The sequence below is a fragment of the Schistocerca serialis genome, chromosome 7 (assembly GCF_023864345.2).
Source record: "Schistocerca serialis cubense isolate TAMUIC-IGC-003099 chromosome 7, iqSchSeri2.2, whole genome shotgun sequence".
Taxonomy (NCBI): Eukaryota; Metazoa; Arthropoda; class Insecta; order Orthoptera; family Acrididae; genus Schistocerca; species Schistocerca serialis.
This window is the reverse complement of record NC_064644.1, coordinates 551,871,642-552,118,548: the sequence shown is the minus strand read 5'-3', so window position 1 is coordinate 552,118,548 and position 246,907 is coordinate 551,871,642. Positions and strand designations below refer to the sequence as shown.

At 41.0% G+C, this 246,907-nt stretch overlaps 1 protein-coding gene across 1 annotated transcript; it reads left to right on the top strand.

Moving 5' to 3' along the window:
• The first annotated feature begins 21,220 nt into the window (after positions 1–21,220).
• LOC126413241 (gastrula zinc finger protein XlCGF8.2DB-like) lies at positions 21,221–209,430 on the top strand. The gene is made up of 5 exons (XM_050083141.1): positions 21,221–21,301; positions 179,091–179,477; positions 184,765–185,014; positions 188,344–188,435; positions 209,101–209,430. The coding sequence occupies exons 1-5, from the start codon at positions 21,221–21,223 to the stop codon at positions 209,428–209,430; spliced, it is 1,140 nt and encodes a 379-aa protein (XP_049939098.1).
• The last annotated feature ends 37,477 nt before the right edge of the window (positions 209,431–246,907 follow it).

The window sequence follows — 246,907 nt, the reverse complement described above, 5'->3', positions numbered from 1 at the left end:
GACATCGATTTCTTTAAACTTCACGTAGGTTCCTGTCACGTAAACACAACTATGTCTATTTTCCTGTTAATGTTTTTTGATGTGCAAAGGCATTTGTAAATAAGTCTCTCCTACCTCGTGGCATATGAAGACCGCGAATGATGCTGCAATCTCCATCACATTTAGTTTTGCTAAAATCACGTGGATCCTTTCTTGATTTAACCCGAATATACACTAACATAGTTGTAGACGTTCTTGTGAAAGAGACTAACTTGAATCTAACGGCTATTCAGAAAAGCACTATTAAATTGGGACCAGTATAGGAAGGAATAGCCATGTGGGATTTGCTGTGCCCGGGAATGAGTAAAGTGGCACACACTCCAATATTTATTAGGTGGTTAAAGAATGAGCATACTTATTTACACTATTTACAGTACTGATAGCTTTACAAATAACTTCGTTATCCTTGTATGTAACTGTTCCACATTTTTATTATATTGTGGATCACTGGCTGGAGCCCAAAAATCAATAACTGGTTACTATTAGGAGATTAGTAGTGTCACGGTAAGTGCATCTAGTCTCATGGCAGTTTTTCCAAGATGTGGGACGGAGCTCAGTGTCATGTGACTTAAAAGGTCTGGTATTTTAAATTTACTCACAGTCGCTGATTCTTAGTCGTAACCGATCACATCGTCCGATATATTGTTGTTTGGGCGTTACTTCATTAAAGAGCATATGTACGTAAGAAAACTAAATGTGGTATGCTAGCACAAAAGTGTTCTTTAGTAATTTCACATTCCTAGCCGTAATTCAGTAAAATGCCCCGTTATTCCGTCATTTGTAGCTCACACGTCAGCTCCACTACGCTCTTGCTGAATCTGTACGTAATTAATCACCTTTATACGCCATCTCTATCCTCATTTTCATACAGTCCACGTCCAGAAAATCTCACTTCGACACTCCCTTTCTCTCTTCCTTCAACCGTTCATTTATCGGATTCTATGCAGTTTTTTAATCTCTTTGGGCGCATCACCTACGCAAAAGAAAATTTATGAGAACAACAGAAGGGATCAAATAACAAAATCACAGCTTCCAGAAGACTCAAGTCATAGTTGACAGTGCTGGTAATAGGGAAAATGAGAATTTCATCATTTCTACAACATCAAATGAACACTAAGGTCCTTCGCTTTTTATTACCAGAGATAAAAGTAGGGAGTACATCCATTTTGTGTTCGATACGTGTAAAAGGAACCTTTACCTCTTACTTAAAATAAACAATGTGATTAAGCTCATAGTATTAACGAAAACAACAGACTTTCATTGTTATAAAAAGGTACAGTACTGCATCAGAATTTTACTTATTTATTTACAAAACAAGAGATTTTCAACATGTATTAAACCATCATATGCGTCACAGATGTTGTTACCAAGTCAGTACCGACATCATCATCTGCATGTGTACCATGTTATAAGAGTTCACCGGTCTTCGTTTCGTGGGATAGGCTTCGATAGAATTGATGGTGCATCGGTGGCACGAATTGCAGAAACTCCATCAGGTCTCCCTGTTTTTTATATTTTGGCATTGCTTTCAAACAATGGGTTGAAGTGTGGGAAGTTGTCCAGGCACTTTACCTGTTTCTTGTATTGTCATTGGGAGTTCCTGTTGAGGCAAAATACCTTTAGCTGATGTTTTATGTAAAAGAGTATTTGAGTAGGTCTTTTCATAATGAAGTACCTGCGTTCCTCGTACCCCCGGCACAGTTTTCTTGTAGTACTGGTTTAGTGGTTGAAAATCGATGAAATTTTCATCTGACATTCTAATAACAAAAAATTTACGACTCCCTGCGGCAGCTAGATTAATTAGGTCTTCTGTTACACACAAGTCACATTTATTCTTCTTTTTTTTAAGTCAATGATCGCAAAGTACTGATCTCATTCATTGTGTGAGTGTGCAGAAACTAGGAAAGGGAGACCAACAGTTTTAATTTAAATGTTCTGAACAATATATCACCAAAATTTTATTGTTACATGGCTTTTGTTCTGCCTCCCATAGTTTTCACTGTAGGCTGAGATGTGCCTTACAGTGTGAGGAAGACAGGATATAGTTCAACAGACAAAATGCTATCTCCTGGCCACCCCTGCTAGCTTGTCCTTCCTGTCACATAAACATATAGGCAGTATCGCTGCTTATACAGCTGTTGCTAGTGGTAGTCTTTAAGAGTTCGTTACAAGTGGTTTCATCATCATCTTTTGAACACCAAAGCATATCGCAACATGGTTTTCCTCCTTTAATTTCTTGCATTTCTTTTGGCTTCTGCTGCCTCTGCCTTCTGAAAAGAATTTCTTTTTCCAACTTCAGCTGCATTTTTTTTCATCAGGCGTGCAATGTTTAATTTATAATTTGCAACCTTTCACAAGTTACACAGGTATGAGGCCTATGAAACATTAGGTTAAACTCTGTCTTTGAATATACGTCTATGAAAAATTTCTCTTTCAGGTTTCACTTTTTTTCTTCTTGATAAACTATTTTACACACTTAATACATTGTTGGCACACTTAAGTTTGAGTTTAAGTACCTTCGGTTGTTTTCTGGAATTTTGTTTGCAGGCTTCTTCTTTCTTCGTATGTCACTTGGTGAAATGCTACATGGATTTTATTTTTTAAATGATAACGTTTCTTATCCTTTTGTTGAATACGTCGAAAGTTTTTTCTCGTAAGTTTTGTACGCTCTGAAACCATTCAGTTTACAAATCCCTGATACGTCCTTGGGAGTGTTAGCTGTGGTTTTCTTCCTCAACACAGGCTGTACGTCGAAGGCACCATTTAAGAACGACGTCTGATGTTCCCAGTTACCTAGTTCCTAATACACTTTAAATATTACTTCCGCTTGTGGGGAATATTTTCATTACATTTGTCCCCACGCTGGTGACTGTATTCACGTAACCTTTTAACTTCATGCAACTTCATATTACGATCACTATAAACGTGCCCTGTGCCCTTCAGTTTCCTTTTCTTGCGACAGTTCCAAGTTTACTCTCTTCCTGCCCTTTTCCCAGGGGTTGAGGTTAGGGGGAACAGCGTTGGCTGAGAAGTCTTTAATTTGACTAGATCCTTCTTCTTTTGTGTTATCTACTAAATCAAGTTTTTTGTAAATTGAACATAAAATTTGTTTTTTTTTAATGCTAAGTGTTAAAAATGTAAGCGTAAAGAAACCTACGTCACCCATCTCCAAATTTATAAAAGATTTTAAATAGAATTTGCTTGAAGAATGCTCCTGGATTTGATCACTGTCATCAGAATTATTGTAATCTCTCCTTGATTAGAATCATGCCCAACTCCAAATAGTGGTGCATCACTGCAACTACTAATAAAATTGCCACTGTCATTATCGGTATCTTCAGGATTGTCTCTATTAACTTCCTCAGCCATAGGATCCCGAAACAATTACTTTAAAAAAGAAATATTTGCACAAAATTTGATTGTTTCTTGCTGCACTACTGGTAGCTCTATATCAGATACATACTAGTACTATTACTAAATAAATTGGCAATTTACATCTACGTGATTACTCTGCTATTCACAGTAAAGTACCGGGCTGGGGGTTCAATGAACCACCTTCGCCGGCCGAAGTGGCCGTGCGGTTCTAGGCGCTGCAGTCTGGAACCGCGTGACCGCTACGGTCGCAGGTTCGAATCCTGCCTCGGGCATGGACGTGTGTGATGTCCTTAGGTTGGTTAGGTTTAACTAGTTCTAAGTTCTAGGGGACTAATGACCACAGAAGTTGAGTCCCATAGTGCTCAGAGCCATTTGAACCATTTGAACCACCTTCAAGGTATCTCTCTACCGATCCACTCTCGAACGGCACGCGCGAAAATCGAGCACTTAAATTTTTGTCTGTGAGCCCTGATTTCTCTTATTTTACGTTGATGATCATTTCTTCCTATGTAGGTGAGCACCAGCAAAATGTTTCTGCAATCGGAGGAGAAAACTGGTGATTGAAATTTCATGAGAAGATCCCGTCGCAACGGAAATCGCTTTTGTTTTAATGATTGCCAATCCAATTCACGTATCATGTCTGTAGCACTCTCCCCCCCCATTTCTCGATTACAAAGCACGAGCTGCCCTTCTTTGTACTTTTTCGATGTCATCCGTCAGTCCCCCCCTGATGAGGATCCCACACCGCACAGCAATACTCCAGAATAGGGCGGGCAACCGTGGTGTAAGCAGTCCCTTTAGTAGACCTGATACACCTTCTAAATGTTCTACCAATGAATCGCAGTCTTTGGTTTGCTCTACCCACCACATTATCTATGTGATCCTTGCAATTTAAGTTATTTGTAATTGTAATCCCTAAGTATTTAGTTGAATTTACAGCCTTCAGATTTGTGTGACTTATCGCGTAATCGAAATCAAATATATATAAGAAATCAAGTATAAAAAACAAGTATTGTACTTGTAAATTTACCAGTAATTTGGATGTTACGTTGAACTTCTTTCTCACTCACGTTCATTTCACACTAATGACGTTTTTACTTTCAACAACTGACATTTATGAAACACTAAATGTGACTGAAGCCAGCATTAACGGATTTCTTGTCTTCTAGTCTCATAACGATGACAGTATGGTGAAAAGCTTTTTAAGCAGCACTCATGTCTACACCCAGTAACGGAACCATTTGCACTGTTTTGTGGTAATGGGTGGCTTAGTGATATTGTGCTCCAAAGTTGAATTACAACCAACTAAATAATTAAGAGGTATCATGCTAGGTAACAGAGGCTGTCAAGAAAATCACTTGCGCCTCTTTACCACCTAAAAGATAAATATTATCACATCCCATTCTGCTATATAGCTAATTTGTTTAGATGTCGCTTAGACCTTTTGACTTTTGGGGTTCACATATAGGAGCAACACTTCCGTACATACAAATTTACGTGTGTCAGGTAACATAACAAATATTATATATATATATATATATATATATATATATATATATATATATATATATATATATATAACATGACAGGAAAATTTTGTTTTCGGCTTGTTTTCATTATCATGAGAATTAAATAACTAGGCCTGTTCGGAGAAAACCATACAGGATTATTGTTAAGTAAGACTAACTTCACTACTGATAGGAAGAAGAACAAAAATGTTCATATCGATGTACGTCCAGAAACTGACGGTGAATCTGAAGCCAAGCAATTAGTACCAATACAGTACATTACACATTACATCGTATTAATTTCTTACGTGCTACAAAAGATGTTCGAAGTCGCCGCCATTGGATTCAGTGGAAGCGTACAAACGTCTCACACTTTCCACGTCTTATACTTTTCAGTCTTTCAGGTGTCAGTGTAACGGCATCACAGGCTGTTCAAGAGTCTGCACATCAGCCACTGGTTCAGCATACGCAATATGTTCCAGAGACCACACACATAAAAGACGTTGGCAGTTTAAGCCGAATCATCGAGGTGGCCAGGCACAGTGGCCTTCTCGTCACATCCAACTCCTGGGAAAGACGATATTGAGGTGCTGATGAAAAATGATACGGAAGTGGGTTGGTGCTCGATTTTGCAAAACCCACATTACTTGCCGTATTGGTAAATGCACAGAAAACAGGAAAAAGTCTTTCGTAGGAACGCCACATACGTCGTAGCAAAACTAACAGGTCCAAGTAGGTGGCCACTACTTATCCCTGCTTATACACAGATGCTAAACTGTTGTCAATACGACTGAATCATTCCCGAGGATCTTCTGTGGCTCACCAATGTCGACTGTGTTAGCTTATGTTGGCAACTCGCTTCATCAGTGAAAAGTGCTGATGAAGCGATTTCCGCAAGATGGTCTGTTGCAACGACCAGCTACCAACCTTCTCTCGTGGAGGAATACCCACAGCGATAACCTCTACACGTGTTGCCAAACATGCTGTAATTAAGTAAAAAGACTATACCACTTAATGTGTACAATAATGTACCAGTGTTGTTTATACTACAACATCGTCCATTTCCGGATGTTGATGTGCACTATTTTGTACTTTTTCCTGTTAGGAATCACCTTCTGAAGTTTATCTGCTAACACTGTATTCACTCTGTGTGGACTGGGCTCGATGTAGTAAAGTGGGAAGTAGACGATGGGTTAATATCACTACCTCACCTCCGTATCCAGTGGTACGCCACTCGTCTGGTGTGGACTCTTACGGAAAGACAGTATAATCCGTTGTAGTAACAACACGAGAGCTGAATTTTTTACCAATTGAAAAATGGCCATGTCAGAAATATGGACCAGCACAGCTACAATCGAGGAGTTGGAAAAAGGGGTGATAATACTATGCTTTTAGATAAGAATGTAACAGAAAGACTAAAGTATCAAATTATAATTTTGTATAACAAAATTATATCAGTATTATCTACTCCTATTTTTTGTCTGTATCCTAGATATTTATAGGCATCTGTTTTTTCCATTGCTTCTACGCAGTCGCTGTGGTTATCCATTATGAAATCATCTTGTTTAGTGTGTTTTACCTTGACTATGCTATTTTTCTTACATTTGTGTGTTCCAAAAGCCATATTTATATCATTGCTGAATACTTCTGTTATCTTTAGCAATTGGTTGAGTTGTTGATTTGTTGCTGCCAGTAGTTTTAGATCATCCATGTGTAAGAAATGTGTGATTTTGTGTGGGTATGTTCCAGTAATATTGTATCCCTAATTCGTATTATTTAGCATGTTGGATAGTGGGTTCAGAGCAAGGCAGAACCAGAAAGGACTTAATGAGTCTCCTTGGTATATTCCATGCTTAATCTGTATTGGCTGTGATGTGATATTATTTGAATTTATTTGGATATTGAGTGTGGTTATCCAATATTTCATTACTATGATTAGGAACTGTATCAATTTAGGATCTCCTTTGTATATTTCCAATATTTGTAGTAACCATGAGTGGGGTACACCATAAAAGCTTTTTGGTAATCAATGTATGCGTAGTGTAGCGACCTTTGTTTAGTTTTAGCTTGATAAGTCACCTCTGCATCAATTATCAGTTGCTCTTTACATCCTCGTGCTCCTTTGCAACAGCCTTTTTGTCCTTCATTTATAAATTTGTTCTGTGTTGTATGTGTCAATAATTTCTGTGTAATGACTGAAGTTAATATTTTGCATATTGTTGGTAGGCATGTTATGGGACGATAGGTGGGTTTGCTGTGTCTGCTTGATCGTTAACTCTTCCATAGTTGAGTTTTCATTTATTTTGTTGTGTATGATTGTGTTGATAGTGTTTATTGTTGTTTCGACTTGTGGGTTATTTGGCGGTCTATGCAAGAATGGTCTAATGTCTGTATTTGTGTCTTTGTATTCTATATATGTCAGCTGAAATTTTTCTTCTATAGTGCCGTTTGTTGCATTGTAAAATGTTAATTACATCCGGAGATATTGTAACCTAAAGTTGACGCTTGAGTACCACTCCTCCGCTGTTCGATCGTGTGTATCGGAGAGCACCGAATTACGCAGGGATCCAAAGGGAACGGTGATGGACGTTAGGTACAGAAGAGACTGGAACAGCACATTACGTCCACATGCTAACACTTTTTTTTTGGTTGTCTTTTTCACTGACGCACATGTACATTACCATGAGGGGTGAGGTAAACGTACACACGTGGTTTCCGTTTTCAATTACGAAGTGGAATAGAGTGTGTCCCACTGGAAACGCGTCGACATATGTGATATCAGCATGATGGTGCACCTGCACGTTCCACAATTAAGACTAGGCTGACCCTTGACAGGATGTTCGACGGGCGTTTCATAGGACGTGGAGGACGCATAAATTGGCCAGCCCGTTGTCCTGATCTTACATCTCTGGACTTCTTTCCGTGGGGTACGTTAAAGGAGAATGTGTACTGTGATGTGCCTACAAACCCAGAGGATATGAAACAACGTATTGTGGCAGCCTGCGGCGACATTACACCAGATGTACTGCGGCGTGTACGACATTCATTACGCCAGAGATTGCAATTGTGTGCAGCAAATGCTAGCCACCACATTGAAGATCTATTGGCCTGACATGTTGGGACACACTCTATTCCACTCCGCAATTGAAAACGGAAACCACGTGTGTACGTGTACCACGCCCCTCATGGTAATGTACATGCGCGTCAGTGAAAAAGACCAATAAAAAGGTATTAGCATGTGGACGTAATGAGCTGTTCCAGTCTCTTCTGTACCTAAGGTCCATCACCGTTCCCTTTGGATCCTTACGTAATTCGGTGCACTCCGATACACACGATCGAACAGCGGAGGAGTGGTACTCAAGCGTCAACTTTAGGTTACAATATCTCCGGATGTAATTAACATTTTACAATGCAACAAACGGCACTCATTACGTATTTGTTTATATGTTCAGATGTGCTAACAAAACTAACGGGGTTCTATTTAAAAAGAACGTAGGATTGTGCTAAAAAACCTACTTCCGTGAATTTTTTTATGGTTTGTATTAACCAACTACACTAGCCCCTCTCCTCACGTTCGGTCTGTGGAATCGATTCGTCAGTATTTGATGTGGTTTACGAAATATATCCAGCGGTAATGTTAGGTGACTCACCCTGTATACTCCAATGTTCAAACACTACGTATGAGTCTTTGTGGACTTCAAGAAGGCATACGACTACATAGACCAGGCTGTCCTGCTGAACATTCTAAACGGGCTCGTAGTTGACCTTAAACCGCAGGCATTAATTAGAGCTACACTAAAGGATACAAAATCCAAAGTAAAATTTCTCAGGTGTGTCTCGGATTCCTTTGATGTCAAAACAGGAGTCAGGCAAGGTGATGTCCTGTCTACAATACTTTTCAACTGCGTCCTTGGAAAGACATCCAAACTAGTTGCCAAAGATTCATGGAAGCCAACTATAGCCCGAAGCAAATTGGAACCAAATCGAAGGGGATGTAAGTAGGCTGAATGGCTTTTGCCAATAACATTGCCATTCTGTCAAACGACGTAGATACCGTTAGAGTTCAAATCGAACTGTTAAAATAAATCGCTGAAGAAACTGGTCTGCAAATATCATTTGAGAAAACATAAGTAAAGACTAACATTAAAGACGCCCCGCCAAAATGGAATCGCCTGGCAGTACCTTGATGAGATCATTATGAAAAATGAACTGCACAAGAAGGCGTTTGGGGAACGGATGCGCAAACTAGAAACAGCTTAGCAAACATCCCCGACGATCTACAACACGAAATACCTTTCCCATAACACTAACGTTCGATACTAAGAAACCGTTTCGAAGTTTGTAGTTTCTATGCAACCGAAACCTTACCTCTAAACGCTGATAAAACACTCCTCGAAGAAGAGGAGTAAAAAGGGTGCAAAATCATTAGAAGAATCCTAGGATGCAAGTACAAGAATGGTATCCATTAAAAGAGATCCAACAAGGAAGTCTACAGTAAAACAGAAGAAATTACAGACATAGCCCGTAAAACACGATCACGATTTTATAGTCACCTCAAACGAATGGACAGAATTAGGTTAATCAATAATATATTTCCTCTGTTTTGATTCAAAACCTAAAACTATAATTCCATCGTTTAAAAACACCAAAGAAGACCTCCAGATGCTACATATCAAACCCGAAGATCTTTTCTGAAAGACTATGGTGAGGAACGGAATAATCCAACACGAGCAACCGAAAAGAAGGCACAGTGTCCTTTGGACAGAAGAGAGCAAGTAGGGAAATCTGGGCTTAGAAAAAAGCCAAGGTCGATGCTAGGTGCAAAAAGACTTAACGTGATCCTAGATGTCCCCAACGAATAAATAATAATAATATTTTCTGTTTGTTTGTGTTGTTCCTGTCCAGATGTAAGAAAGGGCCTCAAGGCACAAACCTGGCCATACTAAATAAGGAATAAATACACAAATAAAATAAAATATCCACTCCTTGTCTAGCCAACAAATCTCTCTTCATGGACACCCTACCCTGACATCATATTGACGTTCATTGTCAGTGAATCCTTCCCCAAACCCCACCATGTTATCTGCACTTCGCCATACATCCTCCACCGAACAGGTAACCTGCTACCCATGAGCAGTGGTGGACTTGCTATTGGGTGCCGCAAGAACATCGACCTCAGTCACTACACAATACTCTTACTGAACATCTTATTCACGCTCTCTTCCTCATAACCAGGACTGTTATCTATGCCTTTACCTATATCCGACAACATCATCCCATACCATACCACTTTCTCACCCATACCTTTTCGACCTACACTACTCCTGCTCACGTTAACGTCCAAAGGCAGTCCCATGCTGTACTCCAGTGGTTGTGTCGGTTTACTGACTCATTCCATGCTGATACAGACTCCCTCCCACTGTATACCTGTCCTGAAAGCAATTCCACTCTTAATTTTATCCTCACCTTTCCTAACCTTCTTGTGCACATTACTTCAGCAGTTCTTGATCCCACTGGAAGACCACTCCTCTGTCCTCCTTATCACCTCTACACCATGCACCTGGGCACCCACTCCTCAGGCCTCTCACAAACGCATCCAGGAATATTCCAGTATCAACTGTGACGCCTACCGAGAAGTCAATGCTACCCAGCTCGAAAACCATTCTGTATACCTTCCAACAGTCCAGCAATATCCACCATTCTCTCCCCTTCCTACAACGGATATTCTCAAACGCCACAATTCACCACATTTCGACAAAGCCAATCTACTCATACTGTCCCATTCTCTTTACACATGTTCTCTTACTGATCTGTGAATCTCATCACCTTTGCGATTTTCCTGCAGACCTTAACTAAGACACACTGAGACACACCTGCAGTAGGATATTAATTAAAAATTGTGTATATGTATCAGTAATATGCGTACTTAAACGTTAGTATGTTTGTGTTTGCTTATCGTTGATTTCTTTGTACAGCTTATCACACAGTTTCTGTCTGATGATGGAATTTTGCAACCCGTAATGCTTAATAAAGAACTGCACGATTAAGAGGTTTCCTTATTTTAAGATTGTGCCATATCGTAATAATTTCGCCGACAGTCGCATTTGATTTAAAGTAACAATTACTGTACAGTGGTCCGTCAAGCTGGCGGGGATGACATGAACAGCCAAAATCCTAGCATGCTTCCAGTCAGATCAGTGGTATCTATCAAGATTACTAGAAATAGCAGTGAAATGGGTAAATTTTACAAGAGTAAGCTATTTACAATCCCAAAAATATTGCAGTTTCAAGTGACGAATAAAGTAACGCAATTCGCAACAGAAATTAAAATTCGGAGACTAATTGCAAGGCGTAACAGACGGTTAAAGCCACCACCCATCAAAACACTCTGTAAACTTCTGCGAAACATGTAAACCACCTGTTCCTTATAAAATCGGGAACATTTCAAAGCGGGTCGAGTACCGGACGACGCATAAAGTCAGGTGACGCAAAGTACATCCTATTCCTCTGCCATCATCAAGAATTTCAATCCTGTCAATGGGAATGCCCTCTCTAAAATACAAGGCAGCCTCGTTGGAACATTCGGGAGTCACCGTGAGCACAGTGGCAAAGCCAGGGGGAGACAGATGAGTAAATAGAACTTCTTGTAGGAATACGCGTCCGCACAGGAATCATAGATAAGTTAACGCAACAAAGTGAGGTCAGGATCAGATTCCACCTTACTGACATTCCAAGAAACAAACGTATAAGCCAGAATATTTTAATTCAAAGAAATAATATTCGATTTGCTGACCAAATTAATTACGTCATCAGTGTATGCCAAAGTCCATTTCCGAGTCCACTGACGACTCAGAGGGTGGGGGGCTTGAACCCCCGCCTCTAGAATTTATCTATGTCTTCTTTCTACGAACCGACGCGTGCTGAGTTTGGGAGCGTTGTTTACAGCGAATATGAAAAAAAAAAAAACATCTACAGTCGTGGTTCTTGAGCATTAACCGAAGCAGGTGACAGAAAGCATTCTCAGGGACCCAAACCCAAGATGAGATACTTTCAATTCAAATCGACGCCCAAAAAAGGGGTCACGCATCACAACAACAGGGTCGATAGGTAGGTCTTCCTGGCGACCAATCACCTCAAATGGATTGATAGCAGTAGGTCGTTCTTAAGTCACTTCAATGGGTTTCCTAAAGGGAAAAGATAAATCTAAGAGAACCTCGGTTTGCTGCTGCTTAATCACTGGAACACCTGAAGGCTCAGAGACGTCCTCACCTTTGGTTAGTCCAAAAAATCGTGCGGAAGGAATACTGGGAGAAATGCTAGAGACATCAGTAGCTGTTTTCGTACCATCGACCACATCACGAACGCAGAACTCAGCACTACAAGATATGGAAACCGACCTAGTTAATTCAGGGTGTGGTGGTTGAGGAATAGACGTATCCGACTACTCACCATCCTGCGTACGACGTCTGTTTTGTTGCATTGTGGACAATGCCGGCTTGGTAACAATGACTTCAGGACGAAGGTGTGAGGATAAAGGCGTAAAAAATGTCTCAAATGGCTCTGAGCACTATGGGGCTCAACTGCTGTGGTCATCAGTCCCCTAGAACTTAGAACTACTTAAGCCTAACTAACCTAAGGACATCACACACATCCATGCCCGAGGCAGGATTCGAACCTGCGACCGTAGCAGTCTCACGGTTCCGGACTGCGCGCCTAGAACCGCGAGACCACCACGGCCGGCAGTAAAAGCGGGAAGTCCGGCGCAGTAACCGGTGCATCCATCTTTTGTTCCATTGTATTAGGGGAAGACGTGGCACCTACCACGTGAGCAGCAGAACGAAATCAGTTGACGTCGATTTTCGGCGATTTTCAAGTGAGTACTTCAATACAAATACCCGCCGTTGGCAGTTAAATCTAAGGTGGCCACTTTCTCTGCATAGAAAACACATCCACACAGTACTGTATGTTTCATGAATGCAGGAACTGCAGACTTGTAGATGGAAAGGAATGTGTCGTGTAAGTACCGCATCACTGAATGAACTGCGCTATAACATTGCAACAGGACCAACCATTCACAATACTATAACAGAGCAAACCCTCCTTAGGTGAACAGTCTCCAACTACTGGTGTGAGAGTGAACGCTTGGTCATTTGTATAATCCAGTTCCGCAGTAGTAAGGATCACAATACTTAGGAATCCATCGTAATGCTTAAAGGGAATGTGAGAACGTTGATGCCGCAGTAGTGTGTCTACTGGTAGTGGGTCCATTCAGAATACTATAACGGAGGAAACCCTCCTTAGGTAAACTGTCGCCAGCTACTAGCGTTCGATTGAACACTGGGTCATTTGTATAATTCAGTTCCGCAGCAGTAAGGATTACAATACATAGGAAACCATCGCAATGCTTAAAGGGAACTTAAGAACCATGATGCCGCAGTAGTGTATCTACTGTTAGTGGATCCACAAACTTAACCCAAAAGACATGGTTATCAGAAACAAGATAGGCAGCATGCAGCTGATCAGGTGTTACGCGAACAGTAACAACGAGCCGATCGTGAATCTCTCAAAATCCTGGCGGCACGAAACGTATGAATTTGTCAAAACTAAAGCTGGTTGCACGTTTTCTAGGAAAGCACTTGAAACCTGTGACATTCTATGCCTCTGTCAACGAACACACACATCAATTAACGCTACGGACGACACGACGATATGACACACACACACACACACACACACACACACACACACACACACACACACACACACACACACAAAGACACAAACAACACTATGGAAAAGCTGTCCAGACATGTGCGACACTGCAGTGAGACGGTAAACCATCAACCTTTCCGCTCCGCGCACGAGACGGAACTGCTCGTAGACCACCACAGATGCGAATTCGATGTCTTGCTGCGTTCTCGAGGCACTGCTGCTCTCTCGAGGTATGGCAGCTGTTTGCTAGGTGAAAATGGCATTTTTCTCAAAACTTAATTTCAATCCATCATAATTCGGATAATTTGTATGAAATATTTATAAATTACATACAGAAACCTTCCTCATGCAACAGTGTATCTATCAGTCAAAACCAGATCAAAACCCTACAGAAGTTGCTGAAGTTAGTCTGCATATACAGACGGACTAGAGCAAGTGATTTCAATTTACTCAGTAATGCTATAGCTGTGGGGAATCTTTCTTTGAAGAGAGTGGTGTCAGATTTGTCATTTATGAACAACACAAGGGGATATATTTGTTTTCCATATTAAGCATGTGGAAAGCCTAGGGTCCCTATCTGAAAGAGCATGCACATCATATTCATTTTTGTGCTGTTTCCTATTCTTATTTTACACAATGTCAGTCAGAGCGGGAATAGCTATGTTTGTGCTTGGTGTGAAAACGGTGTGAAGTTACTCACATGTGAATAAAACCTTCAAGGAGCATATAATTAGAATATCCTACGTACCTGGCTAACATGAGGGACTTCACCGGAAAATATATACACTTTATTTTTAATTTCTGTGTTGTTCTCTGTTTCTTGTGAGTTCGAATTTTTTACCATCGGTATGCTTGATGTGAAATTAGTGTCAAGTTATTCATTCTGTAAGTAAGTATGTGTCCATGAGAGTGTTCACAATGCCCCAAAAGTTTGGGTTTTCTGATTAATGTATTTAAGTTTGTGAGAAATCTGTAGGATAAACTAGTTCGAATTTCGGGTTGTGTGATTTTATAATGTGATGTCAGAGGGGAATTGGATAATAACATCTGAAGATGCAGCCTTCTCAATGAACTTTTTCTTAGATGCTGTGTGTGCTTCTGTGCAAAGCATGAGATACTGAATAATTATTCATGAGATGGTACTGAGGTTTGAATGTTTTGGTTTTGCTAATTTTCTCTCGTTGACCATGACATTGTGATTTTTGGTAGCAATTTTGGTATTATAGTGATTGAGTTAAGTGAGTTTATTGGTTCTTCTTCATGCAGATGTTGCTGTCAGACGGCTGTCGTATAGTGCACAATGGGTATGATTGAGCAGTAGTCAAGAAGGGCTACACAGGCTATTGTGAGTAGTACTGAGAATCCCCAGTGCATAAAATGAGAGGAATGTGTGTATGAAAGTGGAGGTGTTTGAAAAATTTACCCGTCGGAATTAAGAGTACTGTGCCTATTATCTACTCCTTCCCTGACAACCTTAGTAGGGCTAACCATTTTGCTTACCACCTCTCCCAGCTGATGATGTACTCTTTGATTACACTATCTTCCCCACTGTTCTTGACCACATTCATACCACTGTGCCGCCTCTTGCTCCTAGCTCCCAGTATATGGACCAGTTACTGCCCTAAGAGTTAAACACTGCAATTACTGGACATGACATTTAACTCATCCTTTGCTCGAAATGCAACACTGCCCCTGGTCACAATTGCATCACCTACTGCCACTTCAAGAAACGTCCTCTCCCCTTCCTCATCACCCTTGCCACCTTTCACAACACCATCCTCTCCACTGGCTTTTACCCTGAACTGTGGAAGACTTTCTGCATCCTGTTGTTCCTTAAACCCAACAAACCCCTTTCTAATACCTCTGCCTGTCGTCCCATATGCCTCACCTCTATGTTCAGTAAGGTCTTCAAGTCCATCCCCTTCCGCCATATTCATCATCACCTAACTCAACACCACTTCGTCCCTCTTACACAGTGTGGTTTCTGGCCCTCCTTCTCCACCAATAACCAGCTCTTTAACCTTACCCATCTCCTCTTCCTCAGATTAACTCCTGTCGCTCTGCTATTTTTGTTTCTCTCAGCCTCCAGAACGCATATGACCATGTATGGCATTCCAGGCTGCTTTTAAAGCTCCAGACCTACACCCTTCCCATCAAATTCATCGGTGTAATGGCATCCTTTCCTTTCCCGTGTCCTTCCTGTGTCACCATCCATAATGCCTTCTACCCTACTGCAGGTGTGCCTAGAGGATCCATCCTTTCTCCTCTCCTTTATCTCCTAGGACACACTGCTGATTTGCCCATCCCACCCATCCTTGTCCTTCAATGTGCTGATGACACCGCCTTCCTTGCCGTCTGTCCTACCCTACAACAGTCTGAGCACTCCCTTCAAACGCGGCTAGACTATTTCACCACTTAGTGCAACCAGTGGCTCCTTTCGATCCACCCAGACAATCATCATAGTGCATACCACCCCCTCCATGACTTCTACCTCTTGATCTATAAACATCCTATCCAACTTATTTACACCTCAAAATACCTTGCCCTCACTCTTGCCCCTCACCTCATCAGACTCACCATCTCCTTACCATACAATACAAAGCCTGCAACAGACTATGCCCCATGAAACTCCTATCTGGCTAGACATGGGGATTGATCCTTACACGATCCTTCATACCAACAAATCCCTGATCTGTCCCATCCTTTGCTACGCCAAACGCTGGATCTCCGCCGCCCCCCTCCAGAGAGGAAAATTTTATAACGTATTTTCCTACAGAATAACGTCTGCACAATCCAAAAATGATGAAATAAAATCTGTAGCAGGGTACTTACGTAATTCGAGCATGTAATTACTGGACAGGTAATACTGGCACCTTCCTGAACTTCTCCCATCTATTTCGAGCAGTACTGGAAAATTATTCCAACACAGTAACACTCAAACTAAAGAAAATAAACCACCCCATGTCTTATTGAGCTATATTAGGCACAAATTTACAGAAGAGGCAGGGCAGAGGAGGAGAGTGGGGAGTGTACGAGAGGAGAGGAGAAGAGATTGGAGGCAAGGGGAGGTGAAAGGAAGAAGGGGAGGGGATTGGATGGGTTGGGAGGGGAGTGGTGGGATGGGTTGGGGTTGGGTTGGCTGGGGTGTGGTAGGATAGGTTAGGGAAGGGTACAGTAGGTTATACTGGGTAGGGTAGGGTAGGGTAGTGTGGGGAGGTGTGGGCTGGGTTGAGGGGTAGGGTAATGTAGGTGTGGTAGGTGATAGTAGTAGGGAATCATAACATCACCCCCTGATATCATCAATACAGCATTGGCACATCTATTCCAGGGGCAGGCATCAAGCAAGGGTTTACATCCTTGAATAAGTTTGACAACAATACAGGCCACACTCGTAGCCCCTTAACCTTACTACTTACACTGTCCCAGCTTCAGGCTCTGATGAGATCACCTAGCGGACCTGGGGCAGGTGGCTGGTAGCTGTGCAAAGCTACCTGAGAGGATGCTCACTGCCCACATAGTCAGAGAGAAAGGAATTCTGGACACGTCCATATTGATCCCTCTGTGTGTTGAAGTTTTGTCTTGTAATACTTGAAACATAAAAACTTACACAAAAAAACTTACACGAAAAAACAGATACACAGTATCACTTATCAGATGTCCCCAGGTTACTTTACGAAAGAAAAGTTTGGTTCCTATTTCAATTTACAATCATCCTACATTAGCTCGGAAAAAAGCTTTCACAAACTTTCTGGGACATACATATCATAACTAATAACATATTTAGCAATGTAAACAGTATCATTTTCAGCTCACATTTTACCACGATCTCTCTCTCTCTTTCACTACCGCCCCATAACCTGCTAACACTCTACAGTAAACAAGTAATCAGTAATATTCTGACAGAGTATCAGACAATTTCCCCAACTACATACCAAGTCTAGAAATCATGCAATCACTGGCCACCATGCATAGAGTCTGATACATTAGTTCCTACAAGTATCTCCCCTCTGGTGTGCACAAGCAGTATCTTCACTACACAGATATCTATAGGCCAACCAACAAAACATGAACAGTACATATTTACCAAAATAAGATCGTAAAGGGAACAGAATCAAACATTATGTTAACTGTTATTTTACTCCTCTTCACTCATAGTAACAATTTTGTCAGTCATCAATAACTTTTAGGTTTGAGGATATTCATATCTTTCATTCTTGTCTCCTACTCATTATTATTAATTATATTTCAGTTTATCATTCCAATTTCCTTCTGTTTCATGTAAGATGAGGAATCTCATTTGTACACAGGCTTAAGTTTCTGTAAAATCTGTATTCATTAATCAAAGAATTTGTCCAACCCATCCCTGATTAAGATGCCAACATTTCTGCCTAAGTATTTATGGTCAATGTCCAAGGATAATCCTTCCTTAGGCTCACTTGTTCTTGATAATTTTGCTCCAGCCATAGAGATATACCACTGTAGCTCAGTACATGCACAAACTGAAATGCATAGTCTGACATATTTGATGCTCAAAATTAGATTTTAATTCTGTTACTGAAACATACTGAATATATTAGTTAAGATTATCAGCCTGTCTTTCAACACATAATCACAATTCTATTATAGAGTATAACCAACAATGCTCCTTCATCAGTCGAAATTTGTAATGTAGAAAAGATTTCAACCATGGTCCACTCGCATCACCTTCCAATCCTTATGCTGTTTACTTGCACAAGAAGTTTTAAGTGCAAGGATGGTAACATTATGCCCATACCTATAGTCCAGCAATCTTCATATTTCTATTTTCATATCGGCCAACGTATTATGCTGCTGATGGCAACCTTCACATCTTACACTGTATCCTTCAAAAAACCCATTACATCATAGTTTTAGTGTAAAAATCATGTCATTAATCTACCTTTGTTTACAGGTGCATAAAAACAAAATCTAACATAGATCTACATGATCTACATTATTGTTTGTCTTTTCGATGCAAAATTTCCTTTCTAATTCCTTCAATCACCTGTTATGCTTCCAGCACCAGCAAAATATCCACGGGTCGTGGTCTCCGGGAGCGTTCTCGCTTCCCTCGCACGGGGTCCCGGGATTTTCTCTGCCTCGAGATGACTGGGTGTTGTGTGTCTTTCATGATCATTTCATCCTCATTCACTCGCAAGTCGCCGTAGTGGCGTTAAAGAACTTGTGGAGCGGCGGCCGAACCACCCCGCGAGGGTTCACCCGGGCACCAATGCCATATGCTCATTAACCAGCGAAATAACCTATAATGTTCATAAAATTATCAATAAATTATAATGCCCCTGCATTAGCAAATCGTATCTTTGTTGTCAGAAGATTTAGAATGTGTCTCTGTAGTTGCCAATGCTGGAGGACTGTGTCCTGGTCATGAGTGCAGAGGAAGAAATGGTAGAGCCTGTGGGATTCACGGAGAAGGAGTACTGCCTGTGGAGGAAGGGTAGGACGATGAGGGTGAATTGTTGATGGATTCCCAGTACGCATCCAAGGGGACACAGCAGTAGTCATGAACGACCTTGGGAGGGCCACAGGGCGGGTATCTGGAGGAGAACAAGGAGCAAAGTAGTTGGGAGGAGGTCATTGCCAATTGGATCTATGACTGTACAATGATATGCCCAAGGAGGATGGGGGAAGCAAGGATGACATTGGGGGTGTTAGGGGGGACAGTATCACCTGGAAGGGTGTAAAGCAACTGATGCCACCACCGGATGGTGGCAGGGTTGCAGCTGTGGATGTTGAGGTCTATGGCAAAGACATAGGTGGAGAAGGTATGGTCAGTATGGGAGAGGAAGCCATAAGGGATGGGAGCAGTAGGTTAGATGTAGATGGTGGAACAGGTGACAGTGAAGATGGGGAAAAATATGCTGTGTGTAAAGTGTTTTGTAGGTTTGTGGCCAGACAGGGCTATGCTGAAGGTGGCCTATAGTGATCCCATGTCACACTAAGTGGCAGGGATTATTAGTACAGTGGTGGACACAGGGAAAGGTCTGGACAATGTGATGAGGTTGGAGTAACATTTCATTGAAGATGAAGATGCTAACCTGGTGCTGCAACAGAGTATGCATGAATAGGGCTTATTAGCAGGGAAGGAGCAGATTTGTTGATAAAGAAGGTGACACTGTCATTGCATCAGAACAAAGAGGGAAGAAGGATAAGAAGATGGCAGAAGTGATGCTAAGAAGGGGATAAAGACAAAGTGTGTCTGGTTGTGGGGGTATATGGCATTGATGTTCAGGTGAAAAACAGGGCAGGCAGCTATGTAGATCTGATGGAGTCTGTGTGGGTGTTGGAAGGAATGGATGTTCTGAAGGACTATTGTAAGGAACAGGATGATGTTAGGCAGTAGGGGGTGGATGGAGAAAGTTGTTGTGGTGGAGGGGTTGATCAATGGGAACAACAGGTTTGGTGAACTTGGGTTTGGTGAGAGGCAGTTTTACTGTACATTTATAGGAACAGGTTGGGTGGGCTTCATTACAGGTATTACATGAAGAAGGGGAGACGAGATTGGGACATTGTTACAGGAAGTGAGAGGCTTTGCAGTAGGGGTAGGTGAGAGGATTTATACAGGTGGAGATGAGGTGATCATTGTAAACCAGGCCCTTTTAGGACTGGTAGGACTAGAGAGGGGATTGGGAAGTGTCAACAGAGTGGTAGTAGTTATAGATAAGGTCTCTCTGGCTGAGTAGATGGTCAGTAGAGGAGGTGGATTCAATGAAGCCATGCATGAGGGAGGTGAGTCTGGGTTCCTTATAAATGCGGCACGTGGGATAGATTTCGAAGAGAGGCTGGGCATCCATTTCTGGCAACACCTCTGCCTCTGTGACTACTGGGCTGAGCTTTGTGATCACAATGGTGAGGTTGGAGGACAGTGAGGGGCTGGGGCTGGGAGGGGGAGAAGAGGGGTTAAGGGAGGATGCAAGGCTAGCATGGGGGCCAAAAGTGACATGGGAGATCTTTTTGAGGATGTCAGTATGGAGGGAGGGATTGGGGGACTTTATGAAAATGGACCCCTTGCAGTGGATGAGTTTGAAGGTAGAGGCATTGGGGAGGTATTTATGTATTTCTGAGACTGTAAGCATCAAGGAGCATGTGGTCTGAGTGGGAAAGGAGAAAGGTGTCCATGGAGGGGCTGTGGAATGCAGGAATAGGGATGGTATGTATGGAAAGATCAGAAGGACATAAGGAAAGGGGCAGAAAGTGGTTTTTTGGTGGAAGGTGCAGGAGCAGTGCTGGAATGGAATGTGATGGGGAGGTGGAGGTGCCAAAATGAGTTGGTTAGAGTGATTTTTCGCAGGTGGATACTGTGGCTTGGCAGGCTACGATCTGGGTAGGTGAACCAGGTGTGGGTGTTGCAGGATGACTCAAGAGAGGAGAAAAACTTTAGGAGAGGTTGCACAGGTGGGAGCAGGAGTGGGAGTGGGAGTGGACTGGTAGATGTGGGGATTTAATATGGAGGAGGTGATGGAAGGGGGGGAGACTGTAATGAGGGGAGGCTGGTTATAGGGAGGGGGGATGGAGGAGAAACTCCATGAAGTTATGGTGGAGACAGGGGAATGGGAAGTGTATATGATGGTGGCAGTTGGGGCATTCGTGAGGAAAGGCAGATGAGCCTACTGGTGACAGGTGTCACCAAGGTAGGGTGTGAAACAATGAATGAGGAGACAAAACAGCAGAGAAATATAGAGAAACAGTGTGAGTAGGGTGATGGCGATAACTATCATAATAAAATCGTCTATACAACCGAATTTGTGAAGTGATACGTATTATTAACCTTATATCTACAACTCCTCTGCGCTGGTATTTGGCTAACTTACGATACTTTGTCGTTTAAGATGCATTTGACCACCCTCAGAGAGTTAGAAAGTGAGGAGGCATCCTGTGAAAGAGGTAGAACATGCCCTTATCACTCCATCATGAGCCAAAAGTGAGTTTAATATTCTAGTCCTCAGATGCAGCTGACAAGAACAGAGTTGTTTACCGGAAGAGTGAATACATAGAGGGAATATAGCTTATGAAATACTGCTGTAGACGATTTTCTCACTAAAATGGCACTTTACCGATGTTAAAACGAGTGTATTTTCCGATTCCTTCTGTTTTCGAAAATAACGCTCACAAGTGAGAGGAAACTACATTTTGTGTGGCTAATTCGAGTTTCGTGGACACTAATTTCCCTATCTCGGATTTCGTTTTGGAATTACAGCTATAATTCTGCGCCCAAGCTGCGTCTGCTTATCTTGCAGTGTGCTAAGAGATGGCGACGCCCGTCAGCAGCAGACGCGGTAATGATGGCTCGACTGACTGGAAGCAGCGACTTAGCCTGTTGTGACTGACAGGTGCAAAGGAAGGTGCCGGATGGTTGCCTTTTCAGGCACACAGTTCACTCAGTAGAGGGATTAGCCTAGACTGGAGGTGACTGACCAGTATTTTCGTCTTGAGATGCCATTTTCAACTAATACAATGAGGACTACGCTCATAAAAAATATCGTATTACGTATTTCTCACGTATTTTCTGACTAAGATGCGACTTGTGACTCGCTAATAGGTGTAAGCATGTTTAATTTCCTAATGCTCTTGCTACAGGACTCCTAGACATAGGGAGAATAGGTTTAGAGCAGCATTTGGCAGTGGGTCACTGTCCTAAAATTATTACCCATCCGTACGTCCCTGCCAGGAGCTATTCACTTGCAGATTGGCTGGAGGCTACTCCCCTGCACTTCATTGATAGTTTGGAGTCTTTTTATTATTTTTACCCATCCTTCCCGCATAGTTCAAATGGCTCTGAGCACTATGCGACTTAACTTCTGAGGTCATCAGTCGCCTAGAACTTAGAATTAATTAAACCTAACTTAACCAAATGACATCACACACATCCATGCCCGAGGCAGTATTCGAACCTGCGACTGTAGCGGTCACTCGATTCCAGACTGCAGCGCCTAGAATCGCACGGCCACTCCGGCTGGCTTCCCACATAGTATTATTAACTAGACTGGATGGAGGAACTCTCTAGTGCTAGACTAATACCGAAAATATCATCTCTATATCCAGTAGTTATTGGCGAGACTGGCTAGATCTACTTTCTTGTGCTCGATCAATGGCAACTACTCTTCCCCAACTCCCTTGCTTCACAGTCAAAGGAAAAAAATTGAATTTTTTTACTGAATTTTGAATTTCTCATCAAGATGGAGGCAGAAGGTGGTGAAGGCACAGGATTATCCCTAAAATAAATGAAAATAGAGACTATGTTATGTCTTTCCAGTCCAGCAGCTCAGCACAGACTGAGCACTCCTCCCCCCAATTTCTAAGTGGTATGGGGAGGGGAAATCTTTTGCCACAAACTTTCTGTTTGGTGGGCGGGGATGGGGTGGAGGTGCTTTTTCCAGTGCAGTTTTATCATGAACTAGAATACACACAGAGGAAACTTTTATGTACACCTGCACATACCAATAATAATCGAATATGATAAGTAACTGCTGGACAGCGTAATACCGGCACTTTCCTGAACTTCCCACCTTCCCCTCCCCCATCCCTCCCCCCAACCAATTTTGAATGGTACTGGAATGTCTTCCAACAGGATAAGACGCAAAATAAAGAAAATAAATTATCCTTTTTCCTTTCACATGAACAGCTCAGGATACCCTGCGCGACTTTTTCTGTCAATTTGCAACAGGGGATTTTAGGGAAGTTATAGGAAGTCAAGGTGTGGGAAAAACTGATGATGTCATCTGCTCAAGTCAGTGTGATGTTGCCACTTCTACGCCAGGGCAGAGGTGGTGGGAGGGTCTGTCATCTTAAATATATTAGGCAACAATGCTGACAGCACCAGTAGTCCCTTTACCCAACTACTAGTGTCTGAATGGCCATAGGTGAACCCCATCATCGCTGAATTAACACCTTCGTTGCAGGTACCTTTGGCTCACTGTTGCTTTCAATTGTATTCCTCTAACGTTGGAGACCCACTACTATATCGACGGACGTGTGTCACATGACAACTGTAAGAGCGTGTCCACGAAACAGACGTTCAGACGAAAATTAGTGCCTCATGGGGATGCTTATCATGAAACTTTGGCATCCATATCAAAGTGATGGTAAATTGTGGGCCTATGAACTCTGTACAAGATTGTAGTAATACACGACAAATCATAGGAATAGGCCATGACTGAATTATGACAAAAACAATGAAGATTAAGAATCGACCAGTTTCTCAGTAGTGGTAAAAATTAAGCTGATGACATGGACAAGACATTTTCCTAAAGTCTGTCATGACATTATTATCCAGAAAACATGGCGGCTTATATGTCACATGTGCCTGTTGACATAAACTCCATCTCGACACACTGCTGTCACTTGCTCGATGGCAGAAGCGGCGAGTCAGATCGTGGAGATGGCATAAACGCGAGAGACCGAACTGGCTGATGTCTTTGCAGATCTACGGCCCATCTACACCCTACCGGTGTGACAAAATCGTCTCAATTTCTTCTCCAAGTCGCCTAATTAAGCAGTTGCCCTAATCTTGCCGCAGCAGCACACCCCATTACCTAGTGTAATAGCGATTGTGAAGGATGAATATAGTACGATTTACGCTTCCCATGAAGATGGGCGTATCTTACTGGGAATTCATGACAGTCTGTGCATCTGGTTTCTTATGTTAGGACGCGTGTGGCCGTAATTGTATAATTGTTGTTGAACTGTGTGACAAGTGTGTTTTTCTTGTCAGTTTTATTTTGTGTCGTGCATGGTATTTTGATGTAGGTTGGCAACAGCTGGAATAGGTTGCCGGGACTTTCTTATCCCGGTGTAGTGGAACCTCTCCGCTTCAAATGGATTTATCTGGGCGAACGAGTGGGCTTTGGGGAAAGAAGGAAGCTGGCGGCAAATACGTAACAGTTTTGTCGACAGACATTGAAGAGCGGTACGATGGTTGTCGTAAGCGGGGAGGAGGTTTATCAGCGCTGATGTTCGTTTTCCTTAAGGCTACGCCGGGCAGCGTAGTTTGCGGATCGTCCGATGTGTATGGGAGACACAGTGGCTTCCAGCAGGCGGCCTGCACATAAAGCGTCTCCGAAGGAAAGATACGTAAAGTGAAATGCAACTATCGCGTTGATGTAGTATTTTCCTCAAGTACTGCCGCTCAGCTGCATCCATTTCTTGCACTGATGTTTCAGTGTTTATATGGTTCAAATGGTTCAAATGGCTCTGAGCACTATGGGACTCAACTGCTGAGGTCATTAGTCCCCTAGAACTTAGAACTAGTTAAACCTAACTAACCTAAGGACATCACAAACATCCATGCCCGAGGCAGGATTCGAACCTGCGACCGTAGCGGTCTTGCGGTTCCAGACTGCAGCGCCTTTAACCGCACGGCCACTTCGGCCGGCTCAGTGTTTATACTGTTACAGTATTGTGGACCAATCTAAAGAGAATTTTTTGTGCGATCATCAGCGACCGAGGATTTATACAAATATAGTCTTTAATAAATATTTAAAAAAATGGAAATGTAGTCCAGACTCAATCAATCGCTCCAACCTTTCCCACTATGGCCCAGCTACGTCTACAGCTTCATGTTAAATAACCCCGACTCCGTGAATTTTTAAGCAGGCCTCTGGACAGTCTTCACTTTCGATGAGATGACCGTTTATTTGTATATCTGTAACGAATTACGATGCATATCATCAAATATCACTGGCTGCCCCCGGTAGCTGGGTGTCAGTGTCGCCTTGCGCGTCGAGCGAGCAATTTGTCGTTAACTTCCGCCTGTGCCGCAGAGCCGCTTGTGTCGAAGCTACTAAGTCTTCGTGTATCTGCCGGAGTCACATCGTAGTAGCGTAGCGGTGTTTGTTGTCGTTTTCCTCTTGACGGTGCTGTTTTCTGCCCGCGCCATGGTGTCTGTCGAGTCTCCTAAATCTGTTCCTCGTCGAGCTACTGTTCGTTTCAGTTTTGACAAGAGTACGCGTCGTGTTCAACCTGGTTGCTTAGAAATTCACGATTGGTTGGCTGATGTTATCCGTGTTACACCTGATCATGTTTATACTGCTTACTGTGATTCTGATTTGTACACATTCTTTGTGAAGTTTTATGGTCTCGTTCAAGTAGAAAGACTTCTCTCTTGGGTTGGTTCTAAAGAGTTGTTTACACATCGCGATGGTTCCGTTAGTCAAGTCCCCCTTGAAAATGCGGCGCTCGAGTATACTCCGGTTAGAATTTATAACCTTCCTCCAGAAGTGGACGATTAATTTCTTAAAACAGCGTTGCTTCCGTTTGGAGGCCTACGGCATATCCGATGGGAACGTTGGTCAGCACAACATCGCTTCCAGTGTTATAATGGTATCCGGACTGTGGACATGAGCGTTAAAAAGAATGTTCCTTCTCACTTAACTGTTTGTCGTTACCGAATCCATGTTACGTGTACAGGGCAAGAAGGAACTTGTTTTCTTTGTAACGAAAGCGGTCATCTCAGATCTGATTGCCCGCGCCGTATAACTGTTCTGACGTCGTCTTATCAAAAACGTCGTCCTTTAACGTTAGCAGTCAGCTGTCAGTCAGTCTCCAGCTTTAAGCGATGTAGGGGCTACATTACCCCCTACTGGTCGCGAATTTCCACCGTTACCGACGCGTGCCAGTGCGGCCTTTGTCCATGAGGGGACGACGGCTCCTGCAGCGCACGTCAAACGCCGGCGGACTGAGGACGGTACAGATTTCGAGGACGCCCCACTTAAGTCTCGTTCTTCTGACACGGTGTTGACAGAGGGTGCACCTTCTGGCGGTAATGCGTTGTCTACTGATGTTAATTGTGATTCCAGTATTACCAGAGAGGATGTAGCTGCTACTGTTGATGTTGAAATGTGCGTTCAATCTGCGTCCCCCACTTCACCTGTCGACGTGACGGTTCCCGTGGGTTCCGTTGTTCCCGCAGAGACGTCGCCTGCTGGCCAGCCTTTACAGTGTTCCAGTGCAGTACCACCCCTCCTCCACGCTGAGACGGTCGAGCAACATGATTCTACGGGTCCTCTTCCTGATGTTCAGGAGATGCCACCCGACACCGGTACTGCATTACCTGTATCTTCTGTACCTGATGTTGCTGTTGGTCGTTGTGAGTTGTGTTCCCAGATTTCCGATAAGTGCGGTGACGATAACTCCTCTGTCAAATCGGAGCTTGACGTGCCCCCAACCCCTCCACATCAAGAGTTTATATTTTCACGGAGTGGTGTGAAACATCGTTTTCAACCTGCCCGTGCCGCGACGCGTCGTAAAAAGAAAAGCGAGGATTCCTCTGCGTGAGGTGGGGAGGACTAGCATTATACCTTCTTTTCCCCGCCTCCGGACGTTGGGGAGAGACGGACGTGATAGTGCTTTTTCCTTAATGTTGTTTTACTGACTCTACATGTGTTAACGGATGCAGGCGTATACGTTTCTAACCCTCAGTGATAATAGGATACGTTCCTAATTACGGCTTGCTGCGTTACGCCAGTTTATTTACGATTCCCAAGCTGATATCGTGTGTTTACAAGAGGTATTATTTGATTTGTTTTGTGTTCCTGGATATTCTGTTTTTCAATGTCGCGCCTGAAAATTCTACCGGTATGGCTTTACTTTATCGAGATGGAATCCCGCTGACGGACTTCGAAACGCTAGATGATGGTCGCAGTATAGGCTGTAGTTTTTATGATCTCACCCTAATTTTTCTTTATGCTTCGTCTGGATCCGGTCGTTCATCCGATCGCGCACAGTTTTATAAGGAAGAAGTTGTTTATTTACTCCGACGGAATCCGGGCAAGTTTTTGTTAGGGGGTGATTTTAACTGCGTCTTACGCCGTGTTGATCAGATCCACAGTTATACATTTTGTCGTGAACTTAATGATATGGTGACGTCCTTGCATCTCGAGGATGCTTGGGTTTGCAGATGTCCTACATTGGTGCTGTTTACGTTTTTTACAGCTACTTCAAGTAGCCGATTGGACCGCTTTTATTTATCTGCTCCCATATGTAGTCAGCTTCTATAGATTGATGTAATTCCTGCCAGTTTCACTGATCACTGTGCTGTTTCCATGACTTTTAACCAAGTCCTGCAGCGGGTCCGTCTCTCGCGCCCTTTATGGAAGCTAAACACTCTACATCTCACGGACCCCTCTCTGCAAGGCGTCATCGCCGATGAATGGCGGCGGACAACCCAGTCCCAGACGCGTTATTCCTCACTTCTCGAATGGTGGGTTACCTTTGCTAAACCCCGGATTCGAAATACACTCAAGCATTTTAGCGCTGAAAAAGCTACTGAAATATGGCGCACTAGGGAATTTTATAAAGCAGTTCTTCGCGATCTTTACGATAATGATCGTGATGCCCCCTTGAGGGTCGTCGACGTCCACCGTGTGAAGGCAAAACTTCTCCAACTCAAACGTAGGCAAATGGAAGGCGTCCGACTGTTTTCCCAGCCTCGTTCACTCGTACAGGATGAGTTGACCTTTCTCTATCATCTTGTCCGGCTTCACATGCGATCTCAAAGGACGTGTCTTTCTACCATTCGTTCCTTAGATGGGAATGAGTGGTCCTCCCAATCTGATATCATGCGTGAACTTTACCAGTAATATTCCGAGCTTTATGCTAAAGTGGATTCAGACGGTCCACCGTCTGTTGATTTCATCTCCTTCCTTGATAGTGTTGTTACACCAGCTCTCCAGGACGAGATTTTCTCTGTATTCAATCCCGATGGTGATATTGTGGCTCGTTCTCCCTCCCACAAATCACCTGGCCCCGATGGCCTTCCCAAAGAAGGATAAGATTTAGGGTGGATAAGATTTAGGGTGGATAAGAATCAGGGTGCAACCACTGAACACGGGCGTTGCTCCCTCTCACTTCTTAATAAGGTTCGGGCCATGGAAACGTATTTGTTAAGCAAGGCTTATTTTATTGCACAAATCTTTCCACTTCCTGCGATTATGTCCCGCAAGTTGCAAAGTTTAACTGGCCGGTTTATCTGGCGCCACTCTGTATTCCGCGTGCGTTATGGGGTCATGGCGCGGCCCCGTTTGCAGGGAGGTTTGGGCCTCCCTGACATTCGGGTTAAGGCTTCTGCCTTATTCATCCGTCGCACCGTGTTAACGTGTCAACGCGCCCCCCCTGTCACTTAACAGATCGCCTTTATGACTGTATCCGACCGGCGAGTTTAACACCTCCAGTAGATATTGGTAGGCTTAGTTATAAATTACGGCATGACAAGGAATTTTTTATTGAGGTCAGTTATTTAGGAGTAAATATCCTTTCCCATGTGAATCTTTGCCTAAAAATTCTCTTAAGCCGCTGGCCAGTTCCTTATAGTCTTCCCTCTGTGGAAGCCCAGTCGCCGGAAACGAACTGGAAGGTTGTTTGCTCTAACATCAGCCTCCCGATTTTCCAGATGGAAGTGGCGTCCTCTTGGTACCAAGTTATTCATGAAATTGCACCTACCAAAGTGCGACTTTTTCATATTGGCCTCAAGGTAACGTATCCCTGCAATCGTTGCCATGAAACTGATACATTATCTCATCGGTTGATTTCCTGTGGTCATGACCACAACTGGCCTTTCTCCTCAGGACGTCGGAGGCGGCTATCTCTGGGGCGATTTCGTGCATTCCGATTCACCCTTCTTTCCTCGATCGAAGAACAATACCATCATGTGGCTTGTTGGTCATTATGTCCACTACGTGATGGTGAGTGGATATGACGCAGATCCGTGTACCTTTTCCCAACATATGGCCACCGCAAATTGGACGTAGCTCAGGATGCCCCGTTACCATGAATTTTTTTCGAATATGTTGTTTCACATCGACAAAGCGTTGGATGAGTTGCCATGGCCACCCTTTTTTTAATTTTTATTTTTGTGGACACTTCTGTGAATTTAGATGATCCACCATGTACAAGTGAAGGAAGAAAGAATGTGTGGGCACGTTAAAATTGACGCCCCATTCCTTCCTATACGTTTTTCTGATTTCACCCCATTGTTTTTGTCGAAGTGACTTCTTTTGTTTTATTTTAATTGATTGCCTTCAGTAAGTACTTTGTAAAAAGAAGAGTGAATATTTCGTTTTTTGAAGGAATACACTGCCATTTGAGTGTATATTTCCTGTGTCGGAGAAAAAGAAAAAAGAGAAAAAATTAAAAATTAAAATTGGTCGCGGTATTGTACTGTGGGGCGAGCGAGCACTGGAAAAAAAAGAAACATCGAAATGCCAATGGTTCGCGTCTCGCCACATCTTTTTTCCTAACAGTCGCGTTATAGGTTCTGACGCATTATTATTAGTTTAATATAAGTAAAATAATGAAAAAAGTGGTCAGCGTGACAGAATGTCAATCATAAGGGCCCGGGTTCGATTTCCAGCTGGATCGGAGATTTTTCTCCGCTCATGGACTAGGTGTCGTGTTGTGTTCATCATTATCATTTCATCCCCATCAACGCGCAAGTCGGCGATGTGGCATCAAGTCTAATGACTTGCACCTGGCAAACGGCCTACCCGACGGGAGGCCCTACTCACACGACACTTACATTTTACATTAAATATCACTGTCATTTTATATGTTTCTTACTAGTGCTTGAGTATGAATTGCTTTTCTGATTGACTTCTTTCATAAGGAACAATGAATTGACATCATTTGTGTTTACAATAAGTACGTGATAATCATTGCCTTTATACTTTTGTTTCATACTTGGGACTAAGTACATGCCCACAGATTAGCCAGAATATTATACCACCTACCTAATAGCCGGTATGTCTACCTTTTCCACGGATAACGCGTCATGACATGGAAACAATGAGGCCTTTGTAGGTCGCTGGTTAGAGATGACACTATATATGCACACACCAGTCGTCTAATTCCCGCAAATTCCAGGAGAGTAGCGATGCTCTCTGACGCCATGTTCAGTCACACACCATATGTGTTTGATTGGGTTCAGATCTGACGAGTTGTTGGGGGAGGGAAGGGGGGGGGGAGGCAGCCGATCTATTCAAAATCGTCACTGGATTCCTCGAACTCCAACACATTCCTGGTTTTGTGACATAGCGAATTGTCTTGTTGAATAATCCCACTGCCGTCAGGAAATACGATCGTCATGATGGGGTGTACGTGATCTACAACCAATATACAGTACTCCTTAGCCACCTTGGTGCCTTGCACTAGCTCCTCTGGACTCATGGATGCCCACGTTAATGTTTCCCAAAGCTTGCTGAAGCTGCCACCAAACTGTCTCTGGGCAGTAGTACAGGTGTCAAGGGGCTTTTCCCCTGGAAGACAATGGATTCGCGCCCTCCAGTTGTCATGATGAAGAAGGGAACGGGATTCATCAGACCATGCAACGCTCAGCCACTGCGCCGAAGTTTAGTGCCGATGTTCAAGTGCCCATTTAAGTTACAGCCGCCGATGTCGTGGTGTTAACATTGGCACATTCATAGGTCATCGGTCGCAGAGGGCCATTGTCAGGAATTTTTCGTGCTAGGTTTGTTCAGACATACTCGTACTCTGTCCAGCATTAAATTCGGATATTAGTTCCGCGACAGTTCACCACCTGTCCTGTGTTACCAGTCTGCCCAGGGTACATCTGACACGAGGGGTAGCCGCCAAACCCACAGACGTATGGACGTCGTTTCACCACGTGTTGAAGACAATCACCACAGCACTCGTAAACACCCAACAAGTCGTGCAGTTTCCGAAACACTCGTGCCAATCTGTCCTCGGTCAAACAGGTAGATCGCGCATCTTCCCCATTCTACACATGGGCAGCATGCACACTGATACACCACCGCCGTGCGTGTGTCTGACTACCAGTCATTCCTCGCCAGGTGACGTTTGCTGTTGACTGGATCGGCTTATGCCGATAGCAGATCGGTGGTCATAATGTTCTAACTGATCATTGTACATGTTTGACATTTATTGTCCTCTCACATTACGAACTGTAATTAGTTTTATTTCGATTTTCTGGTGTAGGCTTGTGACCGGCATTGTTGTATAAGTTCAGCTCTATTTTGTGCATTTCGGTAGGTACTTGATTGATTGGAATTTTTATTCCGCAATAGAGTTTTTATATTATTCTGTGACTTTGTATGTGATACTGGAGACATTTATGCTGTTACACTACGGTCTGTGTTTTTTAAATGACTTTTTGATGCATTTGTGGCTATGGTTATAGCGTTTTTGAATATTTAATATATTTTGCTTTCGTCATTTAGATTGTTAAATACGATTATTTTACTGTAGTTTCCTTGTAGTAATCTAATGACTCACGTATTGTCTGTTGACTCCATTGCAGCTTTTCTGGGCTAGTTCTATAACCTTCTTGATCTGTTTTGATAACAGGAGCAATTTTACTCAAGTATTTGATCTATGATTTTTGAAAACAAACTGAAGGCTGGCCCCTAATTCACTGCTCTTATCCTACAATAATAGGTGTTATAAACTAGAGGTCACTGTGAAGGAAATAAATATAATTTTCTTTAGAAAAATATGTGGAACTAATCTTTTACCACCAAGATACATTTCCTTTTTTGTAAGCTTTATCTGATGAACGTAATCCTACAGATCCCTCTGATCTATCTTTCTGCATTTTCTGACCGTTTACTTGTTCCTCCATTCGCTACCTGTTTGCTGAGGTAGTGTACCCCTGTCACAAGGAAAGGTGTCACTGTATTCTTTAGGTTTTAATGATCAATAAATAGTATGAGGTCGCATCCCTTACTCCTTTCCCAAGGCAGATAGTTTGCAGTTCACTTTCACAATGGATAACTTAGAGAAAAATTAATGAAGTTCATACAGGAAGACACAGGGGTTGGTTCCACTATTGCACAATGAGTGAGGGATCCCCTTGCTTTGATCATACATCATTTGAGAGTCATTTCTTCCATTTATTTCAATGTAATAAGCAGATATCAGAGCAGAAGTAATAGCAATCAGATTAATAGCCAGCCCTGCTATTACCATTCATACACAATTAGATGCTCCTCTTAACGTTGCAAGGAATAAGTAAATCATATTTTACTAAATTAATATTACTTTTCGTCTGGTGTAATGTTCACAAGATAGGAATCACACTCTAGTCTCGTGTCTTTTGAGACAGAGTTCCTCAGCCATTAAAGACTCCTTCCACGTAATATACATAGGTGTCGTTGTGACAAGGATTGTCCCTCTTCGCTAGGCTTCAAGTGAAACAGGGGGTCTACACTAAATTTTGGGCCGGAATACGTTGTTGAATCCAGTCTTCTGACTGACAATGGAAGCGCCTGCAGACGAGAAGGAGGTGCCAGCGGCGGCAGTTGCCTGTGTACCGTGCAAAAGCGCGCCATTCTTTTATCGTCTGTCATCCTGATAGGATAATACAAATACACTCAGAATGGAAGGGGAGGGCACAAGCGTTTCTTTTTGTATCATAGTTTAACGATGAGCCTAAAGATGCGATTGGCTGCTAATGTCAATGTGTGGATTTTCTCAGGGACACAACAGAAAACAAGGGGATCGAGTGGAATATTCCCTCAACTCTGTTAGGCCAAGAAATAATCACACACCGTCACTGGCTGCTTCTGATTTTGGCACAGTCGTTTCTTTCATAAGTGTCCAGAATCTTGGCAAGGAGAAGTTCTTTTCCACTCAGAAGCCGACTTTGGCGATGAGCAGAGGGACAGACGCACAATTCTTAGAGCAATTCTTGGTATGATTTTGGTGCTGTGAAGAACGGCAAGTGTTCGTGCATAAATTTGGTTGAATTTAACTGAGACTGGTACCGCGTTAATTTTAGGAATGTCATGATAATGTTAGGCGTTTCTTAAAGCCATGTTCATAATTCTTAGTTTCTGTTTTCAATTTTTCGCGTTGTGGAAGTAGATTCTTATTAAAACTTCGTGCTACCATATCTTTTCCTTTTCTTTCCATGTGCACGTATTAGTTCTTGTGCATGTTTGAATAGTACCTCTTCTTCTATCATATCACTATTTCTGCCATGTAGCGATCACTGTAGCTGATTGTGTCGCGATCACTGAAGATAACATGTTTTTATACTAAATTTCGCAGTAACTTTCGGGACAATCACGTGTGTATTACGTGTAACTGAGACAGTTGATGCTTCATCCATATTTTGCTATTGTTTAATGTAAATGTTCGCTACGTTTAGTTTTTCCCCTTGTATGCGGATTCTTGAGAAATAAATGTGCGTGCTGATATATAAGGGATATTTTATTTTGCCAATTTCGTTGTGCATACCTTTCTCCTAGTGACAGCGTTCTACCAAAAGAGTGGAGGAATAGACAGGGGTCCAGGGGTGATTTTGGGGTTGGAAACTGCACCTAAACCCGAAATAATCAGCAGCAATAAATGGTATGAAGGTGCAGAAGGCAACGGAAACCCCTGCATTGAAGACACCAGGTCATGAGAAGAAGACTGACTAGCTATCGAGAGGTGGGATGACAAAAGTTTGATCGTTGTAGGGAAACTAGAAAATCCGAAAAGCGAAATTCTGAGGCCCTGTCTAGACGTTGTGGAGCTCAGTGAAGTGAAACGGAAAGAAGACAAAGTTTTGTGTCCAGATGAGTATAGGATATCAACAGCAGCAAAAATCGGCGTAACAGGAACAGGATTCATTATAAATAGGAAAGTACGGCAGAGAATGAATTACTGTGAACAGTTAACCGATAATGTTATTCACATCAGAATCGATAGCAAACCAACACCGACAACAGTAGTTCAGATATACATACCGACGTAGCAAGTCGGAGACAAAGAGACAGAGACAGCATATGTGGATATTGAAAGGGAATTCAGTACTTAAAGGGATGTCAAACTATAATAGTCGTGGGGTATTGGAAAGGGTTACGGGAGAATATGAGTTTGGTAATAGGAATAAGACTAATTCAGCTACGCAATAAATTTCAGCTAAAAATAGCGAATACTTTGGTCAAGAAACTCGAGAAGAAATGCTTGGAAAGGGTCGGCGCGTAATGGAGAATTTCAATTAGATTGCGTCTTGGCCAGGCAGAGACCCCGAAATGGAATACTGGATTGTAAGGCATACCAGGAGCAGATAAGGATTCCGTCCACAATTTGATAGTGATGAATAGTATGCTGAAGTTTAATCATGAAGAATCAGTGCGCAAATAAGTGGGATACAGAAGTACCAAGAAATGAAAAGGTATGCTTGAAGTTCTCTGAACTCTGAGGCTATAGGTACTGCGATAGGGAGTAGCTCAGTAGGCATTTCAGCTGAAAAGGAATAGATGTCTCTTAAAAGGGCAGACACAGAAATTGGAAAGAAAAATATAAATACAAAGAAGGGAACTTTGAAGAAAGCATTGGGGAACAAAAGAAAAGTTTCAGTTGATCGATGAAAAAAAGAAGTGCAAAAACATTGAGGGAAATTCAGGAATACAGGAATACAAGTCACGTAGGAATGAAACAAAAAGAAGTTGCGGGGAGCTAAGGAGAATTGACTCCGTGAAAAACGTGAAGAAATCGAAAAAGATATCATTGTCGGATGGACTGATTGGGCGTGTAGATAAGACAAAACAAACTTCGGTGAAGTTAAAAGCAAGGTTGGTAACGTTAAAAGTGCAATGCGAATTCCACTGTTAAAGGCTGAGTATAGGGCCGATAGGCCGAAAGCGTACATCATAGGCTTCTGTCAGGGGGAAAACTTTATGATGACGTGTTAGAAGTGTCAGGAGTCGGTATAGAGAAGACACGGGATCCATTATTAGAATCAGAATTTAGAAAAGCTTTGGAAGACTTAAGATCGACAACATTCTATCAGAATTTCTGAAAACGTTGGGTAAAGTGGCTAAAAACCGGCTATTCACGATGGTGACTAAGACGTATGAGTTTGGCCATATACCATCTGACTTCGGAAAAAAACATCATCCACACAATTCCGAAGATTTCAAGAGCCGACAAGTGCGAGAATTGGCGCACAAACATCTTAACGGCTCATGTATCTAAGTTACTGGCAAGAATAATATACAGAGGAATAGAAAAGAAAATTGAGGATGTGTTAGATGACTAATAATTTAGCTAAAAAGGCACCTGATAGGCAGTTCTGACGTTGCGGTTGATAATGGAAGGGAGACTAAAGAAAAATGAAGACACGTTCATATGATCTGTCGACCTGGAAAGAACGTTGAGAAATGTTGTATGGTGCAAGATGTTCGAAATTCTCAGGAAAATAGGAGTAAGCTGTAAGGAAAGGTAGGTAATACAGTATTTTACGGACTATAAGACGGACTTTTTTCTTCGAAAAATTGCCTCCAATATTCAGGTGTGTCTTATACCCGAATTCAAAATAAAAACGTCCAATTGTTTGATTTAAAATTCCCGCCAGTCATAAAAACGGCCATATATTCGATGCCGCGGAAAACCTATCTCTATCTGGCAACATTCGATTCAATTGACAGCAGCAGTGCACTGATGCGATGAACATCAGTTTCGGGGAATCAAAAGCTTGCGAACGCTATCTCCTTCCCGCCCCGTCACCACAAACCCAGAACACTGTCTAGCCACAAGACATTGCAGAAGTGATTTGTCTTACGGGTAGCAGTATAATACTTCATTAGTAACAGTTTCGTAAAGGAAAAAGAAGGTCCCAGCGGAGGTTCGAATCCTCCCTCGGGCATGAGTGTGTGTGTTTGTCCTTAGGATAATTTAGGTTAAGTAGTGTGTAAGCTTAGGGACTAATGACCTTAGCAATTAAGTCCCATAAGATTTCACACACATTTGAACATATGGAAAAAGAAGGTATTCATACGATGCGGGTTATAAATTGAAAGTAACAACATATTTGCAGAATGACATGGAAACAAAGCAACTGAGCGGCATTTCGGCCCTCCACCGACAGAAAAACCATTTGCGACCGGCGGGCTAGTATAGAAGAACTGAAAAAAATGAGGAAGACTAAATGTGCAAACAGAGCACTGAATGCAAAATGGCTAAAACTAGAAGATCAAGTATTGAAATAGCTTCTAGAAGACCGTGAAAATGCATTGGAAATAATGCAAGAATGATCGAAATACACGTTATTCAGCTAGCGCTACAGTGGAACTCAACAGATTTTAAAGTTGGAGTTAGATGATGCTACAGGTTTATGAAGCGTCATGGACTTACCATGCGAACCAAAACTAAAATATCTCAGAAAATGCCAAAAGAGTATGGAAAGAAAATTTTATCTTTTCATCGCTTTATTACTCAATATCGACAGAAAACCAGTGTGGAACTAAACCAGACAGTGAATATGGACTCGAAATTCTTCTGATACTTGATGTGCCGAGTAATAGAACTGCCCGCATTAAAAATTCTAAAAACGTAACTATGAAAACAAGTGGACATGAAAAAATACAGTGCACTGTTGTCTTTTTATGTTGTGCTGACGGTACTAAACTTAATCCAATGATCATTTTCAAGCCCAAAACAATGTCAAAACCTTCTGAAATACCGCCAGGTGTCAGATGGACGGGCAAGGTGTGAAATTATCTATTAACAGAGTTTGGGAGAGAAGGGAATCTGTTTCGTTGAAAAAGAGATCCCCTCATGTCCTACATCAGTTTAGTAGTCATTTGGAAAATTCTCTGAAAGAGAAATTGAGACAGGGATATACCGGTACAGAACTTGCTGTTATTCCGGCAGGACTTAATTCACTATTTCGGCCTATTGATGACTCGATAATATAACCACTCAAAGTGCATATGAGAGAGAAATGGAACAAATGGAATATGGATGAAACCCAACATTAATTCAAGCCGAAGGTAGCTTTAAAGCGCCCCACAGTCAAACAAGTATGTCAGTGGATAAAAGAGTCGTGCTTTAAGGTGGAAGGCGGCATTATTGTTAATTTTTTCTGGAATTGCGGCATAAGTAACGCTCTCGATAGGAGTGAAGACCTTATTTATGAAGAGGATAGTGATGACGACTTAAAGGAAGAAGAACAAGAACAAGAAAATATAGACGACGATTTCTTGGGATTTTAAAGGTCATTTAGGTTTTATAAATTAAGAATTCCTTTTCTAGTCTGACTTTTCAGTGTAACAATAAAAATGTAATTTTTAGAAAAATTTCTCGAAAATCAACGTTCCCCTTACAGTCAGTAGCGTCTCGAGTCCCTGAAATATTGTATACAATATGTACAAGGGCGAAGAGGGAACAATAAGAGTGAAAGACTGAGAACAAACTTCTTGGATTAAAAAGGGTGTAAGACAGGGATGTAGTCTTCTATCCCTGCTGTTCTATCTGTACATCGAAGAAGAATTACGGAAATAACGCCAAAATGCAAGAGTGGAATTAAAATTCAAGGCGAAATTATGTCTGTGACAAGATGACATTGCTGCCCTTAGTGAAAGTGAAGAAGAATTGCAGGATGTGTTGAATGGAATGAACCGTTTAATGAGTACCGAATGTGAATAGGGAGTAAATCGAAGAAAGAGGAAAGTAATGAGATGTAGCAGAAATGTGAACAGCGAGAAGCTTAACATCATATTTGGTGAACACGAAGTAGATGACATAAAAGCAGACTAGCACTGGCACAAGACCATTCCGCGCCAAAAAGAGAAATCTGTCAGTATCAAACTTGGATTTTCATGTGAGGGATAAATGAGGGATAAATTTCTGAGAACCTAAGTTTGGAGCACAGCATTGTATTATAGTGGAACATGGTTGTGGGAATACCGAAAAAGAAGAGAAACATTTGAGATGTGGTGCTACAAAATACTGTTGAAAATGGGACTGATAAGGTAAGAAATCAGGAAGTTTTCATCGGGATCGGAGAGGAAAGGAATATACGGAAAACATTGCCAAGAAAAAGGAACAGATGGTACGACATGTATTAAGACATTACGGAATAACTTCCATGGCACTGGAGGGAGATGTACACTGTCGAGGGTAAAAACTGTAGGGGAAGACAAAACGCCCATTACAGAACCGTTTTGCTATAACTTTATGGTTGTTAACATCTGTGATCAAGGAATCATTGGAAATCATTTCTAGAAAATACAAGCATCCGGTGGCTCTACCATATGAACTGGAATTCTCTGATGTTAAAAACCATGTTCTAATGGACGAGCGGCCTGGAATATTGCAGCAGATTTATGCAGACTACTATTATCTTTTGGTCTTCGTCATAACACAAGATTTTTCTGGGATAAGGAGTAATTACAGAAGGGGTGGTGTGTAATGTCAAAGATGGAGATGTGTGGATAACCGAGCGGTTAACTACGAAGTAAATTCTCCAAATTCATCACTGGTAGGCATGGTGTTAACTCGAAGCGCCCTTTCCGTCTACACGCGAACGACAGTGCGACAGCAAGAGGAATATTCGAGAAAATCAGCAAGGAATCATAGGATATCATTTCTGGAAAATACAAGTATCCTGTAGCTCTACCATATGAATTGGAATTCTCTAGTGTTAAAATCCATATTCTAATGGACGAGAGACCTGGAATATTGCAGCAGCTTTATGCAGACTACTATTATCTTTTGGTCTTGGTCAAAACACAAGATTTTTCTAGGATTAGGAGTAATCAGAGAAGGGGCGGTGTGTAATGTCAAACAAGAAGATGTGTGGATAACCGAGCTGTTAGCTATAAAGTAAATTCTCCAAATTCATCAGTGGTAGGCATGGTCTTAACTTGAAGCGCCCTTTTCGTCTACACGCAAACGACAGTGCGACAGCAAGAGGAATACTTTAGAAAATCGGCAAGGAATCATAGGAAATCATTTCTAGAAAATACAAGCATCCTGTAGCTCTACCATATGATTAAGATTTCTCTGGTGTTAAAATCCATGTTCTAATGGACGAGAGGCCTGGAATATTGCAGCAGATTTATGCAGACTACTATTATCTTTTGGATTTGGTCATAACACAATATTTTACTGGGATTAAGTGTAATTAGAGAAGGGGCGGTGTGTAATGTTAAAGAAGGAGCTGAGTGGATAACCGAGCTGTTAACTACGACGTAAATTCTCCAAATTCATCACTGGTAGGCATGGTGTTAACTCGATGCGCCCATTCCGTCTACACGCGGACGACAGTGCGACAGCAAGAGGAATACTGGAGAAAATCGGCAAGGAATCATAGGAAATCATTTCTAGAAAATACAAGTATCCTGTAGCTCTACCATATGAATTGGAATTCTCTGGTGTTAAAATCCATATTCTAATGGACGAGAGGCCTGGAATATTGCAGCAGCTTAATGCAGACTACTATTATCTTTTGGATTTGGTCATAGCACAAGATTTTACTGGGATTAGGAGTAATTAGAGAAGGAGCGGTGTGTAATGTTAAAGAAGGAGCTGAGTGGATAACCGAGCTGTTAACTACGAAATAAATTCTCCAAATTCATCACTGGTGGGCATGGTGTTAACTCGAAGCGCCTTTTCCGTCTACACGCGAACGACAGTTCGACAGCACGAGGAATACTGGAGAAAATCGGCAAGGAATCACAGGAAATCATTTCTAGAAAATACAAGCATCCTGTAGCTCTACCATATGAATAAGAATTCTCTGGTGTTAAAATCCATGTTCTAATGGACGAGAGGCCTGGAATATTGCAGCAGCTTTATGCAGACTACTATTATCTTTTGGATTTGGTCATAACACCAGATTTTACTGGGATTAGGAGTAATTAGAGAAGGGGCGGTGTGTAATATTAAAGAAGAAGATGTGTGGATAACCGAGCTGTTAACTACGAAGTAAATCCTTCAAATTGATCACTGGGACGAATAGTGTCAAGTCGCAGCCCCCTTCCGTCTACACGCGAACGACAGTTCGACAGCACGAGGAATACTGGAGAAAATCGGCAAGGAATCATAGGAAATCATTTCTAGAAAATAAAAGCATCCGGTAGCTCTACCATATGAATTGGAATTCTCTGGTGTTAAAATCCATGTTCTACTGGACGAGTTGCCTGGAATATTGCAGCAGCTTTCTGCAGACTACTATTATCTTTTGGTCTTAGCCATAACACAAGATTTTTCTGGGATTAGGAGTAATTACAGAAGGGGTGGTGTGTAATGTCGAAGAATAAGATGTGTGGATTACCGAGCTGTTAGCTACGAAGTAAATTCTCAAAATTCATCACTGCTAGGCATGGTGTTAACTCGAATGGCCCTATCTGTCTTCACGCGAACGACAGTGCGACAGCAAGAGGAATACTTGAGAAAATCGGCAAGGAATCATAGGAAATAATTTGTAGAAAATACAACCATCCTGTAGCTCAACCATATGAATCGGAATTCTCTGGTGTTAAAATCCATATTATAATGGACGAGAGGCGTGGAATATTGCAGCAGATTTATGGATTCTACTCTTATCTATTAGATTTTGTCATAGGACAAGATTTTACTGGGATTAGGAGTAATTAGAGAAGGGGCGGTGTGTAATGTTAAACAAGGAGACGTGTGGATAACCGAGCTGTTAGTTACGAAGTAAATTCTCCAAATTCATTACTGGTAGGCATGGTGTTAACACGAAGCGCCCTTTCTCTCTACAAGCGAACGACAGTTCGACAGCAAGAGGAATACTGGAGAAAATCGGCAAGGAATCATAGGAAATCATTTCTAGAAAATACAAGTATCCTGTAGCTCTACCATATGAATTGGAATTCTCTGGTGTTAAAATCCATGTTCTAATGGACGAGAGGCCTGGAATATTGCAGCAGCTTTATGCAGACTACTATTATCTTTTGGATTTGGTCATAGCACAATATTTTAATGGGATTAGGAGTAATTAGAGAAGGAGCGGTGTGTAATGTTAAGGAAGGAGCTGAGTGGATAACCGAGCTGTTAACTACGAAGTAAATTCTCCAAATTCATCACTGGTGGGCATGGTGTTAACTCTAAGTGCCCTTTCCGTCTACACGCAAACGACAGTGCGACAGCAAAAGGAATACTGGAGACAATCGGCAAGGAATCATAAGAAATCATTTTTAGAAAGTACAACCACAATGTAGCTCTACCATTTGAATAAGAATTCTCTGGTGTTAAAATCCATGTTCTAATTGACGAGAGGCCTGGAATATTGCAGCAGCTTTATGCAGACTACTTATACCTTTTGCATTAGGTCATAGCACAAGATTTTACCGGGATTAGGAGTAATTAGAGAAGGAGCGGTGTGTAGTGTTAAAGAAGGAGCTGAGTGGATAACCGAGCTGTTAACTACGAATAAAATTCTCCAAATTCATCATTGGAACGCATGGTGTTAATTCGCAGCCCCCTTTCCGTCTACAAGCGAACGACAGTTCGGCAGTAAGAGGAATACTGGAGAAAATCGGAAAGGAATCATAGGAAATCATTTCTAGAAAATAAAAGCATCCTGTAGCTCGACAGCAAGAGGAATACTGGAGAAAATCGGCAACGAATAATAGGAAATCATTTCTAGAAAACAAAAGCATCCTGTAGCTCAACATCAAGAGGAATACTAGAGAAAATCGGCAAGGAATCATAGGAAATCATTTCTAGAAAGAAAAAGCATCGTGTAGCTCTACCATTTGAATTGGAATTCGCTGGAGTTAAAATCCATCTGGTGTTAAAAACCATGTTCTAATGGACGAGAGGCCTGGAATATTGATGCAGCTTTACGCAGACTACTATTATATACTGGATTTGGCCACAACACCAGATTTTACTGGGATTAGGAGTAATTAGAGATGGTGCGGTGTGTAATGTTAAAGAAGGAGATGTGTGGATAACCGAGCCGTTAACTACGAAGTAAATCCTCCATATTCATCACTGGGACGCATGGTGTCAATTCGCAGCACCCTTTCGTCTACAAGCGAACGACAGTTCGACAGCAAGAGGAATACTGGAGAAAAGCGGCAGGGAATCACAGGAAATCATTTCTAGAAAATAAAAGCATCCTGTAGCTCTACCATATGAATTGGAATTCTCTGGTGTTAAAATCCATGTTCTAATAGACGACAGGCCTGGAATATTGCAGCAGTTTTAGGCAGACTACTATTATCTTTTGGATTTGGTGATAGCACAAGATTTTCCTGGGTTTAGGAGTAATTAGAGAAGGAGCGGTGTGTAATGTCAAAGAAGAAGATGTGTGGATATCCGAGCTGTTAGTTACGAAGTTAAGACTCCAAATTCATCCCTGGTAGGCATGTTGTTAACTCGAAGCTACCTTTCCGTCTACATGCGACGACAGTGCGACAGCACTGGAGACAATCGGCATAGAATCATAGGAAATCATTTCTAGAAAATACAAGCATCCTGTAGCTCTACTATTGGAATTGGAATTCTCTGGTGTTAAAATCCATGTTCTAATGGAAGAGAGTCCTGGATTATTGCAGCAGCTTTATGCAGACTACTATTATCTTTTGGATTTGGACATAACACAAGATTTTACTAGGATTAGGAGTAATTAGAGAAGAAGCGGCATGTAATGTTAAAGAAGGAGATCTGTGGATAACCGAGCTCGTTAACTATGAAGTAAATTCTCCAAATTCATCACTTGTAGGCATGGTGTTAATTCAAAGCTACCTTTCCGTCTACATGCGAACGACAGTGCGACAGCATGAGGAATACTGGAGACAATCGGCATGGAATCATAGGAAATCATTTCTAGAAAATAGAAGCATCCTGTAGCTCTACCATACGAATTGGAATTCTCTGGTGTTAAAATCCATGATCTAATGGAGGAGAGGCGGGGAATATTGCAGCAGCTTTATGCAGACTACTATTATCTTTTGGATTTGGGCATAACACAAGGTTTTACTGGGATTAGGAGTAATTAGAGAAGGGGCGGTGTGTAATGTTAAAGAAGGAGAGATGTGGATAAACGAGCTGTTAACTACGATGTAAATTCTTCAAATTCATCACTGGTAGGCATGGTGTAAACTCGAAGCTACCTTTCCATCTACACACGAATAACAGTGCGGCAGAAAGAGGAATACTGGAGAAAATCGGCAAGGTATCATAGGAAATCATTTCTAGAAAAGACAAGTATCCTGTAGCTTTACCATATGAATTGGAATTCTCTGGAGTTAAAATCCATGTTCTAATGGACGAGAGGCCTAGAATATTGCAGCAGCTTTATCCAGACTACTATTACCTTTTGATCTTGGTCATAACACAAGATTATACTGAGATTAGGAGTAATTAGAGAAGGGGCGGTGTGTAATGTTAAAGAAGGAGATGTGTGGTGAAACGAGCTGTTAACTTCGAAGTAAATTCTTCAAATTCATCACTGGTAGGCATGTTGTTAAATCGAAATGACCTTTCCGTCTACATGCGAACGACAGTGCGACAGCAAGACGAATACTAGAGACAATTGGCATAAAATCATAGGAAATCATTTCTAGAAAATACAATCATCCTGTTGGTCTACCATATGAATTGGATTTCTCTGGTGTTAAAATCCATGTTCTAATGGACGAGAGTCCTGAAATATTGCAGCAGCTTTATGCAGAATACTATTATCTTTTGGATTTGGACATACCACTAGATTTTACTGGGATTACGAGTAATTAGGGAAGAAGCGACATGTAATGTTAAATAAGGAGATGTGTGGATAACCGAGCTGTTAACTAGGAATTAAATTCTCCAAATTCATCACTGGTAGGCATGGTGTAAACTCAAAGTGCCCTTTCCGTCTACACGCGAACAACAGTGCGACAGCAAGAGAAATACTGGAGAAAATCGGCAAGGAATGATAGGAAATCATTTCTAAAAATACAAGCATTCTGTACCTCTACCATATGAATTGGAATTTTCTGGTGTTAAAATCCATGTTCTAAAGGACGAGAGGCCTGGAATATTGCAGCAGCTTTAAGCAGACTACTATTATCTTTTGGATTTGGTCGTAACACAAGATTTTACTGGGATTAGGAGTAATTAGAGAAGAAGCGGCATGCAATGTTAAAGAAGGAGATGTGTGGATAACCGAGCTGTTAACTAGGAAGTAAATTATCCAAATTCATCACTGGTAGGCATGTTGTTAACTCGAAATTACCTTTCCGTCTACATGCGAACGACAGTGCGACAGCAAGAGGAATACTAGAGACAATCGGCATGGAATCATAGGAAATCATTTCTAGAAAATACAAGCATCCTGTAGCTCTACCATACGAACTGGAATTCTCTGGTGTTAGAATCCATGTTCTAATGGACGGGAGTCCTGGAATATTGCAGCAGCTTTATGCAGACTACTATTATCTTTTGGATTTGGACATTACACGAGATTTTACTGCGATTATGAGTAATTAGAGAAGAAGCGGCATGTAATGTTAAAGAAGGAGATGTGTGGATAACCGAGCTGTTAACTAGGAAGTAAATTCACCAAATTCATCACTTGTAGGCTTGGTGTAAACTCAAAGCTACCTTTCCGTCTACATGCGAACGACAGTGCGACAGTACGAGGAATACTGGAGACAATCGACATTGAATCATAGGAAATCATTTCTAGAAAATACAATCATCCTGTAGGTCTACCATATGAATTGGATTTCTCTGGTGTTAAAATCCATGTTCTAAAGGACGAGAGGCCTGGAATATTGCAGCAGCTTTATGCAGACTATTATTATCTTTTGGATTTGGTCATAACACAAGATTTTACTGGGATTAGGATTAATTAGAGAAGGGGAGGTGTGTAATGTTAAAGAAGGAGATGTGTGGATAACCGAGCTGTTAACTACGAAGTAAATTCTCCAAATTCATCACTGGTAGGCATGGTGTTAACACGAAGCTTCCATTCCGTCTACACGCGAAAGACAGTGCGACAGTAAGAGGAATACTGGAGACAATCGCATGGAATCGTAGGAAATCTATCCTAGAAAATACAAGCATCTGGTAGCTCTACCATATGAATTGGAATTCTCTGGTGTTAAAATCCATGATCTAATGGAGGAGAGGCCTGGAATATTGCAGCAGCTTTATGCAGACTACTACTATCTTTTGGATTTGGGCATAACACAAGGTTTTACTGGGATTAGGAGTAATTAGAGAAGGGGCGGTGTGTAATGTTGAAGAAGGAGATGTGTGGATAACTGAGGTTTTAACTACGAAGTGAATTCTGAAAATTCATCACTGGTAGCCATGGTGTTAACTCGAAGCTACCTTTCCTTCTACACACGAATGACATTGCGGCAGAAAGAGGAATACTGGAGAAAATCGGCAAGGAATCATAGGAAATCATTTCTAGAAAAGACAAGTATCCAGTAGCTTTACCATATGAATTGGAATTCTCTGGAGTTAAAATCCATGCTCTAATGGACGAGAGGTCTAGAATATTGCAGCAGCTTTATCCAGACTACTATAATCTTTTGATCTTGGTCATAACACAAGATTATACTGTTATTAGGAGTAATTAGAGAAGGGGCGGTGTGTAATGTTAAAGAAGGAGATGTGTGGATAAACGAGCTGTTAACTAGGAAGTAAATTATACAAATTCATCACTGGTAGGCATGGTGTTAACTCGAAATTACCTTTCCGTCTACATGCGAACAACAGTGCGACAGCAAGAGGAATACTAGAGACAATCGGCATGGAATCATAGGAAATCATTTCTAGAAAATACAAGCATCCTGTAGCTCTACCATACGAATTGGAATTCTCTGGTGTTAGAATCCATGTTCTAATGGCCGGGAGTCCTGGAATATTGCAGCAGCTTTATGCAGACTACTATTATCTTTTGGATTTGGACATAACACGAGATTTTACTGGGATTATGAGTAATTAGAGAAGAAGCGGCATGTAATGTTAAAGAAGGAGATGTGTGGATAACCGAGCTGTTAACTAGGAAGTAAATTCACCAAATTCATCACTTGTAGGCATGGTGTAAACTCAAAGCTACCTTTCCGTCTACATGCGAACGACAGTGCGACAGTACGAGGAATACTGGAGACAATCGACATTGAATCATAGGAAAGCATTTCTAGAAAATACAATCATCCTGTAGGTCTACCATATGAATTGGATTTCTCTGGTTTTAAAATCCATGTTCTAAAGGACGAGAGGCCTGGAATATTGCAGCAGCTTTATGCAGACTATTATTATCTTTTGGATTTGGTCATAACACAAGATTTTACTGGGATTAGGATTAATTAGAGAAGGGGAGGTGTGTAATGTTAAAGAAGGAGATGTGTGGATAACCGAGCTGTTAACTACGAAGTAAATTCTCCAAATTCATCACTGGTAGGCATGGTGTTAACACGAAGCTTCCATTCCGTCTACACGCGAACGACAGTGCGACAGTAAGAGGAATACTGGAGACAATCGCATGGAATCGTAGGAAATCTATCCTAGAAAATACAAGCATCCTGTAGCTCTACCATATGAATTGGAATTCTCTGGTGTTAAAATCCATGTTCTAATGGACGAGAGGTCTAGAATATTGCAGCAGCTTTATCCAGACTACTATAATCTTTTGATCTTGGTCATAACACAAGATTATACTGTTATTAGGATTAATTAGAGAAGGGGCGGTGTGTAATGTTAAAGAAGGAGATGTGTGGATAAACGAGCTGTTAACTACGAAGTAAATTCTCCAAATTCATCACTGGTAGGCATGGTGTTAACACGAAGCTTCCATTCCGTCTACACGCGAACGACAGTGCGACAGTAAGAGGAATACTGGAGACAATCGCATGGAATCGTAGGAAATCTATCCTAGAAAATACAAGCATCCTGTAGCTCTACCATATGAATTGGAATTCTCTGGTGTTAAAATCCATGATCTAATGGAGGAGAGGCCTGGAATATTGCAGCAGCTTTATGCAGACTACTACTATCTTTTGGATTTGGGCATAACACAAGGTTTTACTGGGATTAGGAGTAATTAGAGAAGGGGCGGTGTGTAATGTTGAAGAAGGAGATGTGTGGATAACTGAGGTTTTAACTACGAAGTGAATTCTGAAAATTCATCACTGGTAGCCATGGTGTTAACTCGAAGCTACCTTTCCTTCTACACACGAATGACATTGCGGCAGAAAGAGGAATACTGGAGAAAATCGGCAAGGAATCATAGGAAATCATTTCTAGAAAAGACAAGTATCCAGTAGCTTTACCATATGAATTGGAATTCTCTAGAGTTAAAATCCACGTTCTAATGGACGAGAGGTCTAGAATATTGCAGCAGCTTTATCCTGACTACTATTATCTTTTGATCTTGGTCATAACACAAGATTATACTGTTATTAGGAGTAATTAGAGAAGGGGCGGTGTGTAATGTTAAAGAAGGAGATGTGTGGATAAACGAGCTGTTAACTACGAAGTAAATTCTCCAAATTCATCACTGGTAGGCATGGTGTTAACACGAAGCTTCCATTCCGTCTACATGCGAACGACAGTGCGACAGTAAGAGGAATACTGGAGACAATCGCATGGAATCGTAGGAAATCTATCCTAGAAAATACAAGCATCCTGTAGCTCTACCATATGAATTGGAATTCTCTGGTGTTAAAATCCATGATCTAATGGAGGAGAGGCCTGGAATATTGCAGCAGCTTTATGCAGACTACTACTATCTTTTGGATTCGGGCATAACACAAGGTTTTACTGGGATTAGGAGTAATTAGAGAAGGGGCGGTGTGTAATGTTGAAGAAGGAGATGTGTGGATAACTGAGGTTTTAACTACGAAGTGAATTCTGAAAATTCATCACTGGTAGCCATGGTGTTAACTCGAAGCTACCTTTCCTTCTACACACGAATGACATTGCGGCAGAAAGAGGAATACTGGAGAAAATCGGCAAGGAATCATAGGAAATCATTTCTAGAAAAGACAAGTATCCAGTAGCTTTACCATATGAATTGGAATTCTCTGGAGTTAAAATCCATGTTCTAATGGGCGAGAGGTCTAGAATATTGCAGCAGCTTTATCCTGACTACTATTATCTTTTGATCTTGGTCATAACACAAGAATATACTGTTATTAGGAGTAATTAGAGAAGGGGCGGTGTGTAATGTTAAAGAAGGAGATGTGTGGATAAACGAGCTGTTAAGTACGAAGTAAATTCTCCAAATTCATCACTGGTAGGCATGGTGTTAACACGAAGCTTCCATTCCGTCTACATATGAACGACAGTGCGACAGTAAGAGGAATACTGGAGACAATCGCATGGAATCGTAGGAAATCTAACCTAGAAAATACAAGCATCCTGTAGCTCTACCATATGAATTGGAATTCTCTGGTGTTAAAATCCATGATCTAATGGAGGAGAGGCCTTGAATATTGAAGCAGCTTTATGCAGACTACTACTATCTTTTGGATTTGGGCATAACACAAGGTTTTACTGGGATTAGGAGTAATTAGAGAAGGGGCGGTGTGTAATGTTGAAGAAGGAGATGTGTGGATAACTGAGGTTTTAACTACGAAGTGAATTCTGAAAATTCATCACTGGTAGCCATGGTGTTAACTCGAAGCTACCTTTCCTTCTACACACGAATGACATTGCGGCAGAAAGAGGAATACTGGAGAAAATCGGCAAGGAATCATAGGAAATCATTTCTAGAAAAGACAAGTATCCAGTAGCTTTACCATATGAATTGGAATTCTCTGGAGTTAAAATCCATGTTCTAATGGACGAGAGGTCTAGAATATTGCAGCAGCTTTATCCAGACTACTATAATCTTTTGATCTTGGTCATAACACAAGATTATACTGTTATTAGGAGTAATTAGAGAAGGGGCGGTGTGTAATGTTAAAGAAGGAGATGTGTGGATAAACGAGCTGTTAACTACGAAGTAAATTCTCCAAATTCATCACTGGTAGGCATGGTGTTAACACGAAGCTTCCATTCCGTCTACACGCGAACGACAGTGCGACAGTAAGAGGAATAATGGAGACAATCGCATGGAATCGTAGGAAATCTATCCTAGAAAATACAAGCATCCTGTAGCTCTACCATATGAATTGGAATTCTCTGGTGTTAAAATCCATGATCTAATGGAGGAGAGGCCTGGAATATTGCAGCAGCTTTATGCAGACTACTACTATCTTTTGGATTTGGGCATAACACAAGGTTTTACTGGGATTAGGAGTAATTAGAGAAGGGGCGGTGTGTAATGTTGAAGAAGGAGATGTGTGGATAACTGAGGTTTTAACTACGAAGTGAATTCTGAAAATTCATCACAGGTAGCCATGGTGTTAACTCGAAGCTACCTTTCCTTCTACACACGAATGACATTGCGGCAGAAAGAGGAATACTGGAGAAAATCGGCAAGGAATCATAGGAAATCATTTCTAGAAAAGACAAGTATCCAGTAGCTTTACCATATGAATTGGAATTCTCTGGAGTTAAAATCCATGTTCTAATGGACGAGAGGTCAAGAATATTGCAGCAGCTTTATCCTGACTACTATTATCTTTTGATCTTGGTCATAACACAAGATTATACTGTTATTAGGAGTAATTAGAGAAGGGGCGGTGTGTAATGTTAAAGAAGGAGATGTGTGGATAAACGAGCTGTTAAGTACGAAGTAAATTCTCCAAATTCATCACTGGTAGGCATGGTGTTAACACGAAGCTTCCATTCCGTCTACATGCGAACGACAGTGCGACAGTAAGAGGAATACTGGAGACAATCGCATGGAATCGTAGGAAATCTATCCTAGAAAATACAAGCATCCTGTAGCTCTACCATATGAATTGGAATTCTCTGGTGTTAAAATCCATGATCTAATGGAGGAGAGGCCTGGAATATTGCAGCAGCTTTATGCAGACTACTACTATCTTTTGGATTTGGGCATAACACAAGGTTTTACTGGGATTAGGAGTAATTAGAGAAGGGGCGGTGTGTAATGTTGAAGAAGGAGATGTGTGGATAAATGAGGTTTTAACTACGAAGTGAATTCTGAAAATTCATCACTGGTAGCCATGGTGTTAACTCGAAGCTACCTTTCCTTCTACACACGAATGACATTGCGGCAGAAAGAGGAATACTGGAGAAAATCGGCAAGGAATCATAGGAAATCATTTCTAGAAAAGACAAGTATCCAGTAGCTTTACCATATGAATTGGAATTCTCTGGAGTTAAAATCCATGTTCTAATGGACGAGAGGTCTAGAATATTGCAGCAGCTTTATCCAGACTACTATAATCTTTTGATCTTGGTAATAACACAAGATTATACTGTTATTAGGAGTAATTAGAGAAGGGGCGGTGTGTAATGTTAAAGAAGGAGATGTGTGGATAAACGAGCTGTTAACTACGAAGTAAATTCTCCAAATTCATCACTGGTAGGCATGGTGTTAACACGAAGGTTCCATTCCGTCTACACGCGAACGACAGTGCGACAGTAAGAGGAATAATGGAGACAATCGCATGGAATCGTAGGAAATCTATCCTAGAAAATACAAGCATCCTGTAGCTCTACCATATGAATTGGAATTCTCTGGTGTTAAAATCCATGATCTAATGGAGGAGAGGCCTGGAATATTGCAGCAGCTTTATGCAGACTACTACTATCTTTTGGATTTGGGCATAACACAAGGTTTTACTGGGATTAGGAGTAATTAGAGAAGGGGCGGTGTGTAATGTTGAAGAAGGAGATGTGTGGATAACTGAGGTTTTAACTACGAAGTGAATTCTGAAAATTCATCACTGGTAGCCATGGTGTTAACTCGAAGCTACCTTTCCTTCTACACACGAATGACATTGCGGCAGAAAGAGGAATACTGGAGAAAATCGGCAAGGAATCATAGGAAATCATTTCTAGAAAAGACAAGTATCCAGTAGCTTTACCATATGAATTGGAATTCTCTGGAGTTAAAATCCATGTTCTAATGGACGAGAGGTCAAGAATATTGCAGCAGCTTTATCCTGACTACTATTATCTTTTGATCTTGGTCATAACACAAGATTATACTGTTATTAGGAGTAATTAGAGAAGGGGCGGTGTGTAATGTTAAAGAAGGAGATGTGTGGATAAACGAGCTGTTAAGTACGAAGTAAATTCTCCAAATTCATCACTGGTAGGCATGGTGTTAACACGAAGCTTCCATTCCGTCTACATGCGAACGACAGTGCGACAGTAAGAGGAATACTGGAGACAATCGCATGGAATCGTAGGAAATCTATCCTAGAAAATACAAGCATCCTGTAGCTCTACCATATGAATTGGAATTCTCTGGTGTTAAAATCCATGATCTAATGGAGGAGAGGCCTGGAATATTGCAGCAGCTTTATGCAGACTACTACTATCTTTTGGATTTGGGCATAACACAAGGTTTTACTGGGATTAGGAGTAATTAGAGAAGGGGCGGTGTGTAATGTTGAAGAAGGAGATGTGTGGATAAATGAGGTTTTAACTACGAAGTGAATTCTGAAAATTCATCACTGGTAGCCATGGTGTTAACTCGAAGCTACCTTTCCTTCTACACACGAATGACATTGCGGCAGAAAGAGGAATACTGGAGAAAATCGGCAAGGAATCATAGGAAATCATTTCTAGAAAAGACAAGTATCCAGTAGCTTTACCATATGAATTGGAATTCTCTGGAGTTAAAATCCATGTTCTAATGGACGAGAGGTCTAGAATATTGCAGCAGCTTTATCCTGACTACTATTATCTTTTGATCTTGGTCATAACACAAGATTATACTGTTATTACGAGTAATTAGAGAAGGGGCGGTGTGTAATGTTAAAGAAGGAGATGTGTGGATAAACGAGCTGTTAACTACGAAGTAAATTCTCCAAATTCATCACTGGTAGGCATGGTGTTAACACGAAGCATCCATTCCGTCTACACGCGAACGACAGTGCGACAGTAAGAGGAATACTGGAGACAATCGCATGGAATCGTAGGAAATCTATCCTAGAAAATACAAGCATCCTGTAGCTCTACCATATGAATTGGAATTCTCTGGTGTTAAAATCCATGATCTAATGGAGGAGAGGCCTGGAATATTGCAGCAGCTTTATGCAGACTACTACTATCTTTTGGATTTGGGCATAACACAAGGTTTTACTGGGATTAGGAGTAATTAGAGAAGGGGCGGTGTGTAATGTTGAAGAAGGAGATGTGTGGATAACTGAGGTTTTAACTACGAAGTGAATTCTGAAAATTCATCACTGGTAGCCATGGTGTTAACTCGAAGCTACCTTTCCTTCTACACACGAATGACATTGCGGCAGAAAGAGGAATACTGGAGAAAATCGGCAAGGAATCATAGGAAATCATTTCTAGAAAAGACAAGTATCCAGTAGCTTTACCATATGAATTGGAATTCTCTGGAGTTAAAATCCATGTTCTAATGGACGAGAGGTCTAGAATATTGCAGCAGCTTTATCCTGACTACTATTATCTTTTGATCTTGGTCATAACACAAGATTATACTGTTATTAGGAGTAATTAGAGAAGGGGCGGTGTGTAATGTTAAAGAAGGAGATGTGTGGATAAACGAGCTGTTAAGTACGAAGTAAATTCTCCAAATTCATCACTGGTAGGCATGGTGTTAACACGAAGCTTCCATTCCGTCTACATGCGAACGACAGTGCGACAGTAAGAGGAATACTGGAGACAATCGCATGGAATCGTAGGAAATCTATCCTAGAAAATACAAGCATCCTGTAGCTCTACCATATGAATTGGAATTCTCTGGTGTTAAAATCCATGATCTAATGGAGGAGAGGCCTGGAATATTGCAGTAGCTTTATGCAGACTACTACTATCTTTTGAATTTGGGCATAACACAAGGTTTTACTGGGATTAGGAGTAATTAGAGAAGGGGCGGTGTGTAATGTTGAAGAAGGAGATGTGTGGATAACTGAGGTTTTAACTACGAAGTGAATTCTGAAAATTCATCACTGGTAGCCATGGTGTTAACTCGAAGCTACCTTTCCTTCTACACACGAATGACATTGCGGCAGAAAGAGGAATACTGGAGAAAATCGGCAAGGAATCATAGGAAATCATTTCTAGAAAAGACAAGTATCCAGTAGCTTTACCATATGAATTGGAATTCTCTGGAGTTAAAATCCATGTTCTAATGGACGAGAGGTCTAGAATATTGCAGCAGCTTTATCCTGACTACTATTATCTTTTGATCTTGGTCATAACACAAGATTATACTGTTATTAGGAGTAATTAGAGAAGGGGCGGTGTGTAATGTTAAAGAAGGAGATGTGTGGATAAACGAGCTGTTAACTACGAAGTAAATTTTCCAAATTCATCACTGGTAGGCATGGTGTTAACACGAAGCTTTCATTCCGTCTACATGCGAACGACAGTGCGACAGTAAGAGGAATACTGGAGACAATCGCATGGAATCGTAGGAAATCTATCCTAGAAAATACAAGCATCCTGTAGCTCTACCATATGAATTGGAATTCTCTGGTGTTAAAATCCATGATCTAATGGAGGAGAGGCCTGGAATATTGCAGCAGCTTTATGCAGACTACTACTATCTTTTGGATTTGGGCATAACACAAGGTTTTACTGGGATTAGGAGTAATTAGAGAAGGGGCGGTGTGTAATGTTGAAGAAGGAGATGTGTGGATAACTGAGGTTTTAACTACGAAGTGAATTCTGAAAATTCATCACTGGTAGCCATGGTGTTAACTCGAAGCTACCTTTCCTTCTACACACGAATGACATTGCGGCAGAAAGAGGAATACTGGAGAAAATCGGCAAGGAATCATAGGAAATCATTTCTAGAAAAGACAAGTATCCAGTAGCTTTACCATATGAATTGGAATTCTCTGGAGTTAAAATCCATGTTCTAATGGACGAGAGGTCTAGAATATTGCAGCAGCTTTATCCTGACTACTATTATCTTTTGATCTTGGTCATAATACAAGATTATACTGTTATTAGGAGTAATTAGAGAAGGGGCGGTGTGTAATGTTAAAGAAGGAGATGTGTGGATAAACGAGCTGTTAACTACGAAGTAAATTCTCCAAATTCATCACTGGTAGGCATGGTGTTAACACGAAGCTTCCATTCCGTCTACATGCGAACGACAGTGCGACAGTAAGAGGAATACTGGAGACAATCGCATGGAATCGTAGGAAATCTATCCTAGAAAATACAAGCATCCTGTAGCTCTACCATATGAATTGGAATTCTCTGGTGTTAAAATCCATGATCTAATGGAGGAGAGGCCTGGAATATTGCAGCAGCTTTATGCAGACTACTACTATCTTTTGGATTTGGGCATAACACAAGGTTTTACTGGGATTAGGAGTAATTAGAGAAGGGGCGGTGTGTAATGTTGAAGAAGGAGATGTGTGGATAACTGAGGTTTTAACTACGAAGTGAATTCTGAAAATTCATCACTGGTAGCCATGGTGTTAACTCGAAGCTACCTTTCCTTCTACACACGAATGACATTGCGGCAGAAAGAGGAATACTGGAGAAAATCGGCAAGGAATCATAGGAAATCATTTCTAGAAAAGACAAGTATCCAGTAGCTTTACCATATGAATTGGAATTCTCTGGAGTTAAAATCCATGTTCTAATGGACGAGAGGTCTAGAATATTGCAGCAGCTTTATCCTGACTACTATTATCTTTTGATCTTGGTCATAACACAAGATTATACTGTTATTAGGAGTAATTAGAGAAGGGGCGGTGTGTAATGTTAAAGAAGGAGATGTGTGGATAAACGAGCTGTTAAGTACGAAGTAAATTCTCCAAATTCATCACTGGTAGGCATGGTGTTAACACGAAGCTTCCATTCCGTCTACATGCGAACGACAGTGCGACAGTAAGAGGAATACTGGAGACAATCGCATGGAATCGTAGGAAATCTATCCTAGAAAATACAAGCATCCTGTAGCTCTACCATATGAATTGGAATTCTCTGGTGTTAAAATCCATGATCTAATGGAGGAGAGGCCTGGAATATTGCAGCAGCTTTATGCAGACTACTACTATCTTTTGGATTTGGGCATAACACAAGGTTTTACTGGGATTAGGAGTAATTAGAGAAGGGGCGGTGTGTAATGTTGAAGAAGGAGATGTGTGGATAACTGAGGTTTTAACTACGAAGTGAATTCTGAAAATTCATCACTGGTAGCCATGGTGTTAACTCGAAGCTACCTTTCCTTCTACACACGAATGACATTGCGGCAGAAAGAGGAATACTGGAGAAAATCGGCAAGGAATCATAGGAAATCATTTCTAGAAAAGACAAGTATCCAGTAGCTTTACCATATGAATTGGAATTCTCTGGAGTTAAAATCCATGTTCTAATGGACGAGAGGTCTAGAATATTGCAGCAGCTTTATCCAGACTACTATTATCTTTTGATCTTGGTCATAACAGAAGATTATACTGTTATTAGGAGTAATTAGAGAAGGGGCGGTGTGTAATGTTAAAGAAGGAGATGTGTGGATAAACGAGCTGTTAACTACGAAGTAAATTCTCCAAATTCATCACTTGTAGGCATGGTGTTAACACGAAGCTTCCATTCCGTCTACATGCGAACGACAGTGCGACAGTAAGAGGAATACTGGAGACAATCGCATGGAATCGTAGGAAATCTATCCTAGAAAATACAAGCATCCTGTAGCTCTACCATATGAATTGGAATTCTCTGGTGTTAAAATCCATGATCTAATGGAGGAGAGGCCTGGAATATTGCAGCAGCTTTATGCAGACTACTACTATCTTTTGGATTCGGGCATAACACAAGGTTTTACTGGGATTAGGAGTAATTAGAGAAGGGGCGGTGTGTAATGTTGAAGAAGGAGATGTGTGGATAACTGAGGTTTTAACTACGAAGTGAATTCTGAAAATTCATCACTGGTAGCCATGGTGTTAACTCGAAGCTACCTTTCCTTCTACACACGAATGACATTGCGGCAGAAAGAGGAATACTAGAGAAAATCGGCAAGGAAACATAGGAAATCATTTCTAGAAAAGACAAGTATCCAGTAGCTTTACCATATGAATTGGAATTCTCTGGAGTTAAAATCCATGTTCTAATGGACGAGAGGTCTAGAATATTGCAGCAGCTTTATCCAGACTACTATTATCTTTTGATCTTGGTCATAACACAGGATTATATTTTTATTAGGAGTAATTAGAGAAGGGGCGGTGTGTAATGTTAAAGAAGGAGATGTGTGGATAAACGAGCTGTTAACTACGAAGTAAATTCTCCAAATTCATCACTGGTAGGCATGGTGTTAACACGAAGCTTCCATTCCGTCTACATGCGAACGACAGTGCGACAGTAAGAGGAATACTGGAGACAATCGCATGGAATCGTAGGAAATCTATCCTAGAAAATACAAGCATCCTGTAGCTCTACCATATGAATTGGAATTCTCTGGTGTTAAAATCCATGATCTAATGGAGGAGAGGCCTGGAATATTGCAGCAGCTTTATGCAGACTACTACTATCTTTTGAATTTGGGCATAACACAAGGTTTTACTGGGATTAGGAGTAATTAGAGAAGGGGCGGTGTGTAATGTTGAAGAAGGAGATGTGTGGATAACTGAGGTTTTAACTACGAAGTGAATTCTGAAAATTCATCACTGGTAGCCATGGTGTTAACTCGAAGCTACCTTTCCTTCTACACACGAATGACATTGCGGCAGAAAGAGGAATACTGGAGAAAATCGGCAAGGAATCATAGGAAATCATTTCTAGAAAAGACAAGTATCCAGTAGCTTTACCATATGAATTGGAATTCTCTGGAGTTAAAATCCATGTTCTAATGGACGAGAGGTCTAGAATATTGCAGCAGCTTTATCCTGACTACTATTATCTTTTGATCTTGGTCATAACACAAGATTATACTGTTATTAGGAGTAATTAGAGAAGGGGCGGTGTGTAATGTTAAAGAAGGAGATGTGTGGATAAACGAGCTGTTAAGTACGAAGTAAATTCTCCAAATTCATCACTGGTAGGCATGGTGTTAACACGAAGCTTCCATTCCGTCTACATGCGAACGACAGTGCGACAGTAAGAGGAATACTGGAGACAATCGCATGGAATCGTAGGAAATCTATCCTAGAAAATACAAGCATCCTGTAGCTCTACCATATGAATTGGAATTCTCTGGTGTTAAAATCCATGATCTAATGGAGGAGAGGCCTGGAATATTGCAGCAGCTTTATGCAGACTACTACTATCTTTTGGATTTGGGCATAACACAAGGTTTTACTGGGATTAGGAGTAATTAGAGAAGGGGCGGTGTGTAATGTTGAAGAAGGAGATGTGTGGATAACTGAGGTTTTAACTACGAAGTGAATTCTGAAAATTCATCACTGGTAGCCATGGTGTTAACTCGAAGCTACCTTTCCTTCTACACACGAATGACATTGCGGCAGAAAGAGGAATACTGGAGAAAATCGGCAAGGAATCATAGGAAATCATTTCTAGAAAAGACAAGTATCCAGTGGCTTTACCATATGAATTGGAATTCTCTGGAGTTAAAATCCATGTTCTAATGGACGAGAGGTCTAGAATATTGCAGCAGCTTTATCCAGACTACTATTATCTTTTGATCTTGGTCATAACAGAAGATTATACTGTTATTAGGAGTAATTAGAGAAGGGGCGGTGTGTAATGTTAAAGAAGGAGATGTGTGGATAAACGAGCTGTTAACTACGAAGTAAATTCTCCAAATTCATCACTTGTAGGCATGGTGTTAACACGAAGCTTCCATTCCGTCTACATGCGAACGACAGTGCGACAGTAAGAGGAATACTGGAGACAATCGCATGGAATCGTAGGAAATCTATCCTAGAAAATACAAGCATCCTGTAGCTCTACCATATGAATTGGAATTCTCTGGTGTTAAAATCCATGATCTAATGGAGGAGAGGCCTGGAATATTGCAGCAGCTTTATGCAGACTACTACTATCTTTTGGATTCGGGCATAACACAAGGTTTTACTGGGATTAGGAGTAATTAGAGAAGGGGCGGTGTGTAATGTTGAAGAAGGAGATGTGTGGATAACTGAGGTTTTAACTACGAAGTGAATTCTGAAAATTCATCACTGGTAGCCATGGTGTTAACTCGAAGCTACCTTTCCTTCTACACACGAATGACATTGCGGCAGAAAGAGGAACACTGGAGAAAATCGGCAAGGAAACATAGGAAATCATTTCTAGAAAAGACAAGTATCCAGTAGCTTTACCATATGAATTGGAATTCTCTGGAGTTAAAATCCATGTTCTAATGGACGAGAGGTCTAGAATATTGCAGCAGCTTTATCCAGACTACTATTATCTTTTGATCTTGGTCATAACACAGGATTATACTGTTATTAGGAGTAATTAGAGAAGGGGCGGTGTGTAATGTTAAAGAAGGAGATGTGTGGATAAACGAGCTGTTAACTACGAAGTAAATTCTCCAAATTCATCACTGGTAGGCATGGTGTTAACACGAAGCTTCCATACCGTCTACATGCGAACGACAGTGCGACAGTAAGAGGAATACTGGAGACAATCGCATGGAATCGTAGGAAATCTATCCTAGAAAATACAAGCATCCTGTAGCTCTACCATATGAATTGGAATTCTCTGGTGTTAAAATCCATGATCTAATGGAGGAGAGGCCTGGAATATTGCAGCAGCTTTATGCAGACTACTACTATCTTTTGGATTCGGGCATAACACAAGGTTTTACTGGGATTAGGAGTAATTAGAGAAGGGTCGGTGTGTAATGTTGAAGAAGGAGATGTGTGGATAACTGAGGTTTTAACTACGAAGTGAATTCTGAAAATTCATCACTGGTAGCCATGGTGTTAACTCGAAGCTACCTTTCCTTCTACACACGAATGACATTGCGGCAGAAAGAGGAATACTGGAGAAAATCGGCAAGGAATCATAGGAAATCATTTCTAGAAAAGACAAGTATCCAGTAGCTTTACCATATGAATTGGAATTCTCTGGAGTTAAAATCCATGATCTAATGGAGGAGAGGCCTGGAATATTGCAGCAGCTTTATGCAGACTAGTACTATCTTTTGGATTTGGGCATAACACAAGGTTTTACTGGTATTAGGAGTAATTAGAGAAGGGGCGGTGTGTAATGTTGAAGAAGGAAATGTGTGGATAACTGAGGTTTTAACTACGAAGTGAATTCTGAAAATTCATCACTGGTAGCCATGGTGTTAACTCGAAGCTACCTTTCCTTCTACACACGAATGACATTGCGGCAGAAAGAGGAATACTGGAGAAAATCGGCAAGGAATCATAGGAAATCATTTCTAGAAAAGTCAAGTATCCAGTAGCTTTACCATATGAATTGGAATTCTCTGGAGTTAAAATCCATGTTCTAATGGACGAGAGGTCTAGAATATTGCAGCAGCTTTAACCTGACTACTATTATCTTTTGATCTTGGTCATAACACAAGATTATACTGTTATTAGGAGTAATTAGAGAAGGGGCGGTGTGTAATGTTAAAGAAGGAGATGTGTGGATAAACGAGCTGTTAACTACGAAGTAAATTCTCCAAATTCATCACTTGTAGGCATGGTGTTAACACGAAGCTTCCATTCCGTCTACATGCGAACGACAGTGCGACAGTAAGAGGAATACTGGAGACAATCGCATGGAATCGTAGGAAATCTATCCTAGAAAATACAAGCATCCTGTAGCTCTACCATATGAATTGGAATTCTCTGGTGTTAAAATCCATGATCTAATGGAGGAGAGGCCTGGAATATTGCAGCAGCTTTATGCAGACTACTACTATCTTTTGGATTCGGGCATAACACAAGGTTTTACTGGGATTAGGAGTAATTAGAGAAGGGGCGGTGTGTAATGTTGAAGAAGGAGATGTGTGGATAACTGAGGTTTTAACTACGAAGTGAATTCTGAAAATTCATCACTGGTAGCCATGGTGTTAACTCGAAGCTACCTTTCCTTCTACACACGAATGACATTGCGGCAGAAAGAGGAATACTAGAGAAAATCGGCAAGGAAACATAGGAAATCATTTCTAGAAAAGACAAGTATCCAGTAGCTTTACCATATGAATTGGAATTCTCTGGAGTTAAAATCCATGTTCTAATGGACGAGAGGTCTAGAATATTGCAGCAGCTTTATCCAGACTACTATTATCTTTTGATCTTGGTCATAACACAGGATTATATTTTTATTAGGAGTAATTAGAGAAGGGGTGGTGTGTAATGTTAAAGAAGGAGATGTGTGGATAAACGAGCTGTTAACTACGAAGTAAATTCTCCAAATTCATCACTGGTAGGCATGGTGTTAACACGAAGCTTCCATTCCGTCTACATGCGAACGACAGTGCGACAGTAAGAGGAATACTGGAGACAATCGCATGGAATCGTAGGAAATCTATCCTAGAAAATACAAGCATCCTGTAGCTCTACCATATGAATTGGAATTCTCTGGTGTTAAAATCCATGATCTAATGGAGGAGAGGCCTGGAATATTGCAGCAGCTTTATGCAGACTACTACTATCTTTTGGATTTGGGCATAACACAAGGTTTTACTGGGATTAGGAGTAATTAGAGAAGGGGCGGTGTGTAATGTTGAAGAAGGAGATGTGTGGATAACTGAGGTTTTAACTACGAAGTGAATTCTGAAAATTCATCACTGGTAGCCATGGTGTTAACTCGAAGCTACCTTTCCTTCTACACACGAATGACATTGCGGCAGAAAGAGGAATACTGGAGAAAATCGGCAAGGAATCATAGGAAATCATTTCTAGAAAAGACAAGTATCCAGTAGCTTTACCATATGAATTGGAATTCTCTGGAGTTAAAATCCATGTTCTAATGGACGAGAGGTCTAGAATATTGCAGCAGCTTTATCCTGACTACTATTATCTTTTGATCTTGGTCATAACACAAGATTATACTGTTATTAGGAGTAATTAGAGAAGGGGCGGTGTGTAATGTTAAAGAAGGAGATGTGTGGATAAACGAGCTGTTAACTACGAAGTAAATTCTCCAAATTCATCACTTGTAGGCATGGTGTTAACACGAAGCTTCCATTCCGTCTACATGCGAACGACAGTGCGACAGTAAGAGGAATACTGGAGACAATCGCATGGAATCGTAGGAAATCTATCCTAGAAAATACAAGCATCCTGTAGCTCTACCATATGAATTGGAATTCTCTGGTGTTAAAATCCATGATCTAATGGAGGAGAGGCCTGGAATATTGCAGCAGCTTTATGCAGACTACTACTATCTTTTGGATTTGGGCATAACACAAGGTTTTACTGGGATTAGGAGTAATTAGAGAAGGGGCGGTGTGTAATGTTGAAGAAGGAGATGTGTGGATAACTGAGGTTTTAACTACGAAGTGAATTCTGAAAATTCATCACTGGTAGCCATGGTGTTAACTCGAAGCTACCTTTCCTTCTACACACGAATGACATTGCGGCAGAAAGAGGAATACTGGAGAAAATCGGCAAGGAATCATAGGAAATCATTTCTAGAAAAGACAAGTATCCAGTAGCTTTACCATATGAATTGGAATTCTCTGGAGTTAAAATCCATGTTCTAATGGACGAGAGGTCTAGAATATTGCAGCAGCTTTATCCAGACTACTATTATCTTTTGATCTTGGTCATAACAGAAGATTATACTGTTATTAGGAGTAATTAGAGAAGGGGCGGTGTGTAATGTTAAAGAAGGAGATGTGTGGATAAACGAGCTGTTAACTACGAAGTAAATTCTCCAAATTCATCACTTGTAGGCATGGTGTTAACACGAAGCTTCCATTCCGTCTACATGCGAACGACAGTGCGACAGTAAGAGGAATACTGGAGACAATCGCATGGAATCGTAGGAAATCTATCCTAGAAAATACAAGCATCCTGTAGCTCTACCATATGAATTGGAATTCTCTGGTGTTAAAATCCATGATCTAATGGAGGAGAGGCCTGGAATATTGCAGCAGCTTTATGCAGACTACTACTATCTTTTGGATTCGGGCATAACACAAGGTTTTACTGGGATTAGGAGTAATTAGAGAAGGGGCGGTGTGTAATGTTGAAGAAGGAGATGTGTGGATAACTGAGGTTTTAACTACGAAGTGAATTCTGAAAATTCATCACTGGTAGCCATGGTGTTAACTCGAAGCTACCTTTCCTTCTACACACGAATGACATTGCGGCAGAAAGAGGAATACTAGAGAAAATCGGCAAGGAAACATAGGAAATCATTTCTAGAAAAGACAAGTATCCAGTAGCTTTACCATATGAATTGGAATTCTCTGGAGTTAAAATCCATGTTCTAATGGACGAGAGGTCTAGAATATTGCAGCAGCTTTATCCAGACTACTATTATCTTTTGATCTTGGTCATAACACAGGATTATATTTTTATTAGGAGTAATTAGAGAAGGGGCGGTGTGTAATGTTAAAGAAGGAGATGTGTGGATAAACGAGCTGTTAACTACGAAGTAAATTCTCCAAATTCATCACTTGTAGGCATGGTGTTAACACGAAGCTTCCATTCCGTCTACATGCGAACGACAGTGCGACAGTAAGAGGAATACTGGAGACAATCGCATGGAATCGTAGGAAATCTATCCTAGAAAATACAAGCATCCTGTAGCTCTACCATATGAATTGGAATTCTCTGGTGTTAAAATCCATGATCTAATGGAGGAGAGGCCTGGAATATTGCAGCAGCTTTATGCAGACTACTACTATCTTTTGAATTTGGGCATAACACAAGGTTTTACTGGGATTAGGAGTAATTAGAGAAGGGGCGGTGTGTAATGTTGAAGAAGGAGATGTGTGGATAACTGAGGTTTTAACTACGAAGTGAATTCTGAAAATTCATCACTGGTAGCCATGGTGTTAACTCGAAGCTACCTTTCCTTCTACACACGAATGACATTGCGGCAGAAAGAGGAATACTGGAGAAAATCGGCAAGGAATCATAGGAAATCATTTCTAGAAAAGACAAGTATCCAGTAGCTTTACCATATGAATTGGAATTCTCTGGAGTTAAAATCCATGTTCTAATGGACGAGAGGTCTAGAATATTGCAGCAGCTTTATCCTGACTACTATTATCTTTTGATCTTGGTCATAACACAAGATTATACTGTTATTAGGAGTAATTAGAGAAGGGGCGGTGTGTAATGTTAAAGAAGGAGATGTGTGGATAAACGAGCTGTTAACTACGAAGTAAATTCTCCAAATTCATCACTGGTAGGCATGGTGTTAACACGAAGCTTCCATTCCGTCTACATGCGAACGACAGTGCGACAGTAAGAGGAATACTGGAGACAATCGCATGGAATCGTAGGAAATCTATCCTAGAAAATACAAGCATCCTGTAGCTCTACCATATGAATTGGAATTCTCTGGTGTTAAAATCCATGATCTAATGGAGGAGAGGCCTGGAATATTGCAGCAGCTTTATGCAGACTACTACTATCTTTTGGATTTGGGCATAACACAAGGTTTTACTGGGATTAGGAGTAATTAGAGAAGGGGCGGTGTGTAATGTTGAAGAAGGAGATGTGTGGATAACTGAGGTTTTAACTACGAAGTGAATTCTGAAAATTCATCACTGGTAGCCATGGTGTTAACTCGAAGCTACCTTTCCTTCTACACACGAATGACATTGCGGCAGAAAGAGGAATACTGGAGAAAATCGGCAAGGAATCATAGGAAATCATTTCTAGAAAAGACAAGTATCCAGTAGCTTTACCATATGAATTGGAATTCTCTGGAGTTAAAATCCATGTTCTAATGGACGAGAGGTCTAGAATATTGCAGCAGCTTTATCCAGACTACTATTATCTTTTGATCTTGGTCATAACACAAGATTATACTGTTATTAGGAGTAATTAGAGAAGGGGCGGTGTGTAATGTTAAAGAAGGAGATGTGTGGATAAACGAGCTGTTAACTACGAAGTAAATTCTCCAAATTCATCACTTGTAGGCATGGTGTTAACACGAAGCTTCCATTCCGTCTACATGCGAACGACAGTGCGACAGTAAGAGGAATACTGGAGACAATCGCATGGAATCGTAGGAAATCTATCCTAGAAAATACAAGCATCCTGTAGCTCTACCATATGAATTGGAATTCTCTGGTGTTAAAATCCATGATCTAATGGAGGAGAGGCCTGGAATATTGCAGCAGCTTTATGCAGACTACTACTATCTTTTGGATTCGGGCATAACACAAGGTTTTACTGGGATTAGGAGTAATTAGAGAAGGGGCGGTGTGTAATGTTGAAGAAGGAGATGTGTGGATAACTGAGGTTTTAACTACGAAGTGAATTCTGAAAATTCATCACTGGTAGCCATGGTGTTAACTCGAAGCTACCTTTCCTTCTACACACGAATGACATTGCGGCAGAAAGAGGAATACTGGAGAAAATCGGCAAGGAAACATAGGAAATCATTTCTAGAAAAGACAAGTATCCAGTAGCTTTACCATATGAATTGGAATTCTCTGGAGTTAAAATCCATGTTCTAATGGACGAGAGGTCTAGAATATTGCAGCAGCTTTATCCAGACTACTATTATCTTTTGATCTTGGTCATAACACAGGATTATACTGTTATTAGGAGTAATTAGAGAAGGGGCGGTGTGTAATGTTAAAGAAGGAGATGTGTGGATAAACGAGCTGTTAACTACGAAGTAAATTCTCCAAATTCATCACTGGTAGGCATGGTGTTAACACGAAGCTTCCATTCCGTCTACATGCGAACGACAGTGCGACAGTAAGAGGAATACTGGAGACAATCGCATGGAATCGTAGGAAATCTATCCTAGAAAATACAAGCATCCTGTAGCTCTACCATATGAATTGGAATTCTCTGGTGTTAAAATCCATGATCTAATGGAGGAGAGGCCTGGAATATTGCAGCAGCTTTATGCAGACTACTACTATCTTTTGGATTCGGGCATAACACAAGGTTTTACTGGGATTAGGAGTAATTAGAGAAGGGTCGGTGTGTAATGTTGAAGAAGGAGATGTGTGGATAACTGAGGTTTTAACTACGAAGTGAATTCTGAAAATTCATCACTGGTAGCCATGGTGTTAACTCGAAGCTACCTTTCCTTCTACACACGAATGACATTGCGGCAGAAAGAGGAATACTGGAGAAAATCGGCAAGGAATCATAGGAAATCATTTCTAGAAAAGACAAGTATCCAGTAGCTTTACCATATGAATTGGAATTCTCTGGAGTTAAAATCCATGATCTAATGGAGGAGAGGCCTGGAATATTGCAGCAGCTTTATGCAGACTAGTACTATCTTTTGGATTTGGGCATAACACAAGGTTTTACTGGTATTAGGAGTAATTAGAGAAGGGGCGGTGTGTAATGTTGAAGAAGGAAATGTGTGGATAACTGAGGTTTTAACTACGAAGTGAATTCTGAAAATTCATCACTGGTAGCCATGGTGTTAACTCGAAGCTACCTTTCCTTCTACACACGAATGACATTGCGGCAGAAAGAGGAATACTGGAGAAAATCGGCAAGGAATCATAGGAAATCATTTCTAAAAAAGTCAAGTATCCAGTAGCTTTACCATATGAATTGGAATTCTCTGGAGTTAAAATCCATGTTCTAATGGACGAGAGGTCTAGAATATTGCAGCAGCTTTAACCTGACTACTATTATCTTTTGATCTTGGTCATAACACAAGATTATACTGTTATTAGGAGTAATTAGAGAAGGGGCGGTGTGTAATGTTAAAGAAGGAGATGTGTGGATAAACGAGCTGTTAACTACGAAGTAAATTCTCCAAATTCATCACTGGTAGGCATGGTGTTAACACGAAGCTTCCATTCCGTCTACATGCGAACGACAGTGCGACAGTAAGAGGAATACTGGAGACAATCGCATGGAATCGTAGGAAATCTATCCTAGAAAATACAAGCATCCTGTAGCTCTACCATATGAATTGGAATTCTCTGGTGTTAAAATCCATGATCTAATGGAGGAGAGGCCTGGAATATTGCAGCAGCTTTATGCTGACTACTACTATCTTTTGGATTCGGGCATAACACAAGGTTTTACTGGAATTAGGAGTAATTAGAGAAGGGGTGGTGTGTAATGTTGAAGAAGGAGATGTGTGGATAACTGAGGTTTTAACTACGAAGTGAATTCTGAAAATTCATCACTGGTAGCCATGGTGTTAACTCGAAGCTACCTTTCCTTCTACACACGAATGACATTGCGGCAGAAAGAGGAATACTGGAGAAAATCGGCAAGGAATCATAGGAAATCATTTCTAGAAAAGACAAGTATCCAGTAGCTTTACCATATGAATTGGAATTCTTTGGAGTTAAAATCCATGTTCTAATGGACGAGAGGTCTAGAATATTGCAGCAGCTTTATCCAGACTACTATAATCTTTTGATCTTGGTCATAACACAAGATTATACTGTTATTAGGAGTAATTAGAGAAGGGGCGGTGTGTAATGTTAAAGAAGGAGATGTGTGGATAAACGAGCTGTTAACTACGAAGTAAATTCTCCAAATTCATCACTGGTAGGCATGGTGTTAACACGAAGCTTCCATTCCGTCTACATGCGAACGACAGTGCGACAGTAAGAGGAATACTGGAGACAATCGCATGGAATCGTAGGAAATCTATCCTAGAAAATACAAGCATCCTGTAGCTCTACCATATGAATTGGAATTCTCTGGTGTTAAAATCCATGATCTAATGGAGGAGAGGCCTGGAATATTGCAGCAGCTTTATGCAGACTACTACTATCTTTTGGATTTGGGCATAACACAAGGTTTTACTGGGATGAGGAGTGATTAGAGAAGGGGCGTGTGTAATGTTGATGAAGGAGATGTGTGGATAAATGAGGTTTTAACTACGAAGTGAATTCTGAAAATTCATCACTGGTAGCCATGGTGTTAACTCGAAGCTACCTTTCCTTCTACACACGAATGACATTGCGGCAGAAAGAGGAATACTGGAGAAAATCGGCAAGGAATCATAGGAAATCATTTCTAGAAAAGACAAGTATCCAGTAGCTTTACCATATGAATTGGAATTCTCTGGAGTTAAAATCCATGTTCTAATGCACGAGAGGTCTAGAATATTGCAGCAGCTTTATCCAGACTACTATTATCTTTTGATCTTGGTCATAACACAAGATTATACTGTTATTAGGAGTAATTAGAGAAGGGGCGGTGTGTAATGTTAAAGATGGAGATGTGTGGATAACCGAGCTGTTAACTACGAAGTAAATTCTCCAAATTCATCACTGGTAGGCATGGTGTTAACACGAAGCTTCCATTCCGTTTACACGCGAACGACAGTGCGACAGTAACAGGAATACTGGAGACAATCGCATGGAATCGTAGGAAATCTATCCTAGAAAATACAAGCATCCTGTAGCTCTACCATATGAATTGGAATTCTCTGGTGTTAAAATCCATGATCTAATGGAGGAGAGGCCTGGAATATTGCAGCAGCTTTATGCAGACTACTACTATCTTTTGGACTTGGGCATAACACAAGGTTTTACTGGGATTAGGAATAATTAGAGAAGGGGCGGTGTGTAATGTTGAAGAAGGAGATGTGTGGATAACTGAGGTTTTAACTACGAAGTGACTTCTGAAAATTCATCACTGGTAGCCATGGTGTTAACTCGAAGCTACCTTTCCTTCTACACACGAATGACATTGCGGCAGAAAGAGGAATACTGGAGAAAATCGGCAAGGAATCATAGGAAATCATTTCTAGAAAAGACAAGTATCCAGTAGCTTTACCATATGAATTGGAATTCTCTGGAGTTAAAATCCATGTTCTAATGGACGAGAGGTCTAGAATATTGCAGCAGCTTTATCCAGACTACTATTATCTTTTCATCTTGGTCATAACACAAGATTATACTGTTATTAGGAGTAATTAGAGAAGGGGCGGTGTGTAATGTTAAAGAAGGAGATGTGTGGATAACGGAGCTGTTAACTACGAAGTAAATTCTCCAAATTCATCACTGGTAGGCATGGTGTTAACACGAAGCTTCCATTCCGTCTACACGCGAACGACAGTGCGACAGTAAGAGGAATACTGGAGACAATCGCATGGAATCGTAGGAAATCTATCCTAGAAAATACAAGCATCCTGTAGCTCTACCATATGAATTGGAATTCTCTGGTGTTAAAATCCATGATCTAATGGAGGAGAGGCCTGGAATATTGCAGCAGCTTTATGCAGACTACTACTATCTTTTGGATTTGGGCATAACACAAGGTTTTACTGGGATTAGGAGTAATTAGAGAAGGGGCGGTGTGTAATGTTGAAGAAGGAGATGTGTGGATAACTGAGGTTTTAACTACGAAGTGAATTCTGAAAATTCATCACTGGTAGCCATGGTGTTAACTCGAAGCTACCTTTCCTTCTACACACGAATGACATTGCGGCAGAAAGAGGAATACTGGAGAAAATCGGCAAGGAATCATAGGAAATCATTTCTAGAAAAGACAAGTATCCAGTAGCTTTACCATATGAATTGGAATTCTCTGGAGTTAAAATCCATGTTCTAATGCACGAGAGGTCTAGAATATTGCAGCAGCTTTATCCAGACTACTATTATCTTTTGATCTTGGTCATAACACAAGATTATACTGTTATTAGGAGTAATTAGAGAAGGGGCGGTGTGTAATGTTAAAGATGGAGATGTGTGGATAACCGAGCTGTTAACTACGAAGTAAATTCTCCAAATTCATCACTGGTAGGCATGGTGTTAACACGAAGCTTCCATTCCGTCAACACGAGAACGACAGTGCGACAGTAAGAGGAATACTGGAGACAATCGCATGGAATCGTAGGAAATCTATCCTAGAAAATACAAGCATCCTGTAGCTCTACCATATGAATTGGAATTCTCTGGTGTTAAAATCCATGATCTAATGGAGGAGAGGCCTGGAATATTGCAGCAGCTTTATGCAGACTACTACTATCTTTTGGATTTGGGCATAACACAAGGTTTTACTGGGATTAGGAATAATTAGAGAAGGGGTGGTGTGTAATGTTGAAGAAGGAGATGTGTGGATAACTGAGGTTTTAACTACGAAGTGACTTCTGAAAATTCATCACTGGTAGCCATGGTGTTAACACGAAGCTACCTTTCCTTCTACACACGAATGACATTGCGGCAGAAAGAGGAATACTGGAGAAAATCGGCAAGGAATCATAGGAAATCATTTCTAGAAAAGACAAGTATCCAGTAGCTTTACATATGAATTGGAATTCTCTGGAGTTAAAATCCATGTTCTAATGGACGAGAGGTCTAGAATATTGCAGCAGCTTTATCCAGACTACTATTATCTTTTGATCTTGGTCATAACAGAAGATTATACTGTTATTAGGAGTAATTAGAGAAGGGGCGGTGTGTAATGTTAAAGAAGGAGATGTGTGGATAACGGAGCTGTTAACTACGAAGTAAATTCTCCAAATTCATCACTGGTAGGCATGGTGTTAACACGAAGCTTCCATTCCGTCTACACGCGAACGAAAGTGCGACAGTAAGAGGAATACTGGAGACAATCGCATGGAATCGTAGGAAATCTATCCTAGAAAATACAAGCATCCTGTAGCTCTACCATATGAATTGGAATTCTCTGGTGTTAAAATCCATGATCTAATGGAGGAGAGGCCTGGAATATTGCAGCAGCTTTATGCAGACTACTACTATCTTTTGGATTTGGGCATAACACAAGGTTTTACTGGGATTAGGAGTAATTAGAGAAGGGGCGGTGTGTAATGTTGAAGAAGGAGATGTGTGGATAACTGAGGTTTTAACTACGAAGTGAATTCTGAAAATTCATCACTGGTAGCCATGGTGTTAACTCGAAGCTACCTTTCCTTCTACACACGAATGACATTGCGGCAGAAAGAGGAATACTGGAGAAAATCGGCAAGGAATCATAGGAAATCATTTCTAGAAAAGACAAGTATCCAGTAGCTTTACATATGAATTGGAATTCTCTGGAGTTAAAATCCATGTTCTAATGGACGAGAGGTCTAGAATATTGTAGCAGCTTTATCCAGACTACTATTATCTTTTGATCTTGGTCATAACACAAGATTATACTGTTATTTGGAGTAATTAGAGAAGGGGCGGTGTGTAATGTTAAAGAAGGAGATGTGTGGATAACCGAGCTGTTAACTACGAAGTAAATTCTCCAAATTCATCACTGGTAGGCATGGTGTTAACACGAAGCTTCCATTCCGTCTACACGCGAACGACAGTGCGACAGTAAGAGGAATACTGGAGACAATCGCATGGAATCGTAGGAAATCTATCCTAGAAAATACAAGCATCCTCTAGCTCTACCATATGAATTGGAATTCTCTGGTGTTAAAATCCATGATCTAATGGAGGAGAGGATTGGAATATTGCAGCAGCTTTATGCAGACTACTACTATCTTTTGGATTTGGGCATAACACAAGGTTTTACTGGAATTAGGAGTAATTAGAGAAGGGGCGGTGTGTAATGTTGAAGAAGGAGATGTGTGGATAACTGAGGTTTTAACTACGAAGTGAATTCTGAAAATTCATCACTGGTAGCCATGGTGTTAACTCGAAGCTACCTTTCCTTCTACACACGAATGACATTGCGGCAGAAAGAGGAATACTGGAGAAAATCGGCAAGGAATCATAGGAAATCATTTCTAGAAAAGACAAGTATCCAGTAGCTTTACCATATGAATTGGAATTCTCTGGAGTTAAAATCCATGTTCTAATGGACGAGAGGTCTAGAATATTGCAGCAGCTTTATCCAGACTACTATTATCTTTTGATCTTGGTCATAACACAAGATTATACTGTTATTAGGAGTAATTAGAGAAGGGGCGGTGTGTAATGTTAAAGAAGGAGATGTGTGGATAACCGAGCTGTTAACTACGAAGTAAATTCTCCAAATTCATCACTGGTAAGCATGGTGTTAACACGAAGCTTCCATTCCGTCTACACGCGGACGACAGTGCGACAGTAAGAGGAATACTGGAGACAATCGCATGGAATCGTAGGAAATCTATCCTAGAAAATACAAGCATCCTGTAGCTCTACCATATGAATTGGAATTCTCTGGTGTTAAAATCCATGATCTAATGGAGGAGAGGCCTGGAATATTGCAGCAGCTTTATGCAGACTACTACTATCTTTTGGATTTGGGCATAACACAAGGTTTTACTGGGATTAGGAGTAATTAGAGAAGGGGCGGTGTGTAATGTTGAAGAAGGAGATGTGTGGATAACTGAGGTTTTAACTACGAAGTGAATTCTGAAAATTCATCACTGGTAGCCATGGTGTTAACTCGAAGCTACCTTTCCTTCTACACACGAATGACATTGCGGCAGAAAGAGGAATACTGGAGAAAATCGGCAAGGAAACATAGGAAATCATTTCTAGAAAAGACAAGTATCCAGTAGCTTTACCATATGAATTGGAATTCTCTGGAGTTAAAATCCATGTTCTAATGGACGAGAGGTCTAGAATATTGCAGCAGCTTTATCCAGACTACTATTATCTTTTGATCTTGGTCATAACACAAGATTATACTGTTATTAGGAGTAATTAGAGAAGGGGCGGTGTGTAATGTTAAAGAAGGAGATGTGTGGATAAACGAGCTGTTAACTACGAAGTAAATTCTCCAAATTCATCACTGGTAGGCATGGTGTTAACACGAAGCTTCCATTCCGTCTACACGCGAACGACAGTGCGACAGTAAGAGGAATACTGGAGACAATCGCATGGAATCGTAGGAAATCTATCCTAGAAAATACAAGCATCCTGTAGCTCTACCATATGAATTGGAATTCTCTGGTGTTAAAATCCATGATCTAATGGAGGAGAGGCCTGGAATATTGCAGCAGCTTTATGCTGACTACTACTATCTTTTGGATTCGGGCATAACACAAGGTTTTACTGGGATTAGGAGTAATTAGAGAAGGGGCGGTGTGTAATGTTGAAGAAGGAGATGTGTGGATAACTGAGGTTTTAACTACGAAGTGAATTCTGAAAATTCATCACTGGTAGCCATGGTGTTAACTCGAAGCTACCTTTCCTTCTACACACGAATGACATTGCGGCAGAAAGAGGAATACTGGAGAAAATCGGCAAGGAATCATAGGAAATCATTTCTAGAAAAGACAAGTATCCAGTAGCTTTACCATATGAATTGGAATTCTCTGGAGTTAAAATCCATGTTCTAATGGACGAGAGGTCTAGAATATTGCAGCAGCTTTATCCAGACTACTATTATCATTTCATCTTGGTCATAACACAAGATTATACTGTTACTAGGAGTAATTAGAGAAGGGGCGGTGTGTAATGTTAAAGAAGGAGATGTGTGGATAAACGAGCTGTTAACTACGAAGTAAATTCTCCAAATTCATCACTGGTAGGCATGGTGTTAACACGAAGCTTCCATTCCGTCTACATGCGAACGACAGTGCGACAGTAAGAGGAATACTGGAGACAATCGCATGGAATCGTAGGAAATCTATCCTAGAAAATACAAGCATCCTGTAGCTCTACCATATGAATTGGAATTCTCTGGTGTTAAAATCCATGATCTAATGGAGGAGAGGCCTGGAATATTGCAGCAGCTTTATGCAGACTACTACTATCTTTTGGATTTGGGCATAACACAAGGTTTTACTGGGATGAGGAGTGATTAGAGAAGGGGCGTGTGTAATGTTGATGAAGGAGATGTGTGGATAACTGAGGTTTTAACTACGAAGTGAATTCTGAAAATTCATCACTGGTAGCCATGGTGTTAACTCGAAGCTACCTTTCCTTCTACACACGAATGACATTGCGGCAGAAAGAGGAATACTGGAGAAAATCGGCAAGGAATCATAGGAAATCATTTCTAGAAAAGACAACTATCCAATAGCTTTACCATATGAATTGGAATTCTCTGGAGTTAAAATCCATGTTCTAATGGACGAGAGGTCTAGAATATTGCAGCAGCTTTATCCAGACTACTATTATCTTTTGATCTTGGTCATAGCACAAGGTTATACTGTTATTAGGAGTAATTAGAGAAGTTGCGGTGTGTAATGTTAAAGAAGGAGATGTGTGGATAACGGAGCTGTTAACTACGAAGTAAATTCTCCAAATTCATCACTGGTAGGCATGGTGTTAACACGAAGCTTCCATTCCGTCTACACGCGAACGACAGTGCGACAGTAAGAGGAATACTGGAGACAATCGCATGGAATCGTAGGAAATCTATCCTAGAAAATACAAGCATCCTGTAGCTCTACCATATGAATTGGAATTCTCCGGTGTTAAAATCCATGATCTAATGGAGGAGAGGCCTGGAATATTGCAGCAGCTTTATGCAGACTACTACTATCTTTTGGATTTGGGCATAACACAAGGTTTTACTGGGATTACGAGTAATTAGAGAAGGGGCGGTGTGTAATGTTGAAGAAGGAGATGTGTGGATAACTGAGGTTTTAACTACGAAGTGAATTCTGAAAATTCATCACTGGTAGCCATGGTGTTAACTCGAAGCTACCTTTCCTTCTACACACGAATGACATTGCGGCAGAAAGAGGAATACTGGAGAAAATCGGCAAGGAATCATAGGAAATCATTTCTAGAAAAGACAAGTATCCAGTAGCTTTACATATGAATTGGAATTCTCTGGAGTTAAAATCCATGTTCTAATGGACGAGAGGTCTAGAATATTGCAGCAGCTTTATCCAGACTACTATTATCTTTTCATCTTGGTCATAACACAAGATTATACTGTTATTAGGAGTAATTAGAGAAGGGGCGGTGTGTAATGTTAAAGAAGGAGATGTGTGGATAAACGAGCTGTTAACTACGAAGTAAATTCTCCAAATTCATCACTGGTAGGCATGGTGTTAACACGAAGCTTCCATCCGTCTACATGCGAACGACAGTGCGACAGTAAGAGGAATACTGGAGACAATCGCATGGAATCGTAGGAAATCTATCCTAGAAAATACAAGCATCCTGTAGCTCTACCATATGAATTGGAATTCTCTGGTGTTAAAATCCATGATCTAATGGAGGAGAGGCGTGGAATATTGCAGCAGCTTTATGCAGACTACTACTATCTTTTGGATTTGGGCATAACACAAGGTTTTACTGGGATGAGGAGTGATTAGAGAAGGGGCGTGTGTAATGTTGATGAAGGAGATGTGTGGATAACTGAGGTTTTAACTACGAAGTGAATTCTGAAAATTCATCACTGGTAGCCATGGTGTTAACTCGAAGCTACCTTTCCTTCTACACACGAATGACATTGCGGCAGAAAGAGGAATACTGGAGAAAATCGGCAAGGAATCATAGGAAATCATTTCTAGAAAAGACAAGTATCCAGTAGCTTTACCATATGAATTGGAATTCTCTGGAGTTAAAATCCATGTTCTAATGCTCGAGAGGTCTAGAATATTGCAGCAGCTTTATCCAGACTACTATTATCTTTTGATCTTGGTCATAACACAAGATTATACTGTTATTAGGAGTAATTAGAGAAGGGGCGGTGTGTAATGTTAAAGATGGAGATGTGTGGATAACCGAGCTGTTAACTACGAAGTAAATTCTCCAAATTCATCACTGGTAGGCATGGTGTTAACACGAAGCTTCCATTCCGTCTACACGCGAACGACAGTGCGACAGTAAGAGGAATACTGGAGACAATCGCATGGAATCGTAGGAAATCTATCCTAGAAAATACAAGCATCCTGTAGCTCTACCATATGAATTGGAATTCTCTGGTGTTAAAATCCATGATCTAATGGAGGAGAGGCCTGGAATATTGCAGCAGCTTTATGCAGACTACTACTATCTTTTGGATTTGGGCATAACACAAGGTTTTACTGGGATTAGGAATAATTAGAGAAGGGGCGGTGTGTAATGTTGAAGAAGGAGATGTGTGGATAACTGGGGTTTTAACTACGAAGTGACTTCTGAAAATTCATCACTGGTAGCCATGGTGTTAACTCGAAGCTACCTTTTCTTCTACACACGAATGACATTGCGGCAGAAAGAGGAATACTGGAGAAAATCGGCAAGGAATCATAGGAAATCATTTCTAGAAAAGACAAGTATCCAGTAGCTTTACCATATGAATTGGAATTCTCTGGAGTTAAAATCCATGTTCTAATGGACGAGAGGTCTAGAATATTGCAGCAGCTTTATCCAGACTACTATTATCTTTTCATCTTGGTCATAACACAAGATTATACTGTTATTAGGAGTAATTAGAGAAGGGGCGGTGTGTAATGTTAAAGAAGGAGATGTGTGGATAACGGAGCTGTTAACTACGAAGTAAATTCTCCAAATTCATCACTGGTAGGCATGGTGTTAACACGAAGCTTCCATTCCGTCTACACGCGAACGACAGTGCGACAGTAAGAGGAATACTGGAGACAATCGCATGGAATCGTAGGAAATCTATCCTAGAAAATACAAGCATCCTGTAGCTCTACCATATGAATTGGAATTCTCTGGTGTTAAAATCCATGATCTAATGGAGGAGAGGCCTGGAATATTGCAGCAGCTTTATGCAGACTACTACTATCTTTTGGATTTGGGCATAACACAAGGTTTTACTGGGATTAGGAGTAATTAGAGAAGGGGCGGTGTGTAATGTTGAAGAAGGAGATGTGTGGATAACTGAGGTTTTAACTACGAAGTGAATTCTGAAAATTCATCACTGGTAGCCATGGTGTTAACTCGAAGCTACCTTTCCTTCTACACACGAATGACATTGCGGCAGAAAGAGGAATACTGGAGAAAATCGGCAAGGAATCATAGGAAATCATTTCTAGAAAAGACAAGTATCCAGTAGCTTTACCATATGAATTGGAATTCTCTGGAGTTAAAATCCATGTTCTAATGCACGAGAGGTCTAGAATATTGCAGCAGCTTTATCCAGACTACTATTATCTTTTGATCTTGGTCATAACACAAGATTATACTGTTATTAGGAGTAATTAGAGAAGGGGCGGTGTGTAATGTTAAAGATGGAGATGTGTGGATAACCGAGCTGTTAACTACGAAGTAAATTCTCCAAATTCATCACTGGTAGGCATGGTGTTAACACGAAGCTTCCATTCCGTCTACACGAGAACGACAGTGCGACAGTAAGAGGAATACTGGAGACAATCGCATGGAATCGTAGGAAATCTATCCTAGAAAATACAAGCATCCTGTAGCTCTACCATATGAATTGGAATTCTCTGGTGTTAAAATCCATGATCTAATGGAGGAGAGGCCTGGAATATTGCAGCAGCTTTATGCAGACTACTACTATCTTTTGGATTTGGGCATAACACAAGGTTTTACTGGGATTAGGAATAATTAGAGAAGGGGCGGTGTGTAATGTTGAAGAAGGAGATGTGTGGATAACTGAGGTTTTAACTACGAAGTGACTTCTGAAAATTCATCACTGGTAGCCATGGTGTTAACTCGAAGCTACCTTTCCTTCTACACACGAATGACATTGCGGCAGAAAGAGGAATACTGGAGAAAATCGGCAAGGAATCATAGGAAATCATTTCTAGAAAAGACAAGTATCCAGTAGCTTTACATATGAATTGGAATTCTCTGGAGTTAAAATCCATGTTCTAATGGACGAGAGGTCTAGAATATTGCAGCAGCTTTATCCAGACTACTATTATCTTTTGATCTTGGTCATAACACAAGAATATACTGTTATTAGGAGTAATTAGAGAAGGGGCGGTGTGTAATGTTAAAGAAGGAGATGTGTGAATAACGGAGCTGTTAACTACGAAGTAAATTCTCCAAATTCATCACTGGTAGGCATGGTGTTAACACGAAGCTTCCATTCCGTCTACACGCGAACGACAGTGCGACAGTAAGAGGAATACTGGAGACAATCGCATGGAATCGTAGGAAATCTATCCTAGAAAATACAAGCATCCTGTAGCTCTACCATATGAATTGGAATTCTCTGGTGTTAAAATCCATGATCTAATGGAGGAGAGGCCTGGAATATTGCAGCAGCTTTATGCAGACTACTACTATCTTTTGGATTTGGGCATAACACAAGGTTTTACTGGGATTAGGAGTAATTAGAGAAGGGGCGGTGTGTAATGTTGAAGAAGGAGATGTGTGGATAACTGAGGTTTTAACTACGAAGTGAATTCTGAAAATTCATCACTGGTAGCCATGGTGTTAACTCGAAGCTACCTTTCCTTCTACACACGAATGACATTGCGGCAGAAAGAGGAATACTGGAGAAAATCGGCAAGGGATCATAGGAAATCATTTCTAGAAAAGACAAGTATCCAGTAGCTTTACATATGAATTGGAATTCTCTGGAGTTAAAATCCATGTTCTAATGGACGAGAGGTCTAGAATATTGCAGCAGCTTTATCCAGACTACTATTATCTTTTGATCTTGGTCATAACACAAGATTATACTGTTATTTGGAGTAATTAGAGAAGGGGCGGTGTGTAATGTTAAAGAAGGAGATGTGTGGATAACCGAGCTGTTAACTACGAAGTAAATTCTCCAAATTCATCACTGGTAGGCATGGTGTTAACACGAAGCTTCCATTCCGTCTACACGCGAACGACAGTGCGACAGTAAGAGGAATACTGGAGACAATCGCATGGAATCGTAGGAAATCTATCCTAGAAAATACAAGCATCCTCTAGCTCTACCATATGAATTGGAATTCTCTGGTGTTAAAATCCATGATCTAATGGAGGAGAGGCCTGGAATATTGCAGCAGCTTTATGCAGACTACTACTATCTTTTGGATTTGGGCATAACACAAGGTTTTACTGGAATTAGGCGTAATTAGAGAAGGGGCGGTGTGTAATGTTGAAGAAGGAGATGTGTGGATAACTGAGGTTTTAACTACGAAGTGAATTCTGAAAATTCATCACTGGTAGCCATGGTGTTAACTCGAAGCTACCTTTCCTTCTACACACGAATGACATTGCGGCAGAAAGAGGAATACTGGAGAAAATCGGCAAGGAATCATAGGAAATCATTTCTAGAAAAGACAAGTATCCAGTAGCTTTACCATATGAATTGGAATTCTCTGGAGTTAAAATCCATGTTCTAATGGACGAGAGGTCTAGAATATTGCAGCAGCTTTATCCAGACTACTATTATCTTTTCATCTTGGTCATAACACAAGATTATACTGTTATTAGGAGTAATTAGAGAAGGGGCGGTGTGTAATGTTAAAGAAGGAGATGTGTGGATAACCGAGCTGTTAACTACGAAGTAAATTCTCCAAATTCATCACTGGTAAGCATGGTGTTAACACGAAGCTTCCATTCCGTCTACACGCGGACGACAGTGCGACAGTAAGAGGAATACTGGAGACAATCGCATGGAATCGTAGGAAATCTATCCTAGAAAATACAAGCATCCTGTAGCTCTACCATATGAATTGGAATTCTCTGGTGTTAAAATCCATGATCTAATGGAGGAGAGGCCTGGAATATTGCAGCAGCTTTATGCAGACTACTACTATCTTTTGGATTTGGGCATAACACAAGGTTTTACTGGGATTAGGAGTAATTAGAGAAGGGGCGGTGTGTAATGTTGAAGAAGGAGATGTGTGGATAACTGAGGTTTTAACTACGAAGTGAATTCTGAAAATTCATCACTGGTAGCCATGGTGTTAACTCGAAGCTACCTTTCCTTCTACACACGAATGACATTGCGGCAGAAAGAGGAATACTGGAGAAAATCGGCAAGGAAACATAGGAAATCATTTCTAGAAAAGACAAGTATCCAGTAGCTTTACCATATGAATTGGAATTCTCTGGAGTTAAAATCCATGTTCTAATGGACGAGAGGTCTAGAATATTGCAGCAGCTTTATCCAGACTACTATTATCTTTTGATCTTGGTCATAACACAAGATTATACTGTTATTAGGAGTAATTAGAGAAGGGGCGGTGTGTAATGTTAAAGAAGGAGATGTGTGGATAAACGAGCTGTTAACTACGAAGTAAATTCTCCAAATTCATCACTGGTAGGCATGGTGTTAACACGAAGCTTCCATTCCGTCTACACGCGAACGACAGTGCGACAGTAAGAGGAATACTGGAGACAATCGCATGGAATCGTAGGAAATCTATCCTAGAAAATACAAGCATCCTGTAGCTCTACCATATGAATTGGAATTCTCTGGTGTTAAAATCCATGATCTAATGGAGGAGAGGCCTGGAATATTGCAGCAGCTTTATGCAGACTACTACTATCTATTGGATTTGGGCATAACACAAGGTTTTACTGGGATTAGGAGTAATTAGAGAAGGGGCGGTGTGTAATGTTGAAGAAGGAGATGTGTGGATAACTGAGGTTTTAACTACGAAGTGAATTCTGAAAATTCATCACTGGTAGCCATGGTGTTAACTCGAAGCTACCTTTCCTTCTACACACGAATGACATTGCGGCAGAAAGAGGAATACTGGAGAAAATCGGCAAGGAATCATAGGAAATCATTTCTAGAAAAGACAAGTATCCAGTAGCTTTACCATATGAATTGGAATTCTCTGGAGTTAAAATCCATGTTCTAATGGACGAGAGGTCTAGAATATTGCAGCAGCTTTATCCAGACTACTATTATCTTTTCATCTTGGTCATAACACAAGATTATACTGTTACTAGGAGTAATTAGAGAAGGGGCGGTGTGTAATGTTAAAGAAGGAGATGTGTGGATAACCGAGCTGTTAACTACGAAGTAAATTCTCCAAATTCATCACTGGTAGGCATGGTGTTAACACGAAGCTTCCATTCCGTCTACACGCGAACGACAGTGTGACAGTAAGAGGAATACTGGAGACAATCGCATGGAATCGTAGGAAATCTATCCTAGAAAATACAAGCATCCTGTAGCTCTACCATATGAATTGGAATTCTCTGGTGTTAAAATCCATGATCTAATGGAGGAGAGGCCTGGAATATTGCAGCAGCTTTATGCAGACTACTACTATCTTTTGTATTTGGGCATAACACAAGGTTTTACTGGGATTAGGAGTAATTAGAGAAGGGGCGGCGTGTAATGTTGAAGAAGGAGATGTGTGGATAACTGAGGTTTTAACTACGAAGTGAATTCTGAAAATTCATCACTGGTAGCCATGGTGTTAACTCGAAGCTACCTTTCCTTCTACACACGAATGACATTGCGGCAGAAAGAGGAATACTGGAGAAAATCGGCAAGGAATCATAGGAAATCATTTCTAGAAAAGACAAGTATCCAGTAGCTTTACCATATGAATTGGAATTCTCTGGAGTTAAAATCCATGTTCTAATGGACGAGAGGTCTAGAATATTGCAGCAGCTTTATCCAGACTACTATTATCTTTTGATCTTGGTCATAACACAAGATTATACTGTTATTAGGAGTAATTAGAGAAGGGGCGGTGTGTAATGTTAAAGAAGGAGATGTGTGGATAACCGAGCTGTTAAGTACGAAGTAAATTCTCCAAATTCATCACTGTAAGCATGGTGTTAACACGAAGCTTCCATTCCGTCTACACGCGAACGACAGTGCGACAGTAAGAGGAATACTGGAGACAATCGCATGGAATCGTAGGAAATCTATCCTAGAAAATACAAGCATCCTGTAGCTCTACCATATGAATTGGAATTCTCTGGTGTTAAAATCCATGATCTAATGGAGGAGAGGCCTGGAATATTGCAGCAGCTTTATGCAGACTACTACTATCTTTTGGATTTGGGCATAACACAAGGTTTTACTGGGATTAGGAGTAATTAGAGAAGGGGCGGTGTGTAATGTTGAAGAAGGAGATGTGTGGATAACTGAGGTTTTAACTACGAAGTGAATTCTGAAAATTCATCACTGGTAGCCATGGTGTTAACTCGAAGCTACCTTTCCTTCTACACACGAATGACATTGCGGCAGAAAGAGGAATACTGGAGAAAATCGGCAAGGAATCATAGGAAATCATTTCTAGAAAAGACAAGTATCCAGTAGCTTTACCATATGAATTGGAATTCTCTGGAGTTAAAATCCATGTTCTAATGGACGAGAGGTCTAGAATATTGCAGCAGCTTTATCCAGACTACTATTATCTTTTGATCTTGGTCATAACACAAGATTATACTGTTATTAGGAGTAATTAGAGAAGGGGCGGTGTGTAATGTTAAAGAAGGAGATGTGTGGATAAACGAGCTGTTAACTACGAAGTAAATTCTCCAAATTCATCACTGGTAGGCATGGTGTTAACACGAAGCTTCCATTCCGTCTACACGCGAACGATAGTGCGACAGTAAGAGGATTACTGGAGACAATCGCATGGAATCGTAGGAAATCTATCCTAGAAAATACAAGCATCCTGTAGCTCTACCATATGAATTGGAATTCTCTGGTGTTAAAATCCATGATCTAATGGAGGAGAGGCCTGGAATATTGCAGCAGCTTTATGCAGACTACTACTATCTATTGGATTTGGGCATAACACAAGGTTTTACTGGGATTAGGAGTAATTAGAGAAGGGGCGGTGTGTAATGTTGAAGAAGGAGATGTGTGGATAACTGAGGTTTTAATTACGAAGTGAATTCTGAAAATTCATCACTGGTAGCCATGGTGTTAACTCGAAGCTACCTTTCCTTCTACACACGAATGACATTGCGGCAGAAAGAGGAATACTGGAGAAAATCGGCAAGGAATCATAAGAAATCATTTCTAGAAAAGACAAGTATCCAGTAGCTTTACCATATGAATTGGAATTCTCTGGAGTTAAAATCCATGTTCTAATGGACGAGAGGTCTAGAATATTGCAGCAGCTTTATCCAGACTACTATTATCTTTTGATCTTGGTCATAACACAAGATTATACTGTTATTAGGAGTAATTAGAGAAGGGGCGGTGTGTAATGTTAAAGAAGGAGATGTGTGGATAACCGAGCTGTTAACTACGAAGTAAATTCTCCAAATTCATCACTGGTAGGCATGGTGTTAACACGAAGCTTCCATTCCGTCTACACGCGAACGACAGTGTGACAGTAAGAGGAATACTGGAGACAATCGCATGGAATCGTAGGAAATCTATCCTAGAAAATACAAGCATCCTGTAGCTCTACCATATGAATTGGAATTCTCTGGTGTTAAAATCCATGATCTAATGGAGGAGAGGCCTGGAATATTGCAGCAGCTTTATGCAGACTACTACTATCTTTTGGATTTGGGCATAACACAAGGTTTTACTGGGATTAGGAGTAATTAGAGAAGGGGCGGTGTGTAATGTTGAAGAAGGAGATGTGTGGATAACTGAGGTTTTAACTACGAAGTGAATTCTGAAAATTCATCACTGGTAGCCATGGTGTTAACTCGAAGCTACCTTTCCTTCTACACACGAATGACATTGCGGCAGAAAGAGGAATACTGGAGAAAATCGGCAAGGAATCATAGGAAATCATTTCTAGAAAAGACAAGTATCCAGTAGCTTTACCATATGAATTGGAATTCTCTGGAGTTAAAATCCATGTTCTAATGGACGAGAGGTCTAGAATATTGCAGCAGCTTTATGCAGACTACTATTATCTTTTGATCTTGGTCATAACACAAGATTATACTGTTATTAGGAGTAATTAGAGAAGGGGCGGTGTGTAATGTTAAAGATGGAGCTGTGTGGATAACCGAGCTGTTAACTACGAAGTAAATTCTCCAAATTCATCACTGGTAGGCATGGTGTTAACACGAAGCATCCATTCCGTCTACATGCGAACGACAGTGCGACAGTAAGAGGAATACTGGAGACAATCGCATGGAATCGTAGGAAATCTATCCTAGAAAATACAAGCATCCTGTAGCTCTACCATATGAATTGGAATTCTCTGGTGTTAAAATCCATGATCTAATGGAGGAGAGGCCTGGAATATTGCAGCAGCTTTATGCAGACTACTACTATCTTTTGGATTTGGGCATAACACAAGGTTTTACTGGGATTAGGAGTAATTAGAGAAGGGGCGGTGTGTAATGTTGAAGAAGGACATGTGTGGATAACTGAGGTTTTAACTACGAAGTGAATTCTGAAAATTCATCACTGGTAGCCATGGTGTTAACTCGAACCTACCTTTCCTTCTACACACGAATGACATTGCGGCAGAAAGAGGAATACTGGAGAAAATCGGCAAGGAATCATAGGAAATCATTTCTAGAAAAGACAAGTATCCAGTAGCTTTACCATATGAATTGGAATTCTCTGGAGTTAAAATCCATGTTCTAATGGACGAGAGGTCTAGAATATTGCAGCAGCTTTATCCAGACTACTATTATCTTTTCATCTTGGTCATAACACAAGATTATACTGTTATTAGAAGTAATTAGAGAAGGGGCGGTGTGTAATGTTGAAGAAGGAGATGTGTGGATAACCGAGCTGTTAACTACGAAGTAAATTCTCCAAATTCATCACTGGTAGGCATGGTGTTAACACGAAGCTTCCATTCCGTCTACACGCGAACGACAGTGCGACAGTAAGAGGAATACTGGAGACAATCGCATGGAATCGTAGGAAATCTATCCTAGAAAATACAAGCATCCTGTAGCTCTACCATATGAATTGGAATTCTCTGGTGTTAAAATCCATGATCTAATGGAGGAGAGGCCTGGAATATTGCAGCAGCTTTATGCAGACTACTACTATCTTTTGGATTTGGGCATAACACAAGGTTTTACTGGGATTAGGAGTAATTAGAGAAGGGGCGGTGTGTAATGTTGAAGAAGGAGATGTGTGGATAACTGAGGTTTTAACTACGAAGTGAATTCTGAAAATTCATCACTGGTAGCCATGGTGTTAACTCGAAGCTACCTTTCCTTCTACACACGAATGACATTGCGGCAGAAAGAGGAATACTGGAGAAAATCGGCAAGGAATCATAGGAAATCATTTCTAGAAAAGACAAGTATCCAGTAGCTTTACCATATGAATTGGAATTCTCTGGAGTTAAAATCCATGTTCTAATGGACGAGAGGTCTAGAATATTGCAGCAGCTTTATCCAGACTACTATTATCTTTTGATCTTGGTCATAACACAAGATTATACTGTTATTAGGAGTAATTAGAGAAGGGGCGGTGTGTAATGTTAAAGAAGGAGATGTGTGGATAACCGAGCTGTTAACTACGAAGTAAATTCTCCAAATTCATCACTGGTAGGCATGGTGTTAACACGAAGCTTCCATTCCGTCTACACGCGAACGACAGTGCGACAGTAAGAGGAATACTGGAGACAATCGCATGGAATCGTAGGAAATCTATCCTAGAAAATACAAGCATCCTGTAGCTCTACCATATGAATTGGAATTCTCTGGTGTTAAAATCCATGATCTAATGGAGGAGAGGCCTGGAATATTGCAGCAGCTTTATGCAGACTACTACTATCTTTTGGATTTGGGCATAACACAAGGTTTTACTGGGATTAGGAGTAATTAGAGAAGGGGCGGTGTGTAATGTTGAAGAAGGAGATGTGTGGATAACTGAGGTTTTAACTACGAAGTGAATTCTGAAAATTCATCACTGGTAGCCATGGTGTTAACTCGAAGCTACCTTTCCTTCTACACACGAATGACATTGCGGCAGAAAGAGGAATACTGGAGAAAATCGGCAAGGAATCATAGGAAATCATTTCTAGAAAAGACAAGTATCCAGTAGCTTTACCATATGAATTGGAATTCTCTGGAGTTAAAATCCATGTTCTAATGGACGAGAGGTCTAGAATATTGCAGCAGCTTTATCCAGACTACTATTATCTTTTGATCTTGGTCATAACACAAGATTATACTGTTATTAGGAGTAATTAGAGAAGGGGCGGTGTGTAATGTTAAAGAAGGAGATGTGTGGATAACCGAGCTGTTAACTACGAAGTAAATTCTCCAAATTCATCACTGGTAGGCATGGTGTTAACACGAAGCTTCCATTCCGTCTACACGCGAACGACAGTGCGACAGTAAGAGGAATACTGGAGACAATCGCATGGAATCGTAGGAAATCTATCCTAGAAAATACAAGCATCCTGTAGCTCTACCATATGAATTGGAATTCTCTGGTGTTAAAATCCATGATCTAATGGAGGAGAGGCCTGGAATATTGCAGCAGCTTTATGCAGACTACTACTATCTTTTGGATTTGGGCATAACACAAGGTTTTACTGGGATTAGGAGTAATTAGAGAAGGGGCGGTGTGTAATGTTGAAGAAGGAGATGTGTGGATAACTGAGGTTTTAACTACGAAGTGAATTCTGAAAATTCATCACTGGTAGCCATGGTGTTAACTCGAAGCTACCTTTCCTTCTACACACGAATGACATTGCGGCAGAAAGAGGAATACTGGAGAAAATCGGCAAGGAATCATAGGAAATCATTTCTAGAAAAGACAAGTATCTAGTAGCTTTACATATGAATTGGAATTCTCTGGAGTTAAAATCCATGTTCTAATGGACGAGAGGTCTAGAATATTGCAGCAGCTTTATCCAGACTACTATTATCTTTTGATCTTGGTCATAACACAAGATTATACTGTTATTTGGAGTAATTAGAGAAGGGGCGGTGTGTAATGTTAAAGAAGGAGATGTGTGGATAACCGAGCTGTTAACTACGAAGTAAATTCTCCAAATTCATCACTGGTAGGCATGGTGTTAACACGAAGCTTCCATTCCGCCTACACGCGAACGACAGTGCGACAGTAAGAGGAATACTGGAGACAATCGCATGGAATCGTAGGAAATCTATCCTAGAAAATACAAGCATCCTGTAGCTCTACCATATGAATTGGAATTCTCTGGTGTTAAAATCCATGATCTAATGGAGGAGAGGCCTGGAATATTGCAGCAGCTTTATGCAGACTACTACTATCTTTTGGATTTGGGCATAACACAAGGTTTTACTGGGATTAGGAATAATTAGAGAAGGGGCGGTGTGTAATGTTGAAGAAGGAGATGTGTGGATAACTGAGGTTTTAACTACGAAGTGACTTCTGAAAATTCATCACTGGTAGCCATGGTGTTAACTCGAAGCTACCTTTCCTTCTACACACGAATGACATTGCGGCAGAAAGAGGAATACTGGAGAAAATCGGCAAGGAATCATAGGAAATCATTTCTAGAAAAGACAAGTATCCAGTAGCTTTACATATGAATTGGAATTCTCTGGAGTTAAAATCCATGTTCTAATGGACGAGAGGTCTAGAATATTGCAGCAGCTTTATCCAGACTACTATTATCTTTTGATCTTGGTCATAACACAAGAATATACTGTTATTAGGAGTAATTAGAGAAGGGGCGGTGTGTAATGTTAAAGAAGGAGATGTGTGAATAACGGAGCTGTTAACTACGAAGTAAATTCTCCAAATTCATCACTGGTAGTCATGGTGTTAACACGAAGCTTCCATTCCGTCTACACGCGAACGACAGTGCGACAGTAAGAGGAATACTGGAGACAATCGCATGGAATCGTAGGAAATCTATCCTAGAAAATACAAGCATCCTGTAGCTCTACCATATGAATTGGAATTCTCTGGTGTTAAAATCCATGATCTAATGGAGGAGAGGCCTGGAATATTGCAGCAGCTTTATGCAGACTACTACTATCTATTGGATTTGGTCATAACACAAGGTTTTACTGGGATTAGGAGTAATTAGAGAAGGGGCGGTGTGTAATGTTGAAGAAGGAGATGTGTGGTTAACTGAGGTTTTAACTACGAAGTGAATTCTAAAAATTCATCACTGGTAGCCATGGTGTTAACTCGAAGCTACCTTTCCTTCTACACACGAATGACATTGCGGCAGAAAGAGGAATACTGGAGAAAATCGGCAAGGAATCATAGGAAATCATTTCTAGAAAAGACAAGTATCCAGTAGCTTTACCATATGAATTGGAATTCTCTGGAGTTAAAATCCATGTTCTAATGGACGAGAGGTCTAGAATATTGCAGCAGCTTTATCCAGACTACTATTATCTTTTGATCTTGGTCATAACACAAGATTATACTGTTATTAGGAGTAATTAGAGAAGGGGCGGTGTGTAATGTTAAAGAAGGAGATGTGTGGATAACCGAGCTGTTAACTACGAAGTAAATTCTCCAAGTTCATCACTGGTAGGCATGGTGTTAACACGAAGCTTCCATTCCGTCTACACGCGAACGACAGTGTGACAGTAAGAGGAATACTGGAGACAATCGCATGGAATCGTAGGAAATCTATCCTAGAAAATACAAGCATCCTGTAGCTCTACCATATGAATTGGAATTCTCTGGTGTTAAAATCCATGATCTAATGGAGGAGAGGCCTGGAATATTGCAGCAGCTTTATGCAGACTACTACTATCTTTTGGATTTGGTCATAACACAAGGTTTTACTGGGATTAGGAGTAATTAGAGAAGGGGCGGTGTGTAATGTTGAAGAAGGAGATGTGTGGATAACTGAGGTTTTAACTACGAAGTGAATTCTGAAAATTCATCACTGGTAGCCATGGTGTTAACTCGAAGCTACCTTTCCTTCTACACACGAATGACATTGCGGCAGAAAGAGGAATACTGGAGAAAATCGGCAAGGAATCATAGGAAATCATTTCTAGAAAAGACAAGTATCCAGTAGCTTTACCATATGAATTGGAATTCTCTGGAGTTAAAATCCATGTTCTAATGGACGAGAGGTCTAGAATATTGCAGCAGCTTTATCCAGACTACTATTATCTTTTGATCTTGGTCATAACACAAGATTATACTGTTATTAGGAGTAATTAGAGAAGGGGCGGTGTGTAATGTTAAAGAAGGAGATGTGTGGATAACCGAGCTGTTAACTACGAAGTAAATTCTCCAAGTTCATCTCTGGTAGGCATGGTGTTAACACGAAGCTTCCATTCCGTCTACACGCGAACGACAGTGTGACAGTAAGAGGAATACTGGAGACAATCGCATGGAATCGTAAGAAATCTATCCTAGAAAATACAAGCATCCTGTAGCTCTACCATATGAATTGGAATTCTCTGGTGTTAAAATCCATGATCTAATGGAGGAGAGGCCTGGAATATTGCAGCAGCTTTATGCAGACTACTACTATCTATTGGATTTGGTCATAACACAAGGTTTTACTGGGATTAGGAGTAATTAGAGAAGGGGCGGTGTGTAATGTTGAAGAAGGAGATGTGTGGTTAACTGAGGTTTTAACTACGAAGTGAATTCTAAAAATTCATCACTGGTAGCCATGGTGTTAACTCGAAGCTACCTTTCCTTCTACACACGAATGACATTGCGGCAGAAAGAGGAATACTGGAGAAAATCGGCAAGGAATCATAGGAAATCATTTCTAGAAAAGACAAGTATCCAGTAGCTTTACCATATGAATTGGAATTCTCTGGAGTTAAAATCCATGTTCTAATGGACGAGAGGTCTAGAATATTGCAGCAGCTTTATCCAGACTACTATTATCTTTTGATCTTGGTCATAACACAAGATTATACTGTTATTAGGAGTAATTAGAGAAGGGGCGGTGTGTAATGTTAAAGAAGGAGATGTGTGGATAACCGAGCTGTTAACTACGAAGTAAATTCTCCAAGTTCATCTCTGGTAGGCATGGTGTTAACACGAAGCTTCCATTCCGTCTACACGCGAACGACAGTGTGACAGTAAGAGGAATACTGGAGACAATCGCATGGAATCGTAGGAAATCTATCCTAGAAAATACAAGCATCCTGTAGCTCTACCATATGAATTGGAATTCTCTGGTGTTAAAATCCATGATCTAATGGAGGAGAGGCCTGGAATATTGCAGCAGCTTTATGCAGACTACTACTATCTATTGGATTTGGTCATAACACAAGGTTTTACTGGGATTAGGAGTAATTAGAGAAGGGGCGGTGTGTAATGTTGAAGAAGGAGATGTGTGGTTAACTGAGGTTTTAACTACGAAGTGAATTCTAAAAATTCATCACTGGTAGCCATGGTGTTAACTCGAAGCTACCTTTCCTTCTACACACGAATGACATTGCGGCAGAAAGAGGAATACTGGAGAAAATCGGCAAGGAATCATAGGAAATCATTTCTAGAAAAGACAAGTATCCAGTAGCTTTACCATATGAATTGGAATTCTCTGGAGTTAAAATCCATGTTCTAATGGACGAGAGGTCTAGAATATTGCAGCAGCTTTATCCAGACTACTATTATCTTTTGATCTTGGTCATAACACAAGATTATACTGTTATTAGGAGTAATTAGAGAAGGGGCGGTGTGTAATGTTAAAGAAGGAGATGTGTGGATAACCGAGCTGTTAACTACGAAGTAAATTCTCCAAATTCATCACTGGTAGGCATGGTGTTAACACGAAGCTTCCATTCCGTCTACACGCGAACGACAGTGCGACAGTAAGAGGAATACTGGAGACAATCGCATGGAATCGTAGGAAATCTATCCTAGAAAATACAAGCATCCTGTAGCTCTACCATATGAATTGGAATTCTCTGGTGTTAAAATCCATGATCTAATGGAGGAGAGGCCTGGAATATTGCAGCAGCTTTATGCAGACTACTACTATCTATTGGATTTGGTCATAACACAAGGTTTTACTGGGATTAGGAGTAATTAGAGAAGGGGCGGTGTGTAATGTTGAAGAAGGAGATGTGTGGATAACTGAGGTTTTAACTACGAAGTGAATTCTGAAAATTCATCACTGGTAGCCATGGTGTTAACTCGAAGCTACCTTTCCTTCTACACACGAATGACATTGCGGCAGAAAGAGGAATACTGGAGAAAATCGGCAAGGAATCATAGGAAATCATTTCTAGAAAAGACAAGTATCCAGTAGCTTTACCATATGAATTGGAATTCTCTGGAGTTAAAATCCATGTTCTAATGGACGAGAGGTCTAGAATATTGCAGCAGCTTTATCCAGACTACTATTATCTTTTGATCTTGGTCATAACACAAGATTATACTGTTATTAGGAGTAATTAGAGAAGGGGCGGTGTGTAATGTTAAAGAAGGAGATGTGTGGATAACCGAGCTGTTAACTACGAAGTAAATTCTCCAAGTTCATCTCTGGTAGGCATGGTGTTAACACGAAGCTTCCATTCCGTCTACACGCGAACGACAGTGTGACAGTAAGAGGAATACTGGAGACAATCGCATGGAATCGTAAGAAATCTATCCTAGAAAATACAAGCATCCTGTAGCTCTACCATATGAATTGGAATTCTCTGGTGTTAAAATCCATGATCTAATGGAGGAGAGGCCTGGAATATTGCAGCAGCTTTATGCAGACTACTACTATCTTTTGGATTTGGGCATAACACAAGGTTTTACTGGGATTAGGAGTAATTAGAGAAGGGGCGGTGTGTAATGTTGAAGAAGGAGATGTGTGGATAACTGAGGTTTTAACTACGAAGTGAATTCTGAAAATTCATCACTGGTAGCCATGGTGTTAACTCGAAGCTACCTTTCCTTCTACACACGAATGACATTGCGGCAGAAAGAGGAATACTGGAGAAAATCGGCAAGGAATCATAGGAAATCATTTCTATAAAAGACAAGTATCCAGTAGCTTTACCATATGAATTGGAATTCTCTGGAGTTAAAATCCATGTTCTAATGGACGAGAGGTCTAGAATATTGCAGCAGCTTTATCCAGACTACTATTATCTTTTGATCTTGGTCATAACACAAGATTATACTGTTATTAGGAGTAATTAGAGAAGGGGCGGTGTGTAATGTTAAAGAAGGAGATGTGTGGATAACCGAGCTGTTAACTACGAAGTAAATTCTCCAAATTCATCACTGGTAGGCATGGTGTTAACACGAAGCTTCCATTCCGTCTACACGCGAACGACAGTGCGACAGTAAGAGGAATACTGGAGACAATCGCATGGAATCGTAGGAAATCTATCCTAGAAAATACAAGCATCCTGTAGCTCTACCATATGAATTGGAATTCTCTGGTGTTAAAATCCATGATCTAATGGAGGAGAGGCCTGGAATATTGCAGCAGCTTTATGCAGACTACTACTATCTTTTGGATTTGGGCATAACACAAGGTTTTACTGGGATTAGGAGTAATTAGAGAAGGGGCGGTGTGTAATGTTGAAGAAGGAGATGTGTGGATAACTGAGGTTTTAACTACGAAGTGAATTCTGAAAATTCATCACTGGTAGCCATGGTGTTAACTCGAAGCTACCTTTCCTTCTACACACGAATGACATTGCGGCAGAAAGAGGAATACTGGAGAAAATCGGCAAGGAATCATAGGAAATCATTTCTAGAAAAGACAAGTATCCAGTAGCTTTACCATATGAATTGGAATTCTCTGGAGTTAAAATCCATGTTCTAATGGACGAGAGGTCTAGAATATTGCAGCAGCTTTATCCAGACTACTATTATCTTTTGATCTTGGTCATAACACAAGATTATACTGTTATTAGGAGTAATTAGAGAAGGGGCGGTGTGTAATGTTAAAGAAGGAGATGTGTGGATAACCGAGCTGTTAACTACGAAGTAAATTCTCCAAATTCATCACTGGTAGGCATGGTGTTAACACGAAGCTTCCATTCCGTCTACACGCGAACGACAGTGTGACAGTAAGAGGAATACTGGAGACAATCGCATGGAATCGTAGGAAATCTATCCTAGAAAATACAAGCATCCTGTAGCTCTACCATATGAATTGGAATTCTCTGGTGTTAAAATCCTTGATCTAATGGAGGAGAGGCCTGGAATATTGCAGCAGCTTTATGCAGACTACTACTATCTTTTGGATTTGGGCATAACACAAGGTTTTACTGGGATTAGGAGTAATTAGAGAAGGGGCGGTGTGTAATGTTGAAGAAGGAGATGTGTGGATAACTGAGGTTTTAACTACGAAGTGAATTCTGAAAATTCATCACTGGTAGCCATGGTGTTAACTCGAAGCTACCTTTCCTTCTACACACGAATGACATTGCGGCAGAAAGAGGAATACTGGAGAAAATCGGCAAGGAATCATAGGAAATCATTTCTAGAAAAGACAAGTATCCAGTAGCTTTACCATATGAATTGGAATTCTCTGGAGTTAAAATCCATGTTCTAATGGACGAGAGGTCTAGAATATTGCAGCAGCTTTATGCAGACTACTATTATCTTTTGATCTTGGTCATAACACAAGATTATACTGTTATTAGGAGTAATTAGAGAAGGGGCGGTGTGTAATGTTAAAGATGGAGATGTGTGGATAACCGAGCTGTTAACTACGAAGTAAATTCTCCAAATTCATCACTGGTAGGCATGGTGTTAACACGAAGCTTCCATTCCGTCTACATGCGAACGACAGTGCGACAGTAAGAGGAATACTGGAGACAATCGCATGGAATCGTAGGAAATCTATCCTAGAAAATACAAGCATCCTGTAGCTCTACCATATGAATTGGAATTCTCTGGTGTTAAAATCCATGATCTAATGGAGGAGAGGCCTGGAATATTGCAGCAGCTTTATGCAGACTACTACTATCTTTTGGATTTGGGCATAACACAAGGTTTTACTGGGATTAGGAATAATTTGAGAAGGGGCGGTGTGTAATGTTGAAGAAGGAGATGTGTGGATAACTGAGGTTTTAACTACGAAGTGAATTCTGAAAATTCATCACTGGTAGCCATGGTGTTAACTCGAAGCTACCTTTCCTTCTACACACGAATGACATTGCGGCAGAAAGAGGAATACTGGAGAAAATCGGCAAGGAATCATAGGAAATCATTTCTAGAAAAGACAAGTATCCAGTAGCTTTACCATATGAATTGGAATTCTCTGGAGTTAAAATCCATGTTCTAATGGACGAGAGGTCTAGAATATTGCAGCAGCTTTATCCAGACTACTATTATCTTTTGATCTTGGTCATAACACAAGATTATACTGTTATTAGGAGTAATTAGAGAAGGGGCGGTGTGTAATGTTAAAGAAGGAGATGTGTGGATAACCGAGCTGTTAACTACGAAGTAAATTCTCCAAATTCATCACTGGTAGGCATGGTGTTAACACGAAGCTTCCATTCCGTCTACACGCGAACGACAGTGCGACAGTAAGAGGAATACTGGAGACAATCGCATGGAATCGTAGGAAATCTATCCTAGAAAATACAAGCATCCTGTAGCTCTACCATATGAATTGGAATTCTCTGGTGTTAAAATCCATGATCTAATGGAGGAGAGGCCTGGAATATTGCAGCAGCTTTATGCAGACTACTACTATCTTTTGGATTTGGGCATAACACAAGGTTTTACTGGGATTAGGAGTAATTAGAGAAGGGGCGGTGTGTAATGTTGAAGAAGGAGATGTGTGGATAACTGAGGTTTTAACTACGAAGTGAATTCTGAAAATTCATCACTGGTAGCCATGGTGTTAACTCGAAGCTACCTTTCCTTCTACACACGAATGACATTGCGGCAGAAAGAGGAATACTGGAGAAAATCGGCAAGGAATCATAGGAAATCATTTCTAGAAAAGACAAGTATCCAGTAGCTTTACCATATGAATTGGAATTCTCTGGAGTTAAAATCCATGTTCTAATGGACGAGAGGTCTAGAATATTGCAGCAGCTTTATCCAGACTACTATTATCTTTTGATCTTGGTCATAACACAAGATTATACTGTTATTAGGAGTAATTAGAGAAGGGGCGGTGTGTAATGTTAAAGAAGGAGATGTGTGGATAACCGAGCTGTTAACTACGAAGTAAATTCTCCAAATTCATCACTGGTAGGCATGGTGTTAACACGAAGCTTCCATTCCGTCTACACGCGAACGACAGTGTGACAGTAAGAGGAATACTGGAGACAATCGCATGGAATCGTAGGAAATCTATCCTAGAAAATACAAGCATCCTGTAGCTCTACCATATGAATTGGAATTCTCTGGTGTTAAAATCCTTGATCTAATGGAGGAGAGGCCTGGAATATTGCAGCAGCTTTATGCAGACTACTACTATCTTTTGGATTTGGGCATAACACAAGGTTTTACTGGGATTAGGAGTAATTAGAGAAGGGGCGGTGTGTAATGTTGAAGAAGGAGATGTGTGGATAACTGAGGTTTTAACTACGAAGTGAATTCTGAAAATTCATCACTGGTAGCCATGGTGTTAACTCGAAGCTACCTTTCCTTCTACACACGAATGACATTGCGGCAGAAAGAGGAATACTGGAGAAAATCGGCAAGGAATCATAGGAAATCATTTCTAGAAAAGACAAGTATCCAGTAGCTTTACCATATGAATTGGAATTCTCTGGAGTTAAAATCCATGTTCTAATGGACGAGAGGTCTAGAATATTGCAGCAGCTTTATGCAGACTACTATTATCTTTTGATCTTGGTCATAACACAAGATTATACTGTTATTAGGAGTAATTAGAGAAGGGGCGGTGTGTAATGTTAAAGATGGAGATGTGTGGATAACCGAGCTGTTAACTACGAAGTAAATTCTCCAAATTCATCACTGGTAGGCATGGTGTTAACACGAAGCTTCCATTCCGTCTACATGCGAACGACAGTGCGACAGTAAGAGGAATACTGGAGACAATCGCATGGAATCGTAGGAAATCTATCCTAGAAAATACAAGCATCCTGTAGCTCTACCATATGAATTGGAATTCTCTGGTGTTAAAATCCATGATCTAATGGAGGAGAGGCCTGGAATATTGCAGCAGCTTTATGCAGACTACTACTATCTTTTGGATTTGGGCATAACACAAGGTTTTACTGGGATTAGGAATAATTTGAGAAGGGGCGGTGTGTAATGTTGAAGAAGGAGATGTGTGGATAACTGAGGTTTTAACTACGAAGTGAATTCTGAAAATTCATCACTGGTAGGTATGGTGATAACTCGAAGCTACCTTTCCTTCTACACACGAATGACATTGCGGCAGAAAGAGGAATACTGGAGAAAATCGGCAAGGAATCATAGGAAATCATTTCTAGAAAAGACAAGTATCCAGTAGCTTTACCATATGAATTGGAATTCTCTGGAGTTAAAATCCATGTTCTAATGGACGAGAGGTCTAGAATATTGCAGCAGCTTTATCCAGACTACTATTATCTTTTGATCTTGGTCATAACACAAGATTATACTGTTATTAGGAGTAATTAGAGAAGGGGCGGTGTGTAATGTTAAAGAAGGAGATGTGTGGATAACCGAGCTGTTAACTACGAAGTAAATTCTCCAAATTCATCACTGGTAGGCATGGTGTTAACACGAAGCTTCCATTCCGTCTACACGCGAACGACAGTGTGACAGTAAGAGGAATACTGGAGACAATCGCATGGAATCGTAGGAAATCTATCCTAGAAAATACAAGCATCCTGTAGCTCTACCATATGAATTGGAATTCTCTGGTGTTAAAATCCATGATCTAATGGAGGAGAGGCCTGGAATATTGCAGCAGCTTTATGCAGACTACTACTATCTTTTGGATTTGGGCATAACACAAGGTTTTACTGGGATTAGGAGTAATTAGAGAAGGGGCGGTGTGTAATGTTGAAGAAGGAGATGTGTGGATAACTGAGGTTTTAACTACGAAGTGAATTCTGAAAATTCATCACTGGTAGCCATGGTGTTAACTCGAAGCTACCTTTCCTTCTACACACGAATGACATTGCGGCAGAAAGAGGAATACTGGAGAAAATGGGCAAGGAATCATAGGAAATCATTTCTAGAAAAGACAAGTATCCAGTAGCTTTACCATATGAATTGGAATTCTCTGGAGTTAAAATCCATGTTCTAATGGACGAGAGGTCTAGAATATTGCAGCAGCTTTATCCAGACTACTATTATCTTTTGATCTTGGTCATAACACAAGATTATACTGTTATTAGGAGTAATTAGAGAAGGGGCGGTGTGTAATGTTAAAGAAGGAGATGTGTGGATAAACGAGCTGTTAACTACGAAGTAAATTCTCCAAATTCATCACTGGTAGGCATGGTGTTAACACGAAGCTTCCATTCCGTCTACACGCGAACGATAGTGCGACAGTAAGAGGAATACTGGAGACAATCGCATGGAATCGTAGGAAATCTATCCTAGAAAATACAAGCATCCTGTAGCTCTACCATATGAATTGGAATTCTCTGGTGTTAAAATCCATGATCTAATGGAGGAGAGGCCTGGAATATTGCAGCAGCTTTATGCAGACTACTACTATCTATTGGATTTGGGCATAACACAAGGTTTTACTGGGATTAGGAGTAATTAGAGAAGGGGCGGTGTGTAATGTTGAAGAAGGAGATGTGTGGATAACTGAGGTTTTAATTACGAAGTGAATTCTGAAAATTCATCACTGGTAGCCATGGTGTTAACTCGAAGCTACCTTTCCTTCTACACACGAATGACATTGCGGCAGAAAGAGGAATACTGGAGAAAATCGGCAAGGAATCATAGGAAATCATTTCTAGAAAAGACAAGTATCCAGTAGCTTTACCATATGAATTGGAATTCTCTGGAGTTAAAATCCATGTTCTAATGGACGAGAGGTCTAGAATATTGCAGCAGCTTTATCCAGACTACTATTATCTTTTGATCTTGGTCATAACACAAGATTATACTGTTATTAGGAGTAATTAGAGAAGGGGCGGTGTGTAATGTTAAAGAAGGAGATGTGTGGATAACCGAGCTGTTAACTACGAAGTAAATTCTCCAAATTCATCACTGGTAGGCATGGTGTTAACACGAAGCTTCCATTCCGTCTACACGCGAACGACAGTGTGACAGTAAGAGGAATACTGGAGACAATCGCATGGAAATGTAGGAAATCTATCCTAGAAAATACAAGCATCCTGTAGCTCTACCATATGAATTGGAATTCTCTGGTGTTAAAATCCATGATCTAATGGAGGAGAGGCCTGGAATATTGCAGCAGCTTTATGCAAACTACTACTATCTTTTGGATTTGGGCATAACACAAGGTTTTACTGGGATTAGGAGTAATTAGAGAAGGGGCGGTGTGTAATGTTGAAGAAGGAGATGTGTGGATAACTGAGGTTTTAACTACGAAGTGAATTCTGAAAATTCATCACTGGTAGCCATGGTGTTAACTCGAAGCTACCTTTCCTTCTACACACGAATGACATTGCGGCAGAAAGAGGAATACTGGAGAAAATCGGCAAGGAATCATAGGAAATCATTTCTAGAAAAGACAAGTATCCAGTAGCTTTACCATATGAATTGGAATTCTCTGGAGTTAAAATCCATGTTCTAATGGACGAGAGGTCTAGAATATTGCAGCAGCTTTATGCAGACTACTATTATCTTTTGATCTTGGTCATAACACAAGATTATACTGTTATTAGGAGTAATTAGAGAAGGGGCGGTGTGTAATGTTAAAGATGGAGATGTGTGGATAACCGAGCTGTTAACTACGAAGTAAATTCTCCAAATTCATCACTGGTAGGCATGGTGTTAACACGAAGCTTCCACTCCGTCTACATGCGAACGACAGTGCGACAGTAAGAGGAATACTGGAGACAATCGCATGGAATCGTAGGAAATCTATCCTAGAAAATACAAGCATCCTGTAGCTCTACCATATGAATTGGAATTCTCTGGTGTTAAAATCTATGATCTAATGGAGGAGAGGCCTGGAATATTGCAGCAGCTTTATGCAGACTACTACTATCTTTTGGATTTGGGCATAACACAAGGTTTTACTGGGATTCGGAATAATTAGAGAAGGGGCGGTGTGTAATGTTGAAGAAGGAGATGTGTGGATAACTGAGGTTTTAACTACGAAGTGAATTCTGAAAATTCATCACTGGTAGCCATGGTGTTAACTCGAAGCTACCTTTCCTTCTACACACGAATGACATTGCGGCAGAAAGAGGAATACTGGAGAAAATCGGCAAGGAATCATAGGAAATCATTTCTAGAAAAGACAAGTATCCAGTAGCTTTACATATGAATTGGAATTCTCTGGATTTAAAATCCATGTTCTAATGGACGAGAGGTCTAGAATATTGCAGCAGCTTTATCCAGACTACTATTATCTTTTGATCTTGGTCATAACACAAGATTATACTGTTATTAGGAGTAATTAGAGAAGGGGCGGTGTGTAATGTTAAAGAAGGAGATGTGTGGATAACCGAGCTGTTAACTACGAAGTAAATTCTCCAAATTCATCACTGGTAGGCATGGTGTTAACACGAAGCTTCCATTCCGTCTACACGCGAACGATAGTGCGACAGTAAGAGGAATACTGGAGACAATCGCATGGAATCGTAGGAAATCTATCCTAGAAAATACAAGCATCCTGTAGCTCTACCATATGAATTGGAATTCTCTGATGTTAAAATCCATGATCTAATGGAGGAGAGGCCTGGAATATTGCAGCAGCTTTATGCAGACTACTACTATCTTTTGGATTTGGGCATAACACAAGGTTTTACTGGGATTAGGAGTAATTAGAGAAGGGGCGGTGTGTAATGTTGAAGAAGGACATGTGTGGATAACTGAGGTTTTAACTACGAAGTGAATTCTGAAAATTCATCACTGGTAGCCATGGTGTTAACTCGAACCTACCTTTCCTTCTACACACGAATGACATTGCGGCAGAAAGAGGAATACTGGAGAAAATCGGCAAGGAAGCATAGGAAATCATTTCTAGAAAAGACAAGTATCCAGTAGCTTTACCATATGAATTGGAATTCTCTGGAGTTAAAATCCATGTTCTAATGGACGAGAGGTCTAGAATATTGCAGCAGCATTATCCAGACTACTATTATCTTTTGATCTTGGTCATAACACAAGATTATACTGTTATTAGGAGTAATTAGAGAAGGGGCGGTGTGTAATGTTAAAGAAGTAGATGTGTGGATAACCGAGCTGTTAACTACGAAGTAAATTCTCCAAATTCATCACTGGTAGGCATGGTGTTAACACGAAGCTTCCATTCCGTCTACATGCGAACGACAGTGCGACAGTAAGAGGAATACTGGAGACAATCGCATGGAATCGTAGGAAATCTATCCTAGAAAATACAAGCATCCTGTAGCTCTACCATATGAATTGGAATTCTCTGGTGTTAAAATCCATGATCTAATGGAGGAGAGGCCTGGAATATTGCAGCAGCTTTATGCAGACTACTACTATCTTTTGGATTTGGGCATAACACAAGGTTTTCCTGGGATTAGGAGTAATTAGAGAAGGGGCGGTGTGTAATGTTGAAGAAGGAGATGTGTGGATAACTGAGGTTTTAACTACGAAGTGAATTCTGAAAATTCATCACTGGTAGCCATGGTGTTAACTCGAAGCTACCTTTCCTTCTACACACGAATGACATTGCGGCAGAAAGAGGGATACTTGAGAAAATCGGCAAGGAATCATAGGAAATCATTTCTAGAAAAGACAAGTATCCAGTAGCTTTACCATATGAATTGGAATTCTCTGGAGTTAAAATCCATGTTCTAATGGACGAGAGGTCTAGAATATTGCAGCAGCTTTATCCAGACTACTATTATCTTTTGATCTTGGTCATAACACAAGATTATACTGTTATTAGGAGTAATTAGAGAAGGGGCGGTGTGTAATGTTAAAGAAGGAGGTGTGTGGATAACCGAGCTGTTAACTACGAAGTAAATTCTCCAAATTCATCACTGGTAGGCATGGTGTTAACACGAAGCTTCCATTCCGTCTACACGCGAACGACAGTGCGACAGTAAGAGGAATATTGGAGACAATCGCATGGAATCGTAGGAAATCTATCCTAGAAAATACAAGCATCCTGTAGCTCTACCATATGAATTGGAATTCTCTGGTGTTAAAATCCATGATCTAATGGAGGAGAGGCCTGGAATATTGCAGCAGCTTTATGCAGACTACTACTATCTTTTGGATTTGGGCATAACACAAGGTTTTACTGGGATTAGGAGTAATTAGAGAAGGGGCGGTGTGTAATGTTAAAGAAGGAGATGTGTGGATAACTGAGGTTTTAACTACGAAGTGAATTCTGAAAATTCATCACTGGTAGCCATGGTGTTAACTCGAAGCTTCCTTTCCTTCTACACACGAATGACATTGCGGCAGAAAGAGGAATACTGGAGAAAATCGGCAAGGAATAATAGGAAATCATTTCTAGAAAAGACAAGTATCCAGTAGCTTTACCATATGAATTGGAATTCTCTGGAGTTAAAATCCATGTTCTAATGGACGAGAGGTCTAGAATATTGCAGCAGCTTTATCCAGACTACTATTATCTTTTGATCGTGGTTATAACACAAGATTATACTGTTATTAGGAGTAACTAGAGAAGGGGCGGTGTGTAATGTTAAAGAAGGAGATGTGTGGATAACCGAGCTGTTAACTACGAAGTAAATACTCCAAATTCATCACTGGTAGGCATGGTGTTAACACGAAGCTTCCATTCCGTCTACACGCGAACGACAGTGCGGCAGTGAGAGGAATACCGGAGACAATCGCATGGAATCGTAGGAAATCTATCCTAGAAAATACAAGCATCCTGTAGCTCTAGCATATGAATTAGAATTCTCTGGTGTTAAAATCCATGTTCTAATGGAGAGAGGCCTGGAATATTGCATGAGCTTTATGCAAACTACAATTACCTTTTGGGTTGGTCATAACACAAGATTTACCTGGGATTAGGAGTAATTACAGAAGGGGCGGTGTGTAATGTTAAAGAAGGAGATGTGTGAATAACCGAGCTGTTAACTACGAAGTAAATTCACCAAATTCATCACTGGTAGGCATGGTGTCAACTCGAAGATACCTTTTCGTCTACACGCGAACGACAGTGCGACACAAGACGAACACTGGAGAAAATCGGCAAGGTTTCATTGGAAATCATTTCTTGAAAATACAAGCATCCTGTAGCTCTACCATATGAATTGGATTTCTCTGATGTTAAAATCCATGTTCTAATGGACGAGAGGCCTGGAATATTACAGCAGCTTTAGGCAGACTACTATTATCTTTTGGGTTTGGTCATCACAAGATTGTACTGGGCTTAGGAGTAAATAGTGAAGGGGCGTTGTGTAATGTTAAGGAAGGAGATGTGTGGATACCCGAGCTTTTAACTACGAAGTACCTTCTCCAAATTCATCACTGGTAGGCATGGTGTCAACTCGAAGATACCTTTTCGTCTACACGCGAACGACAGTGCGACACAAGACGAACACTGGAGAAAATCGGCAAGTTATCATTGGAAATCATTTCTTGAAAATACAAGCATCCTGTAGCTCTACCATATGAATTGGATTTATCTGATGTTAAAATCCATGTTCTAAAGGACGAGAGGCCTGGAATATTGCAGCAGCTTTAGGCAGACTACTATTATCTTTTGGGTTTGGTCATCACAAGATTGTACTGGGCTTAGGAGTAAATAGAGAAGGGGCGGTGTGTAATGTTAAGGAAGGAGATGTGTGGATACCCGAGCTTTTAACTACGAAGTACCTTCTCCAAATTCATCACTGGTAGGCATGGTGTCAACTCGAAGCTACCTTTTCGTCTACACGCGAACGACTGTGCGACAGCAAGACGAACACTGGAGAAAATCGGCAAGGTATCATTGGAAATCATTTCGAGAAAAAAGACAAGCATCCTGTAGCTCTACCATATGAATTGGATTTCTCTGATGTTAAAATCCATGTTCTAATGGACGAGAGGCCTGGAATATTGCAGCAGCTTTAGGCAGACTACTATTATCTTTTGGGTTTGGTCATCACAAGATTGTACTGGGCTTAGGAGTAAATAGAGAAGGCGCGGTGTGTAATGTTAAGGAAGGAGATGTGTGGATACCCGAGCTTTTAACTACGAAGTACCTTCTCCAAATTCATCACTGGTAGGCATGGTGTCAACTCGAAGATACCTTTTCGTCTACACGCGAACGACAGTGGGACACAAGACGAACACTGGAGAAAATCGGCAAGGTATCATTGGAATTCATTTCTTGAAAATACAAGCATCCTGTAGCTCTACCATATGAATTGGATTTCTCTGATGTTAAAATTCATGTTCTAATGGACGAGAGGCCTGGAATATTGCAGCAGCTTTAGGCAGACTACTATTACCTTTTGGGTTTGGTCATCACAAGATTGTACTGGGCTTAGGAGTAAATAGAGAAGGCGCGGTGTGTAATGTTAAGGAAGGAGATGTGTGGATACCCGAGCTTTTAACTACGAAGTACCTTCTCCAAATTCATCACTGGTAATCATGGTGTCAATTCGAAGATACCTTTTCGTCTACACGCGAACGACAGTGCGACACAAGACGAACACTGGAGAAAATCGGCAAGGTATCATTGGAATTCATTTCTTGAAAATACAAGCATCCTGTAGCTCTACCATATGAATTGGATTTCTCTGATGTTAAAATCCATGTTCTAATGGACGAGAGGCCTGGAATATTGCAGCAGCTTTAGGCAGACTACTATTACCTTTTGGGTTTGGTCATCACAAGATTGTACTGGGCTTAGGAGTAAATAGAGAAGGCGCGGTGTGTAATGTTAAGGAAGGAGATGTGTAGATACCCGAGCTTTTAACTACGAAGTACCTTCTCCAAATTTATCACTGGTAGGCATTGTGTCAACTCGAAGCTACCTTTTCGTCTACATGCGAACGACTGTGCGACAACAAGACGAATACTGGAGAAAATCGGCAAGGTATCAATGGAAATCATTTCTAGAAAATGCAAGCAGCCTGTAGCTCTACCATATGAATTGGAATTATCTGATGTTAAAATCCATGTTCTAAGGACGAGACGCCTGCAATATTGCAGCAGGTTTATACAGACTACTATTATCTTTAGGGTTTGGTCATAACACAATATTTAACTGGGATTAGGAGTAATTAGAGAAGGGGCGGTGTGTAATGTTAAAGAAGGGGATGTGTGGATAACAGGGCTGTTAACTACGAAGTAAATGCTCCAAATTCATCACTGGTAGGCATGGTGTTAACTCGAAGCTACATTTTCGTCTACATGCGAACGACTGTGCAACAACAAGACGAATACTGGAGAAAATCGGCAAGGTATCATTGGAAATCATTTCTAGAAAATACAAGCATCCTGTAGCTCTACCATATGAACTGGAATTCTGTGATGTTAAAATCAATGTTCTAATGGACGAGACGCCTGCAATATTGCATCAGCTTTATGCAGACTACTATTACCTTTAGGGTTTGGTCATAAGAAAAGATTTTACTGCGATTTGGAGTAATTAGTGAAGGGGCGGTGTGTAATGTTAAAGAAGGAGATGTGTGGATAACCGAGCTGTTAACTACGAAGAAAATTCTTTAAATTCTTCACTGGTAGGCATGGTGTTAACTCGTAGCTACTTTTTCGTCTACACGCGAACGACTGTGCGACAACAAGACGAATACTGGAGAAAATCGACAAGGTATCATTGGAAATCATTTCTAGAAAATAGAAGCATCCTGTACCTCTACCATATGAATTGGAATTCTGTGATGTTAAAATCCATGTTCTAATGGACGAAAGGCCTGAAATAATGCAGCAGCTTTATGCAGACTACTATTATCTTTTGGGTTTGGTCATAACACAAGATTTTACTGGGATTAGGATTAATTAGTGAAGGGGCGGTGTGTAATGTTAAAGAAGGAGATGTGTGGATAACCGAGCTGTTAACTACGAAGTAAATTCTTTAAATTCTTCACTGGTAGGCATGGTGTTAACTCGTAGCTACTTTTTCGTCTACACGCGACCGACTGTGCGACAACAAGACGAATACTGGAGAAAATTGACAAGGTATCATTGGAAATTATTTCTAGAAAATACAAGCATCCTGTAGCTCTACCATATGAATTGGAATTCTGTGATGTTACAATCCCTTTTCTAATGGATGAGAGGCCTGGAATATTGCAGCAGCTTTATGCAGACTACTATTACCTTTTGGGTTTGGTCATAACACAAGATATTACTGGGATTAGGAGTAATTAGAGAAGGGGCGGTGTGTAATGTTAAAGAAGGAGATGTGTGGATAACCTAGCTGTTAGCTACGAACTAATTTCTCCAATTTTATCACTGGTAGGCATGGTGTTACCTCGAAGCTACCTTTTCGTCTACACGCGAAAGACAGTGCGACACCAAAAGGAATACTGGAGAAAATGGGCAAGGTATCAATGGAAATCATTTCTAGAAAATACAAGCATCCTGTAGCTCTACCATATGAATTGGAATTCTGTGATGTTAAAATCCCTTTTCTAATGGATGAGAGGCCTGGAATATTGCAGCAGCTTTATGCAGACTACTATTATCTTTTGGGTTTGGTCATAACACAAGATATTACTGGGATTAGGAGTAATTAGAGAAGGGGCGGTGTGTAATGTTAAAGAAGGAGATGTGTGGATAACCGAGCTGTTAACTACGAAGTAAATTCTACAAATTCATCACTGGTAGCCATGGTGTTAACTCGAAGCTACATTTTCGTCTACATGCGAACGACTATGGGACAACAAGACGAATACTGGTGAAAATCGACAAGGTATCATTGGAAATCATTTCTAGAAAATACAAGCATCCTGTAGCTCTACCATATGAATTGGAATTCTCTGATTTTAAAATCCATGTTCTTATGGACGAGAGGCCTGAAATAATGCAGCAGCTTTATGCAGACTACTATTATCTTTTGGGTTTGGTCATAACACAAGATTTTACTGGGATTAGGAGTAATAAGTGAAGGGGCGGTGTGTAATGTTAAAGAAGGAGATGTGTGGATAACCGAGCTGTTAACTACGAAGTAAATTCTTTAAATTCTTCACTGGTAGGCATGTTGTTAACTCGTAGCTACTTTTTCGTCTACACGCGAACGACTGTGCGACAACAAGACGAATACTGGAGAAAATCGACAAGGTATCATTGGAAATCATTTCTAGAAAATACAAGCATCCTGTAGCTGTACCATATGAATTGGAATTCTGTGATGTTAAAATCCCTTTTCTAATGGATGAGAGGCCTGGAATATTGCAGCAGCTTTATGCAGACTACTATTATCTTTTGGGTTTGGTCATAACACAAGATATTACTGGGATTAGGAGTAATTAGAGAAGGGGCGGTGTGTAATGTTAAAGAAGGAGATGTGTGGATAACCGAGCTGTTAACTACGAAGTAAATTCTACAAATTCATCACTGGTAGCCATGGTGTTAACTCGAAGCTACATTTTCGTCTACATGCGAACGACTATGGGACAACAAGACGAATACTGGTGAAAATCGGGAAGAGATCATTGGAAATCATTTCTAGAAAATACAAGCATCCTGTAGCTCTCCCATATGAATTGGAATTCTCTGATGTTAAAATCCATGTTCTTATGGACGAGAGGCCTGAAATAATGCAGCAGCTTTATGCAGACTACTATTAACTTTTGGGTTTGGTCATAACACAAGAGTTTACCGGGATTAGGAGTAATTAGAGAAGGGGCAATAAGTAATGTTAAAGAAGGAGATGTGTGGATAACCGAGCTGTTAACTACGTAGTAAATTATCCAAATTTGATACGGTTCCGCACTTACGTTTAGTGATAAAAATACGAGCTTACGGAATATCGGACCAGGTTTGTGATTGGATTCAGGATTTCCTAGAAGAAAGAACACAACATGTCATTCTTAACGGTTCAAAATCTGCAGATGTAGAGGTAATTTCGGGAGTACCGCAGGGAAGCGTGATAGGACCTTTATTCTTTACAATATACATAAATGACTTAGTTGACAACATCGGTAGCTCCGTGAGGCTATTTGCAGATGACACGGTTGTCTACAAGAAAGTAGCAACATCAGAAGACTCGTACGTACTCCAGGAGGACCTGCAGAGGATTAATGCATGGTGCGACAGCTGGCAGCTTTCCCTAAACGTAGATAAATGTAATATAATGCGCATACATAGGGGCAGAAATCCATTCCAGTACGATTATGCCATAGGTGGTAAATCATTGGAAGCGGTAACGACCGTAAAATACTTAGGAGTTACTATCCGGAGCGATCTGAAGTGGAATGATCACATAAAACAAATAGTGGGAAAAGCAGGCGCCAGGTTGAGATTCATAGGAAGAATTCTAAGAAAATGTGACTCATCGACGAAAGAAGTAGCTTACAAAACGCTTGTTCGTCCGATTCTTGAGTATTGCTCATCAGTATGGGACCCTTACCAGTTTGGATTAATAGAAGAGATAGACATAATCCAGCGAAAAGCAGCGAGATTCGTCATGGGGACATTTAGTCAGCGCGAGAGCGTTACGGAGATGCTGAACAAGCTCCAGTGGCGGACACTTCAAGAAAGGCGTTACGCAATACGGAGAGTTTTATTATCGAAATTACGAGAGAGCACATTCCGGGAAGAGATGGGCAACATATTACTACCGCCCACATATATCTCGCGTAATGATCACAACGAAAAGATCCGAGAAATTAGAGCAAATACGGAGACTTACAAGCAGTCGTTCTTCCCACGCACAATTCGTGAATGGAACAGGGAAGGGGGGATCAGATAGTGGTACAATAAGTACCCTCCGCCACACACCGTAAGGTGGCTCGCGGAGTATAGATGTAGATGTAGATGTAGAATTCAACCCTGGTAGGCGATGTGTTAACTCAAAGCTACCTTTCCGTCTACACGCGAACGACTGAGCGACAACAAGACGAATACTGGAGGAAATCGGCAAGGTATCATTGGAAATCATTTCTAGAAAATACAAGCATCCTGTAGCTCTACCATATGAATTGGAATTATCTGATGTTAAAATCCATGTTCTAATGGACGAGACGCCTGCAATATTGCAGCAGCTTTATACAGACTACTATTATCTTTAGGGTTTGGTCATAACACAAGATTTAACTGGGATTAGGAGTATTTAGAGAAGGGGCGGTGTGTAATGTTAAAGAAGGAGATGTGTGGATAACAGGGCTGTTAACTACGAAGTAAATTCTCCAAATTCATCACTGGTAGGCATGGTGTTAACTCGAAGCTACATATTCGTCTACATGCGAACGACTGTGCGACAACAAGACGAATACTGGAGAAAATCGGCAAGGTATCATTGGAAATCATTTCTAGAAAATGCAAGCATCCTGTAGCTCTACCATATGAATTGGAATTCTCTGATGTTAAAATCCATGTTCTAATGGACGAGACGCCTGCAATATTGCAGCAGCTTTATACAGACTACTATTATCTTTAGGGTTTGGTCATAACACAATATTTAACTGGGATTAGGAGTATTTAGAGAAGGGGCGGTGTGTAATGTTAAAGAAGGAGATGTGTGGATAACAGGGCTGTTAACTACGAAGTAAATTCTCCAAATTCATCACTGGTAGGCATGGTGTTAACTCGAAGCTACATTTTCGTCTACATGCGAACGACTGTGCAACAACAAGACGAATACTGGAGAAAATCGGCAAGGTATCATTGGAAATCATTTCTAGAAAATACAAGAATCCTGTAGCTCTACCATATGAACTGGAATTCTGTGATGTTAAAATCAATGTTCTAATGGACGAGACGCCTGATAAATTGCATCAGCTTTATGCAGACTACTATTACCTTTAGGGTTTGGTCATAACAAAAGATTTTACTGGGATTTGGAGTAATTAGTGAAGGGGCGGTGTGTAATGTTAATGAAGGAGATGTGTGGATAACCGAGCTGTTAACTACGAAGAAAATTCTTTAAATTCTTCACTGGTAGGCATGGTGTTAACTCGTAGCTACTTTTTCGTCTACACGCGAACGACTGTGCGACAACAAGACGAATACTGGAGAAAATCGACAAGGTATCATTGGAAATCATTTCTAGAAAATACAAGCATCCTGTAGCTCTACCATATGAATTGGAATTCTGTGATGTTAAAATCCATGTTCTAATGGACGAAAGGCCTGAAATAATGCAGCAGCTCTATGCAGACTACTATTATCTTTTGGGTTTGGTCATAACACAAGATTTTACTGGGATTAGGAGTAATTAGAGAAGAGGCGGTGTGTATTGTTAAAGAAATAGATGTGTGGATAACCGAGCTGTTAACTACGAAGTAAATTATCCAAATTTGATACTGTTCCGCACTTACGTTTAGTGAAAAAAATTCGAGCTTACGGAATATCGGACCAGGTTTGTGATTGGATTCAGGATTTCCTAGAAGAAAGAATACAACATGTCATTCTTAACGGTTCAAAATCTGCAGATGTAGAGGTAATTTCGGGAGTACCGCAGGGAAGCGTGATAGGACCTTTATTCTTTACAATATACATAAATGACTTAGTTGACAACATCGGTAGCTCCGTGAGGCTATTTGCAGATGACACGGTTGTCTACAAGAAAGTAGCAACATCAGAAGACTCGTACGTACTCCAGGAGGACCTGCAGAGGATTAATGCATGGTGCGACAGCTGGCAGCTTTTCCTAAACGTAGATAAATGTAATATAATGCGCATACATAGGGGCAGAAATCCATTCCAGTACGATTATGCCATAGGTGGTAAGTCATTGGAAGCGGTAACGACCGTAAAATACTTAGGAGTTACTATCCGGAGCGATCTGAAGTGGAATGATCACATAAAACAAATAGTGGGAAAAGCAGGCGCCAGGTTGAGATTCATAGATAGAATTCTAAGAAAATGTGACTCATCGACGAAAGAAGTACCTTACAAAACGCTTGTTCGTCCGATTCTTGAGTATTGCTCATCAGTATGGGACCCTTACCAGGTTGGATTAATAGAAGAGGTACACATGACCCAGCGAAAAGCAGCGCGATTCGTCATGGGGACATTTAGTCAGCGAGAGAGCGTTACGGAGATGCTGAAAAAGCTCCAGTGGCGGACACTTCAAGAAAGGCGTTACGCAATACGGAGAGTTTTATTATCGAAATTACGAGAGAGCACATTCCGGGAAGAGATGGGCAACATATTACTACCGCCCACATATATCTCGCGTAATGATCACAACGAAAAGATCCGAGAAATTAGAGCAAATACGGAGACTTACACGCAGTCGTTCTTCCCACGCACAATTCGTGAATGGAACAGGGAAGGGGGGATCAGATAGTGGTACAATAAGTACCCTCCGCCACACACCGTAAGGTGGCTCGCGGAGTATAGATGTAGATGTAGATGTAGAATTCAACCCTGGTAGGCGATGTGTTAACTCAAAGCTACCTTTCCGTCTACACGCGAACGACTGAGCGACAACAAGACGAATACTGGAGGAAATCGGCAAGGTATCATTGGAAATCATTTCTAGAAAATACAAGCATCCTGTAGCTCTACCATATGAATTGGAATTCTGTGATGTTAAAATCCATGTTCTAATGGACGAGAGGCCAGGGATATTGCAGCAGCTTTATGGAGACTACTATTATCTTTTGTGTTTGGTCATAACACAAGATTTTACTGGGATTAGGAGTAATTAGAGAAGGGGCGGTGTGTAATGTTAAAGAAGGAGATGTGTGGATAACAGTGCTGTTAACTACGAAGTAAATTCTCCAAATTCATCACTGGTAGGCATGGTAATAACTCGAAGCTACTTTTTCGTCTACACGCGAACGACTGTGCGACAACAAGACGAATACTGGAGAAAATCGGCAAGGTATCACTGGAAATTATTTCTAGAAATTACAAGCATCCTGTAGCTCTACCATATGAAATGGAATTCTCTGATGTTAAAATCCATGTTCTAATGGACGAGAGGCCTGGAGTATTGAAGCAGCTCTATGCAGACTACTATTATCTTTTGGGTTTGGTCATCACAAGATTGTACTGGGATTATGAGTAATTAGAGAAGGGGCGGTGTGTAATATTAAAGAAGGAGATGCGTGGATACCCGAGCTTTTAACTACGAAGTACCTTCTCCAAATTCATCACTGGTAGGCACTGTGTCAACCAGAAGCTACCTTTTCGTCTACACGCGAACGACTGTGCGACAGCAAGACGAATAAAGGAGAAAATCGTCAAGGTATCATTGGAAATGATTTCTAGAAATTACAAGCATCCTGTAGCTCTACCATATGAATTGGAATTCTCTGATGATAAAATTCATGTTCTAATGGACGAAACGCCTGGAATATTGCAGCAACTTTATGCAGACTACTATTATCATTTGGGTATGGTCGCAACACAAGATTTAACTGGGATTAGGAGTAATTAGAGAAGGGGCGGTGTGTAATGTTAAAGAAGGAGATGTGTGGATAACCGAGCTGTTAACTACGAAGTACATTCTCCAAATTCATCACTGGTAGGCATGGTGTTAACTCGAAGCTACTTTTTCGTCTACACGCGAACGACTGTGCGACAACAAGACGAATACTGGAGAAAACCGGCAAGGTATCATTGGAAATTATTTCTAGAAATTACAAGCATCCTGTAGCTCTACCATATGAAATGGAATTCTCTGATGTTAAAATCCATGTTCTAATGGACCAGAGGCCTGGAATATTGCAGCAGCTTTATGCAGACTACTATAACCTTTTGGGTTTGGTCATAACACAAGCTTTTACTGGGATTAGGAGTAATTAGAGAATGGGCGGTGTGTAATATTAAAGAAGGAGATGTGTGGATAACCGAGCTGTTAACTACGAGGTAAATACTCCAAATTAATCACAGGTAGGCATGGTGTTTACTCGAAGCTACCTTTCCGTGTACACGCGAACGACAGTGCGACAGCAAGACGAATACTGGCGAAAATCAGCATGGAATCATAGGAAATCATATCTAGAAAATAAAAGCATCCTCTAGCTCTACCATATGAATTGGAATTCTGTGGTGTTAAAATCCATGTTCTTATGGACGGGAGGCCTGGATTATTGCAGCAGCTTTATGCAGACTACTATTATCTTTTGGGTTTGGTCATCACAAGATTATACTGGGATTAGGAGTAATTAGAGAAGGGGCGGTGTGTAATGTTAAAGAATGTGATGTGTGGATAACCGAGCTGTTAACTACGATGTAAATTCTACAAATTCATCACTGGTACGCATGGTGTTAACTCGAAGCGCACTTTCCGTGTACACGCGAACAACAGTGCGACAGCAAAACGAATACTAGCGAAAATCGGCATCGAATAATAGGAAATCATTTCTAGAAAATACAAGCACCCTGTAGCTCTACCATATGAATTGGAATTCACTGGTGTTAAAATCCATGTTCTAATGGACGAGAGGCCTGGATTATTGCAGCAGCTTTATGGAGACTACTATTATGTTTTGGGTTTGGTCATAACACAAGATTTTACTGGGATTAGGAGTAATTAGAGAGAGGCCGGTTTGTAATGTTAAAGAAGGTGATGTGTGGATAACCGAGCTGTTAACTACGATGTAAATTCTCCAAATTCATCACTGGTAGGCATGGTGATAACTCGATGCTACCTTTCCGTCTACACGCGAACGACAGTGCGACAGCAAGAGGAATACTGGCGAAAATCGGCAAGGTATCATCGGAAATGATTTCTAGAAATTACAAGCATCCTGTAGCTCTACCATATGAATTGGAATTCACTGGTGTTAAAATCCATGTTCTAATGGACGAGAGGCCTGGATTATTGCAGCAGCTTTATGCAGACTACTATTATCTTTTGGGTTTGGTCATAACACAAGATTTTACTGGGATTAGGAGTAATTAGAGAGAGGCCGGTTTGTAATGTTAAAGAAGGTGATGTGTGGATAACCGAGCTGTTAACTACGATGTAAATTCTCCAAATTCATCACTGGTAGGCATGGTGTTAACTCGAAGCGCACTTTCCATGTACACGCGAACGACAGTGCGACAGCAAGAGGAATAATGGCGAAAATCGGCATGGAATAATAGGAAATCATTTCTAGAAAATACAAGCACCCTGTAGCTCTACCATATGAATTAGAATTCTCTGATGTTAAAATCCATGTTCTAATGGACGAGTGGCCTGGAATATTGCAGGAGCTTTATGCAGACTACTATTACCTTTTGGGTTAGGTCATAACACAAGATATTACTGGGATTAGGAGTAATTAGAGAAGGGGCGGTGTGTAATGTTAAAGAATGTGATGTGTGGATAACCGAGCTGTTAACTACGATGTAAATTCTCCAAATTCATCACTGGTACGCATGGTGTTAACTCGAAGCGTACTTTCCGTGTACACGCGAACAACAGTGCGACAGCAAGAGGAATACTAGCGAAAATCGGCATCGAATAATAGGAAAGCATTTCTAGAAAATACAAGCACCCTGTAGCTCTACCATATGAATTGGAATTCTCTGATGTTAAAATCCATGTTCTAATGGACGAGTGGCCTGGAATATTGCAGGAGCTTTATGCAGACTACTATTACCTTTTGGGTTCGGTCATAACACAACATTTTACTGGGATTAGTAGTAATTAGAGAAGGGGCGGAGTGTAATGTTAAAGAAGGAGATGTGTGGATAACCGAGATGTTAATTACGAAGTAAATTCTCCAAATTCATCACTGGTAGGCATGGTGATAACTCGATGCTACCTTTCCGTCTACACGCGAACGACAGTGCGACAGCAAGAGGAATACTGGCGAAAATCGGCATGGAATCATAGGAAATCATTTCTAGAAACTACAACCATCCTGTTGCTCTACCATATGCTTTTCAATCTGTGGTGTTAAAATCCATGCTCTAATGGACTAGAGGCCTGGATTATTGCAGCAGCTTTATGCAGACTACTATTACCTTTTGGGTTTGGTCATAACACAAGATATTACTGGGATTAGGAGTAATTAGAGAAGGGGCGGTGTGTAATGATAAAGAACGAGATGTGTGGGTAACCGAGCTGTTAACTACGAAGTAAATTCTACAAATTCATCACTGGTAGGCATGGTGTTAACTCGAAGCTACCTTTCCTTCTATACGCGAACGACTGTGCGACAACAAAACGAATACTGGAGAAAATCGGCAAGGTATAATTGGAAATCACTTCTAGAAAATACAAGCATCCTGTAGCTCTACCATATGAATTGGAATTCTCTGATGTTAAAATCCATGTTCTAATGGACGAGAGGCCTGGAATATTGCAGCAGCTTTATGCAGACTACTATTATCTTTTGGGTTTGGTCATAACGCAAGATTTTACTGGGATTAGGAGTAATTACAGAAGGGGCGGTGTGAAATGTTAAAGAAGGAGATGTGTATGTAACCGAGCTGTTAACTACGAAGTAAATTCTACAAATTCATCACTGGTAGGCATGGTGTTAACTCGAAGCTACCTTTCCGTCTATAAGCGAACGACTGTGCGACAACAAAACGAATACTGGAGAAAATCGGCAAGGTATCATTGGAAATCATTTCTAGAAAATACAAGCATCCTGTAGCTCTACCATATGAATTGGAATTCTCTGATGTTAAAATCCATGTTCTAATGGACGAGAGGTCTGGAATATTGCAGCAGCTTTATGCAGACTACTATTATCTTTTGGGTTTGGTCATAACGCAAGATTTTACTGGGATTAGGAGTAATTACAGAAGGGGCGGTGTGAAATGTTAAAGAAGGAAATGTGTATGTAACCGAGCTGTTAACTACGAAGTAAATTCTACAAATTCATCACTGGTAGGCATGGTGTTAACTCGAAGCTACCTTTCCGTCTATAAGCGAACGACTGTGCGACAACAAAACGAATACTGGAGAAAATCGGCAAGGTATCATTGGAAATCATTTCTAGAAAATACAAGCATCCTGTAGCTCTACCATATGAATTGGAATTCTCTGATGTTAAAATCCATGTTCTAATGGACGAGAGGCCTGGAATATTGCAGCAGCTTTATGCAGACTACTATTATCTTTTGGCTTTGGTCATAACGCAAGATTTTACTGGGATTAGGAGTAATTACAGAAGGGGCGGTGTAAAATGTTAAAGAAGGAGATGTGTATGTAACCGAGCTGTTAACTACGAAGTAAATTCTACAAATTCATCACTGGTAGGCATGGTGTTAACTCGAAGCTACCTTTCCGTCTATAAGCGAACGACTGTGCGACAACAAAACAAATACTGGAGAAAATCGGCAAGGTATCATTGGAAATAATTTCTAGAAAATACAAGCATCCTGTAGCTCTACCATATGAATTGGATTTCTCTGATGTTAAAATCAATGTTCTAATCGACGAGGGGCCTGGAATATTGCAGCAGCTTAATGCAGACTACTATTATCTTTTGGGTTTGGTCATCACAAGATTTTACTGGGATTAGGAGTAATTAGAGAAGGGGCGGTGTGTAATGATAAAGAAGGAGATGTGTGGGTAACCGAGCTGTTAACTACGAAGTAAATTCTACAAATTCATCACTGGTAGGTATGGCGTTAACTCGAAGCTACCTTTCCTTCTATACGCGAACGACTGTGCGACAACAAAACGAATACTGGAGAAAATCGGCAAGGTATAATTGGAAATCATTTCTAGAAAATACAAGCATCCTGTAGCTCTACCATATGAATTGGAATTCTCTGATGTTAAAATCCATTTTCTAATGGACGAGAGGCCTGGAATATTGCAGCTGCTTTATGCAGACTACTATTATCTTTTGGGTTTGGTCATAACGCAAGATTTTACTGGGATTAGGAGTAATTACAGAAGGGGCGGTGTGAAATGTTAAAGAAGGAGATGTGTATGTAACCGAGCTGTTAACTACGAAGTAAATTCTACAAATTCATCACTGGTAGGCATGGTGTTAACTCGAAGCTACCTTTCCGTCTATAAGCGAACGACTGTGCGACAACAAAACGAATACTGGAGAAAATCGGCAAGGTATCATTGGAAATCATTTCTAGAAAATACAAGCATCCTGTAGCTCTACCATATGAATTGGAATTCTCTGATGTTAAAATCCATGTTCTAATGGACGAGAGGCCTGGAATATTGCAGTAGCTTTATGCAGACTACTATTATCTTTTGGGTTTGCTCATAACGCAAGATTTTACAGGGATTAGGAGTAATTACAGAAGGGGCGGTGTGAAATGTTAAAGAAGGAGATGTGTATGTAACCGAGCTGTTAACTACGAAGTAAATTCTACAAATTCATCACTGGTAGGCATGGTGTTAACTCGAAGCTACCTTTCCGTCTATAAGCGAACGACTGTGCGACAACAAAACGAATACTGGAGAAAATCGGCAAGGTATCATTGGAAATCATTTCTAGAAAATACAAGCATCCTGTAGCTCTACCATATGAATTGGAATTCTCTGATGTTAAAATCCATTTTCTAATGGACGAGAGGCCTGGAATATTGCAGCTGCTTTATGCAGACTACTATTATCTTTTGGGTTTGGTCATAACGCAAGATTTTACTGGGATTAGGAGTAATTACAGAAGGGGCGGTGTGAAATGTTAAAGAAGGAGATGTGTATGTAACCGAGCTGTTAACTACGAAGTAAATTCTACAAATTCATCACTGGTAGGCATGGTGTTAACTCGAAGCTACCTTTCCGTCTATAAGCGAACGACTGTGCGACAACAAAACGAATACTGGAGAAAATCGGCAAGGTATCATTGGAAATCATTTCTAGAAAATACAAGCATCCTGTAGCTCTACCATATGAATTGGAATTCTCTGATGTTAAAATCCATGTTCTAATGGACGAGAGGCCTGGAATATTGCAGTAGCTTTATGCAGACTACTATTATCTTTTGGCTTTGGTCATAACGCAAGATTTTACAGGGATGAGGAGTAATTACAGAAGGGGCGGTGTGAAATGTTAAAGAAGGAGATGTGTATGTAACCGAGCTGTTAACTACGAAGTAAATTCTACAAATTCATCACTGGTAGGCATGGTGTTAACTCGAAGCTACCTTTCCGTCTATAAGCGAACGACTGTGCGACAACAAAACGAATACTGGAGAAAATCGGCAAGGTATCATTGGAAATCATTTCTAGAAAATACAAGCATCCTGTAGCTCTACCATATGAATTGGAATTCTCTGATGTTAAAATCCATGTTCTAATGGACGGGAGGCCTGGAATATTGCAGCAGCTTTATGCAGACTACTGTTAACTTTCGGCTTTGGTCATAACGCAAGATTTTACTGGGATTAGGAGTAATTACAGAAGGGGCGGTGTAAAATGTTAAAGAAGGAGCTGTGTATGTAACCGAGCTGTTAACTACGAAGTAAATTCTACAAATTCATCACTGGTAGGCATGGTGTTAACTCGAAGCTACCTTTCCGTCTATACGCGAACGACCGTGCGACAACAAAACGAATACTGGAGAAAATCGGCAAGGTATCATTGGAAATCATTTCTATAAAATACTAGCATCCTGTAGCTCTACCATATGAATTGGAATTCTCTGATGTTAAAATCCATGTTCTAATGGACGGGAGGCCTGGAATATTGCAGCAGCTTTATGCAGACTACTGTTAACTTTCGGCTTTGGTCATAACGCAAGATTTTACTGGGATTAGGAGTAATTACAGAAGGGGCGGTGTAAAATGTTAAAGAAGGGGATGTGTATGTAACCGAGCTGTTAACTACGAAGTAAATTCTACAAATTCATCACTGGTGGGCATGGTGTTAACTCGAAGCTACCTTTCCTTCTATACGCGAACGACTGTGCGACAACAAAACGAATACTGGAGAAAATCGGCAAGGTATCATTGGAAATCATTTCTAGAAAATACAAGCATCCTGTATCTCTACCATATGAATTGGAATTCTCTGATGTTAAAATCCTTGTTCTAATGGACGAGGGGCCTGGAATATTGCAGCAGCTTTATGCAGACTACTGTTAACTTTCGGCTTTGGTCGTAACGCAAGATTTTACTGGGATTAGGAGTAATTACAGAAGGGGCGGTGTAAAAAGTCAAAGAAGGGGATGTGTATGTAACCGAGCTGTTAACTACGAAGTAAATTCTACAAATTCATCACTGGTAGGCATGGTGTTAACTCGAAGCTACCTTTCCGTCTATAAGCGAACGACTGTGCGACAACAAAACGAATACTGGAGAAAATCGGCAAGGTATCATTGGAAATCATTTCTAGAAAATACAAGCATCCTGTAGCTCTACCATATGAATTGGAATTCTCTGATGTTAAAATCCATGTTCTAATGGACGAGAGGCCTGGAATATTGCAGCAGCTTAATGCAGACTACTATTATCTTTTGGGTTTGGTCATCACAAGATTTTACTGGGATTAGGAGTAATTAGAGAAGGGGCGGTGTGTAATGATAAAGAAGGAGATGTGTGGGTAATCGAGTTGTTAACTAAGAGGTAAATACTCTAAATTCATCACAGGTAGCCATGGTGTTATATCAAAGCTTTCTTTCCGTCTATACGCGAACGACAGTGCGACAGCAAGAGGAGTACTGGAGAAAATCGGAATGGAATCATAGGAAATCATTTCTAGAAAATAAAAGCATCCTCTAGCTCTACCATATAAATTGGAATTCTGTGGTGGTAAAATCCATGCTCTAATGGACTAGAGGCCTGGATTATTGCAGCAGCTTTATGCAGACTACTATTACCTTTTGGGTTTGGTCATAACACAAGATATTACTGGGATTAGGAGTAATTAGAGAAGGGGCGGTGTGTAATGATAAAGAAGGAGATGTGTGGGTAACCGAGCTGTTAACTACGAAGTAAATTCTACAAATTCATCACTGGTAGGCATGGTGTTAACTCGAAGCTACCTTTCCTTCTATACGCGAACGACTGTGCGACAACAAAACGAATACTGGAGAAAATCGGCAAGGTATAATTGGAAATCATTTCTAGAAAATACAAGCATCCTGTAGCTCTACCATATGAATTGGAATTCTCTGATGTTAAAATCCATGTTCTAATGGACAAGAGGCCTGGAATATTGCAGCAGCTTTATGCAGACTACTATTATCTTTTGGCTTTGGTCATAACGCAAGATTTTACTGGGATTAGGAGTAATTACAGAAGGGGCGGTGTAAAATGTTAAAGAAGGAGATGTGTATGTAACCGAGCTGTTAACTACGAAGAAAATTCTACAAATTCATCACTGGTAGGCATGGTGTTAACTCGAAGCTACCTTTCCGTCTATACGCGAACGACTGTGCGACAACAAAACGAATACTGGAGAAATTCGGCAAGGTATCATTGGAAATCATTTCTAGAAAATACAAGCATCCTGTAGCTCTACCATATGAATTGGAATCCTCTGATGTTAAAATCCATGTTCTAATGGACGAGAGGCCTGGAATATTGCAGCAGCTTTATGCAGACTACTGTTAACTTTCGGCTTTGGTCATAACGCAAGATTTTACTGGGATTAGGAGTAATTACAGAAGGGGCGGTGTAAAATATTAAAGAAGGACATGTGTATGTAACCGAGCTGTTAACTATGAAGTAAATTCTACAAATTCATCACTGGTAGGCATGGTGTTAACTCGAAGCTACCTTTCCATCTATATGCGAACGACCGTGCTACAACAAAACGAATACTGGAGAAAATCGGCAAGGTATCATTGGAAATCATTTCTAGAAAATACAAGCATCCTGTAGCTCTACCATATGAATTGGAATTCTCTGATGTTAAAATCCATGTTCTAATGGACGAGAGGCCTGGAATATTGCAGCAGCTTTATGCAGCCTACTATTATCTTTTGGCTTTGGTCATAACGCAAGATTTTACTGGGATTAGGAGTAATTACAGAAGGGGCGGTGTAAAATGTTAAAGAAGGGGATGTGTATGTAACCGAGCTGTTAACTACGAAGTAAATTCTACAAATTCATCACTGGTGGGCCTGGTGTTAACTCGAAGCTACGTTTCCTTCTATACGCGAACGACTGTGCGACAACAAAACGAATACTGGAGAAAATCGGCAAGGTATAATTGGAAATCATTTCTAGAAAATACAAGCATCCTGTAGCTCTACCATATGAATTGGAATTCTCTGATGTTAAAATCCATGTTCTAATGGACGAGAGGCCTGGGATATTGCAGCAGCTTTATGCAGACTACTATTATCTTTTGGCTTTGGTCATAACGCAAGATTTTACTGGGATTAGGAGTAATTACAGAAGGGGCGGTGTGAAATGTTAAAGAAGGAGATGTGTATGTAACCGAGCTGTTAACTACGAAGTAAATTCTACAAATTCATCACTGGTAGGCATGGTGTTAACTCGAAGCTACCTTTCCGTCTATACGCGAACGACCGTGCGACAACAAAACGAATACTGGAGAAAATCGGCAAGGTATCATTGGAAATCATTTCTAGAAAATACAAGCATCCTGTAGCTCTACCATATGAATTGGAATTCTCTGATGTTAAAATCCATGTTCTAACGGACGGGAGGCCTGGAATATTGCAGCAGCTTTATGCAGACTACTGTTAACTTTCGGCTTTGGTCATAACGCAAGATTTTACTGGGATTAGGAGTAATTACAGAAGGGGCGGTGTAAAATGTTAAAGAAGGAGGTGTGTATGTAACCGAGCTGTTAACTACGAAGTAAATTCTACAAATTCATCACTGGTAGGCATGGTGTTAACTCGAAGCTACCTTTCCGTCTATAAGCGAACGACTGTGCGACAACAAAACGAATACTGGAGAAAATCGGCAAGGTATCATTGGAAATCATTTCTAGAAAATACAAGCATCCTGTAGCTCTACCATATGAATTGGAATTCTCTGATGTTAAAATCCATGTTCTAATGGACGAGAGGCCTGGAATATTGCAGCAGCTTTATGCAGACTACTATTATCTTTTGGCTTTGGTCATAACGCAAGATTTTACTGGGATTAGGAGTAATTACAGAAGGGGCGGTGTAAAATGTTAAAGAAGGGGATGTGTATGTAACCGAGCTGTTAACTACGAAGTAAATTCTACAAATTCATCACTGGTGGGCATGGTGTTAACTCGAAGCTACCTGTCCTTCTATACGCGAACGACTGTGCGACAACAAAACGAATACTGGAGAAAATCGGCAAGGTATCATTGGAAATCATTTCTAGAAAATACAAGCATCCTGTAGCTCTACCATATGAATTGGAATTCTCTGATGTTAAAATCCATGTTCTAATGGACGAGAGGCCTGGAATATTGCAGCAGCTTTATGCAGACTACTATTATCTTTTGGCTTTGGTCATAACGCAAGATTTTACTGGGATTAGGAGTAATTACAGAAGGGGCGGTTTGAAATGTTAAAGAACGAGATGTGTATGTAACCGAGCTGTTAACTACGAAGTAAAATCTACAAATTCATCACTGGTAGGCATGGTGTTAACTCGAAGCTACCTTTCCGTCTATACGCGAACGACCGTGCGACAACAAAACGAATACTGGAGAAAATCGGCAAGGTATCATTGGAAATCATTTCTAGAAAATACAAGCATCCTGTAGCTCTACCATATGAATTGGAATTCTCTGATGTTAAAATCCATGTTCTAACGGACGGGAGGCCTGGAATATTGCAGCAGCTTTATGCAGACCACTGTTAACTTTCGGCTTTGGTCATAACGCAAGATTTTACTGGGATTAGGAGTAATTACAGAAGGGGCGGTGTAAAATGTTAAAGAAGGAGATGTGTATGTAACCGAGCTGTTAACTACGAAGTAAATTCTACAAATTCATCACTGGTAGGCATGGTGTCAAATCGAAGCTACCTTTCCGTCTATACGCGAACGACTGTGCGACAACGAAACGAATACTGGAGAAAATCGGCAAGGTATCATTGGAAATCATTTCTAGAAAATACAAGCATCCTGTAGCTCTACCATATGAATTGGAATTCTCTGATGTTAAAATCCATGTTCTAACGGACGGGAGGCCTGGAATATTGCAGCAGCTTTATGCAGACCACTGTTAACTTTCGGCTTTGGTCATAACGCAAGATTTTACTGGGATTAGGAGTAATTACAGAAGGGGCGGTGTAAAATGTTAAAGAAGGAGATGTGTATGTAACCGAGCTGTTAACTACGAAGTAAATTCTACAAATTCATCACTGGTAGGCATGGTGTTAACTCGAAGCTACCTTTCCGTCTATAAGCGAACGACTGTGCGACAACAAAACGAATACTGGAGAAAATCGGCAAGGTATCATTGGAAATCATTTCTAGAAAATACAAGCATCCTGTAGCTCTACCATATGAATTGGAAATCTTTGATGTTAAAATCCATGTTCTAATGGACGAGAGGCCTGGAATATTGCAGCAGCTTTATGCAGACTACTATTATCTTTTGGCTTTGGTCATAACGCAAGATTTTACTGGGATTAGGAGTAATTACAGAAGGGGCGGTGTAAAATGTTAAAGAAGGAGATGTGTATGTAACCGAGCTGCTAACTACGAAGTAAATTCTACAAATTCATCACTGGTAGGCATGGTGTCAAATCGAAGCTACCTTTCCGTCTATACGCGAACGACTGTGCGACAACGAAACGAATACTGGAGAAAATCGGCAAGGTATCATTGGAAATCATTTCTAGAAAATACAAGCATCCTGTAGCTCTACCATATGAATTGGAATTCTCTGATGTTAAAATCCATGTTCTAACGGACGGGAGGCCTGGAATATTGCAGCAGCTTTATGCAGACAACTGTTAACTTTCGGCTTTGGTCATAACGCAAGATTTTACTGGGATTAGGAGTAATTACAGAAGGGGCGGTGTAAAATGTTAAAGAAGGAGATGTGTATGTAACCGAGCTGCTAACTACGAAGTAAATTCTACAAATTCATCACTGGTAGGCATGGTGTTAACTCGAAGCTACCTTTCCGTCTATAAGCGAACGACTGTGCGACAACAAAACGAATACTGGAGAAAATCGGCAAGGTATCATTGGAAATCATTTCTAGAAAATACAAGCATCCTGTAGCTCTACCATATGAATTGGAAATCTTTGATGTTAAAATCCATGTTCTAATGGACGAGAGGCCTGGAATATTGCAGCAGCTTTATGCAGACTACTATTATCTTTTGGCTTTGGTCATAACGCAAGATTTTACTGGGATTAGGAGTAATTACAGAAGGGGCGGTGTAAAATGTTAAAGAAGGAGATGTGTATGTAACCGAGCTGCTAACTACGAAGTAAATTCTACAAATTCATCACTGGTAGGCATGGTGTCAAATCGAAGCTACCTTTCCGTCTATACGCGAACGACTGTGCGACAACGAAACGAATACTGGAGAAAATCGGCAAGGTATCATTGGAAATCATTTCTAGAAAATACAAGCATCCTGTAGCTCTACCATATGAATTGGAATTCTCTGATGTTAAAATCCATGTTCTAATGGACGAGGGGCCTGGAATATTGCAGCAGCTTTATGCAGACTACTGTTAACTTTCGGCTTTGGTCATAACCCAAGATTTTACTGGGATTAGGAGTAATTACAGAAGGGGCGGTGTAAAATGTTAAAGAAGGAGATGTGTATGTAACCGAGCTGTTAACTACGAAGTAAATTCTACAAATTCATCACTGGTAGGCATGGTGTTAACTCGAAGCTACCTTTCCGTCTATACGCGAACGACCGTGCGACAACAAAACGAATACTGGAGAAAATCGGCAAGGTATCATTGGAAATCATTTCTAGAAAATACAAGCATCCTGTAGCTCTACCATATGAATTGGAATTCTCTGATGTTAAAATCCATGTTCTAATGGACGAGAGGCCTGGAATATTGCAGCAGCTTTATGCAGACTACTATTATCTTTTGGCTTTGGTCATAACGCAAGATTTTACTGGGATTAGGAGTAATTACAGAAGGGGCGGTGTAAAATATTAAAGAAGGGGATGTGTATGTAACCGAGCTGTTAACTACGAAGTAAATTCTACAAATTCATCACTGGTGGGCATGGTGTTAACTCGAAGCTACCTTTCCTTCTATACGCCAACGACTGTGCGACAACAAAACGAATACTGGAGAAAATCGGCAAGGTATAATTGGAAATCATTTCTAGAAAATACAAGCATCCTGTAGCTCTACCATATGAATTGGAATACTCTGATGTTAAAATCCATGTTCTAATGGACGAGAGGTCTGGAATATTGCAGCAGCTTTATGCAGACTACTACTATCTTTTGGCTTTGGTCATAACGCAAGATTTTACTGGGATTAGGAGTAATTACTGAAGGGGTGGTGTGAAATGTTAAAGAAGGAGATGTGTATGTAACCGAGCTGTTAACTACGAAGTAAATTCTACAAATTCATCACTGGTAGGCATGGTGTTAACTCGAAGCTACCTTTCCGTCTATAAGCGAACGACTGTGCGACAACAAAACGAATACTGGAGAAAATCGGCAAGGTATAATTGGAAATAATTTCTAGAAAATACAAGCATCCTGTAGCTCTACCATATGAATTGGAATACTCTGATGTTAAAATCCATGTTCTAATGGACGAGAGGCCTGGAATATTGCAGCAGCTTTATGCAGACTACTATTATCTTTTGGCTTTGGTCATAAGGCAAGATTTTACTGGGATTAGGAGTAATTACAGAAGGGGCGGTGTAAAATGTTAAAGAAGGAGATGTGTATGTAACCGAGCTGTTAACTACGAAGTAAATTCTACAAATTCATCACTGGTAGGCATGGTGTCAAATCGAAGCTACCTTTCCGTCTATACGCGAACGACTGTGCGACAACGAAACGAATACTGGAGAAAATCGGCAAGGTATCATTGGAAATCATTTCTAGAAAATACAAGCATCCTGTAGCTCTACCATATGAATTGGAATTCTCTGATGTTAAAATCCATGTTCTAATGGACGAGAGGCCTGGAATATTGCAGCAGCTTTATGCAGACTACTGTTAACTTTCGGCTTTGGTCATAACCCAAGATTTTACTGGGATTAGGAGTAATTACAGAAGGGGCGGTGTGAAATGTTAAAGAAGGAGATGTGTATGTAACCGAGCTGTTAACTACGAAGTAAATTCTACAAATTCATCACTGGTAGGCATGGTGTTAACTCGAAGCTACCTTTCCGTCTATACGCGAACGACCGTGCGACAACAAAACGAATACTGGAGAAAATCGGCAAGGTATCATTGGAAATCATTTCTAGAAAATACAAGCATCCTGTAGCTCTACCATATGAATTGGAATTCTCTGATGTTAAAATCCATGTTCTAATGGACGAGAGGCCTGGAATATTGCAGCAGCTTTATGCAGACTACTATTATCTTTTGGCTTTGGTCATAACGCACGATTTTACTGGGATTAGGAGTAATTACAGAAGGGGCGGTGTAAAATATTAAAGAAGGGGATGTGTATGTAACCGAGCTGTTAACTACGAAGTAAATTCTACAAATTCATCACTGGTGGGCATGGTGTTAACTCGAAGCTACCTTTCCTTCTATACGCGAACGACTGTGCGACAACAAAACGAATACTGGAGAAAATCGGCAAGGTATCATTGGAAATAATTTCTAGAAAATACAAGCATCCTGTAGCTCTACCATATGAATTGGAATACTCTGATGTTAAAATCCATGTTCTAATGGACGAGAGGTCTGGAATATTGCAGCAGCTTTATGCAGACTACTACTATCTTTTGGCTTTGGTCATAACGCAAGATTTTACTGGGATTAGGAGTAAATACAGAAGGGGTGGTGTGAAATGTTAAAGAAGGAGATGTGTATGTAACCGAGCTGTTAACTACGAAGTAAATTCTACAAATTCATCACTGGTAGGCATGGTGTTAACTCGAAGCTACCTTTCCGTCTATAAGCGAACGACTGTGCGACAACAAAACGAATACTGGAGAAAATCGGCAAGGTATAATTGGAAATAATTTCTAGAAAATACAAGCATCCTGTAGCTCTACCATATGAATTGGAATACTCTGATGTTAAAATCCATGTTCTAATGGACGAGAGGCCTGGAATATTGCAGCAGCTTTATGCAGACTACTACTATCTTTTGGCTTTGGTCATAACGCAAGATTTTACTGGGATTAGGAGTAATTACAGAAGGGGCGGTGTGAAATGTTAAAGAAGGAGATGTGTATGTAACCGAGCTGTTAACTACGAAGTAAATTCTACAAATTCATCACTGGTAGGCATGGTGTTAACTCGAAGCTACCGTTCCGTCTATAAGCGAACGACAGTGCGACAACAAAACGAATACTGGAGAAAATCGGCAAGGTATCATTGGAAATCATTTCTAGAAAATACAAGCATCCTGTAGCTCTACCATATGAATTGGAATTCTCTGATGTTAAAATCCATGTTCTAATGGACGAGAGGCCTGGAATATTGCAGCAGCTTTATGCAGACTACTATTATCTTTTGGCTTTGGTCATAACGCAAGATTTTACTGGGATTAGGAGTAATTACAGAAGGGGCGGTGTAAAATGTTAAAGAAGGGGATGTGTATGTAACCGAGCTGTTAACTACGAAGTAAATTCTACAAATTCATCACTGGTGGGCATGGTGTTAACTCGAAGCTAACTTTCCTTCTATACGCGAACGACTGTGCGACAACAAAACGAATACTGGAGAAAATCGGCAAGGTATAATTGGAAATCATTTCTAGAAAATTCAAGCATCCTGTAGCTCTACCATATGAATTGGAATTCTCTGATGTTAAAATCCATGTTCTAATGGACGAGAGGCTTGGAATATTGCAGCAGCTTTATGCAGACTACTATTGTCTTGTGGCTTTGGTCATAACGCAAGATTTTACTGGGATTAGGAGTAATTACAGAAGGGGCGGTGTAAAGTGTTAAAGAAGGAGATGTGTAAATAACCGAGCTGTTAACTACGAAGTAAATTCTACAAATTCATCACTGGTGGGCATGGTGTTAACTCGAAGCTACCTTTCCGTCTATACGCGAACGACCGTGCGACAACAAAACGAATACTGGAGAAAATCGGCTAGGTATCATTGGAAATCATTTCTAGAAAATACAAGCATCCTGTAGCTCTACCATATGAATTGGAATTCTCTGATGTTAAAATCCATGTTCTAATGGACGAGAGGCCTGGAATATTGCAGCAGCTTTATGCAGACTACTATTATCTTTTGGCTTTGGTCATAACGCAAGATTTTACTGGGATTAGGAGTAATTACAGAAGGGGCGGTGTGAAATGATAAAGAAGGAGATGTGTATGTAACCGAGCTGTTAACTACGAAGTAAATTCTACAAATTCATCACTGGTAGGCATGGTGTTATTTCGAAGCTACCTTTCCGTCTATAAGCGAACGACTGTGCGACAACAAAACGAATACTGGAGAAAATCGGCAAGGTATCATTGGAAATCATTTCTAGAAAATACAAGCATCCTGTAGCTCTACCATATGAATTGGAATTCTCTGATGTTAAAATCCATGTTCTAATGGACGAGAGGCCTGGAATATTGCAGCAGCTTTATGCAGACTACTATTATCTTTTGGCTTTGGTCATAACGCAAGATTTTACTGGGATTAGGAGTAATTACAGAAGGGGCGGTGTAAAATGTTAAAGAAGGAGATGTGTAAGTAACCGAGCTGTTAACTACGAAGTAAATTCTACAAATTCATCACTGGTGGGCATGGTGTTAACTCGAAGCTACCTTTCCGTCTATACGCGAACGACCGTGCGACAACAAAACGAATACTGGAGAAAATCGGCAAGGTATCATTGGAAATCATTTCTAGAAAATACAAGCATCCTGTAGCTCTACCATATGAATTGGAATTCTCTGATGTTAAAATCCATGTTCTAACGGACGGGAGGCCTGGAATATTGCAGCAGCTTTATGCAGACCACTGTTAACTTTCGGCTTTGGTCATAACGCAAGATTTTACTGGGATTAGGAGTAATTACAGAAGGGGCGGTGTAAAATGTTAAAGAAGGAGATGTGTATGTAACCGAGCTGTTAACTACGAAGTAAATTCTACAAATTCATCACTGGTAGGCATGGTGTTAACTCGAAGCTACCTTTCCGTCTATAAGCGAACGACTGTGCGACAACAAAACGAATACTGGAGAAAATCGGCATTGTATCATTGGAAATCATTTCTAGAAAATACAAGCATCCTGTAGCTCTACCATATGAATTGGAAATCTTTGATGTTAAAATCCATGTTCTAATGGACGAGAGGCCTGGAATATTGCAGCAGCTTTATGCAGACTACTATTATCTTTTGGCTTTGGTCATAACGCAAGATTTTACTGGGATTAGGAGTAATTACAGAAGGGGCGGTGTAAAATGTTAAAGAAGGAGATGTGTATGTAACCGAGCTGCTAACTACGAAGTAAATTCTACAAATTCATCACTGGTAGGCATGGTGTCAAATCGAAGCTACCTTTCCGTCTATACGCGAACGACTGTGCGACAACGAAACGAATACTGGAGAAAATCAGCAAGGTATCATTGGAAATCATTTCTAGAAAATACAAGCATCCTGTAGCTCTACCATATGAATTGGAATTCTCTGATGTTAAAATCCATGTTCTAATGGACGAGGGGCCTGGAATATTGCAGCAGCTTTATGCAGACTACTGTTAACTTTCGGCTTTGGTCATAACCCAAGATTTTACTGGGATTAGGAGTAATTACAGAAGGGGCGGTGTAAAATGTTAAAGAAGGAGATGTGTATGTAACCGAGCTGTTAACTACGAAGTAAATTCTACAAATTCATCACTGGTAGGCATGGTGTTAACTCGAAGCTACCTTTCCGTCTATAAGCGAACGACTGTGCGACAACAAAACGAATACTGGAGAAAATCGGCAAGGTATCATTGGAAATCATTTCTAGAAAATACAAGCATCCTGTAGCTCTACCATATGAATTGGAAATCTTTGATGTTAAAATCCATGTTCTAATGGACGAGAGGCCTGGAATATTGCAGCAGCTTTATGCAGACTACTATTATATTTTGGCTTTGGTCATAACGCAAGATTTTACTGGGATTAGGAGTAATTACAGAAGGGGCGGTGTAAAATGTTAAAGAAGGAGATGTGTATGTAACCGAGCTGCTAACTACGAAGTAAATTCTACAAATTCATCACTGGTATGCATGGTGTCAAATCGAAGCTACCTTTCCGTCTATACGCGAACGACTGTGCGACAACGAAACGAATACTGGAGAAAATCGGCAAGGTATCATTGGAAATCATTTCTAGAAAATACAAGCATCCTGTAGCTCTACCATATGAATTGGAATTCTCTGATGTTAAAATCCATGTTCTAATGGACGAGGGGCCTGGAATATTGCAGCAGCTTTATGCAGACTACTGTTAACTTTCGGCTTTGGTCATAACCCAAGATTTTACTGGGATTAGGAGTAATTACAGAAGGGGCGGTGTAAAATGTTAAAGAAGGAGATGTGTATGTAACCGAGCTGTTAACTACGAAGTAAATTCTACAAATTCATCACTGGTAGGCATGGTGTTAACTCGAAGCTACCTTTCCGTCTATACGCGAACGACCGTGCGACAACAAAACGAATACTGGAGAAAATCGGCAAGGTATCATTGGAAATCATTTCTAGAAAATACAAGCATCCTGTAGCTCTACCATATGAATTGGAATTCTCTGATGTTAAAATCCATGTTCTAATGGACGAGAGGCCTGGAATATTGCAGCAGCTTTATGCAGACTACTATTATCTTTTGGCTTTGGTCATAACGCAAGATTTTACTGGGATTAGGAGTAATTACAGAAGGGGCGGTGTAAAATATTAAAGAAGGGGATGTGTATGTAACCGAGCTGTTAACTACGAAGTAAATTCTACAAATTCATCACTGGTGGGCATGGTGTTAACTCGAAGCTACCTTTCCTTCTATACGCGAACGACTGTGCGACAACAAAACGAATACTGGAGAAAATCGGCAAGGTATAATTGGAAATAATTTCTAGAAAATACAAGCATCCTGTAGCTCTACCATATGAATTGGAATACTCTGATGTTAAAATCCATGTTCTAATGGACGAGAGGTCTGGAATATTGCAGCAGCTTTATGCAGACTACTACTATCTTTTGGCTTTGGTCATAACGCAAGATTTTACTGGGATTAGGAGTAATTACTGAAGGGGTGGTGTGAAATGTTAAAGAAGGAGATGTGTATGTAACCGAGCTGTTAACTACGAAGTAAATTCTACAAATTCATCACTGGTAGGCATGGTGTTAACTCGAAGCTACCTTTCCGTCTATAAGCGAACGACTGTGCGACAACAAAACGAATACTGGAGAAAATCGGCAAGGTATAATTGGAAATAATTTCTAGAAAATACAAGCATCCTGTAGCTCTACCATATGAATTGGAATACTCTGATGTTAAAATCCATGTTCTAATGGACGAAAGGCCTGGAATATTGCAGCAGCTTTATGCAGACTACTATTATCTTTTGGCTTTGGTCATAAGGCAAGATTTTACTGGGATTAGGAGTAATTACAGAAGGGGCGGTGTAAAATGTTAAAGAAGGAGATGTGTATGTAACCGAGCTGTTAACTACGAAGTAAATTCTACAAATTCATCACTGGTAGGCATGGTGTCAAATCGAAGCTACCTTTCCGTCTATACGCGAACGACTGTGCGACAACGAAACGAATACTGGAGAAAATCGGCAAGGTATCATTGGAAATCATTTCTAGAAAATACAAGCATCCTGTAGCTCTACCATATGAATTGGAATTCTCTGATGTTAAAATCCATGTTCTAATGGACGAGAGGCCTGGAATATTGCAGCAGCTTTATGCAGACTACTGTTAACTTTCGGCTTTGGTCATAACCCAAGATTTTACTGGGATTAGGAGTAATTACAGAAGGGGCGGTGTGAAATGTTAAAGAAGGAGATGTGTATGTAACCGAGCTGTTAACTACGAAGTAAATTCTACAAATTCATCACTGGTAGGCATGGTGTTAACTCGAAGGTACCTTTCCGTCTATACGCGAACGACCGTGCGACAACAAAACGAATACTGGAGAAAATCGGCAAGGTATCATTGGAAATCATTTCTAGAAAATACAAGCATCCTGTAGCTCTACCATATGAATTGGAATTCTCTGATGTTAAAATCCATGTTCTAATGGACGAGAGGCCTGGAATATTGCAGCAGCTTTATGCAGACTACTATTATCTTTTGGCTTTGGTCATAACGCAAGATTTTACTGGGATTAGGAGTAATTACAGAAGGGGCGGTGTAAAATATTAAAGAAGGGGATGTGTATGTAACCGAGCTGTTAACTACGAAGTAAATTCTACAAATTCATCACTGGTGGGCATGGTGTTAACTCGAAGCTACCTTTCCTTCTATACGCGAACGACTGTGCGACAACAAAACGAATACTGGAGAAAATCGGCAAGGTATAATTGGAAATAATTTCTAGAAAATACAAGCATCCTGTAGCTCTACCATATGAATTGGAATACTCTGATGTTAAAATCCATGTTCTAATGGACGAGAGGTCTGGAATATTGCAGCAGCTTTATGCAGACTACTACTATCTTTTGGCTTTGGTCATAACGCAAGATTTTACTGGGATTAGGAGTAAATACAGAAGGGGTGGTGTGAAATGTTAAAGAAGGAGATGTGTATGTAACCGAGCTGTTAACTACGAAGTAAATTATACAAATTCATCACTGGTAGGCATGGTGTTAACTCGAAGCTACCTTTCCGTCTATAAGCGAACGACTGTGCGACAACAAAACGAATACTGGAGAAAATCGGCAAGGTATCATTGGAAATCATTTCTAGAAAATACAAGCATCCTGTAGCTCTACCATATGAATTGGAATACTCTGATGTTAAAATCCATGTTCTAATGGACGAGAGGCCTGGAATATTGCAGCAGCTTTATGCAGACTACTACTATCTTTTGGCTTTGGTCATAACGCAAGATTTTACTGGGATTAGGAGTAATTACAGAAGGGGCGGTGTGAAATGTTAAAGAAGGAGATGTGTATGTAACCGAGCTGTTAACTACGAAGTAAATTCTACAAATTCATCACTGGTAGGCATGGTGTTAACTCGAAGCTACCGTTCCGTCTATAAGCGAACGACTGTGCGACAACAAAACGAATGCTGGAGAAAATCGGCAAGGTATCATTGGAAATCATTTCTAGAAAATACAAGCATCCTGTAGCTCTACCATATGAATTGGAATTCTCTGATGTTAAAATCCATGTTCTAATGGACGAGAGGCCTGGAATATTGCAGCAGCTTTATGCAGACTACTATTATCTTTTGGCTTTGGTCATAACGCAAGATTTTACTGGGATTAGGAGTAATTACAGAAGGGGCGGTGTAAAATGTTAAAGAAGGGGATGTGTATGTAACCGAGCTGTTAACTACGAAGTAAATTCTACAAATTCATCACTGGTGGGCATGGTGTTAACTCGAAGCTAACTTTCCTTCTATACGCGAACGACTGTGCGACAACAAAACGAATACTGGAGAAAATCGGCAAGGTATAATTGGAAATCATTTCTAGAAAATACAAGCATCCTGTAGCTCTACCATATGAATTGGAATTCTCTGATGTTAAAATCCATGTTCTAATGGACGAGAGGCTTGGAATATTGCAGCAGCTTTATGCAGACTACTATTGTCTTGTGGCTTTGGTCATAACGCAAGATTTTACTGGGATTAGGAGTAATTACAGAAGGGGCGGTGTAAAATGTTAAAGAAGGAGATGTGTAAATAACCGAGCTGTTAACTACGAAGTAAATTCTACAAATTCATCACTGGTGGGCATGGTGTTAACTCGAAGCTACCTTTCCGTCTATACGCGAACGACCGTGCGACAACAAAACGAATACTGTAGAAAATCGGCTAGGTATCATTGGAAATCATTTCTAGAAAATACAAGCATCCTGTAGCTCTACCATATGAATTGGAATTCTCTGATGTTAAAATCCATGTTCTAATGGACGAAAGGCCTGGAATATTGCAGCAGCTTTATGCAGACTACTATTATCTTTTGGCTTTGGTCATAACGCAAGATTTTACTGGGATTAGGAGTAATTACAGATGGGGCGGTGTGAAATGTTAAAGAAGGAGATGTGTATGTAACCGAGCTGTTAACTACGAAGTAAATTCTACAAATTCATCACTGGTAGGCATGGTGTTATTTCGAAGCTACCTTTCCGTCTATAAGCGAACGACTGTGCGACAACAAAACGAATACTGGAGAAAATCGGCAAGGTATCATTGGAAATCATTTCTAGAAAATACAAGCATCCTGTAGCTCTACCATATGAATTGGAATTCTCTGATGTTAAAATCCATGTTCTAATGGACGAGAGGCCTGGAATATTGCAGCAGCTTTATGCAGACTACTATTATCTTTTGTCTTTGGTCATAACGCAAGATTTTACTGGGATTAGGAGTAATTACAGAAGGGGCGGTGTGAAATGTTAAAGAAGGAGATGTGTATGTAACCGAGCTGTTAACTACGAAGTAAATTCTACAAATTCATCACTGGTAGGCATGGTGTTAACTCGAAGCTACCTTTCCGTCTATAAGCGAACGACTGTGCGACAACAAAACGAATACTGGAGAAAATCGGCAAGGTATCATTGGAAATCATTTCTAGAAAATACAAGCATCCTGTAGCTCTACCATATGAATTGGAATTCTCTGATGTTAAAATCCATGTTCTAATGGACGAGAGGCCTGGAATGTTGCAGCAGCTTTATGCAGACTACTATTATCTTTTGGCTTTGGTCATAACGCAAGATTTTACTGGGATTAGGAGTAATTACAGAAGGGGCGGTGTAAAATGTTAAAGAAGGAGATGTGTAAGTAACCGAGCTGTTAACTACGAAGTAAATTCTACAAATTCATCACTGGTGGGCATGGTGTTAACTCGAAGCTACCTTTCCTTCTATACGCGAACGACTGTGCTACAACAAAACGAATACTGGAGAATATCGGCAAGGTATAATTGGAAATCATTTCTAGAAAATACAAGCATCCTGTAGCTCTACCATATGAATTGGAATTCTCTGATGTTAAAATCCATGTTCTAATGGACGAGAGGCCTGGAATATTGCAGCAGCTTTATGCAGACTACTATTATCTTTTGGGTTTGTTCATAACGCAAGATTTTACTGGGATTAGGAGTAATTACAGAAGGGGCGGTGTGAAATGTTAAAGAAGGAGATGTGTATGTAACCGAGCTGTTAACTACGAAGTAAATTCTACAAATTCATCACTGGTAGGCATGGTGTTAACTCGAAGCTACCTTTCCGTCTATACGCGAACGACCGTGCGACAACAAAACGAATACTGGAGAAAATCGGCAAGGTATCATTGGAAATCATTTCTAGAAAATACAAGCATCCTGTAGCTCTACCATATGAACTGGAATTCTCTGATGTTAAAATCCATGTTCTAATGGACGGGCGTCCTGGAATATTGCAGCAGCTTTATGCAGACTACTGTTAACTTTCGGCTTTGGTCTTAACGCAAGATTTTACTGGGATTAGGAGTAATTACAGAAGGGGCGGTGTAAAATGTTAAAGAAGGGGACGTGTATGTAACCGAGCTGTTAACTACGAAGTAAATTCTACAAATTCATCACTGGTGGGCATGGTGTTAACTCGAAGCTACCTTTCCTTCTATACGCGAACGACTGTGCGACAACAAAACGAATACTGGAGAAAATCGGCAAGGTATAATTGGAAATCATTTCTAGAAAATACACTCCTGGAAATTGAAATAAGAACACCGTGAATTCATTGTCCCAGGAAGGGGAAACTTTATTGACACATTCCTGGGGTCAGATACATCACATGATCACACTGACAGAACCACAGGCACATAGACACAGGCAACAGAGCATGCACAATGTCGGCACTAGTACAGTGTATATCCACCTTTCGCAGCAATACAGGCTGCTACTCTCCCATGGAGACGATCGTAGAGATGCTGGATGTAGTCCTGTGGAACGGCTTGCCATGCCATTTCCACCTAGCGCCTCAGTTGGACCAGCGTTCGTGCTGGACGTGCAGACCGCGTGAGACGACGCTTCATCCAGTCCCAAACATGCTCAATGGGGGACAGATCCGGAGATCTTGCTGGCCAGGGTAGTTGACTTACACCTTCTAGAGCACGTTGGGTGGCACGGGATACATGCGGACGTGCATTGTCCTGTTGGAACAGCAAGTTCCCTTGCCGGTCTATGAACGGTAGAACGATGGGTTCGATGACGGTTTGGATGTACCGTGCACTATTCAGTGTCCCCTCGACGATCACCAGTGGTGTACGGCCAGTGTAGGAGATCGCTCCCCACACCATGATGCCGGGTGTTGGCCCTGTGTGCCTCGGTCGTATGCAGTCCTGATTGTGGCACTCACCTGCACGGCGCCAAACACGCATACGACCATCATTGGCACCAAGGCAGAAGCGACTCTCATCGCTGAAGACGACACGTCTCCATTCGTCCCTCCATTCACGCCTGTCGCGACACCACTGGAGGCGGGCTGCACGATGTTGGGGCGTGAGCGGAAGACGGCCTAACGGTGTGCGGGACCGTAGCCCAGCTTCATGGAGACGGTTGCGAATGGTCCTCGCCGATACCCCAGGAGCAACAGTGTCCCTAATTTGCTGGGAAGTGGCGGTGCGGTCCCCTACGGCACTGCGTAGGATCCTACGGTCTTGGCGTGCATCCGTGCGTCGCTGCGGTCCGGTCCCAGGTCGACGGGCACGTGCACCTTCCGCCGACCACTGGCGACAACATCGATGTACTGTGGAGACCTCACGCCCCACGTGTTGAGCAATTCGGTGGTACGTCCACCCGGCCTCCCGCATGCCCACTATATGCCCTGGCTCAAAGTCCGTCAACTGCACATACGGTTCACGTCCACGCTGTCGCGGCATGCTACCAGTGTTAAAGACTGCGATGGAGCTCCGTATGCCACGGCAAACTGGCTGACACTGACGGCGGCGGTGCACAAATGCTGCGCAGCTAGCGCCATTCGACTGCCAACACCGCGGTTCCTGGTGTGTCCGCTGTGCCGTGCGTGTGATCATTACTTGTACAGCCCTCTCGCAGTGTCCGGAGCAAGTATGGTGGGTCTGACACACCGGTGTCAATGTGTTCTTTTTTCCATTTCCAGGAGTGTACAAGCATCCTGTAGCTCTACCATATGAATTGGAATTCTCTGATGTTAAAATCCATGTTCTAATGGACGAGAGGCCTGGAATATTGCAGCAGCTTTATGCAGACTACTATTATCTTTTGGCTTTGGTCATAACGCAAGATTTTACTGGGATTAGGAGTAATTACAGAAGGGGCGGTGTAAAATGTTAAAGAAGGAGATGTGTAAGTAACCGAGCTGTTAACTACGAAGTAAATTCTACAAATTCATCACTGGTGGGCATGGTGTTAACTCGAAGCTACCTTTCCTTCTATACGCAAACGACTGTGCGACAACAAAACGAATACTGGAGAATATCGGCAAGGTATAATTGGAAATCATTTCTAGAAAATACAAGCATCCTGTAGCTCTACCATATGAATTGGAATTCTCTGATGTTAAAATCCATGTTCTAATGGACGGGAGGCCTGGAATATTGCAGCAGCTTTATGCAGACTACTGTTAACTTTCGGCTTTGGTCATAACGCAAGATTTTACTGGGATTAGGAGTAATTACAGAAGGGGCGGTGTAAAATGTTAAAGAAGGAGATGTGTGGATAACCGAGCTGTTAACTACGAAGTAAATTCTACAAATTCATCACTGGTAGGCATGGTGTTAACTCGAAGCTACCTTTCCTTCTATACGCGAACGACTGTGCGACAACAAAACGAATACTGGAGAAAATCGGCAAGGTATAATTGGAAATCATTTCTAGAAAATACAAGCATCCTGTAGCTCTACCATATGAATTGGAATTCTCTGATGTTAAAATCCATGTTCTAATGGACGAGAGGCCTGGAATATTGCAGCAGCTTTATGCAGACTACTATTATCTTTTGGCTTTGGTCATAACGCAAGATTTTACTGGGATTAGGAGTAATTACAGAAGGGGCGGTGTGAAATGTTAAAGAAGGAGATGTGTATGTAACCTAGCTGTTAACTACGAAGTAAATTCTACAAATTCATCACTGGTAGGCATGGTGTTAACTCGAAGCTACCTTTCCGTCTATACGCGAACGACTGTGCGACAACAAAACGAATACTGGAGAAAATCGGCAAGGTATCATTGGAAATCATTTCTAGAAAATACAAGCATCCTGTAGCTCTACCATATGAATTGGAATTCTCTGATGTTAAAATCCATGTTCTAATGGACGGGAGGCCTGGAATATTGCAGCAGCTTTATGCAGACTACTGTTAACTTTCGGCTTTGGTCATAACGCAAGATTTTACTGGGATTAGGAGTAATTACAGAAGGGGCGGTGTAAAATGTTAAAGAAGGAGATGTGTATGTAACCGAGCTGTTAACTACGAAGTAAATTCTACAAATTCATCACTGGTAGGCATGGTGTTAACTCGAAGCTACCTTTCCTTCTATACGCGAACGACTGTGCGACAACAAAACGAATACTGGAGAAAATCGGCAAGGTATAATTGGAAATCATTTCTAGAAAATACAAGCATCCTGTAGCTCTACCATATGAATTGGAATTCTCTGATGTTAAAATCCATGTTCTAATGGACGAGAGGCCTGGAATATTGCAGCAGCTTTATGCAGACTACTATTATCTTTTGGCTTTGGTCATAACGCAAGATTTTACTGGGATTAGGAGTAATTACAGAAGGGGCGGTGTGAAATGTTAAAGAAGGAGATGTGTATGTAACCTAGCTGTTAACTACGAAGTAAATTCTACAAATTCATCACTGGTAGGCATGGTGTTAACTCGAAGCTACCTTTCCGTCTATACGCGAACGACTGTGCGACAACAAAACGAATACTGGAGAAAATCGGCAAGGAATCATTGGAAATCATTTCTAGAAAATACAAGCATCCTGTAGCTCTACCATATGAATTGGAATTCTCTGATGTTAAAATCCATGTTCTAATGGACGGGAGGCCTGGAATATTGCAGCAGCTTTATGCAGACTACTGTTAACTTTCGGCTTTGGTCATAACGCAAGATTTTACTGGGATTAGGAGTAATTACAGAAGGGGCGGTGTAAAATGTTAAAGAAGGAGATGTGTATGTAACCGAGCTGTTAACTACGAAGTAAATTCTACAAATTCATCACTGGTAGGCATGGTGTTAACTCGAAGCTACCTTTCCGTCTATAAGCGAACGACTGTGCGACAACAAAACGAATACTGGAGAAAATCGGCAAGGTATCATTGGAAATCATTTCTAGAAAATACAAGCATCCTGTAGCTCTACCATATGAATTGGAATTCTCTGATGTTAAAATCCATGTTCTAATGGACGAGAGGAATGGAATATTGCAGCAGCTTTATGCAGACTACTATTATCTTTTGGCTTTGGTCATAACGCAAGATTTTACTGGGATTAGGAGTAATTACAGAAGGGGCGGTGTAAAATGTTAAAGAAGGAGATGTGTATGTAACCGAGCTGTTAACTACGAAGTAAATTCTACAATTTCATCACTGGTAGGCATGGTGTTAACTCGAAGCTACCTTTCCGTCTATAAGCGAACGACTGTGCGACAACAAAACGAATACTGGAGAAAATCGGCAAGGTATCATTGGAAATCATTTCTAGAAAATACAAGCATCCTGTAGCTCTACCATATGAATTGGAATTCTCTGATGTTAAAATCCATGTTCTAATGGAGGAGAGGCCTGGAATATTGCAGCATCTTTATGCAGACTACTGTTAACTTTCGGCTTTGGTCATAACGCAAGATTTTACTGGGATTAGGAGTAATTACAGAAGAGCGGTGTAAAATGTTAAAGAAGGAGATGTGTATGTAACCGAGCTGTTAACTACGAAGTAAATTCTACAAATTCATCACTGGTGGGCATGGTGTTAACTCGAAGCTACCTTTCCTTCTATACGCGAACGACTGTGCGACAACAAAACGAATACTGGAGAAAATCGGCAAGGTATCATTGGAAATCATTTCTAGAAAATACAAGCATCCTGTAGCTCTACCATATGAATTGGAATTCTCTGATGTTAAAATCCATGTTCTAATGGACGAGAGGCCTGGAATATTGCAGCAGCTTTATGCAGACTACTATTATCTTTTGGGTTTGTTCATAACGCAAGATTTTACTGGGATTAGGAGTAATTACAGAAGGGGCGGTGTGAAATGTTAAAGAAGGAGATGTGTATGTAACCGAGCTGTTAACTACGAAGTAAATTCTACAAATTCATCACTGGTAGGCATGGTGTTAACTCGAAGCTACCTTTCCGTCTATAAGCGAACGACTGTGCGACAACAAAACGAATACTGGAGAAAATCGGCAAGGTATCATTGGAAATCATTTCTAGAAAATACAAGCATCCTGTAGCTCTACCATATGAATTGGAATTCTCTGATGTTAAAATCCATGTTCTAATGGACGAGAGGCCTGGAATGTTGCAGCAGCTTTATGCAGACTACTATTATCTTTTGGCTTTGGTCATAACGCAAGATTTTACTGGGATTAGGAGTAATTACAGAAGGGGCGGTGTAAAATGTTAAAGAAGGAGATGTGTAAGTAACCGAGCTGTTAACTACGAAGTAAATTCTACAAATTCATCACTGGTGGGCATGGTGTTAACTCGAAGCTACCTTTCCTTCTATACGCGAACGACTGTGCTACAACAAAACGAATACTGGAGAATATCGGCAAGGTATAATTGGAAATCATTTCTAGAAAATACAAGCATCCTGTAGCTCTACCATATGAATTGGAATTCTCTGATGTTAAAATCCATGTTCTAATGGACGAGAGGCCTGGAATATTGCAGCAGCTTTATGCAGACTACTATTATCTTTTGGGTTTGTTCATAACGCAAGATTTTACTGGGATTAGGAGTAATTACAGAAGGGGCGGTGTGAAATGTTAAAGAAGGAGATGTGTATGTAACCGAGCTGTTAACTACGAAGTAAATTCTACAAATTCATCACTGGTAGGCATGGTGTTAACTCGAAGCTACCTTTCCGTCTATACGCGAACGACCGTGCGACAACAAAACGAATACTGGAGAAAATCGGCAAGGTATAATTGGAAATCATTTCTAGAAAATACACTCCTGGAAATTGAAATAAGAACACCGTGAATTCATTGTCCCAGGAAGGGGAAACTTTATTGACACATTCCTGGGGTCAGATACATCACATGATCACACTGACAGAACCACAGGCACATAGACACAGGCAACAGAGCATGCACAATGTCGGCACTAGTACAGTGTATATCCACCTTTCGCAGCAATACAGGCTGCTACTCTCCCATGGAGACGATCGTAGAGATGCTGGATGTAGTCCTGTGGAACGGCTTGCCATGCCATTTCCACCTGGCGCCTCAGTTGGACCAGCGTTCGTGCTGGACGTGCAGACCGCGTGAGACGACGCTTCATCCAGTCCCAAACATGCTCAATGGGGGACAGATCCGGAGATCTTGCTGGCCAGGGTAGTTGACTTACACCTTCTAGAGCACGTTGGGTGGCACGGGATACATGCGGACGTGCATTGTCCTGTTGGAACAGCAAGTTCCCTTGCCGGTCTATGAACGGTAGAACGATGGGTTCGATGACGGTTTGGATGTACCGTGCACTATTCAGTGTCCCCTCGACGATCACCAGTGGTGTACGGCCAGTGTAGGAGATCGCTCCCCACACCATGATGCCGGGTGTTGGCCCTGTGTGCCTCGGTCGTATGCAGTCCTGATTGTGGCACTCACCTGCACGGCGCCAAACACGCATACGACCATCATTGGCACCAAGGCAGAAGCGACTCTCATCGCTGAAGACGACACGTCTCCATTCGTCCCTCCATTCACGCCTGTCGCGACACCACTGGAGGCGGGCTGCACGATGTTGGGGCGTGAGCGGAAGACGGCCTAACGGTGTGCGGGACCGTAGCCCAGCTTCATGGAGACGGTTGCGAATGGTCCTCGCCGATACCCCAGGAGCAACAGTGTCCCTAATTTGCTGGGAAGTGGCGGTGCGGTCCCCTACGGCACTGCGTACGATCCTACGGTCTTGGCGTGCATCCGTGCGTCGCTGCGGTCCGGTCCCAGGTCGACAGGCACGTGCACCTTCCGCCGACCACTGGCGACAACATCGATGTACTGTGGAGACCTCACGCCCCACGTGTTGAGCAATTCGGTGGTACGTCCACCCGGCCTCCCGCATGCCCACTATATGCCCTGGCTCAAAGTCCGTCAACTGCACATACGGTTCACGTCCACGCTGTCGCGGCATGCTACCAGTGTTAAAGACTGCGATGGAGCTCCGTATGCCACGGCAAACTGGCTGACACTGACGGCGGCGGTGCACAAATGCTGCGCAGCTAGCGCCATTCGACTGCCAACACCGCGGTTCCTGGTGTGTCCGCTGTGCCGTGCGTGTGATCATTACTTGTACAGCCCTCTCGCAGTGTCCGGAGCAAGTATGGTGGGTCTGACACACCGGTGTCAATGTGTTCTTTTTTCCATTTCCAGGAGTGTACAAGCATCCTGTAGCTCTACCATATGAATTGGAATTCTCTGATGTTAAAATCCATGTTCTAATGGACGAGAGGCCTGGAATATTGCAGCAGCTTTATGCAGACTACTATTATCTTTTGGCTTTGGTCATAACGCAAGATTTTACTGGGATTAGGAGTAATTACAGAAGGGGCGGTGTAAAATGTTAAAGAAGGAGATGTGTAAGTAACCGAGCTGTTAACTACGAAGTAAATTCTACAAATTCATCACTGGTGGGCATGGTGTTAACTCGAAGCTACCTTTCCTTCTATACGCAAACGACTGTGCGACAACAAAACGAATACTGGAGAATATCGGCAAGGTATAATTGGAAATCATTTCTAGAAAATACAAGCATCCTGTAGCTCTACCATATGAATTGGAATTCTCTGATGTTAAAATCCATGTTCTAATGGACGGGAGGCCTGGAATATTGCAGCAGCTTTATGCAGACTACTGTTAACTTTCGGCTTTGGTCATAACGCAAGATTTTACTGGGATTAGGAGTAATTACAGAAGGGGCGGTGTAAAATGTTAAAGAAGGAGATGTGTGGATAACCGAGCTGTTAACTACGAAGTAAATTCTACAAATTCATCACTGGTAGGCATGGTGTTAACTCGAAGCTACCTTTCCGTCTATACGCGAACGACCGTGCGACAACAAAACGAATACTGGAGAAAATCGGCAAGGTATCATTGGAAATCATTTCTAGAAAATACAAGCATCCTGTAGCTCTACCATATGAATTGGAATTCTCTGATGTTAAAATCCATGTTCTAATGGACGGGAGGCCTGGAATATTGCAGCAGCTTTATGCAGACTACTGTTAACTTTCGGCTTTGGTCATAACGCAAGATTTTACTGGGATTAGGAGTAATTACAGAAGGGGCGGTGTAAAATGTTAAAGAAGGAGATGTGTATGTAACCGAGCTGTTAACTACGAAGTAAATTCTACAAATTCATCACTGGTAGGCATGGTGTTAACTCGAAGCTACCTTTCCGTCTATAAGCGAACGACTGTGCGACAACAAAACGAATACTGGAGAAAATCGGCAAGGTATCATTGGAAATCATTTCTAGAAAATACAAGCATCCTGTAGCTCTACCATATGAATTGGAATTCTCTGATGTTAAAATCCATGTTCTAATGGACGAGAGGAATGGAATATTGCAGCAGCTTTATGCAGACTACTATTATCTTTTGGCTTTGGTCATAACGCAAGATTTTACTGGGATTAGGAGTAATTACAGAAGGGGCGGTGTAAAATGTTAAAGAAGGAGATGTGTATGTAACCGAGCTGTTAACTACGAAGTAAATTCTACAATTTCATCACTGGTAGGCATGGTGTTAACTCGAAGCTACCTTTCCGTCTATAAGCGAACGACTGTGCGACAACAAAACGAATACTGGAGAAAATCGGCAAGGTATCATTGGAAATCATTTCTAGAAAATACAAGCATCCTGTAGCTCTACCATATGAATTGGAATTCTCTGATGTTAAAATCCATGTTCTAATGGACGAGAGGCCTGGAATATTGCAGCATCTTTATGCAGACTACTGTTAACTTTCGGCTTTGGTCATAACGCAAGATTTTACTGGGATTAGGAGTAATTACAGAAGAGCGGTGTAAAATGTTAAAGAAGGAGATGTGTATGTAACCGAGCTGTTAACTACGAAGTAAATTCTACAAATTCATCACTGGTGGGCATGGTGTTAACTCGAAGCTACCTTTCCTTCTATACGCGAACGACTGTGCGACAACAAAACGAATACTGGAGAAAATCGGCAAGGTATCATTGGAAATCATTTCTAGAAAATACAAGCATCCTGTAGCTCTACCATATGAATTGGAATTCTCTGATGTTAAAATCCATGTTCTAATGGACGAGAGGCCTGGAATATTGCAGCAGCTTTATGCAGACTACTATTATCTTTTGGGTTTGTTCATAACGCAAGATTTTACTGGGATTAGGAGTAATTACAGAAGGGGCGGTGTGAAATGTTAAAGAAGGAGATGTGTATGTAACCGAGCTGTTAACTACGAAGTAAATTCTACAAATTCATCACTGGTAGGCATGGTGTTAACTCGAAGCTACCTTTCCGTCAATACGCGAACGACCGTGCGACAACAAAACGAATACTGGAGAAAATCGGCAAGGTATAATTGGAAATCATTTCTAGAAAATACAAGCATCCTGTAGCTCTACCATATGAATTGGAATTCTCTGATGTTAAAATCCATGTTCTAATGGACGGGAGGCCTGGAATATTGCAGCAGCTTTATGCAGACTACTGTTAACTTTCGGGTTTGGTCATAACGCAAGATTTTACTGGGATTAGGAGTAATTACAGAAGGGGCGGTGTAAAATGTTAAAGAAGGGGATGTGTATGTAACCGAGCTGTTAACTACAAAGTAAATTCTACAAATTCATCACTGGTGGGCATGGTGTTAACTCGAAGCTACCTTTCCTTCTATACGCGAACGACTGTGCGACAACAAAACGAATACTGGAGAAAATCGGCAAGGTATAATTGGAAATCATTTCTAGAAAATACAAGCATCCTGTAGCTCTACCATATGAATTGGAATTCTCTGATGTTAAAATCCATGTTCTAATGGACGAGAGGCCTGGAATATTGCAGCAGCTTAATGCAGACTACTATTATCATTTGGGTTTGGTCACCACAAGATTTTACTGGGATTAGGAGTAATTAGAGTTTGGGCGGTGTGTAATGATAAAGAAGGAGATGTGTGGGTAATCGAGTTGTTAACTAAGAGGTAAATACTCTAAATTCATCACAGGTAGCCATGGTGTTATATCAAAGCTTTCTTTCCGTCTATACGCGAACTTCAGTGCGACAGCAAGAAGAGTACTGGAGAAAATCGGAATGGAATCATAGGAAATCATTTCTAGAAAATAAAAGCATCCTCTAGCTCTACCATATGAATTGGAATTCTGTGGTGTTAAAATCCATGCTCTAATGGACTAGAGGCCTGGATTATTGAAGCAGCTTTATGCAGACTACTATTACCTTTTGGGTTAGGTCATAACACAAGATATTACTGGGATTAGGAGTAATTAGAGAAGGGGCGGTGTGTAATGATAAAGAAGGAGATGTGTGGGTAACCGAGCTGTTAACTACGAAGTAAATTCTACAAATTCATCACTGGTAGGCATGGTGTTAACTCGAAGCTACCTTTCCTTCTATACGCGAACGACTGTGCGACAACAAAACGAAAACTGGAGAAAATCGGCAAGGTATAATTGGAAATCATTTCTAGAAAATACAAGCATCCTGTAGCTCTACCATATGAATTGGAATTCTCTGATGTTAAAATCCATGTTCTAATGGACGAGAGGCCTGGAATATTGCAGCAGCTTTATGCAGACTACTATTATCTTTTGCCTTTGGTCATAACGCAAGATTTTACTGGGATTAGGAGTAATTACAGAAGGGGCGGTGTGAAATGTTAAAGAAGGAGATGTGTATGTAACCGAGCTGTTAACTACGAAGTAAATTCTACAAATTCATCACTGGTGGGCATGGTGTTAACTCGAAGCTACCTTTCCGTCTATACGCGAACGACCGTGCGACAACAAAACGAATACTGGAGAAAATCGGCAAGGTATCATTGGAAATCATTTCTAGAAAATACAAGCATCCTGTAGCTCTACCATATGAATTGGAATTCTCTGATCTTAAAATCCATGTTCTAATGGACGGGAGGCCTGGAATATTGCAGCAGCTTTATGCAGACTACTGTTAACTTTCGGCTTTGGTCATAACGCAAGATTTTACTGGGATTAGGAGTAATTACAGAAGGGGCGGTGTAAAATGTTAAAGAAGGAGATGTATATGTAACCGAGCTGTTAACTACGAAGTAAATTCTACAAATTCATCACTGGTAGGCATGGTGTTAACTCGAAGCTACCTTTCCGTCTATAAGCAAACGACTGTGCGACAACAAAACGAATACTGGAGAAAATCGGCAAGGTATAATTGGAAATCATTTCTAGAAAATACAAGCATCCTGTAGCTCTACCATATGAATTGGAATTCTCTGATGTTAAAATCCATGTTCTAATGGACGAGAGGCCTGGAATATTGCAGCAGCTTTATGCAGACTACTATTATCTTTTGGCTTTGGTCATAACGCAAGATTTTACTGGGATTAGGTGTAATTACAGAAGGGGCGGTGTAAAATGTTAAAGAAGGAGATGTGTATGTAACCGAGCTGTTATCTACGAAGTAAATTCTACAAATTCATCATTGGTAGGCATGGTGTTAACTCGAAGCTACCTTTCCGTCTATAAGCGAACGACTGTGCGACAACAAAACGAATACTGGAGAAAATCGGCAAGGTATCATTGGAAATCATTTCTAGAAAATACAAGCATCCTGTAGCTCTACCATATGAATTGGAATTCTCTGATGTTAAAATCCATGTTCTAATGGACGAGAGGCCTGGAATATTGCAGCATCTTTATGCAGACTACTGTTAACTTTCGGCTTTGGTCATAACGCAAGATTTTACTGGGATTAGGAGTAATTACAGAAGGGGCGGTGTAAAATGTTAAAGAAGGAGATGTGTATGTAACCGAGCTGTTAACTACGAAGTAAATTCTACAAATTCATCACTGGTAGGCATGGTGTTAACTCGAAGCTACCTTTCCGTCTATACGCGAACGACCGTGCGACAACAAAACGAATACTGGAGAAAATCGGCAAGGTATCATTGGAAATCATTTCTAGAAAATACAAGCATCCTGTAGCTCTACCATATGAATTGGAATTCTCTGATGTTAAAATCCATGTTCTAATGGACGAGAGGCCTGGAATATTGCAGCAGCTTTATGCAGACTACTATTATCTTTTGGCTTTGGTCATAACGCAAGATTTTACTGGGATTAGGAGTAATTACAGAAGGGGCGGTGTAAAATGTTAAAGAAGGGGATGTGTATGTAACCGAGCTGTTAACTACGAAGTAAATTCTACAAATTCATCACTGGTAGGCATGGTGTTAACTCGAAGCTACCTTTCCTTCTATGCGCGAACGACTGTGCGACAACAAAACGAATACTGGAGAAAATCGGCAAGGTATAATTGGAAATCATTTCTAGAAAATACAAGCATCCTGTAGCTCTACCATATGAATTGGAATTCTCTGATGTTGAAATCCATGTTCTAATGGACGAGAGGCCTGGAATATTGCAGCAGCTTTATGCAGACTACTATTATCTTTTGGCTTTGGTCATAACGCAAGATTTTACTGGGATTAGGAGTAATTACAGAAGGGGCGGTGTAAAATGTTAAAGAAGGAGATGTGTATGTAACCGAGCTGTTAACTACGAAGTAAATTCTACAAATTCATCACTGGTAGGCATGGTGTTAACTCGAAGCTACCTTTCCGTCTATACGCGAACGACCGTGCGACAACAAAACGAATACTGGAGAAAATCGGCAAGGTATCATTGGAAATCATTTCTAGAAAATACAAGCATCCTGTAGCTCTACCATATGAATTGGAATTCTCTGATGTTAAAATCCATGTTCTAATGGACGTGAGGCCTGGAATATTGCAGCAGCTTTATGCAGACTACTATTATCTTTTGGCTTTGGTCATAACGCAAGATTTTACTGGGATTAGGAGTAATTACAGAAGGGGCGGTGTAAAATGTTAAAGAAGGGGATGTGTATGTCACCGAGCTGTTAACTACGAAGTAAATTCTACAAATTCATCACTGGTAGGCATGGTGTTAACTCGAAGCTACCTTTCCGTCTATACGCGAACGACCGTGCGACAACAAAACGAATACTGGAGAAAATCGGCAAGGTATCATTGGAAATCATTTCTAGAAAATACAAGCATCCTGTAGCTCTACCATATGAATTGGAATTCTCTGATGTTAAAATCCATGTTCTAATGGACGGGAGGCCTGGAATATTGCAGCAGCTTTATGCAGACTACTGTTAACTTTCGGCTTTGGTCATAACGCAAGATTTTACTGGGATTAGGAGTAATTACAGAAGGGGCGGTGTAAAATGTTAAACAAGGAGATGTGTATGTAACCGAACTGTTAACTACGAAGTAAATTCTACAAATTCATCACTGGTAGGCATGGTGTTAACTCGAAGCTACCTTTCCGTCTATAAGCGAACGACTGTGCGACAACAAAACGAATACTGGAGAAAATCGGCAAGGTATCATTGGAAATCATTTCTAGAAAATACAAGCATCCTGTAGCTCTACCATATGAATTGGAATTCTCTGATGTTAAAATCCATGTTCTAATGGACGAGAGGAATGGAATATTGCAGCAGCTTTATGCAGACTACTATTATCTTTTGGCTTTCGTCATAACGCAAGATTTTACTGGGATTAGGAGTAATTACAGAAGGGGCGGTGTAAAATGTTAAAGAAGGAGATGTGTATGTAACCGAGCTGTTAAGTACGAAGTAAATTCTACAAATTCATCACTGGTAGGCATGGTGTTAACTCGAAGCTACCTTTCCGCCTATAAGCGAACGACCGTGCGACAACAAAACGAATACTGGAGAAAATCGGCAAGGTATCATTGGAAATCATTTCTAGAAAATACAAGCATCCTGTAGCTCTACCATATGAATTGGAATTCTCTGATGTTAAAATCCATGTTCTAATGGACGAGAGGCCTGGAATATTGCAGCATCTTTATGCAGACTACTGTTAACTTTCGGCTTTGGTCATAACGCAAGATTTTACTGGGATTAGGAGTAATTACAGAAGAGCGGTGTAAAATGTTAAAGAAGGAGTTGTGTATGTAACCGAGCTGTTAACTACGAAGTAAATTCTACAAATTCATCACTGGTGGGCATGGTGTTAACTCGAAGCTACCTTTCCTTCTATACGCGAACGACTGTGCGACAATAAAACGAATACTGGAGAAAATCGGCAAGGTATCATTGGAAATCATTTCTAGAAAATAGAAGCATCCTGTAGCTCTACCATATGAATTGGAATTCTCTGATGTTAAAATCCATGTTCTAATGGACGAGAGGCCTGGAATATTGCAGCAGCTTTATGCAGACTACTATTATCTTTTGGGTTTGTTCATAACGCAAGATTTTACTGGGATTAGGAGTAATTACAGAAGGGGCGGTGTGAAATGTTAAAGAAGGAGATGTGTATGTAACCGAGCTGTTAACTACGAAGTGAATTCTACAAATTCATTACTGGTAGGCATGGTGTTAACTCGAAGCTACCTTTCCGTCAATACGCGAACGACCGTGCGACAACAAAACGAATACTGGAGAAAATCGGCAAGGTATAATTGGAAATCATTTCTTGAAAATACAAGCATCCTGTAGCTCTACCATATGAATTGGAATTCTCTGATGTTAAAATCCATGTTCTAATGGACGGGAGGCCTGGAATATTGCAGCAGCTTTATGCAGACTACTGTTAACTTTCGGGTTTGGTCATAACGCAAGATTTTACTGGGATTAGGAGTAATTACAGAAGGGGCGGTGTAAAATGTTAAAGAAGGGGATGTGTATGTAACCGAGCTGTTAACTACGAAGTAAATTCTACAAATTCATCACTGGTGGGCATGGTGTTAACTCGAAGCTACCTTTCCTTCTATACGCGAACGACTGTGCGACAACAAAACGAATACTGGAGAAAATCGGCAAGGTATAATTGGAAATCATTTCTAGAAAATACAAGCATCCTATAGCTCTACCATATGAATTGGAATTCTCTGATGTTAAAATCCATGTTCTAATGGACGAGGGGCCTGGAATATTGCAGCAGCTTTATGCAGACTGCAGTTAACTTTCGGCTTTGGTCGTAACGCAAGATTTTACTGGGATTAGGAGTAATTACAGAAGGGGCGGTGTAAAATGTTAAAGAAGGGGATGTGTATGTAACCGAGCTGTTAACTACGAAGTAAATTCTACAAATTCATCACTGGTAGGCATGGTGTTAACTCGAAGCCATCTTTCCGTCTATAAGCGAACGACTGTGCGACAACAAAACGAATACTGGAGAAAATCGGCAAGGTATAATTGGAAATCATTTCTAGAAAATACAAGCATCCTGTAGCTCTACCATATGAATTGGAATTCTCTGATGTTAAAATCCATGTTCTAATGGACGAGAGGCCTGGAATATTGCAGCAGCTTAATACAGACTACTATTATCATTTGGGTTTGGTCATCACAAGATTTTACTGGGATTAGGAGTAATTAGAGTTTGGGCGGTGTGTAATGATAAAGAAGGAGATGTGTGGGTAATCGAGTTGTTAACTAAGAGGTAAATACTCTAAATTCATCACAGGTAGCCATGGTGTTATATCAAAGCTTTCTTTCCGTCTATACGCGAACGACAGTGCGACAGCAAGAGGAGTACTGGAGAAAATCGGAATGGAATCATAGGAAATCATTTCTAGAAAATAAAAGCATCCTCTAGCTCTACCATATGAATTGGAATTCTGTGGTGTTAAAATCCATGCTCTAATGGACTAGAGGCCTGGATTATTGCAGCAGGTTTATGCAGACTACTATTACCTTTTGGGTTTGGTCATAACACAAGATATTACTGGGATTAGGAGTAATTAGAGAAGGGGCGGTGTGTAATGATAAAGAAGGAGATGGGTGGGTAACCGAGCTGTTAACTACGAAGTAAATTCTACAAATTCATCACTGGTAGGCATGTTGTTAACTCGAAGCTACCTTTCCGTCTATAAGCAAACGACTGTGCGACAACAAAACGAATACTGGAGAAAATCGGCAAGGTATAATTGGAAATCATTTCTAGAAAATACAAGCATCCTGTAGCTCTACCATATGAATGGGAATTCTCTGATGTTAAAATCCATGTTCTAATGGACGAGAGGCCTGGAATATTGCAGCAGCTTTATGCAGACTACTATTATCTTTTGCCTTTGGTCATAACGCAGAATTTTACTGGGATTAGGAGTAATTACAGAAGGGGCGGTGTGAAATGTTAAAGAAGGAGATGTGTATGTAACCGAGCTGTTAACTACGAAGTAAATTCTACAAATTCATCACTGGTGGGCATGGTGTTAACTCGAAGCTACCTTTCCGTCTATACGCGAACGACCGTGCGACAACAAAACGAATACTGGAGAAAATCGGCAAGGTATCATTGGAAATCATTTCTAGAAAATACAAGCATCCTGTAGCTCTACCATATGAATTGGAATTCTCTGATGTTAAAATCCATGTTCTAATGGACGGGAGGCCTGGAATATAGCAGCAGCTTTATGCAGACTACTGTTAACTTTCGGCTTTGGTCATAACGCAAGATTTTACTGGGATTAGGAGTAATTACAGAAGGGGCGGTGTAAAATGTTAAAGAAGGAGATGTGTATGTAACCGAGCTGTTAACTACGAAGTAAATTCTACAAATTCATCACTGGTAGGCATGGTGTTAACTCGAAGCTACCTTTCCGTCTATAAGCGAACGACTGTGCGACAACAAAACGAACACTGGAGAAAATCGGCAAGGTATCATTGGAAATCATTTCTAGAAAATACAAGCATCCTGTAGCTCTACCATATGAATTGGAATTCTCTGATGTTAAAATCCATGTTCTAATGGACGAGAGGCCTGGAATATTGCAGCAGCTTTATGCAGACTACTATTATCTTTTGGCTTTGGTCATACGGCAAGATTTTACTGGGATTAGGAGTAATTACAGAAGGGGCGGTGTAAAATGTTAAAGAAGGGATGTGTATGTAACCGAGCTGTTAACTACGAAGTAAATTCTACAAATTCATCACTGGTAGGCATGGTGTTAACTCGAAGCTACCTTTCCGTCTATAAGCGAACGACTGTGCGACAACAAAACGAATACTGGAGAAAATCGGCAAGGTATCATTGGAAATCATTTCTAGAAAATACAAGCATCCTGTAGCTCTACCATATGAATTGGAATTCTCTGATGTTAAAATCCATGTTCTAATGGACGAGAGGCCTGGAATATTGCAGCATCTTTATGCAGACTACTGTTAACTTTCGGCTTTGGTCATAACGCAAGATTTTACTGGGATTAGGAGTAATTACAGAAGGGCGGTGTAAAATGTTAAAGAAGGAGATGTGTATGTAACCGAGCTGTTAACTACGAAGTAGATTCTACAAATTCATCACTGGTAGGCATGGTGTTAACTCGAAGCTACCTTTCCGTCTATACGCGAACGACCGTGCGACAACAAAACGAATACTGGAGAAAATCGGCAAGGTATCATTGGAAATCATTTCTAGAAAATACAAGCATCCTGTAGCTCTACCATATGAATTGGAATTCTCTGATGTTAAAATCCATGTTCTAATGGACGAGAGGCCTGGAATATTGCAGCAGATTTATGCAGACTACTATTATCTTTTGGCTTTGGTCATAACGCAAGATTTTACTGGGATTAGGAGTAATTACAGAAGGGGCGGTGTAAAATGTTAAAGAAGGGGATGTGTATGTAACCGAGCTGTTAACTACGAAGTAAATTCTACAAATTCATCACTGGTGGGCATGGTGTTAACTCGAAGCTACCTTTCCTTCTATACGCGAACGACTGTGCGACAACAAAACGAATACTGGAGAAAATCGGCAAGGTATAATTGGAAATCATTTCTAGAAAATACAAGCATCCTATAGCTCTACCATATGAATTGGAATTCTCTGATGTTAAAATCCATGTTCTAATGGACGAGGGGCCTGGAATATTGCAGCAGCTTTATGCAGACTGCAGTTAACTTTCGGCTTTGGTCGTAACGCAAGATTTTACTGGGATTAGGAGTAATTACAGAAGGGGCGGTGTAAAATGTTAAAGAAGGGGATGTGTATGTAACCGAGCTGTTAACTACGAAGTAAATTCTACAAATTCATCACTGGTAGGCATGGTGTTAACTCGAAGCCATCTTTCCGTCTATAAGCGAACGACTGTGCGACAACAAAACGAATACTGGAGAAAATCGGCAAGGTATAATTGGAAATCATTTCTAGAAAATACAAGCATCCTGTAGCTCTACCATATGAATTGGAATTCTCTGATGTTAAAATCCATGTTCTAATGGACGAGAGGCCTGGAATATTGCAGCAGCTTAATGCAGACTACTATTATCATTTGGGTTTGGTCATCACAAGATTTTACTGGGATTAGGAGTAATTAGAGTTTGGGCGGTGTGTAATGATAAAGAAGGAGATGTGTGGGTAATCGAGTTGTTAACTAAGAGGTAAATACTCTAAATTCATCACAGGTAGCCATGGTGTTATATCAAAGCTTTCTTTCCGTCTATACGCGAACGACAGTGCGACAGCAAGAGGAGTACTGGAGAAAATCGGAATGGAATCATAGGAAATCATTTCTAGAAAATAAAAGCATCCTCTAGCTCTACCATATGAATTGGAATTCTGTGGTGTTAAAATCCATGCTCTAATGGACTAGAGGCCTGGATTATTGCAGCAGCTTTATGCAGACTACTATTACCTTTTGGGTTTGGTCATAACACAAGATATTACTGGGATTAGGAGTAATTAGAGAAGGGGCGGTGTGTAATGATAAAGAAGGAGATGGGTGGGTAACCGAGCTGTTAACTACGAAGTAAATTCTACAAATTCATCACTGGTAGGCATGTTGTTAACTCGAAGCTACCTTTCCGTCTATAAGCAAACGACTGTGCGACAACAAAACGAATACTGGAGAAAATCGGCAAGGTATAATTGGAAATCATTTCTAGAAAATACAAGCATCCTGTAGCTCTACCATATGAATGGGAATTCTCTGATGTTAAAATCCATGTTCTAATGGACGAGAGGCCTGGAATATTGCAGCAGCTTTATGCAGACTACTATTATCTTTTGCCTTTGGTCATAACGCAGAATTTTACTGGGATTAGGAGTAATTACAGAAGGGGCGGTGTGAAATGTTAAAGAAGGAGATGTGTATGTAACCGAGCTGTTAACTACGAAGTAAATTCTACAAATTCATCACTGGTGGGCATGGTGTTAACTCGAAGCTACCTTTCCGTCTATACGCGAACGACCGTGCGACAACAAAACGAATACTGGAGAAAATCGGCAAGGTATCATTGGAAATCATTTCTAGAAAATACAAGCATCCTGTAGCTCTACCATATGAATTGGAATTCTCTGATGTTAAAATCCATGTTCTAATGGACGGGAGGCCTGGAATATAGCAGCAGCTTTATGCAGACTACTGTTAACTTTCGGCTTTGGTCATAACGCAAGATTTTACTGGGATTAGGAGTAATTACAGAAGGGGCGGTGTAAAATGTTAAAGAAGGAGATGTGTATGTAACCGAGCTGTTAACTACGAAGTAGATTCTACAAATTCATCACTGGTAGGCATGGTGTTAACTCGAAGCTACCTTTCCGTCTATACGCGAACGACCGTGCGACAACAAAACGAATACTGGAGAAAATCGGCAAGGTATCATTGGAAATCATTTCTAGAAAATACAAGCATCCTGTAGCTCTACCATATGAATTGGAATTCTCTGATGTTAAAATCCATGTTCTAATGGACGAGAGGCCTGGAATATTGCAGCAGATTTATGCAGACTACTATTATCTTTTGGCTTTGGTCATAACGCAAGATTTTACTGGGATTAGGAGTAATTACAGAAGGGGCGGTGTAAAATGTTAAAGAAGGGGATGTGTATGTAACCGAGCTGTTAACTACGAAGTAAATTCTACAAATTAATCACTGGTGGGCATGGTGTTAACTCGAAGCTACCTTTCCTTCTATACGCGAACGACTGTGCGACAACAAAACGAATACTGGAGAAAATCGGCAAGGTATCATTGGAAATCATTTCTAGAAAATACAAGCATCCTGTAGCTCTACCATATGAATTGGAATTCTCTGATGTTAAAATCCATGTTCTAATGGACGAGAGGCCTGGAATATAGCAGCAGCTTTATGCAGACTACTATTATCTTTTGGCTTTGGTCATAACGCAAGATTTTACTGGGATTAGGAGTAATTACAGAAGGGGCGGTGTAAAATGTTAAAGAAGGGGATGTGTATGTAACCGAGCTGTTAACTACGAAGTAAATTCTACAAATTCATCACTGGTAGGCATGGTGTTAACTCGAAGCTACCTTTCCTTCTATGCGCGAACGACTGTGCGACAACAAAACGAATACTGGAGAAAATCGGCAAGGTATAATTGGAAATCATTTCTAGAAAATACAAGCATCCTGTAGCTCTACCATATGAATTGGAATTCTCTGATGTTAAAATCCATGTTCTAATGGACGAGAGGCCTGGAATAAAGCAGCAGCTTTATGCAGACTACTATTATCTTTTGGCTTTGGTCATAACGCAAGATTTTACTGGGATTAGGAGTAATTACAGAAGGGGCGGTGTAAAATGTTAAACAAGGGGATGTGTATGTAACCGAGCTGTTAACTACGAAGTAAATTCTACAAATTCATCACTGGTGGGCATGGTGTTAACTCGAAGCTACCTTTCCTTCTATACGCGAACGACTGTGCGACAACAAAACGAATACTGGAGAAAATCGGCAAGGTATCATTGGAAATCATTTCTAGAAAATACAAGCATCCTGTAGCTCTACCATATGAATTGGAATTCTCTGATGTTAAAATCCATGTTCTAATGGACGGGAGGCCTGGAATATTGCAGCAGCTTTATGCAGACTACTATTATCTTTTGGCTTTGGTCATAACGCAAGATTTTACTGGGATTAGGAGTAATTACAGAAGGGGCGATGTAAAATGTTAAAGAAGGGGATGTGTATGTAACCGAGCTGTTAACTACGAAGTAAATTCTACAAATTCATCACTGGTAGGCATGGTGATAACTCGATGCTACCTTTCCGTCTACACGCGAACGACTGTGCGACGGCAAGAGGAATACTGGAGCAAATCGGCAAGGTATCATTGGAAATCATTTCTAGAAAATACAAGCATCCTGTAGCTCTACCATATGAATTGGAATTCTCTGATGTTAAAACCATGTTCTAATGGACGAGAGGCCTAAAATATTGCATCAGCTTTATGCAGACTACTATTATCTTTTGGCTTTGGTCATAACGCAAGATTTTACAGGGATTAGGAGTAATTACAGAAGGGGCGGTGTAAAATGTTAAAGAAGGAGATGTGTATGTAACCGAGCTGTTCACTATGAAGTAAATTCTACAAATTCATCACTGGTAGGCATGGTGATAACTCGAAGCGACCTTTCCGTCAATACGCGAACGACTGTGCGACAACAAAACGAATACTGGAGAAAATCGGCAAGGTATCATTGGAAATCATTTCTAGAAAATACAAGCATCCTGTAGCTCTACCATATGAATTGGAATTCTCTGATGTTAAAATCCATGTTCTAATGGACGAGAGGCCTGGAATATTGCAGCAGCTTTATGCACACTACTATTAACTTTCGGTTTTGGTCATAACGCAAGATTTTACTGGGATTAGTAGTAATTACAGAAGAGGCGGTGTAAAATGTTAAAGAAGTAGATGTGGATGTAACCGAGCTGTTAACTACGAAGTCAATTCTACAAATTCATCACTGGTAGGCATGGTGTTAACTCGAAGCTACCTTTCCGTCTATACGCGAACGACTGTGCGACAACAAAACGAATACTGGAGAAAATCGGCAAGGTATCATAGGAAATCATTTCTAGAAAATACAAGCATCCTGTAGCTCTACCATATGAATTGGAATTCTCTGATGTTAAAACCATGTTCTAATGGACGAGAGGCCTAAAATATTGCATCAGCTTTATGCAGACTACTATTATCTTTTGGCTTTGGTCATAACACTAGATTTTACTGGGATTAGGAGTAATTACAGAAGGGGCGGTGTAAAATGTTATAGAAGGAGATGTGTATGTAACCGAGCTGTTGACTAAGAAGTAAATTCTACAAATTCATCACTGGTAGGCATGGTGTTAACTCGAAGCTACCTTTCCGTCTATAAGCGAACGACTGTGCGACAACAAAACGAATACTGGAGAAAATCGGCAAGGTATCATTGGAAATCATTTCTAGAAAATACAAGCATCCTGTAGCTCTACCATATGAATTGGAATTCTCTGATGTTAAAATCCATGTTCTAATGGACGAGAGGCCTGGAATATTGCAGCAGCTTTATGCAGACTACTATTATCTTTTGGCTTTGGTCATAACGCAAGATTTTACTGGGATTAGGAGTAATTACAGAAGGGGCGGTGTGTAATGTTAAAGAAGGAGATGTGTATGTAACCGAGCTGTTAACTACGAAGTAAATTTTACAAATTCATCACTGGTAGGCATGGTGTTAACTCGAAGCTACCTTTCCGTCTATAAGTGAACGACTGTGCGACAACAAAACGAATACTGGAGAAAATCGGCAAGGTATCATTGGAAATCATTTCTAGAAAATACAAGCATCCTGTAGCTCTACCATATGAATTGGAATTCTCTGATGTTAAAATCCATGTTCTAATGGACGAGAGGCCTGGAATATTGCAGCAGCTTTATGCAGACTACTATTATCTTTTGGCTTTGGTCATAACGCAAGATTTTACTGGGATTAGGAGTAATTACAGAAGGGGCGGTGTAAAATGTTAAAGAAGGGGATGTGTATGTAACCGAGCTGTTAACTACGAAGTAAATTCTACAAATTCATCACTGGTGGGCATGGTGTTAACTCGAAGCTACCTTTCCTTCTATACGCGAACGACTGTGCGACAACAAAACGAATACTGGAGAAAATCGGCAAGGTATCATTGGAAATCATTTCTAGAAAATACAAGCATCCTGTAGCTCTACCATATGAATTGGAATTCTATGATGTTAAAATCCATGTTCTAATGGACAAGAGGAATGGAATATTGCAGCAGCTTTATGCAGACTACTATTATCTTTTGGCTTTGGTCATAACGCAAGATTTTACTGGGATTAGGAGTAATTACAGAAGGGGCGGTGTAAAATGTTAAAGAAGGAGATGTGTATGTAACCGAGCTGTTAACTACGAAGTAAATTCTACAAATTCATCACTGGTAGGCATGGTGTTAACTCGAAGCTACCTTTCCGTCTATAAGCGAACGACTGTGCGACAACAAAACGAATACTGGAGAAAATCGGCAAGGTATCATTGGAAATCATTTCTAGAAAATACAAGCATCCTGTAGCTCTACCATATGAATTGGAATTCTCTGATGTTAAAATCCATGTTCTAATGGACGAGAGGCCTGGAATATTGCAGCATCTTTATGCAGACTACTGTTAACTTTCGGCTTTGGTCATAACGCAAGATTTTACTGGGATTAGGAGTAATTACAGAAGAGCGGTGTAAAATGTTAAAGAAGGAGATGTGTATGTAACCGAGCTGTTAACTACGAAGTAAATTCTACAAATTCATCACTGGTAGGCATGGTGTTAACTCGAAGCTACCTTTCCGTCTATACGCGAACGACCGTGCGACAACAAATCGAATACTGGAGAAAATCGGCAAGGTATCATTGGAAATCATTTCTAGAAAATACAAGCATCCTGTAGCTCTACCATATGAATTGGAATTCTCTGATGTTAAAATCCATGTTCTAATGTACGAGAGGCCTGGAATATTGCAGCAGATTTATGCAGACTACTATTATCTTTTGGCTTTGGTCATAACGCAAGATTTTACTGGGATTAGGAGTAATTACAGAAGGGGCGGTGTAAAATGTTAAAGAAGGGGATGTGTATGTAACCGAGCTGTTAACTACGAAGTAAATTCTACAAATTCATCACTGGTAGGCATGGTGTTAACTCGAAGCTACCTTTCCGTCTATAAGCAAACGACTGTGCGACAACAAAACGAATACTGGAGAAAATCGGCAAGGTATCATTGGAAATCATTTCTAGAAAATACAAGCATCCTGTAGCTCTACCATATGAATTGGAATTCTCTGATGTTAAAATCCATGTTCTAATGGACGAGAGGAATGGAATATTGCAGCAGCTTTATGCAGACTACTATTATCTTTTGGCTTTGGTCATAACGCAAGATTTTACTGGGATTAGGAGTAATTACAGAAGGGGCGGTGTAAAATGTTAAAGAAGGAGATGTGTATGTAACCGAGCTGTTAACTACGAAGTAAATTCTACAAATTCATCACTGGTTGGCATGGTGTTAACTCGAAGCTACCTTTCCGTCTATAAGCGAACGACTGTGCGACAACAAAACGAATACTGGAGAAAATCGGCAAGGTATCATTGGAAATCATTTCTAGAAAATACAAGCATCCTGTAGCTCTACCATATGAATTGGAATTCTCTGATGTTAAAATCCATGTTCTAATGGACGAGAGGCCTGGAATATTGCAGCATCTTTATGCAGACTACTGTTAACTTTCGGCTTTGGTCATAACGCAAGATTTTACTGGGATTAGGAGTAATTACAGAAGGGCGGTGTAAAATGTTAAAGAAGGAGATGTGTATGTAACCGAGCTGTTAACTACGAAGTAAATTCTACAAATTCATCACTGGTAGGCATGGTGTTAACTCGAAGCTACCTTTCCGTCTATACGCGAACGACCGTGCGACAACAAAACGAATACTGGAGAAAATCGGCAAGGTATCATTGGAAATCATTTCTAGAAAATACAAGCATCCTGTAGTTCTACCATATGAATTGGAATTCTCTGATGTTAAAATCCATGTTCTAATGGACGAGAGGCCTGGAATATTGCAGCAGATTTATGCAGACTACTATTATCTTTTGGCTTTGGTCATAACGCAAGATTTTACTGGGATTAGGAGTAATTACAGAAGGGGCGGTGTAAAATGTTAAAGAAGGGGATGTGTATGTAACCGAGCTGTTAACTACGAAGTAAATTCTACAAATTCATCACTGGTGGGCATGGTGTTAACTCGAAGCTACCTTTCCTTCTATAGGCGAACGACTGTGCGACAACAAAACGAATACTGGAGAAAATCGGCAAGGTATCATTGGAAATCATTTCTAGAAAATACAAGCATCCTGTAGCTCTACCATATGAATTGGAATTCTCTGATGTTAAAATCCATGTTCTAATGGACGAGAGGCCTGGAATATTGCAGCAGGTTTATGCAGACTACTATTATCTTTTGGCTTTGGTCATAACGCAAGATTTTACTGGGATTAGGAGTAATTACAGAAGGGGCGGTGTAAAATGTTAAAGAAGGGGATGTGTATGTAACCGAGCTGTTAACTACGAAGTAAATTCTACAAATTCATCACTGGTGGGCATGGTGTTAACTCGAAGCTACCTTTCCTTCTATGCGCGAACGACTGTGCGACAACAAAACGAATACTGGAGAAAATCGTCAAGGTATAATTGGAAATCATTTCTAGAAAATACAAGCATCCTGTAGCTCTACCATATGAATTGGAATTCTCTGATGTTAAAATCCATGTTCTAATGGACGAGAGGCCTGGAATATTGCAGCAGCTTTATGCAGACTACTATTATCTTTTGGCTTTCGTCATAACGCAGATTTTACTGGGATTAGGAGTAATTACAGAAGGGGCGGTGTAAAATGTTAAAGAAGGAGATGTGTATGTAACCGAGCTATTAACTACGAAGTAAATTCTACAAATTCATCACTGGTGGGCATGGTGTCAACTCGAAGCTACCTTTCCGTCTATACGCGAACGACCGTGCGACAACAAAACGAATACTGGAGAAAATCGGCAAGGTATCATTGGAAATCATTTCTAGAAAATACAAGCATCCTGTAGCTCTACCATATGAATTGGAATTCTCTGATGTTAAAATCCATGTTCTAATGGACGTGAGGCCTGGAATATTGCAGCAGCTTTATGCAGACTACTATTATCTTTTGGCTTTGGTCATAACGCAAGATTTTACTGGGATTAGGAGTAATTACAGAAGGGGCGGTGTAAAATGTTAAAGAAGGGGATGTGTATGTAACCGAGCTGTTAACTACGAAGTAAATTCTACAAATTCATCACTGGTAGGCATGGTGATAACTCGATGCTACCTTTCCGTTTACACGCGAACGACTGTGCGACGGCAAGAGGAATACTGGAGCAAATCGGCAAGGTATCATTGGAAATCATTTCTAGAAAATACAAGCATCCTGTAGCTCTACCATATGAATTGGAATTCTCTGATGTTAAAACCATGTTCTAATGGACGAGAGGCCTAAAATATTGCATCAGCTTTATGCAGACTACTATTATATTTTGGCTTTGGTCATAACGCAAGATTTTACTGGGATTAGGAGTAATTACAGAAGGGGCGGTGTAAAATGTTAAAGAAGGAGATGTGTATGTAACCGAGCTGTTCACTACGAAGTAAATTCTACAAATTCATCACTGGTAGGCATGGTGTTAACTCGAAGCGACCTTTCCGTCAATACGCGAACGACTGTGCGACAACAAAACGAATACTGGAGAAAATCGGCAAGGTATCATTGGAAATCATTTCTAGAAAATACAAGCATCCTGTAGCTCTACCATATGAATTGGAATTCTCTGATGTTAAAATCCATGTTCTAATGGACGAGAGGCCTGGAATATTGCAGCAGCTTTATGCACACTACTATTAACTTTCGGTTTTGGTCATAACGCAAGATTTTACTGGGATTAGTAGTAATTACAGAAGAGGCGGTGTAAAATGTTAAAGAAGTAGATGTGGATGTAACCGAGCTGTTAACTACGAAGTCAATTCTACAAATTCATCACTGGTAGGCATGGTGTTAACTCGAAGCTACCTTTCCGTCTATACGCGAACGACTGTGCGACAACAAAACGAATACTGGAGAAAATCGGCAAGGTATCATTGGAAATCATTTCTAGAAAATACAAGCATCCTGTAGCTCTACCATATGAATTGGAATTCTCTGATGTTAAAACCATGTTCTAATGGACGAGAGGCCTAAAATATTGCATCAGCTTTATGCAGACTACTATTATCTTTTGGCTTTGGTCATAACACTAGATTTTACTGGGATTAGGAGTAATTACAGAAGGGGCGGTGTAAAATGTTAAAGAAGGAGATGTGTATGTAACCGAGCTGTTGGCTAAGAAGTAAATTCTACAAATTCATCACTGGTAGGCATGGTGTTAAATCGAAGCTACCTTTCCGTCTATAAGCGAACGACTGTGCGACAACAAAACGAATACTGGAGAAAATCGGCAAGGTATCATTGGAAATCATTTCTAGAAAATACAAGCATCCTGTAGCTCTACCATATGAATTGGAATTCTCTGATGTTAAAATCCATGTTCTAATGGACGAGAGGCCTGGAATATTGCAGCAGCTTTATGCAGACTACTATTATGTTTTGGCTTTGGTCATAACGCAAGATTTTACTGGGATTAGGAGTAATTACAGAAGAGGCGGTGTGTAATGTTAAAGAAGGAGATGTGTATGTAACCGAGCTGTTAACTACGAAGTAAATTCTACAAATTCATCACTGGTAGGCATGGTGTTAACTCGAAGCTACCTTTCCGTCTATAAAAGAACGACTGTGCGACAACAAAACGAATACTGGAGAAAATCGGCAAGGTATCATTGGAAATCATTTCTAGAAAATACAAGCATCCTGTAGCTCTACCATATGAATTGGAATTCTCTGATGTTAAAATCCATGTTCTAATGGACGAGAGGCCTGGAATATTGCAGCAGCTTTATGCAGACTACTATTATCTTTTGGCTTTGGTCATAACGCAAGATTTTACTGGGATTAGGAGTAATTACAGAAGGGGCGGTGTAAAATGTTAAAGAAGTTGATGTGTATGTAACCGAGCTGTTAACTACGAAGTAAATTCTACAAATTCATCACTGGTGGGCATGGTGTTAACTCGAAGCTACCTTTCCTTCTATACGCGAACGAGTGTGCGACAACAAAACGAATACTGGAGAAAATCGGCAAGGTATAATTGGAAATCATTTCTAGAAAATACAAGCATCCTGTAGCTCTACCATATGAATTGGAATTCTCTGATGTTAAAATCCATGTTCTAACGGAACGAGAGGCCTGGAATATTGCAGCAGCTTTATGCAGACTACTATTATCTTTTGGCTTTGATCATAACGCAAGATTTTACTGGGATTAGGAGTAATTACAGAAGGGGCGGTGTGAAATGTTAAAGAAGGAGATGTGTATGTAACCGAGCTGTTAACTACGAAGTAAATTCTACAAATTCATCACTGGTAGGCATGGTGTTAACTCGAAGCTACCTTTCCGTCTATACGCGAACGACTGTGCGACAACAAAACGAATACTGGAGAAAATCGGCAAGGTATCATTGGAAATCATTTCTAGAAAATACAAGCATCCTGTAGCTCTACCATATGAATTGGAATTCTCTGATGTTAAAACCATGTTCTAATGGACGAGAGGCCTAAAATATTGCATCAGCTTTATGCAGACTACTATTATCTTTTGGCTTTGGTCATAACGCAAGATTTTACTGGGATTAGGAGTAATTACAGAAGGGGCGGTGTAAAATGTTAAAGAAGGAGATGTGTATGTAACCGAGCTGTTCACTACGAAGTAAATTCTACAAATTCATCACTGGTAGGCATGGTGTTAACTCGAAGCGACCTTTCCGTCTATACGCGAACGACTGTGCGACAACAAAACGAATACTGGAGCAAAACGGCAAGGTATCATTGGAAATCATTTCTAGAAAATACAAGCATCCTGTAGCTCTACCATATGAATTGGAATTCTCTGATGTTAAAACCATGTTCTAATGGACGAGAGGCCTAAAATATTGCATCAGCTTTATGCAGACTACTATTATCTTTTGGCTTTGGTCATAACGCAAGATTTTACTGGGATTAGGAGTAATTACAGAAGGGGCGGTGTGAAATGTTAAAGAAGGAGATGTGTATGTAACCGAGCTGTTAACTACGAAGTAAATTCTACAAATTCATCACTGGTAGGCATGGTGTTAACTGGAAGCTACCTTTCCGTCTATACGCGAACGACTGTGCGACAACAAAACGAATACTGGAGAAAATCGGCAAGGTATCATTGGAAATCATTTCTAGAAAATACAAGCATCCTGTAGCTCTACCATATGAATTGGAATTCTCTGATGTTAAAATCCATGTTCTAATGGACGAGAGGCCTGGAATATTGCAGCAGCTTTATGCACACAACTATTAACTTTCGGCTTTGGTCATAACGCAAGATTTTACTGGGATTAGGAGTAATTACAGAAGAGGCGGTGTAAAATGTTAAAGAAGTAGATGTGGATGTAACCGAGCTGTTAACTACGAAGTCAATTCTACAAATTCATCACTGGTAGGCATGGTGTTAACTCGAAGCTACCTATCCGTCTATACGCGAACGTCTGTGCGACATCAAAACGAATACTGGAGAAAAACGGCAAGGTATCATTGGAAATCATTTCTAGAAAATACAAGCATCCTGTAGCTCTACCATATGAATTGGAATTCTCTGATGTTAAAACCATGTTCTAATGGACGAGAGGCCTAAAATATTGCATCAGCTTTATGCAGACTACTATTATCTTTTGGCTTTGGTCATAACGCAAGATTTTACTGGGATTAGGAGTAATTACAGAAGGGGCGGTGTAAAATGTTAAAGAAGGAGATGTGTATGTAACCGAGCTGTTCACTACGAAGTAAATTCTACAAATTCATCACTGGTAGGCATGGTGTTAACTCGAAGCTACCTTTCCGTCTATACGAGAACGACCGTGCGACAACCAAACGAATAATGGAGAAAATCGGCAAGGTATCATTGGAAATCATTTCTAGAAAATACAAGCATCCTGTAGCTCTACCATATGAATTGGAATTCTCTGATGTTAAAATCCATGTTCTAATGGACGAGAGGCCTGGAATATTGCAGCAGCTTTATGCAGACTACTATTATGTTTTGGCTTTGGTCATAACGCAAGATTTTACTGGGATTAGGAGTAATTACAGAAGGGGCGGTGTAAAATGTTAAAGAAGGAGATGTGTATGTAACCGAGCTGTTCACTACGAAGTAAATTCTACAAATTCATCACTGGTAGGCATGGTGTTAACTCGAAGCTACCTTTCCGTCTATACGCGAACGACCGTGCGACAACCAAACGAATAATGGAGAAAATCGGCAAGGTATCATTGGAAATCATTTCTAGAAAATACAAGCATCCTGTAGCTCTACCATATGAATTGGAATTCTCTGATGTTAAAATCCATGTTCTAATGGACGAGAGGCCTGGAATATTGCAGCAGCTTTATGCAGACTACTATTATCTTTTGGCTTTGGTCATAACGCAAGATTTTACTGGGATTAGGAGTAATTACAGAAGGGTCGGTGTAAAATGTTAAAGAAGGAGATGTGTATGTAACCGAGCTGTTCACTACGAAGTAAATTCTACAAATTCATCACTGGTTGGCATGGTGTAAACTCGAAGCTACCTTTCCGTCTATACGCGAACGACCGTGCGACAACCAAACGAATAATGGAGAAAATCGGCAAGGTATCATTGGAAATCATTTCTAGAAAATACAAGCATCCTGTAGCTCTACCATATGAATTGGAATTCTCTGATGTTAAAATCCATGTTCTAAAGGACGAGAGGCCTGGAATATTGCAGCAGCTTTATGCAGACTACTATTACCTTTTGATTTGGTGATAACACAAGATTTTACAGGGATTAGGAGTAATTAGAGAAGGGGCGGTGTGTAATATCATAGAAGGAGATGTGTGGATACCCGAGCTTTTAACTACGAAGTACCTTCTCCAAATTCTTCACTAGTAGGCATGGTGTCAACTCGAAGCTATCTTTTCGTCTACACGCGAACGACTGTGCAACAGCAAGACGAATACTTGAGAAAATCGGCAAGGTATCATTGGAAATCATTTCTAGAAATTACAAGCATCCTGTAGCTCTACCATATGAATTGGAATTCTCTGATGTTAAAATCCATGTTCTAATGGACGAGAGTCCTGGAATATTGCAGCAGCTTTATGCAGACTACTATTACCTTTTGATTTGGTCATAACACTAGATTTTACTGGGATTAAGAGTAATTAGAGAAGGGGCGGTGTCTAATATCAAAGAAGGAGATGTGTGGATACCCGAGCTTTTAACTACGAAGTAAATTCTACAAATTCATCACTGGTAGGCATGGTGTTAACTCGAAGCTACCTTTTCGTCTATACGCGAACGACAGTGCGACAGCAAGAGGAATACTGGAGAAAATCGGCATGGTATCATTGGAAATCATTTCTAGAAAATACAAGCATCCTATAGTTTCACCATATGATTTGGAATTCTCTGATGTTAAAATCCATGTTCTGGTGGACGAGCGGCCTGGAATATTGCAGCAGCTTTATGCAGACGTCTATTATCTTTGGGATTTGGTCATAACACAAGATTTTTCTGCGATTTTTAAAAAATTGAAATGTGCGATAACCCAATGTGAAACTGCAGCTTCTGCTTGGACAAAAACTACCAGCATTGTGATGGTGGGCAACGATGAGACAACTGGAACAGACTGTTTAACGTGGCTGACCTCCAGTTGTAGAGGGAAGCTGTGTGATAAATTATTATCTCAAATTACGAGTCCGGAAGTAAACATAGTTATTTGTAACCATCTTTGAATTTTACAATATGTGTGGACAAACGATAACGAGAAACTTTCAGGTCTTGCTTGGCGGAGGAGCTTGATATTACGTGGCAGTAAGTTACAATACAGAATAGATCGTGTGTTTGACTCTGTATGAGACTGTTTATGTGTTTAAGACCCTAACAAACCACATTTACGATGTACTCCACTAGTCTCCATACCAAACATGTCCATGGGATATGCGCTAAGTAATAATTTACTGAACGGCTGTTGTATGGTATTTAACAACGTTCCATTGTTTGTCTTTTGGGGTATTAAGAATACCCAGAAGCCTGTGTACAAATAACACTGCCTCACACTCAAGACAGAGAAAAGCTTATAAATTATGCTCTGCCGGCAAACATTTTAAACCACGTGGAAACTATCTCCACCAAAGACAGTATAAGTATTATAGAGAAGTGCGGTAGTAAAAGACTGGAAACATACAGGGCTATTACAAATGACTGAAGCGATTTCATAAATTCACTGTAGCTCCATTCATTGACATATGGTCACGACACACTACAGATACGCAGAAAAACTCATAAAGTTTTGTTCGGCTGAAGCCGCACTTCAGGTTTCTGCCGCCAGACCGCTCGAGAGTGCAGTGAGACAAAATGGCGACAGGAGGCGAGAAAGCGTATGTCGTGCTTGAAATGCACTCACATCAGTCAGTCATAACAGTGCAACGACACTTCAGGACGAAGTTCAACAAAGATCCACCAACTGCTAACTCCATTCGGCGATGGTATGCGCAGTTTAAAGCTACTGGATTCCTCTGTAAGGGGAAATCAATGGGTCGGCCTGCAGTGAGCGAAGAAACGGTTGAACGCGTGCGTGCAAGTTTCACGCGTAGCCCGCGGACATGCTGGAAAATTGGCTCATGCCACAACTGGAGACCGACAGCTCCCTCTTCATCTTTCAACAGGATGGTGCTCCACCGCACTTCCATCATGATGTTCGGCATTTCTTAAACAGGAGATTGGAAAACCGATGGACCGGTCGTGGTGGAGATCATGATCAGCAATTCATGTCATAGTCTCCACGCTCTCCCGACTTAACCCCATGCGATTTCTTTCTGTGGGGTTATGTGAAAGATTCAGTGTTTAAACCTCCTCTACCAAGAAACGTGCCAGAATTGCGAGCTCGCATCAACGATGCTTTCGAACTCATTGATGGGGACATGCTGCACCGAGTGTGGGAGGAACTTGATTATCGGCTTGATGTCTGCCGAATCACTAAAGGGGCACATATCGAACATTTGTGAAACCCTAAAAAAACTTGTTGAGTTTTTGTATGTGTGTGCAATGCATTATGAAATTATCTCAAATAATAAAGTTATTGTAGAGCTGTGAAATCGCTTCAATCGTTTGTAATAACCCTGTATTTCTCTCAGTTTAGGGAGCTTTTCTCCAGAACAACGTTAGATATAGATATCGCCGAATTAGGACTGGAGTCCACATACAGCATTATCCCACAAGTCATATGAAAAGGAGAAAGTGTATTGTTATACACACATCAAAAAAAGTTTTGCATCACCTCGGTTCCGAGAGTTCCGGAACCTGTACAGAAAATTGGAACAGAGATCAACATAAACATCATTTCCGCCCTCTTTATTGCTCATGGAAACCACACATTGCGTGTTGTACCACCATACAGCGAGACCTTCAGAGGTGGTGGTACAGATTGGTGTACACACCGGTACCTCAAACACCCTGTAGCACGTCCTCTTGCATTGATACATGCCTGTATTCGTCGTGGCATACTATCCACAAGTTCATCAAGGGACTGTTGGTCCTACCCTACCGCACTGCATCGTGTCGTGGTTGTAAAGATGGACCACGCCATGGACGTCGGGAGAGATGTTGCGCATCATGCAGACAATTGCGCATAGTTTGAATCGTAACACGACGTCCTGTGGCTGCACGAAACGCATTATTCAACATGATGGCGTTGCTGTCTGAGTTCCTTCGAGCCATAATCTGTAGGTAGCGGTCATCCGCTGCAGCAGTAGCCCTTGGGCGGCCTGAGCGAAGCATGTCATCGACAGTTTCTGTCTCTCTGTATCTCCTCCATGTCCGAACAACATCGCTTTGGCTCACTCCGAGACGCCTGGACACTTCCCTTGTTGAGAGCCCTTCCTGGCACAGAGTAACAATGCGGTATTGACCGTCTAGGCATGGTTGAACTACAGACAACATGAGCCGTGTATCTCTTTCCCGGTGGAATGACTGGAAGTGATCGGCTGTCGTACCCCTCCGTCTAATAGGCGCTGCTCATGCATTGTTGTTCACATCTTTGGGCGGGTTTAGTGACATCTCGGAGCAGTCAAAGGGACTGTGTCTGTGAAACACTATCCACAGTCAACGTCTATCTTCAGGAGTTCCGGGAATCGGGGTGATGCAATACTTTTTTTTAAGTGTGTAGAACTGATGCCTTCAAGTGCTATTACTGTGGTGTGTGTAAGAAAAAGAAAACTAGAAATGGAAGAGTTCGAAGCCAAGAAACGAAAACTAGAGTATATGGCGAAGACGACTGCTATACTGCTATACTGAATATAAACTGCAGTTATAAAAGGAAAAAGCTATTACAGATTTACAGGCACGACTTGTATATTTCTTTAAACAGTGTGTATGGCGAAATCTGCCGTCGACTGTGGGACATAGAATATCTGAATTTAATGTAAACAACACTGATAAGTGGTCATATGCTGGAGTCGTAGCCGGAAATGATGTATTGGAGCACGTTTGCTACGTTAAAGAACACATGAAAAATCTGTCTGTAAAGCTAAATTCTCACTCGGTTCTGATTACAAAGGATTGTTACATTGTATCTAAATGGACTGGTCTGGGCGTTGTGCATATAGCAACAGAGCAACTGTTTACAAAGTTTAAAACCAACAGAATGAGAACACTTGTTGGTCACTCGTTACAAAAGTTGTAAACATAAAGCTCTACACATAAATGCCACGATTGTGTGCAGCAGAAGTGCTGGTGTGTGCACCGAGGAAGATGTGGATTATTGTAACAAAAGCGTTATGCATGAAATAATAAGTAAAATTAAAATTCCCGAATGATCTCGCCTAGAGGTGCTGAAAGATACAGAGCTAATGGCCAAAGTCATTACAGAGATAGCTCACACGAAAAAATTTGAGAACATATCTTCCTTGTTCCCATCGTATTACTGGCTGAGGGGAGAATTAGAGGAGACCAGTCAAATTATGAGTTAAAAATTAAGCCATTAAAACTATACCACATAAAACTATAGAGCGAGTTGTGCGCTGCGTGTGATGCACATGCAGGAATTAGTAAATTTTGAGGATGTATTATGCTTTCTTGCATGCTGCCCTGGTAAGAATCCTACAAATTCTCACATTTAAAATGATCTATGTGTGTGGGATGCCAGCAGTCGTATAATCTTGAAAATGAGATGAAACTAGGTAGTTGAAAGCGTAGCGACCCCATGTCTGATTTCGAGATTTTATTTTTCCTCTTTTATCTATTTTTTCTATTTTTCCGTTTTACTCTTCTTTCCTGTATGTAACACAGCAACTGTGCTTAGTAGACTTATTACTCCAGCAAACAAACTGTGGAACACCATACATAGATTGACATTTGTTTGAGTACGAAATAAAACAGCGGGCTGCTACTGAGCACCTCGAAATTACCATTGCAAGCTGACAGCTCGTTTTTTTTTTTTTTTTTTTTTTTTTTTTTTTTTTTTTTTTTTTTTTTTTTTTAGACAACCACAGCGTTCAGAATTCAAACAAAGGGTACGATAAAATCTTATTGCTGAGAACACAATGGATCGTGTGTTTTGGCCCAGTGCAAGACTCCTGAATTGTATTAAAAACCAACTAAGAATATTTATCGATGTGCTTCACTCTGCGCCAATTGCTTTTTATGAAGTATCCAGAGGTGTGATTTAGGAAAGATTTTAGTCTTCCTTGGCTAAGGAGTAGGGTATTACCACACAGGAGACGACTGCAGAATGGATCGTGTGTTTGATCCCTGTGCAAGTCTGTGGCTTATACCTATATTTTCTTCTTCTGTGTCACGGAATATAGTTCACTCAATTGGCAATTCCATACCGCTACTGCCGCTGTAATCACAATATTTTGTCTCTGCTTTACGTGTATTACGTCCTCGAAATCTTCATCTCTGAAGACTGACACTTTCATGTTGTCACACTGAAATGTTGAGCAGCATATCTTGCAATAGTTCGAGAGTCTTTCTTTCGTTTTGCTTATTCGAGGTCAGAATATGGACCATGTGGTTGAGCGCTTGGTATTTAGCGCATATTTCAGCCGAGGCAGCATCATGGTGGATAAAATCTCTAACGTCATTTCCGGCTGTGATCTACTAATTTTTAGAACACGACGACTTTCCCATCTACGTCTACATATCTGTACAGTATAAAGACTAGCATCACTTTAATACGTGTAGCGGCATTTGTCTATAATTCATAGGAGCCTTGCAATTGGCTTTAAACCTAGTATGATAGTTCTTTGTGCAGATGAGACGTACAAAATCGAATTTTCGTAGCGGTTTTGTTCATTTTTTCGTATTTTAATGAGTTACACAACGAATTTACATGCATCGATATTTAATGTGTGCTTCCCAAACGTGTGACGTCTCTGAACATACGTTACGTAGTTTTTCCGAGATATGAACTAGTCACACTGTGTATGGAAGTGTCATATCTCTCACTGGTACCATTTTTGGTCATGTATTTACAAGATGTGCATATTTTTCTGAGGTCTAAGTAATAGTTTGGTAATAAAAACATCTTGTTCATTCTTTCCCTAAAAATTGAACTGTATTTTGTGTGTGTTAGAGTTGGTATGGTTGGATACAGGTTTTTATTTTCGCTGCAGTCTGGAACCGCGAGACCGCTACGGTCGCAGGTTCGAATCCTGCCTCGGGCATAGATGTGTGTGATGTCCTTAGGTTAGTTAGGTTTAAGTAGTTCTAAGTTCTAGGGGACTGATGACCTCAGATGTTGAGTCCCATAGTGCTCAGAGCCATTTGAACCATTTTTTTATTTTCGTGAGCTGTATTTTCCAGAAATGCAACTGTGCACATTGAATACACACATCATATATTAGTATACTGCTGCCACATGAGCACTGCAATTTTAGCGCTGCTAACATATTTTTTAGAATATCGTGAAATACAATGTAGTACAAATAAACTCTACATAGCCTTTAGGGAGCCTTCTGACAGCAAAGTGCTGTTACTGTGCAAGGCATACAGTAGGCATGTGCTTTTTTTAATAATAGCACTAACTGCTAATGAATAGCATCGTTTATATCTTTACTAGTGAATAACATGATGCATTATCTTTTTCCCTTCTAAATTGTGCTTGAGATCATTTATAAATGTGGGAAAATATAGTTTGAGGATGTGTTGTTACTTACACCAAGATCAGGACTAATTAGTCGCATTCAGTCTGTCTACTTGACTACTTAGCTGACATGTATTTTTCTGTAACTGCAAGTCTGGACAGCATAATTTTACGAAATCAAATTATTGGGCCTAACATATGAAATGTCACCTGTCATTAATAATAGAAATCTACCACTAGATCACATACTTTAGAATTTTGGGGCACTAATTTGATGAATATGTGTATATGTGGTAATTAATTCATGTTTTTCTACATTCCAGATTTATTTGACATCACATTAACTGATTTCAGTCTTACAACGTTTTTTCACGTACTAACTTCAAGTAAAAATGTAAATGTCCTACTTTATGAGCTGCCTACTTTTTTGCAAACATTTTTGAATTTTTTCAATATCTTAGTTGTGGAACATAATCAGTTAACGACTCTGTTGTATTTTACCACTATAGGTCTGACTGAAAACTGCTATAATTGTATTAGCTTTCAGTAGGGCGGTGTCATTTGTAATAACAACAGTAATTAGCAATTAGTAACGCTATTTATATTGTTTCTAGTCAACAACATGGTGCCTTATATTTTTATCTCTTTATTAGGACTATCTCCTTCGTTTTACACCACATAGGTAGATAGGTATCGTAGAAACAAGAAAAACAACCATTTTCACAGCATCGAGTACATCATACAAATGCTGCATTTTTACATTTGCTACTGCACCCTTACAATATGAACTCAACAGAACTGATCTGGAGCCAAGCTGCGGGATTTGGCCCGAGAAGTAACAAGACTGTTAAACTGTCAGGCGTACTGGAACTAACGCACGCAGCTTTTTCATATGCCACTGCCGAACGCTGGAGGGATACAGAACGGCTCGTAATAAAAGAAGAAGGCAAAATGCGGCGCCTAGTTGGCTTCGTGGATTCTGTTGTTGATAGGCTCGTAGCAGGTGACGCTTTCAGAACTAAAATGTATTTCTCGGTTTCGGATAAGGAAGGAGCTAAGAGATTACCAGGCTAGTGATTGTAATTAATACCTTCAGTGGCTCCAGTGTTCAACAGTACGGTGAAATCCCTGCAGTACGCTTCTGCATTACACACAACTCGTTCAGAAAAATTACCCTATGAAACTTCCTGGCAGATTAAAACTGTGTGCCCGACCGAGACTCGAACTCGGGACCTTTGCCTTTCGCGGGTAAGTGCTCTACCATCTGAGCTACCGAAGCACGGCTCACGCCCGGTACTCACAGCCGTACTTCTGCCAGTACCTCGTCTCCTACCTTCCAAACTTTACAGAAGCTCTCCTGCGAACCTTGCAGAACTAGCACTCTTGAAAGAAAGGATATTGCGGAGACATGGCTTAGCCACAGCCTGGGGATGTTTCCAGAATGAGATTTTCACTCTGCAGGAGAGCTTCTGTAAAGTTTGGAAGGTAGGAGACGAGGTACTGGCAGAAGTAAGGCTGTGAGTACCGGGTGTGAGCCATGCTTCGGTAGTTCAGCTGGTAGAGCACTTGCCCGCGAAAGGCAAAGGTCCCGAGTTCGAGTTTCGGTCGGGCACACAGTTTTAATCTGCCAGGAAGTTTTATATCAGCGCACACTCCGCTGCAGAGTGAAAATCTCATTCTAAATTACCCTATGTTTAAGTTACAAATTTTCATCGCTTTTGTTTGTAATTAGAATACTATGTCAGGTGAAAACGAGTGCATTCCATTTTTTGCATCTGGTCACCTAAGAAGCGCGCGGCGAATATTATTTCATTATAGAATGAAATTTTCACTCTACAGCGGAGTGTGCGCTGATATGAAACTTAATGGCAGATTAAAACTGTGTACCGGATCGATACTCGAACTCTGGACCTTTGTCTTTCGTGGGCAAGTGCTCTACCGGCTGAGCTACCCAAGTACGACTCACGCCCCGTCCTCACAGCTTTAGCTGTTTAGAGCACTTGCCCGCGAAAGGCAAAGGTCCCGAGTTCGAGTCTCCGTCCGGCACACAGTTTTAATCCGTCAGGAAGTTTCATTATTTCATTCTCTTCAAAAATAAATGAGGTTCTATGCTATATCGTTTCTTTGCTCGTCTCTTTTTACATCTGAACTGCAACTGCTCAGATCATTGCAGATCAGTTGGACCGCTGTTTGGCCAGTGCTGTCCTACTTTAATGCACCGGTAAAGTTGTTGTCCCGCATTATCGCTCAGTCTATGTGCGTTTAACACAGCATATAACGCATCCTTATGATTGTACGTTACTGCACTGGTCACAGCTTGGCTTCCACTCCACGTGAAACGAAATCCAAAGAGATTCTAGTAATCGCAGAAGAATACATGCCGTAATGTTTATATCAGGTTTCTTCTTATGATGAACGGCTTATAGTTTCTTATCAAAGAATTCTTCCATTACTGGCTGCAGATGGTTTGTTTCGTGCTATGCCTTCATACAGACTGGAGTATTGTCACCAGTGTGTATATGATGTTTCATAACAGGCCTTGCTGGTAACAGATTACTCGTATTAAACAAATCCATGAATCATAGCAGGAGTACTTGCATCGCTCGTTGATGAACAGCTTCTCTGTCCCTCTGGTCTTTGCCAGTCCTATCAGTGTCTTCTTCAAACAAAACATCTAAACTGCCAATCATTCAGCACTTAGACATAGCATCCTCATCCAGGCCAAAATTATTAGGCTAAAAACGAACTGTAAACTCACTGACTATATTGCTAAAGCGCACTAAGCTTCTGTGTACAAAACGATGCATCTTATCTAATTCCTCATTCTTTTACAAGTAGTTCTACAACACGTATATTTTGGTAAGTCGGTACCACAGTAACTCAAAGGAACGCCCCTGTGGCTGACAGTATATCGTCTTGTGAAACAGACCTTGTGTGCCTACAGTTTAGCTGGCAACACCACCATCATCGGTGCTTCACTTCCAGCTGTTTCTCTTAGCAGAATGAAATTGGCACCACGGTCAACAGCATATGGCAAAAGATCCATTTTAGCATGATTTTTATCAAGGAAGTGAAGCCGAAAATTGCAGAATACAGTTCACCAACATGTGTCAGCGCTTTCATGTGCTCAAGGAAACTCATAGCTCAATGTTAGAGTTGATACGTGTTGTCCCAAATGATTTTACGTCACAATTACCTAGTCCACATATTCTGTCAAGTGGAGACTTGAGTCTCTTCCCGGAAATGCGGTCCCGACAGATGACAGGCATGCGTGGACGGGTCTCCTCGTACCAGTTCGTCTGCATTTACAGTGTTCCAAAGTGACCAGAGACTCTTTTAAGGGGATAGCAACCAGCCACAAATTTTCTTTCGGTTCTTTTATTCAAAGGGTAGCGTTACCGATTTCGAATCGTTATGATTCATCTTCAGACGGTTTTCAAGCTTTCATTGCATGTGGTGCATTTTTTACAGATTAATTGTCCTAAAATATAAATGATACATAATTATAAGCACGCCACGCAGATGGTTGCGTTACACATTTTCATTGGATGTGACTTGCGTGAAATGTCGGTTTGGAGTGTTTGTGTTCATTACATTCGTCCAACAGATGTGAATGCATTCCCACTGCATTCTTATCGCTGCACAAGTAAATTTTTCTCACTGAACACTTTAGATTTGTCACAGGAGAATTTTCTAACGCCCACCACATGTTTTACTACAAAGTACTTACAAACATATGAGTGTCAAAGATGCTATGATGTATCGTAACATTATGAAGATGTCCCATGTATCGAAAAAGATCATATATTCACTTATGCAACTGAAACACCTTTTACACTATTTGTCGTTATTTAATGTTACCTAAAGCTACTTATTTACATACATGAGATTCTGAAAATGAAAGTAGGAGACGAGGTACTATCGGAAATAAATCTCTGAGGACGGACCGCAAGTCATACTTCTGTTGCTCATTTGGTAGAGCACATACCCTGGAAAGGCAAAGTTTCCAATTTTAAGTCTCGGTCCGGCATACATTTTTAATCTGCCAAGAAGTTTCGTACATGAGACTATTTAAAACTATATTCAGAACGACAGACGCTTACGTATTGACTCCCTCTATTTCACTCATGCCGTCAGTTTAATCCGTCGGCCACGTCCACTTCATAATGAGCTGCCTGGTGTCTTTATTTACAAACATTTGCAAACCCTCGTCACCAGTTTTGTGAACCCTAATCACCACTTTTGTGTACTCTCGTCGCCAGTTTTGTAAAGGCCTCGTCGCTACTGCTGTGCCGGCCGTGTTGCCACTGTTGTTACAGTAGGCCGAGATTGTGAGTTCGTGAAACGGTGACTGGAGCAGTACACCGCTACGACAATTTCTCCCTAGCACTATTACACAGCTAGGCCCCAGGGTCAGGTAACAGGAAACGAGAACGAAGGTTCTACAACACTGCAAGAAATTAGTAACGAAGTCACACAAATGAGTTAAAATGGTGTACTTATCTTTGTGACTTGGTGAATGATTAAGTCTGCAACGCTGCATGTAATATTACACAAGAAAGGACCTCAGTAGTTAGGTGCAAATAATCGTAGGTACACTTCACAGTACATAGCAAATGCAGTTTACAAGATCTGTCTGTTCCCTTCTAAGAGCTCACTAAGCGATATTACCTGTCTACGTCAGCCGTGGACGATGAACTATATCCAAGTGGGCCTGAGTTGCTCTTCTGTCTTCAGACTAGGCTACTCCCCGTTATCGTCCTGTCATTGTCGGTCAGCAGTTGGCCTAGGCGATGTCGGTATCTTCATCCTCAGAGCCGCCCATGGAACTCACGCAAGTGGCGAGTCTCTATGGCACTGGCACCAGCTTGCATCTTTGCCCCTGTGGTGCTTTAGCCTTGGCTGTGTCTTGATCGGACGACACCGCACAAAAACTGCCTGCCATGGCACCTATCAGACTTCTCCACGCATGCCGCAGCATCTTGTTTTGCTTAGGACTACATCCATTTGTTTGCAACCATGTCTCCGCAGTGACTACCAGTAGTCCACCGCGCAGACAGTGCAGTACTACTCGTCAACAATGAGGATTTACTCCCACTAATGATCACTCTTCACCGTCATTCGCTGACTGGTTTCACTGTAGTGTACGCTCTTAAGTTTACTGAACTACATTCAAACATTACGTAACGTTATGCCTTAACATGAAATACCTGGAAAAGGATTTAACACAACACATTTTGTATTATGAACACAGCAAGACCCAGCTCCCTAAATAAAACCTACTCTCGTAGTATATCGGTATTTTCAATAGACCTTCGTTTCTAATTAATTAACCCGGTTGGTTGAGCGGTTTTCTCGCTCGTCGTTTAGCTGTATCGAAGGGCACCTTTTCCTTCGAACAAACATTCTGTTCCGCTTGTTTTTCTACTATTTTGTTTCGTTCAATCAGCAAGAGAATGCTTGCTCTTTCTGTTAGTGCTCTATCTCTGACAACATGTGAGTTGAATTCGTAAGTTGAATTGTACGTCTGTAAAACTTCGTTCCTGCAAAAGTTTATGTTTACCAACTAAATGTTCTGCTGCATCTGACCTCTTCGTTGTAAATTTTCCATCATCACTCTGCCTCCCAGTATATAGCACGTTGACTGGATCTTGTCTCTTTTGAAAGGTAGGTTCACTCACAAAATTTTCTGTTAATATTGATCACTCCACTACAGTCTCCTTTCTTTAATTTTCCTCTTCCCCTTCTCCTACATCTTTATCTTAGTCCTTCTATTCCTCTTCTTCCTTGTTATTGACTTGTCTCTTCCCTTCATCTCCATAATGGTTCAAATGGCTCTGAGCACTATAGGACTTAATTTCTGTGGTCATCAGTCCCCTAGAACTTAGAACTACTTAAACCTAACTAACCTAAGGACATCACATACATCCATGCCAGAGGTAAGATTCGAACCTCCAACCGTAGCGGTCACGCGGTTCCATACTGTAGCTCCTAGAGGCCGGCCGGTGTAGCCGTGCGGTTCAAGGCGCTTCAATCCGGAACCGAGTGACCGCTACGGTCGCCGGTTCGAATCCTACCTCGGGCATAGATGTGTGTGATGTCCTTAGGTTAGTTGGGTTTAAGTAGTTCTAAGTTCTAGGGGACTGATGACCTCAGATGTTAAGTCCCATAGTGCTCAGAGCTATTTTCAACCATTTTTTTCACTCTTCATACTGCATCCATTTTTCCATGATAGTACACTACTGACCATTAAAATTACTACATCACGAAGATGACGTGCTACAGACGCGAAATTTAACCGACATGAAGAAGATGCTGTTATATGCAAATGATTAGCTTTTCATTCACACAAGGTTGGCGCCGGTGGCGACACCTACAACGTGCTGACATGAGGAAAGTTTCCAACCGATTTCTCATACACAAACAGCAGTTGACCGGCGTTGCCTGGTGAAACGTTGTTGTGATGCCTCGTGTAAGGAGGAGAAATGCGTACCATGACGTTTCCGACTTTGATAAATGTCGGATTGTAGCATATCGCGATTGCGGTTTATCGTATCGCGACATTGCTGCTCGCATTGGTCGAGATCCAATGACTGTTAGCAGAATATGGAATCGGTGGGTTGAGGAGAGTAATGCGGAACGCTTTGCTGGATCCCAACCGCCTCGTATCACTAGCAGTCGAGATGACAGGCATCTTATCCGGATGGCTGTAACGGATCGTGCAGCCACATCTCGATCCCTGAGTCAATAGATGAAGTCTGCAAGACAACAACCATCTGCACGAACAGTTCGACGACGTTTGCAGCAGCAAGGTTTATCAGCTCGGAGACCATGGCTGAAGTTACCGTTGACGCTGCATCACAGACAGGAGCGCCTGCGATGGCGCACTCAGCGACGAACCTGGGTACACGAATGGCAAAACGTCAATTTTTCGGATGAATCCAGGTTCTGTTTACAGCATCATGATGGGCGCATCCGTGTTTGGCGACATCGCGGCGAACGCACATTGGAAGCGTGTATTCGTCATCGCCATACTGGCGTATCACCCGGCGTGATGGTATGGGGTGACCTCTTGTTCGCGTTGACGACACTTTGAACAGTGGACGTTACTTTTCAGATGTGTTACGACCCGTGGCTCTACCTTCATTCGATCCATGCGAAACCCTACATTTTAGCAGGATAAAGCACGACCGCATGTTGCAGGCCCTGGATACAGAAAATGTTCGACTGCTGCCCTGGCCAGCACATTATCCTGATCTCTCACCAAGTGAAAACGTCTGGTCAATGGTGGCCGAGCAACTGGCTCGTCATAATACGCCAGACACTACTCTTGATGAACTGTGGTATCGTGTTGAAGTCGCATGGGCAGCTGTACCTGTACACGCCATCCAAGCTCTGATTGACTCAATGCCCAGGCGTATCAAGGCCGTTATTACGGCCAGAGGTGGTTGTTCTGGGTACTGATTTCTCAGGACCTATGCACCTAAATTGCGTGAAAATGTAATGACATGTCTGTGGTGTCACCGCCAGACACCACACTTGCTAGGTGGTAGCTTAAATCGGCCGCGGTCCATTTAGTACATGTCGGACCCGCGTGTCGCCACTGTGTAATCGCAGACCTAGCGCCACCACCAAGGCAGGTCTCGTGTACGAGAACCTAGCTACCGCCCCAGTTGTACGAGAACCTAGCTACCGACCAGATGTACGAAGCCTTTCGCTCTCATTAGCCGAGAGACAGAATAGCCATCAGCTAAGTTAATGGCTACAACTAGCAAGGCGCCATTTGTATCAGTGCCTATAGCTTACGAGTATTCAAGAGAGATGTATTCCAAGGACTAATAAAAAGATAAGTAATAAGCATCTACATACTTTTCTTCTTATTCATTTATAAGTTCTCATGTTCCAGACTTCACGCCCGTCTGCTTTAGCCGTGCGTGCCCTATCGGCTACAGCGTTAGTGTAGCTTGCATTTTCAGCCATTTAAACTTCACGGTGTCGGCCCAGCTACCGACACAACAATGTCAGTTCTAGTATACTATATTTGTCCAATGAATACCCGTTTATCATCTGCATTTCTTCTTCGTGTAGCAGTTTTAATGGCCAGTAGCGTAATAAGAATATCCATATCACCACCTCCATATACATCCTTTGCAATATCATTATCTCCAGCTGCTTCGACAACTCCCTTATCTCTTCTCTCCCTTGTCAGTTCTATTCTTCTTCTCTTTCGCTCAGCTCACATACGTTCCTGTTTCGGACACTGTACACCTTTGCAGGTGCACGCGCTCACGCATACGGGGGAGAAGCCGTACCAGTGCTCTCAGTGCGGCAAAGCGTTCACCCAGCAGCGCAACTACAAGTACCACATGTCGGTGCACGCGGGAACGCACGAGTTCGCGGCAGCGTGCCCCGAGTGCGGCAAGGTGTTCAACAACGGCGGCTATCTCAGCTCGCACATGAAGATCCACCGCAACCGCAGGGAGTACGCCTGCACCGAGTGCGGGCGGCGCTTCAACCAGCGCGTCGCCTACAACACGCACAAACGCATACACACGGGAGAGCGGCCACATGCCTGCTACCTCTGCGACAAAGCCTTCACGCGCAAGACGCTGCTTAACCAGCACATGCGCACGCACACCGGTGAGAAGCCCTTCAACTGTGAGGTAAGTTATCGGGAACACTGTTTTCTTCTAGTTTACTCTTACTTTCACTGATTAACATTTCCGTCCACATTTCCAAAGCAGACCTGTTCGTGTGGTGTAACACACAATAAGCTAGTTTCTGAGGCACGGGTGTGATCCAGACTTCAATCCAATCAGGCAGTTTCCCACGCTCGTTCAGGCAACGGTTGGGATGGCGCCTGGATTGCGCCTTAGAGAATATGATACTCAATACGTTAAGATACGATAACTCACCGAACAAAGGTTACATTATACTCAGACAGATGCCACACGGTCTATTCCTCTCGTAGATTACATTGTCGACTGTGGCTTCAGGAAGGACATCGGACCACAAAGTTATATAATAAAAACATAATTTTCCAAGCCCCGAAGAAATAGCCGCTTTACTATATGGGAAACGGAGAGAATAGATTATCTTTTAAAACCTACTGGATTGATTTATATTCATTTTGATGTTACTTCTTTAAGAGTGTAGATGAAGATGTAGGTTTCTGACGCTACGTATTTATAGCTCTTTTACAGTTAAATTGCAAGACACTGGGGTGATATATGGTGAGATATTCAAATCTTTATGCTAACATCGTTGTTTAAGTTTTCATTGGTTTCCTAAAATCACTTGAGTGAATAATGGAATAGTTGATGAAACAACATCACTATCACTTTCCAATTTTATCCTTCATGAACTGAACTACCGCTTATTCCTTCATTCCTAGAAATTAGCGATGTCGATAATTTGGCAGTTCTAGGCGTTTCAGTCCGGAACCACGATGCTGCTATGGTCGCAGGTTCGAATCCTGCCTCGGGCATGGATGTGTGTCAGGTCCTTAGGTTAAGTTACTTTTAAGCAGTTCTAAGTGTAGGGGACTGATGGCCTCAAATGTTAGGTCCCATATTGCTTAGAGCCATTTGAACCATTTGATAAACATAATGCTCGTTTATGTTGAGAGGGTACCAGACTAAATGTTCCTCTATGGGATTACGCCAATTTCAATGGGCTACACACAGTTACCACATAAATACTGTTCTGCAGTAGACTGTTTCTCCACAACAACATTCCTCACCGTTTGTTGTGGGTGGCACAAACCAGTTTGCTTGTGTCTTTCAGGAGACGTAAGCATTGGTAATGAATGTTCCACTGACTCAAAAATTTAATGCGTCTTTGTTCCTTTCTATTCCAAAAACTGAATGTCGTGATTAATGCAAGTAATTGCAAGGTTTTGGACCACTGTTCATTAATTTCGGTTGAATGTGTTCTTCAGTGTAGTCGTTAAATTGACCAGTGTGTGCTTTATGGTTTCAGTTTTTTAAGTTCCTGATACAAAGTTAGATTATTTTTCCAATTCATTAGATTTTAGCTATAAACCGGAACGTATTGGTGATTAACTTCAACAACTGCATTGGCTTCCACAATTTTAAATCTCAGTGCTACCCTCAACTTTGTCCGTTATTACTCTCTGCACAGCCACTTGGAATTCATAAAAAATTTTCAAATGTGTGTGAAATCTTATGGGACTTGGCTGCTAAGGTCATCAGTCCCTAAGCTTACACACTACTTAAACTAAATTATCCTAAGGACAAACACTCACAACCCATGCCCGAGGGAGGAATCGAACCTCCGCCGGGACCAGCCGCATACTCTATGCCTGCAGCGCCTTCGACCGCTTTTTTTTAAAATCTCATTTTGTTCGTTTTCGTTCGTTGCAGCTGCTCGTCGCGGACGTCGTAAGACAGTCGTTTAAGTTCGTTGTTGCTCGATTAGTTCAGTTTTTTTTATTACAGGGGCCAGCTAATCTTCTGACAGAACACGTTGAGCTACCGTGCCGGCGAACAAGTACAGTAAGCAGCTGTTCTATAGAGTGAAATCCCATTGCTGTAAGAGTCACTGCCAGCCTTTTGACCTTTTAAATTATGCAGATCCTAAATCTATGAATTTAACTGTTTCCAGACAAAGAATATACTTAGAATAAGCTCTCCTGAACATACGACAGTAGCGTCTATGAATCCATTCAAAGCTTTTAAGTCTCATAAAGTAATCGACTGAGACTATAAACGTGACAGAAGATTGTTTCAGTGTGAAACAATTTCTGAAAAACACTGACGGATTTGTAAGACAATAAGTATTTTGATATCTCAAATATGTGCCATCATCAGATAATGTTCCCTTGTGTGAAAGAAGTAATGAACCATTGTCCTTCTAAATGAGACAATTTCCTACATTCTTTGCATTTTTGTGTATGCGTCACTGTAATTTACTTCTACCTGAATTGCATAAGTAAAAAATAACCGACCACGTTTTTTGCAGAAATCTTGTTCCGTTTCTCCACGACGATTTAACACAAAAAAATAAACTATCTGTGCGTTCAGAAACGTTAGAGAGAACCTTGGTCTTAGTACATGCCTCTGGCGTTGTACTGATGTGTTGAGATTTTAGGTGCAAAATACGGAGGTCCCTTCAAGTGCGTGTACGAAAGCCACACTACGTTGCACACATACTTCTAGCTGTGTCACATCGTTTCAGTACGCTACCTACACAGTTTCCCTCCTTTTAAGTGCTTCTTTAAATCATAGGACATGCAGATTCATTGTCTGTACTGTTATGATACAGGCTTATCCATTACGCAATATGTTACGATGGCAACGACAGTCTTAATGCATCTTCGGTTTCTATTAAACTTTTACATGAACTGGCTATGTGATATCTATAGGAGTGGCTAGTTCACTTAACCGATACCAGTAAAATATGCAACATAACGTCATGGATTATTCACACGCCCCCAAAAGGAATCATCGATACTTGCGAGAAACACTGCAATGAAAACTATATCTTCCTCCTAATGATGGAGGTTTAATTGTCGTATCACATAGTTGACGAACAAAATACTTTATGATTGATGTAAAAATATATTTTCACCCTACGCAATGTTCATCCTAAAGGTCAGAAACTGTAAAGTTCTTTCGAGAAAAGCCTCAAGGTCACTAGCTTTGCTCATCTTTCGCACGACTGTAGTAAATACTTAGACCTTACGACGGCTGCTCTAGTATTAAGTGCTCCTCTGGCATTTTTGAAAAATAGACATTCGAGGCTTTAATAGCCGGATGGAAACTACGTATATGAAGGAATCGACTTCCGACCAGCGGCGATATCCTGATCAGCTAAGGAGGCCTGTCCGTACTGTGTTTAATTTTTATCCTAGTCTTTCAACAAACACTTGTATCCCTACAACGAATCGTATTTATTCGGAAAACAACAATAATAAAACGATAATCATTGTGGTGCAGTTACAGTGAAATGCAATCAAGAAATAATAAAGGGTCATTAATTGATCGATACTGCCGCGTGGGATAGCCGCGTGGTTTGAAGCGCCTTGCCACGGTTCGTGCAGCTACCCCCATCGGAGGTTCGAGTCCTCCGTCGGGCACGGGTGTGTGTGCTGTTCTTAGCGTAAGTTAGTAGTGTGTAAGCCTAGGGACCGATGACCTCAGTAGTCTGGTCCCAAAGGAACTTACCACAAATTTCCATATTTTATCGATTCTTTCGTGAACGTATCGCAGTGAGAACATATCGAGCTGTACCTGATTCGCACAAAGTACCTGTTGTAATTCTTCATGCTTTCCCGGCGATCTGTTGACATCTTGGATATTCGGGAATCCAGCCGGATATTCGCGTCGTTATCGCACGATACTTCAACAGCGTGCCTCGCTGTCATCTTCAGTTGCTACCTGAGACTGGTCCTTAGGTCGATCGAGTCCTGTATTTATACCTGGAAGGAGCTGAGCGTTCTGTCTTCGGTCCGCGCCGAGTCGAGTGTTCCCTCTGTGTTGCGCGCCCGCCTGACTCGGCTTCAATGGACCCCTCCAGTCGCGGATGTTCCGACTGCCGTCCGCGCCAGTTTTGGCCGTCCCCAACGGTTGTGGACGTCATCTGAGGTGTGTCAGACCCGATCTGAGATGTTGTGTACCATGTATCATGACTGTTACTATGATTTCCACTTCTTTTTCGTGCTGGGCGCTCCATAATCGGTCCGCGCCGTGTCGTGTGTTCCGTCTGCGGTCCGCGCCCGCCAGACGCAGCTACATTGGCTTTCTCTGATCGCCAGTGTTCCGACCGCCGTCCGCGCCCGGCCTGGCCGTCTTCTGAAGTCGAGTTCATGCTCTGGGGTGTGTCAAATCTGGTCTCTAATGTCCGACACCTTGTCTCACGGCTGTTCTCTCGGTCACCGCTTCAATTTGTTGTAGAATCCCGGAGTGTCCTGCGTTGAGTTTTCACAAGCTCAAGTGCTGGATTCCAGGCAGTGCTGATTTGGTATCCCGAGTCACGGTCGATTACATTATCTGTGACATTAAACTCAATGGCTTCTTTAATGAGACTGTCCTAAAATCTTGGTGTCGTTGTAATCAATTGAGTGACCAAGTTCCAGACAATGCTCTGCTATGGCTGATTTAGTTGCCTGTCTGAGTCTGGTGTGTCTCTGGTGTTCTTTACCCCTGATGTCCACAGTTCTGGTGATCCGGCCAATGGTGACGTCCCACACTGGCATGGTATGTGGTAAATACGTGGCTTAAGTAGCCCCAGGTCATCCTGGAACATCTGCGACTGGAGGGGTCCAATGAGGTCCAGTCAGGTGGGCGCGGACCACAGAGGGAACACTCGGCGTGGACCGAAGACGGAAGGCCCAGCTCCTTCCAGGCATAAATACTGGACTCGCTCTTGTCTTTCAGTAAGGACCAGTCTCAAGTAGCACATGAAGAAGACAGCGAGGCACGCTGTTTAAATATCACGCGAGAACGACGCGAATATCCGGCTGAATTCCCGAATATCCAAGATGTCAAGTACCTATTATTTGCGTCAGTGTATTGATAAGTATACAACAAATGCAATACCAAGATTGTACCACAATGATTACCATAATTATCTTTGTTATTCTCCGTAGAAACATGGCTTTTTGTAGTGATTTTGGTGGAAGATTAGCAAAAAAATTAAAAAAAGACATGGCTGCAATGTACTTTGGGAAGACGTGCAGACCTCAGCCTTATGTTTTGGCGCCTCTACTTGGCGGCTTGTATCCTCTTGTTATATTTAACAGGATCGTGACACTTGGAATGCTGAATTTTGGAAACGCTTGGAAACGCTACAGCAACATTTGTTAGATATAAATATTTACTAAAATCGTGTGGAACACGGGCAAAATCGGTGACCCATTAGATGTAGGACTCCAGTGTGAATGAGTTTGGTGAACTAACTAAGAGTTGTTTGTTATTATCGGCGCAGGTGTGCGGGAAGCGGTTCGCGGACCGCAGCAACATGGTTCTCCATCAGCGCCTGCACTCGGGCATCAGGCCGTACAGCTGCGGCGAGTGCGCCAAGGCGTTCACCAAGAAGCACCACCTCAAGACGCACATGTCCTGCCACACGGGGCTGCGGCCCTACACCTGCGACCGCTGCGGCGCGCGCTTCAGCCAGTCCAGCAACATGCGCACGCACCGCAAGAAGTGCACAGCGCCGGATCCGCCGAGCGGGGGTGATGGCGTCGAGGGCGGCGCCGGCGGAGGAAGCGGAGGGCCCTCGGCGAGAGCGGCGGGAGCCAGCGTCATCATGCGCGTGTCCGGCGAACTGGTGCAGCGCGCGCTGCATCGCACCGACGATGTAGCCGCCGCCAGCGCCCGAAACGTCACGTTCACTACCGACTCCGCTATGTCTCTCGCGGCTCCGACAGCCACCCACACAAGAAAAGATGGGAAGGCTCCACTCTCGAATTACAGTGTCTCACATACTGCCTGAGTCGCTGCGAGCCAGTATGCCAAGGCAATGCCAGTTACTTATTGTAAGAGACGATTATGTAGCCGCATCCACTTTAAGGGTTATTATCGTATTTAAGTTTTGTTCAACAGTGTTGCTTTTGGTGTAACACTGATCTCTATGTGATTAACGTCTCATGGTTGGGGTTCACAGTCATATAATATTTCTTAAAAGACATCATAGTCACCGTTGACTGTATAAAATATTTATTATTACGATTGCAATTTCAGCCTTATGGCCGTTTTCAAGCAACACTGCAAAAGTTACCTACACACAAAAAATTCAAAACTGAAGCTTAGGATGTATATACATGATTAAGCAAACATTTCATTAAGATACTGGCGCATTTATAAAAATTTGTGAGAAATTAAACATTTAACTGTATCCGAAGAATGTGATTTATTGTATCAATCTACTTCAACAGTGAAACATAGAACTGTACAGTTATTTTAGACACTCATCGAAAACGTTTTAAGCAATTTCGATGGAATAGTATACATATTTACTTCGTCGTATTTGCTATAATAGAGCCTGGTTGAAGGATGCATCCTGTATTTGTGTGGAGGCATTGTGATGTTTTGTCCCAATTTGTGGTGCTACACAATGAATTGGATTGCTGGCGAGCACTTTACGCCATTCATATTCGTAAAATGTATACGCATACAAAGTATTATATATGTCAGAGCTCTGTCTTCATCTCATTTACGAGCACTTAAGTCAATGTGAGAGTTTTTTTTACAGATAACACATGTATTAACCTCTATTATGTTATAAATAAATATTCCCATCTTATCCTACTGCCCCTTACAATCATAGCACTATTTAGAAAGCTGTACGATGTCGACAGATGAAAAGACTTTACGATATAAAGCTTGTAAGTTGTATCCTTCGTGTACACTATCTTTGCTCCGTGCACGGGCAGTATCTTTAGTAAAAGTATTTTCGCGCCAAAGGACTTAGCTCCACATGTCAGTGCACCTGAGCTTGTATGTGTGACAGATTATTAGAACGATGGTAACATTGACAGTTCAGTACATACTAAACGACATATTACGATGTAATAAGTGACGACATGTAATGTCAGATGGTCTTATATTCTGACAGAATGTAAGTAATGTACATTTCTCACCAATTTTTATAAGTGCGCTACTATCTTAATGAAATGTTCGCTTAATTATGTATATACAGCCTGTGCTTCGCTTTTGTATTTTTTGTGTTTAGGTAACTTTTGCAGTGTTACTTGAAAATGGTCATAAGGACAAAATTACAATCGTAATAATAAATATTTTATATAGTCAACGGCGACTATGATGTCTTTTAAGAAATGTTCTCTATGTATTTTCCAGCCCTTCCATCGTTCCCATTAGTCTTGAGAGCGACTCAGTGGTAATCTTCGTTTTCTTACCAAATTTATGGCTCAGACTGCACTCTACAATTTTTATTATTTCACTCCACATTATCAAACCCTGGAAATTCTGTCCCATCATCAAATGTGCCCTGAAAACTCAAGGAAATAAAACGAAAACAAGATATGTCTGTTTTGTAAATCGGTCTATTCTTTTTGCCACCATTCACAAAGAGCATCAAACTGAATTTCATCCACCGTCTAATTGCCACTTCTCTGCATCAAGTTATTTTTAGCAGAATGTCTCTTACTGAGAAATAATAATGATCGTTGATCCTTCCCTTTGACATTTTAGGCGGGCTGTGAACAGTTACTTATTTTGTTAACCACAGCCGATGAAAACAGATTATATGAAACTGTGTTGCTCTCCATTCCTACAGCCGTCATAGATTTCGCGTAAAGACTGTCTCATCTTGAGAAATTCTTTGTCCATTTCATCTTACATCTTCCTTAAATTTTACTACTTTTGTTTTCCTTTGTATCAAAACAACAGAACGAATTAAACCAATCAGCTTTGTCCTACGCTTCACAGAAGCACATTTCAGTGAATCCTTAATAATCATATGAATTTATTACACCGCACTCATCTTCACATGCTCCGCATGGAACTCTTTGAACTCTGCATTATCTCTTGTTTATGAATTCTGTTAGAATCTTAGTAGTAGTCTTGTCCGTCAATGTCGTACATAAATTTTCGTAAGAGTGGCATCGATCACCAGTCATTGAGCAATATGGCATCTTTGAACATATATTTACATACTTGCACATTCATTATGTAATTAATTGTAAACACTGATCCAATGCAGTACCATACGAAACAGCGTTGATAAAATTAACGCCATCGTCATCCATGTCGCGATCTCTTTATTAGTGACACTACCAGCTTCTTCCGTAATAACTAATATGCCTTAGAAAATGAAATATTCTGTGAAGATTTTGGCAGAAAATTGTAGCTCCGCCATTTCTGTCTAATGCTTCTGATTTAACAGTGTTCTACTGATGTTAATTGCACACATGCCTTTGTTCCACCACGTTTCAAAGTTTCCCTGTTTTATTCCCCGGGTTTTCTGTTAATCACGTCTCCCTGTTAAACGGAAGATTACTTGTAGAGGACCGGTTTAGGTAACTGTTCCTCATTTCCAAGCTAATATGTAACTGTAGCAATTTTAAATTGTTTCGAGGACAAATCTCCGCTCTTGCCGGTCTTCTTTGCTTCATTCGTCTTGCAAATTTCTGCTTCATACACAGCACAATCCTTTCAGTTGTTCGAGTCTTCAGTTCTGCTTTACTGGGGCTTGCCTTAATTTCTACTACTATATTTTGCGTTGACCAATGGTTTCGTTCTGTGCTTTTGCTCTATGTGTATCACAACCAGTCTCATTAATAACTAAGTAGCGAGTTTATTTCAGATGAAAGTTCTCCCATTGCTCCAGTAGTTTTATCTAATGCGAAATTTTTGTGTACTTTGCCACTATTTGACATCAGAACGTGTTTTATGAAGCTTCTAATAGACGGACGTATTTAATTCCATAAAATATCTCCATCAGTGGTGTAAAGTAATGGTTTACAAGGAGGACAAGCAGAGAACTAAAAATAATTTGTATGGGCCGTACATATGAATGAGAAGTGTTCCAATTATGTTACAGGATCAACATATAGAATCAAGGACACTGTTAGAGAGATAAAATCTCTTACAATAAACGAGACAAGAGACGACCAGTTATCAAATCTGCGCTATGTAAGCTACTGTCGTTTTCAGATTGATACAATATGATATTGTATCAACACGTTATGGAACTAATTTTCGTTTTCTAAAATCTCATCACCAATACCAAAGAATGACGTGTATCTCGTCTTTACTTATCTATAACGAAAGTGTTATGTGTCTAGTCCTATTGAATCATTTGCAAAAGTGGGATGTTTTGACACTGATGATGTTACAAGGTCCGCAAGGTCGAATCATCTGTTTATTGATCCATTTCTTTCGACGGAGACCCACCAGTCAAACCACATACTTGGGTTTCTTAAATTTTCGTGTAAATCACTTACATCACAGAAACTGTGACTTAGTAATTTTCCGTAATGCCATGTAGCATTAAGTATGGTGCTGTTACGCATTAGGATGTTGCTCACTCATCTGTTAGAGATTCTTATTACAACAGCTATCCATAATTAAATGAAACCTGTGAGAACTTGCATGTGCTGATGATAACTGATAGCGTATTTTCCACATTCGAAATTTCATGCCGTAAGTAAACATTGAGCAAATTATGTGGGATCGTTCAGTCGAAATATTCAGTCTCTGTAAAAGATCGTATTAGTTCATAATGGATTCAAATCTTCTTAAAATATGGATAGGTTGTAACATTTCCTGGTATATACCAGGAAATACTTTATCTCACATTTACTTCATGCTCTTCTAGTCACGTAAAAATGAACAAAGTCTTTAAGTTTCGGAAGCTGTAATTTATTTTTAATTCTTAAATTTCTTGGATGTATCTTCATTCAAAGGTTCAGGGCATATTTTCTGTTATCGGGAACCGAAGACCTAAAAAACATTAGCAGTAATAGGTCTTGAATCGCATTCCTTTTCAGTTGCTTTCTGGTTACTCGAGTTCATCAACAATTGTTTGTCTACGAATTTTCTATCGTTATCACGTCTATTCGGTATGCTTGTACCTACCTGGATGTTTTTCATCGTGCTTAAAAGAAAACGTTATTCAGATTTTCATTTCCTTTAAAAGCCCTAAAATAAAACAGAAATAAGAAATATTCCAAAATTATTTTATCCAGTGGAAGAACACTTTGCTTCCAAAGATTTAATTTAGTCCTTGGTTCACCATTACTATACACCGTGTATAACGCATACGGAACACTATTACCCAAAAGTAGAATCATAGACAGGTACATTGTTGTTAGCTTAATATTAACCCCAACACTGCTGTGAAAAGCAGGCTGTGATGGCCTATTCTTCCGCAGTAGGCAATGTAGTCGGGAATGATTCAGTATATTTTCGTATGCCATGATTTTTGTACGAGATTTCTGTAATTTTTTTTCTAAACGTCGACGTGGCTTGTATTAGGTCACGTGTAGAGAAACCCCCTGCCCCTATTCCGACATAAGGAAGCGCATAATCATTTGTTGGCGACATAGTCCCTGTCACATCCGCTTGTCTTTCAGTAATTCGGCAATAAATCGGTATGACTAATACATCCACACCACTCTATCTCCAGCTTCATGATAGGGTTATATTGGTACTAAATATCAATTTTTAAGTCTTCTTAATCTGGATGCTGCTACTGAATAGTATAATTTTTGTCTTTTTAATTATTAAGTACTGTATTCTCTTGTGCGTTCTACTCTTGTTGTGAGAGTACAGTTAACAAACCTTATAGATAGCTCTTTATAAGAACGACCGAGAAAAGCGATTACCACAGGTAATGATGCTTTTATAAGAAGAACTATTCCAGGTACTGATATCTAGTTTTGGTAAGGGTTGTGAATGAACCTCGACTTCGAAATTGAAGGACACTACAAATGGAAACTGGAAAGGAACTTGATTTTTATGTAGTTAATTTGATTTTCAAATGTTTTATTGACTTTTCTGAGTTTCCAGTCTTTGCATTTGTTGCACATATGCTTCAGGGAACTTAATCAAAACTGTTATATATGCCTGCCATGCTACTCCCTGCAGCTTATGGGTCTTCGGCTGTTCACAAATGTCTCTGGAAAACTAACCTATCTCACGATGTCAGTACTCCATAAAACTTTGTCTTCTAGTGTGCAATATTCTCTTCATCTGCTGCTTCGACCTTTTACTCATGTTTTCTTTTCACAGAACAGAATATTTCAGGTGGTTCGATTCCAATTATGAGACTGCTTTCTCAGTATTAGAGTCGCAGCAATTTTGTTACTTTTATTTTTTAGAAACTGGTTTTCGAACCCTTTACTCAGGTTTTCTTTTCACTGAACAGAATATTTCAAGTGGTTAGATTCCAATTATGAGACTACTTTCTCAGTATTAGAGTCACTGCAATTTTGTTACTTGTATTTTTTAGAAACTGGTTTTCGAATTTGGTTTCTGTTATATTACGCCGCCCACAGTACTCAGAATATTTGTTTAACACTACAAACGTCTCGCCAACAAAAATTGTGCCTTGTGGCGTCACCAAATCATTGTCTGGAGGGAGCTGTAAAAAACACAGGACTTTAAGTTGTTGCTTTCGGTGATCTCAGCAATATTTAGAAAGAAGTGAACCGTGTACATGGAGTTTGTTTTTTGAAAAGGCGACAAACAAACAAAGAATAGAGTAGCTTGTAAGTTCTTACTTCACAGTGGCCGGCCGAGGTGGTCGAGCGGTTCTAGGCGCTACAGTCTGGAACCGCGCGACCGCTACGCTCGCAGGTTCGAATCCTGCCTTGGGCATGGATATGTGTGATGTGGTGGTGGTGGTGGTTGTTGGGATGTTTAAGGGGGACTAAACAGCGAAGGTCATCAGTCCCCTATGTGTGATGTCCTTAGGTTAGTTAGGTTTAAGTAGTTCTAAGTTCTAGGGGACTGATGACCTCAGAAGTTAAGTCCCATAGTCCTCAGAGCAATTTGAACCATTTTGAACTTCACAGTGTAGATTTGAAATGCCATCCACGGATACACAAGTGAAGCTTGAATTGTAGAAAATTGAGGGCTAAACTATCTAGAGCTCCTTTTGTATATGAATTTTTATATTTGTAGCACGATGCATGGAAACAACAGTTCTGTTGTTAGAGCTGCCATATGGACGTGAGTGCAGCCGGCCCAGACACAGTATTACAAATAAAGAAAGCATATCCGATGATGCTTTCGCACCAGTTTTTATGGCAGTACGTTTGACAGGAGAGCATTTGTCTGGTTGATAAAAGAGGTGGTTTTCCGAATTTTTTGCTAAAGTTTCTGGTGGGTGTGATATCACTATTTAGAAGAAATTGTTTTCCTAAGTTTCCCTATATTTTAAAAGGGAACTATACCACCTTGTTCGACATATTCCTGTTCGAAAACACATGTAACTGATGGGTTATTAGATTATATAATTATGGTGGATAAATGAGAAGATTAAGACGACTACATTTATTCAGATATACATAAGTCAAGTCTTATGTTACGAGTACATCCTTTTAATCTCTGGTTCACTAGAACTAACATCTTGAAATGACTGTACTAATCACGAAAGGCTTCCAGGTAGTATTTCTCGCTTATTTTACTACATACCGAAGTTTAATGTAAGAAAAAGGTCAAAAGGTAAAGTAGAAATTCTTTCACAACCTGCTTCGCTGCTGATAAACGGAGAATTCGTGGTTTATTGATCTCTGTAGGACTTGCTTATGTATGTGGATCAATGATCTGTGATACGTTTTTCACTATTGATCTCCCATGAAGATATAAACACCATTTCAGTATGAGATAGACATAGTGACGAAATCCAAAAGTACGTTTCGTATCTAGATTTTCGATGACCTAACTATGTGAGATAAAGTATGAGACAAAAGGGTGAGGATATTGGTATGAACACATACCTAGTTCCTACTTGGCTTTTCTGTGTTGATGGCCCCCTTTGTTGTTGAGAATCTCTATGAAAAAACATATTTTACTTATTTTTGTGTAAATTTTACCTATATTTTCAATAAAGAAGTTGCTAAAAATAAATTGTTCTAATTTCCTCTATTCCATATTACGTTATGTTACTCTGATATTAGGTATCCAGATGCATGTAGTATCAGACGTGTGGAACAAAAGGTATAATAGCAGTCAGAAACGATTAAAAACTGAAAATTCGTAGTTTAGCATCAAGTATTAATGGAGAAGACAGCTGGTAACTCATGGTTTTAGTGTGTTTCTGTAAATCATTACTGATTGAGTCAGATAACATTACAAAATTAATATTTGTAAGTATAATATCAGAAAACGTTTCACATAAGATTGTTAAAAGCGTTAACGAGTCAGTTCTCTGACTGTAATTGTTTCACTCAGCGAAAATATGATAGTTAAAATCGAAAACTTTTTCACCTCTTTCCTTGGATAAAGGCTGTTCTATATGGTACACAGTGGGTTCTAGGCGAATCATTACAATGGTGAGTATGAAACGTTCATCCGTAAATTCCTACAAAGTTTCTTAATAATTAACCCTTTACGAGACTGGGACTTGAAGATCGCAACTTTTAACTTACAACGATGTGAAAAAATCAGCAATTGTAACTGTACAGAAAATCTCAGTAGAAAAATGTTGCACCTCATGAAGCGCTAATTGGAGTGACACGAACTTGGCACTTCGTTAAGGCTTAATACAGTTATGTGGGTGTAAAATTATAACACTGACATTTTGATTGCTGGAACACTAACAATGCTACGACAATAGATCAACTGAATCATGAATGACAAGCAGTGCAGTTAGATTCGTGTAAACTGATTCACTGAATGAACGCTCAACATTTACCTGAACTAGTTACTATAATTTGAGATTGCACCCTGGCTTGCTCTAACCAGACGGTTTTAGATACTAGACTGCAGTGGACGTTGATTGGCAGGGGATTTTGATTAATAGGTTGTCGAGCAGACAGCACTGATTGCAGGCACACTGAACAAAATTAACGTACGCGGTCGGAGCTTCGGTAGTGATCGGGCCTTAGAAAGAGCTTCTGCACATTTGCAGTGGCGTGGAAAGGGGTGGGGAGGCGTTTGGGGGTGCGGGAAAGTCCGTGCAGCGCTGTCGGCACCAAGTACTAGCTCCGTGGGGGTGACAAGACTTACATAATCTGTGGCACGAGCTGCAAAAATATTTTTTTCGTCATACAATCCTGAAAGTTTAGAGAGTGGTCAGGCAACGAGGGAGTTCATGTATTTTGTGTATGGAGTGGGCCTGACACCTTTCCATGGGTGCATTTTACTGCTACAGTAGTGTGCAAAGAAAACAGTGTATTTTCTCCGATTGTCTACATGTCTGGAACAGCGTAACCAGAGTCACTGTCGGCGTTATTGTCTCACCTTAAACAGGCAGTACATAGTGTCTGCATAGACGCGATTGTTGGCATTGTCCTGCTATCGCACATGACAGAATAAAATATTCATTCATTTGTACGCTGTGAAGAAATTATTTATAAATTTTGTATGTAATGTTTTATTCTCTTAGTCGTAAGTCTAAGGGGCTTCACTTTTCTTAATGCGGTAAGCCTGGAAATTCTTTCGGGCTAGTTCATCTACATGTGCATCTACATAGATACTCCGCAATCCACCGTAAGGTGGCGCAGGGTACCCTGTACCACTGCGAGTCATTTCCTTTCCTGTTCAACTCACAAACAGAGCAAGGGAAAAGGACTGTCCATGTGTAGCCGTATGAGCCCTAATTTCTCTATCTTATCTTCGTGATCCTTACTCACAATGTATTTTGGCGGCAGTAGAATCGTTCGGCAGTCAGCTTCAAATTTCAGTCCTCTAAATTTTCTCAGTGGTGTTTCTCAAAAAGAACCTCAAGGAATTTCCTTTTCAGGTCTCGAAGCATCTCCGTAAGACTTAACGTGTTGTTCGAAACACTGGTTTGTGACGATATTCGTGATGAAACTGTGAGATGTTTCTCTGTGCTTGAGATGATAACATTTTAAACACTGAGTACAACACTCATTCCGATATTGCTGCCACTTCTCGCTAGGGCGCCCATACCCAGGAGCAAAGGGAGGGTTGCGGTCCTCCCGACATCTAGACCTCTGGGAAAGGAAAATCGTAGTGTAGTAACGCGTTTTTCTTTAAAGAAAATGATTTAAGAGTTGGCATTTCCAATTTTTTAACAGGGCCGCAACTGGAATTTTTTATGAGCAGTTGCAAGTCGCCATTTGTCTTCGAAGATATTAAAAATACTCCATACCCCCTCGTCTAACACCACACCATCACAAACTATTTTATGGGCAGCCTTGAAATGTAGTATTTAAACGGTTGTAGTAAATAATGGGAACTTTCTGATCTGGACGGAAACAAATGAGACATCAGCCATTTACCCAAACGGTCCCTGCTAAAGGACGCATCATTATTTTCACATATCTACCTGGAGGTAGGGTGGTCAAGTGCTCATACGGGCGAAAGTAGAACCCAACCGTTGCTACTAGTTTGGTACGTTACATTCTGTAGTGTAACAGTAAGACATTGAAAATTACAAGAAAATACAATAAGGGTTCATTATCTAACGCAACCATGACATCAATTAGTGGCATTACTCGATAGTTAAACATTGAGAACATATTTACAAGGGGACAAAATATGCCTATTGTTTACTAATCGTGAATTTCTGACCTTTACAGGGAAAAATACATGACAGCATATTCTCCTACAGAATATCTTATGACTGAAGAGAAACTCATTCCATGTCGGGAACGCTGACGTTTTAAACATTATTTTCCAAAGGATCCAAAACAATTTGGAATGATAGGTGATTGCGATAGTGGCACATAGAAGTTTGTATTTGGGCAAAGGTTTTGCCGGAACGCCGTCTGATAGTTCGTTCAGGCAGTCTAATTTGCTATCGCGTTTTCTTAAACATCATGTTACTCACATGAAAGACTCAGGGAGAAACACAAGCTTTCGTAACACATGCCAGTGTCCCAGATGGGAGAACACTGATCGACTCAAAACTGACTTTATTTGTAATTTGGAAATACTACACAATAACAGACTCGTAATTCTTGCTGAGATTCACCTCAATAAACAGAGAAATGTTGAGTTTAAGTTTGCTTGGATGGGCGAGACAAATGGGTATTCTGTCTTACGTTCTGCGGAAGTTACGCTACGTAGTTCTAATATAAACAATGGAAAGTGACGACAACATCCGTGAAGAAGTCTGTAAAAAATGTGACTTTCTGCAACTTCATTAACTAAGGATTGGACACATGCTAGCACCTATGTGACAGGTACACTACTGGGCGTAAAACAAGCATCAAGCATATAATTTAAAATGTAGGCATCAACATGAAACTAAATCGTCCATGTGTCACACACAGCAAGAAAGATGAAAAAAAAACAGACCTCTACAGTTTTGGAAGAGCTATTGCTAGTCAGGTCAAAGCTTGAAATTGTTAAATCGTCACCATATTATTAAAAAAGCGCCAGATCAAAAATTCATGGAAGAAGATGTAAAATGTCTACTGTAGTAGTAACAGACTATGAGCAGGTTGAACAGGCATTACAATGATCTATATGACATAACAAACACATACATTAGTAACAAGAGAATATATGGATTTCATCTAAATTTAGTTACTAAGTGAATAATAGAAAAATATTAACAATGATTAAGCAGGCACAGTAATAAATGAAGAACCTCTTGGATAACACAACCTGTAGACACTGATAATCACTCAACCACATCACTGTATGTGCAAGAAGAAACGTAATACCTATAGTCTAGATCGAACAGATAGAAAGTGAGAAAAAAATAGTATTGCATATGGCAGTAACAAAACCTAGTTAAATCTCACTCGATTAGAGTGTCCTCATAAAACCTCATAATAATCAGAAATGAATGTTTGTGCTTAAGGACAACAGCAGCTGACATATATAAAGATTCAAATACGTCACATATATCATTCAGTCAATAATGACCTTCGCTGTTTAGTCCCCCTTAAACATCCCAACAACCACCACCACCAATAATATTGCTCATGGTATAGTTTAATGTTTTCCACATGGTGCCTGCCCTTGTGGCATGAGGTATGCTGATGATTACACCCTCAAAATAGGTTACATACTCTTTCCACTTGCTATGTTTCCAGTTTCGCTCCTGACCATCTGATGTATCGTGCCTTGAGTTCTAATATCCGTAGCTTCCACGGTCGCCTCTGTAACCACCATGGTCACAGAAGCCACCATAATGTCTCCTGTCATTATTAATATTCCAATGTCGTCCACCATGTCTTTTGTTATGGTTTGAATGGTTATTTGTGTTGGGTTCATTGTTCCCTGATAGTCTTCGATCATCTTCGTCTCCTTCTGTTCCTCTTGACTCATACATGTCTAATTGTCCTAAGGCCGACTTCATTGCCTCTTGTCATCTCTAGGGATTGCTAGCAAATTATCCTGAACTCTCGTTGGTTGTTTACTTATGATCAGGGACACTGTTGCTTCTGTCGTCATTGGTTCACCTAAAAACAAGTTCCTCTCACAATAATATTGACCTTGAAAAATTTTCCTTAAGTTCTGGAAACCCCTCTCTCAAACCTTCTACCTTGCTATAGACTGTTACGTACTTCATTTTGCTTCTGTCACAACCAATATTGTTGCAAAACTTCCTTTTCAAATTCAGCACAGGTCGTACACTCGTGTCCCATTCTCATACCCCACGTACCAGCTTCACCTTCCAATCTTGCTGCAACGAAGGGTACCTTTCTTTGCTTGTCCCATAATTCAGGTAACACGCCCTTAAATTGATCTAAAAAATCTCCAGGATGCCATCTTCCATTTGGTTCGAAGTTCTTAAAATTCCCTTTGCCAAGGAAGGCCTCATCATTATGTATACCAATTAAGCTACGTCCGGCAATGCTTCCATCACGTAATAGTGATTTCACGTCACTCTTCACCTGCTGATTGACCTGTTCCTTAGTCTTGCCTTCCTCACTGTACACCTCTTCCACTCGCCGTGCATATGCATCCTGGTTTAGTGCAACAGCTGATATTCTGTGTTTACAGTTTTACACTTCCTCATCCATTGGTTTGCAATGCTCGTCGTAAATCTCAACCCTTTTACTAAGTTCTTCTTTCACTTCTTTGACATCTTACTCTGCCTTTTCAAAACGTTTAGCACTGTCTGCAACGTTCTCCTCAAACCGAACGGTAAGTTCATCTATTCTCTGATGACTTGACTCAGCCTGTTTCCTTGGAGCCTCATTAGTCTCGTCGATCGTTTTACTGAGTAGTTCGTTTATCTGCTCTACCGATTGCTTAATATCTTCCCTTAATTGTTTGTTGTTATGCTCTAGTGATCGCCTAACATCTTTCTTTTGGCACATAATATCTTCCCTCTAGCGCTTAATGTCTTCCTTTATTTGTTTATTATCATACAATAATGTTTTGAACACGTCAACGGTAGACATGTCAGACCTAAATCTACACTCATCCCGTCAAGGCGTCTCCACGATTGGTGACGACATTGCATTAGGACATCCCATCTCTGTTGATATACTACTGTCACCTATACCGGAATCCTTCTACATTTCCCTACTACTTGCTTCTGTTTTCGTCTCCACCTTATTAATTTCACCGAAAGAGTCTCCTTTCATCTCCCTCTCTACTGCAGTTGCACCAACCTCATTATCTGCAATATTGAACCACACATAAGTCACTCAAGGAAGCAATAAACAAATCACAATAACGCTCGTAGCAACGAATGGATGGCAATAACCACAACAAAACTACAACGCCGTATGCACTCAACGCTGTAATTCGTGTTCAGAAGCACACATAACATACAAGATAACGCAAAAGAAGAAAAAATGAAATATAAGCTAAGGTAAATACAGTTCGGCAATTGTATTACCTGTTGTTAAAAAATTTGTCTACTAAGTAAGCGGGGTCTGGCAGTGACATTTACTTTACTCTACGCTCGGCAAGGTAAATAATGTCTCGTGACATTAATTTAATGATACAAAAGAATTTTAACTGTCACTGTTTGTAATTACGTAATTAGAGAACGCAATCTGCGCTGCCAGTTAATTACTCTCGTTGCTTCAGTTGCGTGTGGAAACGTTGTGATGCGCGACTTACTTTGCGTTGTATTCTGGCCCCGTAGTAGCAGTTGTTCCGTAGCGCCGACTCAGTAGACGCCTTCCGGCTGTCAGCACTGCACCCTCTCTGCAAAGCATGGTAATATTTGCGGCATCGCTTCAAGGCGCCGCTCGCGTCGTATATGATGATGGCTGCCAAAATGTTTTCACTTTTGCCCGTAGGTGACACTAGCGTCGTCTACCGTTATGGCTGTCAAATAAGTGCTCACTTTCGTACCTAGGTGCCGCTAGCGTCGTCAAAAGCGCACCACTGTGGAGTATGTTTACTTCGTACTTCGACCATAAATATAATAGACTGGCTCTGACGTCATTTTCGTGGCTCCGACATCTCAGGGTTAAAGTCACGTGAATGTTGGCAAAACATGATTGTTTCGTGTTGCGCTTATGGCTGTACTCAGCGTTTAGTCGTGGGAAATGGCATTACATTTCACCTGTGTTTCTATGATATTGCAATGCGTGTATTGAAATCTGCTGAAGTGACTTTTATATGTTTTTTACACTTGGAATAGAGTATCACGTAAATTAAACTGTTAAAAGTGATGCCTGTAAAGTCAGACTCATATTACATTTTGGAAAGTATCTGTGATAATTCGGTTACAGAAGTAAGTATAACTGTTTCTTGTTCCTACTCATAGGTTCCCAAAGGATGAAAAACGAAGGCAGCTTTGGATACAGGCCCTGAAACGGAAAAACTTTAAGCCATCTGCACATACGCGCCTTTTTGTACATACAAGTGAGATTATAATAAGGTAAGAGCACCCATAGTCGGCACATGAAGAGAATTTTTTTCTACCTTCTAATACTATTAAATAAATGTAGGCTCCAAAATTATTTTCTGAAACTTCAGTCTCACCTTTCCTCTAAAATATCATTTTTTTTTTTAACTGATAGTTTAAACTTTTGTAAAAATAGTAGGAACTGAACCTTTGAAGTGCACCTAAAATTGATACTCTAAAATGGACCTGCTCCTAAAGTCGACAATTTTTGCACCTATAGTTGACATAATTCCCATATCGCATTTTCTTTTATAAGTGACTAGAGTTCAAAACTCGGCGAATCCAATGTTTGAAGTTTTGACACGAGCCCACTCTTACTGTTTAAAAGAATTTTAACATTTTACTTTCATTGACAGTTTATAGTAATTTCATCCCGCTGCCCACCAGAGGGGCGTTCGATGTGTTTGTTAGATTTTATAAATGGTACTGTGAACAAATCCAGGTCAAATGTAGTTCTGACATAATTTCTCGCAAATAAAAAAGTAATTTTTGTTGGAAGCGTTTGGCAGTCAATTGAGAAATGTGGGTAAAATGCGATACAAACTTAGGATGGCAGACCGCTGATTTGAAATCCCGCCACGTTTTGGCAACAGTCACGTGGTTTGTGTTGGAGCCGCAACTGCCCTATAGCTTCTGCACGGCAAGGCCAGTCTACTAGTATCTACGGTCGTAGACTTGGTAGCACTGGACCATAGCACTGTCACGAATCAGACGAGTACGTACAGAGTGTTACAAGCTCTTTGACGAACACATCCCACTCAACAATCCAAATTAACAGTCACCGTTTATACAGAAATAGTTCACTCTCCTAATTAATTATAATGCACTTTTTATCCGAAAATTGCAAGTACTGAATACACGTCACCATGTAACACGCCCATGGGTACCAATGGCTGAGGAACTCAAACTGATTTCGGTTCTGCTGTTCTTGCTCATGAGCCCTGTCCACTCCACGTACCGAAGTGGCCGTGCGGTTCTAGGCGCTGCAGTCTGGAACCCGAGACCGCTACGGTCGCAGGTTCGAACCCTGCCTCGGGCATGGATGTGTGTGATGTCCTTAGGTTAGTTAGGTTTAACCAGTTCTAAGTTCTAGGGGACTAATGACCTCAGAAGTTGAGTCCCATAGTGCTCAGAGCCATTTGAACCATTTGAACCACACCACGTATCCGATAATCCCGTGGCGGTCGTATTGATCTGCTCCACACTGCTGCTGACTTGCCTGGAATTACGAATCTGCTTTTGCAAGCGGATTTAGGTGAGCCACTCAACGTCAAGCACAACACTGTCTTACGTCTGGTATGAACATCTATATTCTGAGACGATATGAAATCACAGGTTGCACTGCCTACATTCTAAATCATAAGTGTTTATCCCAATTAATGGGTGATTACCAGTCCACAGTCTGACGAGTGTAGGCGTAACCGAACACGGCATGGATGATTGTTGATGAAGCGGAAACCGAATAATCGAACGAAAGTTCTTACGCTCGTCACGCACACACAGATTTCTTTTGTTACCAGTCTTCCTTGACACAAGTCATGATATAACTCTGTTCATAGAGTTAATTATGAAGTTCTCAGTTCTCACTTGTGCAAGCATAGGCGTAACCGTCGCGACGCGGCTGATTGTTGATAATGCGGAAACACGATGATCGAACGCACGTTCTCACGCTCGCTACAGCACTGACACTTGACTGCAATCTTTTATAGTAACTAATTTTTACTGATTCACGTTAGTTCATTCTGAGAGATAGAACACGTCGCGGATAAATGACGTATGGCACGACGCAAAGGATACGCAAATACGTCATTCATGGCACTGCTCTTTTTTAATTACATCATTACGCATCTTCCTCTGAATCACTTCCATTTTTAATCACTTCTGTAATATCACTTGCAGCAACACTTGAACTTCCATAATAAAAGTACATCTCAAATGCAGAGCTACCTACAAAACACGTAACAGTTCCGTGTCCCGTGTTCGACTCTGCAGATGCGGCTGCCCACAAAGATACTCCACAACCAAGCCAGCGATATGACAAATCGCTTACACAGTGTCGGAGCGCGAGTGTCCTCTGAAATATGTAATCTTCTACTTCCCGCATTTCTCTTTTGTTCTGTGTATTGACTTGATTCTGATTTTGTTGGAATTTCCTAATTTGGTCGTACTCTTCTGTGTCAGTAAAGGCTACCGGTGTTGTATCATTCAGATCATCATCTTCCTTCGCAAATAAATTAGTTGGTCCGAAAGTTCGACTACTTTTTCCGATAATGTATTGATATTCTCCGTGTGTTTTTCTGAACCAAGTTTCAGAGTGTCCATTTGTGTCGAAGTCGTATATACTGTGTGCTTTAGGTTTTCCTGATGTTGTACAAGTTGCGTGACCGTATCGGTAGACGGAACTGAGTCAATTTTAGCCTGCAAGGTGTCGTGATTTTCGTGAACAATAGTCTGAAGATCTTTTATTGCTGCTTCATGATTCTGTAATGCGTTTTCATGTCGCGAAAGAATAGGCTGAAAATGTTCACAAATTTGAGTTAAAAATATTCAGAAATTTTTTGACATTACGATTCGATCTTAAGTAACTCAGTGGTTAAACCGTCACGTGTTTGTTCAAGCGTTTCTTTAATTTGTTTCTGATTTTGTTCCATTTGTTGCTGTGATGGTTACTTATTTTGTTCCATTGTGTCTAATTTTTGAAGCTATTCTCTAATGTCTTGCATTAATTGTAATAACAATATATTAGTGTCTGGAACATGTTCCTTTGTGCTTTTTGGCAGTGCATTTGCACCGGCAACATTCACGTTTTGAAAAGCAGAGTGTGACTTAATTGAGAAAGAGGTAAGGACGTAAAACCTGAATATACGGTATTTGCAAGAGTTTGTTCTGTCATTTCGCATTTCTGAGGCGAGCTATTGCTGACCGATCGATCGACAATACATCCCTGTTCACTAATTGATTCACTGTCTACACCATTATTTACTGCGTGGTCCATTTCCCTACGCACAATTTTCAAATTATTTTGGACATTTTTCACTTCACTACAAGGTTGTGCTGACACGCTACGCTCGTCGTCATTGTTGTTGTTGTGGTCTTCAGTCCTGAGACTGGTTTGATGCAGCTCTCCATTCTACTCTGTCCTGTGCAAGCCTCTTCACCTCCAAGTACCTACCGCAACCTACTTCCTTCTGATTATGCTTAGTGTATTCATCTCTTGGTCTCCCTCAACGATTTTTACCCTCCACGCTGCCCTCCAATAATAAATTGGTGATCCCTTGATGCCTCAGAACATGCCCTACCAACCGATCCCTTCTTCTAGTCAAGTTGTGCCACAAACTTCTCTTCTCCCCAATCCTATTCAATACTTCCTCATTAGTTATGTAATCTACCCATCTAATCTTCAGCATTCTTCTGTAGCACCACATTTCAAAGCTTCTATTCTCTTCTTGTCCAAACTATTTATCGTCCATGTTTCACTTCCATACATGGCTACACTCCATACAAATACTTTCAGCAATGACTTCCTGACAGTTAAATCTATACTCGAAGTTAACAAATTTCTCTTCTTCAGAAACACTTTCCTTGCCATTGCCAGTCTACATTTTACATCCTTCTGTACTTCGACCATCATCAGTTATTTAGCTCCCCAAATAGCAAAACTCCCTTACTACTTTAAGTGTCTCACTTCCTAATCTAATTCCCTCAGCATCACCCGACTTAATTCGACTACATTCCATTATCCTCGTTTTGCTTTTGCTGATGTTCATCTTATATACTCCTTTCAAGACACTATCCATTCCGTTCAACTCCTCTTCCAAGTCCTTTGCTGTCTCTGACAGAATTACAATGTCATCGGTGAACCTCAAGGTTTTTATTTCTTCTCCATGGATTTTAATACCTACTATGAATTTTTCTTTTGTTTCCTTCACTGCTTGCTCGGTATACAGATTGAATAACATCGGGGATGGGCTACAACCCCTTCTCACTCACTTCCCAACCACTGCTTCCCTTCACGCCCCTCGATTCTTATAACTACCATCTGGTTTCTGTACAAATTGTAAATAGCCTTTCGCTCCCTGTATTTACCCCTGCCACCTTCAGAATTTGAAAGAGAGTATTCCAGTCAACATTGTCAAAAGCTTTCTCCAAGTCTACAAATGCTAGAGACGTAGGTTTGCCATTCCTTAATCTAGCTTCTAAGATGAGTCGTAGGGTCAGTATTGCCTCACGTGTTCCAACATTTCTACGGAATCCAAACTGATCTTCCCCGAGTTCGGCTTCTACTAGTTTTTCCATTCCTCTGTAAAGAATTCGCGTTAGTATTTTGCAGCTGTGACTTATTAAACTAATAATTCGGTAATTTTCACATCTGTCAACACCTGCTTTCTTAGGGATTGGAATTATTATATTCTTCTTGAAGTCTGAGGGTATTTCGCCTGTTTCATACATCTTGCTCACCAGATGGTAGATTTTTGTCAGGACTGGCTCTCCCAAGGCCGTCAGTAGTTCTAATGGAATGTTGTCTACTCCTGGGACCTTGTTTCGAGTCAGGTCTTTCAGTGCTTTGTCAAACTCTTCACGCAGTATCATATCTCCCATTTCATATTCATCTACATCCTCTTCCATTTCCATAATATTGTCCTCAAGTACATCGCCCTTGTATAGATCTTCTACATACTCCTTCCACCTTTCTGCTTTACCTTCTTTGCTTAGAATTGGGTTTCCATCTGAGCTCTTGATGTTCATGCAAGTGGTTCTCTTATCTCCAAAGGTCTCTTTAATTTTCCTGTAGGCAGTAGCGATCTTACCCCTAATGAGATAAGCCTCTACATCTTTACATTTGTCCTCTAGCCATTCCTGCTTAGCCATTTTGCACTTCCTGTCGATCTCATTTTTGAGAAGTCTATGTTCCTTTTTGCCTGCTTCATTTACTGCATTTTTATATTTTCTCCTTTCATCAATTAAATTCAGTATATCTTCTGTTACCCAAGGATTTCTACAAGCCCTCGTCTTTTTACCTACTTGATCCTCTGCTGCCTTCACTGCTTCATCCCTCAAAGCTACCCATTCTTATTCTACTGTTTTTCTTTCCCCCATTCCTGTCAATTGTTCCCTTATGCTCTCCCTGAAACTCTGTACAACCTCTGGTTATTTCAGTTCATCCAGGTCCCATCTCCTTAAATTCCCACCTTTTTGCAGTTTCTTCAGTTTTAATCTACAGCTCATAACCAATAGATTGTGGTCAGAGTCCACATCCTTCTTCCATGTATACAGCCTTCTTTTATGATGCTTGAACCAAGTGTTAGCTATGATTAAGTTGTGCACTGTGCAAAATTCTACCAGGCGGTTTCCTCTTTCATTTCTTAGCCCCAATCCATATTCACCTACTACGTTTCCTTCTCTCCCTTTTCCTCGTCGTCACTATCATTTCTCAATTTACTTTGTAACCTAGTGTTGCGCTTTTCACACGCCATGATTATCATAGAATTTCACACTATATCACAGAAAGACACAATTTAAAGAGCAAAAATAGCCTTGCAACTAATAAATATCTAATTAATTGCAAAAGCTACTGCAAAATACTTAGTGCAAATCCACATGCATGCCACAACTGCTTTGCTCATTACAATATCGTACAAGAATGAAAAACTACAACTACAAAGGAAATTCTCTACACAATTACGCGCTAGCAGGAACAAGAATTTCTAATCATGCATTAATTATTCAAACTACCAGAAAAATCAGAATATTTCAGTGAGGTGTCCTCGGCTAAGGGTTGACTGATGAAATTTCTTTACTTAAAATGAGTGTGTCTGTACATAAATTGCTGAATGACTGATACGCACAATATCCTAGCGCAACGCAATCTGAGTGCTCAAAAAGAGATAACCTGACTTCAAATAATTAACTCTAAAGAATGGCCCTGAATAAAAGGAAGTCCTAACAATAACATATACATTTCATTAAGCACTTACCTCACAAAAATCTTCGTTACCCGAATTACTGCAATACAGCGAGCGTCAATACTGCCAGCTAAATAAAACGTTCTAACTACTAAAGCCACTAACTACTAATAGGCATGTGGTCAGCAAAGGAAAGATTTTGTTTCAAACCAAATAATGTATTTTTTTACCTTAATAATGTGACATCGAAAATGAGATTTTCACTCTGCAGCGGAGTGTGCGCTGATATGAAACTTCCTGGCAGATTAAAACATAGTTTTAATCTGCCAGGAAGTTTCATATCAGCGCACACTCCGCTGCAGAGTGAAAATCTGATTCTGGAAACATCCCCCAGGCTGTGGCTAAGCCATGTCTCCACTATATCCTTTCTTTCAGGAGTGCTAGTTCTGCAAGGTTCGCAGGAGAGCTCCTGTAAAGTTTGGAAGGTAGGAGACGAGATACTGGCAGAAGTAAAGCTGTGAGTACCGGGCGTGAGTCGTGCTTCGGTAGCTCAGATGGTAGCGCGCTTGCCCGCGAAAGGCAAAGGTCCCGAGTTCGAGTCTCGGTCGGGCACACAGTTTTAATCTGCCAGGAAGTTTCATGTGACATCCAGTTCAGAACGTATATAAATCATCAGTGACACCTAGAACAAAGGTTTATAATCATTCAGTCTACAGGTCGAACATGTACAGATCGTTAGCCTACGCTAACACTACAGACCTCTGCCTTCCATCAGTGCCAATGTCTCACATCTAATATCCATCACTGCTGGCTGTTCACCTCGAACTGCCCAACAGTACTTCCATCACTGCTGGCGACTAAGTTCCAACTGCCCAGCACTACTGGCGATTAACTTCCAACAACGAGTCCGACCAGCCACAGAATCTCTTACATAGAAAACGCGGTCAGAGATCCAATGCAAAGCGCTACACAGCGCTACCAACACAGAAGCAGCGCACTTAGACTTTGAACAGGTCAGTATTGGTACTGGCCTGATGCCTTACCACTTTCACTGAGTTGTATTTCACTGTAAGGCTTCCATGGCGTGTTTTACAGTATCGCGTTGGGTTCATTTGTAGGAGGAGACCAAACAGCGAGGTCATCGGTCTTATCGGATTAGGGAAGGATGTGGGTGGAAGTCGGCCGTGCCATTTCAAAGGAACCATCCCGGAACTTGTCTGAATCGATATAGGGATATCACAGAAAACCTAAATCAGGATGGCCAGACGCGGGATTGAACCGCCGTCCTCCCGAATGTGAGTCCAGTGTGATAACCACTGTCCCACCTCGTTCGATAGTATCCCCTATATTCTTATTGTTTCGAAAGCCACCCCGAAAATTCAGTTTTTCTCATTGAAATGACACTCACTGCTGCATTTGAGAAGCTCACTATAATATGATGTTACATACGTATATGTACCACTCACTCACTACTGTGCCGTTCTTAAACACATCAATCTTAAACTAAACGCATGCCGTGTGCGGTTCACGTAATACAACGACTACAAAATTCCTCACTACATCAATCAGCGGCATGCAGCAGTGAGTATACTTGGCGTGTTTTATTTGTCGACAGCGTTATGCCTTTTAAAATTAGTTGGTCTTTATTGCATTGAAAGTTCGACATAGTCACAGCTTGTTTTGTTTCTTGTTTTTTGCTGGTATATAATACAACTGAGCAGAAGAACAGATAGACATAAGCTGGTATTGTACAACTGATTTATAAACAACGTGGGAGTAACATGCGGCTGCCATAAGAAGATACTAGCTGTTATTGGCCTATCTTCCCTATTTCGTTCGTATTGGAGCAGTCTTCAAATAATTTGACGACAATGGACACTGCCGTGTAATAAAAATACAAAGGCTCTTTGACCTCTTCGACACGGCTTGCCGAACAAAAGAAAGCGCCAACCTATATTAAAATAAACTGAAATTCGTTGCGACAAATCCACAATGCTCCCAGTTTGTGACACAATCTCATACAAAATATTGAAATCAAAAAATAATCAAATTGGAAAGTGTAACTGGCTCCATATTTATTATTGGCTCCTGAAAAAATTTTAAAAAATTATTAAATATGACTTTAGCATAATTTCAGGGGGCCCGAAAACCGGACTTCGACGTCCGGTTGGGACGTTCGACCGGTCACCACAGTTTTTGTTTGGAAACTGGACTATTCGGTCTAAACCGAGACAGTTGGAAACCCTGGACGAAATGGTTATATGTGTTATTAAACGGCAAATTCGTCGCTACGCTGTTGTGAACAATATGAGGAAATAACAAATTGTGCCGCAGGGAAGGCTTGCAAGAAAATTTCAACAAAGACTGGGATTTGGTTTTCAGAGGAACCAAAATAAGCATCCTGAGAACCGATATAACAGAGTTTCATAATAAACACACTATATATGATTTTTACTAAAAAAGTTGGCATCAATATGGAAGTGGTGAGTGGTTTTTATCAGGCGAAATGTTTATACGTACGGATTATAATGAGAGCAAATATTGTGAGAGTGGTAGTGTGCGAGAAATATTGTGCAACGAAGTTGGAGTACACTGTTTGATTGTTGTGTTATGCAGGGTATTGTTGTACAGACGTGAGAGACCAGCACCTGTAGAAATACGGGAGTGTTCACTGTCAGTAGTCCTCCTCCTTGTTGCTCGTGCTATAACATGGCGGAGCTGCCAACCTGGCCGGGTTTCCGCTTGCTTTGCTGCGTTGAACCTGATGATGGAGGGCATCATGTGAAGCCTATACTGCTAGTATAATGTTACATATCCACGTACAGAATGTTCGAAGATGTACAGAAAGTAAAATCCTACGCCTAACTAACTATTCTAGTGTGACACTTCTATATAATTCTGTAAGGTCGGAAGTGTTATATTAGTAGATAACTGTCATTTATGTTGCTATGGCTGTCTCGTTGTCTAGAGTGTCGGTTCCTGCTCGTGCTTTCCAATTAATAGATCCAACGTTTTTTGTTTCAGTAAAGATCTCTGGAATATTGTTATTTTTCGGAATAATCATTATTTGTTCATAAATTCTTGACACTTTCTACAAAGCCACTTGTTAACTAAATGCATTGTACAGCATTTCAACAAGACACAAAGAACTTGACAGCTACATTGATCGATTTAGACAACAACTGAGACTGTTAGGGTATGTTTCGAGCTTAAAATTTCTACAAGTATTACGTACGTAGCTTCCAGATCCTTCTGCAACAGGACGTATTTCTAATGTCTCAATTGAAATTACTGTTTACGTATAATTTACATAATGTTTCCTGCAACTAGTTCTTTGTATAATCATTTATGCACCTAATAATTAATAATGATGTTTGCAAATTCTGTCAATACATAAACTATCTGCTTCCTCTCTTTGTGTAACTGTCGATTGAATTATCAATAGTACAACTAGAAAAAGTAACAATGAAAACAGAAATTTGTTTACAGGAAAACTAAAGTCTAATAGCATTGGATTCACTGTAAAGTGGTTTTTGACTCCTTTACGTTAAGAGTTGTGATTACCAATTTTCATGGTTCAAGATCGATGTTGCTAAATGGTTCGATATGAAAAATAAATTTCTACTATCAGGAAAATTTCGATTTGGCGATCAGATCGAAGGAAAATTGTCTTTAGATGTCGACTATATAATTAAACAATGAAAATTCACCCCCAAGTTTATACGGAACGGAACGTTTCAACTGAAGTACGAAAGTCCTGAGGAGGAAAGATTCATTACGCTAGGTTAACATAGAAGTGGTTCTGCGACGGTGTTTGATTATTAAAATTGTACCTATATTTAGTTTTGCTTTCTGCAGCGTACCTGCTCTAGGTTAGGCGTGCGGGGCTTCTGACTGACGCAACCAACTTGTTGTGCGGCCTGCTCTGCAGGCGTCCCGCCGCGCACTCTCCGTGCCTCCCACACGGTTCACCTCCCGGCCCTCAGTAGCAGGCACAGGCCGCGGCCGCAGCGACTCGGCGGGCACGCGCCTCTGCTGCCCACACAAGAGCTCCTGCGTCGCTCGTCACCTGGACGACAGGTGCTACTGGCCGATTGAGTTGCCGTGCTGTGTCGCCTTGTCAACTTCACAACAACTGCTGCTTGCTCACCGAGCTGTCGTGCGGGTGACAAGACGACACAGGATCTCAGGTGTGGGCAGCAGAGGCGCGTCCGAGCCGGCTTCTTGCGGCCGCTGCCTGCTACTGCGGCCCGAGAGCTGAACCGAGTGAGCGGCGCGGGGAGTGCGCGACGGGACGCCTGCAGAGCAGGCTGGTCACGACTGTTGACAGTTCTCAAGCGTCTAATTTAGTGCTGTCATGGTGCAGAAACCAGAATTAAATACGTAGTTGCATTACAAGTTTGTTTGAAAAAAAATGAGCGTTTGGCGTCAATGGCCCGGAGGCCCCTTGCGGGGCAGGTCCGGCCGCCGTGGTGCAGGTCTTATTACTAGGGCCCGGATTTTAACTACCTAAAAAACAGTGAAATATGCAAGCATTTATGACCTAAAACTTAAACAAATGTCACCTTAAAAATAAAATATGACTTAATAGAAGTTTATTTAAAGCATTCTTGTTTGTTTATTTAATTTTTTATTCACCATAAAGTAATTAAAAATTCACTTCTCAAAATATTGTAAGTATAATTCTTTCTTTCTGCAGGGTTTGTGGCTAATTTGCACTTGTTTTTTTTTAATGTTTGAAAGTTTTATTTTCTAAACACTAAGTACAGTGAAAAGATCATCTATCGAAACAGGGCCTCAAGCAATACAGTAAAACCATGTTTTTATTTCTACATAGTATTTAAAGCATTTCACATTATTTAATACCGTACGTCAATCTTCAGTATCTGCAAAGTTGCACTGGATCACAAGGTGCATTTTCAGGTTTTCCATTGTCAAAGATCTACGGCTGTCGCTGAGGATAGTTTTGTACCTGGAAAAGCTCCTCTCCACTCCACAAGACGTCACTGGAGCGTATTTGAAGGCAGCCAGGTGACTGGAGTTCAGCTTTGTTTCAGTATCTGCAAATGTTTCGGCATTCCCTGAAAGACTGTCACTAATTTTGCACAGTGTGGAAAATCCAGGATACCGTTGGAGAACACTTTGGTTTTCGCTTTGTCAGCCACATGACCACGAGCTCGACCCAACCCACTCTGCACTCGTTGCACAATACTCAGGGCCTCACGTAGCTGAGTGCCAATAGCTTCCAGTCGTTTGATGCCTTTTGATATGACTGAAAAATTGGCGTTGATGTATGCCAAGTTTCGAGACAATGTATCTGTAAAAACGTCTTTCACAATTTTGATAGCACTTGATTCATCGCTATCAAGGTCACAGAAGATTGTCGTTATTTGGGTGTAGTTGATGCAGTAATACTCAGCAGCATTAAGCCAAGAACCCCATCGTGTAAGAACAGGTTTAGGTGGAAGGGGCGTTGAAGGTGCTTGTTCCTTGAATTTCTGCACCCGCAGCGGAGCCTTCACAAAGATTTTATTGCCACATGAAATTAATTTGTCCACATCAGCGTAATTTGATCACACCTCTTCGGCAACTCTATGCAGCGCATGTGCAAGACAAGTGGCGTACACCATACTGGGGTAGAGAATCTGAAGCCCTCTGGCTGCTTTAGCCATATATGAAGCACCATCTGTTACAAGCAGCAAAACGTTGTCTCTTTTCACACCATCCGGGCACAGCAGCTTCAGAGAGTTGTCAAACAAAATAACAATCGTCGAGTTGTTTACTCTATCGAGAATTTCAGACGTTAGTAGAAACTTATCTCTCCAGGGCCATCAACTTTTAGAACAACAACAACAACATTTGCAATATATCGCCCACTAATATCCGTAGTTTCATCTATCGACAGCCATATCTTTTGCTCAGCAATAGTAATTCGTATTTTGTTGAACACATCATTGTAGCATACGGATAAATAGTTCTTTCTCAGTGTAGATTCGTCTGGAACTGGATGTGTTGTGTACTTCTCCAAGAACCGTCTGAAGCGTTGGGACGTTGCAGGACACCATCATCTCACACAAATCCCTGCAGAATGATTGCACGGTTGACGATTGACCTGTTTGTTCAAATAACAGCGTTTGCCTGCTGTTATTTTCAGCACTTCGTTTCACACAGCGGCTGTGTTTAGCGGTATTACTCTGTTGTTGCACATTAAAGCGCTTTTCTGCACTAACTTTAACGTCATACAGTTAACAAAATAATATTTTCCCATCAGTACTAAAGAACTTCTCTCCAAATTCTCGAACTTATCCTCGCAACTTCACGCTGTCAGAGCACTTTGCTTTAATCATGTTGAACAAGGCAAAGGCTGCATTCAAACTGGTTACTGGGAACACATGTGCGACAGCGATGATTATTACAGCAAAAGCCGCCTTTGTTGGCTCTGAGATCGTCTTGTCAACTCTGCGCACCAATGTTTTATTTTCTCGAAACGACTGTTGTGGTACACCGATTTTCTGCTACAGTCCTGAGAAATAAAGCTGTTAACTAATTTATCTGTTTATCTTTCATAATAGCGCGTTAAATATTGTCTCGTGAGCGCAATATTCATTTTCTTATTCGTGTGTCCGTAAGATACGAGAAAAACGGTATGTGCATTTTTGGCAAAAGTTGACGGAAATATGACCTATCATATTAAACGTTAGCCGCAATATGACCTATTACTAAAGTTTGTTGAAATATGACTTTATATGCACAATCAAAATACATTTTTCGACACTAAAATGCCTAGATTTGTGTATCAATTGTTCTAAAATTGACCCTATAGTTCAGAAAAAAATATGACTTGTCATTAAAATCCGGGCCCTACTTATTATATTCGTCGCCACATTGGGCGACCTGCGCGCCGGATGGGGGCAACACAACAGCCATTCCCCGAGAAGAGAAAATTCCTCCTTCTCAGCCGGAAATCGAACTCGGGCGCGTAGGACGGCAACCCGTCACGCTGACCACTCACCTATCGGGATGGACACAAGTTTAGTTTACTGTTTAATTGTCTGATATTAAAATGTGTGACAAAATTAACGACTCCATCGAGTGTGATGTTAGTAGCATAATTTGATTTCTGTCTACAAGAAGAAAAAGAAGAAAAAAGTGATGAAATTTGACCCCCTATGCTACAAAGTCATTTTGAACACTATGTCATTAATCCCATCGGTGAACTTCAGTACATGAATCGAATTTACAATGTTATTCGTTTAATAACCTCAATCACGGATGGCTATAGTCCTATCAATAAATATAGTCCTATCAATAAATATACAACAAACTGAAAGTAACAATGGTAGACCGTTCGTGTCTTATAAATTCCCGCGACACATCATTTCTCACTGAACCGCATCAGGCGTCAGCATGTAGTTTGATATCCTTGGATCAGGTGTACCTGTGGGTCACATGGGTGGGTGGCTCTCTGCCTACAATAGATAGAAGCTGCACAGATTACACGGCCGGAGCTCACCAGAGAAAACATCAGTATGGTAAAACCACAAGGAAGACACAAAAATATGGAGCAGTGATATTCCCGAAAATCCATGACAAATCTTCACTATTGCAGGAACAAAACAAGAATTGGCGACTCACAGACATATGACCATGTAAGATCGCAGGGGCCTGTCTATTCTTGCATCGCACGAGTGAAAAGATCAAGGATCTGCACACCCCATACACATTTAAAACGTTACTACAGTTGAGTATTCGCTCGAATATGTCTTGAAAATTGCTGAATGTAGGCATAAGTGATGTAATTTAAGATTCACATTGTTCTGTATCAATTATTCTCAAATTGGACAAGGATTGTTACTATGATTATGTATGTATCTCATTATGTAAATGTCCAACTCATTAAGTTACATGAAGCTTTCCTTAATTAATTCACGTTTTGAGAATTTCTGTCATAACTAAGGTCATTATGGAATTGAACTCATTTCGAAATTAATGGATCTCATGAAGTTTTGTCAGCAGTAATGTATTACTGAGCTGTGGTGGGCGAGCGATGCCAATTTACTGCTACGCTAGTTACATAAAGGAAAAATTGGATTTCGAGGGTGCAGGTTAAGCATTTTTCATTTTCTAAGCTCAGTACCCAATCTTTGGTATTTGTGAAACCTGGACATTCGGAGTAGTAATGTAGGTGAACCTTCACACTGATGTATAGCACATGGCGTACTGTATCCATTGACACATCTATTAAGGAAAGCTATGTGTGGCAGTTAACAGCCAATTAGTAACAAGAATGAATGTAGAGACTGACTAAAGCCCATATTCAATCTCTTTTGAATAATTGGGGTACGAAGCTATTGTAAAATGTAATAAACTCTAACATGAATAATCCTAAACGCACGAACTACCATACCTGACATCATGTGAGGAAGTCATTACCCCTTGAACATGTTTATTTGTGTATTCTCAGTGACTGTAATGGTGAGTCTACTAGTTAGATGATGCTAATCTGCTGTTTACTAAAGAGTGAATGATGATCATAATATTCTTTGGGACTCCAGTTAAATCGAGTATGAAGGAGTGATAACTGTGGACTAATCCACTTCCTCCAGCCCAATCAATATTTTTGTTTTTCTAATCCTATTGTTCAATTTTTCCGTTTCCGTACCAAGCTTGATGTCTGTGCCTGAACGCAAGCCATCCCTTTCCGAGCGAGTGCTGCTGAGAACGTACATCGCCGTTTTATCACATCACTGGTTCATAACGTGATTCCTTCAGCCATGCTGCCTACTTGTAACTGCAACGCCTACTATAGTCGTTATCCGCTGATCTACACAACGTGAAGACTGTATGAACAACCTGTATATCTATCCATGGACTGTATTCACGTTGTCAATGGCTGTGATTAGGCTTCAGTCGATCATAATATTTTAAGAAATATCGGTATAGAATGAAATTTTCACTCTACTGCGGAGTGTGCGCTGATATGAAACTTCCTAGCAGATTAAAACTGTGTGCCGGACTGAGACTCGAGCACGGGACCTTTGTCTTTCGCGGGCAAGTGCTCTACCAACTGAGTTACCCAAGCACAACTCAGGCCCCGTCCTCACAGCTTTAATTCCACCAGCACCTCGCCTTCTGCCTTCCAACCTTCACAGAAGCTCTCCTGCGAACCTTGCAGAACTATCACTGCTGGAAGAAAGGATATTGCGGAGACATGGCTTAGCCACAGCCTGGGAGTTGTTTCTAGAATGAAATTTTCACTCTACAGTGGAGTGTGCGCTGATATGAAACTTCCTAGCACATTAAAACTGTGTGCCGGACCGAGACTCGAACTCGGGACCTTTGCCTTTCGCGGGAAAGTGCTCTACCAACTGAGCTACCCAAGCACGACTCACGCCCCGTCCTCACAGCCATCCTTCTGCGAATAACTCGTCTCCTACCTTCCAAACACAGAAGCTCTCCTGTGAACCTTTTTAACATCGGTATAGCTTACGTATGATTACATTTGTATGTATTTGATTACATGTGTATTACATTGTAATACACATTAACAGGCAAAGAAATTATGTCCCTCAGAATCGAATACCTTACTCAGGTTTTTCCGGGTTTCATTATGAATGAAACCCCTGTGGGGAGATAAAGTTATTAATCCCTATTTTAAAATCTCTTCCGATTCTGAGATTCTTAGTTGCACTAGCTGTTCCAGTAATACAACACCAACAGCAAAATAACTGTCATAGAACATTCTGATAGCCGGCTGCTGTGACCGAGCGGTTCTAGGCGCTACAGTCCGAAACCGCGCGTCCGTTACGTCACAGTTTCGAATCCTGCCTCGGGCATGGATGTGTGTGATGCCCTTAGGTTAGTTAGGTTTAAGTAGTTCTAAATTCTAGTGGACTGATGACCTCCGAAGTTAAGTCCCGTAGTGCTCAGAGCCATTAGGTTACCACTTGGTGGGGATTATATTATCCCCTCTATTAGCCCCTTTTGCGGCTGAAGAAACATTCACGTGATGGTACGTTCTCAGTATTTAAGTACTGCTCTAAAGGTACTTGCTGAGCAGAGATACAATGAACTTGTCATAGACTTCCCATGGGATACTTAACTTTTGCTATTATTCTACGGTTAACTTACGATACATGAATACCATATTGGTTTTCTTTTGGAATGGATATAAATTTGAAATGAGTGTGAGCTGTACGTGATCCGCCGGCCGAGCGGTTCTAGACGCTTCAGTCTGGAACCGCGCTACCGCTACGGTCGCAGGTTCGAATCCTGCCTAGGGCATGGATGTGTGTGATGTCCTTAGGTTAGTTGGGTTTAAGTAGTTCTAAGTTCTAGGGGACTTATGACCTCAGATGTTGAGTCCCCTAGTGCTCAGAGTCATTTGAACCATTTATTTGTGCGTGATCCTATCAATACAGTTTTTGGACGACAGTTTTAATCTGTGACCAAGGCACTAGGGGAAGTTAGAGAGCATGGACAGAGGAAGGGTGGTTAGAGGGTGACCGAGCTACCGGCGACCTGTAGCGCAAGAAGGGCTCAGCCAGAGGCCGGCAACTCGAAGGACAAACTCGGCGGTCGGTGCCTGTTGTTATGGGGTGGCTGCGGACGGTTGACCACCCGATATTGCAGACATAACCACCTACAGGGCTATTGTTATGGATTGTGGGCCACAATCAATAGAGCGCCTTGTTCTGGGTTTCGTGCTCCTCGATGTCAACTGCCTTTACCAGGCTCGGAACGCTACAGGGAGGCCTGTTGTTGCTTGCAGTCCTACTACAAAAGCCCTTGCAGCTTTGTGAAAAGAATGGCTTTCACTTCCTACAGAATTTATAAACAACATCGTGAACAGCATAAAACCCGCACGGGTAACCGGGCTTGGTAACGCACCGATTTCGGTTTTCCGGGAGGCAAGCCTGCCCCAGATCGAATCCTCCTCGCCGTTTAATGACGATGGCTGGCGATCCGGCCCTACCGGATGTGAGTTTTAGTTGGTCTCCCAGACCTAATTAGAAAAATACGGGGCTGGACCCAAGACCCACCACGTATACATGGTACGCAAACATTTAGAAATACAGAAACGAAACGTCCTGGCAGATTAAAACTGTGTGCCTGACCGAGACTCGAATTCGGGACCTTTGCCTTTCGCGGGCAAGTCGTAGAGCAAATAGTTTTAATCTACCAGGAAGTTTCATATCAGCGCACACTCCGCTGCAGAGTAAAAATCTCGTTCTGGAGACAGCCCCCAGGCTGTGGGTAAGCAATGTCTCCGCAATATCCATTCTTTCAGGAGTGCTAGCGAAAGGTATAGGTTATTGTTAGTCAGGGCCATTCTTTTGTAGGGATTTCTGAAAGTCAGATTGCGTTGCGCTAAAAATATTGTTTGTCAGTTTAGTGTTGATCACAATAGATAAAGAGCGAAATGTCTGAGTACGTTCAGTTCTATTCAGCTGTTTGAAAATCAAATGATGTAAGAGGTTTATCAGCACAGTGATTCATAAATTTTTTCTAAGGGGACGTTTCACTAGTTCTGCAAGATTCGCAGGAGAGCTTCTGGAAAGTCTGGAAGGTAGGAGACGAGGTACTGGCAGAAGTAAAGCTGTGAGGACGGGGCGTGAGTCGTGCGTGGGTAGCTCAGTTGGTAGAGCACTTGCCAACGAAAGGCAAAGGTCCCGTGTTCGAGTCTCGGTCCGGCACACAGTTTTAATCTGCCATGAAGTTTCATATCAGCGCACACTCCGCTGTAGAGTGAAAATCTCATTCTGATTTAAAAAAACGACTCTCACACTTGAACATAGATTCGCTCTACACACAGACAGATGGGATGCACAAGATTCTGCCTGAGGAGGAATGGTGGTTTCAGAAAGGGCATCCGGCCACCGACTACCACTAACATTGCCTCAACTCTCATAACAATGACGACCTCGTAGAAGAAATGCAAAAAAAAGCAAAGGAGAAGAAGAAGAAAAAGAAAAAAAAAGGAAAAGATCGTTAACAGCGTAACTCTCCGCTATACGGGTTGTTTTGTCCTTGCCGGCCTAAGTTGCCGAGCGGTTCTAGGCGCTACAGTCTGGATCCGCGCGAGCGCTACGGCCGCAGGTTCGAATCCTGCCTCGGGCATGGACGTGTATGATGTCCTTAGGTTAGTTAGGTTTAAGTAGTTCTAAATTCTAGGCGACTGATAACCTCAGCAGTTAAGTCCCACAGTGCTCAAAGCCATTTGAACTATTTGTTTTGTTCTTCGATGTACTCAACTCTGTACTGACATTAATTATTGGAATGGACTGTGGGCCACCATCGATGGAGCACCTTGTTGTGGGTTTCATGCTCCTTGATGTCAACTGCCTTTATCAGGAATATGGATGTATTAACTTACCTGTCTACAGTCGAGACTACATAGCACTGCTGGGCCATTTTGGCGTTTGTGTAATGTGGCGCCGTAGTTTGCATGTGCTTGCCGACGTGTGAGTCAAGTTTAGATTCAAGGCTAAACCTGGCGTCGAAGATCGATCTACTGTATTATAAGAAATGATGATTAATTCTGCTTCTGACCGTATTCTGGCGGAAACAGTTAGCTGGCGCGTATGCAACGCTAGGCAGATGTACGGTATCCTTGCATGTTTGGTATTCCAAATGTAATCTTTGAACGTCAGTCCAGTCCAAATTGTTGAGCCAACCCCTCCCTTATGCTTCTATTCAGATTCCATGGTGCTTCATACGAACACTCACAATATGTTGCCTTGTGTTGTTGGTAGAGAAAAGCGCTTTCGACCAGCTAACCGTAATTATATAGCTTCTTGTACGGGCGAAATTGATTATAACTCTCTGTTTGCTACAAAGGTTTATTTATCTCTTAAATTGTGAAGCTCGTGTGCAGGCTGAATGACGTTGTGGAGGCACGGAACGCCCCGTGCTGGGGTTGAATACTTGTTCAAAATTCAAATGGCTCTGAGCACTATGGGACTTAACAGCTGTGGTCATCAGTCGCCTAGAACTTAGAACTACTTAAACCTAACTAACCTAAGGACATCACACACATCCATGCCCGAGGCAGGATTTGAACCTGCGACCGTTGCAGTCGCGCGGTTCCGGACTGAGCGCCTAGAACCGCTAGACCACCGCGGCCGGCCTGAATACTTGTCTCATTAAAGTAGTTTCATTCACAGATGGGCGTTGTCGCTCAAGGGCTGTCATACAGCTGCTTTCTTTTATCAACTGGATTCAACCAAGTAAATATAAATTTTGCTGTGTAGTTGGCCCTGGACGTCCTGAGGATTATTCACAAAAAAATAAATGACCTCAAGCAGATATTTCCTCTGAAGTTAATATTTTTAACTATTAGTGATGTAAGTCGTATGATTAGTGCTGCTAAAACAGGAGATCTTCTGGAAACATACTGGATTTTTCTTAAATGCATTGAATACTGTAAGGGTCAGATTTTTGGTCGCCGTTTTAGTTCAGTACCCAAATTTTTTTATGTTTGTATGTGAAATTTAATCCTGAAGTTCAGTCTGTCATAGTAATTGTTAACTTCCTTTGTGTCCGAGCATGTAAGCATGTTGCATGATACTGTTATGGCGACTGGGTACGTGTTTCTCAAACAGTGACGTTTAACTGTGAATGGCGTATGGAAAAAAAATTTAAGTTGTTCTGGCCTGGCCCTACTAAAAACAACTAATAACGATGACGTTATGGTGGCATCCCCGGTTTTTTACAGAGTGCACTTGTTTATTGAGAATAATTAACTTAAAAAAATCTTTTACAGTTGAAAAAATATTTGTCCCTTTGTATTTTGTTGTGCGTGCAGATACCACCGTCTTCTCGCTGTTTCAGGATAATGGAGCAGAGATAATGTAGCCATGAGGCTGCATGAGTATAGTATGCCTTAACTGGGAGCAGCTCCTATACAAACTATAATTTCGCTGCCAGTCGTAAGATGACAGCGTTGCCGAATTTAGGGCACGCTTGCATACCGATTTGAACTGTCCTTGCGCGTAACCACTGACAACATTGGTGAGGTAGGTTCAGCTCTTTATATTTGCACTGCAGCTCTCTGTGGTGCGCATGGGAACACTGACCTCTTGGAAGCCAGTATATAAAATGCTATCTCACAGTACTCATTCGGTTAACTGATAGTAAGATTCTAAACAGACTACGACGAATAAGGAACAGACTTTTGCTATTGAGCAATTTCTCACGCGATTTGTGCAGTTATAAACCAGGCTAAAAATGCAGGGCTGAGCCACTTCTGGGATGATAGATGAAGAGGGTAGTTGCAACCAAATCGATACGAATAAATCAGGTTGTCAAGGGAATAAGGGAGTTGCAGGTGGACCGAGACCAAAATCTTTTGCTGGCTTGTTGAATCTCAGTGTGCACTTATTTCAAGGAGTCTCAGATCTATCGGTCAGGGCTCTTGGATAAGATGTGCATATTTTCTGGCGTAACGTCTGTTTCGAACTTAACACTGTCGCACTAGTAAGTTGTTCTTACAGTAACCATTGGCACAGTCTTTCTGTAGTAATTAACAATGCACAGTACAGATGTTACAAATTCGCAACACTTAAATGTTATATGTGTATGCTTGTGTCCCATGGGGTTAATTCTAGCACTGCATCACCAAAAAAACCACCTTTAGTGAATTTATGCCCTTGCTTAAGAACGTCTGTAGGAATATGGTATGGATCATACTCGTCTGTCATCCAATTGTTTATATATTCCATCATATTACACATATATTCCCACTCATTCTATGAATATTGATTTCTGGGAGAGACGCATTGCGCGTTTGCAACTTCAAGTACCACTATAAGTCACTATCTGTTGATAGACCTACAGTAATATGGTTAGAGCCAATCACAATCAAATTATAAGTGGTGGTGAATAATTGTGGACAATTTTCCTGCGGTTCTGTGAGTTGAGGTGGTGGCTGCTGTTGCTTGTGCTGCTGCTGTGGCGCAGTGGCAAATGGTATGCGAGTGACCTTGTCCAGCAGTTCCGCTGCTATCGGATCAGGAGTGCGCGGCACTGCTAGAAAAATAAAAAAAGCATAAGCATATCTGAATATATTTTTATCAAAAATGATACTAATAATCATTATACTCACTCTCGAATCTGACAGTCTTATTCGTCTTATGCATGACCGCACCAATTTGTCCCTGTTGACACATCAACCTCTCAATACGATGATCATGTATCAAAAGAGGAGTGATTTGACTTAAATTCTCTTACATGTCTCTCATAAGACTAAAATCTGTCTACATTCCACAGAAGTCACTGTATAGCAGTTCCCCCCAAACGATTTACAACAAAACGAACTTTTGTTTTGTACTCCGAAGCTTTTCCAGGAAGGTTCTTGAGTCAGTTCTTCCTCATGGGTCAAAGGTGGGATATTACTGATTTACATCTGTGCCCATTTCAAACTAAAACTCATCCTGAAACTGATTCCCCTTACTATTCATTTCTGCTTGAGAACCAGAGCGATTTCTAAAATTTACTCATCCTTCTCTGTAAACGTCTCATACAAGCTTCAAAAGCGTTTCCTAGCTGTCGAACCATCTCTCGTAAAATGTCTTCATCCTTCTAATATGCTAATGAAAGGATATCTCATCACTCCCTTAAAATATTTTCTTACTATTGCTAATGCGCCCTCAAACTTTCACATTGATCACAATCATGCCATGCACGGATAAATTACAATCTCTTTACTTTGTTATTCATTTCCTTGTCTAAGAATTTGAACTCTGCTTGAACACGTAGGCTTTTCATCTTAAATGTTTTAATGTCAGGGAGCAATTTTTCAATCTGTGCTTTTACTTTCGCCTCTTCCATTGTTCATTCCGATACTATACCATGAAAATACATGATTTGCTCATTAATTTTGAAACGTCCCCTTTGAACAATTATACATGACTGTGCTTAAACTGACACACAATATTTTTTAGCGCAACGCAATCTGACTTTCAATAACCCTACAAAAGAATGGCCCTGAGTGACATTAACCTATACCTTTCACAAATCACTTACCTCACAAAAATCTTGGTTACTCGAACTACTGCAATACAGCGAGCGCCACTACTGCCAGCTAAATAACAGATTCAAACTACGGAAGGCACTAACTACTGATAGGCATAGTTAGCAAATCAAAGATTTTAATAGAGACCAAACAATGTATTTACCTTAATAGTCATAATATATATAGCAGTTCATGACAAATTTCAAAACTCCACCATCTCTCTCCCCACATCCACCACTGCTGGCGGCTCACCTCCAACTGCGCAACGCTACGCTCTGTTCACATCCAGCTGCTGCTGCCCAACACTACAGTGGCGAGTATTACAACAATGCAAAGCAGCCACAGACTGCACACAGCACAGTCAGTGATTTTCATACAGAGGTGGCGTTACCAATAAAAAAACATAAACAACCTACTTACATAGCCCCAATGCTCCCCACAAAAAATTTTACAAATTGTTTTGGGCAGTGGCCAATAATGATTTGATACAATTTTTCATAAGTACAATAACAAAGAAATCAAATGCACACACTTATTGATACAATGTTGGTCAAAAGCTAAAATTTTCTCACAGTCCATAAAGACAGTCCTAATCGTTCATCATAGTAAAATAGCAGTGATTTTCTCAAAGTCTGAGCAGGAAAAGAAAATGCACACGGAAGTAGTGGATTTCCATGCAGTCTTGAAGAAGTAGTGTTGTCCTTCCAACGGAAAGACAGTGCTGACTCTTGAGATGCAGACTGGTAATGGGCCACAACAGAGCGAACCCACCACAGAGTCAGTCGAAGTTTTGAAGAATATTGGTAGGTAGGTCGTCACAGAGCATACCCATTGTAGTCCTGGTAGAGATTACGGTATTGGTGTGCCATCAGAGGTGCAGACCCACTGCAGTCCTTGTAGAAATAATGGTATTGGTGAGTCAGCAAAGGTGTAGACCCGCTGTAGTGGAGATGGCCAGGAGCCATCTGCTGCGACTTTGCAGGTGCACAATCACCATCGAAGAGTCTTGCAGACAATATAGCAAGTCCATAACCACCACTTGTGCACTCACAAAGTTTTTGGAATTGCCCTTAAAACCAGCAATACTGTTAACGAGTCCCTTGCTGAATTATTAACACAAGTGCAAGCACTAACAGTCCCTACTTCTCACATATTGTCCATATACTATGACCAACAGAAACGTGTGCAGTGAAATGTGACGTACAAGTTAATAATATGATGAACTGGTGACAATTACAATTTTATAACATGAGAATACAATTACAAAGATACAGAAAACATCATTAAAAACATAATACAGATAACATTTGTAGTAATACAGGCTTTACAAAAGAATCGAAATAACATATACATCAGTGTTACAGGAATTATAAGTACCTACATAAAAGATCAGAATAACTTTTGAAACATCAACTTCACACATGAGCATTAAAACAAAACAGAACAAATAATGTCTAAACATCTTTACAAAGTAAATAACATATTATTAATGCAATTATATTCGAGGATAACAGTATTCCTCGTCATAGTGAATGTAACTTAGAATTAGAAAAATTCTACAACATAAGTCTTATCAGATAAACACATAAAGACAGGAAAAACACAAATATACAGGAGTACACAAACACATAGGAGGATAACACAATGGAAAGGACAGGGTTCGTTTTCAGTGTAACATTTGGTGCTGCAGTCCAGCCCAGAACTTCATTCCATAGATCGTCCCTCTAATTTCAACATTTGCTCCAGCCAAAAAGAAAATCCTATCCAAGCATGCTTTCTGTATTCTGTTCACATCCTCTTTCAAAAATACTTTTTCTCCAATGTGCACTACTTTTTTTTGGCCAAACCATTTTCTTATAGCTTCTCAATGCATTTCTTCCAATACATCATAGTTAGTTTCTTATATAGTCTACCCCCACTTAAGCTAACTTAAATCTACTGAGCTCAGATATATATACCAAGGGACGAGGCAATGCAGCAGCACATAAAACAATTAATACAAACAGCAATGAAAAAGAAATGGAAATTGTCAAAGCAAGCTGCAGTAAATCTAAATTACCACGCAATGCAACATTACAACTAATATGAGCCAATGTGCAGCAACAAGAAAAATAAATCAGTAGTAAAACTAGCTTAACAGAGTAATGCAAAGTGAAATTTAGTAGCACTACGCCTGGCAAACAGCAGCAGCAAATGAAATAACTTATACCTAAACATGACAAAGCTCAAGCTAGTACACTAAAGACAACAATGCAGATAAGGGAAATGTCTATTCACATCTTAATGTCTATGTAATTAAAGTGGTGCAACACAAGAAGTTATTCTACCAAAAAAATTACCAAGTACTTGAAAAGAAAATTCCGTATGCAATTCCTGTGAAGGTAAATGTCTTTTTGTGCTCCCTCATGTTTTGAAAAAATTATTATTTACTCGATCTGTAGACAGAAAATATTTATATTAGTACATCTATAAAATTTTGTTTTAACCAATGCTGCAGTGCAGCTAGAAACTAGATATTAAATGAAATAAGCAATTACGCAAACCAAAGCATAAAAATATCATTCAATAGTCATGTGACATTTCATAAGTTAGTAGAAATTCTCTAAGCTCTCGTAGAAAGACACTTGTCATAATCAGGTGTGCAGATGTAAGTATCTTTCTAAGTAATGAGCGTGTCGCATTTGCGACGCTTTCTACAAAGGAATGTCAATAGCGAGGATAATGGCCTTTTTCTTTTTCTCTCCACCTAATGGCTTTTTCTCCAGGCGGCTGGCCCAGCTGGGTGCCACAACGCATTACATCAAGGTCACTTAGCTTTCTTACCGAAATATTTACGACAGCAGTTTCCGCTACAGTGACAGTCTCATATAAAAAAATTTTACAGGTCGAAAATATGCGTTACAAATGTGTAGAAACAAAATCCTATAAATATAACAGTGTCCAAAAATTTTCGCCGCCGTTGTGATACATTCACGCATTTACACACATTTCATAACTCTTAAAGTACGATTCTTGGTTTCCAACAACCTTTTTCAGAAACCAGAGTCCCTAACCACTACTCATTATTCTTTACCTTTTTACACATATACATATTCGTCGACACTTCTTCAATATTTTATCATAACAAATACATAGCATAATCAAATTCCTCATATAGCATCAGCTTATTGATCATAAACATACCGCAACAGCATAATACATATCGTCGTCGTCATAATATCATAACATCTCAGTCAATTCTCAAAATCGTCGTAGCTTCCTCCAATAATTTCAAATCCTAAAAAATATTCTCTACTCATTTCAGTAGTGTCATATTCCTCAATCGTATGTTAAAAATCATGATCCCATACCAAACACATCATTCAAAGCTCTCATAGTATCACAATGGCTCCGAAAAAATATGAACAGTTCACAAAGTACAGACAAAAATACAATTTCGTAAGTATGAAGTTATCCAATGGTATAATTACGTAAACATGTGTCACTGATGTAGTAAAATAAATGCTTGTCTCTCTCAGTTAAATGATCAGATAGCTGTGTAATTTATGTGTTAGAGAAATATGGTATCGATGTGTAAAGTTGTATAAGCAAATACCATATTAGCTAGGGCTCCTTGTGCTTGCCAAACACATGGTACACAAAGTAAGCGTGTACCCCCCTGAGGATTAATGTAATTATACCCTCAGGTGTTGCAGAGTACAGCAATGGAATGAAATGTATCACGGAAAAACTTCGTATCATTGTACTTCAAATATCTTTAAAAATAAATGTTTTAAGTACAAAATTAATCACTCAAATGCGTGTCCTGTAGCGCTAAATGTGCGTCTTGCTGTAAGATAATTCTGTGGAAGTGTCGTAATTATCGTCCTCCGAAAGCTAAGTTCTGCAGAAGTCAATGTACTTACCTCATGATAAACAAAAGTGAAATGCTTTGAGTATAGATATCTTAGTTATTACGCTTATTGCCGTGATGAAGAAAGTACTCTGCTGTAATGTATTGTTGTGCTACAGAAAAGGCTGTCTCCTTGTAGCTATACCACAGAAGTTACTACTAAAATATGTTTTACTTTCCAGAAGAATTCAGAAAAACTGTGCAGATATAAAACAGATACACCGCAAAAGCAACAAGGTAAATTGTGTCACACATTAGTAGCGTCGTCATATAGTCGTGTAGCTGTCAAATAAATTAACCGCTGTGTCATCTGGTATCTCTCAGAAAGCACCTTGAATCCATAATGTAGTTTCAAGTAAACCAAAATGTTGCACTAAAATCTCATTAGCAGTACCAGTACATGTTCTATGTATGTAAGCCTGATAGTCGTTACGTAATAGTGCAACTAACAAGCAAGAATGTACAAATAACTACACTGTGTCGTCTGTTCACTATAACAACGCATTCGTAATTTCTGTTTAAATAAGTTTTGTCATACGGGTGGTGTCTGTTTTGGTCACGATTTACGTTGAAAGAATAGCCTTGTCGTGTATTCTTTCTGTCATCGCGGAATTGTGATGGATGTGATCTGTAATTGTTGTGCTCCTGTTTTTGCGTTCCGCGATTGCCAGTGTCAATTTCCAATTCTTGTAACAGTCCCTGAAAAGCTTCAGTGTCGTCTTTGCAACGTCCTGCCAAAATAATATGTCATAAATGTTCAGGTAATTTGATTATGCAAATGCAGATGAGTTCTGAGGGGCTGTATGGGTTTGACAGGTACTGATTCTTGTGCAACATGTCTTCAAAATATGTCAAAAGACTGGAAAATTCAGATTGTTCGAAATGTTTCATCATTATGATGCTATGTTTTACTCGGTCTTGTGTATCTTGAGACCAATATGCTGAGAGGAAGGCATGATAAAAATCTCCTTCACTGTGACAATCGTGAACGACCGATCGCATTCTTACAGCTGGTTCATTCTCCAAGTAGCCACACATAAATTCTAACCTGTGCTCCAATGACCAGTTGGGAGGAAAACAATGAGAGAATTGATGAAGCCACGCTTGTGGATGAATGTCGTTGCCAGAATTCTTAAATGTTTTGAATTTACGTGTAGTAATGAACAGCTTATAGTCAAAATCATCGTGTCGGCGAGTCGCATATCGGTCATTGTTAGGTCGTGTCGGCGGTTCCATCTCAAAATTCGGTGCACATTGCCAGTTTCTTTCATAGCTTCCGAAATACCCTGTGTTATAATTTTGCGACTTTTCCGTATTTCTAAGTCCCTCTTCCCGTGTTGGCGCGTGAGTGTCCTCTGAAATTTGTAATTTTTGTATTACTTGTGCCAACTGATCTTGTACTTCCCGGATTTCTCTTTTGTACTGTATATTGATGTGATTTTGATTGAATTTCCTAATTTGTTCGCACTCTTCTGTGTCATTAAAGACAACCGGTTTTGTGTCATTCAGATTATCATCTACCTTCGTAGATAAATTAGTGAACTGATCCAAAAGTTCGGCTACTTTCTCCGATAGTGTACTTATTTCCTCAGTGTGTTTTTCTGAACCAAGTTTCAGAGTATCTACTGTGTCCTTTAGGTTTTCCTGAGTTTTTGCAAGTTGCGTAACCGAATCGGTAGATGCAACTGAGTCAGATTTAGCTTGCAAGGTCTCATGATTTTGATGAACAATAGTTTGCAGTTCTTTTATGGCTGCTTCGTAATTCTGTAATGCATTTTCATGCCGCGAAAAAATAGGTTGAAAATGCTCACAAATTTGAGTTTTTCCGTCATTACAGACTTTTTGACATTTCGATTCAATGTTATGTAACTCAGTAGTTAAATGTTCACGAGTTTGTTCAAGAGTTTGTTCCAATGAGTCTAACTTTTTAAGATTTTGTTCCACTGTGTCTAACTTTTTAAGATTTTGTTCCACTGTGTCTAACTTTTGAAGCTTTTGCTGTGTTTGTCTCTGATTTTGTTCCATTGTGTCTAACTGTTGCTGTGTTTGTCTCTGATTTAGTTCCATTGTGTCTAACTTTTCAAGCTTTTGTCCCATTTGTTGCATTAATTGTAATAACAATGCACTGGTGTCTGAAACATGTTCCTCAGTGCTTTTTGACAGTGAATTTGCACCGGCAACATTCACATTTTGACAAGCGGAAAATGTGTCTGGACTCATTTGAGAAAACGGTGAGGACGCAAAACCTGAATCTACAGTATTTGCAAAATTGTGTCCTGTCATTTCGGATTCCTGAGGCGAGCTGTTGCCGAGCGATCGATCGATAATGCTTCCCTGTTCACTACCTGTTTCACTGTCTACGCCGTTGTTTGCAGCCCGCTCCATTTCCCTATGCACAGTTACCAAATTACTACTTTGAAAGTCTGTTAATCCATTACACAGTGGTGATGGCAAGCTACGCTCGTCGTCACTATTATTTCTCAGTTTACTTTGGAGCCTAGTGTTACGTTTTTCACACGCCATTATTGTCACAATGTTTCACACGATAACACAGAAAAGCACAATTTGAAGAGCAAAAATAGGGGAACACATTAACATAGCACTGAAAATAATATGTAGTTAATTGCAAGCGCAGCTGCGAAATACTTGGTGCAAATCTACATGCATGCCACAACTGTTTCACTGTACAACAATGAAAGACTGCAACTACAAAGGAGATTCTCTCTACAATTACGCGCTGGCAATAAACAATAGCTACACTAATTACACGAACTACAAGAAAAATATCAGAAGATTCCAGTGAGGTATCCTCGGCTAAGGGTCGATATATGAAACGTCCCCTTTGAAGAATTATACATGACTGTGCTTAAACTGACACACAATATTTTTTAGCGCAACGCAATCTGACTTTCAATAACCCTACAAAAGAATGGCCCTGAGTGACATTAATCTATACCTTTCACAAATCACTTACCTCACAAAAATCTTGGTTACTCGAACTACTGCAATACAGCGAGCGCCACTACTGCCAGCTAAATAAAAGATTCAAACTACGGAAGGCACTAACTACTGATAGGCATAGTTAGCAAATCAAAGATTTTAATAGAGACCAAACAATGTATTTACCTTAATAGTCATAATATATATAGCAGTTCATGACAAATTTCAAAACTCCGCCATCTCTCTCCCCACATCCACCACTGCTGGCGGCTCACCTCCAACTGCGCAACGCTACGCGCTGTTCGCATCCAACTGCTGCTGCCCAACACTACAATGGCGAGTATTACAACAATGCAAAGCAGCCACAGACTGCACACAGCACAGTCAGTGATTTTCATACAGAGGTGGCGTTACCAATAAAAAAACATAAACAGCCTACTTACAATTTTACATATATGTCCCGAAAATTACGCTTCCAAAGTTTCCTTATACTCATCTTGATGTTTCCGAAATCCCATGTCGAGTTCGATTAATAAGTCATCTACTAATATTTTTTTCTTTTCATCATTGTTCTACTTCCTCTTCTCCCTGCTTTCTGCCAGTCCAATTTTTATCAGTCACTATAAAACGAGCGGAAAGCTCCTATCTGTCATCTCTACTAGCCATCTTGTCGAAATATTGGTTTCAGATACAGATATAAACTACAGTATATCCTCTCAGTATTTTCGGTTCTACCAAAACTATCGTATCATTGGCATACAAATTTTGTACAGATAGTGCTAATGAATTAATCACTCTTCCAAATTCGAAATAAAGACAAAAATTAATGTTTTGTGAGCTTGGGTATTACTAGTCACTGCTAGATGCCTACAGATACACAGAAAATATGCTATTTAGTCGCTGGCCGGGGTGGCCGAGCGGTTCTAGGCGCTAGAGCCGGTAACCGCCTGACTGCTACAGTCGCAGGTTCGAATCCTGCCTCTGGCATGGATGTGTGTGATGTCCTTAAGTTAGTTAGGATTAAGTAGTTCTAAGTTGTAGGGGACTGATGACCTCAAAAGTTAAGTCTCATAGTGCTCAGAGCCATTTAAACCATTTTTTTTTTGCTATTTAGTCTTCCCCGCAAGTAATTTTTTCCTTACGTTTAGTACAAGTACGTGCATAAATTAATGGTTAATCTTCGCAGAACAGTTTTCCTTTATCCTTAAATGCATGTTTCAATCCACCAGTCACCGCTGGTACTTTCCTAATCTCATCCGGGCTGCCCTTTTATCCCTTCGTCGACGACAACGTTGATTAAATTTTCTCGCCCGCTTTCGAACAAAAGCGTTCGCCTACACTTAGGGCACGTCAAGCAGTACTAAACTTATCTAAAGACTATTATCTTAGGCAGATAACGAATAAATACTCCGGTTTCCATTTCCAGACGACAGACTGCCAGATTACGTATTACAGATTCGGGTGGGACGAAACTTGTCCTGCCCTAATAGTCAATAAAAATGTGAGGGCTCCTACATTAGAAGTGATAGTACCACCATGTTATCCTTGTAAATCGGACTTCTTCCATGGATAGAACGGAGTACTGAATGCAGTGAAAGTATTTGCAAAATTAATTTTCCAGGATACCAGGGGAAAAATCTTTATCTTATGTTTTTCTGCGAAGGCGTGAAAAGTAACGCCTCCGATTTTTCATGTGAAAATTCTTGAAGCTTTTTAAGGAAAACCAACTTTATTAACATTCTAAATCATTATTCTTCATGTTCACATACTTACACTTAGGTGACAAAAGTCTAGGATATCTCCAAATTTCGTGTCAGACCTCTTTTACCCGGTGCAGTGCAGCAGCTCGACGTTGCACGGACTCAACAGATCGGTGGAAAACGCCTGCAGGAATATTGAACCATGCTGCCTCTATAGACGTCCACGACTGCAAGGTATTGCCAGTGCAGAACGTTTTGCACGAACCGACCTATCGATTACATTCCGTTAATATTCGATGGAATTCATGTCGGGTCATCTGGGTGGCACGATTGTTCGCTCGAATTGTCCAGAATGTTCAAACCAATCGCCAAAAATTGTTGCGCAGTCACACGACAAAGTCCATTGATAAAAAGAAGCAATGGCCGCAGATGGTCTCCAAAGCACCCAAACACAATCATTTCCAGTCAATGTTCGGTTCAGTTGGCCCAGAGGATCCAGTCCATTCCAAGTAAACAAAGGTCATGCCGTTATTGGTCCTTGGAATCGTGGAGTCAGCGCCACACTCGAACCCTATCAGCTCTTAGCAATTGAAATCTGGACCCATCCGACTAGGCCACGGTCTTCCAGTCCTATAGCGTCCAACCGACATAGTAACGAGCACAGGAGAGATGCTGTAGGCGATGCCGTGGTGTCAGCAAAAGCACTCGCGTCGGACGACTGCTGCCATAGCCCATTAACGCCAAATTTCGCTGTATTTTCCTAACGAATACGATCGTGGTACGTCCCGCGTTGACTTCTGCGCTCATTTCACGGAGTGTTGCTTGTCGATTAGCACTGACAACTCTACAGAAACGCCGCTACTCTCTGTCCAAATGTTCAAATGTGTGTGAAATCTTGTTGGACTTAACTGCCATGGTCATCAGTCCCTAAGCATACGCACTACTTAACCTTAATTATCCTAAGGACGAACACACACACCCATGCCCGAGAGAGGACTCAAACCTCCGCCAGGACCAGCCGCACAGTCCATGACTGCAGCGCCTGAGACCGCTCGGCTAATCCCGCGCGGCGCTCTCGGTCCTTGTGAGATGGCCGTCGGCCATTGCTTTGTCCGTGGTGAGACGTAATGACTGGAATTTGTTATTCTTGGCACGCTGTTGAGACATGGATCTTGGAATATTGAATCCTCTTATCCTTTCCAAAATTGAATGTTCCATGCGATTAGCTCCAGCTGCTATTCCGCGTACAAAGTCTGTCAGTCCTGCCGTGCGGCCGTAATCACGTTGGAAACTTCTCCACATGGATTATCAGATCAGCTGTGATCATGCGCTGCCAATTTATACCTTGTGTACACGAGACTACTGCAATTTGTGTGTGATTATATCGCTATCTCATGACATTTGTCACCTCAATGTATTTCTCAATATATGTACCCTGGTGACAAACACATTTCTCCCAACGAGGGACTGGTATGACGATAACGTCACTGCGGAGTGTTTGACTTTGTTGAGGGTGCCACAACCTCACCTACCCTTGCACCGCTTCATCACTATCAAAGTGAAGTCCTTGAAGGTGCTCCTTAAGTTTTGGAAACAGATGAAAGTAGGATGGGGCAAACTCGGGGTTGTATGGAGGATGATCGATTATATTGAATCCAAGGCATCGGATTCTTGCAGACATCGCAGCGTTTGTGTGTGGTCTGCCACTGTCGTGCTGAATGAGACGGTGCTCCACGTGTGGACGAACTCTTCCAACCCGCGCCTTCAGCTTTCTGAGGATCTTCTTCTACCTGTAACATCCACGAGATAAATTTTATCTACAATGCGACGAGAGGGAATAACGCCTTTAACGGTTATAAACATTATCTATCCGACATATAGAAAAACAGTGAAATAAAACAAAACGATGAAAAATATTAATTATTTATATAATTTTTTATGATGTAATTGGACCTATCGATGTGTATCATACAGAGACAATTATGAGCGACGTGTGGGTGCTATTCTGTCATTCTGTGCAACAGATTAATCTGAGATGTACCTTTTACCCTGTGGCTCCTGCAAGATGCAATTTCCACCCCCACACTACTACGGAAGTCAGACAGACGCTCCTAACGCTGTAAACAGAAATGCCTGAAAAACTTTCAGCAATAAATATCTTCTAGTGTCGTCCGCTGTAGGGATATTACACAAAAATTCACCAAATTTCTTATGTAACTAGTTGGATATTTGGGTACTGGAGTAGTGCTAGTTAGTGTAAGAAAAACATGAAACTAAAGAAAATTATTATTTTTGTTGCAAAAATTCTAAGAATTCACAATGGCACTTTTAGTTATGAACTGAACAAGTTATTTCTAGGTTCTTTTCGGAATGTGAAGTTCCCTCTTAAGGATAGGATTCGCTAATGAAATTTCTATACAAAGTTTAAGATTGTTATTAAACTTGGCAGAATGACTGAGAGCCATGCCTACTGAACTTGAATAATTATCCGTTAGAATGTTGCTAGGCACGGTTGAGGCTGTCGCGTGTGAAATGCAGTGAAGTGTACTGTTGTAGAGGAAATATGGGAGTTGCAAGAGCTGTGACGCACAATACCATAAGCTGCGATGACTGCTGTCTGCGCCACTCGCTGCTGACAAATAAGATAACTATCATTCTATCTGGATTGACCTTCGCCAATCAAACTCTCCCTACGCCTTGATGAAGTCAAGGACTCCTATTCGCCCCTAGTCTAACTATTGGTGTGGTACACCAGTCAGGCAACCAGTCCACCATGATGCCACTCAAAAATTCGCTCGCAGGCATTTAACTATAACTCTGTCTGTTCACACACACAATAAGTGTGGCGGCCAACACAGTGAACAACACTTAATCGCAAGGACTCAATATAGAGTCACACTTTGATCTGCTCTCGACAGAGGTGCTCTCCCAGTGAAGTACTGAGGAGAGACTTGTTCCTCGCTCTTTGAGTACACGTATGAGCGCACATGCTCTCGTTACGTGTTCTCGCTCCAAGAGCGACAATGGAACGGCTCCTCTCTACGCCAGACATGAAGGGGTATATCATTTGGTCTCTTCCATTACTACTTCAGCTCAAGGCGTCAGGAATATCGTCTGCTAATTCAGCATTGCTCTTCTAAAATGGGAGAATGACGTTTCGTTTCAGGCGACCAATCCGGAAATCTGTAGCATTGGCGTTTGGCGTTTGCTGTCTCCCTGTGAAAACCTCTGAAACTGTGTGCTATATTTGTAAAGAATGCATAGGCTGGGCGCTTCCAAGCAATGTAGCGGAATTTGCTTTTAAGCCAAACACGGGGTCGTTCTCCCTTTCACTCTGGCAAACGCTGTCTGCTCTATGGGCTGTCGCCGGCCGACATAGATAGGTTGACTCGTCCTCTGAAGGGACCGGCTTCCTGGCGTGTAGTTTGCCTATCCCAAACTAAAAGCTTTTGTGACCGTCGTGTCTTGAATGTGTGTGCGTACGCCAGCCTCGAGTATTTCAACCTCGGTGCGCACTTGCGATTTACTTGTTATTTGCATATCGTTTACATGAATTCATACAACATTGACTTTATCTTATCGAGTGTGGGTACGAATAAAGCGTCTTGATGTGCGGAATATGATTGTGAGGGCGGAGTATGTAGGCAATGAAGGTCAGGAGATCACAATGCCTTACACAATGATAATTGCAAATTCCTTTTATGATCTGCGTTTGTCTTCCTTTATTTTTATCTTTTCTTTTAGTTGGTTTGTAGGGTTGCAGACGCAAGATGCATATCAAACTGACGTCTGGTAAGAAACTGTAATTATTTGTTAATTATTACTTGAGAGTAGAGTTCATTATTATTATAAATATGAGTGAATAATTATTTGCAACTTTAGTTCCTGTCAATAAGCTTTATCTGTGTTAATTATCTCTTTCCACTGCAAGGAGCGCAGCCATTGATGATAGCGATTTGTATCACATTTTTATCTGTGTTTCTTACAAAAGTATCAAAGGTTTGCTTGATGAAAATTAGTCTAAAGAGTGCACAGTATAAAAGAAAAGTTTAATAGGCATTGATTCAAATACTTATCATGTTAAAAGGAAATTTGCTCTAACAATACAAAGTTTCTGTCAATTATCTGCCGCCATCTTAACAATTATCTCAGCGGCAAATTCAAATTACGCAACTCTGCAGACATAAATGCCGAAAGTAATAAAAATGTGTAAAAATAAATATGCACCTTGGTCCTGAACTCATTTTAATCAAAATAATTCGGATCATATTCGTTCTTTAAAAACAGTGTTCATTGCACGAATCCATATAACAAACTTTTTCTTGCTGATGTATGGAGCCGAAATTAATTATGCACGAGTTGTGAAGAATATTGTTTCAGATAACATACGTCAGTGTTGTACGCGGCTGATATTCGGTGGTTTTAGTGATCGTTTTACTGAAGATAACTGTTTCCATCAAAATCAATAGTTGTATAGAATCTGTTGTATGAACTGTGATGTAGTGACACTTACACAGCTTACAGACAACACTTTAACACATCCGTAACTTGGATTTCTTTAGCAACTGGGCCAAATCTTTAGCCGGGAGAAAAAACTATTTTGTAATTACTAACTGTAATGAAATAAGATTATCATTTTGATTTAGAAATTAGTTAAATACCAAACCACTGAATAACACAGCGAACGCCACATACCTTATAGAGTTTATGGCGGTGCGTTAAGGTATGAATTACAAATGTACCACACCTTAAAAATCCCAGAACACTGTTAGCACGACCTTGCCTGCTGCTGGCACCGTCTTGAAGTCTTTGGGCGTTGGTGATGCTTTCTGATGGGATCCATTGATGTCCTCTCGTTTTGGTGGTCAAAATGGGGAACCCAGCTTCCATTAACTGTCACAATGTGTTAAGGAACCCACAACCCTCACGCTCAAAATGAAAAAAAAAATTTTTTTACAGATTTCAAATTTCCTCTATTTTATGTCAGGAGTGAGCACTCGAGGCACCCACCGTGACAACTGTTTTCTGTACCGCAATTCTGCAAAGATGGCTTGGAAACATTCTTGTGAAAAACCACACATAACTGAGAGCTTTGTCAGTTTTTATGTGTCTGATTTTCTCTTATGCGTTCATCAACCAATTTCCGATGACTCTCTTCGTTTGCCACACCTAATTGTCTACCCCGAGCTCTGTCACACACGATGACGATAACGTCACTGTATCCTTCATTACGGGTACGGACAACTCAATGTAGCACATTACTGTTGTCGATACAATCGTCACCGCACATAGATTTCATTCTTCAATGGATTTCAACAGGAGGCACGTTTTCTGCGGCTGGGAACTCGATTACAGCACGCTGTTTGTCACGCACCGTCATAGTTACGGTACAACGTCGCCATGTTACATGTCACAATTTGGAGATCTCTATCGCAGAGAATCGCAGCTAGCGTCAGTGAATCGAAAACGTCGACAGAGTAGCGTACATGACTTGTAATACTACAGCCGATAGTCGACTGTTAATGGTTTTCTTTCAAGTTATCGTAACCCAAACCAGCTGCCACTAACCTTATCTGTTACAGATTTTATTCAGAGTTTGTATCTTTCATAGCGAGAAGGTTGCTGTCTCCCCTCTCACTAAGTGTCTCTTTCTCAGTAGAGAATAACATACATTTCTTCTCTGCCATGAAAACACGGACACACACAAGAAAACCTTCTATGCCCTCTTCGTCCACGTAAAAACATTTAACTCAAGTTTAGTTTGGCTAGAGAAGAAAACTATCTGCAGTTCTGCTATGACAGATACACGCAGCTGTTGAAAGGAATTCGGTAGTCCAGTCAGTGAAATGCAACCATATTGTTATCTCCGTCCACAGCCATGTTAGATACAGCAGTGTACATGGCTTCCGTCTATCCGAGGTGAAGCCAGTTGCTTTCGGATTCTTTGGTTATTGTCAATATGTTACGTAGCGTCTGAAATACTCCGTGAACGGAGATGTTTGTGGATAGTGGAATGTGCTACAATGAGAGAGAATGGAGCAGTTCAGTACATGAAGTCATACTGAACAGCCAGGCAGGGATGGACAAGAAGCGCGGTATCAGCCAGTTTTATTGCACCAAGACAGTGGTTGCTTGACGCATGACGCAAGAACGCACATTCACTGGCTTTTCACATGCTAACGTAGAAAGATCGCCCCATGAGATCCTAAAATCGGGGTAGAACTGTTACTGTCAGTCAACTACCAAGGACAGTAACATGTAAATTATAGAAATTTGAAGCACCCATTGTTAATTCTAATAATGGATGCATGTCCCACAGTCCAGAAAATCACCTTCCCATCCAATGTTAGGTAACTATAGTGCAGGAATACTGTGTAACATACAAAGCTAACTCCTACTTATGGAATGCAGAAGCCTATAGAAGTTCCCTAAATCTGTCACAGTGATACGGACCATGCTAATGATCAGAATGATATACGTGTGTAACTTTACAATTCTGCTTGGCTAAACCACTGCTTTTAAGGGACATGACGAAAAATTATTGGAACCCCAACTAAATATCTGACTGCGTAATATCTATGTTCTGCTTTAGCAGTGAACCTCTCATGTAAGAACTGAATTAAGAGCTGAGATTCCAAATAATATTATACCCGCATCTAACAATCGATTAAGCCTTCTTGTTTTAAAACTTTACTCTGCCTAAAGCAGGTGTAAACACTGAACGTACATCTCTCTGATTTGTTGATTGAAATGGCATAATTTTAGCCTAGCGCAAACAAAAGTTGTAACTGCAGTTCTAATACAGAGCGACAACAGAATGGTTCAAATGGCTCTGAGCACTTGGGACTCAACTGCTGTGGTCATAAGTCCCCTAGAACCTAGAACTACTTAAACCTAACTAACCTAAGGACATCACACACATCCATGCCCGAGGCAGGATTCGAACCTGTGACCGTAGCGGTCGTGCGGTTCCAGACTGTAGCGCCTTTAACCGCTCGGCCACTCCGGCCGGCGACAACATACTTTATTACTATGCAGTGTTAATTCCTTTTATTTAAAAACAACAGGTGGGTGTGGAGGTTGCCCCATTGTGTTTCCTTCCCATTCTTCATAGCCTCCTTCGCCATCATTTCCCTCTGTTGTCTCCTTTTATTAACACTCAATAACGGATCCACATGTGTCACTCAGTTCATCGCATTTCACGGGACACAGAGAATAGCGTACACCCATGAACGTCACCCCAACGACACCTGAAGCATTGGTAAACGTCTGGACTGTATAATGGAAGTATACTGGGATAGCTTTTGATACGAATACAGCGGAAGTCACATGAGGCGACATGAATCCACCAGGTTTTGGTGGATATATTCTTTTGTGGATAACATTTACACTGGATCTAATGAGATCCCTGACACGTCTACCATCATCTCTCACTGGATACAGCACGCAGGAATCCAGTGTGCAATTATGTGGATCCGTTTCCTCCCACACTGGACCACACAGCACCCTCAGCAGGAGTGCGCAACCGCACACCACTTCCGAATCTCGCTTCTGTGCTTCGAACATTACTCCACAGATATGAGGGCTCTTGCGTTGGCCCCAGGTAAATAGAATTCAATGTTATTGAGCACACTGTACGCCTTCCAGCGATACGTGCAAGCCTTGAACGTAGCACCGCTTAACCCAAGAATTGGCCACGCAGCTTTTCATCGTAATAGGCCCTCAGTATTTCATATAGTGCACGTCAACACGAGGTGTCTTCATAGCCAACAGGTGCCACAAATATTACATACAAGTCTTTGATTCAATTGTTTATGACTGTGAGGTTCCATATTACATGCTACAGAGTCTGTTTTTTATGTACGTGTAAGTTTTACACAAATAGATACGATTTGACTAATTTCTGATGTAAAAATGACCAATAGAAACCACTGTCGTTCGGCAACGAAGTCGTCTTGAGTATAAATAATGACGAAATTATGGAGGAAAGCACGCGGGAGGAGGCTATGTGCGTTTTTGACCGAGACGAGGACTAAAAGCTAATGGATTTAAATAGCGTTTAACAGAAGCAGGTTCGTAGGTAACTTGTGACAGCAAATTGCCTGTATGAGGGGAATAATTAAAACATTTCAAAGCTTGACTAACGTTTGTAGACAAAGAAGCAGTTGGCTTTAAAGTAGACATACAGGTTTTAAGTACTCGTAGTGCGACACAGCTCACTGGCCTCTGGCAGCAGCCGCAAACATGAGCCGGTCTCGAGTGTCGCACTGCCGTTGCTGCAGGCTGGTGGCGACGCAGCTTCAGCCTGGCAGTACGGAATGTGGGCATCGCGACCCGAGGTGGATGCTGCGCAGGCGGTGAGTGCAGGTGCCGCACCTCAGTCACACGCTGCAATCCTCACTGACAACTGGTCCCCTTCTGTACATTTTGTGGTACTAGCCCTTGCGTGCTTCATAGTTAAAAAAACTGGAAACGGTAGAAAATCCTCACTCTTTCATTGTTCTCACGTTGTTGTTTCGTATATGGTTTGTAAGCGTCACTTACTCCTAGATTTTTATGTCTTTAATTTATACGATTATGAGCCTGCTACCAGGAAACAACAGCAGATAGAAAATTTTCATTGTTTTTCTTTGTTTACTATATAAATTATCCTATAGAATTTTTTCATAAAGGATTTCTGATAAATAACATTTCACTCCTAATTAAGTGTTATCACAACACAACTTATTAACAAAATTTTAATGCCTACAACCATAACTTCTTATTTAGATCTCGGCCGTTACGTTTCTTTTATATTCTATGTTGCCGAAACTGACTGGCTTCGTTGCCTCAATGATACAGGAGTAATGGGATGATGGGAGTCAGGGTGCACTTTTGATATCAGATATAAATGCCCTTTAATTAACTAATCAATTAATGATCCCGCACTGCAGATGACATCATGGGTTTTCCGAGCTGGCAAGTGATTCCCCGCCCCCTCTTCTTCCTTACCTTCCCCCTCGACCACCTCTCTTCCCTCTTCCCTATTGGCGGGGATTTCGAATTTTGGCGGGAATTTCGAATTTTGGCGGGATATTCAAAAAATGGTGGAAACTTCAAAACGGCGGGAACTTCTTTGTCCCAAGGCTTTGCTGATGTCCCACTCCCCACAACTGGGAATTGACGAGAAATTCAAAATTGTAATGCCCTTTCTGTGCCTCGTACCCCAGTCTCCTGAGTGAAAGCCAAAGTGCTCCCCACTACAAAGGGAAACTGTCCAGCTGTGGCAGAAGAGGGTTAGGTTTGTGTGCTTTGTTTATTTTCATTGGTAAACTGAACTAACATCGGTTCTAATAACATAATAAATCGTGAAGATTGGGCCTAATTGCACATCTATATACCTAGTCCTACACAAGCAGCGTCTAAAATCACAATACAAAACTAAACTTAACCAAACTCGGTCCGAACAGGCCTTGGAAGGCCCAATGGTACCGACCGGCCGCCGTGTCATCCTCAGCCCACAGGCGTCACTTGGTGCTGATATGGAAGGGCATGTGGTCAGCACTCCACTCTCCCAGCCGTATGTCAGTTTACGAGACCGGAGCTGCTACTTCTCAGTCAAGTAGCTTTTCAGTATGCCTCACAGGGGCAACAGCGCTTGGCAGATCGAATATTCACCCATCTAAGTGCTAGCCCAGACCAACAGAGCTTAACTTCGGTGATCTGACAGGAACCAGTGTTACTACTATCGCAAGGCCGCTGGCCCTAAAATCGCAATATGTATCAAAAATTGATACTGTTATACAACTAGCGTTATCCTGCTGCGGAAAAAAAATTCACAATACCACTCAGAACTAGTGGCTGATGTACTCAAAATCTTGACGTACAAGAAGGCAGAAGAATGGTTGGAGTGCAAGGTACTACTTTATTTTTGGCGGGAAATGTATTCAACTAACGAGATGATGCTGGACAGAGAGGAGTCTAATAAGAATTCAATTGCGGACTGTGTCTATCATTGTTTGCTGTCACAGTTCCCTACAGATGCCTCCCACTGCATTGCTCGGAAACACCCTGAGAATTGGGACAAAGAGAGTTCTGATCCAGTCTGCATTGTTGCTAGGTTTGTCTACGATGGCGGCGATAACGTCATCCAAGATGGCGGTATGTAGAATTGGCAACAGCGCATGACATCATCCAAGATGGCGGCCATGAAGTCAGCAGATGACGCATGTATCATTATCCAAGATGGCAGCTTTTGGCGGAAAAGTGCCATGCCCCCCTCCCCCAGAAAACATACAGGAAGTTCAAATTCCAACAGAATAGTGCATCACACCATGGTTATCTCTACTAACCTAAGAAAATCGCTGGAAGATAGGTCACTTGGCCTACCTCCACTAACTTACGTCACCCAAAAGCCATTTCTTCCTATGAACTGGAGCCAAGTTTGAATTTTGGCATATCTCTACTAAGCTAAGAAATTGGCACAAAAGAAAGGACACTTGAACTAACCTCAGTCACCCAACCGCCACCTCCACTCAGGAACTGGCGCCAATTTGCATTTTGGCAGTAAAGAAAGGTCACTTGGAGTTTTGCTACCAACCTAAGAAAACTGCACGAAACAAAGCTCACCTCCACTAACCTAAGTCACCCAGCCACCACCTCCTCCTAAGGGTTGGTGGGAAAACGACTCAGCCTGCACTAGACAGATGGAGAGAGGAAGGAGTGTACTTCATTTATTTTTGAAGCAATTTATTTAGGGATGCAGTATATTTGTCACAGTGATACAGAACACATGCTCTGACATGCCACACAGCATACAGTCCTGCAAACTACTCCTACATAACTCATGCATAATGCTCTACACACACACTTGCTAATAGTAATCTGTCAAAACTAACGCACTGTACAGCCTACAGCCATGCAAACCACTCATAAAAAATGGAATACATTTTATGTCCAGAGAGCCAAACAACTCGTAAATTGTCAAAATAATAATCCATCTAAAAGACTCTGGAAACATGCTTGCTAATCATCAACTGTCGAACTCATGCACCAGTATTTTTTAAAACAATTAGAGGCAGCACCACCAACCAGTGTGTTTGCCACAAGGTTCACACTCTAACTGACCTAGTACACAGCGCCACCACCAGAGGGCGCTGTCATCCAAGACACAATATCAGGTGATGATGCAAGTACCGTTATCCAAGTTGGCATCAAACAGTGTGTTCACCATGAGGTCTTACCTAGTACTCAGTACCACCACCAGAGAGTGCTGTCGTCCGTTTCTAACGCCGGAAATCCTATTTCCATCTATTTCACTGCAATTTTTTTTCCTTATTTTGTTACCTGAAGATATACAAGTTCTGTGTCTTTGTATATTGTAATTGTTTTACTATTTGTATATATATGCATTTATGCCGATGTATAATTGGTTTGTTTTGTGAATATTATTTGTATTTATACGCTGGGTCTGGCCTTGGGAAAACTATGCAATCGAACGAATACATCGTTAGGTCGTGTGGAGAACCAAAGTGTTTAGGATCTTTGGTAGTGTTAACTCTATTGCGTGGAGTGGGGGCAGAGCAGAGAGTCTGGCTGGAGGAGGGCAGTGGAGCAGGTGTTTTGTGTGATGCTCCCGCGAGTTGCCGCACTTTCAGGGTTTGGCAGCATGTAATTGCGCTCGACTTGCTATGATAGTTTCTGACATGGTGTCGCAGATGGGAAGCATTAGCTGGCGCACATCAAGAGCCCATTTCGCCTGGTGACCGTGTTGAGAATAAGGCACGCCAACATCCAGCTTCTGCAACAGCGACAGCCGACAATGAGTGACTGTCGCCACCTCCTCGATCGACGGCTTCAAACCTTCAATCAACCAACAAGGAAGACTGGAAGCACGTAAAGTTTTAGACTATATGGCAGACCTCAGCTTTTCAAACTACACTCCTGGAAATTGAAATAAGAACACCGTGAATTCATTGTCCCAGGAAGGGGAAACTTTATTGACACATTCCTGGGGTCAGATACATCACATGATCACACTGACAGAACCACAGGCACGTAGACACAGGCAACAGAGCATGCACAATGTCGGCACTAGTACAGTGTATATCCACTTTTCGCAGCAATGCAGGCTGCTACTCTCCCATGGAGACTATCGTAGAGATGCTGGATGTAGTCCTGTGGAATGGCTTGCCATGCCATTTCCACCTGGCGCCTCAGTTGGACCAGCGTTCGTGCTGGACGTGCAGACCGCGTGAGACGACGCTTCATCCAGTCCCAAACATGCACAATGGGGGACAGATCCAGAGATCTTGCTGGCCAGGGTAGTTGACTTACACCTTCTAGAGCACGTTGGGTGGCACGGTATACATGCGGACGTGCATTGTCCTGTTGGAACAGCAAGTTCCCTTGCCGGTCTAGGAATGGTAGAACGATGGGTTCGATGACGGTTTGGATGTACTGTGTACTATTCAGTGTCCCCTCGACGATCACCAGTGGTGTACGGCCAGTGTAGGAGATCGCTCCCCACACCATGATGCCGGGTGTTGGCCCTGTGTGCCTCGGTCGTATGCAGTCCTGATTGTGGCGCTCACCTGCACGGCGCCAAACACGCATACGACCATCATTGGCACCAAGGCAGAAGCGACTCTCATCGCTAAAGACGACACGTCTCCATTCGTCCCTCCATTCACGCCTGTCGCGACACCACTGGAGGCGGGCTGCACGATGTTGGGGTGTGAGCGGAAGACGGCCTAACGATGTGCGGGACCGTAGCCCAGCTTCATGGAGACGGTTGCGAATGGTCCTCGCCGATACCCCAGGAGCAACAGTGTCCCTAATTTGCTGGGAAGTGGCGGTGCGGTCCCCTACGGCACTGCGCAGGATCCTACGGTCTTGGCGTGCATCCGTGCGTCGCTGCGGTCCGGTCCCAGGTCGACGGGCACGTGCACCTTCCGCCGACCACTGGCGACAACATCGATGTACTGTGGAGACCTCACGCCCCACGTGTTGAGCAATTCGGTGGTACGTCCACCCGGCCTCCCGCATGCCCACTATACGCCCTCGCTCAAAGTCCGTCAACTGCACATACGGTTCACGTCCACGCTGTCGCGGCATGCTACCAGTGTTAAAGACTGCGATGGAGCTCCGTATGCCACGGCAAACTGGCTGACACTGACGGCGGCGGTGCACAAATGCTGCGCAGCTAGCGCCATTCGACGGCCAACACCGCGGTTCCTGGTGTGTCCGCTGTGCCGTGCGTGTGATCATTGCTTGTACAGCCCTCTCGCAGTGTCCGGAGCAAGTATGGTGGGTCTGACACACCGGTGTCAATGTGTTCTTTTTTCCATTTCCAGGAGTGTATTAAATTTTTGTCACTAAATTACAGCAACGTAGCATGAACCTTTGTTGCTCATTGTCCCAATTGCATTACCAAGCAATCTGGAATGAACCCGAGTGTCGTTGAAATTCAAACGCCAGCATTAAAGTAATATCACTCCATTTCACTGCTTTAATTTCAGTTAAAGTATTCGTAGCTGGCTACAATATTTAGATTACACAAGCACAAATTAAGAGTGCGAGTTTTGTTACCATATTTTAGCTTACATGAGACTGCAGCTCAGCTTGGTATGTACTAAATTTTACTATTGTTAATTGTTCAGAATCATATAATTCAAGTTCAAAGTTATATCTCTTATTTCTAAATTGCGTAGATTCAAGTAGCTTTTGAAATGATTGTTGAGGTAGCCCAAGACTAACCTTATTTTACTGAATCTCGTAGTGCTTCAGAAACAAATCTCACTATTAATTTCAGTCACTAAATTAACTTTCAATTTTCTGGTTTTATTAATTCTTTTGCTAAATAAAGTCAGAGTGTAGCGAAATTTATTACTTCTGACAAACTTTCAGATATCACACTACACGTGTCAACCTTCAGTTGCCACGCTTCTAGTGCTAATTATATGTGTAATAACCTTTCTTTTTAAGTTACTATAGTAATTGTCCATAGGACTGGCGACCGTAATTTCCAACAATTCTCAAAATCTAATTACCACTAGTTAATTGTTAACGTGATGGCCATACATTTACTTTCTTTATTAACTTTACCCCTTTTCAAAATTAATTTCCACCAGTTTCATTTGCATTTTTCCTTTCATTTAGATGCAACTCTTTCCTCCCTCTTTACCGACAGATTAACTTCGGTGACGATTGCGTTTCCCAAATTTCCATTAGGTACATGCAGTTTAATTTTTCACTGTCATTAAGGTCGATAAGTGAGGGGGAGGTTACACGTTTCATGATGTAACCCGAGATGGTAGGGGGAAATGGTGGGAAATGGTTCAGATGGCTCTGAGCACTATGGGACTTAACATCTATGGTCATCAGTCCCCTAGAACTTAGAACTACTTAAACCTAACTAACCTAAGGACATCACACACATCCATGCCCGAGGCAGTATTCGAACCTGCGACCGTAGCAGTCGCGCGGCTATGGACTGAGCGCCTAGAACCGCTAGACCACCGCGGCCGTCGAAATCGTGGGAAAACGACTCTACCCGTACTGAGCTTAAGTTTCTAGTTTGCGGGCAGTATCTCCACCACGAGATCTAGACTCCAACTGACCTAGAACACAATAAAGCCACCAGAGGTTGTTGTCATCCCTCCTGTGACATAACCCAAGATAGCGGTCTGGGTTGGGGGGAAATGGCGGGAAAATGACTGCCTGTGCTGGACATGAGTCTTTATTTTGCAGCCGTACTCCCCACCACAAGATCTAGAGTCCAACTGACCTAGTACACAGTACTGAAACCAGAGTGTGCTGTCATCCCTCATTTTATATAATCGAAGATGGTGGTCTGTAGGGGGAAAATGGCGCAAAAATGACTCAGCCTGCGCTGAGCTGCTGGGGAGAGTAAGGGTGGAGTTGACTCTATTTATTTTGGAATATTTTATTTAGGGATGGAGTATATTTATCACACTGACACAAAACACTAGCCCTAATGTGCTTGGGATCACAATACACAGTCTGCAGACCTGTAAGCTACTTCAAAATAAAGCTCTCCAGACACACTAACAACTCCTAATTTTCTGAAATAATTTCAGTACAGACCTGAAAACTGCTACTAAATAATGCCGCACACAGATGTCCAACACAAAAGCAAGTCATAAACTGTCCAAATAGTGCATAGCCCAGCCTACAGGCCCACTTGAAAAATAATGCAACAGACACACAATCAATGCCCCCCACACCCTGTCCACTGGACCACACAGGAGGTTAGCGGCAACTCCCGAGAAGTGATCTGGTTGTCAGCTGTCAAACCACACAGAGGTACCCTCAAGCATGAGGCAGCGACATCCCTTTCATACTTGACACCAGAGAAATTCCCATCTAAATGCGTGTTCACCTAGACACCGATGAGGGCATGATTGGGTGAGGTGCAGACACTCCAGGAATATGCGCAACCATGAGCCACTATTGGACGCAGGTGAAAGTTGTCTCTATTTTCGAGTATACAGTCTCTGTTACAGCGATGTCACAGAACTCCAAGGCACACTCACATCTGTCTCATAGGCAAGACACCTGAGGGCAGCACTTGTCTTTACCGCTTATGACAGAACAGCACACGCTGCTTTCCCCTAAAGGAACATATGAGATGCATCCAGCTGTGCATACCTGCCCCAGTGTCACTGACACCTCGCTGTGAAATGTCCGCATGACGACTCGCCATCTAAACGGTTCTCGATGTTATTCTTATGTTACATGTCTTTGTAAAAAGTAATAGACAAGTCGACCCCTCAGGAATTGTATAGTGTCCCATAATCAGTTAATGCTTGCTTTCTTGATGTCTCAGCTACTATGCACAGGAATTCTTTCCCTAACAGAACCTGTTTACGTAAAAAACGCTGAATGCAGTCTTCCTCGTGGACCTAACGTGATACCCAGTCCATCGTGTGTTACCCTTCCTGCTTTCAACACACACAAACCTTCCCTCCACTATGTTGAGGCTCCTATATCCCAACACAAAGGATGTGAATGAATCGAGCATTATGATTGGCTCTTATCGAATTTACCTGCCGAATTGCTGATGCCGCCAGTATCGAAGCATCGTCAGCCTTTCATTTCCTTCTGCAGATGGGACTTTCAGCGGCAATAAACTATTTTACACTGATCAACATATTGCACCAAGAACCAAACCTCACAAAGTGCCATACATATCGTCAAATATGGGAAGACTCTTACTCATTTACACTGCTCCCCCACTGAGGACAGGAGCTTGAATATTAGTCCATGAAATCTATCTCCAACACAGTAATATATCACTGTGTACTGTGTCGATGTAGTAGACACACAATTCATATCCTATGCCATATAAAATCATCCAATTTACATCATTCGTAGATATACCACGAAGTCAGACAGTACCGTATATATACTCCTCTCAGCACTAGGGTGGCCACAGCATGTCAGAAGGGCGAAGTTGATCTCAGAACTGTTCTACAAATTCGGGATCGTTTCCCCTTGGCACAAACGCATTACTGTTTCTGCTCCGAACCTGCTTCCTTGCTTGCTGTCTTTTTTACACACAACTCAAGACTTGGGGATTACAAGGACAAACGTATTATCGAATGGGTCACCATAATATTATACAATTTTCGCGGAAATTCTCGATATCAAGCACTAGGCAGCATCCTACCGATCGCTAACGCAACATAATTCTCAAGATTCCCATCTTTTTCTTAGGTTAGTAGAGATTACATTGTTCTGATGGAATTTGAACTTCCAACCATTGGGTGGGGAGGGCATGGCATGGGGATTTGGCGCTTTTCCCGCCATCTTGGATAACATTATGGCCAACATCTGGGATGACATAATAAACTGACGTCATGGACACCATCTTGGATGATGTCATCAGCTGACATCAGTACATGATGTCATCACCGCTATCTTGGGTAATGGTACTTTGGGGCTGTACTCACCTTGGGGTTGAGTGACGTCATTACCGCCATCTTGGACAATGGTACTTTGGGGCTGCACCAGCATTGGGGCTGTATTGTCATTGGGGCCATACTGGCTTTGCCCCACCACTTTTGTATCGTCACCTAGTGATGCCTATCGACAGAGGATGAGACTGCAGTCAATCAGTACTATTGCGTCTTCCGAGGCCTGTTCAGTTGTAGATTGTTTTAGTTTCTTTCTGAATGCATGATGACAT

What these genes read in the sequence shown, in the direction of transcription:
- LOC126413241 (XM_050083141.1), top strand. Translation starts at nt 21,221, where the DNA reads ATGGGAAGTGTATATGATGGTGGCAGTTGGGGCATTCGTGAGGAAAGG. An exon ending in TGGTGACAGGTGTCACCAAG is followed by an intron (nt 21,302 to 179,090) that starts GTAGGGTGTGAA and finishes ACACCTTTGCAG; the next exon opens with GTGCACGCGCTCACGCATAC. An exon ending in AGAAGCCCTTCAACTGTGAG is followed by an intron (nt 179,478 to 184,764) that starts GTAAGTTATCGG and finishes TTATCGGCGCAG; the next exon opens with GTGTGCGGGAAGCGGTTCGC.